The sequence below is a fragment of the Taudactylus pleione genome, unplaced genomic scaffold (assembly GCF_031769625.1).
Source record: "Taudactylus pleione unplaced genomic scaffold, aTauple2 ptg000738l, whole genome shotgun sequence".
Taxonomy (NCBI): Eukaryota; Metazoa; Chordata; class Amphibia; order Anura; family Myobatrachidae; genus Taudactylus; species Taudactylus pleione.
This window is the reverse complement of record NW_028285140.1, coordinates 81,552-340,000: the sequence shown is the minus strand read 5'-3', so window position 1 is coordinate 340,000 and position 258,449 is coordinate 81,552. Positions and strand designations below refer to the sequence as shown.

The 258,449-nt window shown below is 47.9% G+C and overlaps 5 protein-coding genes across 8 annotated transcripts in view; 3 read left to right on the top strand and 2 right to left on the bottom strand.

Moving 5' to 3' along the window:
* The window catches only part of LOC148477173 (uncharacterized), a 58,677-nt gene extending 53,163 nt beyond the window's left edge, over positions 1–5,514 (top strand). Inside the window, exon 9 of the mRNA XM_088457084.1 lies at positions 3,679–5,514. Within this exon, the coding sequence (XP_088313210.1) occupies positions 3,679–5,421 (1,743 nt within the window). The 3' untranslated portion in view covers positions 5,422–5,514. The remainder of the gene's footprint in view (positions 1–3,678) is intronic.
* Positions 5,515–31,308: 25,794 nt separating this feature from the next.
* KRAS (KRas proto-oncogene, GTPase) lies at positions 31,309–49,710 on the top strand. 3 transcript variants are annotated; one of them, XM_088457103.1, is made up of 7 exons: positions 31,309–31,479; positions 39,856–39,977; positions 40,065–40,243; positions 40,743–40,902; positions 42,803–42,918; position 44,061; positions 46,051–49,710. In XM_088457103.1, exons 2-7 carry the CDS (start codon positions 39,867–39,869, stop codon positions 46,165–46,167), a joined length of 684 nt encoding a protein of 227 aa, XP_088313229.1. In that variant the 5' UTR covers positions 31,309–31,479; positions 39,856–39,866; the 3' UTR covers positions 46,168–49,710. The 3 variants fall into 3 exon arrangements, with proteins under 3 accessions (XP_088313229.1, XP_088313227.1, XP_088313228.1); XM_088457101.1 differs by lacking the exon at position 44,061 and having other exon boundaries at positions 31,310–31,479; positions 42,803–42,926; positions 46,051–46,221; XM_088457102.1 differs by lacking the exons at positions 42,803–42,918; position 44,061 and having other exon boundaries at positions 31,313–31,479.
* Positions 49,711–59,142: 9,432 nt separating this feature from the next.
* On the bottom strand, positions 59,143–63,781 carry ETFRF1 (electron transfer flavoprotein regulatory factor 1). The gene is made up of 3 exons (XM_088457099.1): positions 63,675–63,781; positions 59,614–59,708; positions 59,143–59,541 (listed from the first exon to the last, which is right to left on the bottom strand). Exons 2-3 carry the CDS (start codon positions 59,656–59,658, stop codon positions 59,311–59,313), a joined length of 276 nt encoding a protein of 91 aa, XP_088313225.1. The 5' UTR covers positions 59,659–59,708; positions 63,675–63,781; the 3' UTR covers positions 59,143–59,310.
* An 11-nt stretch (positions 63,782–63,792) lies between these two features.
* On the top strand, positions 63,793–107,948 carry DNAI7 (dynein axonemal intermediate chain 7). The gene is made up of 15 exons (XM_088457098.1): positions 63,793–63,865; positions 66,719–66,824; positions 67,312–67,403; positions 67,916–68,020; positions 72,789–72,926; positions 84,491–84,637; positions 86,450–86,553; positions 88,049–88,337; positions 90,194–90,311; positions 92,412–92,575; positions 92,925–93,111; positions 99,794–100,008; positions 102,212–102,376; positions 105,210–105,323; positions 106,930–107,948. Exons 1-15 carry the CDS (start codon positions 63,863–63,865, stop codon positions 107,197–107,199), a joined length of 2,217 nt encoding a protein of 738 aa, XP_088313224.1. The 5' UTR covers positions 63,793–63,862; the 3' UTR covers positions 107,200–107,948.
* Positions 107,191–216,127, bottom strand: IRAG2 (inositol 1,4,5-triphosphate receptor associated 2). Of its 2 annotated transcripts, none has more exons than XM_088457096.1 (40): positions 216,047–216,127; positions 212,241–212,828; positions 187,869–187,979; positions 185,079–185,259; positions 184,599–184,675; positions 184,308–184,386; positions 181,431–181,589; positions 171,411–171,528; positions 171,283–171,333; positions 169,898–169,975; positions 169,706–169,762; positions 168,034–168,093; positions 167,793–167,857; positions 167,596–167,698; positions 167,384–167,524; positions 165,986–166,087; positions 165,617–165,780; positions 158,790–158,904; positions 158,189–158,351; positions 156,953–156,993; positions 156,713–156,790; positions 156,262–156,370; positions 153,433–153,580; positions 153,141–153,182; positions 132,638–132,716; positions 126,257–126,300; positions 126,083–126,150; positions 125,265–125,317; positions 122,603–122,654; positions 122,005–122,062; positions 121,888–121,915; positions 121,381–121,521; positions 120,110–120,244; positions 119,466–119,613; positions 118,387–118,424; positions 118,211–118,276; positions 112,652–112,707; positions 112,430–112,531; positions 110,882–110,986; positions 107,191–107,773 (listed from the first exon to the last, which is right to left on the bottom strand). In XM_088457096.1, exons 2-40 carry the CDS (start codon positions 212,803–212,805, stop codon positions 107,530–107,532), a joined length of 4,224 nt encoding a protein of 1,407 aa, XP_088313222.1. In that variant the 5' UTR covers positions 212,806–212,828; positions 216,047–216,127; the 3' UTR covers positions 107,191–107,529. The 2 variants fall into 2 exon arrangements, with proteins under 2 accessions (XP_088313222.1, XP_088313223.1); XM_088457097.1 differs by having other exon boundaries at positions 169,706–169,756.
* Between the last annotated feature and the right edge of the window lie 42,322 nt (positions 216,128–258,449).

Here is a 258,449-nt window from a genome sequence, read left to right as displayed (position 1 = left end):
CACAAGTGCAAAAGGGCAGGCATGCTGACACCTGTAGTTCCACTGTAAAATACAATAGTTTAGAACTATATCCCACATTAATACCCCCGTAACCACAGCCCAGGGGTGAGGGGAAGAGCCCCGGGCTTCAGCCTAAGCCTGGTGTTTCGGGAGAGGGGGGACCCTTAACATGAACAATAACAAACAAGCAGCTTGCACATATTTCTCTGATATGTGCAGGCTGCTTGTTCGGGAGAGAAAGTCGAGCAAGGTACTCGGGGCTTCAACACAGACAGGATCGATCAAATGCACCATAAAACAACACGATCCTGTCAAAACCAGGAGCATAGTAAATTCCCAATTTTTTAAGTAAAAAAAAAACGTCCGTTTGGTCGATCCGGGACAAATCGGGACCAACACGAATCTTAGTAAATTTACCCCTTAGGGTCCCATTAAAATTCAATGTAGCTGTAACTCAGTATAAATACTATGTTTAAAAAAATAATGTATTCAATGACAGCTGTTTTAAAAAAGGAAATCTTGATAATCTGTATCAACAAAGTTAAAAAACAATGGTCCTCCTTGTAAGATGTATTCATTATGTAAAAAAAGCACAGAGGAAAAAAACAGGATTTCCTGAAAACATGTATTTGTACCATCCAGGAACCAAGATATATATATATATATATATATATATATATCTAATGTCCCAATGCAATTACCTGGTCCGTTAAATAGATAATGAGTTCATGTCCCAAATAGCAATTGCCGATAGTCAGGTCAGTACTGTATAAATATGTTGCATTAAACAACAAATTACCACGGCTGATGCCGGGATCACACTCACGCTACTTTGTATGAAGAACACTGCCCTATGGCAGCGAGCCATCCATCCGAGCATCCCAGTATAGTATCTGCACATGCACGGCACCATCTTGCCACTCTGTATAAGCGACATGGTGAAGGACAGACATCTTCCTCATGGCTTTGGAGACCCACGACCTTACTCACTACATCCATCGTTCCAGACCCTGCATTGCTACCCTCAGAGAGGAGAGTCACCGGCTAGTGAGGTCTCTGCACTCCTGTACCAACACAGGCTCCACTCCATCTATGAATATATACTACAGTGAGTGTGGCTGTACACTCCATTTCAATCAATAAACCACAGAGCCTGGACAGGTTACCTGACTGGTCATTGCCTACACAATAAACCCCTGGTGTGTACAGTATTCAGCTTGTCATTCAGGCTGCGCGCACATCCCCAACAGGGGTTGTGAATTATATTCTGGTTGTTGGGATGTTGCTGGTCAGAATACCGACAGCTGACAGCCAGAATCCCCTCACCCATAGGACGTAACAGTGAGTACTTCTTTAACCCCTACCCTAACCCACCCTCCCCGGTGCCTAACCCTAACCTCCCGCCTAGAGCCTCAACCTAACCTCCCCCTCATCACACCCTAAACCTAACACCCTCCCCCCTAGTGCCTAAACCTAACCTCCCCCTCCCCGCACCCTAATCCTCCCTCCCCCTAGTGCCTAACCCTAACCCCGCTACACAACACAATGGCACAACAATTCCCAGGCAGTGCATAATAGCTCCAAGAGCGCACAGCTCCGACAGGCACCCAGAATACTTCAATACAGAGGAGACACCTCAATATATAAATAAGAGAAGAGGGATCAGAGCCTCCAGAGTGTATACAAAAATATGCAATACTTCGCGGGCACTGCAGCACTCTCTCTTTATTACATGGTGGGTACTGCGACACTGAATTATTTGACAGGCACTGCAACACCCTGCATTATTTGGTGGACACTACTAACTCCCTCATTATATAGCGGGCACTGTGACACTCTCTACATTATACGGTGGGCACTGCAATGTTCTCTGCATTATATTGTAGTCATTGTGATGCTCTCCGTTTTGTCTGACGGTCACTAAAATGCTCTCTGTATTATCTGGCAGTCACTAAAAAATGCTATCCTTATTGGGTTACTAAAATATGTATACACACCCGGTGTATTCACTCATAGAGCCTGATTCACCAAGGGCCGCTACTGCAATTACGCTCGCAGGCAACCGATTGTTGCGTTCTGTGCATTGCAAAGTCTCCACTGTGATCGCAGTGAGTACACAGACCCATTGCAGAGTGATTGACAGGAAGTGACTGTTTGTGGGAGGTGACGGGGGGGGGGGGGGTTGTTCGGAGAAAGGCAGGCGTGTCAGTGTATGTGAACACCGTTGGTTGGGTGTGCATAAATTAGTCACTGTGATGGCATACGCAGCCTGAGCTTTCACTGCGTGCTGGAAGGTTAGCAATTCCTGAGTAATGTCTGACCTTGTGCAAGTGTGCGTGAGGCACCGATTTGTACTCCATGTTACCGATATTTTTGCAGACTTGCAAAATAATATAGATATGTGTAAGATATGGTGGGCGTCCTTATGTTGTGCTGCGACGGCATAGCGATCACATAGATTGCATATCATTGCAATGAGACTGCGTTCATAATCGCGATCCGTGCTGAATCAGCCCCATAATCCCAAAGGATGGGGTGATTAAAGGAACCAAAACCATGTAAAGCAGGAGATCAAAAACTGGAAGGTTCCCACCAATAAAGACAATATATAGAAAGGACACGTAGTACGTAGACTATACTATGACTCTTGTTGAATGTTGCATGTAGCAGTTTCTTTTTTTCCACGTTCCCAATTTTCATATATATAAAATTGCATGAAAAAAGAAGAAACAAACAACCCATTTGGCGTAATATTTTTGATAAAAAGTAACGGTAACTTATTTAAGTAAAAAATACAGCTTAAAATAATCTTGTCACCACACATAGAAAAAGATAAAAAGAAGTTGCAATTGTCCGGCGGTCACTAAAATGCTCTCCATATTGTCCGGCGGTCACTAAAATGCTCTCCGTATTGTCTGGCAGTCACTAAAATGCTCTCCGTATTGTCCGGCGGTCACTAAAATGCTCTCCGTATTGTCTGGCAGTCACTAAAATGCTCTCCGTATTGTCTTGCAGTCACTAAAATTGCAGATGGAATGAGTGGTCCTTACACTACTGAGCACGCACCATTTTCTGAGTTATCACTCACTCCAAAGTCGCATGGATCTGCATAAGTAGGTGAATGCGAGCAGGATAACAGGAAATGGGCTGTAACTGGATGGGTAGCACTGAGTTGCATGATACAACCCATTCTCATAAGTATGTCATGGACGTGTCATTTGTTTTACGAAGTTGAAGAATCAGCATGGAGGGTGGCATTAACATCTATCTTGCCACCGGGCAAGTGGGATGAAGTTACGTCACTGAGTTGATGGGTCACTTTTCTGGGGTTTTATGGGGGGGGGGGGGTTTAATTGTTTTTTTTCCCCCCCTCAAAAGATACGATTTAAATTCATGTATGTCATAGAGAGGTAAACAAGGGATTTAAACAGTATTTTATTTAATTAAATTTTGTTTTAAATCTGGGCCTATGTTTAATTGTACTCTTTTTGTCTATTGGGCAGGGGTCTTAGGGCCAAACTATACGTCACCTGTACGATGTGTGCATTTTCCTATATTGGAAGATGTTTATTTTCTTCAACAATAAACAGTGTTTATAGTCTGATGTTTCAATATGTTTAATGGATGTTTTCTTAGTGCAAATTGCATCACTAATACAACTCTACTTTATTCTTATAGAAAGAAAAGACTCAGTCTGAGAGCACAGAGGAGAATATTCTAACTTCAGAACCAGACACTCTGAGCTTTAAGTGGGTTGGTAAAACTAGTAGCTATATTGAAACCAAGGCAGACCCACATGAAAGAATTATTGATGCTCTTAAGAAATCGGATCACTTTATAGAACATTATAAAAAATCATCGTATCTGAATATTTTTAGCAACAATCTTAATGCAAGAATTAATCCATCAGTACTATGTTGTTTTCTTGGAAAAGATGAAACTCTTGATCTACTACAACTACCTATAGGTAAAAATAAAAAGATGCCACCAGAGACCCCAGCTTACCCAAAAAGAAGTGATGGGTTATTTTTTAAAGTGAACAAAAATGGAAAGACTGAGGGGGAAGCTCCAAGGATAATATTGCATTTCAACAAGCAGAAACCTTATAATAATACAGCACTGGCCGTCTTTGGATACAGTGGTGAAACCATTGAAGATGCTCTGAAAAATGATAAGAGATTTAAGGACATGAACGTGCTATATCTTAAAGGGACGAAGAAGAAACAATATGAGTGCACAGTAACATTGCCTAGCCTAGAAGATGATACATACACCATATATGTACCAAACAAAAGTAAGGGTTTACGCAAACCTAAAGATACCGGATCACATGAAGAGGGTACGGAGTCCAATCCTATTGTCCCCACTACTCCACCCAGTGCTGACCCAGGGGACTTCACGTCTACTGAGGCTTATAAGAAAATGGCAGAGAGAAATATCAATATTTTTAATGTGTATGTCGACAAGAACAAGGACCTTAATAAGACATGGGGCATCATCAAAGAGGATTACAGTAACAATGTAAAAAATGCCCTCCTAAATGCGAGAACCATGAGAATGCTTACGAGGCCCCTCAACAGTGTGGCAATGATTTGGTTTACAGAAGGTGGTAAAACACATCAAGGAACCTGTATGGTCCTGACTGGTAACCTGTTCCTCACCTGTTGTCATGTAGTAAAGAGCCTTCTGAATAAACCAGGTGATTGCAAAGCTCATATAATATTTGACTATGAAAGTGAAGATAAAAATGAAGATCTAGGTAATTCAGATTATGAATTTTCTATTAAAATTCTGGCAAGTTCTGAGGAAAACGATTATGCGATCTTTAGCGTAGCTACATTTTCTCCTAATGAAGGCTTGTTACAGTACGTAGCTCTGCCACCAGAATGTGGCACAGTGGGCATCATCGGCCATCCAGGAGGTCAGTGCAAACAGATTGATTTGTGTTCAGTAATCAACTTCTACGACCGCAGTGAAGTTATTGAGAGAACAATGAACGGTGTCCATGTACTGAGTTTCCCTAAATTTTCTGAAATTAATGACCGAAGGAAGGTGACTTATAATACACATCTTTATAATGGTGCTTCCGGGGCTCCAGTGTTCAATGGACATGGAGAGCTTGTGGCAATGCACCAAGCAGGGTCTTCAGTTCCTGCTCCATTAAGAAAATTTCATGTGATAGAGTATGGAAGGTCAATGGTTGACATAGTCATTGATGGAGCTGTTAAAATTCCAGAGTTGCGTCGAGCATTTAAGGAAATTGTTAAAAAGAATAGATCATTACACGACTATATAATGGGCTCACATCCAGTACCAATGCAGCCCATTATTAGAGAACTGAAACGTTCCTGGGAAGTTGAAACAAACCCTGAGTTCAACGATAATGGTTCAGGGAATTCCCCTATGGATACGTCAGTCTAGATTCAGTTGTTGGTAATGACCACCAAACAATACTGAAGAAAAAAATATATAAACATGATATTCCTTTATATGGGACCTTCTAGAAAAATAAATTATCTGCAAAATTATTTTCTGAACTAACGAAATGACATTAGTTTCATTCTGCTGGGAAATTAATTTAAGCTCTCATGTCACTATATAAATATATTCTGAAATGATCTGCTCACCTTGCTGACAGGATGAATAAGCCCCAACCACCCAGAGCGCTGCCCTGATCATCTAGGACATATACGCACAATCTGACTTGCACACCCATCGTTAGAAAAGTCCCCTCTGCCTGTCAGAATAGGTACTGGGGGGGTGCTGCAAACTCCGCTGTATCCATACTGGTGATGACAAATTCTTCCATTTGGGCCACTTATATTTTCTATGCTGCCAGGCAGAAGTAAGTGTAATTCAAGGACAAAGGTGGAAATTCACCTTCTGCCACCTCTCGTGCCTATTAAACCTTTCCAGGCGATCAGGTCTGCAGCCATAAAGACGTCACCAGGGGATTTTCCCCAAGTTTAGGGAGCTCAGATGGGCCAGAAGAGACCAGGATTGAGTTCACCCCTGTGCACAGAACCACGTGATCAATATTGATGCAGCGGTAATTTAAATCTACAATCAGCCCCTGGGCAGTAATGAAGCCACGTATCATAACTTTCAGTGTCTGCGCCACACCTGCTCTCCCTCCACTACACTTAATTTATAATAGGCGCCCATCGTCACTTATTACTATGTACGGCAAGTTGTACGCTCCGAGTAACTGCAGGAAACAGAGCATCACTGGTACATAAAGAAAAGCTCCTCGTCACCAACTATATCTAGTGAAAGTCATTACTACACCACTGATGAGTTAGACAGAGCAGGGAATTTTTGGAACTTTTTACTTTCTTGACAACCGCCTACTACACCCCTGGTCTAAGAACACAGCAGAGAGGCATACAAATAATTTTATGTGTATGTCAAGAAAAGCATATTAAAATGCCTATCATCAAAGTGGATATCAGTAACAATGTACAAAAAGCTGACGTTATGTTCTGTAAGATCAGGGAACACATAAAGGGCAGCATGCTATTTACTGGGGGTGCCTATAATTGTCTTATTGTAGCACTATTGTGCATTAGCTGTTAGTAGGTGTTTAATCATAATTTACTAGTACATACAGGATAATGCACCTTAGGCAATACCTATCCAATGTTTGATATGTTTTTGAAAGATAGAGTAGTTAATTAGAAGATGAGGAACTGACTCTTACATGTACAAGAACTAGGCCCGTGCACAAACAAATGTTCATGGAAAAGACATCAGAATGGAACGCGGAACTGTCACATGATAATGATATTAGGATGTACTGTATTAGACCTGAGATTAAATGATCAGTTAAATGATGTAATTACGTTGATTTGTACTGGATAAAACTGAAGCTATATTCTCACTTCTTGATCTGTTTTGTGTCTTCAATAAATTTTTAAAGAAAAAAGAAGCCTTATAGCAGAGCACTTATTCTCTTATAATGGTCATTCTATATATCTTGAATAGTGGCCTCCCTACCTTTTGATGCACCTGGTGCAGGTAGCTCCGCAGCATGCTGGGAAATAGGGGCTGTGGCCTCGTGACAAGGGGTGTGGCCTTGCAGGTGGGGCCACGCACCCGAACCCCAGTTTTAGTCTCTCCGAGGGTCCTGGAGGTGCGGGAGTCAGCATTTTGGTGTCACCCCTTGGCGGGTGACACCCGGGTGCGTCCCGCACCCCCCCTTGTGACGCCGCTGATCTTGGATAAAGCTGGCAAAAGATTTAAGCCGCCTATGGGTTGATAGCTCGAAACAGTCCGAGCTAAACCATGATATGCCATTCCCCGCATACCCCCACCATAATGGTAACTGATTACTGTTAAAGGTAACTGATTCATTGAATTGAGTAATAAATAAGACTAACGGGTGGCTGAGAAGACATCGCAGACAACCAGCACGGCCCAATGTAATGTATGTTTACAGAGATGGGACACCCACCTCACACTGGGCTCGGAGGAAACCACCCCCCTTAATGGGCCAGGCTGAACGTTCCTCAAGGACACCTAACTTCAATGGAGAGGTGCCCCACAATCCTGCAATTACCACTGCAGCCGCTGAAGAGCAATAATTTCCTACCTAACAGTGATGAGGACACTTGTGCATTTTACCTTTGTCGCATATTTTGTGGCAAAAAGACTCTGGCAGGACACTTGGCACGGCTAAGTCGCAGAGTCCTTGGGGTGCAACACAGGGCTATTTGGTGCGATTTGAAAATACCTGTGGACACATCTGTATGATGTATCTAGTTATTTTACATTTGACACTAATAAGTACAACCAGGGGCTGACTGGCAACTTTTAGCCAGGGGGGGGGCAAATGCAATCAAGTGGCCCCGGCTATTCTACCAGCACACGGCAATTGCAAAATAGTCGTGGTTTATCTAATGGGGTTGCGATTTAAATGTGTAATGAAATACGAGGGTTGTTCAAAAAGTAATGCCTAAATGCTCACAACTCAAATTTTATTATAGATACAGATTGGAAAATTTGCAGTAAAATACTTTGAAGTCTTAGTAACAGAATGACTCTACTCAACAAATTCACCATCTGCCCTCAAACATTTTCTCCACCTCTCAACCCAAGCTGTGAATCCACTTTGGAAAAATTCCAGTGGTTGGTGTTTGACCCAGGAACATATGGCGTTTTTAACAACCTCTATGTCTTCAAAATGTTGACCCCGGAGACAGTATTTGAGAGGGCCAAACAGATGAAAGTCAAAAGGGGCCAAATCAGGACTGTATGGTGGATATGGCATTATTGCCGACCCCATTTTGGCAATGGCCGCAGATGTTGCCATCGAAGTGTGAGATCTGGCATTGTCGTGGTGTAAGAAGACATTTGACAGTGGAATTGTTGACCCTTTTTTGCGGATGGCTTCTTTCAGCTTCTTAAGTGTAATAATGTATCGATCACTGTTGATTGATTGGGTTTGTTCCAAGTAATCGATGAGAATAACACCTCGGCAATCCCAGAAGAATGTGGCCATGACTTTGTTTATGGAACGCTGTGATTTAAACTTTTTTGGCCTAGGGGAACTTGGGTGTTTCCATTGCTTTGAATGGGCCTTTGTTTCTGGGTCATAAAGGAATACTCAGGTCTCATCTCCTGTAATGACATTTTCCAAAAATATCTCACGGTTGGCTTCAAAGTTGGTCAAAAGGTCATTGCACACTTCCACCCTCTGGGCCTTATGATCCCTGGTTAATTGCTTTGGAACCCATTTAGCACACACTTTATGATATCCCAAATCATTGATTAGTATTTCTACAGTGCCATGGCTACATTCAAGATCATCACTGATATCTCTGATGGTCACACGACGGTCTTTCTGAATCATGGCATCGACTTTGTGTCGGTTCTCCGCTGTCACTGCAGATGATGGTCTGCCACCACGAGGTTTGTCGCACACGGACGATTCTCCCGATTGAAAACGCTTCATCCACCTTCTGACATCGCTATAGTCACTTGTCCGCTCACCATACACTTTGTTCAGTCTTCTGTGGATTTCTGTAGCACTGCAGCCTCCTTTTTCCAGAAATTCAATGACGGCTCTTTGTTTCATCTTGGATTCCATGGTATTTCTTGGACTACCTAAACAAAAATACATATATAGCTAGCAGACATATTAAACTACAAACTGACAAAGTTTCAAATAAATGTTGCATATTATTTCAGAGTTATGAGCATTTAGGCATTACTATTTGAACAACCCTAGTATATAAAAAAATTATTATGTCTAACAGCTATAGTCAAATACATCATCTCCCAGGGCTGCCTGACAGAGACTATTCTAGTGACTGATATAAAATATAGGAAGCAATATACGTACAATAACCACCTGACAGCCCCTCCAATGTCCACCTCACAGCTCCACATCCTGCCCCGTCACATATTCATTGTCTCATAGATCACGGCTGTCCGCACCCAACTTGTACACAATTATCGTCCAGTCCACATTTTCTGCTGCTAGTTATTAGAATGAACATTACTGTCAGTGCACAAAGGCAGAACCACAGTAATGCTGGGTACGCACTATACAATATATTGATAGTACAACAGACAAACTGTATTTGGTTAAGTGTGTTTGCTCGAGTGTACACACAAGATATATCGTGTCTGCTGTACAGCATGACAGATGCTCTATATCTTGCAGATCAGATATATTGTGCTCATCTGCCGTTATGTACGGACGACCCACCGACCGACCCATACACTGGCCGGCAGGAAACATCGACACTGATCTCACAACTGGGTGTGCAAATTTAAATACCCACCCAGTTGTGATGACCGGCCAGACATATTGAGCATCCCATTGGTAAGTGTGGATGCTTACCAAAATGGCCGCTCGGTCTGTGGGTCTGTCGCTTGATTGGGCTGTCGGCGTAGTGTTACTGTGATTGTGGTAGTTGGGCAAGTAGCCTAGATACTGGTCTATATTGCATGCCTCAGAGGCGGATATGTCTGTAACTTAGTACACTGCTGCTAGGAGTCACGGCCCACCAGTCATTGGTCACCAAAGAGGGGCATGGTGGTGTGCCCAGTGCTGCACAGTACTTTGGTATGCACAGGGCTGCACAGTACTAGCATTCGCGCTAGGCAGTTTTAACGGAGCACCCCACCCTGCACGGCGCCCCACTAGAACAACATGCCAGTGTCCCGCGGGTGGCAAAAAATGCGGTGCATAATCACCACCGGTACTTTGTGTGCCCTGTGCTGTACAGTACTTTGGTGTGCCCAGTGCTGCATAGTACCATAGTGCAAACCTCCCAACTGTCCCGCTTCCAGCGGGACAGTCCCGTTTTTCTGGGGCTGTCCCGCTGTCCCGCCCGCGGGCCGCAGTGTCCCGCGGTGAGGGGGAAGTTGGGGAGAGCACACCCGCTGCTCTGCCTAGCAGAGCAGCGGGTGTGCAGAAGGTGAACAGATGCCGTGCGCATCGCACGGCATCTGTTCACTAGCATAGGGAGAGCCTGGGGGGCTGCCCAGCATCTCCGAGAGTGCTGGGCACGCCCCCTATAGTGACAAAAACGGGGGAAAGCCGGGAGGCTCTGCCCCATTTTCATTTGGCCCCGCCCCCTTTCCAGAAGCACTGCCCCTTTTCCGGTCGCCCTGTCCCTTCTTCCAATCTCCAAAAGTTGGGAGGTATGCCATAGTGTGCCCAGTGCTGCACAGTACTATAGTGTACCCAGTGCTGAATCTTACCTGCTGTCAGTGTGGACCCAGCAAGATGAAGCTTCCCTCTCTCTTTACATGCGGCAGCAGCAGTTAATCTGGGGAAGGCACATGGGCAGCAGGAGTCCTGACAAACTCCTTCGACAAGCCCTGCACCCTTTTTTGACTCTCCAGCCCCTTGGGTTCCTGGGAAAGGAAACCTGTCTCTCTACTGGCCGGCGGCGCCATGTTTTTGAAGCCTGTTGTAGGAGCAGCCATTTTCTGTTAGTTACTGCTGGTTTACCTTACATATATTACAGCACACAGCAGCCCTGAGTCACTCAGCATTGTTGTCCTCACATATAGTAATATATATATATATATATATATTAGGGATGAGCGGGTTCGGTTCCCTGAGAGCCGAACCCACCCGAACTTCGGGGATCCGGGGCGATCCGAGCCCAAGCTCGGATTTCCCTGTCTGCCCCGGATACCTCTCCCGAGGCAAAACCTCGAGATCTGCTGTCGGATCTCAAAGGTTTTGCCTCGAGCGGCCATTTAAAAAAAATGCCTTTGCCTTTAATGGGCAAAGTGCTGATTGGCTGACAGAGCCGTCTGTCATGGCTCTCAGCCAATCAGCATTATGGTGCTCATTTGCATGTAGCACGGACTTGTGAGATCCGTGCTACATGCATCTGTGTGATTGACAGTGACACAGAGCACAGATGGGTCCGTGAGACCCGTCTGTGCTGCTGTGGTAAAAAAAAAAAAAAAAACCTGTGTAAAAAAAGAAAAAATGGCGTGCCCCCCCCAAAAGAGAGCAACCAGCCCCGGGCATTAGTGACCCAGTGCTGGGTGTGCTTAAATACAGGGGACAAACGACGTAGGGGTCCCCTGTACTTAAGCACAACCAGCACCGGGCTAGTCAGAACCAGCGCTGGTTGCCAAAATACGGGGGACAAACGACGTAGGGGTCCCCCGTATTCTGCGCAACCAGCTCTGGGCTCTGATCCGGTCCTGGTTCTGGAAATACAGGGGAAAAAAATTAGTAGGGTTCCCCTGTATGTTCCAGAACCAGCACTGGACTTTTTCTAGCGGGGGGCTGATGCCACAGCCAGGGGAGCCCTTTCACAGGGCCCCCCAGCCGCAGCATCAGCCCTGACCGCTAGTCAGCCCAGGCCGGGGATCCCTGGAGAGCTGGGGACCCCCCCAATAAAGGGGTCACCCTCTCCAGGGCACCCCAGGCCCGGGCTGATAGCCCGGGGCTATCCCCGCCACCCCTGGTGGCGGTGGGTGGCGGGATGATTGTGTGGTGTGGTGTAAATAAAGATTATCAAACATTGTCTTTACAAGTAGAACTGCAAGTCCCAGCAAGCCTGCCCCGCATGCTGGTACTTGGAGAACCACAAGTACCAGCATGCAGGGCATTAAGGGCCCACTAGTATCTGTAGTTCACCTGTAAAAAAATGTAAAAAAAAAACACAGGACACACACACCGTGACAGTATAAGTTTATTAAACATACATACACACACACACACATGTACACATACTCACCTATGTAACCCTGTAGCATCGGCCCACTTGTCCGGTAAAGTATCCATAGGGGACCTGTGAAAAAAAACATACTCACCATCTCCTATGCGAGGTTCTGTCCTCTTCGTTCCAAAGTAGGCATCCCTGGACTTGGCAAAAAAAAAAAACGAAAACCCGATCCACGAACTTAGTACCGTTCTATAGAACGGTACTTCCCGAATGAGAGCTTAGCGGCGGGGTATCACCATGGAAACCCCGCTGCTAAGCGTTCATTGGCTGAGAGAGGCCATCTCCCGTCTCTCAGCCAATGAACGGCTCCCTCCATTGTAGTCAATGGTGGGAGCCGCAAGGTTATTAAAGTTTACTTGTGGTTCTCCAAGTACCAGCATGCGGGGCAGGCTAGCTGGGACTTGCAGTTCTACTTGTAAAGACAATGTTTGATATTCTTTATTTACACCACACCACACAATCAACCCGCCACCCACCGCCACCAGGGGTGGCGGGGATAGCCCCGGGCTATCAGCCTGGGCCTGGGGTGCCCTGGAGAGGGTGACCCCTTTATTGGGGGGGTCCCCAGCTCTCCAGGGATCCCCGGCCTGGGCTGACTAGCGGTCAGGGCTGATGCTGCGGCTGGGGGGCCGGGTGAAAGGGCTTCCCTGGCTGTGGCATCAGCCCCCCGCTAGAAAAAGTCCAGTGCTGGTTCTGGAACATACAGGGGAACCCTACTAATTTTTTTCCCCTGTATTTCCAGAACCAGGACCGGATCAGAGCCCAGAGCTGGTTGCGCAGAATACGGGGGACCCCTACGTCGTTTGTCCCCCGTATTTTGGCAACCAGCGCTGGTTCTGACTAGCCCGGTGCTGGCTGTGCTTAAGTACAGGGGACCCCTACGTCGTTTGTCCCCTGTATTTAAGCACACCCAGCACTGGGTTACTAATGCCCGGGGCTGGTTGCTCTTTTTTGGGGGGGTGCACGCCATTTTTTTTCTTTTTTTACACAGGTTTTTTTTTTTTTACCACAGCAGCACAGACGGGTCTCACGGACCTGTCATTGCTCTGTGCCAATCACACAGATGCATGTAGCACGGATCTCCCAGGTTCGTGCTACATGCAAATTGGCACCATAACGCTGATTGGCTTCCTGTCTGCCACTGCAGTGCCACTCCTAGATGGGCCACGTGTTTGTGCCGCCCACTTGTGTCGCTTAGCATAGTCATCCAGCTACCTCGGTGCAACCTTTTGGCCTAAAAACAATATTGTGAGGTGTGAGGTGTTCAGAATAGAGTGGAAATGAGTGGAAATTAATGTTATTGGGGTTATTAATAGCGTAGGAACAAAAAAAGGCCCATTTTATGTGATTTTAGCGTTTTTTTTTATTTTTTAAGAAAAAATCCAGATCCAAAACACAAAACCCAGAACCCAAAACACGGAAGGGTGGTTTTGGCAAAACCAATCCAGATCCAAAACACGAAGAAAGATCCAGAACCAAAACACAAAACACGAAAAGTGGCCGGTGCACACCCCTAATATATATATATATATATATATATATATATATATGCTCTTATACAGATATTAGCATACACTGGTGCAAATTTTTTAACCATAGTTGTTCCCTGTTTTTGAACGAAGAACTCTCCTACAAATTATGTTATGTTCCACAGTACTGTGCAAAAGTTTTAGGCAGGTGTGGAAAAAATGCTGCAAAGTAAAGGTGCCCATCCACTAGACGATTAAGTTGGGAGATTCACCGATAACGATCGTTCAACCGTTCATAAATCGTTTGCAAAAATGTCTAAAATGACCAGCGATGCGCGTGCCCGCTGGTTGTTTAGATATCTATCATCGTGCAAACATGCTGGACAATCGTCAGGTTCAGCATGTTTGCAGATGATGGATGAGGCCGCACTGACTGACTGCTCGCTCAGTGCAGGCTCATCACAGACTGACAAACTACTGCACCATCACAATGTCGTCATGGTGCAGTCGTTTTCATGTCTGCTAGTGGATGAGCACCTTAAGAATGCTTTCAAATATAGAAGTGTTAATAGTTTTTTTTTCTCAACTAACAAAAACCAAAGTGAATGAACAGAAGAGAAATCTAAATCAAATCAATATTTGGTTTGACCTTCAGAAAAAAGCATCAGTTCTTCTAGGTACACTTGCACACAGTTTTTGAAGGAACTGGGCAGGGAGGTTTCTCTAAACATCTTGGAGAACTAAGCACAGAACTCCTGTGGATGTAGCCTGCTCCAGTCCTTCTGTCTCTTCATGTAATCCCAGACTGACTGGATGACGCTGAGATCAGGGCTCTGTGGAGGCCATATCATCACTTCCAGGACTCCTTGTTCTCCTTTACGCTGAAGATAGTTCTTAATGACATTGGTAGTATGTTTGTAGTCGTTGTCCTGCTGCAGAATTAGTTGGAGCCAATCAGAGGCCTCCCTGATGGTATTGCATGATGGATAAGTACCTGCCTGTATTTCTCAGCATTGAGGACACCATTAATCCTGACCAAATCCCCAACTTCATTTGCTGAAATGCAGCCACAAACTTGCAAGGAACCTCCAGCATGCGTCACTGTTGCCTGCAGACACACATTTATTGTACATGTCTCCAGCCCTCCGGCGAACAAACTGCCTTCTGTTACAGACAAATATTTAAAGTTTTGACTCATCAGTCCAGAGCACCTGCTGCATCGAATGTATGGCATTCTGGCCGCAATTCTTCCATAAAGACCAGACTTTACTGAACAATAGATGGGTGTACCTGGGTCCTGCCAGTTCTGAGCTGATGGCACTGCTGGACATCTTCCGATTTCGAAAGGAAGTAAGCATAATGTGTCTTTCATCTGATGCACCAAGTTTCCTAGGCCGACCACTGCGCTTACGGTTCTCAACGTTGCCCGTTTATTTGTGCTTCTTCAAGAGAGCTTGAACAGCACATCTGGAAACCCAGTCTGCTTTGAAATCTTTACCTGGGAGAGACCTTGCTGATGCAGTATAACTACCTTGTGCCTTGTTGCTGGGCTTAGTCTTGCCATGGTGCATGACCTGTGACATGAAACTGTCTTCCACACTCTCACCTTTGTAGCAGAGTTTAGGCTCCCATACATCAGCAATTGATTGCAGCAATCGTGCAATTTGCAATCGATTGTGTATAAAAATCTTTCCCTTTTTCAATTGATTGTGGCAATTCTGCAATCTGCAATCGATTGAAAAAGGGAAAGATTTTTAAACACAACCGATTGCAAATTGCACGATTGCTGCAATCAATTGCTGATGTATGGGGGCCTTTAGGCTGTTCCTCACCCAGGTTTAAGCCTCCTACACAGCTGTTTCAGTTTCAGTTAATGACTGTGTTTCAACCTACATATGAAAATGATGATCATTATCACCTGTTTGGTATGATTGGTTAATCATACACCTGACTATAATCCTACAAAATCCCTTACTTTATGTTAAGGCCCCCATACATCAGCAATTGATTGCAGCAATTGTGCAATTTCTAATCGATTGTGTATAAAATCTTTCCCTTTTTCAATCGATTGCAGAATTGCCACAATCGATTGAAAAAGGGAACGATTTGTATACAAAATCGATTGCAAATTGCACGATTGCTGCAATCAATTGCTGATGTATGGGGGCCTCAAGTGTACTTCAAAAAGGGCCTGATTAATTACCGCGATTGCAGCTGCGATTACGCACGCATTTCTGCTGCAAAAATACGCTAATGCCAGCATAGAGACGCTCACTACCGCTATCTCACATCCGTAAGACCTCGCAGTCCTGCGTATACATCAGTACCATCGAGTAACATCGACCCCTCACGCACAATTACAAAAGGTCTGACCATACTCAGAAATTGCTAACCACACAGTGAGTACACAAGCTGCTTACGCCATCGCAGTGCCTAATTTATGTACGCCCATGCAACGGCATTCAAATGGACAGGCATGCCTGCGTTTCTCCGACCATTCCCGTCACCACCCCCCAAACGTTGTGGCCCGTCCCTCCATCATGGCTTTCTTTCTGCGAGATCACAGAGCGATCGCAATGCTAGCTCACGCATGCGCAGTACACGACAATCGCCCGATTGCATACGAAATCACAATCCGTAATGGATCAGGCTCAGGAATTGATGCTGTTTTGAAGGCAAAGTGTTGTCATACCAAATATTGATTTGATTTACATTTCTCTTCTGTTCATTCACTGTGTATTTTTTTAATTGATAAAAATAAACTATTGACACTTCTATTTTTGGAAGCATTCTTACTTTGCAGCATTTTCTCCACATCTGCCTTTAGCACAGTACTGTATTACACCATGACTGAGCTGCAACCTGTATAATTCAATTATTTCCTGATGTAATTCAATATATTGCCCCATGACTAAGCTCAGGGCCTGTTTCAGCACGAATCGATGATGCGATCACGCACGCAGTTCAGCTGCGAAAATATGCTAATGAATGCAATCGCAATGCTCTCGCAGCACAACATCAGGACGCCCACTTCCCCTCTCTCACATCCGGAATACTTTGCAAGTCAGCTAAAACATCGGTAACATCGAAGCCTCTGGACAATTGCACAAAGGTCAGACTTTTCTCAGGAATTGCTCATGCTGTGTATGCCATCGCAGTGCCTTATTTATGCACGCCCGTGTGGGATGTAGTTATGACCGCCGAAGCTCAATCTCGACACTACAATCCTGGCAGGGGTATTTTGACGAATATGTTAATCCCGACGCCGGGACCCCGACAGGATGCCAGACTGATCGTCCAACGCCAGAGGTAAGTAGCGATGTAGCCAGGTATGGAGGGGTTAGGTTTAGGGACCCCCCGGGGGGACTTAGGGTTAGGCACCCCCCGGGTGGGTTAGGCTAGGGGAAAGGGGGGTTAGGTTTAAACACAAGGGAGGGAGGTTAAAGTTAGGGACCCCCCGGGAGGGTTAGGTTTAGGGTCCGGGGAGGGGGGTTAGGTTTAGGCACTAAGGGGGGAGGTTAGGTACTAGGAGGGGAGGTTAGAGTTAGGCACCCCTAAAGGAGGGTTAGGGGGAGGAGAGGGGAGGGTTAGATTACTTACCTCCGCTGTCGGGATTTCCTCCACGTCAGGCTAGCGCTGTCGGAATTTGAACCGGCGGCTACACAGCCGCCAGCATTTCAATCCCATTCCTGCCCCTGCAACGGCATTCATGCACTGGCATGCCTGCGCTTCGCTGACCACCCCCAGTCACCACTCCTAAAAGCTCACTTCCTGTCAATTAATGTGCAATGTTTTACCCTGCTCTGCGTGTACCCTATGACATACCTCCCAACATTTGAAGCTGGAAAGTAGGGACAGGTCGCGCGCCTTCGGCGGGTCCGAAAAGGGGGCATGGCTTGAGGGGAAAGGGGCGGAGCTTATAGAAGCCAGGGCGGAGCCTCACGGCTTCCCCCGTTTTCATCAGCACTCTCCGAGATGCTGGGCAGCCCCCAGGCTCTCCCTACACGAGAGAACAGATGCCGTGCGAATGCGCACGGCATCTGTTCTCCTCCAGCACACCCGCTGCTCTGCTATGCAGGGCAGCGGTTTGTGCTTTCCCCAACTTCCCCCCCACCGCGGGACACTGCGGCCCGCGGGCGGGACGGCGGGACAGTCCCAGAGAAACGGGACTGTCCCGCTGGAAGCGGGACAGTTGGGAGGTATGCTATGACTGAGCTCTCTTCTATACTTTATATGTATATTCTGAGGTAACTTTGTATATTACCCTATGACTGAGCTCACCTCTATACTTTATATGTATATTCTGAGGTAACTTTGTATATTACCCTATGACTGAGCTCATCTCTATACTTTATATGTATATTCTGAGGTACCTTTGTATATTACCCCAAATCTGAGCTCACCTCTATATAATACAGTTACAGTCTGAGGTCATTGAGTAAAGGTACCTGATGAGTGCTTTTTTTTCCCCAAGTCAAATCCTTCTCCTGCTTTAAATTTCTCTAAAAACGGCAGAAAAACCTGTGCTTTTACCAAATTGTGACCATTATCTTTAGTCCTGTGTCTCTATGTGTGCTGAGGGCCTAATTCAGAGGCGCTTGCAAAAAGCGAGCGCTCGCTCTGAATCAGGGCGCCCGCTTTTTTCTTTTTAACCGGCCTCCTGGCCGCTCGCTAAGCTGGGCCGCTCACTCGGAGAATGCTGGGCACACCCCTTAGTGGTGTAAACAGGGGGGGTCACCAGGCCACCCGCCTTTCCAGGCGCTTGTGCCTCCATCACGCAGAAATCCCAAATCAGCAGGGACAAATGTTGAGAGGTATGGATGCACACTCTATGCATGCAGGTCTGACTGGTGATATCGTCAGCTGGGGCCATGCTAATTCCAGCATGACAAGCGTCTATGCACTTGCCGATGCCGATACCCCTGCCGTCTATGATATCGTGCTGGGTACACATCGGCTAATGTGTTCCCAGCATAACAGGAGTGCCCAGGGCCAGTCTACTTAGGTTGGGATATAAGGCTAGCACCCTGTGGCGTCTGCAAACACCAGGTGGGTGTGCAAAATGCTGGGGATGAGAGCCATCTAGGCCAGGGGTGGCCAATGCGTGGCTCTCGAACCACATGCGGCTCTTTTGGTTTTGAGATGCAACTCGGCAGACCCCCACTGGAACTGTGTGAACGCTGGCCTCTGAAGCGATCAGAGGCTAAATAAGCCTGATCACTTCAGCGGCCAGCGTTCCCAGTGATGCAGTGCGCGGGTGACGTCACCTGCGATATGTGGAGCCTGCCCTGCGCTCCTGCTGGATCTAGTTAGATCTAGTCAGAGGCAGCCAGCTTGGTCAGGTAAGTACTGGGCTGGGGGCACTGTATAAGGGGCACTACTTTAGGTGGGAACTTCATATGGGGCAAAACTACAGGGGGCAATTCATAAGGGGCACAACTACAGCGGGCACTGCATATGGGGCACAACTACAGGGGGGCACTGCAAAACGGGGGGTAAAGCTCCTGCAAATGTCATACCAAAGGCGTGCATGCAAAAATGGGGCGTGGCTTTGTGACATGCTATTATTATTATCATCTTTTTTTTGTATGGCGACACAAGTGTTGCGCAGCGCCTTACAAAATATCAGCACTTTAACTTGACTACAGATATTGTCTCTTTGCCTCTGACTAGTTGGCCACCCCTGATCTAACCACTCACACTGTCTGTGCACGGTAATGCTGGCCATACAGCTGCACAATTTCGGGCCAATTGCGATGCACCGTACGTTCAATCGTGCAAAAATTGTGCATTTTTAAAGTAGGATACGATCCGATGCACGCTAAAACGGATCGTATGATCAGATGTGCAGCCCATATTATCAGTCGTATTCATATGCTGATCGTGCCGTGTTTTTCACCATGCGATGCATCGTGCATCCGAGCCCCATCACTTGAGTAACAAGTACCTGTTTACGCCCACTGCAGACAGCGTCTGAGCAGAGAGGAGCAGCATCATGAGCAGTAGACATGATTGTGCAGGTATGTATAGTATTTGCTGCCCTGCAATGCCCACTGGTCACCAATGTTCTGCATATACACAGTGGACGTTGGTTTAAGCCCTGCACACACTGACCATTGCCCAGCAATGCCCACTGGTCACCAATGTTACCCCAACAACGCCCACTGGCCAACAATGTTTTGCATATGCATAGTGGGTGTTGCTTTGAGCCCTACACACACTGACCATTGCCCATCAATGCCCACCCGTTTGACCAGCAATGCCCATTGCCATCTATTCCCCAGCAATGGCCACCGTCTACCTATTGTTTCCCCAACAATGCCCACTGGCCACCAATATTTTGTAGGGGTGAGCGGATTCGGTTCTACTCGGTTCCGTTCGGATTTAAAAACCGAATCTTATTGGGTATCAGCTGTCACGAGTTTTGGATAGCCAATAAGATTCGGTTTTTAAATCCGAACGGAACAGAGTAGAACCGAATCCGCTCACCCCTAATATTTTGCATATGCATAGTGGGCGCTGCTTTGAGCCCTGCACACACTGGCCACCTCTATTTGCCCAGCAATGCCTATTGCCCTCTGTCCACCTGTTTTGGAACCAATGCCCATCATTCACCTATGTGCCCACCTTCCACCTATGTTTTGACACCAATGCCCATCGCCCATGTTTTATTAATGAAATCATGGAAAGCACATTGCGATAATGAATTGGATTTATCCCCCACCCCATAGCCAATTATATGCATCTCAAATAAATTACACTGCAACTTTATTAATAACACATCAACAATTCAACCAAAACTTTTCAATACACCATTTTGGGGGCGTTATTTCGAGTTCAATGGCCACCCCCACTGTTGGGAGGTGTAAAGAATATAAATCCACTGGGGGCCCCACTTACACAGATCAATGGCCACCCTCACTTTTGGGGGTGGCCATATTAAAAACCACCAAATGAATATGTTCATTTTACTCCATTAATTAAATTTTTTTTTTCACCATAGGAATGTCTCTGGATCGTGGACCAGAATTCATAACTGGCTTTATCGAGCTATACAACCACCATGACTGTCTTTGGTGTACCAAGTCAAAAATGTAAAGCAACAAACAGAAGTGTAACCAGGCCTTAGTAGAGTTGTTAGAGTATAGTAAGGCATATCACGATGATGCATCGTCCCTAGTTTGTGTGCGGAATAAGATACAGAATTTGCGTACAACCTTTATCAAGCAGTACAAGAAGGTGGAGGATTCTAAGTGTTCGGAAGCCGGGACTGACAGCGTTTTTTAAACTCATCTTTGGTAAGGTCCAACATTTTCAGATAAACTCCTCTTGCCACGGCACTGCACTGTCCCCATTAAAATAGCCCATATATTCTTCTCTGACCTTTTTGGCCAGAGAAGTCCCGGTTTCCATAACTGCGGGTACTGCCACTGAGGGGAACGGAGCAACCTCTTCCAGATTTTCTGGGTCTTCCACTGCAGGTGTTCCCGATAACCTTTGCTGGGTGGCTTTCTTGCGCAGGAAGTTGTGCAGGATACAGCAAGCCGTGACCACCCAGTCAATCTTCCCCACCTTTAAATTTATCGGGGTATGCAAAATCCAGAATCGGTTACTCAAGATCCCACAAGCGTTCTCGACAATACGCCTTGCACGAGACAGGCGGAAATCGAACACCCGCTTCTCATGAGTCAAGGCCCTCTGTGGGAATGGCTTAATTACATTTTCATGCAGGGTGAAAGCCTCATCAGCGACAAAAACGTAATTCAGGCCATGTTTGGTAGCCTCTCTGGACGGCAAATGAAGGGTGTTGGTGGTGAGCCTCTCGTAGAATGCCGTCTTCTAAAATGAGACACCGTCGGAAGAACGGCCGTTCTTCCCCACATCTACAAACAGAAACTCGTAGTTTACATTCACCACAGCCATAGGAACCACACTAAAGTACCAATTATAGTTGCAGTAGTAGGACCCCAGTGTTGGCAGGAGGGTTAATCCTAATATGCTTGCCGTCGATAGCTCCTCCGCAGTTAGGGAACTGCCAACGGCTCTCAAACTCATCCCCAATGGCTATCCACTCTTCCGTGCTTGTAGAGAACTGTAAAAGAAATTGAAATCAAATTTAAAATATGACATTTTAATTAATGTTCTCTATTTACAGACTTCTGATATCCCCAGCAACCTGGACCTACACAGTGGAGAAGATAGTGTTGCCACTCCAAACCCCACCCCACCAATATATAAAAACAGGCGGAAAGCTAAAAATAAAGAAACTGAAGAAGACTCACTACTTCGCCAGGCCAGACAGGCCTTATTGAAACCGCCAGACGAATATGACCACTTTGCAGCCTATGTAAGTAGCGTTGCGAGGAATGGTCCAGGACCAAAGAATACAATTCGAAAGACTGACGCCCGAACTCATATTTAAAGGCACTCTCTACTGACATCGGACACTACCATTACCTCACCAGTAGTTCCAACCCCCCTACACTCACCACGCCAACACCCACCCACTATTCATCCCAAACATACCATACCACGAACGGCAAACTACCCACCCTACCCTTCTAATACCCCACCCACCTCCAACTTCCAAACTCATCCCCCACCCACGCCTGCTACCATCCTGCTCCCCCAACCTCCTCCTCCTTCAAAACAACTCAACCAACCACCTCCTCCTACCAACCTCCTCCCCATCCACCTTCTCCTACCATCCAGCTCCCCCATCCACCTTCTCCTACCATCCAGCTCCCCCAACCACCTCCTCCTTCCAAACAACTCCTCCAGCCACCTCCTCCTTCCAAAATATTACTCCATCCGCCACCTCCTACCAAACTACTTCTACACTCTCACCACCCAATTTGTTCACACTATTACGCGAAGCTAGTGAGGACAGTGATGATTTATCATCATTGTTATGTGGTTCCCCAGCCAATTTAGACACTTGTTTGGTACCCAAAAAGCACCATGTTGACATACTTGGGAACAGTCTAATGAAGTTTCACACTCCCTGATAAGTATGGTGCTGTTTGCAGCATGGTGTTTATGACCCAGACTCTCAGGCGGCTAATGAACACATGCTGGAAGTGCATCTCAATGGGGCCAGGCCCACTGACTTTGCACTTTCTGCATGTGTTTGCACCCCTGAAATCTGGGCCGCCAACACCAGAGCTCATACCGCACCATACTTATCATGGATTGGGTAACATGGTGATACTTTTAGCATTTTAGACACACATATATATATATATATATATATATATGTATGTTTCACAGAAGTATTTATGTTTTATAGGCCATGTTGGCTGCAAAAACAGCACAAAAACAAAATAAAAAACGTTTTATTGAGTATTTAATATTTCACATAACTAACAAACTATATCAAGTTTAAATAAAACTTAATATTCCAATTTTATTATTAAAAAAAAGTGTTGTGTGTTTTATCTTGCCTTACAATAACGGAACTGCAGCACCTCCACAATAGCCTTGCACGTCTCCGGGATAATGTGTCCCAAAGCTTGAGCCGAGATGCGGGTCCCAAACTTTAGGTCCTCAAAGGAGCGTCCCGTAGCCAGGTACCTCAGCGTAGTCATGAACCTCTCCTCGGCAGTGATGGCCAATCTGAAACTTGGTGTCCTGCTTCCGGATATAGGGGGTCACCAAACGCAGCAATTCCTGGGAAGTGGCGTCATCCATCCGCAGGAAGTTGCGGTAGTCGTCCGGATTGTTCTCCCTCATCTCCGTCAGCAGGGGCATGTACAGTAGGATCGACTCTCCCTCTCCAGCAGCCAATCCTTGGTCCAGCAGGACCTCATCCTCCTCCTATGCTGGGCCTCTCTCTCTCCTCACTCAGCTTGACCACAGCATAGGACAGCAGTGCTCTATAACGGCAGGGATCCAATACCAAAAAAAAGCAGGATAGACCACAGGAAATAGAGCAGGAAAAAGCACTTTGTAAACCAGGCAACACAAAGCTGTGATGTTCTGGGTTGTTTGTGGACCCGGGGTGGTAGCAGGAGCAAACACAGAAGCAGATTTGAAAATAAAACTAGGATTTTTAATAAGTGCTTGAGTAGACATATAATGGCAGTAAATAAAAGTCCAGGAATATATAAATGTGCACAAGAGTTCTGTGGTGGGAGTAGAAGGGTTAATGTCCAAGTAGAAATAATTAGAGCTGTCCAGGTGTGCAGGTAGTGAAACTGAAAATAATCAAGCCAGGTTTGCAGGTAGTGAACTGAAAAATAATCAAGCCAGGTTTGCAGGTAGTGAACAGAAGCGCAGGATGTCAGCAGGCTCAGGCACTCAGGTATGGGCAAGGGTGATGGAGGAAGTGGGGTAGTCCAGTGGGAGCTAGGAGCTGACAGGCAGACTGGCCGACAGCGAATTCACAGGAACAGGTAAGCACAGAGAACTCCCTCTCAGCTAGGCTGAGATACACGTGGCACTGGCAAAGAAGGAAGGCACTGACCCTTCCTAAATACCCCATGCCGTGCTGTTACTGGCCGGAGGGAACATGTGACTCACCAGGATTGGCCAGCCGCATCACATGGCCAGAAGGCAAGATGGCGGCGCCCATGCCAAACGGAATGGAGACGCCGCCAGGCATTACCAGCGCAGAGTGACAACAGGCCCGCACAACAACGCGCGCAGCCAAAGCCCCCCGCCAGACACCAGCTCCGCCACCAGACAGCCCGCGCCACAATGACCTCACAGGTAACACTCGCCTAGCGCCATGCTGAAATACCCTGGCCGTGACAGTACCCCCCCCCTTTTGGGGTGGCCTCAGGACACTCACCAGGCTTCTCCGGATGGGCAGAATGGAATCTCCTGATGAGCGTGGACATCACGAGCATCGGTCCAGCAACGTTCCTCTGGACCGTAACCTTTCCAGTCCAGCAAATACTGTAGATGACCTCTGCGTAGACGAGAGTCCAAGATCTGGGCGACCTCAAACTCAACTCCTCTCTCCGTCTGGACTCGAGGAGAAGCAGGTAGAGCACTATGGAATTTATTCAGGACCAGGGGCTTCAATAAGGAAATATGGAAGGAATTAGGGATTTTTAGGTATGGGGGTAACTGTAGACGATAGGCCACTGGATTAATGACTTCTGTTATGGAGAAGGGACCGATGAAGCGTGGTGCAAATTTCATAGAAGGAACCCTCAGACGAAGATTCCGGGTGGATAACCAGACCTGGCTTCCAACTTGCATGCGTGGAACTATTCTACGCTTCTTATCGGCCTGGGTCTTATAGCGAGAGGATGCCTTCAACAAATCAGACCGTACTTGAGTCCAGATGGCAGCAAAATTCCGCACCGTGTCATCCACGGCCAGAACATCGAAAACAGGCAGGATTCGGAATTCGGGAACACGAGGATGAAGGCCATATACAACCTGAAATGGCGTTTGGTTAGTTGACGAGTGGTAGGAAGCATTATGTGCAAACTCAGCCCACGGCAGCAAGGCAGCCCAATTGTCCTGGGAAGATGACATAAAAATTCTTAAGAAAGTCTCTAGATCTTGATTAACTCTCTCGGTGGAGCCGTTGCTTTGCGGATGGTAGGCCGTGGAAAAGTTTAACTTCACTTGAAGAACAGAACACAAAGCCCTCCAGAATTTTGCAGTAAACTGCACACCACAGTCAGAGACAAATTCAGCAGGAAGGCCGTGTAGACGAAATATGTGTTGGACAAACAACTGTGCCAGGTCAGGGGCAGAAGGTAACTTCTTCAACGGTATATAGTGGACCATCTTACAAAATCGGTCTATTACAACCCAGATAGTGTTGAAACCTTGAGAGACTGGCAGGTCTGTGACGAAATCCATGGAGAGATGCGTCCATGGACGTGATGGAGTAGGTAATGGAAGCAATTCCCCAGCTGGAGCTTGTCGTGATGATTTATGCTGGGCACAGGAGGAGCAGGAAGAGATAAACTCCATTATGTCTGCCTTCATAGAAGGCCACCAATAGTGTCTTTTCAGGAACTCCATGGTCTTCCGAGTGCCTGAGTGCCCTGCGAAGCGAGAGGAATGTGCCCAAGTGAGAAGCTGCTTCCTTAATTCCGGGGCCACAAATGATTTTCCCGTAGGAGGCTGAAGTTGTAATGCGGCGAAAACTCTTGATTCCAAGACAGGGGTATTGCTTTGATTTTCAGATTGATCATCACAGAGGAGAGATCTCGATAGGACATCAGCCTTCTGATTAAGTGCTCCAGACCGAAAGGTCAGGGTGAACTGAAACCTGGCAAAGAATATTGCCCAGCGGGCCAAACGAGGACTCACACATTGGAGGTTTTTGAGAAATAGGAGATTTCTATGGTCCGTAAATACAGTAAATGGAAACTTGGCGCCTTCTAGCAAATATCTCCATTCTTTCAACGCCAACTTTACAGCTAGTAGTTCTTGCTCACCTATGGCGTAGTTCCTTTCGGCAGGTGAGAATTTTTTAGAAAAGAACCCACATGGATGGACTCGGTTGTCCTCATAACGTTGAGACAAGACTGCTCCCACAGCTTCAGATGATGCATCTACTTCCAACAAAAAAGGCCTGTCAGATCTGGTTGTCGAAGAACTGGTGCTGAGATGAAGGCCTGTTTTAGAAGATGAAAGGCAGACTCTGCCTCAGGTGACCATTGGGCAGGATTAGCACCTTTGCGGGTCAAGGCTGTAATGGGATCCAGCAGTGTAGAAAATCCCTTAATGAAGCGTCTATAATAATTGGCGAAGCCCAACAATCTCTGGATGGCCTTCAGTGTCTGAGGTCGGGTCCAATCCAGAATTGCTTGTACCTTCTTGGGGTCCATTTCTAAACTGGAGCCAGATATTACATAGCCGAGAAAAGGTACACTGGGCACTCCAAAGACGCACTTCTCCAGTTTGCAGTAATGGTGGTTTTCTCTCAAACGGGTCAGGACTTCCTTAACATGTTCTTGATGTTTAGCCACAGAGGGTGAAAAAAATCAGTATGTCATCCAGATAGACAACAACCGAAACATATAACAGATCCCGAAAAATCTCATTAACGAAACTTTGAAAGACAGCAGGGGCGTTACACAATCCAAAAGGCATTACTAAATACTCGAAATGTCCATCTCTGGTATTAAAAGCGGTCTTCCATTCATCGCCAGCTCGGATACGAATGAGGTTGTAAGCCCCTCTTAGATCTAATTTAGAAAAAATGACAGAGCCCTTGACCCTATCAAACAACTCAGTAATCAGGGGAAGAGGGTATCGATTTTTACAGTAATGTCATTAAGGCCTCGATAATCGATACATGGTCTTAGACCACCGTCCTTCTTGCCAACGAAGGAAAACCCAGCTCCAGGAGGGGAAGTAGAGGGGCGGATGAACCCCTTTGCCAGGTTGTCCCGGATGTACTCGGTCATGGCTTGAGTCTCAGGCAAGGACAGCGGATAGGTACGACCACGATGTGGCATCTTATCAGGTATCAATTCAATTGGACAGTCCCATTCCCTATGAGGGGGTAAGATATTTGCTTGTTGTTCAGAGAAAACGTTGGCAAACATCTGATATTCCTTGGGAATGGCAGAAGAAACTAATGAAACTGTCTTTCTCACAGGTCGAATTTTTGGAAGACAGGATTTCTGACAGTCCATACCCCATGACAGAATCTGCATAGAACTCCAATCAATCCTGGGATTATGTTTACGTAACCAGGGTAGACCAAGAACAATTTCTTGAGAGGCCTCTGATATCACCAGGAATTTTAAGGACTCAGAATGAAGTGCCCCAATTCGGACCAATACAGGTTGAGTCTCTTTGGTGACTATCCCGTTAGTCAGAGGGCGTCCGTCTATCGAGGTCAGAGAAATAGCATGGTTGAGAGACAAACAAGGTATCTGAAATTTATCAATGAAACTAGACGTTATGAAATTTCCGGCTGCTCCTGAGTCGATTAGAGCAGTAGCAAAGACAGGTTTGGGTTTAAGATCCAAGGCTAGGGTAATCGTGAAATCTTTAATTTTTGGAGACGGGTTCATAACTCCTAACTTGATGTCTCCAGGGTCAGTTAGGATTTGGCATTTCCCGGTTTACGGGGGCAGGAGATCAGCAGGTGACCAGACTCTCCGCAGTACAGACAGAGGTTCTTTTGCATTCTTCTCTGACGTTCTTCTTTGGAGAGGTGTGTATGATTCACCTGCATAGGCTCCTCTTCAGTGGGAGAAGGAATGGGATGGGTAGAAATGGAGGGGGTAAATGACCTTTGCTGGTCAGTTCTGTTTTTTTCAGCCTGACGTTCCCTGAAGCGTAGGTCAACTTTGATACACAATGAAATCATGTCGTTCAGATTAGTAGGAAGCTCTCGAGTGACTAGATCATCCTTTAGTCGGTCTGACAACCCATGCCAGAAGGCCGAGGTGAGGGCTTCCTCATTCCATTTGAGCTCCGATGCTAAAATTTGAAATTGCACGGCATATTGACTGACAGGACGGACCCCTTGTCTCAGTGTCATGATGTTTGATGATGCTGATACAGTACGCCCAGGTTCATCGAAAATCCTCCTGAAGGATGACACAAAGCCTGCGTAATTATCCAGCAGTGGATCTGAGCGCTCCCAGAATGGGGAAGCCCATTCCAAGGCCTGGCCGGATAACAGAGAGACTATATAAGCCACTTTAGTTCTTGCAGTTGGAAAGTTGTCAGGCTGCAGGGTAAAATGTATGTCACACTGATTTAGGAATCCTCGGCAGAGTTTAGGATTGCCGTCAAATTTATTTGGTAAAGGAAGATGTAAGCGGGGAGATGATCTGCCTCCTGTATTCCCAGGCGCTGATGCGGATGTAGATGCTGGTACTTCAGGGGTAGAAAAGGAAGTTTGCAAACTATCCTGTCGCTTGGACATCTCTTGCAGAAATTGAGCCATCTGATGCTGCATGTTTTCCAGATTTTCTAAACTACCAGAAATGCACCAAAATAAATCCACTCCTGACTCCTGATCCATGGCCGGCTCCATGGGGCCAGTGCAAACTGTGATGTTCTGGGTTGTTTGTGGACCCGGGTGGTAGCAGGAGCAAACACAGAAGCAGATTTGAAAATAAAACTAGGATTTTTAATAAGTGCTTGAGTAGACATATAATGGCAGTAAATAAAAGTCCAGGAATATATAAATGTGCACAAGAGTTCTGTGGTGGAGTAGAAGGGTTAATGTCCAAGTAGAAATAATTAGAGCTGTCCAGGTGTGCAGGTAGTGAAACTGAAAATAATCAAGCCAGGTTTGCAGGTAGTGAACTGAAAAATAATCAAGCCAGGTTTGCAGATAGTGAACAGAAGCGCAGGATGTCAGCAGGCTCAGGCACTCAGGTATGGGCAAGGGTGATGGAGGAAGCGGGTTAGTCCAGTGGGAGCTAGGAGCTGACAGGCAGACTGGCCGACAGCGAATTCACAGGAACAGGTAAGCACAGAGAACTCCCTCTCAGCTAGGCTGAGATACACGTTGCACTGGCAAAGAAGGAAGGCACTGACCCTTCCTAAATACCCCATGCCGTGCTGTTACTGGCCGGAGGGAACATGTGACTCACCAGGATTGGCCAGCCGCATCACATGGCCAGAAGGCAAGATGGCGGCGCCCATGCCAAACGGAATGGAGACGCAGCCAGGCCTTACCAGCGCACAGTGACAACAGGCCCGCACAACAATGCGCGCAGCCAAAGCCCCCCGCCAGACACCAGCTCCGCCACCAGACAGCCCGCGCCACAATGACCTCACAGGTAACACTCGCCTAGCGCCATGCTGAAATACCCTGGCCGTGACAAAAGCAATGCACAGTAGCTAGCAATCTGGAGCGTTCAGCAGGGTAAAATCCAAGCCTGCACAGAGCTAAATTTTTTATACCCCCCCCCCAGTGAAGCCCAGCCCTCTATTTAAATTTAAGGCCAATCTATTGCATGATTGCATGTTTTTATGTGAGGCACACGATCAAACGTCTCACGATCCATCGTAAAGGGAAGAGTGATTGTACGACAGATCGTATGTGAAATAAGCACAAAATCGTGTGGCCGGGACTGCCAGGGAGCTCCGGGGAATTCAAGGGAAATCGTAAGATGAATCTTATCTAAAGGGGCCTATCCACAGTGTTCTACCCAGGCTGTTTTCTGCAGGCGCATCACCCGGCAGATACAGCGTACCACCTGGCACTTTCCCCCGCCGACCCCTGCTGTGGAACGCTGGCCTCTGAAGTGACCGGAGGCTAAAGAAGCCTCCGATCGCTTCAGAGGCCAGCGTTCCCAGTGATGCACTGCGCAGGTGACGTCATGACGTCACCCGCGACGTGAGGAGCCTGCCCCGCGCGCCTGCTGGATCAAGTTAGATCCAGTCAGCGCGAGGCAACGGGAGTGGGAGCGCGAGCGGCCAGCAATTAAAGGTTCTGGGCTGGGGCCAGGACCAGTCTGGGGGCACTGCCTAAGGGGCACTATTTAAACCTGGGGGCACTGCATAAGGGGCCAGTCTGGGGGCACTGCCTAAGGGGCACTATTTAAACCTGGGGGCACTACATAAGGGACCAGTCTGGGGCACTACAAAGGGGCACTACTTCAGCCAGGGGGCACTGCACAAGGGCAAAGCTAAACTACAGGGGGCAATGCATATAGGGGAAAACTACAGGGGGCACTGTATAAAGGGCACAAATACAGGGGGCATTGCATAATGGGCACTTTTGACTGAGAGCCAGTGGGGCAGCAGCCTGAGACCTGTCGGGCTGGATTAGTAAGGGAGATACCCCTTTTCCCAGCGCGCGCATAATTGCGAAGGCCCCCACCCGGCTACTTTTGGATGCCACCCGGCTGGAAAAAATTTCTGGAGAGAACACTGCATCCATTACACGACTTTGTGAACAATCCGACCAAAACCAGGAGGTTTTGGTCCCATTGTTCACAAAGTCGGGTAATGGATAGCCGGCAAGGACCAGCGCTGCGCGTGCGCGCTGGGTCTTTGCCGACCCCGACTATCTACTGAACATGTCCGTCAACGCTCGTCAGGTTCGGCATGCTCAGAGAGAGGAGGTCGGGCTCCTGCACTGAATGACGTTCAGTGAACGCCGTCCAGTGCGGGCAACGCACCTCGGCGACCTGAAGGTCTGAACGCTAGACTTTCAGATCGCCTAGTGGATAAGCCCCATTATGTTGGTCGTACTAGTGCACAAGTTCTCAAACTCGGTTCTCAGGACCCCAAACAGTGCATGTTTTCCAGGTCTCCTCGCAGATTCGCAAGTGAAATAATTATCTCCACCTATGGATCTTTCAAAATGTGTCAGTGAGTAATGAATACACCTGTGCACCTGCTGGGTGACCTGGAAAACGTGAACTGTGTGGGGTCCTGAGGACCGAATTTGAGAACCACTGTATTAGTGTATGGCCAGCATACTAGAAGCTGCCAGTCAGCTGTTCCCGCCATATTTACCTAGTCACTACTAGTGGCTACTAGTGACTGTGCTCGCTCCCGCCAATGCGCGCCCCCGTGTGTGTGCGGCTATGCGCATCCCCGCCGGTCGCTCAGAACAGGGCGTGTCGGAGGAGCGGCTTGCGGCGCTGGGCGTGGTCACCTAAGCTGAGACCCCTCCCGCTGGCCAATGGCATGGGCCGCTTTGCGGTGACGTCAGACGGAGCGGCTGTAATATTTATAGATCGTATTTAAAGAGCCCCTGGGAGTCTCCGGCTGCTGCTCGCCCGGCCTGGTGCTCAGGACTCCGCACTCTCCCTGCGCCTGGGACTCTCTCTGCCCCTGATCGTCCCTCCCGGGCCCGGCTCCCCGCTCCGGTACAGAGATGCAGCCGTGATCCGCCTGCTGAGCTGGTGAGTGGCCGGGGATCCTCCCTGCCGGTGCTGCAGTGTGTGCGGGGTACGGCGGCTCCTGCCTCCCACTGCGGCACCAGAGCCCCCATTAGCCCTGTGCTGCTACTGCTGCACCATCCCCGCCCTCCGCTTATTATCCGGGGCTCTCATCATGGGGGGCTGCTGCTGGTAGCCGGGGGCGCTGGGGATAATGTCGGGGTGACCTCCCCTGTAGGCACCCTGGGGTGTCCTCTATGAGATCTGGTGGTATAAGGATGAGCCTCAGGCCTGGAGTCATCAGGGGAACTTCCTGTACCCCCAAAAGCTTCCCAGGAGAATGTTTGATATATCTCTCTATCTCCTATATATCTATCTTATTATTATTATTATTATTATTATTATTATTATTATTATACACACACTTGCCCCTTACCTGTGGGATACTTGGCTGCGGTGGTACCTGGCCTTGTAGTTTGTGCTGCGTTCCCTCTGTTGCGCTGTCTTGTCTTTCCCAGCTGTGCTTAGGCCAGTGATGGGCATAAGGTGGCCCTGGGGCCACACGCAGCCCTCCGAGCCCTCACTTGCACCCAATGGCTGATTCCTGCTTTATTGTTAATATTAGGTTATTTTGCTCGTGTGATGCTTATGTAAAAGGCCTGCGGACATCTTATTACAGATTGGTGCCTCAATTGGTCAAATTTATTCCTTACTGCCGTCCGTAAGAGCGTCGCGTGGCCCTTTTGAAGGTTAGAAGGGCTCCCTATGCGGCACCTGAGGCTGCATAGCTTTGGCTTAGGCCATGAACCCTGCGATCTGTTGTATTACATGTGAGGCGCATTGGCTGGGCAGAAGCGGCGTTGCTATCTGTGCGCCATAGCCTGTTGCTGAGCGGACTGGGCTGTGTGGGACTCTGGGCCTGATTTCAGAGGTGCTCGCTCTGAATCGGGGTGGATTTAAAAAAAAAAAAAAAATCTGCCTCCAGGCCGCTCGCATAGGTGACCACCCACAGCTTTTGCGAGCAGCCTGGTGATGGTCGCGACCATCGGGCTTGCAATGATACCCTTGTGGTAGGGTCTCTATTCCCACAAGCCCGGGTGAACTTCCTGCTCTAATAGAGCAGGAAGTTCACTACTGACATCACGAATTATGTTGCTAGGGCCGCCCACAAACAGCAGGCGTTCCTTCGGGAACGCCTCCGTTTGTCCAGCCACCCCCCGCCTACAAAACTGGACGAGCTGTCAATCAACATCGACAGCCGCCCCGTTTTGTAGCGAGTGAAGTTCTCACTCGCTCTGGGGCTCGTGCACTGGCCGACCATCAACCCGCTTGCGAGTGCGTTTGAATCAGGCCCTCTGTACGCTGTTTATTATGCTCGATACACACATAGGAGCATACGCACTGGACGATATGCTCCCTGAGCGATATCGTCTAGTGTGTCCCTGGCAGGGTGTGCTCAATGTCGTTCATGACATTGAGCACACCTGCTGAACAATATCATTAACGATATCGTTCAGCGCCGGGCTCTCTCCCCCATTCCCCAACATGCAGCAACCTGACTATATCATCAGGTTGGCCTGTATGTTTACCCGATGAATGACGAACGATCCGCGGGAACGCGCATTATCGTTCATTGTTTTGGTGTAAAAAATGGACGATAAAGTGATCGATAACTATATCGTTCAGTCGTCCACTTTAATCGCCCAGTGTGTACACGCCTTTAAGCGACTGACCAACTGCCCTCACAGACTGAGTGACCAATTTGGTGAGAATACACGATTACCAATCGGCCACTCGCTATATCTGGCCATACATCACAAGTAGGCGAGCGTTTAATTTAAATGCTGCCCAGTTGTGATGTCAGTGTTGGCGGTGCTTGCGGTTAGTGTACGGGTTGGTGGGTCACCTGTACGCACTGGCAGATACACATGATATATCGCATCTGCTGTTTTGTGTGGCTGAAACAATATATCTGTGAATTACGTCATTCCAGGCTATAGTGTGTGTATACACAAGCCGACAATCTTTGCGATATGTTGCTCGTCAGCTGCACTAACAATATAGTGCATGATTCGGCACAGATCGCGATTGCACATGCAGTTCTGCGAAAATAAGCTAATGAATGCAATCGCAGGCCAATATCAAGACACCCACTTCCCCGATCTCCCATCCGTAATACCTTGCAATCCAGCGAAAACATCGGTAACATCGGAGCCTTAGGCACAATTACACCAGGTCAGACCTTACTCAGAAATTGCTAACCTTCCTGTACGCAGTGAGCGCTTGAACTGCGTATGCCATCACAGTGGCTAATCCATGCATGCAACGGCAGTCCCGATCGCAGTGAGGCATTTGCGCACTGCGATGCATGCGCAGTATGCAACAATCGGCCGTTGGTGTACACTTTAGCAGTCGCTATCCTTGCTGAATCCGGCCCAAATGTGTTACCAGAATTAAACTTAAAATTGTGAGGGAACAGCCGTACGATTTGCAAGACTGTAACGATTTGGCTTATTCCGACACATCTGAACAACAAATCGTTAAAATGTGTGTTGTGTATGCATTACATCGTGTAGCGCTATTCTAACTGCGCTGTTAAGTCCAAATAGGAGATTTCTGCTCTGACACTTCTGAGGTGCGAGCGAAAATCCAACTTAAGTGCCGGCCTCAATGTAATTTGCCTGCTTAGTGCAGCGCTAATAGCTTTGCGTTGGAACTTTAGTTGGAGAACGCCGGTTACCAGTACTTAACACCCAACTTGAGGCATTCTCTGACTTGAGCGGTTGTAGTCGGACTAAACAGCGCGGCCAGTTGAATAGCTCCGGAAACTCCTTCCTTGGTCTATTCAACATCGCGCTGAATTGAATCACCCCCCAAAATGGAGATGGAGGGGAACACGCACATTCCCACTGCGCAAAAATATCAACCTTTAATTCTAAAAGTAATTGGTTGGATTTTGAACATCTGATGTGATGAGACGTTTCCTGCACAGTACGCCCCCTTCATGTTTCCCTGAGCAGAGTCTGGTGCGCACATGGAAATGTGCTGGTAGGACCCTCTAGGAGGGGAACCTCTGACAGGAGCTTGTGTACACTTTGTAAAAGAAAAAATTAAGGACTTGACAATTTTTTTTTTTTTTTATTTTTTTTTAATATTAAACATCTCCTCTATGCACCCCACACTTCCTGTGTGTAATGCTTCTGCTGGAAATTGTGCGTTGCCATTTGGATCTTATGGACTGTAACCCTAAACCTTGCGTTCCTGTCTGTGAGCATGAATAGTTACTTTTTCGGGTAGTAATTTCTCTCCTTTCTTGTTCCTTCCCATTAACGAGCAGAATAAACTGTTATACACAGAAAATATATTAGGGAATTCATACCAAACGTGGCTCTCTGGCTGTATCCCCTAATAATCCTCTTTTCTCTATGACCTTGAATAGTGTGGCATTGGGTGACCACTGGGATGGGATCTGTTATACAGAGTTCGGAGCTGCTGGTTTCCGAGGATCGTGTCTTTTTGTGAAGTCATTTGTGGCACAATGTTCCCCGTTAAAACTAAAGAATGTAAATGGGGTCCCTGCTAGGAAAAAGTTAGCTTAAAGGAAAAAAAACATTGACATTAAATATCCTGATGTGGACATATTACAATGATGAGATCAGAGTGTGAAAAGGGCCATTGTCCTGTGCCGGCGTGGTCAGCTGGAGGCCTCCTACGTCAGCGGTGATTTCCAGCCGGAGCCCTTGGTGTAGGCTGCTAGTGTACATTGGCCTTTCTCATACTTCTCTGCAGAACGCGTGAGAGCTTGCGGAACAGGTTACCACACCTCGTACACCTGTCTGACACACGTCCTTGTCTGAGCAGGAGCTGCAGGTGTCTCCTCTAGTAGTCTCTGCCTTCTACGTAAGACTCTTTATTTACCTCATGGAGGCTTCCCAACAAACGGACGCCATCAATGTATCTGGTTCGTCGTCACCTTATTTTGGTTATTACGGACGCTCTCTCTTAAACATGAGTCTGACTTGATGTTTTGTTCATGCAGAGGTGGAGAAATCTCCGAGGCCACCCCAAAAAAAATCCTTGCGCTCTTTAGATCCTTGCGTATGTTACAGATATAATTCTAATTGTATATCAGCCGTATGTTCTGGTTCATCTGAGACTGAATACCCTGCGTGGCCTTCAGTGGTCCTGTATCTGAACTTCTGTTTTTGTGTTCTTGCCTTTACCAGTTGATATACTGCGTGCGTGCGTCTCAGTCAGTAGCGCAAGAAGCGCGCTAAAGGCCTAGTTTAACAGAAAAGGAATAGATCAATGACCTGTATGTAAGCGTTCTTCAGCGCCATGCATCCACAATATAGTCATTGTACAGAAATCCCCTTGTTTAGTGTGAAGGTTGTGGGTGTTCGTCGTCTGCTCTCTCTCATGTTTAATAATCTGGTATATCAGCCTACGTACGTCTCTGCATACATTGTGGTCATGTGATCCTATTAGAGTATCGCAGCCTTCCCCTTGCTGCAGACAGCGGTCTGGCCGGTGCTCTGTCCATTGTTATTGAGACCAGTGTAGGGAGGAGGGGATGCAGTCAGGAATCCGACGGCTGGCTTCCCGACTGTCTAATCCCGGCAGGGGTCTAATGACAGGTGTAGAAATCCCGACGCCTGTCACTTTACCTACGTCGGGAGCCCGGCATACCATTCGAAAGTAAGCCGGGCGCGGACAGCCATGCAGTGGGGGTGTTAGGTTAGGGGTTCCCGGGGAGGGGGGGGAGGATTTGGGATTAGACCCCCCCCCCCCCGGGAGGGTTAGGGTAGGGGGGGGGGTTTAAGGTTAGGCACCCCCGAGGTGAGGTCAGGGTTAGACACACCCCCGGGAGACTTAGGTTTAGGCTGCGGGCAAGGGGCGGGTTAGGTTTAGGCACTTACAAGGGAGGTTAGGATTAGGCACCCCTAAGGGAGGGTTGGAGGGGGGGGGGGGGAGTTTAGGTTAGTAATAGTTGAAATACTTACCCGACGGGATCTTCATTGCCAGTCTGCCGACGTCTGGTTTTGAACCACCGGAAATACCGATCCCGGGGGGGCCTTTGGTGAGTGTGTAGGGAGGTGGGGGGGCTTTGGTGAGTGTGTGAGGGGGGGCGAGCCTTTGGTGAGTGTGTAGGGAGGTGGGGGGGCTTTGGTGAGTGTGTAGGGAGGGGGGGGGCTTTGGTGAGTGTGTGAGGGGGGGGAGCCTTTGGTGAGTGTGTAGGGAGGTGGGGGCGCTTTGGGGAGTGTGTATGGAGGGGGGGGGGGAGCCTTTGATGAGTGTTAAGTGGCTCAATCCCTAAAAGTTTCTTATCTTAATGGGAATTGTGAACCTCCCACATTCAGTCTTGTTGTTTACGTTGGAGAAAAACATTTAAAATGTTCCAGTTTACTAACTTGTGTGCACACCTGAATGCTTAGTTCATATATTGTTCTGCGCTTCTGTGATTCCGGTGTATTCCTGCGCAGCAGATATTTGGCGTTCGGTGCAACCGATGAATGTCCTAACGCCGGGCTTAGAAGACGTCTCCTGACACTGCTGTAGGAAATCCCTGTGTTTGTCACCTGCTCCTATTTTTTGCGTTTTGCAGTGTGTGATGGTTTATTAGTGTTTTATATTTGCTCCCTGGCGATTTGAATTGGTTAGATCTGTTTTCCAAAATCCTTCCTCAGGGCGCACTAACACTGCATGTTTTCCAGATCTCCTAGTTGGTGCACTCATTACTGGCTGTCGCATGTGATTTCTGTGAGGTTACCAGGAAAACATGCACAGTTAGCGGTCCCTGAGGAAACACTGGGTTAGATTACAGTATATGCCTTCATGTCCCCCTGCTGTTCAGGAGCCTAAAGCCCACGCTGGGACTCTGCGGGAAGCCGATCCTGAGCGTACGGCAGAACGAGCCCTGATCCGCCATCCTGCTGGTGCCCTGTTTAATCGCTGGGATATTTGCTGGCAGCCAGTGAGCCTGCCTGGAATCATAGGACAGATAGTGTGATAGGGAGCATGCGATGTCCCTCCTTGTAGTATTAGTATGTTTGCAGTCCTCTCCTGTAACCTCATATGGTGACAGCAGAACCCAGAGACAGGTGAGTTATAGCTCCTAGCACGTTGTCATGGGTCTATGTATTGTACACACCAGGCTGTTCCCTTACACCACAAACCCTGTTTACAATCCTCTCCTGTAGTAACTGGATCCTCTGTCGGAAAAACCTGACTGTGTTTAAAATACTCTCTGCCTCAGTCTTGCATGAAACGTCGCTGCAGCAATGAGCGAATGCCGGTGTCTCTGTATAATGGCTGAGTCCTAGGGACAGAGGGGCAGAGTTGTACTTGTCACGAGATTGCAGACAGAATGGACAGGGGCGGCATTTCCCAAAACTGGAATTTGTCGCCTGTTAGTTATATAGAGCTACACAGGACTTTCCAGCAAATATATAGTTTCTGCCTTAGTGGAGCTTACACTCTATGGGGGGAGTTCAATTAACCCCGATAGTCTTTCGGGGACAAAAAGCGTGACCCTCTCACACATATTGTAAATTTGGGCAATTCAATCGGAGCCCCTGCCCCCCCTCCCAAAAAAAATCAATTACTGGGCAAATATATAGAATATGTGATAAGTTCACAGACCTATCTATGTGTTTTCACTGTCAGATTCCCCAAAACAGGCTCGTTACTGGGTATTTTTGAGAAGACTGCTGAGGTCCTGGGGGAAAAAAAAAAATCCCTCATTCGTGTGGCATATGGCTGCGCTTTGGGGCGAATTGGATAGTCCTGGGGTAGGAGGGTCAATTAGCGAATTCCCTCCTATATCACCTAATACTCAGACACGAAGTTTGGGTTCATCAAGAGCCTGTTAACCCCCCAGTATGTCTGAGGAGCCTGGGAAATAAACCAAAGTACCCAGATTTAAAAATACTGTTGGGAGAACATACAAACTCCACACAGATGTTCCCCAGGTCCGTATCGAACCCATTACTTTAGCCCTGGGAGGCACCAAGGTTAATCACTTTGTCACGTTTTAGGGACGGGTGCACTAGTAATCTCCAGCAGGAGACATTGATGCCTGGCCTAAGTTATTGGCTTAGGGGTGAGATTCCTCCATGTGTAAATGAAGCCTTCTCACCTTCCCCGCAATCTGTGTGTGGCGCTCTCTGGCTCGCACTGCGCACCACTTGGAGCTAATGAGAGGCTATAAGGCGAGTTACATAGAGCAGCCATTGTGCATCATTTCATCCACTCTTTGTATCTATCTGTAGAGAAGCTTTCAGTGATATTTCTGACCATCCAAAAGAAACTGGGCTACGGCTATTTTTACTCCGTATTTCTGCAATGAATGACTGCATGTACTACAATTATACAGTGCTACGCCCAGCCTCTGGTCAGACGAAAATAGGAATATGCCTCCAGTCCGATGATGAGCTCCAGGCCCAGGTTTTCCTGGTCTCCGCACAGCAGCCCGAGGTCCTGAGATCACGCGCTGCGACCTGACTGCCAGCAAGGAGACTGCTCGGAGACTTTGGAGTCTCGTGCACAGGGCTGGAGTCAGGTGCAATGAGGAGTCCAAGGTGACAGCTCTCCGCTGTTTAAGTTAATCTTTACTTCATGCTAAAACCAGAGTTGCTGTCCCAGAGCCCCCCCCCCCCCCCCCCTCCATGAAGTGCTGGGAATTTGACCTTTTTTGCGTTCTTGATCCACCATGCAGATAATGGCTAAGAACTAATCCAGGATCATTCTAGAAGCTGCGTGTCAGTGAGTCTGTCCCCACCGCAGAGCGAGAGCAATGCCTGAGTATGGGGGATATTAGATATACTTTGTAAGGTGACCACTGCTATCCAGCTCCTGTACATGGCCATGATCTGACCACAGTGAGAAGGTTGATACAAAAAAAAATGGTCGACATATAATTTTTTTTGTTTTTAGGGTTAGGCACCTACCCTGACGGTTAGAGTTAGGCACCAGGAGAGAGGGTTAGGGTGAAGATTAGGGCTAGGAAAAAAAAAAATATCATGTCGGCCATTTTTGTGTCGACCTATTGTCTGTCTAATGGTGCATACACACGGTCAGATTTATCAGATGAATGATTTTACTAACTATTTGAGCGATTTCAGACTGTATTAACATTAGGCATAATGGGCTCTGTACTGTGTTTCGCCTGTAGTATACATTTATACCTGGGAGCAGCTAGTCCTTGCTTGGAACTCTTGCACAGTTCCAGCTGCAGGGGCGGGGGGAGACTGTTTGCCACGTGGGGGGGAGAGTGCATGTTTGGGCTGATATTGGAGCCCTGTGGCACCACAGTGTGGTTTGGGTATTAATAGAACAGGTCTTCCTGATTGACTGTCCTGAAATTGAATTTAATTAACGTTTCTACCTTACTGCTTCTAGATCGATTGAAAATGACGGAATACAAACTGGTGGTGGTCGGCGCTGGAGGCGTAGGGAAGAGCGCTTTGACGATACAGTTGATACAGAACCATTTTGTCGATGAGTATGATCCCACTATAGAGGTAAGAGCCGCGGCACTGCTGATGGCGCCTCGTGTATGCGGTTGGGTGGTCTGTCTTCCTGTTCTGTAACCTCCGCGTTCCCTGCAGGACTCGTACCGGAAGCAGGTGGTCATCGATGGAGAGACCTGCCTGCTGGACATTCTGGACACTGCAGGGCAAGAGGAATACAGTGCGATGAGAGACCAGTACATGAGGACAGGAGAGGGCTTCCTATGTGTGTTTGCCATTAATAACACTAAATCCTTTGAGGACATTCACCATTATAGGTAATGTATAGATTCTGTAATGGGCACTAAGAATGGCTCCTGTACTACTGTCTGTTACTGTGGCTCTGACACGTATGTTGGTGGTATAAGAGGAGGTAATAACCCAACACTGGAGGATTAATACATTGCTCTGCCCTCTTACTGACCTCACACCCCTCCTAGTATCAGCCTCCTCTTGCTCCTGTATCCCCCTGGAATGGGTATATAATGCCGGCTGTCAGAGTACCGACATCCCGATGGTTGGCAGCCCTGCACCCTAACCTCCCCGTTAGTGCCTAAAGCTACCCCCCCCATCAGGGGTACCTAACCTAACCCCCTGCGGCTATCTCTAAGGGACCTCAGACTTTCCTGTACAGATACAATATGGTAAAGGGGATTTAAAGCTTTCTGAGCTGTTGATTGCGGTGTAGCGGCTGGAATATGTGCATTATGTCTGACGCATTGTTGGCGCTCCTTCCTGCCTGATGACTGAGTTACTGTATCGTCTCTTCCCCCGCAGAGAACAAATAAAGAGGGTGAAGGATTCGGAGGACGTCCCTATGGTGTTAGTCGGCAATAAATGTGACTTACCTTCTAGAACGGTAGATACCAAGCAAGCTCAGGACCTAGCACGGAGTTACGGCATTCCTTTCATCGAGACCTCAGCGAAAACCAGACAGGTAACATACAGCGCGGCGCTGACTCCTGGTTCTGAGCGTCGGCGGCTCTAACAAAAGCCCGTAACTGTCAGTCATTCCGTCTTATTGTTATAGCTGCACGTTACATTGGCTTGTGTGTTAGATCCTGCCTAACCAGACTCTCTTCCTTGTCATAATGTAACCCAGAAGGTTGGGAGACCGTGTACACTGTATAAGTCACAGCCCTGTGTGCGTTTCCGGTCCGTCCATTAATGTGGAATTAAGCAAAAATTTGGGATGACTAATTAGAAGACTTACACGAGGCTAGTCTGGAGACGTACCTGGCCTAATTACTTTCTCCCTTGTTGGGGCTCATTAGTGTAGGGCTTCTATATTTTACTACACATCCCCATCACTAAGTGGGTGCCAAGTGCTGAAGCTGGGAGAGGGGGGGATACTTGCTGAGCCTACCTGTCCTGTCCCCCAGACTTACTCTCATACGTAGAGGGGGGGGTCACTCCTTACCGGCATGTGGTTTGGACGTACTGGGTCTTCCTTCACAAATCTTCTGTCGCATGTTTGATTTTCCAGTGATTATGAAATGTGATTATCTTTTTTATTTTCACTCCATAAACTTTGCTTGTTTGATAAATGAGACCATTTGGAGACCCCTCCCCATTAGGTGCCTCCTGTGTAGTAAATCTGAAGGGTAACGTTCCGCTGTGACCGCTGTTGCTTATTAGTGTAAGTAGCACTTCTGTCCATGAGCAGATAGAGAGGGAAACCTCCGGGGGCTGACCCTATAAATAAAACGCTCCGGCCATCTACGCTGGTGCCGCTATTACAGGACTGCGGGGCGGCTGTGGTTTCCCAGTATCGGAATCTCTGCTAAGTTCACAAACCGTTGAGCCTGGCGCTCGTTCCAAAGCAACAGTGACGCTCACACGGGAGAGAGCCCATGCAGATAACCACATAGCATGTACAGTATGTAGTCATTTATTCAACAGTGAGTATGTCGCCATGAAAACGCCGGGACCATTATCCCGACACTGCGGTTTACCAGCATGTGTGATGTTATAATGGCTGCACAGTTAAAATGCTTTACGTAGCCTTACACCCATGTCAGGGGTAATGGTGCATTCTCATTTTGACAGGCTCACTGTTGACATAGTGACTTGTATGTATCCCGAGGCTCCATGTAAGTGCATGTTACAAGTTCCACGGCAGGGGTCTCCTCGCTGCTCCTTGGTGTCGGTCTTCTGTCTACTGCTCTCCTCTCTGCATTGATAAAACAATCTGGCTTTCGCTATGAAATTAATCTATATAAATCTGAGAACTCCTTCAAATCTTATCTGATCATAAACTTTTAAGGTCTAGCAAAGACTATCCGTCCGAACTAAAATCCCACCTGGGGTAATGCCCCGCCAAAGCCCACCTGGGGTAATGCCCCACCAAATCCGTGGGAGGAGAATCTGGTTTATCTTATTCCCTCGTGTATGCGCTAAATAAAATGCAGCCACTCCTGTTAAGTCCGTTACTTGGTGCTGACCGTGTGGCGGGTCTGGATCTGGCTGTATGGCTGCCTTTTAGCTCGTGTGACGGTTGTACGTGCAACTGACCACTTTGGTGCATCATTTATTGCATCTGATTTTACTTTTCAATTTGCAAAATGAAAATTCCCTCAGTAATAGAAGCCCTATGCTTTCTGATTGTACAGTTTCAAATGGTTAATCCTCAACCTTTGCTTAAAAAAAAAACTAAGGAACGGAAAACTGGCCGATGAGTTAATGTTACACGATGTGGAATGAAGATTCTAATTGATGAGTAATTTGAGGGAGATGCTGATTTGGTGTCGTAGATGTTGGGCTGAGCCCCGCGGGTCCCCCTCAGCCTCACCTGTGTCAGTAAATAAGTGTTAAAGGAGTTATGTTTTACAATGCAGAGAGTGGAGGATGCTTTTTATACATTGGTGAGAGAAATCCGACAGTACAGATTGAAAAAGATGAGCAAAGAAGAGAAGACACCTGGCTGTGTGAAAATAAAAAAATGTCTTGTAATGTGAGCGGGTAAGTTCTCCTCATCTGATGGACACTTTACCTTCTGTCTCCTATTCTTTGTGTGGTCACGATGCAGCCCCCCCCCCTTAGTAAGCACCTGTCCTAGAAGAGGACCAGCCAGATGGTGGGGGGCTGTGAGGATTCCTGGCAGTGGTCTAATTAATCATCATGCTGACCCTTCAGCCGCTGTTGTGTAGTGTAGAGGTTCCCAAACTCCACGATTACAGTCCAGGTTTTAAGGATATCCCTGCTTGAGTCCAGACTGTTAAATCAAATTGACTGGGGTACTACTTAAGTCACCTGTGCTCAAGCATGTATATCCTTTAAAATGTGGACTGTAATGGTGGAATTTAAGAACCTCTAGTGTGGGGGTCTCATGACCTAAAACTAGTGCTGGGCAACAGGTGGCCCTCCAGGCCTGCATGAGCAGCCTCCAGCTTTCTTTGCTGTAAAGGCCCCCATACATCAGCAATGGATTGTGGCAATTCTGTAATTTGCAATGTATGGGCTTCACTGATCGCAACCAAAAAGTGATTGGAATTGTTAAATCAGATTGTCCAACATGTTGGATGTCACAGATGGATTGGGGCTGTAGATTGCTAGTGTATGGAGATGATTTGCAGACCGTTACTAGTAAAAGAATGGAGCCTTTCAAGATTGTCAGATCTGTTTGCTGCAATCTATCTGCAGATCGCTGAAAAAGATCTGTAATATAATGTATGGGGCGCAGATTGCTAGATTGGGAAATCCTAAAATCGGGCAACAAATCTTCAAATTGTTCAATTGTGGTTTTCAGATTGCTGGTGTATGGGGGCCTTTACTTTTAATGCTTGTTTTAAAATGCCCACTCTAAAGTGATTACAGATGGGGGGTCTTTCATTGGTTACATTATTAATTTAACTACTACTTAAACTACTGAGATTAAATGTAATGTGGTCTAAAATGTGACGTCGGATCAGAAGGACAGATTTCTGAGTGCCCCTAAATGCCAATTGTCTGTACGCCGTGTACCTACAGTCAGGTGCATAAATATTGGGACATTGACAGAATTTTCAGATTTTGGCCTCTAGTCACCACCACAATGGCTTTGAAATGAAACAAACAAGATGTGCTTTACCTGCAGACTTTCAGATTTCATTTGAGGGTAATTACATCCAAATCAGGTGAACGGTGTAGGAATTACAACGGTTTCTATATGTGCCTCCCACTTTTTAAGGGGCCAAAAGTAATGGGACTATCAACTCAAATGCTATTCCATGGACAGGTGTGGGCTATTCCCTCGTTATTTCATTATCGATTAAGCAGGTAAAAGGTCTGGAGTTGATTCTAGGTGTGACATTTGCATTTGGAATCAGTTGCTGTCGACTCTCAATATGAGATCCAAAGAGCTGTCACTATCAGTGAAGCCATCATTAGGGTGAAAAATCAAAACAAACCCATCAGAGAGATAGCAAAAACATTAGGTGTGGCCAAATCAACTGTTTGGAACATTCTTAAAAAGAAAGAAGGCACAGGAGAGCTCAGCAACAGCAAAAGACCCAGAAGACCATGGAAAACAACTGTGGTGGATGACAAAATAATTATTTCCCTGGTGAAGAAAAACCCCTTCACAACAGTTGGCAAAATCAAGAACACTCTCCATGAGGTAGATGTATATGTGTCAAAGTCAACAATCAAGAGAAGACTTCACAAGAGTGAATATAGAGGGTTAACCACAAGATGCAAACCATTGGTGAGCCACAAAAACAGGAAGACCAGATTAGAGTTTGCCAAACAACATCTAAAAAAGCCATTACAGTTCTGGAACAACATCCTATGGACAGATGAGACAAAGATCAACTTGTACCACAGTGATGGGAAGAGAAGAGTATGGAGAAGGAAAGGAACTGCTCATGATCCAAAACATACCACCTCATCAGTGAAGCATGGTGGTGGTAGTGTCATGGCGTGGGCAAGTATGGCTGCCAATGGAATTGGTTCCCTTGTATTTATTGATGATGTGACTGCTGACAAAAGCAGCAGAATGAATTCTGAAGTGTTTCGGGCAATATTATATGCTCATATTCAGTCAAATGCTTCAGAACTCATTGGACGGCGCTTCACAGTGCAGATGGACAATGACCCGAAGCATACTGCAAAAGCAACCAAAGAGTTTTTTAAGGCTAAAAAGTGGAATGTTATGCAATGGCCAAGTCAATCCCCTGACCTGAATCCGATTGAGCATGCATTTCACTTGATGAAGACAAAACTGAAGGAAAAATGCCCCAAGAACAAGCAGGAACTGAAGACATTTGCAGTAGAGGCCTGGCAGAGCATCACCAGGGATGAAACCCAGCGTCTGGTGATGTCTATGCGTTCCAGACTTCAGGCTGTAATTGCCTGCAAAGGATTTGCAACAAAGTATTAAAAAGTGAAAGTTAGATTTAGGATTGTTTAGTTTGTCCCATTACTTTTGGCCCCTTAAAAAGTGGGAGTCACATATAGAAACCGTTGTAATTCCTACACCGTTCAACTGATTTGGATGGAATTACCCTCAAATTAAATCTGAAAGTCTGCAGGTAAAGCACATCTTGTTTGTGTCATTTCAAAGACATTGTGGTGGTGACTAGAGGCCAAAATATGAAAATTCTGTTAATGTCCCAATATTTATGCACTTGACTGTACAGTCGCATCCAGGCGTCTTGCTGCTCTGTAACTATACGGGAGTCAAAGTAACTGCTAAAGTTATTGAAAGGCGTGTGGCGTGCCTCTGACTTGTAATATCATTTTGCAGTCTGTGGCTGTTCCTTAGCGAGGTGACCGGCTTACCCAGGCTGTCACCTTTTTGGACTGTAATTTCCTGCTGGTTGCGTAGGTCAGGAGATACTTTATACCTAGCGTTAAACCTTTTGTATGGTCCACCTCCGTGCTGAGATCTGCTTCCTGTGGTGGTCTTTTTGGGCGCTTAATACCTGGTCTGACTGAGTGCTGCAACCCAGTATCTGCAGAACATTGCTCATGGCGCTACTTCCAGCTTGCATGAAATGCCCGTTACATAACTATAGTATGGTATGTAAGATTGTAACCTGGTTTTACCTACTATATGTAAGGATTTATTTTATTTATTTTTTTCCCCCCACCTACCTCTTTCTAGGGTGTTGATGATGCTTTTTACACCTTAGTACGAGAAATCCGAAAGCACAAAGAGAAGATGAGTAAGGAAGGGAAAAAGAAGAAGAGAAAATCCAAGCCCAAGTGTCTGATTCTGTGACCGGAAATCCTCCCGGAACGTGATCCTCTTGTATATTACACTAAATTATTAGCATTTGTTTCCTCTTTTTATTTTAATGGAACCGTGGCTTCTGCTTTAAGCTCTGCATCTCTGCCTCTCGTGCCAGTGTGTCGTGTCCTAATGGCAGCGCCCGTGAGACTTCCCGAGCCGGTGTCTGTAGCAAATGGTGTTTCATGATGTGCGTCCTTAGAACTGCGCTGCTGGCCATCTTTGCACCTGACTTTAATACTCCGTTGCATGATTAGGAGATTCACTAGCGTTCCTCATTGTAGGGGCGCTAAAGAACATGGACTCCCATTTCGTGGTCGGTCTGTCTCTACTCTATGTACTCTTAACAGCTGCTAGACGGAACGCTCCCGATCTCTGTGGAGGCCTTCAAAGGCCTCATCGGGTTCCCTAGCTGTTGAATGTTGCAACTGCAGCCGAGCGGTGATCTGGTCAGAGCTTCTCTGTAACTGTCCCGGCAATGTGACACCATGGTGCTATAACAGTGATTGGAGCCGCTGTGTGCTTCGTGCATGACTTGTCATTGTATAATTCCTCTTCTTAATGGAGATAAAAATGGGAGTAGAACAAATCCTCCTCTATATTTTTCTTTATTTAACCTCGGACTTTGCTTTCACAATCTGGACAGAGGTCTGTCGACGTCTCGGTTGCAGGAGCACGACTAAAAGAAACTCCAGCATATAGATGTATAGTCTCATCCAGCATCTTCATGGCTGAAACAAAGAGCAATTCTGTGCATCTCTATATGATGGCTCACCCAGTGCTGAGGCAGAGACTGAATATTACCCTGAGAGAGAGAGAGAGAGGGTGGGTGGGGGTCTCGCCTGTTACTAATGCTACAGAGTGTTGTCCGCACCAGCTTCCTCACCCCTCCATTCTGCCGCATGGTTAGTGTTGCCCCGGCTATTGCATGCCACTTAATTCTCCCACTGTGGTGCTGTAGTAATTCAGTTTAGGCCTAGCTGTGGCCCAGTAAGTATACGCTGTACTTTCCAGTATTGTTTGGAAGATTTAGTTTCACAATGTTCCAAATCTTACTGGGAGAAGAGCTGAGTCTGTTTCCATTGAATTGGTTTATACTGGGGATAGAAGCCGCTCGTTTAAGTCTTCCATGATCTGCGCTGGGCCTGCAACAAGCAATAGTGATCACCTAGAACAACTGTGTGTTGGGCCTATACGATGCTGGGGTGGGATCAGAGCCCCCATTGCCCTCTCACAGTCCCAGCTATGGACGAGCAGCAAGATGGGTGTAGTGTTGGGGAATGACACATTGTTACGGTCCACACCTATTCCTACACATGACTTTATATGCTATAGATAAGAAGTTGGCCTATGGCGGCCCAGCGATGGTGGAACTACCTGCAGTGACGGAAGCGACCTTTCTCATTATAGGCTAATGCCACCATTTTCAGATGTAGAGTTGTAGTCGCCCTCTTAGCCTCACTGTGGGTTCTCCCTTCTCCTCTGTTATCACTATTGGGGCTGATCTGCAGAGTCTCTGGGGCCGATTGTAACGCAATGCCGATATTCCCGTAACTGAGCGATTATTTCCCACTGCGCACAAAAATCCCGACATCCCCCTATGACGCATGCGTTGCACAGTGTGATTGTGACCGGGATAGACGGTGTCTGAAATGGGCCAGCAAGGTGATGGGCATTGCCGTGTGGCTTGTGTCTGTGAAAGCGGCTGTGTTCCCGGGCGCAGAGGCCATGTTCAGGAGATGCTGCCCCTGTCATAGGCATGGTGCACCCAATGCGTGATGAATGGTGTTAGTGTGCCGAGACACTAAAAGTGGGTGTTTCAGGGCTTGCCCCCCCCCCTCATACACAGGTTACTGTGCTGGGGCCAGGCTGATGCTCGCTGTGACTGAGACACAGCAGCCTCCACCTCCTGAATCAGGCCCCCCGTCCTGTGTTAGCAGCCCAAAGCTGTATCCTGATAGGAGCAGGATGCTGGGCCAGCCGTGATCTTCTGTAACCTATTCCCAAATCTGACCCATCCTGGGTAGAGCCCCATTTTCAGTGGGCACCCCTAAAGAGAGGAGGGGGTTGTCTCACAGAGTGTGTGTGTGTGTGTGTGTGTGTGTATATATATATATATATATATATATACATATATATATACATAATGTGTGTGTATACACACACACACACACACTTACTTTTCTATTTACTCACCATGATTTTTAAAAATGTCTAGTTGCTTCCTATTGGGCTGGCAGTAACATTGGATCCCATATCTGGAGGTTGGAGGGGGATATGGGTGTGAGAAAGTACAAAGGGCAGACATGACTGTAACCTAGCAACAGTGAGAACCCTTAAACTGTGACACATTGGTACATGACAGGGGGTATATATACGCCGACACCCTGACAACGCCTCGGTCTATCCCTATTTCAGCATCTTTAATAAAATAAATACATTCATGCTGTATCTGCCCCAGATTTCATTTCTGCTTGGCAATAATTTTTGGTCCAGATAGAAACGCTCGAGATTTAGCTGCGAATCCCGATCTACCTCACTGAGATTATGATTCGTTTGTAAAACATATAATTAACTTCCTCCCCACCCAGTGGGAGGACCTGTCTGACTGACAAATGTCCTTTCTCAGAAGCTTTGATAACGATTTATGATTAATCTGTTCCTGTGACCTCGGGCTCCGTTCTCGCCCACAAGTCTGCTGAGAACTATCCGGAGCGCCCTGCGATCTTCCCATGATAAATAACCGCTGGGACCTCCTGCCCTATACTTGGGTCGGTCAGTCGGTCATCAGGCTGTTTATGGGGCAGTCTGCTGGCTTCTTGGTAGCATTAGGCTGCAGAGTATCTCCACCTATTTGATGAGACTGGTTATGGTGGAGCACTTTTGGCCTGTAAACCTATTCAAGAACCGAACAGCTTGCTCTCTACAATTAATGAAGTTAAACAATGGGAAAAATTTGCAGGATAGAATAATTTTTACAAACGTCTCATCAGTCTGACCTTTATCTTGTAAAACATGGAATATCGACTCTCCTATAGAAGGTATAAAATAAATAAGTTTAGTGGTGGTGGGTCATAGTATTGAGCGTAACCTAGGAGTGCAATATAATTTGGAAGAAGATACATTTGTGATGCCCTGAGCATTACTGCCAAAGCCCTGTGCGTTATAATTCTCCCATTAGCCCGTACCCTGGTCTTGCTGTGCGCTCTGCTGCGGCTCGCCACCCCCCCGCGCTCCCTCCGGCGTGAAGGGAGATAAAGGACTATGTTTACCTGGAATGTATTTTAACTATTTTTGTATAGAAATGTGCGCATTTTGTACATTGTGCTTTTTATTATAATTTTTTTCTTTGTTTCATAAATGGCGATTGTGCTGATACAATTATTTACAACTTAAAATGACCACTGTTTGAATTACATTTTTAATATTTTATAGGAGTATGTTCTGTGTAATATTGTCCTTTTATTTTATTTCGTCATTAACTGTAATGCTCCTATTTATTGTAACATAATAAATAAGTTCTGGTGACTGTAACGGTGAATGTTATTATAATGGAGATGACAAATGTCCGTTAATCATCCGATAAGATGAGTCTCGGAGTCATGTTTTAGGTTTGTGTTGTGTCATTTTATTTACCTGCCAAACAAAACTTCCCCGACAACAATCTCTGTATCGCAGTCGCCTCGCGGCATTGAGGAATTAGGGGGCAGTGGCAACTTCTATATCCACCTACACGGTAACTAGGGGGGACTTACCTGTAAGTCTGGGATATCTGCAGTAGGGTGTAAGGGAGCTTTTGCCATTCACTGAGACCTTATGATGGGTTTTAGCTGTAATCTGCCCCAAAAAGATACCATCTTTGGGCTGCATTTAAATGATTTTAGTGTAACGTGCTTTTAAAAATCAGATAGTCCCTTATTCACAATAATTGTGCTGGAGAACTTGAGTGGAGCAAGCGGCTAACATTAGACACATTTTCTGATGTACTTCAGATTCTGCAAACAGTATGGCTAAACTTTCCCATTCGCAGGAGACAGCGAGCACCCTCTAGCAATGAAATACATCCTGCACTGCACGCAGAGCGGAGCCAGGTATTACTCAGGAACGCATCAATACACTTACCAAGAGTGCAATAAAATTACATAGTCAAGCTGATGAATCAATGCTGGCATAGGCAGGAGGCCGCGTGATGTACACATTCGTCCTGTTTAATCGTACCGTGTGTACGCACCATTAGGGTTACTTTAGAAACTGTCTAAATCTTATCACAACTGTGGAATATAATGAGAGCTGTGACTATGCCGCAGCCCGTTTTAAAACATTGCATTGGGCAGTGCAGACTGAGCCACAGACTACTGTGAATTACTGGGTTCCTCAAGGTTTTGCGCTAACTCATGTAACCGGAGTGTTGTAGTAAAATAAGGTGGGATAGATAGAACCCCTTTAATTTTATTGTAGCCGATCGGATGATGGCTGGTAACCCGGCGTACCCACCAAGAGGATTTACTAAGGATTTTCTTTGCAAACAGAGGCCTGTTAACTTCTTCTACTTCTAAATGACAATTAAACTTCTAATGAAAATTGCTTTATATGAAAGAGCGTCTTGCAGTGACCGTACATAACGATGATCATTGCTTGTGGTGGAATGCAGTATAGGCGCATTTTTTTTTCTTCTAATTTTTAATTCTTATAACTAGTTCCAGAAACGGGAAGAAATCTGTGAACTCATTTAAGGAATGAATAAAATAAGTAACTTCTGCAGAGTGTGGAAGCTGCTATATATCTCGTATCCATGTGTAACGTTAGGTGAGCAGCGGCACCATTCCTCAGGAAAACCCAACCGATGAAGAACAGAAAGGCGGATATGTAAGATTACGCTGTGCGCGTGGCATAAACATTTTCCTTATTAATATAAGATGTCCCATTTCCAAGGCTATCTGGCATGTAAAGGGGTCTACAATGAGTCTTGTACTAAATGTTGTATATTAGTGTAGTTGTGCCTTGTTACGGAGAACAAAGGAGACCAGGATAGGCATCTGCGGTGCAGGAAATCCATGGAGTTAAAGTAGGTTTCAGCACAGTCGGCACCAACATTTTGTATCGCATCTCCATCTCGGCAATATAATCACCATTACGTGCGCTATAATAAAGCAATCCAGAAGCCGGGAACACACGGACTGGATCAGACAATTTTTAGATATAAAGAATCTGCAGCAGAACGTCTAAGCGGAATACCCCATTACCCACAGGAGCAGGAAGCCATGTACGACAGGTGCTGTCCTGGCTAAGATCTTCCTAATGGTGCGTACACACTGGGCGATTAAAGTGGACGACTGAACGATAACTATATCGTTATCGTTCAGTCGTCCACTTTATCGTCCATTTTTAACACAAAAAAGATGAACGATGACGACGCGCGTTCCCGCGGGTCGTTCGGCATCATCGTTCATCGCGCTGACATGCAGGCCAACCTGACGACCTCGTCAGGTTGCTGCATGTCAGGGAATGGGTGAGAGAGCCCGGCGCTGAACGATATCGCTAATGATATCATTCAGCGGCTGTGCTCAATGTCATGAACGACATTGAGCACAGCCTGCCGGGGACACACTAGACGATATCGCTCAGGGAGCATATCGTCTAGTGTGTATGCACCTTAAAGCGCGAGTCCCGCCACACACAAGCATTATAGAACCATGGGATCCATTATTCCGAAATCCGTTATCTAGGACGCAGTGTAAACCAGAAAGATAAAAACTCAGTGTAGAGAACAAAGCTAAATGAGGGGATTGCAGGGATCATTTTTAAATGTAATTTAGTATAGTCAGGGCATGGAAAACCCTACAGGAGGATCCCATATTTGTGTAGATTTAAAAACCCAAGCAAACTATTGTGCATGTACAATACAGGAATATGCTGAATGGTTGTTCTATGATCATTAAGCCAAATATTGGTGCTTTCTACTTCAGGGTCCATAGGGGGTCCACAGGGTTGACCTTGGGGTATAGCTGGATCTGGATCCACGGGCACCACGCAGTTAAAGCTTTCACTGCTCCCAGGATGTACTTGGGTCCGTCCTCCTCTATACCCCGCCCCCGAGCCACAGGCACCTCAGTTTTAGTTGGTGCCCGGCCGGAGTCGGGTCACCCTGTCGCAATGGGGCTGCAGGAGCAGCCCCTAAGCTTTATTTTAAAGACAACATTTTTTATTTTTTTCTTCTTTTTACACCATCAGAGCGGCAGCATCAGACTGTCCTTTAGGATGTCCACGCTGCCGCTCCTCCCCGCTGGCGCCGCAACGCCAGCACAGATCTGGGGATCGCGGTGGGACCCCAGAGTCTGTACTAGCCCGGGCTCTGGGGACTCCCTGTGACTGCTGCCGGATCGCCGGGGATCAGGTAAGCCGCGGGTCGCCACGTGCGGCGGCCTGCGGATACTTTCTATGCAGTCAGAAGCCTCCGGTCTCTGGGGACAGACCGGAGGCGCTAGCAGCGGTGGCAGGCTCCCCCTCTATAGAGGAATACCCCGCGTGTCCGCTAGACCACCAGGGTGATAGGCTGGAAGCGGGACTGGCAACCTAGGGGTTAAATGCTAGCCAGGGGAGGCAGCCTTCCCTGTCTAGCGGCTCCTCAGCTCAGCGCGCCTTTCAACACGCAGTCTGGCGTCGCTGAGCTGCTCTTATCTCTCGGCCACTCCTACTCTGAGGTCTCCGGCGGCCATCTTTACTGGCAGGCATCGCAGACTCCCAGGCGGTATCAAGTGGACCGGTCCCCCTGTGTACCTCTCCCCTGCTAAAGGACAGTGTACACAGCGCTATAGCCCTCCCAGACACTGAATCTGGGCGGTTGATTGTAGCGGAAGGTGCAGTGAGTACTAACTTTTCTGCATTGTATGTGACTATTGCTAGTGCTGCTGCCTGTGACTTATTTCTACTTACTGTCAGCTTATACCTATCCCTTTCCTTCTCCTATGGCCCGCAGGTGTGTGGGGGAAGGGCGTTTTTCTGATACGCTCACTTATATAAATCACGTATTTGTGGGGTCAGTCACATACTGTTGTGTGCTACACAGTACCATATCTGGGCTGTTTGTGTTGCATACTGGTGAGTGCGCGGGTGTTAACACCGTAATTCCTCTGGTGATACGTATTTCTTGTGTATTTACGGTATCATGTCTGATGAGGAGACTGAGCACTCCGTGGCTCCTGTGTTATTTTCCTGCAGACGCTGTGCTGCTGGAGTTGATGGGGAGGATTTATCTCAGGATGGTCTGTGCGGGCGGTGCCAGCTGGTACCGGGCCCCTCCAACCCCCCTGTATCACAGGACCCTCCTTGGGCGATGTTTTCACAGGTGCTGGCGTCCATTGCGGACCGGTTATCGGTCCCATCAACGGTCCCTTCTAGGGCGTTGCCCCAGCCCACCATCCCCCGTTCCCCGGGTATTCCGCAAATATTGCAGTCCCCCCCCCGGGGCCCAGACTGTGGGTCCTTATTCGGGACTGCTTGTGTATGTGCAGTCTCCTCCAGTGACGCGACAGTCTGTAGTGCCTTTTCAGAGTTTTCCTCAGACGGCTCCTCCACCTTGGGTGGACGTTCTCTCCAGCTCTGTACAGAGTCTGGCAGCCTCATCCTCGGCGTTTCAGTTGATGTTGCAAAGTGATGTGCCACCAAGGGCGTCCAAGCTTCCTGTTGCGAGTTCCCTGGCTGCGCAGTTGTCGGACTCGGAAGTGTCCTCGGATGACGTGAGATCCACGAGGAGTCTGACTCTGATGCCGTGGGGCAGGAGGTGGAGGCTAAGTCCTCCATTAATGTTCCAGCATTAGTTAGGGCGGTGCGGGCTATCCTCCATATAGAGGATGATGCGCCGGCTCCTAGGTCGCAGTTCCCTAATTTTAAAAAAGCCAAGGTAACTGCGAATGTGTTTCCCCTGTCTGATCAATTAACGGATCATATGGCGGCGACCTGGCAATTACCCAGTAAGAGGTTCCTGCCTCAGAAGAGGTTGGCGTCCAATTATCCTTTTCCTGAAGCTCATTGCAGGAAATGGGAGACTCCGCCGGCGGTGGATTCCCACGTCACCCGCTTGATCAAAAGCGTAAAGCTGCCATTGCCGTCGTATCTCCTCTTTAAAGGATCCCACGGACAGGAAGGTGGAGACTTGGTTGAAGTCCATTTACTCTCTTTCCGGGGCGGTGGCTCGCCTGTCCTTGGCTATCTCCTGGGTGGCTATAGCCATTGAGAACTGGGCCAAGGCCTTGGAGGATACCTTTACTGACGATGCTCCAGATATCCAGAGAGCGTTAGTGGGGCAGATGAGGGATGCGGCTTCCTATATTGGGGAAGCGTCTTTGGATGCCAGCCTGCTAACTTCTAGGGTTTCGGCTGCAGCTGTGTCTGCTCGGCGGTCCCTGCGGCTGAGGTCCTGGAGGGCTGATGCAGACTCTAAAAAGGGTCTAGAGGCCTTGCCTTTTAATGGAGAATTGCTATTTGGTCCAGATTTGGACAAAATAGTTGATACCTTGGCTAAGTCCAAGTCGGCTTTCCTCCCTTCGGCCTCTGCACTGGCTAAAGTGAGGAGCTCTGCTTTTTGGTCCTTCCCGAGACATTCGGCGACCAAGGCCGCTCCCAAGCCCAAGAAGCAGGCATGGAGTGCTCGGCGCCCTTCTTCCAAGCAGGAGGATAAACCTGCTGCCTGATGGGACGGGGCCTCTCTCTGGGGGACCCCAGACGGGGAGGGCGACTTCTCCAATTCGCCCAGTGTTGGCGCAATACCACCATGGATGCCTGGGTTCGAGAAGTAGTCTCTCAGGGGTACGCCCTGTCTTTTCGGTTCAGGCCACCCCACCGGTTTTTCTGCACGAGTCCTTCTCTGGACAAGACCAAAGCTGTCCAGATTCAGGTAGCTATAGAATCCTTGCTACAAGCAGGGATCATTGTTCCCGTTCTGCAGTCTCAGCGCGGGACGGGGTACTATTCTACTCTGTTTCTGGTGCAGAAACCCAATGGTCTCATCACCCTATCCTGAATTTGAAGTCTCTGAACACATACCTCAGAGTTCCCAAGTTCAGGATGGAAACGTTACGTTCCATCACTCTAGCGATGGAACCCGGGGATTACATGGTCTTCCTCGATATCCAGGACGCCTATCTTCATGTGCCCCTAGCACCGGCACATCAGCGGTATCTGAGGTTTGCTGTCCTGAACCATCACTACCAGTTTTGGGCGTTGCCTTTCGGCCTTTCCACGGCTCCGAGGGTGTTCACCAAGGTGATGGCAGTTATGGCTGCCCATCTTTGGGGTCAGGGTATATGGCTGCTGCCGTACCTGGACGATCTTCTGCTGCTGGCAAGCTCCCCGGAGGTGCTTCTTCGACATCTCCACCTGACCATTGCTTGTCTTCAAGCACACGGGTGGTTGATAAATTGGAAGAAGTCATCTCTGATCCCATCACAACGGATGGTCCATCTGGGAGCACTTCTGGATTCTTGTCAACAAAGGATTTTCTTGACTCCGGAAAAGGTGTCTTCCCTACAACTGAGGATACACAGTTGCCTGAGCAGTGGCAGGGTGTCGGTCCATTCGGCAATGAGAGTCCTGGGGTCCATGGTGTCGGCATTCAACATGGTGGAGTTTGCCCAGTTCCATTCCAGGCCCCTGCAGGGGCAGATTCTTTCGGAGTGGAACGGGTTATCTCACCGGATCCGTTCTCAGATGCTGGTGTTGTCCCCGGATGTGTGCCGGTCTCTGGCGTGGTGGCTTCAGTCAGCTCATCTCATCCAGGGTCGCCCCTTTTAGATCCCGGACTGGGTTCTGCTTACGACAGATGCCAGTCTCCGGGGTTGGGGGGCAGTGACCGGCTCGTTGTCCCTTCAGGGCCGTTGGTCGGCGGAGGAAGCCATCCTTCCCATAAACGTTCTGGAGCTGCGGGCAGTGTACCGTGCTCTACTGTCGTCAGGCACCATTCTTCACGGAAGAGCAGTTCAGGTGCAATCGGACAACGCTACCACAGTGGCGTACATAAATCACCAGGGAGGGAGCTGCGATGTCGGAGGTGTCTCAGATCCTGGCTTGGGCGGAGTGCCACCTTCTGGCAATCTCGGCGGTCTTCATCCCGGGAGTCCTCAATTGGGAGCCGGACTTCCTCAGCCGTCATGACGTGCATCCCGGGGAATGATCGCTTCACCCAGAGGTGTTTCAACTTCTCGTGGACAAATGGGGACTGCCGGAGTTGGACCTGATGGCCTCCCATCACAACTGCAAGTTGGCCGTGTACGGCTCAAGGACAAGAGATGCAGGCGCAAGCATAGTGGACGCGCTGTCTGTGAAATGGACGTTTTACCTAGCGTACCTGTTCCCGCCGATCTCCCTGCTTCCTCGGGTACTCAGAAAAATCAAACAGGACGGGAGCACGTTTCTGCTGGTGGCCCAGACGTCCTTGGTACTCCGATCTCAGGTGCTTGTCCGTAGACGCTCTGTTCCTTCTGCCTCAGCGTCGGAACCTGCTGTCTCAGGGGCCCTGCCTTTACCCGGATCTGGGTCGGCTGTCTTTGACGGCGTGACTCTTGAGACAGCCGTCTTAAGGTCCCGGGGTTTTTCTAACTCTGTCATCAGTACCATGCTGAGGGCGCGTAAGCCTGCCTCTGCACGGATTTACCACAGAGTGTGGCACACTTACTTTCAGTGGTGCGAGTCCAGAAACTTTGATCCTCAGGTGTTCAGGGTTTCTAGGATTTTGGCATTTCTGCAGTCAGGTCTTGACCTGGGCTAATGTCTTGCTTCCCTGAAGGTTCATGTATCGGCTCTGTCTGTATGGTTCCAACGTCGGATCGCTACACTGCCTGATGTTCACACCTTTTTCCAAGGTGTTCTTAGAATTCAACCTCCCTTTGTGCCTCCAGTGGCTCCATGGGACTTGGCGGTGGGTCTTTGGGTCCTGCAGGGAACTCCCTTTGAGCCTCGAGTCCGTTGACCTCAAGTGGTTAACCCTGAAAACTGTGTTTCTCCTGGCAATTGCTTCGGCCAGGAGGGTATCCATAGAGTCCACAGGGCGCCCGCCCTGACACACCTGGCTTCAAATGGGCTGTGTGGCTGGTCACCGGTTTTCCGTCTCCCATTTCTATGAGTATGGTTTCTTGTGTGTTCCAGTCTTCCTTCTCTCTGTTTAGTCTCCTCCTCCGGCCTTGGCTGCTTACCAACTGAGGTGCCTGTGGCTCGGGGTGGGATATAGAGGAGGACGGACCCAAGTGCATCCTGGGAGCAGTGAAAGCTGTAACTGCGTGGTGCCCGTGGATCCAGATCCAGCTATACCCCAAGGTCAACCCTGTGGACTTCGTAGAAACAGAGATAACAAAGGTAAGTTCTTACAATCTCTCTTGTTTTTCCATTACCGGAAATAAATGACCCTGGCCCAGGATGCCGTGTGGACCTTGTATCGTCTCCCCATGTTAGCCTGGGTTTTAATCCACGGTTCAAAGACATAGTGGTAAGGGTAATTGGCTTCATCTATCTCACTGCCCCAGGGGTAAAACTGGATGGGGTGAATGTGAGCGGGAGATGCGATTGGTCCTCCCTATCACCCCCAACCACCATCCCCCCACTCAAACTTGATTGGTTGTACCACCGCCTGGTGTTGTGGCACGGATCAGGTCCATTATATGAATATATTTTCCTAGATGGTAATGCAGCCTTAATATAAGTTATAGGCTGTTTATTACTGGGCTAAATAAAGATCATGAAATAAAGGTGTTATACTATACTGAAGGACTCTGCCATTCCCTGCAGCAGGCCGCCCTGTAACACAGTACAGTGACTGGTGGGTTTGCAGAAATCCTTTAGGTGGATTCATATTTAAATAACTACAGATTCATCCTTTTGACCTGCACGAGTACCCATCTGTCCTAAATATGTGGAAGGAGCTTCAGGGTAACACTGAGCAGTATCATTTACTGTCATAGTCTATATCTGAATATATAGAGGCGATACCAGAAACATTAGATGAAAACCATACATGCACTGCGCAGTATAAGCCCCAAGGGATTTGTTGTATGTGTGTGTGGGGGGGGATGAGATCTGTATGTTTTGTGTGTGTGTGTGGGGGGGGGGATGAGATCTGTATGTTTTGTGTGTGTGTGTGTGTGTGTGTGTGTGTGTGTGTGGGGGGGGATGAGATCTGTATGTTTTATGTGTGTGGGGGGATGAGATCTGGATGTTTTGTGTGTGGGGGGGATGAGATCTGAATGTTTTGTGTGTGGGGGGATGAGATCTGTATGTTTTGTGTGTGGGGGGGATGAGATCTGAATGTTTTGTGTGTGGGGGGGGATGAGAGCTGTATGTTTTGTGTGGGGGGGATGAGATCTGAATGTTTTGTGTGTGGGGGGGGATGAGATCTGTATGTTTTGTGTGTGGGGGGGATGAGATCTGTATGTTTTGTGTGTGGGGGGGATGAGATCTGTATGTTTTGTGTGTGGGGGGATGAGATCTGTATGTTTTGTATGCAGGGGGGATGAGATCTGTATGTTTTGTATGCAGGGGGGATGAGATCTGTATGTTTTGTATGCAGGGGGGATGAGATCTGTATGTTTTGTGTGTGTGTGGGGGTGAGATCTGAATGTTGTGTGTGTGGTGGGATGAGATGTGTATGTTTTGTTTGTGGGGGGAAGAGATCTGTATATTTTATGTGTGTGGGGGGGATGATATTCTGTATGTTTTGTGTGTGGGGGGGTGAGATCTGTATGTTTTGTGTGTGTGTGTGTGTGGGGATGATATTCTGTATGTTTTGTGTGTGTGGGGGGTGAGATCTGTATGTTTTGTGTGTGTGTGTGGGGGGGGGGATGAGATCTGAATGTTTTGTGTGTGGGGGGATGAGATCTGAATGTTTTATGTGTGTGTGTGTGTGTGTTGAGATCCTGTATGTTTTATGGCTGTTGAGTTACTCTCAGGTTTATCACACATGAAGAAAAATATATCCGGGGATTTTAATTAACAAATAAATCAAAACATTTATTTTTAGTTACAAATATAAATGATTCTTTGATCACGTTCCCAGATTATCAATTCACCATTTCCCATTCGGATTTTGGATTTCTATCCGCCTGCTGATGGCTGTGTGAGGCTGTATTATGTGATAACGAGGGCCCCTGATTACAGGCCGTGCTGGGAACCTGGACTCTCCTCATAGTAACGCTGTTTCATAGCCCGGTACTTTTTCAGGTAGTACAACGCTTCCAGCTCCTTAATGACAAACTCGCCACGGGCGATGAGTTCTCTGATCTTTTCCGGGTCGGTCACATCGCGGTTTTTCAGAAAGGCTCTTTTTAGACGCTCTTTGAAGTAAATCTCGCCTTTTGGGTATTCGCGTCCCAGGAACAGCAGCTTCAGAGGAAAGGTGAGTGTGTCAGACAGGACTGAAAGCCATTATTTGTGCTGTAGGTCTGAGAAACTTACATTCTTATACAGCGTCACCACTTCCCTGCGCAGGGGACTCGCCATTTCCAATACAGAGGACAGGAGCTCCCGTCAGCTCGTCATCTGGCTGGCGGCTGTCATTACACAGAGAAGCATGTACAACTTACTGTCCCATACGGTACATAGACATGACTCCTATTTATATATTCTATATCAATACAAAAGGTGAAATATACATGTACAGGGTAGTGGTAGTATGCTGGTGATATATATAGATATACAGGATGGGGCAGTGTCAGTATGTGGGTGATATATATAATATATAGTGTACTGGAGGGGGCAGTATGGGGGTGATGTATATTATATATAGTGTACAGGATGGGGCAGTGTCAGTATGTGGGTGATATATATTTTATATCTACAGGAGGGGACAGGGCAGTATCAGTATGGGGGTGATGTATATTATATATAGTGTACAGGAGGGGGCAGTATGGGGGTGATGTATATTATATATAGTGTACAGGAGGGGGCAGTATGGGGGTGATGTATATTATATATAGTGTACAGGAGGGGGCAGTATGGGGGTGATGTATATAATATATAATGTACAGGAGGGGGCAGTGTGGGGGTGATGTATATAATATATAGTGTACAGGAGGGGGCAGTATGGCGGTGATGTATATAATATATAGGGTACAGGAGGAGGCAGTGTGGGGGATGATGTATATAATATATAGTGTACAGGAGGGGGTGACGTATATTATATTGTATAGGAGGGGGCAGTATGGGGGTGATGTATATTATATATAGTGTACAGGAGGAGGCAGTGTGGAGGTGATGTATATAATATATAGTGTACATTAGGGTCAGAATGGGGGTGATGTATATAATATATAGTGTACAGGAGGGTCAGTATAGGGGTGATGTATATTATATATAGTGTACAGGAGTGTCAGTATGGGGGTGATGTATATTATATACAGTGTACAGGAGGGGGCAGTATGGGGGTAATATATAAAATATATAGTGTACAGGAGGGGGCAGTATGGGGGTGATGTATATAATATATAGTGTACAGGAGGGGGCAGTATGGTGGTGATGTATATAATATATAGTGTACAGGAGGGGGCAGTATGGTGGTGATGTATATAATATATAGTGTACAGGAGGGGGCAGTGTGGGGGTGATGTATATAACATATAGTGTACAGGAGGGGGCAGTATGGGGGTGATGTATATTATATATAGTGTACAGGAGGGGGCAGTGTGGGGGTGATGTATATAACATATAGTGTACAGGAGGGGGCAGTATGGGGGTGATGTATATAATATATAGTGTACAGAGGGGGCAGTGTGGGGGGTGATGTATATAATATATAGTGTACAGGAGGGGGCAGTATGGGGGTGATGTATATAATATATAGTGTACAGAGGGGGCAGTGTGGGGGGTGATGTATATAATATATAGTGTACAGGAGGGGGCAGTATGGGGGTGATGTATATAATATATAGTGTACAGGAGGGGGCAGTGTGGGGGTGAAGTATATAATATATAGTGTATAGGAGGGGGCAGTATGGTGGTGATGTATATAATATATAGTGTACAAGAGGGGGCAGTATGGGGGTGAAGTATATAATATATAGTGTATAGGAGGGGGCAGTATGGGGGTGATGTATATAATATATAGTGTACAGGAGGGGGCAGTATGGGGGTGATGTATATTATATATAGTGTACAGGAGGAGGCAGTGTGGAGGTGATGTATATAATATATAGTGTACATTAGGGTCAGAATGGGGGTGATGTATATAATATATAGTGTACAGGAGGGTCAGTATAGGGGTGATGTATATTATATATAGTGTACAGGAGTGTCAGTATGGGGGTGATGTATATTATATACAGTGTACAGGAGGGGGCAGTATGGGGGTAATATATAAAATATATAGTGTACAGGAGGGGGCAGTATGGGGGTGATGTATATAATATATAGTGTACAGGAGGGGGCAGTATGGTGGTGATGTATATAATATATAGTGTACAGGAGGGGGCAGTATGGTGGTGATGTATATAATATATAGTGTACAGGAGGGGGCAGTGTGGGGGTGATGTATATAACATATAGTGTACAGGAGGGGGCAGTATGGGGGTGATGTATATTATATATAGTGTACAGGAGGGGGCAGTGTGGGGGTGATGTATATAACATATAGTGTACAGGAGGGGGCAGTATGGGGGTGATGTATATAATATATAGTGTACAGAGGGGGCAGTGTGGGGGGTGATGTATATAATATATAGTGTACAGGAGGGGGCAGTATGGGGGTGATGTATATAATATATAGTGTACAGAGGGGGCAGTGTGGGGGGTGTATATAATATATAGTGTACAGGAGGGGGCAGTATGGGGGTGATGTATATAATATATAGTGTACAGGAGGGGGCAGTGTGGGGGTGAAGTATATAATATATAGTGTATAGGAGGGGGCAGTATGGGGGTGATGTATATAATATATAGTGTACAAGAGGGGGCAGTATGGGGGTGAAGTATATAATATATAGTGTATAGGAGGGGGCAGTATCAGTATGGGGGTGATGTATATAATATATAGTGTACAGGAGGGGGCAGTATGGGGGTGATGTATATAATATATAGTGTACAGGAGGGGGCAGTATGGGGGTGATGTATATAATATATAGTGTACAGGAGGGGGCAGTATGCGGGTGATGTATATAATATATAGTGTACAGGAGGGGGCAGTATGCGGGTGATGTATATAATATATAGTGTACAGGAGGGGGCAGTATGCGGGTGATGTATATAATATATAGTGTACAGGAGGGGGCAGTATGGGGGTGATGTATATAATATATAGTGTACAGGAGGGGGCAGTGTGGGGGTGAAGTATATAATATATAGTGTATAGGAGGGGGCAGTATGGGGGTGATGTATATAATATATAGTGTACAAGAGGGGGCAGTATGGGGGTGAAGTATATAATATATAGTGTATAGGAGGGGGCAGTATCAGTATGGGGGTGATGTATATAATATATAGTGTACAGGAGGGGGCAGTATGGGGGTGATGTATATAATATATAGTGTACAGGAGGGGGCAGTATGGGGGTGATGTATATAATATATAGTGTATAGGAGGGGGCAGTATGGGGGTGATGTATATAATATATAGTGTATAGGAGGGGGCAGTATGGGGGTGATGTATATAATATATAGTGTACAGGAGGGGGCAGTGTGGGGGTGATGTATATAATATATAGTGTACAGGAGGGGGCAGTATGGGGGTGATGTATATAATATATAGTGTACAGGAGGGGGCAGTATGGGGGTGATGTATATAATATATAGTGTACAGGAGGGGGCAGTATGCGGGTGATGTATATAATATATAGTGTATAGGAGGGGGCAGTATGGGGGTGATGTATATAATATATAGTGTATAGGAGGGGGCAGTATGGGGGTGATGTATATAATATATAGTGTACAGGAGGGGGCAGTGTGGGGGTGATGTATATAATATATAGTGTACAGGAGGGGGCAGTATGGGGGTGATGTATATAATATATAGTGTACAGGAGGGGGCAGTATGCGGGTGATGTATATAATATATAGTGTACAGGAGGGGGCAGTATGCGGGTGATGTATATAATATATAGTGTATAGGAGGGGGCAGTATGGGGGTGATGTATATAATATATAGTGTATAGGAGGGGGCAGTATGGGGGTGATGTATATAATATATAGTGTACAGGAGGGGGCAGTGTGGGGGTGATGTATATAATATATAGTGTACAGGAGGGGGCAGTATGGGGGTGATGTATATAATATATAGTGTATAGGAGGGGGCAGTGTGGGGGTGATGTATATAATATATAGTGTACAGGAGGGGGCAGTGTGGGGGTGATGTATATAATATATAGTGTACAGGAGGGGGCAGTATGCGGGTGATGTATATAATATATAGTGTACAGGAGGGGGCAGTATGGGGGTGATGTATATAATATATAGTGTACAGGAGGGGGCAGTATGGGGGTGATGTATATAATATATAGTGTACAGGAGGGGGCAGTATAGGTGACTTACCCCCGGCCCCGCTATATATATATTCAGTAAGTGTCCTCTGAGTCCTCCTGACGTCGAATCAGCTCTTCCCCGTCTGTCATCAGCGAACTTCCGGGAACATTGCGGCGCTCTCTGGTGACGTCACCCATGCGCCGCGGTTTCTATGGTAACGGGGACGCAGAGCTGCAGTGACAACAGTAACTTGGAGAATGGTGAGAGGGGCTGAATGTTGAGATGTAATATTATGTCTGGGGGTATGAGGTGTAGTATTATGTCTGGGGGTATGAGGTGTAGTATTATGTCTGGGGGTATGAGGTGTAATATTATGTCTGGGGGTATGAGGTGTAGTATTATGTCTGGGGGTATGAGGTGTAGTATTATGTATGGAGGTATGAGGTGTAGTATTATGTCTGGGGGTATGAGGTGTAATATTATGTCTGGGGGTATGAGGTGTAGTATTATGTCTGGGGGTATGAGGTGTAGTATTATGTCTGGGGGTATGAGGTGTAGTATTATGTCTGGGGGTATGAGGTGTAATATTATGTCTGGGGGTATGAGGTGTAGTATTATGTCTGGGGGTATGAGGTGTAATATTATGTCTGGGGGTATGAGGTGTAATATTATGTCTGGGGGTATGAGGTGTAATATTATGTCTGGGGGTATGAGGTGTAATATTATGTCTGGGGGTATGAGGTGTAGTATTATGTCTGGGGGTATGAGGTGTAATATTATGTCTGGGGGTATGAGGTGTAGTATTATGTCTGGGGGTATGAGGTGTAGTATTATGTCTGTACGTGTGAGATATGGGCTGTAATATTATGTCTGGGGGTATGAGGTGTAGTATTATGTCTGGGGGTATGAGGTGTAATATTATGTCTGGGGGTATGAGGTGTAATATTATGTCTGGGGGTATGAGGTGTAGTATTATGTCTGGGGGTATGAGGTGTAATATTATGTCTGGGGGTATGAGGTGTAATATTATGTCTGGGGGTATGAGGTGTAATATTATGTCTGGGGGTATGAGGTGTAATATTATGTCTGGGGGTATGAGGTGTAGTATTATGTCTGGGGGTATGAGGTGTAGTATTATGTCTGGGGGTATGAGGTGTAATATTATGTCTGGGGGTATGAGGTGTAGTATTATGTCTGGGGGTATGAGGTGTAGTATTATGTCTGGGGGTATGAGGTGTAATATTATGTCAGGGGGTATGAGGTGTAATATTATGTCTGGGGGTATGAGGTGTAATATTATGTCTGTACGTGTGAGATATGGGCTGTAATATTATGTCTGGGGGTATGAGGTGTAATATTATGTCTGGGGGTATGAGGTGTAATATTATGTCTGTACGTGTGAGATATGGGCTGTAATATTATGTCTGGGGGTATGAGGTGTAATATTATGTCTGTACGTGTGAGATATGGGCTGTAATATTATGTCTGGGGGTATGAGGTGTAATATTATGTCTGGGGGTATGAGGTGTAATATTATGTCTGTAGGTGTGAGATATGGGCTGTAATATTATGTCTGGGGGTATGAGGTGTAGTATTATGTCTGTATGTGTGAGATATGGGCTGTAATATTATGTCTGTAGGTGTGAGATATGGGCTGTAATATTATGTCTGGGGGTATGAGGTGTAATATTATGTATGGAGGTATGAGGTGTAGTATTATGTCTGGGTGTATGAGGTGTAGTATTATGTCTGGGGGTATGAGGTGTAGTATTATGTCTGGGGAGTATGAGATGTAGTATTATGTCTGGGGGTATGAGGTGTAATATTATGTCTGTACGTGTGAGATATGGGCTGTAATATTATGTCTGGGGGTATGAGGTGTAATATGTCTGGAGGTATGAGGTGTAATATTATGTCTGTACGTGTGAGATATGGGCTGTAATATTATTATGTCTGGGGGTATGAGGTGTAGTATTATGTCTGCATGTCTGTACGTGTGAGATATGGGCTGTAATATTATGTCTGGGGGTATGAGGTGTAGTATTATGTCTGTATGTCTGTACGTGTGAGATATGGGCTGTAATATTATGTCTGGGGGTATGAGGTGTAATATTATGTCTGTACGTGTGAGATATGGGCTGTAACATTATGTCTGGGGGTATGAGGTGTAGTATTATGTCTGCATGTCTGTACGTGTGAGATATGGGCTGTAATATTATGTCTGGGGGTATGAGGTGTAGTATTATGTCTGGGGGTATGAGGTGTAGTATTATGTCTGGGGGTATGAGGTGTAGTATTATGTCTGTATGTCTGTACGTGTGAGATATGGGCTGTAATATTATGTCTGGGGGTATGAGGTGTAATATTATGTCTGGAGGTATGAGGTGTAATATTATGTCTGTACGTGTGAGATATGGGCTGTAATATTATGTCTGGGGGTATGAGGTGTAGTATTATGTCTGGGGGTATGAGGTGTAGTATTATGTCTGGGGGTATGAGGTGTAGTATTATGTCTGTATGTCTGTACGTGTGAGATATGGGCTGTAATATTATGTCTGGGGGTATGAGGTGTAATATTATGTCTGTACGTGTGAGATATGGGCTGTAATATTATGTCTGGGGGTATGAGGTGTAGTATTATGTCTGGGGGTATGAGGTGTAGTATTATGTCTGTACGTGTGAGATATGGGCTGTAATATTATGTCTGGGGGTATGAGATGTAATATTATGTCTGAGGTATAATATTATTATGTCTGAGGGATATTAGGTCAGTAAGGTGTAATATTATGTCTGGGGCTATTAGGTATGAGAAGTAATATTTCTGAGGTGTAAAATTATGTCTGTAGGTGCGAGATATGGGCTGTAATATTATATCTGATGCTGTTTTTGGCCCACTTTTGCCTCGTTGACCTGTATAAAAAGCTTAAAATCCATTGGATTTGTTTACGTTATAAAAACAGCTCTTAGTTACAGCTGGGGGTCAGTACTGACCGTGTAACACGGCCCAGGGAATTGTATATCTGTTCCTGAAATGTAGCCTATGTACTAACAGCGGACTTTACAAGTACAGTTATTATTGGGGAATGTGCAATAATGCTGGGTTCTTTATTCAGTCATCCAAAGGAACATCTGCTACGTCTCGGAAGAAGGGGAAGCTCAGCAAGGCCGACAAACTGAGGCTACAGAAGGAGGAGGAAGAACGAAGGCAGAGGGAAGAAGGTTGTATATTGCTGCAAATATGCACTGAGGGGGTCTCCGTCCACTCTTTCTATGACATCCGTACACTTCACCATGTACTCACTATCCTGTCCTTCCATAGCTGGTAACTGTTTTATGTCTGTGGTATTTGTGTATCATGATATATCATGTATTATTATATAATATATGTATCATGATATATCATGTATCATTATATAATATATGTATCATGATATATCATGTATCATTATATAATATATGTATCATGATATATTCTATATTTTATAATACAGTAACCTGTTTATGTCTGTAAATACATAACACTGTACCTTCTGTGTTATTTATGTATCATAATGTATCCTATATTTCCTAATACTGTAACCTCCTGTGATATCAGGTGACACTTTCCCCTGAATCTTGCGGAGATTCCCCTCTGGCACATGTAGTTGTAGGTTGAGGCTTATGATCCCCTAATCTGACCTCTTGTTACATGAGCTCTGTATTCTAGAGGAAGCCCAGCTCCTTGCCCAGCAAATTGAGGCCGTGCGTTTGGAAAATGAGCGCCTGGAAAGAGAGGAGACAGAACGTCTGAAGGCGAAGGTCAGACCCGTACTGAGCGCTATACATTCTGGCTGTGGTAATAGTCTGTATCAGTCTATGGTGTTTTATTAACAAGGGCCTGATTCAGAGATGGGCCAACGACCATGTTTCCGCAAATGGCCAATGTTCTTTTCTACTGAGTCGCACTGCACGTGTGCCGCAATGGTCTTGCAATGGCGGTCGCAGAGAGGGTTTATTCACAAACTGATTGACAGTCAGGGACCATTTGTGGGCGGTATCGGGGGTGTAGCGACTCAAACGCAGCCATAGCACAACCATTTTTGGGGGGTGTTCCTCAGCCTGCAACTGCGATCCCTTACACATTATTAATGATGAAATGGTTAGCGCTGCTCTGAGATCACGGGACACGCTAGCGATATCTTTATTCCGCGGAGCAGAAATGGAGGCATTCCATGCGGCATCTTCCGATTCCGAGGAATAGAGAGTTACAGAACGTGACATCTGACCTGAGCGGAAGAAGCAGCCACATAACCAAATCCCTCTTCTAACAGCAACTAGAGCACAGAGAGGAGGAACTTGGAGAACACCGACTGCTGATCGATGAGAAGCTGGAGGCCGCAGCTCGCTGGAAGAGAGACCTGCGAGTACAAGCCAAGGTCTGTAGTTACCTCACAGAGGCTTCTTATGGGTGACCACTAATGATAATGATCTGTATCTGCACATACGCTATAGAAATCATTAGAATATATTTCGTATGTATCTGCCAATCGCATCTTACTGTGCTAAATGACGGACTACTGAAGAGAGAAGGCCTGCATATAGTTTATCTTAGTCGCCAGCAGGGGGAGACATAGCATCGTGTAGGTTTGCAACTAGCTATATTTATTTATTTATTTATTACCAGTTATTTATATAGAGCACACATATTCCGCAGCGCTTTACAGAGAATATTTGGCCATTCACATCAGTCCCTGCCCAGTGGAGCTTACACTCTATGTTCCCTATCACATATACACACACATACACACACTAGGGTTCATTTTTGTTAGGAGCCAATTAACCTACCAGTATATTTTTGGAGTGTGGGAGGAAAGAAACCCACGCAAGTACAGGGAGAATATACAAACTCCACACAGGTAGGGCCATAATGGGAATTGAACCCACGACCTCAGTGCTGTGAGGCAGTAATACTAACCATTACACCATCCGTGCCGTCCACTATAATAAAATCACCTCATTTAGTTATTGAGTGTTACCCTACTGCTCATTCTCATGACTAGTATGTAGAAACCAGTGACAAGTTCTGCTTGTGAGAGATCCTGTACCTCGGGGGTGACTGATATACTGTACACATGTGAGAGATACTGTACCTCGGGGGTGACTGATATACTGTACACATGTGAGAGATCCTGTACCTCGGGGGTGACTGATATACTGTACACATGTGAGAGATACTGTACCTCGGGGGTGACTGATATACTGTACACATGTGAGAGAGATACTGTACCTCGGGGGTGACTGATATACTGTACACATGTGAGAGAGATCCTGTACCTCGGGGGTGACTGATATACTGTACACATGTGAGAGATCCTGTACCTCGGGGGTGACTGATATACTGTACACATGTGAGAGATCCTGTACCTCGGGGGTGACTGATATACTGTACACATGTGAGAGAGATCCTGTACCTCGGGGGTGACTGATATACTGTACACATGTGAGAGATCCTGTACCTCGGGGGTGACTGATATACTGTACACATGTGAGAGATCCTGTACCTCGGGGGTGACTGATATACTGTACACATGTGAGAGATCCTGTACCTCGGGGGTGACTGATATACTGTACACATGTGAGAGATACTGTACCTCGGGGGTGACTGATATACTGTACACATGTGAGAGAGATCCTGTACCTCGGGGGTGACTGATGTACTGTACACATGTGAGAGATACTGTACCTCGGGGGTGACTGATATACTGTACACATGTGAGAGAGATACTGTACCTCGGGGGTGACTGATGTACTGTACACATGTGAGAGATACTGTACCTCGGGGATGACTGATGTACTGTACACATGTGAGAGATACTGTACCTCGGGGCTGACTGATATACTGTACACATGTGAGAGATCCTGTACCTCGGGGGTGACTGATATACTGTACACATGTGAGAGATCCTGTACCTCGGGGGTGACTGATATACTGTACACATGTGAGAGATACTGTACCTCGGGGGTGACTGATATACTGTACACATGTGAGAGATCCTGTACCTCGGGGGTGACTGATGTACTGTACACATGTGAGAGATCCTGTACCTCGGGGCTGACTGATATACTGTACACATGTGAGAGATCCTGTACCTCGGGGCTGACTGATATACTGTACACATGTGAGAGATACTGTACCTCGGGGCTGACTGATATACTGTACACATGTGAGAGATCCTGTACCTCGGGGGTGACTGATATACCGTACACATGTGTGAGAGATACTGTACCTCGGGGGTGACTGATATACTGTACACATGTGAGAGATCCTGTACCTCGGGGGTGACTGATATACTGTACACATGTGAGAGATACTGTACCTCGGGGGTGACTGATATACTGTACACATGTGAGAGATCCTGTACCTCGGGGGTGACTGATGTACTGTACACATGTGAGAGATACTGTACCTCGGGGCTGACTGATATACTGTACACATGTGAGAGATCCTGTACCTCGGGGCTGACTGATATACTGTACACATGTGAGAGATACTGTACCTCGGGGGTGACTGATATACTGTACACATGTGAGAGATTCTGTACCTCGGGGGTGACTGATATACTGTACACATGTGAGAGAGATCCTGTACCTCGGGGGTGACTGATGTACTGTACACATGTGAGAGATACTGTACCTCGGGGGTGACTGATATACTGTACACATGTGAGAGAGATACTGTACCTCGGGGGTGACTGATATACTGTACACATGTGAGAGAGATACTGTACCTCGGGGATGACTGATATACTGTACACATGTGAGAGAGATACTGTACCTCGGGGGTGACTGATGTACTGTACACATGTGAGAGATACTGTACCTCGGGGGTGACTGATGTACTGTACACATGTGAGAGATACTGTACCTCGGGGGTGACTGATGTACTGTACACATGTGAGAGATACTGTACCTCGGGGCTGACTGATATACTGTACACATGTGAGAGATCCTGTACCTCGGGGCTGACTGATATACTGTACACATGTGAGAGATCCTGTACCTCGGGGGCTGACTGATATACTGTACACATGTGAGAGATCCTGTACCTCGGGGGTGACTGATATACTGTACACATGTGAGAGATCCTGTACCTCGGGGGTGACTGATATACTGTACACATGTGAGAGATCCTGTACCTCGGGGGTGACTGATGTACTGTACACATGTGAGAGATCCTGTACCTCGGGGGTGACTGATGTACTGTACACATGTGAGAGATCCTGTACCTCGGGGGTGACTGATATTCTGTACACATGTGAGAGATCCTGTACCTCGGGGGTGACTGATATACTGTACACGTGTGAGAGATCCTGTACCTCGGGGGTGACGGATATACTGTACACGTGTGAGAGATACTGTACCTCGGGGGTGACTGATGTACTGTACACGTGTGAGAGATCCTGTACCTCGGGGGTGACTGATGTACTGTACACGTGTGAGAGATCCTGTACCTCGGGGGTGACTGATATACCGTACACATGTGAGAGATCCTGTACCTCGGGGGTGACTGATATACTGTACACATGTGAGAGATCCTGTACCTCGGGGGTGACTGATATTCTGTACACATGTGAGAGATCCTGTACCTCGGGGGTGACTGATATACTCTACACATGTGAGAGATCCTGTACCTCGGGGGTGACTGATATATTGTACACATGTGAGAGATCCTGTACCTCGGGGGTGACTGATATACTGTACACATGTGAGAGATCCTGTACCTCGGGGGTGACTGATATACTGTACACATGTGAGAAATCCTGTACCTCGGGGGTGACTGATATACTGTACACATGTGAGAGATACTGTACCTCGGGGGTGACTGATATACTGTACACATGTGAGAGAGATCCTGTACCTCGGGGGTGACTGATATACTGTACACATGTGAGAGAGATACTGTACCTCGGGGTGACTGATATACTGTACACATGTGAGAGATCCTGTACCTCGGGGGTGACTGATATACTGTACACATGAGAGAGAGATACTGTACCTCGGGGTGACTGATATACTGTACACATGAGAGAGAGATACTGTACCTCGGGGGTGACTGATATACTGTACACATGTGAGAGAGATACTGTACCTCGGGGGTGACTGATATACTGTACACATGTGAGAGAGATACTGTACCTCGGGGGTGACTGATATACTGTACACATGTGAGAGATACTGTACCTCGGGGGTGACTGATATACTGTACACATGTGAGAGAGATACTGTACCTCGGGGGTGACTGATATACTGTACACATGTGAGAGAGATACTGTACCTCGGGGGTGACTGATATACTGTACAAATGTGAGAGATCCTGTACCTCGAGGGTGACTGATATACTGTACACATGTGAGAGATACTGTACCTCGGGGGTGACTGATATACTGTACACATGTGAGAGAGATACTGTACCTCGGGGGTGACTGATATACTGTACACATGTGAGAGAGATACTGTACCTCGGGGGTGACTGATATACTGTACACATGTGAGAGAGATACTGTACCTCGGGGGTGACTGATATACCGTACACATGTGAGAGAGATACTGTACCTCGGGGGTGACTGATATACCGTACACATGTGTGAGAGATACTGTACCTCGGGGGTGACTGATATACCGTACACATGTGAGAGATCCTGTACCTCGGGGGTGACTGATATACTGTACACATGTGAGAGAGATACTGTACCTCGGGGGTGACTGATATACCGTACACATGTGAGAGATCCTGTACCTCGGGGGTGACTGATATACTGTACACATGTGAGAGAGATACTGTACCTCGGGGGTGACTGATATACTGTACACATGTGAGAGAGATACTGTACCTCGGGGGTGACTGATATACTGTACACATGTGAGAGAGATACTGTACCTCGGGGGTGACTGATATACTGTACACATGTGAGAGAGATACTGTACCTCGGGGGTGACTGATATACTGTACACATGTGAGAGAGATCCTGTACCTCGGGGGTGACTGATATACTGTACACATGTGAGAGAGATACTGTACCTCGGGGGTGACTGATATACCGTACACATGTGAGAGATACTGCACCTCGGAGGTGATTGATATACTGTGTAATTATATTATTATTATTATTATTATTATTAATCTCGGCTTTTATTTTTTCATAGTGGGATCGTTACATGCTGTGTAACGGAAGCCCAGATCCCACAATACCTCAGGAGATCAACACGTTCATGAGTCTATGGAGTGAGGAGGACAATGAGGACTTTCAGTCCATACTCAACAAGAGCAGCCTGGTCCTAAGTGTGAGTGTTCACCCTCCCACTTTCACCCCACCCCACTCCACGCTCACCCTTACACTTCACCCCCCACTCTCACCGTTCCACTTTTACCCTCTCTTTCTCCCACTCCCTCCTTCAACCACCACTCTCACCATCCCTCTCTCACACTTTCAATCTCATTCCCCCACTTTCACCTTCCCACTGTCACATCCTTCCACTCTCTCCCTCCCACTTTCTCCCTCTCACCCTCCCACTCACACTCTTCCACTCTCATCCTCCCATCTCACCCACCGGCCCACTCTCACCCTTGCACGCTCACCCTTACACTTCACTCCCCACTCTCACCGTTCCATTTTCACCCTGCCTATCTCACACTCCCACTGTCACCCTCCCACTCTCTTCCTCCTACTTTCACCCCTCCCCACTGTCATCCTCTTAGTCTCACCCTCCCACTCTCACCCTTCGGCCCACTCTCACCCTGTTACCCTCATCCTTACACTTCACCACCCCCACTCTCACCGTCCCTCTCTCGCACTTTCAATCTCATTCCCCAACTCTCTCTCTCCCACTTTTTCCCTCTCACACTCCCACTCTCACCCTTACACATCACCCCCACTCTCACCCTTCCACTTCGCCCCCTATGCTCAACGTTCCACTTTCACCCTCCCGCTTTTCAAACGCATGCACGCTCACCCTTACCCTTCACTCCCCACTCTCACACTTTCAATCTTCTTCCTCCACTTTCACATCCTCTCACCTTCCCACTCTCATTCCCCCACTCTCACATCCTCTCACCATCCCACTCTCACACTCTCGTTCCCCCACTCTCACATCCTCTCACCATCCCACTCTCACATCCTCTCACCTTCCCACTCTCACATCCTCTCACCATCCCACTCTCATTCCCCCACTCTCACACCCTCTCACCTTCCCACTATCACATCCTCTCACCTTCCCACTCTCACACTCTCATTCCCCCACTCTCACATCCTCTCACCTTCCCACTCTCACACTCTCATTCCCCCACTCTCACATCCTCTCACCTTCCCACTTTCACATCCTCTCACCTTCCCACTCTCACACTCTCATTCCCCCACTCTCACATCCTCTCACCTTCCCACTCTCACATCCTCTCACCTTCCCACTCTCACATCCTCTCACCTTCCCACTCTCACACTCTCATTCCCCCACTCTCACATCCTCTCACCTTCCCACTCTCACATCCTCTCACCTTCCCACTCTCACATCCTCTCACCTTCCCACTCTCACACTCTCATTCCCCCACTCTCACATCCTCTCACCTTCCCACTCTCACATCCTCTCACCATTCCACTCTCATTCCCCCACTCTTACATCCTCTCACCATCACACTCTCACACTCTCATTCCCCCACTCTTACATCCTCTCACCTTCCCACTCTTACATCCTCTCACCTTCCCACTCTCACACTCTCATTCCCCCACTCTCACATCCTCTCACCTTCCCACTATCACATCCTCTCACCTTCCCACTCTCACACTCTCATTCCCCCACTCTCACATCCTCTCATCTTCCCACTCTCACACTCTCATTCCCCCACTCTCACATCCTCTCACCTTCCCACTATCACATCCTCTCACCTTCCCACTCTCACACTCTCATTCCCCCACTCTCACATCCTCTCACCTTCCCACTCTCACACTCTCATTCCCCCACTCTCACATCCTCTCACCTTCCCACTCTCACATCCTCTCACCTTCCCACTCTCACACTCTCATTCCCCCACTCTCACATCCTCTCACCTTCCCACTATCACATCCTCTCACCTTCCCACTCTCACACTCTCATTCCCCCACTCTCACATCCTCTCACCTTCCCACTCTCACATCCTCTCACCTTCCCACTCTCACACTCTCATTCCCCCACTCTCACATCCTCTCACCTTCCCACTCTCACATCCTCTCACCTTCCCACTCTCACACTCTCATTCCCCCACTCTCACATCCTCTCACCTTCCCACTCTCACATCCTCTCACCATCCCACTCTCACACTCTCATTCCCCCACTCTTACATCCTCTCACCATCCCACTCTCACATCCTCTCACCTTCCCACTCTCACACTCTCATTCCCCCACTATCACATCCTCTCACCTTCCCACTCTCGCATCCTCTCACCTTCCCACTCTCACACTCTCATTCCCCCACTCTCACATCCTCTCACCTTCCCACTCTCACACTCTCATTCCCCCACTCTCACATCCTCTCACCTTCCCACTCTTACACCCTCTCACCTTCCCACTCTCACACTCTCATTCCCCCACTCTTACATCCTCTCACCTTCCCACTCTCACATCCTCTCACCTTCCCACTCTCACACTCTCATTCCCCCACTCTTACATCCTCTCACCTTCCCACTCTTACATCCTCTCACCTTCCCACTCTCATTCCCCCACTCTACATCCTCTCACCTTCCCACTCTCACAACCTCTCACCTTCCCACTCTCACACTCTCATTCCCCCACTCTTACATCCTCTCACCTTCCCACTATCACATCCTCTCACCTTCCCACTCTCACACTCTCATTCCCCCACTCTCACATCCTCTCACCTTCCCACTCTCACATCCTCTCACCATCCCACTCTCACACTCTCACACTCTCATTCCCCCACTCTTACATCCTCTCACCATCCCACTCTCACATCCTCTCACCATCCCACTCTCACACTCTCATTCCCCCACTCTTACATCCTCTCACCATCCCACTCTCACATCCTCTCACCTTCCCACTCTCACATCCTCTCACCTTCCCACTCTCACCCTCTCATTCCCCCACTCTCACATCCTCTCACCTTCCCACTCTCACACTCTCATTCCCCCACTCTCACATCCTCTCACCTTCCCACTCTCACATCCTCTCACCTTCCCACTCTCACACTCTCATTCCCCCACTCTCACATCCTCTCACCTTCCCACTCTCACATCCTCTCACCATCCCACTCTCACACTCTCATTCCCCCACTCTTACATCCTCTCACCATCCCACTCTCACATCCTCTCACCTTCCCACTCTCACACTCTCATTCCCCCACTCTCACATCCTCTCACCTTCCCACTCTCACATCCTCTCACCTTCCCACTCTCACACTCTCATTCCCCCACTCTCACATCCTCTCACCTTCCCACTCTCACACTCTCATTCCCCCACTCTCACATCCTCTCACCTTCCCACTCTTACACCCTCTCACCTTCCCACTCTCACACTCTCATTCCCCCACTCTTACATCCTCTCACCTTCCCACTCTCACATCCTCTCACCTTCCCACTCTCACACTCTCATTCCCCCACTCTTACATCCTGTCACCTTCCCACTCTTACATCCTCTCACCTTCCCACTCTCATTCCCCCACTCTTACATCCTCTCACCTTCCCACTCTCACATCCTCTCAGCTTCCCACTCTCACACTCTCATTCCCCCACTCTCACATCCTATCACCTTCCCACTCTCACATCCTCTCACCATCCCACTCTCACACTCTCACACTCTCATTCCCCCACTCTTACATCCTCTCACCATCCCACTCTCACATCCTCTCACCATCCCACTCTCACACTCTCATTCCCCCCACTCTTACATCCTCTCACCATCCCACTCTCACATCCTCTCACCTTCCCACTCTCACATCCTCTCACCTTCCCACTCTCACATCCTCTCACCTTCCCACTCTCACATCCTCTCACCTTCCCACTCTCACACTCTCATTCCCCCACTCTCACATCCTCTCACCTTCCCACTCTCACACTCTCATTCCCCCACTCTCACATCCTCTCACCATCCCACTCTCACATCCTCTCACCTTCCCACTCTCACACTCTCATTCCCCCACTCTCACATCTTCTCACCTTCCCACTATCACATCCTCTCACCTTCCCACTCTCACACTCTCATTCCCCCACTCTCACATCCTCACACCTTCCCACTCTCACACTCTCATTCCCCCACTCTCACATCCTCTCACCTTCCCACTCTCACATCCTCTCACCTTCCCACTCTCACCACCCACCCTCATTCCCCCACTCTCACATCCTCTCACCATCCCACTATCACATCCTCTCACCTTCCCACTCTCACACTCTCATTCCCCCACTCTCACATCCTCTCACCTTCCCACTATCACATCCTCTCACCTTCCCACTCTCACACTCTCATTCCCCCCACTCTCACATCCTCTCACCTTCCCACTCTCACATCCTCTCACCTTTCCACTCTCACACTCTCATTCCCCCTCTCTCACATCCTCTCACCTTCCCACTCTCACATCCTCTCACCTTCCCACTCTCACACTCTCATTCCCCCACTCTCACATCCTCTCACCTTCCCACTCTCACATCCTCTCACCATCCCACGTCTCACACTCTCATTCCCCCCGCTCTTACATCCTCTCACCATCCCACTCTCACATCCTCTCACCTTCCCACTCTCACACTCTCATTCCCCCACTCTCACATCCTCTCACCTTCCCACTCTCACATCCTCTCACCTTCCCACACTCACACACTCCATTCCCCCAACTCTCACATCCTCTCACCTTCCCCACTCTCACACTCTCATTCCCCCACCTCACATCCTCACACCTTCCCACTCTTACACCCTCTCACCTTCCCACTCTCACACTCTCATTCCCCCACTCTTACATCCTCTCACCTTCCCACCCTCACATCCACTCACCTTCCCACTCTCACACTCTCATCCCCCACTCTTACATCCTCTCACCTTCCCACTATCACATCATCTCACCTTCCCACTCTCACACTCACATCCCCCACTCTCACATCCTCTCACCTTCCCACTCTCACATCCTCTCACCATCCCACACTCACACTCTCATTCCCCCTCTTACATCCTCTCACCTTCCCACTCTTACATCCTCTCACCTTCCCACTCACAATCCTCCACTCTTACATCCTCTCACCTTCCCACTCTCACATCCTCTCACCTTCCCACTCTCACACTCTCATTCCCCCACTCTTACATCCTCTCACCCTTCCCACTATCACATCCTCTCACCTTCCACTCCACACTCTCATTCCCCCACTGTCACATCCTCTCACCTTCCCACTCTCACATCCTCTCACCATCCACTCTCACACTCTCATTTCCCCACTCTTACTTCCTCTCACCATCCCACTCTCACATCCTCTCACCATCCCACTCTCACACTCTCATTCCCCCACTCTTACATCCTCTCACCATCCCACTCTCACATCCTCTCACCTTCCCACTCTCACACTCTCATTCCCCCACTCTTACATCCTGTCACCTTCCCACTCTTACATCCTCTCACCTTCCCACTCTCATTCCCCCACTCTTACATCCTCTCACCTTCCCACTCTCACATCCTCTCAGCTTCCCACTCTCACACTCTCATTCCCCCACTCTCACATCCTATCACCTTCCCACTCTCACATCCTCTCACCTTCCCACTCTCACATCCTCTCAGCTTCCCACTCTCACACTCTCATTCCCCCACTCTCACATCCTATCACCTTCCCACTCTCACATCCTCTCACCATCCCACTCTCACACTCTCATTCCCCCACTCTTACATCCTCTCACCATCCCACTCTCACATCCTCTCACCATCCCACTCTCACACTCTCATTCCCCCACTCTTACATCCTCTCACCATCCCACTCTCACATCCTCTCACCTTCCCACTCTCACATCCTCTCACCTTCCCACTCTCACATCCTCTCACCTTCCCACTCTCACATCCTCTCACCTTCCCACTCTCACACTCTCATTCCCCCACTCTCACATCCTCTCACCTTCCCACTCTCACACTCTCATTCCCCCACTCTCACATCCTCTCACCATCCCACTCTCACATCCTCTCACCTTCCCACTCTCACACTCTCATTCCCCCACTCTCACATCTTCTCACCTTCCCACTATCACATCCTCTCACCTTCCCACTCTCACACTCTCATTCCCCCACTCTCACATCCTCTCACCTTCCCACTCTCACACTCTCATTCCCCCACTCTCACATCCTCTCACCTTCCCACTCTCACATCCTCTCACCTTCCCACTCTCACACTCTCATTCCCCCACTCTCACATCCTCTCACCTTCCCACTATCACATCCTCTCACCTTCCCACTCTCACACTCTCATTCCCCCACTCTCACATCCTCTCACCTTCCCACTATCACATCCTCTCACCTTCCCACTCTCACACTCTCATTCCCCCACTCTCACATCCTCTCACCTTTCCACTCTCACACTCTCATTCCCCCTCTCTCACATCCTCTCACCTTCCCACTCTCACATCCTCTCACCTTCCCACTCTCACACTCTCATTCCCCCACTCTCACATCCTCTCACCTTCCCACTCTCACATCCTCTCACCATCCCACTCTCACACTCTCATTCCCCCGCTCTTACATCCTCTCACCATCCCACTCTCACATCCTCTCACCTTCCCACTCTCACACTCTCATTCCCCCACTCTCACATCCTCTCACCTTCCCACTCTCACATCCTCTCACCTTCCCACTCTCACACTCTCATTCCCCCACTCTCACATCCTCTCACCTTCCCACTCTCACACTCTCATTCCCCCACTCTCACATCCTCTCACCTTCCCACTCTTACACCCTCTCAGCTTCCCACTCTCACACTCTCATTCCCCCACTCTTACATCCTCTCACCTTCCCACTCTCACATCCTCTCACCTTCCCACTCTCACACTCTCATTCCCCCACTCTTACATCCTCTCACCTTCCCACTATCACATCATCTCACCTTCCCACTCTCACACTCTCATTCCCCCACTCTCACATCCTCTCACCTTCCCACTCTCACATCCTCTCACCATCCCACTCTCACACTCTCATTCCCCCACTCTTACATCCTCTCACCTTCCCACTCTTACATCCTCTCACCTTCCCACTCTCATTCCTCCACTCTTACATCCTCTCACCTTCCCACTCTCACATCCTCTCACCTTCCCACTCTCACACTCTCATTCCCCCACTCTTACATCCTCTCACCTTCCCACTATCACATCCTCTCACCTTCCCACTCTCACACTCTCATTCCCCCACTGTCACATCCTCTCACCTTCCCACTCTCACATCCTCTCACCATCCCACTCTCACACTCTCATTTCCCCACTCTTACTTCCTCTCACCATCCCACTCTCACATCCTCTCACCATCCCACTCTCACACTCTCATTCCCCCACTCTTACATCCTCTCACCATCCCACTCTCACATCCTCTCACCTTCCCACTCTCACATCCTCTCACCTTCCCACTCTCACATCCTCTCACCTTCCCACTCTCACATCCTCTCACCTTCCCACTCTCACACTCTCATTCCCCCACTCTCACTTCCTCTCACCTTCCCACTCTCACACTCTCATTCCCCCACTCTCACATCCTCTCACCATCCCACTCTCACATCCTCTCACCTTCCCACTCTCACACTCTCATTCCCCCACTCTCACATCCTCTCACCATCCCACTCTCACACTCTCATTCCCCCACTCTTACATCCTCTCACCATCCCACTCTCACATCCTCTCACCATCCCACTCTCACATCCTCTCACCTTCCCACTCTCACATCCTCTCACCTTCCCACTCTCACACTCTCATTCCCCCACTCTCACCTCCTCTCACCTTCCCACTCTCACACTCTCATTCCCCCACTCTCACATCCTCTCACCTTCCCACTCTTACATCCTCTCACCTTCCCACTCTCACACTCTCATTCCCCCTCTCTTACATCCTCTCACCTTCCCACTCTCACACTCTCATTCCCCCACTCTTACATCCTCTCACCTTCCCACTATCACATCCCCTCACCTTCCCACTCTCACACTCTCATTCCCCCACTCTCACATCCTCTCACCTTCCCACTCTCACACTCTCATTCCCCCACTCTCACATCCTCTCACCTTCCCACTCTCACATCCTCTCACCATCCCACTCTCACACTCTCATTCCCCCACTCTTACATCCTCTCACCATCCCACTCTCACATCCTCTCACCTTCCCACTCTCACACTCTCATTCCCCCACTCTCACATCCTCTCACCTTCCCACTCTCACATCCTCTCACCTTCCCACTCTCACACTCTCATTCCCCCACTCTCACATCCTCTCACCTTCCCACTCTCACACTCTCATTCCCCCACTCTCACATCCTCTCACCTTCCCACTCTTACACCCTCTCAGCTTCCCACTCTCACACTCTCATTCCCCCACTCTTACATCCTCTCACCTTCCCACTCTCACATCCTCTCACCTTCCCACTCTCACACTCTCATTCCCCCACTCTTACATCCTCTCACCTTCCCACTATCACATCATCTCACCTTCCCACTCTCACACTCTCACATCCTCTCACCTTCCCACTCTCACATCCTCTCACCATCCCACTCTCACACTCTCATTCCCCCACTCTTACATCCTCTCACCTTCCCACTTTTACATCCTCTCACCTTCCCACTCTCATTCCCCCACTCTTACATCCTCTCACCTTCCCACTCTCAGATCCTCTCACCTTCCCACTCTCACACTCTCATTCCCCCACTCTTACATCCTCTCACCTTCCCACTATCACATCCTCTCACCTTCCCACTCTCACACTCTCATTCCCCCACTCTCACATCCTCTCACCTTCCCACTCTCACATCCTCTCACCATCCCACTCTCACACTCTCACACTCTCATTCCCCCACTCTTACTTCCTCTCACCATCCCACTCTCACATCCTCTCACCATCCCACTCTCACTCTCTCATTCCCCCACTCTTACATCCTCTCACCTTCCCACTCTCACATCCTCTCACCTTCCCACTCTCACACTCTCATTCCCCCACTCTCACATCCTCTCACCTTCCCACTCTCACACTCTCATTCCCCCACTCTCACATCCTCTCACCTTCCCACTCTCACATCCTCTCACCATCCCACTCTCACACTCTCATTCCCCCACTCTTACATCCTCTCACCATCCCACTCTCACATCCTCTCACCTTCCCACTCTCACACTCTCATTCCCCCACTCTCACATCCTCTCACCTTCCCACTCTCACATCCTCTCACCTTCCCACTCTCACACTCTCATTCCCCCACTCTCACATCCTCTCACCTTCCCACTCTCACACTCTCATTCCCCCACTCTCACATCCTCTCACCTTCCCACTCTTACACCCTCTCAGCTTCCCACTCTCACACTCTCATTCCCCCACTCTTACATCCTCTCACCTTCCCACTCTCACATCCTCTCACCTTCCCACTCTCACACTCTCATTCCCCCACTCTTACATCCTCTCACCTTCCCACTATCACATCATCTCACCTTCCCACTCTCACACTCTCACATCCTCTCACCTTCCCACTCTCACATCCTCTCACCATCCCACTCTCACACTCTCATTCCCCCACTCTTACATCCTCTCACCTTCCCACTTTTACATCCTCTCACCTTCCCACTCTCATTCCCCCACTCTTACATCCTCTCACCTTCCCACTCTCAGATCCTCTCACCTTCCCACTCTCACACTCTCATTCCCCCACTCTTACATCCTCTCACCTTCCCACTATCACATCCTCTCACCTTCCCACTCTCACACTCTCATTCCCCCACTCTCACATCCTCTCACCTTCCCACTCTCACATCCTCTCACCATCCCACTCTCACACTCTCACACTCTCATTCCCCCACTCTTACTTCCTCTCACCATCCCACTCTCACATCCTCTCACCATCCCACTCTCACTCTCTCATTCCCCCACTCTTACATCCTCTCACCTTCCCACTCTCACATCCTCTCACCTTCCCACTCTCACACTCTCATTCCCCCACTCTCACATCCTCTCACCTTCCCACTCTCACACTCTCATTCCCCCACTCTCACATCCTCTCACCATCCCACTCTCACATCCTCTCACCTTCCCACTCTCACACTCTCATTCCCCCACTCTCACATCCTCTCACCATCCCACTCTCACACTCTCATTCCCCCACTCTTACATCCTCTCACCATCCCACTCTTACATCCTCTCACCATCCCACTCTCACATCCTCTCACCATCCCACTCTCACACTCTCATTCCCCCACTCTTACATCCTCTCACCATCCCACTCTCACATCCTCTCACCTTCCCACTCTCACATCCTCTCACCTTCCCACTCTCACATCCTCTCACCTTCCCACTCTCACACTCTCATTCCCCCACTCTCACCTCCTCTCACCTTCCCACTCTCACACTCTCATTCCCGGACTCTCACATCCTCTCACCTTCCCACTCTTACATCCTCTCACCTTCCCACTCTCACACTCTCATTCCCCCACTCTTACATCCTCTCACCTTCCCACTCTCACATCCTCTCACCTTCCCACTCTCACACTCTCATTCCCCCACTCTTACATCCTCTCACCTTCCCACTATCACATCCTCTCACCTTCCCACTCTCACACTCTCATTCCCCCACTCTCACATCCTCTCACCTTCCCACTCTCACACTCTCATTCCCCCACTCACATCTTCTCACCTTCCCACTCTCACATCCTCTCATCTTCCCACTCTCACACTCTCATTCCCCCACTCTCACATCCTCTCACCATCCCACTCTCACACTCCCACTCTTTCCTTCTTTCCCTTCCACTCTCTCCCTCCCATTCTCATGACAATGAAGCCCCCACCCGATGCCTAGGTGTTTTGTTTGACATTCAGTATTCCTAAATCTTTTCACATACATCTGAGATACTTATCCAGTATACGCCCATATCTCACACAGGGCACTGCATACGCTCCTATTCAGGCCCTCATTATCTCCTGCATAGCTATAGCAATTGGTTCCTTTCCAGATTTCCACCCCTACAATCTGCTTCTCCTGAGGATCCGCTGTGCCAGTCCCTGCACTGGTTGCCTGTATTTTACTGCATCCAATATATACAGTATTACTTCTACTAACATACAAGCCCATCAGCCCCATTACACCAACATACATCTCCTCTATATCTCCCAACTCGCCCCCTCCGCTCTGCGCAATATCTGCGTCTTTCATCCATACTCACTACCTGCGCCCAGTCACGGTTACAAGACATATATTGGGCTGCACTCACTCTGTGGAATGTCATCCCACTCACAGTAAGACTTTCCTCTAGTCTCCAAACCTTACAGCGTTCCCTAAATACTCACCTCTTCTGGCAGCTTATCACATCCTGGAGCCACCCACATAACCTCCATAAGCTATCATACTCCATTACATTCCCTCTATATAGCCCACATAAAGAGTTACTTATGTTCTCCTTCTACACTCGCTCACACATCACACTGACTCGAGGCCAACATTGCTATGTAACTGGATTATACAACCAACCAAGAGCCTCTGCAATCTGGCTGGAGCAAAATAAAGAGATAACGATGCTTTTAATAGACCCATCAACCGCAATAGCTGTCACCATAAGCAGCTCAGGAGTCGTTCTGTATTTAGAAGAATTCAGCGTAACTCACATATGGGCAGAGTAATCAGCTCACCCTCTACAAGTGGTAAACGATGGTTAATGCATATTTATTGTGTTTTTTTCAGCTGATTGAAGAACTGGAGTCTCTCCTCATTTCCACCCCGCCCGAGGAGCTGCCGGAGAACGAGGGGGAACATTATACGCAGACTGTCCGCCAGCTGCAGACGCTTCTCCAACACAAGTTCGACGAGGCCACCGAGCATCTCCTGAAGGTATGAATGATCCTGTGCTCCTCCAATAGAGGGAATGACCACTGGCCACAGATTACAGGGCCTTTTGTTTTCTGTGTGGCATTGGTGGTGGTGGCAGAGACACTGGGGTTGTAGGTAGAGGTACAGCCAAACGGTCCATACCAATTCTATGGCAACACAAGCGCCCTGTCCCAGAGGAAAAGTGACCCTTAAAGTACAAACCGAATATGGCTTCATACCAAATGTATCATGACCGTTCTATGATTTATAAGTTAATATGGAAGAAATTACTGTATATAGAGTTTAGACTAATGTGAAAGATTGTTTCTAATTCAATCAGGGCGCAGAGAGTGGGATAGATACAAAGTACCCATGCCTGGTCTTCTCTGGGGGCCTAGGCTTGGCGGGGAGACGTAACAACCCCCTTTGCCCCGTGGCACTGCCTTTTAACAGAACATAGTTTATTTAAATACCACATGATAGGGCGTAGCTACATTCCCCTGTAGCTACATTCCCCTGTAGTTACCTTCCCCTGTAGTTACCTTCCCCTGTAGTTACCTTCCCCTGTAGCTACATTCCCTGTAGTTACATTTCCCTGAAGTTACATTTCCCTGTAGTTACATTCCCCTGTAGCTACATTCCCCTGTAGCTACATTTCCCTGTAGTTACATTCCCCTGTAGTTACATTCCCCTGTAGTTGCATTCCCCTGTAGTTACATTCCCTTGTAGCTACATTCCCCTGTAGTTACATTTCCCTGTAGTTACTTTCCTCGTAGTTACATTCCCCTGTAGTTACATTCCCCTGTAGTTACATTCCCCTGTAGTTACATTTCCCTGTAGCTACATTCCCCTGTAGCTACATTTCCCTGTAGTTACATTTCCCTGTAGCTACATTCCCCTGTAGCTACATTTCCCTGTAGCTACATTTCCCTGTAGCTACATTTCCCTGTAGTTACATTCCCCTGTAGTTACATTCCCCTGTAGTTACATTCCCCTGTAGTTACATTCCCCTGTAGTTACATTTCCCTGTAGTTACATTTCCCTGTAGTTACATTTCCCTGTAGTTACTTTCCCCTGTAGTTACTTTCCCCTGTAGTTACATTCCCCTGTAGTTGCATTCCCCTGTAGTTGCATTCCCCTGTAGTTGCATTCCCCTGTAGTTGCATTCCCCTGTAGTTGCATTCCCCTGTAGTTGCATTCCCCTGTAGTTGCATTCCCCTGTAGTTGCATTCCCCTGTAGTTACATTCCCCTGTAGCTACACTTCCCGACGGATTTCTCAGCGCTCCTGAAAGCAATTAATATTTTGTCCTATTGGATGCTAGTTCGGGATAATAGGACTTAATGATGGTGCTTCATCTCTGTAATGTAGATTCACGCCTCTGGTCTGCGGTCAGTGTGAGATTCCCATCGGAGGGGGAACGCGTTTTACCACCATCTGCACTCATAAGATTCCGACTCTCTTTTTATATTGTATGTATTGGAAGCACTCTTAGTATTCATTCTAACAGCTCACTATGTGTCTGTGTCTGTCCCCGGGGGGAGCTTCTTCAGGATAGACAACAAACATTACATTCCTGTATATACATCCCTACAAAGTGCGGTGACACGCCGTGGAGGGAGGTCTGTGTGATGGACGCTTTTCCGAAGCATTACTGAACCCTAAGAAGATATATGAGTCGGCCCTTATTGTACTGTCCATGTTTTGAATCTATATTGTGAAGATTGTGCATCTGTTCTTTGGCATAACACCTATGCTATTGCCCTTCCCACTTGAATATGTTTATTCATCTATATATATATAATATATATATATATATATATATGCATTTCAGAACGCAGCGGCGCTGTCTGACATTGACACTGGGAATATGCAGAAAATCATCAAAGATAAGAATGTCACACTTTGCATCTGGGCCAATCTCAACAAGAACCCCAGGTATGGAGGTCAGACTCGCACACGGGGTGTGTGCCGCACACAAGAACCCCAGGTATGGAGATCAGACTCGCACACGGGGCCTGAGCCGCACACAAGAACCCCAGGTATGGAGGTCAGACTCGCACATGGGGCTTGAGCCGCACACAAGAACCCCAGGTATGGAGGTCAGACTCGCACATGGGGCCTGAGCCGCACACAAGAACCCCAGGTATGGAGGTCAGACTCACACATGGGGCCTGAGCCGCACACTAGAACCCCAGTTATGGCAGTCAGACACGCACATAGGGCCTGAGCCGTACACAAGAACCCCAGGTATGGAGGTCAGACTCGCACATGGGGCCTGAGCCGCACACAAGAACCCCAGGTATGGAGGTCAGACTCGCACATGGGGCCTGAGCCGCACACAAGAACCCCAGGTATGGAGGTCAGACTCACACATGGGGCCTGAGCCGCACACTAGAACCCCAGTTATGGCAGTCAGACACGCACATAGGGCCTGAGCCGTACACAAGAACCCCAGGTATGGAGGTCAGACTCGCACATGGGGCCTGAGCCGCACACAAGAACCCCAGGTATGGAGGTCAGACTCGCACATGGGGCCTGAGCCGCACACAAGAACCCCAGGTATGGAGGTCAGACTCGCACATGGGGCCTGAGCCGCACACAAGAACCACAGGTATGGAGGTCAGACTCGCACACGGGGCCTGAGCCGCACACAACAACCCCAGATATGGAGGTCAGACTTGCACACAAGAACCCCAGGTATGGAGGTCAGACTCGCACACGGGGCCTGAGCAGCACACAAGAACCCCAGGTATGGAGGTCAGACTTGCACACAAGAACCCCAGGTATGGAGGTCAGACTCGCACACAGGATCTGAGCCGCACACAAGAACCCCAGGTATGGAGGTCAGACTCGCAATTGGAGCCTGAGCCGCACACAAGAACCCCAGGTATGGAGGTCAGACTCACACATGGAGCCTGAACCGCACACAAGAACCCCAGGTATGGAGGTCAGACTCGCACATGGAGCCTGAACCGCACACAAGAACCCCAGGTATGGAGGTCAGACTTGCATACGGGGCCAGAGCCACACACAAGAACCACAGATACACAGTCATATTGTAGACTCACACATACAGTTATACTGCAGCCTCCATAGGAACCCTCCCCCGGCAGTGGTTGTGGCACATGAGTGGTCTGTAGGCTGCACATGCACAGGTCGCTTTCCTTTCAGAACCCTTGTCCCTGCGGCTGCTCGCTAATACATTTGGCCGATACGATTGCATCCTGCAATGCCATCATGGGCACTAATATCGTGCCCAGATCACATTGCAAAAATAAGTGGGCTCCAAACACTTAGAATCCAATTTGTCAGCAGCCATTTATTTTTTCAGAATGTCTTAAGAACTGTGGGAGGAACCAACAAGAATTTGAGGAGAACATACAAACCCCACACAGATTGTAACGCAGTGATTGTTCCCGCTTTTCCTCAGATTTAAAGGCTTTGCCTTTGAGGAGGAAGCCATTTCTTTCGATTTGCCGAAACCGCTGGCCCTGAGCAGCATCGCTGTCCGCATCCTTCACACAGTCTACGACCACCTGTCCTGCCAAAGCCCCACGTTCCTGCTACATGACAGGCAGGCCCAGGAAACCAAAACTGCCGACACCATCGTCCTAGAGAGCAGCGCTGAGGACTGGAACACAGCAGAGGAAGAGGAGAAGCCAGCGGAGGAAGAGGAGAAGCCAGCGGAGAGTGCCATGGTGACGATAGAGGAGAGAAAAGTAGGTGGGATATCAGGATATAGAGTTATATTTATATAAGCCTTCAGTTGTCATACAGGACAATAACGAGGACCGGCGCACAGTTCACGATAAACCCTGGATAAAGCCAGCTATTTATGTAGAACTTTGCGGTGATGCTGTGGTTCCCGGTGCTGCGGGGGCTTGGCGGTCTAGGACCAAATCAAATTATTTATGGGTGTAATAGGCTAAACCGGTGCTGGCAATCATAAATGATATGGGCCAAGGGCATGATTCAGCACTGGACAGAATTGCACAGCGGCACACTAGCAGCTTTCCAAGTCCGTCCTTGCTAATACGGAGCAGGAGGCATCACGCTTCCTGCATGCATTAATGATATGAGCTGTGTCCACGGACGCAGCATTAGATCATCTGCGTGATCCTCGGCCGACCGAGTAACCATGGGGTCACGCAGGCCGGCAGTCACAGATGTCCAAAAGAGACCAGGAAATCTCTGTCTGCCAACAAGATCCTGGACTCTTCCCTTCCCCCCCACAACAGCGGCGAGACACCTCCATTTTGGAAAACGGAGGCCGTCACTGTCCCCAAACCGCAGCAGTCTGCTGCCGCTCTGCTTCCGATCACAAAGACCTGTTCTACAAGGAATCGGTATGTAGCCGCCGGATCAAATGCCAACAGCGGCAGGTCGGCGGGTCGAAATCCTGTCAGCTAAAGGTAAGTAACCTAACCCCCCCTCTCCCCCCCCCCTTCTCCCCCCCCTTCCTAACCCTCCTTTAGGGGTGCCTAACCCTAACCTCCCCCCAGGGGTGCCTAAACCTAACCCCGCACCCTGAACCTAACCTTCCCAGGGGGGGTGCCTAACCCTAAGCTCCCCTTTTAGTGCCTAACCCTAACCCCCCCTTCCCGTAGCCTAACGCTAACCTTCCCCGGGGGGGGAGGAAGGTCTGACCCTAAGTTCCCCCAGGGGTCCCTAAACCTAACCCCCCCCATCCCCGGGCTAAGTGTTATACTTACCCGTCCGAGGACGATCGGGATGGCGGGGGTCGGTGTTCCGGCATTGGGACTAAGATAGGCGTCGGCATTTCAACGCCTATCTTAAATCCCTTGTCGGACAGGAGGAGTCGGGATGTAGACCGGCGGCATCGCGTCCGCCGTTCTATTAACTACATCCCGTTCTACATATGCGCAGAACGGGTCCTGCGTACTCGAAGAATCCCGACTATCGAGAATCTACGTTCAGCCAATTCTGAACGTTCAGCCGCTGCTGAATAAGGCACAAGGACAACATGGCCACTCCCACTACATGCAAATGTGCAAAATGACTGATGTCCTAAACATTAACTGAGAATGATAGAAACAACAACCCAGCTATATGTCCGCATTGTATCTTCCAGAAAACATGCTATGGTGCAGCATCGTACAGTTAAGCGGAAGCAGCAGTGCTTCTCTGGCAGTAACGTCACTGGTCGGACCCTTCATCAAATTGGTTTTAAACGTGTTCCATGCACTGAAGTTGCTGGTCTGGGAATCAGCTGCACCATGTTCTAGATTCTATGAATTTCTTTTATGTATGTTGGGTTTTCTCAGATCACAGAAGTCATTGAAATGAATTTATGAAGGAACTATTTTGAGAACCAAAGAAAGATGAGAACTGTATTTGTTCCCTAGTATATAATATCCCCCACCCCTCCTTGTACATGAAGCTGTGCTGAGGCCACGGGTGACAACATGTGATTATCTATGTGTACCTGCTTGGTTCTAGGGTCCACACATACTGGGAGCCACTGAGCAGCAGCTTTGCTGATCTGGTTCTTAGTCTATAAGAACATAAACATTCAGTGACTTGTGCCCCTCTGAGATTGCCTTGTCTGTTCCAGAGCGTCTTCAGCTCCCTGTCATCCAGGGACGATGCGCGCAGCGTTAATGAGCCCCAGGAGAGGTCCACTAATACAGCCAATAAGGAGACAGAGAGTCACCCTGGGGACACAACAGAAGGTTCGTTTATTGTAATAAACTATTAAGTGAATCAGCATTTGTGGCCAATTATATCTAAAACTGACCCAGCTGGCAGCAATACTTAGTAATAACGTTAGCAGCAGAAATGTGCTGTACAACATATTCATTAATAAGCTGTAATTACTACAGGACCTGGCAAAGCTGAGATCTGATTGTTAAGCCGTGTATCCACTTGCCGATTAAAATGAACGATTGAACAATAACGATATCGTTATCATTCAATCGCTCATTAATCGTGCATGAATCGGGCATGAAACTGTCGAAAACGACCAGTGATGCGCGCTCCCCAGGGGCGTATCTATAATGGGTGCAGGGTGTGAGGGACCCCCGGGCCCACACCGCACACCCTGCACCCATATTATCCAAAACTCAATGCGTCGGGTGTCAGCGATGCACAGAACACCTAAAAATGGCCGCAGCGCCCATTTTTCCGATGTTCTCCGCATGCGCAGTAGACTCTGGGCACACTAGTGCCCAGCGTCTACTGTTTCTGCGTTGGCCAGCCAGCCGTGTCACTTGGCTACCGGCCGCCGGGGAGAGATGAGGGGGCCGGGCGCGGGGAAAGCACACGGGCCCCCTCCTCTCTTAAGATGCCCCTGGCGCTCCCGCTAGTCATTTTCAACATCAAACATCGCCTGAACATGCTGGTTAATCTGCCGATAACGACAGATTGACCATGTTCGGGGATGAGGGAGGGCGCCTGCACTCACTGACATATCGCTCAGTGTAGGCACTGCAGGGGAAGAGGAATGACTGTACGATTACAATGTTGTAATCATACTATTGTTCCACTATCGGCTAGTGGATACGCAGCATTAGACCTGGGTTACAGAACAACTGTGCACTCTCAACCATACTATTGACGGGATCTGGGTTGTATTCTTGCAGGTGATACATGTTTGGTAATTCAGTGATACTATTTTGCTGCATTATGGTGGCAGAAGAGCATTTATACCTCAGTTTATTATTAAGGGATAACAGTATCAGCAATGAACCTGCCAAGGGTCTGCTTTGCTGTAAGACGCATTTGGTAAAGACCAGCGTGATTTTGACTAGTAAGTATGTTATAAACAGAAGCAGTATGTGCTTTATTTCCACCATAAAGAAGCACACCATATTAAATCATCAATTATAGGTATGAATTAAAGTCTGACAAATCCCTTTTGTTTTATTACTAAACGAGATAACATTTACAATTAATGCATTTAAAAATATATAGTAAAATAAGAGGATTATCCTTGTAAGGTCTGAGAATATAGGGCCTGATTCAGAGCCACTTTTAAGCGGCCGCTCGTTTGCTCCGAGCGATGTTTGCCCAACTGCGCATGCGTACGGATCGTTATACGCATGCGCGAACCAGTCAGTGCGGCCGAAAATCGTTTGTTCGCTAAATAGCGAATGCCTGATAATTTGAGTGACAGAATGAGGCGTATGTGGGTGGTAACAGGGAAGGTGCTTGAAAACGGGGAGTGGAAATCAGAACGCAGGCGTGCTTAAAGGTCAAAACGGGCGTTTTAAGGGTGTGCATAATTAATCCATCAGCGTCATTGACCACATCATTTGTTTTTTTTTAACTCAGAACTGCTCGCAAATTTGTGGTAGCAAACACCAGCCACAAGAATAGCGAGCAGTTCATACGCTGGTCGATGTACTCGATTAATCTAATAAATAGCGGACATGACGTAGGATGCGAGCGGCCAGGGGGCGTGTTTTTCAAAATTACAAATGCAAGTTTTGTTTGCTCGTTCAGACATAGAGGCGTCAACAGACCGCAAAGAGCGAACGGTTCATTTGAATAGCCACACCTTTTTTTGAACGAACGACCGCAAATAGCGACCGGCTCTGAATCAGGCCCATAATCTTTGCAGATAAATATCTCAGCCATATTTGAAGTTTGAGTCCTGTTGTCCAGCTAATTTGGGGGATTGGTCACTGGTCTTAAAAAAAAAAATCAAAATCCCCTTTTTAAATTAGCTGGTGTGAATGTTACATAGCGGCGTGTACATTATCACTCATGAGTTCCCTGTTTTGCACATTTGGGCATATTGTTTGGTAACATAAATACAAATGATTCCGTAGGTGACTCACCGCCCCCTTTGCCAATCGAGGACCACCCAGGGGACATCCTAGAGGATGACATTGTGGATCTGCGTCAGTTCTCCAGTTTGGGCGGAGTCTATTACTTTGATGTTCTGGTGTTGCCGCCGCAGTGTAAGCAGGTGATCGGCTGGACCATGGTGCAGGTGAGACGGGGCTGCCCTGCTAATTAATCTAATAATTCCCATAACGCTTTCATGTGTGCATCTGTAGATCAGTGTGGCAGCTTATAACAATGGTGATCCAAATTTAAAATAAAGGGTCTGGAAAAAATATATTTTATTTAATTATATTTAAAATCACACGGAGGGCGCTGGGCTACAAAAGGACATTTCTAGTAGATGTAATAAATGTGTTACCATGTCAGTAAATCCTATCCCCACTTAAGACACAATTTGATAGAGGATTTGCAATCAGCGGCTGAGGGTAGATCTTAGCTGTGGAACCTCATTGTGTGCAGGTAATACATGTTTGCTGAATGTAATCTCTCTGCAGCTAGTGGCAGGTGGTCTGCAGAAATACCCCTACACCCCAGAGCCGTCACTCAGCACCAGTCTGGGGGTATCGCACCAAGAGAAGGACATGGAAGGTCTGAGCCCTCCCCCGGTTGCGGTCTCTCTTAAAATTCCTAATGACGTGATCTTTTTTGAAGAACCTCAAGTGGCCAGATGGGACCCAGAAAGTAACGTATACCCCATGTGTGATAATACTGATATTACATTGTATTCACCCAGCCATCACAATAGAATGGATAATAATTGGGAGGTGTGCAGGGAAAACGCGCCACTTGTGTCTCATTCTCCACTTTCTCCCGTCTGTTCTTCATGTTTCTTATCATACTTTTCTTTCTATAAAGATTTCTTACTTATGACTAATAAGATGATCTCCTCCTCCTGCTATCACTGTTACACACATACTGAGGAACACTATAAACTCGGAGAAACGCGTCAGCCTCAGATACGTTATAGACCCCTATACTGTAAGTACGAGTCTCTGCGTCCGTCAGTAAACACCATAGGGCAGGAGGAAGGACTGGTTTGTGGCAAAGAATCTCTCATCTATCTGCTCCCATATTACCTTTACCGGTCCCAGTGCCCAGAGCTTCTTTCCCCTTATTCTTATTATGGGAGTTGTATTTTGTATGTAATTATAAAGCGCGTAATTGAACTTTATTACACATTTCCTAAGCCATATGGCCTTTGCTTGTTTTGGTAAATGGTTTTCACGGCTGTAAGAAAATAGACTTAGAAACATCACAAAAAAAGTGCAGTTAAAACTGTGGATATTTTGTTATTACATAACCAGCATATTACACCCGGTCTTCACCCCTCCCCCCTCCACTTACCGCGGTTGTGACATCTTTCAGCCAATTCCCAGCTCCTGTCCCTTCACTCTGTACGCCGTTGGCGGGGGGCGAGGGGGCAGCACACTCGCTGCGCATCACAGAGATGGGAGAGGCCTTTTCAGATTATATAAATCTTCAATCTTTAAATTATCTTTATGAACGTGTCACCTATATACATCAGTCTCAATTCACAGGGAACTCATAACATTGCGAGTCACGAGCTACTTGGTGCCACATGAATATTGGTTCAATCCACAGAATCGCTGTCTTCACTGTACTGTAAGCGACAAATGTTTCTTAACAGACAGCTGAACAGAAGACTAATAATTGAGTCACATAAATGTGTATTATGTTTGAGAGGTTGCCCTATTCTCAGACCCTGAACTTTATTTTTCTGACCCTTTTTTTCTTCACTAAAACACAGCTGCATGTGTCTCCGCCCTCTCATTTGCATAGACGGCCACCGGCACATAGGAGCTGCCAGGCCAACAGGTTCTGAGATGCATTATACAAAGGAGAGCTATGGTAAAACTTACCTTTGTTAACTCATAAGGTCTACAGGGATACCTTGGGGATTAGGTGGACCAGACACCAGACAGTTAAAGCTGTTAACTCCCAGGATGCACTGGTCCTTCCCCCTATACCCCGCCAACACCAAACAATGGCCCTTCAGTCAGTTAGCAAGCCAATGGCAGGAGGAGGACAGGAGAGAAGAAGGACTGGTACACAGAAGAAACACACTCTCACACAAGGGAGACGGAGACCGGTGACCAGGAAAGCCAACCCAGAGAAGCCAGGGGCGTTAGGGCGGGCGCCCTGTGGACCTATGGACTTCAAAGAAAGAGAGTTAACAAAGGTAAGTTTTACCATAACTCTCATTTTCTTCTTCAGGGTCCATCGGGATCCACAGGGATGTCCCAAAGCAGTATTCAAGGGCGGGGGCGCTCATGAGCTGACAGGGGTATCCGATGCCCAAATGAAGCATCCTGAGAGGCAAACGCGTAGAAGCGCAGAATAGTTTGGACAGAAGACCACGTGGCCCCCTTACAAAGCTGTTCAGCCGAGGCGCCACGGCGAGCCGCCCTCCAAGGTCCCACAGACCGAGTGGAATGAGCAGTAACGGTAGCTGGCACAGGGAGACCTGTCTGCAAGTAAGCCTGTGAGATAGCCATGCGAATCCATCTGGCCAGGGTCTGTTTGTTAGTCGGCCAGCCCTTCTTGTGGAATCCATAGAGGACAAATAGAGAATCTGTTTTCGTAAAAGAACAGGTACGGTCCACGTAGATCCTGAGGGCACGGACCACATCCAAGGAAGCCTCGCCAGCCGAAAGGCCGGGTGAACAGAAGGTAGGAACTACAATTTCCTCATTGATATGGAATTGAGAGACCACCGTGGGAAGAAAACCAGGGCGAGTATGAAGAACCGCCCTATCTGGACGAAAAATCAGAAATGGGGAGTGACACGACAGTGCCCCCAAGGCTGACACCCTACGGGCAGAGGCAATAGCCAGAAGAAAGATAGTCTTCGCTGTTAACCATTTGAGATCCACTGATTCCAGAGGATCAAACGGAGGGCCCTGCAGGGCCTGAAGAACCACAGACAAATCCCAAGTAGCCACAGGAGGGACAAAGGGAGGTTGAATGCGGAGAACACCCTGTACAAAGGTGTGAACATCCGGTAGCATAGCAATTTTGCACTGGAACCAGATAGACAGAGCAGAGACATGAACTTTAAGTGAGGCCAGGCGAAGCCCAAGGTCCAATCCAGCCTGAAGGAAGGCAAGGACTCTAGAGACCCTAAAAATATGCGGATCATAACTTCTGGCGGTACACCACTGGAAGTATGTATGCCTGTGATAGATCCGGGAATAAGCCGGTTTACGCACCCTGAGCATGGTCTGTACTATTGCTTCGAGAAAATCCCTTAGATCTTAAGAGGGATGTCTCAAGAGCCACGCCGTCAAAGACAGATGACCCAAGTCCGCGTGTAGGCAAGGACCCTGAGATAACAGATCCGGCCGCTGAGGCGGCAGAAGAGGAGCATCAATGGAGAGGCTCTGAAGTTCTGAGTACCAATGTCGTCTGGGCCACGCTGGAGCCACCAGAAGGACAGTGCCTTTGTCTTGGTTGAACTTCTGAAAGACTAGAGGAAGGAGGGAGACTGGAGGAAGCAGGTATGCCAACCGAAAGGTCCACTTTATGGACAATGCGTCTATGAAGGCTGCCTAGGCCACCCTTGTTCTTGATCCGTACACCATCAGCTTGTGATGATTGTGTCGAGAGGCCATGAGGTCCACCTCTGGTAGGCCCCATTTTGTCCACAAGGAGTTGAAACACTTCTGGGTGGAGAGACCATTCCCCGGCCTGTACATCGTGACGGCTGAGGAAGTCTGCTTCCCAGTTCAGAACTCCGGGCATGAGCACTGCTGAGATTGCCGGAAGGTGTTTTTCTGCCTATGTGAGAATGTGAGCCACTTCTGACATGGCTGGCCGACTTCGAGTGCGTTGTCGGACTGTACCTGTACAGGTCGTCCCTGAAGAATATGTTGCGCTAGAGTAAGGGCTTTGTACACTGCTTGAAGTTCCAACACGTTGATTGGTAGAGCTATCTCGACCGGTGTCCAGCGGCCCTGGTCACCGCACCCCAACCACGGAGACTGGCATCCGTCGTCAGGATCACCCAGTCCGGGACCCAGAATGGGCGTCCTCTGGTTAGCTGAGACGTCTGTAACCACCATGAGAGGGACAGATGAACCTTTGGAGAGAGAACCATTATTTGGGACTTTAATCGATGAAGCAATCCGTTCCACCTGGAGAGGATCAGGAGTTGCAGAGGTCTTGGGAGGAATTGGGCATACTCCGCCATGTCGAAGGTGGAGACCATGGATCCCAGGACCTGCATTGCTGAGTGAATGGACACTTGGCGAGTGTGGAGTAGTCTGCGCACACGTTGTTGCAGTGTGGAGATCTTGTCCGCTGTTAGGAAGATTCTTTAAGCATGAGAATCTAGGAGAGCCCCCAGATGGACCATTCTTTGTGAAGGAACCAGGGAGGATTTCTTCCAATTGATCAACCAGCTGTGATTCTGCAGAAAGGCAATGGTAACCTGAAGATGTTGTTGAAGAATCTCTGGGGAGCATGCTAATAGCAAGTGGTCGTCCAGGTATGGTAGCAGTCTGACTCCCTGACAACGGAGGTGAGCTGTCATAACTGCCGTAATCCTGGTAAAAACCCGTGTGGCTGTAGAAAGTCCAAAGGGCAGAGCCTGGAACTGGAAATGTTGCTGTAGAACAGCAAACCTGAGAAATATCTGGTGAGAAGGCGCTATAGGTAAGCTTCCTGAATATCCAGTGATACCATAAAGTCCCCAGGCTCCATAGCTAGGACTATAGAGCGCAGGGTTTCCATCCGAAACCTGGGCACCCTTATAAATTTGTTCAGGGATTTGGGGTTGAGAATTGGCCGGTAAAACCAGAAACAAGGTGGAATAATAACCTGTCCCTCTCCGAGATAGTTCCAGTTCCTCGATCACCCCCGCCTGCAGTAATGACTGAATATCCTTTTGTATAAGCAGGGCCTTGATTGGGTCCGAGTAAGGGCCTATGCAGAAAAACTGGTGGGGTGGTCATCTTAGGAAAGAGAGGTCTTACCCATTAGACCTCTTCCTGTACCCAAGCGTCTGAGGTAATTTGACGCCAGCCCTGGGCAAAGAGAAGAAGTCGGCCTCCTACCCTGGGATCCCCCAGAGTGAGGCCCGTCCCGCCAGGCGGACGGTTTATCCTCTGATTTTGCAGCAGGATGGCGGGTGGCCCAGGCCTGCTTGGACCGAGGTTTGGCGGACTTAGAGGAAGTGTGATGTCAAGGAAATGACTGACCTCTAGGTTTTCCTTGGGGACAAAAGACTTTAGCAGCCGCTGCAGATGGCAGAAAAGCAGTCTTAGAGTTGACAATCTTGTCCAAGTCAGGGCCAAAAAGAATGTCCCCCGTGTAAGGGAGCGATTCTAAGTCCTTCTTTGAGTCTGCATCCACCATCTGGGACCGCAGCAACAAAGAGCGACGGACAGACACTGACATGGACGATATTCTGGAGGTTAGAAGACTCACATCCAGCATAGCATCCCCTATATATGAAGCTGCATCTCTAATGTGAGCAACCAGGGAAAGCATGTCCTGAGAGGCATCCTCTGGGAGGAGCTCCTCAAGGGCGTCTGTCCAGCCTTCAATTGCTTTAGCCACCCCAGCAATAGCCATGGATGGGCGAGCAGAGGCTCCTGAAAGAGAATACATACATTTCAGACCAGCGTCTACCTTTTTATCCGTGGAATTCTTCAGCGAGAAAGCGGATGGAATAAGTACAGTAGAACTCTTGATCATCCTCGTGATATGAGAGTCCACTGCCGGGAAAGTCTCCCACTTCTTACAGTGATCAGCTGGAAAGGGATAACAATGGGTCAGTCTTTTATATGGCTGAAACCTTATACCGGGCGTCTGCCAGGCAGCCATCACATGGTCAACTAGCTGGTCAGATATAGGGAACTCTGCAGAATTAACCCTTTGGTGCTTTGACTTTGGAGCGGGTTCATCATCTTCTATGTGAAGTATATTTCTAACCACTTGTACTAGGGCAGGGATATTAATCTTTGCCTGCAGTTCCTCCTCCGCTGAGGGAGACTCAGTAGTAGATACATCAGACTCTCCTGCCGCGTCAGAGGACACCTCAGAATCTGAGAGGAGCGTGGACTGAGAGGAAAACGGAGGACGCTTATTTTTACTGGGTAGTGATTTCTCACCCTGTAATTTATTTATAACAGCTGTAGATACCATCATCTCTAAGGCAGCGGGCAGAGGAGGCACTGGTATAGTTTGTGCCTGTTGTTGAACTTCACAACTCCAGTGAGAAATGAAGTGTATATGGACCCTTAATACATCGGTATTGTTACGGACACAGAGAGAGAAAAGTGATGGGCAAAGTTTGACAGTATATGAAAATATCACACAGACACACACACAGCGCTAGCAGATCGCATACAATGCAGAAACGTAACTGCACAATTGGCACTAATATCAACTACTCAGACTCTAATGTCTGGCAGACTATAGCGCTTCATAACCTAGCTCCAGGGAGAGGTATGTAAGGGGACCCGGACCCAGCGTTTCCCTGAGAGCTGTGGCTGAGCCTTGGAGAAGATGGCCGCCAGAGACGTCTAAGGGGGCGTGGCCAGAGACGAAATGCAGCTCAGAGCGGTTTAGACCCTGCAGAATGGCGCTCTGAGCTGGGGGAGGTGGCGCTTGAACAGGGAATGCTGGCCTCCCCTGGCTGATTATTGACCTCAGGGACGCTGGTTTCCTGCACCATATGTACCCTGGTGGTCTTAGTGGAGCACACGGACTTCCCCGACGTACACACTCGGGGTCCCCTGGTCCGTCCCCTGAGACCGGAGGAAAGACTGCCCAAGTGCGGGTTACCGCTTCACCTTACCTGTCCCCTGTGTCTGAGTTGCAGTCTATGGTCATCCCGCGGGGCCAGCTAGCAAGGTCCCCGGGAGCCCGTCCAGAGTATCAGACGGAACTGGAGTCGCGATGCCCGGAGGGGTGATGGAGTGGCAGCACAGACGTGTCTTGGACACTCAGTGGTAAAATAAATAAAAACTATTAAATCAAATAAATAAAAGCTTATAGGCTGCCTAACGCAGCCCACTGTCTAATGGTGATCTGACTCCTGCAGACCCCAGCACTAACTGAAGGGCCTCTGGTTTGGGGGTGGGGTATAGGGGGAAGGACCAGTGCATCTTGGGATTCAACAGCTTTAACTGTCTGTTCCTAATCTCCACCTAAACCCCAAGGGCTCCCTGTGGATCCCTCTGGACCCTGAAGAAGAAACATATAATAGTTTGATGAGCGGAGTTAGATGTTAGTGGGAGAATAGAGGAGCAGATGATTACCTCTGTAGGGGAATCGCCATGTCCAGTCTACACTACTCTCATTCTTTTGTCACACAACATTTTTGTACACACTTTAGGCCAAAACTGGAAAACAGACCGGATTACAGAGAAAAAATACAATACGGCACTGCGAGAGTTGTCGTTCAGGATGGACGCCTTCCACACCTTCACGTTGCTTCAGGACTCCCACCTTAACATGCCGTACGAGTCATGGGAACTGACCCCCAATGGCCCGAACGAGGTGTCCCTCATGATCGCCTGCGCCTTCACTGACCTCCAGATCCAGATCAAGGTAATGAGAACGTGGTGCTAGGTCTCCCCATACAGGGTCTTTAGATTGAAAGCTCTTGTGCCCACTTTATGTATATCATCTGTCTTGTAAAAACGTGCTTTTCTTTGTTTTGTTTTCTACTGCTGGTTAATATAGGAAGAATAGAATAATATTTTATATTAGACATATAGGATGTCCAGTGATAGAAACCAGAAAATCCGCCAACAAATGTTTCATCCCAGAAATGCTGCTCATTTTCTCTCTCTCTATATTTTATATATATATAATGTAACTATTTGCTGTAGAGGAGGGTGAGCTGCCGCATGCAGGTGTGACAAGTGGAGAGCAGAGTCGTCCGTACATGCGCATGTAATAATGGGAAGTACAAACGCCATTTCTCTTGCAGCGAGGCTGGGGAACACTGGAGCATGGGATTGTAGGTTGGGGCTGGAGCTGGCACTTAATGTAAACTGTAGCTTTAATTCCTAAGCTCCCCCCCTGCAATCCCACAATTCCAGTCTTTGTTAAGTGCCTGAGGAGTAGGGTACGGTATAGAGGATCAGACAACCTTATAGGCTCCCAGTTCTCTCTACACCTACTAAACTCTAAACATTCAGTAAAAAATAATTTTTATAAAAATATCTAACTTATTCCTTATTGGGAATGTAAGAAAGATTAGGAAGGGACGGAGATGGATTCTGCAGGTAATGAGAAGCCACTAAAACAGTGGTTCCCAAACTTGACCCTCAGGGCGTCCTCACAGTCCAGGTTTTCAGGATATCTATACTTAAGCAGAGGTGACTTAATTAGTACCTCAGGGCCTGATTCAGAACCGGACGCTCTGACCAGAGCGCTCACTCTTAATCAGGGCCCTCCTACCTAAACTTGGAGCGGCCTCTTGGACGCTCGCATAGCTGTGGGTTACCACCCACAGCTTATGCGAGCGCCCATGATGATGGTCGCGATGGTCAAGACCATCGCGACCATCAGGCTTGCGACGAGACCCTGTGTTAGGGTCTCGCTGCCGCAAGCCCTGGAGTGATTTTGGCTCTATCAGAGCCAAAAGCACTCCCACTGACATCACTAGTGATGTCAGTGGGGCCGGACCCAGACGGAAGGCGTTCCCATGGGAACGCCTCCGTCTGGCAGCCACGCCCCCGGCACGCCCCCAAAAGGGGGCGTGCTGTCACTCACCATCGACAGCACGACCCCTTTGGTGCAAGACCCCGAGCGACGGCTACCCCGTCGCTCGCCGGGTCTTGCGCATGCGCACGTAGGAGCTCCCTCTGTCGTGCGCATGCGCATTTGGGTACCATCGACCCGCTTGCGAGCGTCCTGCGCTCGCGAGCGGGTCTGAATGAGACCCTCAGTCCGTATGACTATTCCATCTATGCACAAGCTGGGATAGCCTTAAAACCTGGACTGTTAGGGTGCCGTGAGGACCGAGTTTGGGAACCCCTACACTAAAGTCTCTGAAAATATGGTTATGAGGGAGATGTATCAAAGCTCGGAGAGAGAAAGTAACAACCAATCAGCTCCTGTCATGTTTGAAAAAGGAATTAGGAGCTAAATTGGTACTTTATCTCTCTCCAAGCTTTGATACATCTCCCCCTCAATCACTCAGAAGATTCTGTCATGTCACCTCATGGAACGTGGAACTATTACACCAGATGTGAGCGGAGGGGTCTAGGACACCACAGATCCCTGTTACTTTGTATATTAATTGCTTACATCTCATCTCACCATTAGGAGTATACTGTAACATTCCTATTAATACCAGCATCTGGTTATACTGTTCCTCTGTGTGCGGATAATAAATAGAGGCCTCTGCTCTGGACGCTTTCCCTTTACGGACACTTTTAGAAGGTTGGGGCTCATTAGTCTCACTCTTGTTTCCACTATCCGGCCTTCGGTCACGCGTCTCCCAGCCGTGAGGCTCCAAGTGGTGACATTGTGTCATTAGAATATACTCTGCACATGTAACCCCCGGGAGGGATACTCTGCACATGTAACCCCCGGGAGGGATACTCTGCACATGTAACCCCCGGGAGAGATACTCTGGCTTTACATGCTGAAAATGTGCAGAGTATCCCTCCCGGGGGTTAAATGTGCAGAGTATCCCTACCTAGTTCGCTATTGGTCGGAGAATGAAGGTCTGTATCTCCCATTGTAAGGAACCGTTGATTATAAGATCAGGGATAACGGAGATGTTTGTACAATGCAGGACGACCAGTGCAGACTGACCTCAGTATCTAACGTAGACAGCGACCTGTCCCCCGTCACGGGGAAGTGGATGACCCCTCTGTGCCTCAGGGCGGCCATGACAAGGGCCGGACTGAACGTCTTTCCTGCTGAAGACTCCGGGAAATATGTCAGTGTGAATAAGAAGGTAGGGACTATGTCTATCCTTTCAACTAAGTGCACAATGCAGACACAACAAAAACAGGGACTCTCACCCTCAGGCATTACACCACAGCTGCCCATATTTATCAGGTGCAGAATATCTACCATGAGGCTGGGGGAGTAACCTTATTCCTTATGGCAGAAAACCATTCTAACTAGATCCTAAATATTGGGATATTTTGTATTTATTAATTCTGGGAAATCTGAATATTAAATAAGCCACAATCTGGCACTTCCCTCACCTAATGTGCCCCGCTCATAGATCAGAGGCAAGTACGCCATCCTGCACCAGATTAAGAGAAGTAGAAGTGCACTGGTTAGAAGTATACCACCCCTCACTAACACTCAGTGATGTCACTGCTTACGAGTGATTGGATAGGCTGCATTCTCAGTGATGTCATTAGCTCCTAGAGACTGGATAGGCTGCATTCTCAGCGATGTCACTGGTTCCTAGTGACTGGATAGGCTGCCTTCTCAGTGATGTCACTGGCTCCTAGTGAACTGGATAGGCTGCCTTCTCAGTGATGTCACTGGTTCCTAGTGAACTGGATAGGCGGCCTTCTCAGTGATGTCACTGATTCCTAGTGACTGGATAGGCTGCCTTCTCAGTGATGTCACTGGCTCCTAGTGACTGGATAGGCTGCCTTCTCAGTGATGTCACTGACTCCTAGTGACTGGATAGGCTGCCTTCTCAGTGATGTCACTGGTTCCTAGTGACTGGATAGGCTGCATTCTCCGTGATGTCACTGGCTCCTAGTGAATTGGATCTCACAATAAATGAAAAGCAATTCCTCCTGCCCTTTTATCTCCTGATATAGTGGATGATCTAGAGTGACTCAATTGTACCCCAAATCACAGGCAGCATGTATTGAGAGAACATTTGTTTCTATAAGCAAAGCAGCAACCAAATTATAATGCCTGTTGGTTGGCAACAGCGGCCGGACCATGCCAGGTACACACAGACACCAGGTACAGACACCTGCGGCCGGACCATGCCAGGTACACACAGACACTTACATCCCACCTGCACAATTTAACCATTTTATTTGCAGACACATTTTGAGGGGAATTCAATATGAAACGTAAACTTTGCTGTCGAAGTTGATGTTTCATATCGGAGCTTTTACCTGGGATAAAGTATCGGGCGTGCAACCGCTTATCCCCGTATTCAATATGAAACTAACGAAAACGGGAGCCTGCGAAGTGGGATTTGCGTAAAGTTACGAAATTTTCCTGGAAAAAATTGTAGGACCCCTCTAAAGTTGTAAAAACATGGGGAATCACTATGGGTACCCCCGTTTTAGCCTTTAAATGAAAGTCGGGGATTTAAATAGCCGCAGCAGGTGTTTTTTCCCGACATTGAAGAAGTGATGCAGAAGAGCACTTAGGTTATTTTTTTTTCGTTTTTTTAAGTGGTCAAATCAAATTTGGGGTACATGAAAATGGGTACTAGCATATTTTGATGTCCCTAAAGTAAGTTTTTAAAAATTCTGCATTTGTGCCCCTGCCGCTAATAATCTATTCTACAATACACCTGCCGCTAATAATCTATTCTACAATACACCTGCCGCTAATAATCTATTCTACAATACACCTGCCGCTAATAATCTATTCTACAATACACCTGCCGCTAATAATCTATTCTACAATACACCTGCCGCTAATAATCTATTCTACAATACACCTGCCGCTAATAGCCTATTCTACAATACACCTGCCGCTAATAGCCTATTCTACAATACACCTGCCGCTAATAGCCTATTCTACAATACACCTGCCGCTAATAGCCTATTCTAGAATACACCTGCCGCTAATAATCTATTCTAGAATACACCTGCCGCTAATAGCCTATTCTAGAATACACCTGCCGCTAATAGCCTATTCTAGAATACACCTGCCGCTAATAGCCTATTCTAGAATACACCTGCCGCATACTTGCAGAATAACCCTGAACCTATTTCCCGATTGTTAAACAATTTTTTCCCATTTTTTTGTTTTCACCGCAATTTTTAAATAAATTTTTTGGGGTGTCCCTATTTTTTTTTAAAAACTTTTTTTTTTGACAGTTCTTTTTTAAATGTCATTCCCAGGGGTGCAGGCTATTTTTTTTAAGCCTGCACCCCTAAACCCCAATTCTGCACTTTTTTTTCGACACCTATTCAATGGTGAAAAGTTATCCCCGTTTTTTATCAAAGACTTTTCAAACCTGCAGAAAGTCTTTGGAATTGAATAGGGTGTAAAACTAAAACCTGCGATAATGACGTCATAGGTGCGATATTAACGCAAAAACTGAGTTTTCGCTCCCATATTGAATACCCCTGTTTGTATCAATAAAACCCCTGGATGCAGCAGAAACATGTCCATAGCTCAATAAAATAGTTTTGTTTAAACTTACTAATGTACAGTATACACAGAAGAGATCGCTAGTGTTGGCAGGGCATGTACTAATAGCCAATCAGACAGCCCACTAGTGCTAGGGACCCCCATCCTCCACTACTTGCACCTGCCCTTCAGCGTGCACTGGCACAAATACAGCCTGTAATATAACTCGTGTCTCGTCCATCTAGGCACAAGCTGGTGTTACGTTCCAGAACCACCTGCGTTTGCCCTCTGTACTGAGCCTGCACAGACTAAAGTCACCAGTTCTGTTCCTGTAATGACATGCCATCGAGCAGATGCAGAATAAGCCCCATGCCAATATGGGTAAGGGCTCACCCTGTATCAGCTTCATGGGGTGCAATCACAGGAACAGAATTCTATATTCTAGTACAAAGGCCACAAGATATTCTGTTCCATAATCTCCATCTATTTGCCGGCAGAATGAAGAGGCTGAGAAAATGGCGTACAAGGAAATGGCGCTACTGTCCCCGTCCTTTACTTTCAGCTGGAGCAAATGGAACCAGTCCTGCGGCTGCGATCAAATCATTGTTAAGGTCTGTATTATCCGTATACAAAAGCACAGCCTGCAAATCCTCTCTACTATACAGAAAGGTTATAGAAATAGGTGACCGTATTATCACTAACTAGCAAAGGGCGAGATCGCCAGCTACATATCGCTCTGTAGACAGCGAGACCGGACCGCTCTGTAGCGCTTGTGGTGACCTAATGCATCTGTACATACAGGGATTCCAATTCAATAATGGAGAAAGGCATTTACCATTCTAATGGGATCACCTTTATGCTGGGTGGGGAAGAGGGTCTGTTAGTATAGTTATTTAGCATACATGTATCAGATAAAATGTTGGAGGAAGGCTAAACAATGTTTATCTTTGCATCACGTAGGTATGACCTGTTTTAGGACTAAGTTATTTTAAGTGTATGTTCCCAAACTTCCATTGTAGTTGTGATAAAATTAAATACATCATCCCAGGTTCCATAATAGGGGTATGTATTAACAGATACAGTAAAAAGGTGAACAATGTCTAGATAGACACCAGATGTTAGACAGTCAATAGGTCGACTGGGACAAAAGGTCGACACTTGTTTTCTAGCCCTAATCTTCACCCTAACCGTCCTCTTGGTGCTTAACCCTAACAGTAGAGGTAGGTGCCTGACCCTAAATGTCCCTTCTAGTGCCTAACCCTCCATTAAGTGCCTAATCCTAACCGTCAGGATTTATTTTTTTTAGGGTTAGGCAATTACCCTGTGTCGAGCTTTGGACCTTGTCGACCTTACAGGTCATCCTTTTGTCAGTGTAACACCTGGCGTCTATCTAGACATAGACAGTAAAGAGGTTGACAAACTATAGTCCAGATCCCCATAATAGGACATTAACTTCCATTACAAAAAGCTTACATTTCAGCTAAACTCTGACATCACTGCCCCCTAGTGGTTATAGGAAAGCCTTTCCTGTTGCTTACACTGATTTAGATAGAGGAGCACCGCCCTCCTACCATGAGAGCCAGTGACAGAACACCCCTCAGTTATTCCATATAACAGGGGTTCTCAATTCCAGGCCCCAAGTATCACCAACAGGTCATGTTTTGTGGGGGGGTTTTAATCATGCATAGGGGTATATACAATTAGCCGCAGGGTTTGCCCCGCTGGTGGTGAGTCAATTAGTGGGGATTCCACGCGCGGGTGTCCGCGAGTCCAGCGCTGTCGTGCTTTACCTCGCACCTCATGTAGGTGTGAGGTAACAGCTGCACGAAGCCGCCCTGGTCGGCCTCGCGCGCGAGACAGTAACACTGTTTCCGCACTTCTCGCGGAAACAGTGTGTTCCCGTGCGCGAGAGCACATTTACCGGGGCGGGGAAAAAGCTATTTTATTGAATAGCTTAACCCCGCGCCGCGGGACTTTCGAGCCCCAATTACTCGCGGGAGAAGTCCCGCGGGTAATTGTCGGGTAATTGTATATGCCCCATAGGTGAATTAATCCATTTTGCTGGGTCAGTTATCCCACAGACCAAAATTCTCAATAATCATTACCCATTATTGAAACCCGAGGGTTGAGGACTACTGCCATATACTGTAGATTACCCAGCTCGTCTTTCCGCTGTGCCTTTGCCTGTGTGTCTGTAAAGTTACTGTTGATCTCTAGGTGAAAGAAAAATCTGACCCTCCTGCCGAAAACAACTGGTCCCTCTATATGCTGAGCACACAGAGGACCCAGCGTCTGAAGCTCTCAGAATCCAGCGAGACCTTTTCAGAGGAGCTTTACGATGGCAGCGAGTTCCACTCTACGCTGTATCACATGGTCAGAGATTACTGTAGTCCCGAAGCCACGGCGAGGCTGAAACACTCCCATCATCTGTTTATGTACTGCGCTTACCAGCTGCTAGACATGACCAGGGTGCTGACATACTCGTAAAACACAACTTTATTTAGGAATAAATATCACATCCATCCACATTCAGGCAGAAAACCAGCGCAGTGCATAATCCGTTACCAAATCTCAGCCCAAGACATTGCCCTATCCTAACATTCTCACATCATATATAACACATTGATAGTTTATTCATCCCGGTATCAGTTCATCATCACGTTACATCTCATCCTCTCTATAACCGGTGACCATTTATATTTTTATTAAATGCAAATACATTTTAAAACCTGATTAGTCCATAAGTAATCTGGACAACTGTACATAGACCACAGCTGCAAACTGTATCAAACTAATAAAATGTCCCAAGTCATTCTCTCAAACTGGAGGGGGCGCATTATGGCGGAGCCCAATATAGGGCCACAGCAGCTGTTGGACCGAAGTCCATGAAACTCCACTCCCAACGGGCGCTCCTTCTACCGGTTTCTGGAAGGTCAGGCCGGTCAGGAAGCTGAACAGCGAGATGAGCAGGACCGCGGTGAGGAGAGAGATCAGAAGGGGCTTGTTGGTGTTTGAGAAGGACGTTTTCAAGTGGGACGTCCAAGACGAAACTCTGCTGGAACTGTAAGGAAAAAACAAACAAAAAACTGAATTTAAAATTACAGTTATTAGTACGTTAAATAATGGAAACGGTCATTCTAATCGTGTTACAAAATTGAGTTAAGTCAAAATGCAGCACTCGTCTAGATATAGAATGCACATAGAACATTTGTACTTCTATTCAATGTACTTTAGGATGTCAAGAAATAAATGTAACGCATCCAAAAAACCTTCAAAACATCTCCTTGATACCCCTCCATCTCAGTCCTGTATATGCTCTCCTTGTGGTTGTAGAAAACACAGTGTCACAGAATCCTTAAATAAAGTCTCAGGGCCATATTCAATTAAACGCGAAAAGTCAGAATCCGCTGAAAAGTATCGCGGAAGAAGTCATTTCACAAGGCCGCCGTATTCGATTCCAAAGACTTTACGCGTACGTGAAAAGTCAATGCAATGTAATCGGCGGAAAAGTTTCACTTATGAATAGCAGGCGGAAAAAAGTGCAGAATTGGGGTTTTGGGTTGCAAACTTCAGCAAACTCCCCTGTACCCTTGGGATAGTCCCCAAGGGTGCAGGGGATGAAAAGATGAACTGATGAACTGTCCTAAAGTATTTTTAATTTTTTTTTTTTTTTTTTTAACACCCCCAAAAAGTTGGGGGACAAAGTTATAAACTAGCAAGAGAGACTTCTGGGGGATCCAAGTATGGGACAGGTGTTTTTTTGATGGCAGGTGGATTTTTTACGCGTTTTAAAACTTCACTTTAGCAACTTAAAAATATGCTAGCCCCCATTTTCAAGTACCCCAAATTTACTGGGAGTAGTTCTTTTCTCAAAAAAATACCGCCTAATGCTATTCTTCACCACTTGTGTTAAGTTGTGTCAATTGGTGCCAATTAGCGCATTAAGTACCCCAAATACCTTCATTAGGGCTAATCTGGGGCATCTATAGTGATTCCCATTGTTGGTGCATCTTTTGTGTGGTGTCAGGCTGAGTTCCCCATTTGTGACAGGACTTACCTTGTTTCAGTTTCACCGGTTGCCGTTTTCACGTCTTTTCTAATTGAATACGGCGAATAGTGGGAGCGCGTTCGATACTTTTCCGCATGCAAAACACGCTATGTAGGGGAAAAGTCCGGCATGCGGAAAAGTATAGCGGGTGCAAAACTAATTGAATACGGCCCCCAGTCCCAGATATTCCATTTTAAACGTGATGTCAATCCAACAGTGCGGCGTATCATAAACCAAATCCTTCACATACTTTACACACCGGGTCAATCTTTTTAACCTCCCCCAGAAATCCACTCCAGAAACCGGCACCTTTAGTGTCTGATTGGATAGTGATAACGTCCTTATCCTTAGACACTATGTAGTGCAGAGAGGTGGAAGTTACTCACCCACTAACTCCATCTCTGCTGGTCTCTCCTTCTGTCCAATTCGGCTGTAGTGTGGCCCTTTGTATGTGTGTATGTTACCTTATACTCAGATATAATAGTATTACTACTGTGTACTCTTATAGGTTGTCTTACTGAACCTCTCGATCATTGACATTAGAGTCTCTACTATGCAGTGGTTCTCAAACTCGGTCCTCAGGACCCCAACACAGGTCACATTTTCCAGGTCTCCTGGCAGGTGCACAGGTGTAGTCATTACTCACTGACACATTTTAAAAGATCCACAGGTGGAGCTGATTATTTCACTGGTGATTCTGTGAGGAGACCTGGAAAACATGCACTGTTTGGGGTCCCGAGGACCGACTTTGAGAACCTGTGCTCTAGTGTATCCTGCGGTCCTCACCATTATCTATACTGCATTTCTCATAACCAAGTCTCCTGAAGGCAGCCATCTTGTCAGACAATCCTCAATATAAGGTAACACACACACATACAAAGGGCCACCTACCCCCACTCTCTACAGCCGAACTGGACAGAAGGAGAGACCAGCAGAGATGGAGTTAGTGGGTGAGTAACTTACACCTCTCTGCACTACATAGTGTCTAAGGATAAGGACGTTATCACTAACCAATCAGATACTAAAGGTCCCCCACCTTACAGGGGGGGAATAAGGGGTATTCTGTCCAGGAGGGGCCACCACCTTACAGGGGGAGGGAATAAGGGGTATCCTGTCCAGGAGGGGCCACCACCTTACAGGGGGAGGGAATAAGGGGTATCCTGTCCAGGAGGGACCACCACCTTACAGGGGGAGGGAATAAGGGGTATCCTGTCCAGGAGGGACCACCACCTTACAGGGGGAGGGAATAAGGGGTATTCTGTCCAGGAGGGACCACCACCTTACAGGGGGGGAATAAGGGGTATTCTGTACAGGAGGGGCCATCACCTTACAGGGGGGGGGGGGGGGGGGGGGGAGAATGAGGAGTATTCTGCACAGGAGGGGCCACCACCTTACAGGGAAAGGGGAATCAGGGGTATTCTGTCCAGGAGGGGCCACCACCTTACAGGGGGGGAATAAGGGGTATTCTGTCCAGGAGGGACCACCACCTTACAGGGGGGGGGGGATAAGGGGTATTCTGTCCAGGAGGGGCCACCACCTTACAGGGGGGGAATAAGGGGTATTCTGTCCAGGAGGGGCCACCACCTTACAGGGGGAGGGAATAAGGGGTATTCTGTCCAGGAGGGGCCACCACCTTACAGTGGGAGGGAATAAGGGGTATTCTGTCCAGGAGGGACCACCACCTTACAGGGGGGGAATAAGGGGTATTCTGTCCAGGAGGGACCACCACCTTACAGGGGGGGAATAAGGGGTATTCTGTCCAGGAAAACAATATGTAACGCCCAGGTATAGTAACAGACATCATGCAAATCAGCAAATGTGGGCGGATTTAAAAGGGCTCCAAATATTTATGATATATAAACATTTACATTGAAACAGGCACCAAAAATTACAGCAATAGGGAAGGGAGCAATTTAATGTATGGTAACCAATTTAAACAGACTAAACATTCTCGGGAGACTATTGTGCCCTTAATGTATGTAATCAGCATTTACACAAAAAACAAACAAACACCTTTTGAAACCGAGGACTAATATTTGTGGACACTTCAGTGTAAAAATATATACAAAGATAATTCTAAATACATTTCATATAAACGTTAACGTGTGACTATTTACGTACAAGGACACCGGCTTTGCTGGAGAAAGTGTCTTCTGGAGAAAGCTTCCTCTCCTTATTATCTCCACCTCCTCCATAACCTCCGGTAACTCTGCGTTGGGGTCATCCCTTGTAGAACACAAATATTATACTTCAAACAAAAAACGCTCAAATCAATGAGATACTGATCAGGTTCCCCTTCCCCCCCCCCAAATCAGAGGGGGGAACATAACATTCCATTGGTTCATGCTATAGCCCAGTCTGATCTGCTATGAGCCTTAATCAACGTCTCTATCACCTGGTAAGGTCCTTCTTTGCTCCCCGACCATCTGATGGGATCGGTACGAATGACTACCGGACCTATGGTCCCGCGGTTCAAAGACCGGCAGCGGTGAAGATCCCGACAGGTAAGAAAACTAACTATACCTAACCCTCTCCCCCCCTTCCCCCAACCTTCCCTTAGGGGTGCCTAACCCTAACCTCCCCCCTTCCCCCAACCTTCCCTTAGGGGTGCCTAACCCTAACCTCCCCCCTTGGTGCCTAATCCTAATCTCCCCCCATAATGACTAAACCTAACCCCCCCCCTCCCCATAGCCTAAACGTAACCCTCCCAAGAAGGGGGGGGGGGGGAAATGGGTGCCTAACCCTAACCCCCCCCCCCCTTCCTTTAGCCTAATGCTGCCCATCCACTAGGCGATTAAACCTAGCGATAACGACGGTCGTTATTGCTCCATCGCTTGGTAATCGGCCGCAAATCGGGCAGTAAAAGGTTAAAAAGGACCGCCGTCAGGTTGCCATGTTCGGGGATAATTGATCTGCATACACTGAACGTCTGAACGTTCATTGTATGCAATTCACCCCGCGGGAGACGACAGCGTCGTAATCGTGCCGTCGTCTCCCGCATCGTGTAATGGATGGGCAACTTAACCCTAACCCTCCCGGGGGGGTGCCTTACCCAAAGTCATCCCCGGGAGCCCCTAACCTAACCCTCCCCTCGGCTATCCACCGCCCGGCTTACCTTCGTTCGGTGTGCTGGGCGTCGGGCTCCCGGCGTAGGGATAATGATAGGCATCGGGATTTCGCCGCCTATCATTAGTCCCCTGTCGGGATTGCACATTCGGGAAGCCGGCGGTCGGCTTCCTGACTGCATACCCATCTGATATAGGCAGAAAACAGGTCACAGGACATTCTGCGGTGCCCTCAGAATACATAAATTGCCTCCTCCTTTACAAGATGCCGCACAACTAAACTGCATTTGTGTGTACTGAAGAAAGAGCAGTTTATCCCATTGTCACATAACCATAAAGGCAAGACAGTACTGAGATCATCTAGAAGAGGCTGAACGCATGTATGGGCTGATTCTACACCTCTGTTCAGTTTCAGGAAAACCAACTTTGGTCTACATGAAATAAATGAAAGACACCAGCATCGTACAGTGGCTTCTATGTCCCATTGGTGCGATAAGTGACTCCACAGCCCAAAACATAAATGACCATTATTCTCCATTGTTGGGTTTCCCATGTCATGGCGGATATAAATATCACATTAAAAATAGAAACACTTCAAACTCACTCTCTTATAAAGTTCTCTTCACATGTGTCCGTTCGGGTGTAATTATCGACAAAACGCTGCAGCGTGGGACGGTTTTCGTTCTGTCTGGAGCCTACCAACTTCCTGTGAAATGGAAAACACAGGAAGTGAAATGAACGCAGACACTGCGAGCTGCGATTATAGAATGGCCATTATAAAAATTATAGTATTAATTGGTTTAGAAAAGGGAACAAAATCGCTCACCAACTATTAGACCGCTTGTGTAATTTTCCATCAAGTTTGTCTCCTGCAAACATGTCCTGCACGTGGGATATAAATACAGACATAGCCCTTCTGCATCAGGTCTTAGCGACATAATCTGTGACATGCACTTGGATATGACACACTGATAAATCCACCACTTGAAACCAAAAAGTAAGATATAGAGATCTAATGATAATCAGTGTGGTTACATAACAGCCCCCCACCCACCAGTTAGGGCTCCATACATAGTGCCTAGTATTACTGTCAATTAGTAATGCAGCACAGTGCTCCTCAGCACCAGACTGTAGGGAAACAGGGTATTACATTTATAGGGCACCACAAGTGGTCCACAGCGCCGTACATACAGTACAGGGTGCACAGAACATTACAGTAACCAGAACATAAACCGAGCACAAGTAACAATTCGCACCACAATTCTCCATACACAGTACAGATGGGAAGGTGAAGGCTGTCATTGAAGTGCTTGAGACAGTGGGGAGGAGGACCCTGCTCCTAGGAGCTTACAATCTAGGGAAGAGGGGAGACAGACAGATGACATGAGGCATGAGTGTATAGAAGGGGACCGGAGTGCAGGAAGTAGGCAAGTAAAAAAGATGGCGGAGGCAGGAGGGAGAGCGACCTGGTGACACTTATGTAGGGGAAGGGTATGCTTTGATGAACAGGTGGGTTTTCAGTGCACGTTTGAAGCTCTGCAAGGTCGGGGAGAGCCTGAGTGAGGGAGCTCATTCCAGTGGAGGGGGGCTGCACGGGCAAAATCTTGGACACGAGCATGAGATGAAGTAACCAGGGTGGAGGAGAGGTAACAGTCATTGGCAGACCGGAGAGAGCGGGAGGGAGTGTGTAAGGAGCTGTAGGGAGCAGTAGAGTTAGAGAGGGCCATGTATGTGAGGGTGAGGAGTTTGATGAGTATTTTGTAGGGGAATGGGAGCCAGTGCAGGTCTTGACAGAGGGGAATGGCGGGAGAGGAAGATAAGTCTACCTGCAGCATTGAGAACAGATTGGAGGGGAGCAAGATGGCAATACGGGAGGCCAGTAAGGAGAAGGTTGCAGTGGTGGAGCAGAGAAATGATTAGTGAATGAATAATCAGTTTGGTAGCATTCTGGGAGAGGAAAGGCCTAATGCGAGCGATGTTGTGTAGCTGGAACCGACAGGATTGAGCCAGAGATTGAATGTGGGGGGCGAAGGAGAGGGTGGTGTCAAGGGCGACACCCAAGCAGCGAAGTTGGGGAACAGGGGAGATGGAGTTGTCAACAGTGAGAGAGATTGGTGGGGGTGGAGATTGTTAGGGGTGGTGGGTGGAGAGATGTTGAGCTTCAGAAATCGCTCAGACATCCAGGAAGAGATTGTTAGGCAGCTGGATACCTGAGAGGACAGAAAGGGAAGAGTTCAGAAGAGGAGAGGTAAAATTGTGTGTCATCGGCATAGGTGGTATTGGAGACAGAAGGATCTGAGGAGTTCTCCTAGTGAAGAGCAGGGGGCCCAGGACAGAACCCTGCAGGACACCAACGGGAGGGATGGAAGGGGGTGAGGTGAAACTGAAGGCAGATACAGAAAAGGAGCAGCTGGTGAGGTAAGAGGTGAACCAGTCATGGACAGAGTTAGAGAGGCTATAGGTCTGAAGTGTGCGGAGGAGAGGTCCAGGAGGATGAGTAGAGAGCAGTGGACCCTGGATTTGGCTGCAAGCAGGTCATTGGTGACTTTGACCAGGGCTGTTTTAGTGGAGTGAAGTGGGTGAAAGCCAGATTGAGTTGTCAGAGAGATAGCTGGTGAGGCGGCTGTAGACAAGCCGTTCAAATAGTTTGGAGGCGAAGGGGAGGAGAAATGGGGTGGTGGTTAGCTGGTGAGGACGGGTCAAGGTTGGTTTTTTCTTTAGAATAGGTGTGAGAAGAGCTTGTTTGAATGGTGAGGGAAAGATGCCGGAGAGAGAGATAAGTTGAAGGGGTGTGCAAGATGGGAGCAGGCAGTGGCACAGAGGGAGCAGAGAAGGCGGGAAGGGAGGGGTCAAGGGGGCAGGTGGAGGGGGGAGAGGACAAGATGAGGACCTAGTCGTCCGTGGTGGGGCAGAAGGAGCGCAAGGTGGGGTGGCCAGGAGGATCGGATGGTGGGGCTGCAGCAAGAAGATTGGAGATTTTGTGTCGGATTGCCTCCTCCTCTTCCAAAATTGAAGCAAAGTCAGTTGCAGTGAGGGAGAATGGGAGGAGAGGAGGGGCGAAGGAGAGTGTTGAAGGTACCAAAGAGGCTGCGGGGATTGGAGGGCTGAGAGGAGATGAGCAACTGGAAAAAGGATTGCTTGGCGAGGGAGAGGGCTGAGCTGAAGGAAGAGAGGACAAACTTGAAGTGGAGGAAGTCCGCCAGAGAGCGAGATTTCCTCCAGAGGTGCTCGGTGGTGCATTTTTGGAGAAACCGGATCAGCTTGGAGTGCCAGGGTTGGGGTCTGGAACGACAGAGGGGGACAGAGGAGATGGGGCAACAGAATCAAGTTCAGGAGGTGAGGGTGATGTTGTAGAAGGAGGCCACCTGGGAGAGGAGAGTATCAAGTGAGGACAAAGCGGCAGGGTTGAGAGTCAAGATTGCACCTGGTGACTGTGGCTTGGGTGAGGGGAGGAGTTGAGAGAGTGAAGGGGAGTCAATGGTGGTCAGAGAGGGGAAGGGAGAGTGACAAGTCAGAGAGCACACAGAGGGGTGAAGACAAGGTCAAGGGAGTGGGCAAGATAGTGGGTGGTGGTCCATTGAGAAAGTCCAAAGGAGGAGGGGAGGGCAAGAAGATTGGTGGATGCGGGATAGTGATGTCAATAGGATTAGAAGGTCTCAGTCTACCAGGAATACGAAAAAACAGTGGGAGTAGGGATGATATTAGTAGTATAGGGTGTACCAGTGTGAGTAGTATAGGTGGGAGTAGGGGAGGTGTGAGGGTGTACCAGTGTGAGTAGTATAGGTGGGAGTAGGGGAGGTGTGAGGATGTACCAGTGTGAGTAGTATATGTGGGAGTAGGGTAGGTGTGAGGGTGTACCAGTGTGAGTAGTATAGGTGGGAGTAGGGTAGGTGTACCAGTGTGAGTAGTATAGGTGGGAGTAGGGTAGGTGTGAGGGTGTACCAGTGTGAGTAGTATAGGTGGGAGTAGGGTAGGTGTGAGGATGTACCAGTGTGAGTAGTATAGGTGGGAGTAGGGTAGGTGTGAGGGTGTACCAGTGTGAGTAGTATAGGTGGGAGTAGGGTAGGTGTACCAGTGTGAGTAGTATAGGTGGGAGTAGGGGAGGTGTGAGGGTGTACCAGTGTGAGTAGTATAGGTAGGAGTAGGGGAGGTGTGAGGGTGTACCAGTGTGAGTAGTATAGGTAGGAGTAGGGTAGGTGTGAGGATGTACCAGTGTGAGTAGTATAGGTGGGAGTAGGGTAGGTGTGAGGGTGTACCAGTGTGAGTAGTATAGGTGGGAGTAGGGTAGGTGTACCAGTGTGAGTAGTATAGGTGGGAGTAGGGGAGGTGTGAGGGTGTACCAGTGTGAGTAGTATAGGTAGGAGTAGGGGAGGTGTGAGGGTGTACCAGTGTGAGTAGTATAGGTAGGAGTAGGGGAGGTGTGAGGATGTACCAGTGTGAGTAGTATATGTGGGAGTAGGGTAGGTGTGAGGGTGTACCAGTGTGAGTAGTATAGGTGGGAGTAGGGTAGGTGTACCAGTGTGAGTAGTATAGGTGGGAGTAGGGTAGGTGTACCAGTGTGAGTAGTATAGGTGGGAGTAGGGTAGGTGTACCAGTGTGAGTAGTATAGGTGGGAGTAGGGTAGGTGTACCAGTTTGAGTAGTATAGGTGGGAGTAGGGGAGGTGTGAGGGTGTACCAGTGTGAGTAGTATAGGTGGGAGTAGGGGAGGTGTGAGGGTGTACCAGTGTGAGTAGTATAGGTAGGAGTAGGGGAGGTGTGAGGGTGTACCAGTGTGAGTAGTATAGGTAGGAGTAGGGGAGGTGTGAGGGTGTACCAGTGTGAGTGGTATAGGTGGGAATAGGGGAGGTGTGAGGGTGTACCAGTGTGAGTAGTATAGGTGGGAGTAGGGTAGGTGTGAGGGTGTACCAGTGTGAGTAGTATAGGTGGGAGTAGGGTAGGTGTGAGTAGTATAGGTGGGAGTAGGGGAGGTGTGAGGGTGTACCAGTGTGAGTAGTATAGGTAGGAGTAGGGGAGGTGTGAGGGTGTACCAGTGTGAGTAGTATAGGTGGGAGTAGGGGAGGTGTGAGGGTGTACCAGTGTGAGTAGTATAGGTGGGAGTAGGGTAGGTGTGAGGGTGTACCAGTGTGAGTAGTATAGGTGGGAGTAGGGTAGGTGTGAGGGTGTATCAGTGTGAGTAGTATAGGTAGGAGTAGGGGAGGTGTGAGGGTGTACCAGTGTGAGTAGTATAGGTGGGAGTAGGGGAGGTGTGAGGGTGTACCAGTGTGAGTAGTATAGGTGGGAGTAGGGTAGGTGTGAGGGTGTATCAGTGTGAGTAGTATAGGTAGGAGTAGGGGAGGTGTGAGGGTGTACCAGTGTGAGTAGTATAGGTGGGAGTAGGGGAGGTGTGAGGGTGTACCAGTGTGAGTGGTATAGGTGGGAATAGGGGAGGTGTGAGGGTGTACCAGTGTGAGTAGTATAGGTGGGAGTAGGGTAGGTGTGAGGGTGTACCAGTGTGAGTGGTATAGGTGGGAATAGGGGAGGTGTGAGGGTGTACCAGTGTGAGTAGTATAGGTGGGAGTAGGGTAGGTGTGAGGGTGTACCAGTGTGAGTAGTATAGGTGGGAGTAGGGGAGGTGTGAGGGTGTACCAGTGTGAGTAGTATAGGTGGGAGTAGGGTAGGTGTGAGGGTGTACCAGTGTGAGTGGTATAGGTGGGAATAGGGGAGGTGTGAGGGTGTACCAGTGTGAGTAGTATAGGTGGGAGTAGGGTAGGTGTACCAGTGTGAGTAGTATAGGTGGGAGTAGGGTAGGTGTACCAGTGTGAGTAGTATAGGTGGGAGTAGGGTAGGTGTGAGGGTGTACCAGTGTGAGTGGTATAGGTGGGAATAGGGGAGGTGTGAGGGTGTACCAGTGTGAGTGGTATAGGTGGGAGTAGGGGAGGTGTGAGGGCGTACCAGTGTGAGTAGTATAGGTGGGAGTAGGGGTGGTGTGAGGGTGCACTGGTGGGAGTAGGGTAGGTGTGAGTGTACCAGTGTGAGTGTATGATAAAGAGTTGGGTTATCACAGTATGTGTACGGATGTGAAGGCTTGGGGGCATGGAACAGCCATTTATGTGAAGCCCACCATTTAACCATGGCAATTATATTACACTACTATAATGCCACTAACTCAGTCTCCTCCTAATTTCCATAATATGTTACGTGCCATGGAGAAGTATGGCTACAATGGGGGGAGAGACTAAATATAATATGCCTACATATTATAATGTGGGTATTCTGATAACACTACATCTGCGCCTCACCCTCCCTCCCCCCAGTATAGCGGCCTCATATGTTTGGCCATAACTTTCATGGGTAAAGTATCCTCTTCATATCTGCACAGACTGAAGAAGTTAAAATACAACTCACCATAGGAGAACCAGTACCAATGCCTCTCGGATAAGCCGGCATACTGACCCTCCTGGCAGGAGATACCTGACACAGAAACCAAAATTAATTGCCGAGCAATGAGCACATATATCAAGAAACACAACCCAACCCATGAAAGCCGACATCGGCACTCGGCACCCCACACCAGAATTTACCTTACTCGCTATAGCAGACACCAGCTTATGCGGATCTTCTGCAAGGGAACACAAAGCAGGAAAGTGTATTTAATCATTTGTGCAATACCTCCTTCTGGCCTGTAGATGTCACCATTACTATAGCCATCTACGTAGATTAAGCTCTAACAACTGGTGGCTCTCAGCAACAGATTGACGACCAGAGAGGTTAGAGCAATGCAATTAGTGGTACGTGAATTATCCAAACAGCGCTATCTAAGCGTCTTTCCAATAAGACAATGTAACTATAAGAACTAGATAAGCATTTTCTCTGGGCCCATTACATGGATTGGGTTGCCAATGGCGACATGACTAAGTCATCTTATGGCAGAACAACCAGTACAGAACAGTAGAAAGGATCCTATTCGCACAATCAGGGCCCTGAAGCTAACTATGGGCCTGATTCAGAGCCGCTTGCTATTTGCGGTCGTTCGTTTTATAAAAAGGGGTGGCTATTCAAATGAACAGTTCTCACTTTGCGATCTGTTCACGCCTCTAAGTCTGAACGAGCGAGCAAAACTTGCGGTTGTAATTTTGAAAAATACGCCCCCTTGCCGCTCGCACCATACATCATGTCCGCTATTAGATTAATCGAGTACATCGTACAGCGTATGAACTGCTCGCTATTCTTGTGGTTGGTTTTTTCAACCGCTATTTTGCGAGCAGTTCTGAGTTAAAAAAAACCCCAAGTGACGTGGTCAATGACGCTGCTGGATTAATTATGCACTCCCTTAAAACGCCCGTTTTGACCTTTAAGCACGCCTGCGTTCTGAATTCCACTCCCCGTTTTCAAGCACCTTCCCCTGTTACCACCCACATACGCCTCCTCCTGTCACTCAAAGTAGCAGGCACTCGCTATATAGCGAACAAACGATTTTCGGCCGCACTGACTGGTTCGCGCATGCGTGTTGCAATCCGTACGCATGCGCAGATGAGCAATCATCAGTCAGAACGAACGAGCGGCCGCTTACGAGCGGCTCTGAATGAAGCCCAATGGTCTATGTGTGAAGCTCCCTGTTACACTGTTAGGGCCTCAATATACAGTAATCACTAACAGAGACCTCTGTCGGCGGAGGTGCTGCTGCTGCGCTCGTTCTGTTGCATGGTCTCCCGCAGCTCCTCCAGTTCGGCGTGCTCTTTGGCGTACATGCGCTTCAGATTCTCAACGTGCTGGATCATCACCTCCACCGCTTTGCTGACACGGCTTTCCTAAAATCACAAAGAGCGTTACTCCAGGGGCACTAAATGCCGACACGTCTATCGAAGCAAACGGGGGGTCAACGTTGCGCGGTTCACTAAACTGGAGCAGCGTCTTTCAGAAGGTGCCACAAAATTCACACATCGGAAGTCTAATATACACATTTACCAGCATTTTCTATACATGTCCCTGCCTGCATCTGATGAGGGGAGAAATGTACCCGCAGTCCACTAGAACGCTGCTGAAATATGTGATATTTTGGCATTTTCAACCACAGATTTCAGGAATAGGGAGTAGAACGTATAAGTATTCTGTAATTATACTGACACCTGCATTTTATTTTATATAACGAAGCCTCAAGGGTGAGGGATGGCTGCAATATTAGTAATATTTCCCATAAAAGGTGCTGATCGGTGACATACAGGTTAATGAACATTTTTCTAGAGCAGACTGAAATCTTCTGTCGCGTTTGTTCCCTATGTTTTAGTTACAGACGTCTCCGGTCACCTGATGAATGGCTCCCAGCATCTCCGCCCGGCTGGCCACCCGCGTCGTGTGTTGGCTGAGGAACTGCAAGCGGTTCTCCAACTTTTTCACAAGCTCATGTGTTTGATTATCTTCCTCACAGAACGGGGTCAGGGTCTGCAGCAAGAAACTAAATCGGGTCACCTCCATAGTGGTTCTATTAGGAGTTTAAAACCGAATTAATGGGCACAAGTTAAAGCGTTCGCTGAGGCGGCCATTTTGTGGACTGATATAATACGCCTAACAGGGCAGCCTCCTACTAGCGACATCACCAAGGCATAGTGGACCTCATTCAGAGGCAGTCGTTAGATGCAAGCGGTCGCACTGAATCAGGGCGGCCGCTTGCATCCTGAACGGCAGCCTCCTTGTCGATCGTTAAGCTGTGGGTTACCACCCACAGCTTAACGACCGACCAGGTTGATGGTCGCGATGGTGATCACCATCGCGACCATCGGGGCTTAAGACCAGACCCTAAGGATGGGTCTGGGCACTCGTAAGCCCCAGGGAGCTTCCTGCTCTTATGGAGCAGGAAACTCCCCACTGACATCACTGATGATGTCAGTGCGGCCGCCCACAAAACGGTAGGCGTTCGTAAAGGAACGCCTCCGTTTTGGAAACCACCCCCCCGGCCCGCCTACCAAACGGGGGCAGCTGTCGATCAATATCGACATCCGCCCCTTTGGTAACGAGCTCCGGAGCAACAGTTTCTCTGTCGCTCCAGAGCTTGCGCACGCACAGTACGGCCGCTGCGGGTGCGCAGGCCAAACAATCGAGTTGGTTACGAGCGCATCGGTGCTCGCGACCGAATCTGAATGAGGTCCAGAGAACCTGACGAAATGATGGTCCGAGTATCAGTATAGCCCACAAAATGGCCGCCTTGTGTACAGAGGGCAGCTGCTCTGTAAAAGCAGCACTACTGCCAGAAGTCATTTGCCATTCAAAAATGGCTGTATGAGGACGGTGTAAGGGTTGCGACCAAAGACTAATGTCAGTGATTGTGGCTGGTCAATGGTCCCGCCACATTCGCCCCCTGCCATAGTGGCGCACAACGTGTGACAAGCCTCAGAGGATTGGGTGGAGCTAGTCTTTAAGATCAGGCCTGGCCAACCTGTGGCTTTCCAGCTGTTGTGAAACTACAAGTCCCAGCTGATCAGTGGGAGGGTATGCTGGGACTTGTAGTGTCACAACAGCTGGAGTGCCACAGGTCGGCCAGGCCCGCTTTAGATGGTGGCGCAGGTTTAGGACAAGCTTACTTCTAGGAGTTTTTTACAGCCCGCCAGCTCCTTCTTCAGGTTCTCTTCTGCTAAATCACGGGATCTTTCCTCAAGACGCAGCCTTTTATCCAGAGTAAATATGTCGCACTTGAATCCAAGTGACAAACGCAGGAACTCGGTCTAACAGAAAAAGGTCGTTAAAGAGATGAATATTTTCTCAATACATATAAATATTTTTTAATTAAAACCTTTGTTCAACATTACACCAAAGCAGAACTCGGTGCAATACCCTCTCTAAGCCTGAAGGTGGCGCCCATGCAGCTGCCGAGCGTTATATTACACAGCCCATGTGACCAGAGGAGAAACCACACAAACACAGGGAGAACATACAAACTCCACAGATAGGTCGCTGGATGGAATGGATCCCATCATCCCAGTGTAGTTTTTTTAGTCCTGCTTCTAGCTAGGAAACTGCAAGGCGGCCGCACAGGACTATGAAGCCTCAGGCGGCTGTGCCCGGTGCCTCCGTGGTCGTACAGGACTTACCTCCATCCCGCGCTCATTGTTGGAGCAGCTGCAATTATAAAAACATTAATGAGCCATTACCGAGAAAAAAATATATATAGGTATTAAAATCCCAAAGCAGTTTAGCTGAATACTTACTCTTCTTCCTCCTCAGACTGCGAGTTCTTCACAGCGGGGGCAGCAGAAGCTCCTACAGCTACAGAGAGAATAATAAAGTATAAAAACAGAAAGGCCCGTAATAGTGTAAGTGTTCGAGTCCTCCCCGGGGCTGACCATTGTGTCCACTGACCGGCGAGCGACAAGTCTGCAAATACTGCACCGTGTCCACCATTTATGTGTGTGTAGGTATTGCTGGAAGTCTGGGCGACTAAGTCTAAACGCCCAACTGTCCCAATTCTAAGGGATTTGTCCCAGAACCCCCCCCCCCCGCCCCCTCCACCCTTCCCCCTAGACAGTCCTCACAGCTGGATGCAAGTCCCACTCACGGATGGGTGTGACTAGAAGTTGAGTGTGGCCTTCAGATGCTCCAGTCATGTCAATGGGACACTGCCTTGTACCCGGCTGTGGGCTACTACACACCATGCCCTTTTCCGATCTACAAAGTAGGCCTTAAGCTGCCAGTCTTGGGCAAATACTATTTATGACCAAATGTCAAACACGGTCACTAGTATTTGTCTAGTGCAACCCATCCCCCCCCCCCCCCTCTTTTAATCCCCTAACAAAAGCAAAATGTCACCTTCGTCAGGAGAGGCCTCATCCACGTTGCTGGATTTCCCGCCTGCAGCTTCCTACATGGTGGAGAAGGAAGAATATAAACTACAGCAAAAAGTAACTTTCCCCTACTAGAAACCAGGATCAGTCATCCCGCCCTGTAGATGTAGTGCCCCCCACTCATACCGCCCTGTAGATGTAGTGCCCCGCAGTCACCCCGCCCTGTAGATGTAGTGCCCCGCAGTCATCCCGCCCTGTAGATGTAGCGCCCCCAGTCATGCCGCCCTGTAGATGCAGCGCCCCCAGTCATCACGCCCTGTAGATGCAGCGCCCCCAGTCATCCCGCCCTGTAGATGCAGCGCCCCCAGTCATCCCGCCCTGTAGATGCAGGGACCCCAGTCATCCCGCCCTGTAGATGCAGGGACCCCAGTCATCCCGCCCTGTAGATGCAGGGACCCCAGTCATCCCGCCCTGTAGATGCAGGGACCCCAGTCATCCCGCCCTGTAGATGCAGGGACCCCAGTCATCCCGCCCTGTAGATGCAGCGCCCCCAGTCATCCCGCCCTGTAGATGCAGCGCCCCCAGTCATCCCGCCCTGTAGATGCAGGGACCCCAGTCATCCCGCCCTGTAGATGCAGGGACCCCAGTCATCCCGCCCTGTAGATGCAGGGACCCCAGTCATCCCGCCCTGTAGATGCAGCGCCCCCAGTCATCCCGCCCTGTAGATGCAGGGCCCCCAGTCATCCCACCCTGTAGATGTAGCGCCCACAGTCATCCCACCCTGTAGATGCAGCGCCCCCAGTCATTCCGCCCTGTAGATGCAGCGCCCCCCAGTCATCCCGCCCTGTAGATGCAGCGCCCCCCAGTCATCCCGCCCTGTAGATGCAGCGCCCCCCAGTCATCCCGCCCTGTAGATGCAGCGCCCCCCAGTCATCCCGCCCTGTAGATGCAGCGCCCCCCAGTCATCCCGCCCTGTAGATGCAGCGCCCCCCAGTCATCCCGGTACAGGGCGAAAGAGGCGCACGGCCGCTGTACAGTCCCTATCATCTCTGGCCGCTGTACAGATTTATTCCGCTTCTACAGCACTATGTGGGAACGTAGACGCAGGAATTAGGACAGGACAGACAGGACAGCAGTTGTTCTGGGTGGTGCACAAAGTATTAAAAAAACACAACATTTTCAACTTTAAAAACAGCAAAAGGGACATAAAATAGTCAGAAATTGTGTATTACAGGAAAATGTTCTCACCTGGTGCAAATTATAAGGAAAAGGGCTGTGGCTTTATTACACAGAGAAGACACAATCGTCAGCCATTACACGAGTATCTAGTGAGGTATAATGTGTGTTGGTAGATGAATGGATTTTGGTGTTGTAGATCAGTAGATACATGCGGTGGACAGATGTGCCCCCAGGTAGTCTTCACTCTCCACAAGTTAGGTGCCACAATACTGTCCTATCACACTTTGTAGTACATCTCAGGGCCAGATCTAAAGGTGTTCGACCAGTGCGTAGATGTGTATTATGGTCATTTACAGTGGTCAGGACATGTTGGGGGTGTAGGGGTCCATTTATTAATGATCGCATTTTGCAATGCGATCAGGGCATGCAGTACCGCCCCTGATCGCATTGCAAAATGCGATCCTATCTGCCGGATGTATTATCCGGGACATGCAGGGAGACGGGCTCCGAAAAGAGCCCGTCCCTGCGATGTCTCCGGAGGGCAGTCGGGGCTTCTGTGCATGCGCAGTCCCGCAGACTGCACATGAGCGGCGCCCATTACCGGCGGAGGGATCTAGCAGATCCCTCCGCCGGCTGATATGCGGTAAGTGCCCATAGGAAACAGCGGCTAACGCTATCTTTAGATAGCGTTAGCTGCTGGGGCCAATATCGGGAATGCTTCGCATTCCCGATATTGATACATTTGGCAGCATCGCATCCCCCATAGAAACCTATGGGGGAGGCAGCTGCCGGCGGCAATGGAGGGATCGCAGCAGGTATCGGAAATACCTGCTGCGGTCCCTCCTTCATACATTTGGGGGATACTAAGTATTTGAGGTAAACCCCCGAAAACAGGTGTTTTCGGGGAATTTACCTCAAATGCACTTTGATAAATGGGCCCCGTAGTGTCCTATGTCTGTATACAGTGTAATAGATGTGTAATATGATCATGTACAGCGGTCAGGTCATGTTAGGGTGTAGTGTCCTATGTCTGTATACAGTGTAATAGATGTGTATTATGGCCATGTACAGTGGTCAGGTCATGTTGGGGTGTAGTGTCCTATGTCTGTATACAGTGTAATAGATGTGTATTATGATCATGTACAGCGGTCAGGACATGTTGGGGGTGTAGTGTCCTATGTCTGTATACAGTGTAATAGATGTGTAGTATGATCATGTACAGCGGTCAGGACATGTTGGGGGTGTAGTGTCCTATGTCTGTATACAGTGTAATAGATGTGTATTATGGTCATGTACAGTGGTCAGGTCATGTTGGGGGTGTAGTGTCCTATGTCTGTATACAGTGTAATAGATGTGTATTATGGTCATGTACAGTGGTCAGGACATGTTGGGGATGTAGCATCCTATGTCTGTATAGAGTTATAGAACTGTATTATGATCATGACCAACAGCAAAGCAGAGACTGACAAATATTGCCCAGTGTATCATTATATTAGAAGCCTACTCACCGTGACAGCATCTTTCAAGATTACACAATCCTCTCCAGATTTGTGCTCTGAAGCTGGGAGACAGACAGACACTATTACATGGAGACTAACCTGGACTGAACATTAATAAAACTGAATCATGCAGTATTAAGTTCTAGCACTGAAACCAATAGTGAACCGCTGGATGTAGGTATATGACATTTGCCTCAGGCAATTACATAAGCCTGAATTCTGGAACAAAATGTTCTTATTTGGATGGCACTATATCTAGAGAGTTACCCATACTCCCGTTTTACTACAACTATTATCTATAGAAAGTGCAGGCTGGAGGATATACATACACACACTGACAATACATCCAACATTATTCATTTAACAGCTTGTTGTTGTTGCATTTAGATTGGTTCGTAATAAAATATATACCGTAAGCCAATCTCAGGTTATGGATCTGTAGACAGATAACTGACCCCTAGGGGGCACCATGCTCAAAGTACCCAGCAGTTTCTTGTTTTGTTTCTTGTAGATTAATGTTTGAGGCCTCACATTTATTTAGGGCTAAACTGTTTTTTTCTTAGTTTCAGTTATACATACGGGATTTGTGTTGCGTTACGGAGTGGATGGTGGTGGGGCAAAAACAAAACTGGCTAGTGGCAGACACTAAAACTAAATGTTAATAGGGCTTATAAAATGATATCACATAATTCCCCAGTATCTCCCCCCCCTCCCTCCCTCTCCCTGACAGCAAAGTGTCCGTCTCTAGTGGCAACTGGCAGTAATCTGGTCCGAGGCACCATCCATTGCTGGCTGTACCTCTGATCTCAGAGTAGATAATATCTTACCAGGCGAGACGAGGGTGGTATTCAGTGGGGAAGTGCCGTCAGCAGAGGTGTCGCAATTTACAGAAGTGCTGTGCGGGTAAAGCCGCAATGGAGAGGCAAAAAGAGAATTATAAAAAATAAAAACAAACAAACAGATGAATGGTCATGAAACCAGAAAGGAATGAGAAACCAGACCTGGATGTGCCGGCAGCCTCTGACCGATGATCAGTGTCATTGTCCTGAAATACAGAGGGGTCTGTTTTATTCACCCTGTCTGAGAACTCGCTCTGTTTCTGGATCCTTATAGCTACATCAGGTTGGGTGGTAAATTCTTTTTGTGGATTCCAAACTTTGCATTACCGGGTGACGGATGACTGAAATATTTTTATTTCCTTCAAGCCTCTATTGGTTGCTTGAACACTATGCGCCTTTTACTTATATTGTTCGGTTAGTGGAGGACTCTTGTACTTCTAGTAACTTCAGAACGTATATATTGTCACGCCCACTTTAGGCAGGGGCGTTTCTAGAAAGGAGGGGGCCAGTGTGCAGTTTCCGACATGGGCCCCCTCCTCTGTCCGGCAGCGCACGGAGCTGTGCGCGGCCAGCGCTGGAGTTATAAACTCTGGGCACTAGAGTGCACCCAGAGTCTATAGAGTATGCGCAGGTCACCGGGAAAATGGCCACGTCGGCCATTTTCCCTGCACTGCGCATACAACGGGAAAATGGCCGCGGCGGCCATTTTTTAGTTGTTTTTACAGCGCTGGACCCTCGCTCCGACGTGGGACTCCAGAGAGGTAAGTAATACTATGGGTGCAGGGTGTGTGGTGCCGGGCCACCCTGGACCCAGGGGCTCATGTGCCCCGCACACCCTGCACCAATTATAGATACACTCCTGACTTTAGGTACACCCATCTAGTGCTGGGTACTAAACCTATGTCAGGCCCGGGATCCGGTCTAAAGATCTACAGTAGAAAGGTAGATAATGTCTAGATAGACACCAGATGTTGGACAGATAAGAAGGTCGAAACGATTTTTTTTTTTTTTTTTTTTTTTAGGGTTAGACACTTACCGGAGGGTCAGGCACCAGGAGGGAGGGTTAGGGTGAAGATTAGGGTTAGAGAAAAAAAAATCATCATGTGTCAACCATTTTCATGTCGACCATATGCATATCAACCTTTTCACCCTGTCGACCTTCTTACACGTCGACATTTAGTCTGTTAACTTTTTGTCACTGTTGACCTAGTGACTGTCTATTATCTGGTGACCTATTACCTATTATTACCTAGTGACTGTCTATTATCTGGTGACCTATTACCTATTATTACCTAGTGACTATTATCTGGTGACCTATTACCTATTATTACCTAGTGACTGTCTATTATCTGGTGACCTATTACCTATTATTACCTAGTGACTGTCTATTATCTGGTGACCTATTACCTATTATTACCTAGTGACTATTATCTGGTGACCTATTACCTATTATTACCTAGTGACTGTCTATTATCTGGTGACCTATTACCTATTATTACCTAGTGACTGTATTATCTGGTGACCTATTACTTATTATTACCTAGTGACTGTATTATCTGGTGACCTATTACCTATTATTACCTAGTGACTGTATTATCTGGTGACCTATTACCTATTATTACCTAGTGACTGTATTATCTGGTGACCTATTACCTATTATTACCTAGTGACTATTATCTGGTGACCTATTACCTATTATTACCTAGTGACTGTATTATCTGGTGACCTATTACCTATTATTACCTAGTGACTGTATTATCTGGTGACCTATTACCTATTATTACCTAGTGACTATTATCTGGTGACCTATTACCTATTATTACCTAGTGACTGTATTATCTGGTGACCTATTACCTATTATTACCTAGTGACTGTATTATCTGGTGACCTATTACCTAGTGACTGTTTATTATCTGGTGTCCATCTACCTTTTTACTGTAGATCTATCAATCCACACCCGCCAGGCCCAATGCTCACATTTAGGATTATTTAAATTGGTGATCTCACTTTCGTTGTGGAATAAAGACGTGCGAGGAAGCCGACACTTAGTCGACTCTTCCCTTAGTTTGGACCAAGCTCCTGTGGACAGAGAAACTGACACAAATGAGCTCACAAAAAACCGTACACTCACCGCCACCGTGACACTCGCAGTCTGATGACCTAATAGCGCTTTTCTCCTAATAGGACTCCGTGCTTTACTTCGGCAGATTACAAATACACAACACAAAATAAACCCATTAACAGACTAGAGAGAATGCATAGTCTGCGCCACCTAACGGACTCGCTGGAGTGTTGGCACCTTTGTAGCATCCACGCTGGGCGTAAAGAATCAGATCCCAGAACCACTGCGGGACAGAACTGGCCAAACACTTTACAGCTGAAAAAAACCCAATGAGGGCTCTGCTGTTACTGATCAGTCAACATGAGACTTCTTGGGTGGTGTCCCTCTACCAACAGCACCCAGGGCAGGTTTCTCTTGGGAGATAGAAAGAACAATAAAAAGGAGGAGCTCCCAGAACCAAATAATTCTATGAATTAGATCTCTATTGTACGCTTACTATACAGAGCTCCTTCTCTTTCTCTATGAGTCAGTGTTTTGAAAAGAGGAAGTGGCGATCAGCAGAGGACGACGCACGACGCATTTCTCCAGTCACCTCATGCAAATCTATGTTAGTTATTGCCAGATGATTTGAATCTTTCTGTGGGACGGCCACAGGAGAACCGAAAGGACGAGAGAGAGAGACTTGGAGGTGCTCACTGTGTAACCAGTTACCAGGCCGGCACCTGAGATAGGACAGCAGATGGTATAGAGAAGAAATGTACCCTCTATATTGCTTTTCAAGTATTGGTGCTGGCAAACCCAAAAGATTGGACCCCTCCGGCTTCATGTCTGGCCAGATCCCACAGAAACTGAATGCGCAGAAGGTTAATTGTTCCTCGGCCTATAATAATCCCCAGTTCTGACTGGATGACTTCACGCGATTCATACCTGTCAATTGGTCAATGTGCTCACATCAACCCTAGGAGTAGCGTAGGAGTGGTCAGTCACCAAAGGACCCTTTATACACGGCTGATGGGCACCTCTATGGGGGCACTATAAAGAGTGCAGGACGCAGTTTCCTTTTCTAGTTTCAGAAGAGCCCTCACAGAGCCTAAGCCGCATTGGGCATAATGGCCTGAGGAAGTGCATGTAAATGGACTAGTGAGCAGCAGGTAGGAAACCCGGCCTGATGGGAAAGATACCGCTACATCTAGTGAGCAGCAGGTAGAAAACATGGCCTGATGGGAAAGATACCGCTACATCTAGTGAGCAGCAGGTAGAAAACATGGCCTGATGGGAAAGATACCGCTACATCTAGTGAGCAGCAGGTAGGAAACCCGGCCTGATGGGAAAGATACCGCTACATCTAGTGAGCAGCAGGTAGAAAACATGGCCTGATGGGAAAGATACCGCTACATCTAGTGAGCAGCAGGTAGAAAACATGGCCTGATGGGAAAGGTACCGCTACATCTAGTGAGCAGCAGGTAGGAAACCCGGCCTGATGGGAAAGGTACCGCTACATCTAGTGAGCAGCAGGTAGAAAACATGGCCTGATGGGAAAGGTACCGCTACATCTAGTGAGCAGCAGGTAGGAAACCCGGCCTGGTGGGAAAGATACCGCTACATCTAGTGAGCAGCAGGTAGAAAACATGGCCTGATGGGAAAGATACTGCTACATCTAGTGAGCAGCAGGTAGGAAACCCGGCCTGGTGGGAAAGGTACCGCTACATCTAGTGAGCAGCAGGTAGGAAACCCGGCCTGGTGGGAAAGGTACCGCTACATCTAGTGAGCAGCAGGTAGAAAACATGGCCTGATGGGAAAGGTACCGCTACATCTAGTGAGCAGCAGGTAGGAAACCCGGCCTGGTGGGAAAGATACCGCTACATCTAGTGAGCAGCAGGTAGAAAACATGGCCTGGTGGGAAAGATACCGCTACATCTAGTGAGCAGCAGGTAGAAAACATGGCCTGATGGGAAAGATACCGCTACATCTAGTGAGCAGCAGGTAGGAAACCCGGCCTGGTGGGAAAGATACCGCTACATCTAGTGAGCAGCAGGTAGAAAACATGGCCTGATGGGAAAGGTACCGCTACATCTAGTGAGCAGCAGGTAGGAAACCCGGCCTGGTGGGAAAGGTACCGCTACATCTAGTGAGCAGCAGGTAGAAAACATGGCCTGGTGGGAAAGATACCGCTACATCTAGTGAGCTGAAAGCTCTGTAAACCCTGGAATATTGAACAACGTTCTCCATTTGCAAAGTACTGATCAGTGCCAGCCTTGCCCACATCCTCATCAGCTGCCCTGTGATAGTAACACCACCGGCTGGTAATTGTAACAGACTAAAGTGACAGCAACAGGGGGTTACACAGTTTTGCAGTTCTCAGTAACGATTTCTCGTATACATGAAAACGCAGCAAACCGTATACAGTTCCCCCCTCTTCTATAACGTAGGCGCTCACAGCTTTATAGCCACCTATTATGGACACTACGCCTCTGAGCTTCGCCAGTTATAGTTGTAATAGAGCTTTCCCTGAGCACAGAGCTTTAATGCAGAGCAGGCCCCGGTCCCATGCCAGCCCTGGAAGAATTTGTGTATTTAATGTTCAGCTCTTTATGGCTCCGTTACAGAGCTCCAGCCGACAGGAAGATTTACGCTACTTTACATAAAAAGCCATGTGTCATAAAAAGACTTATTATAGTTTGTTTTAGCCCTCATCTTTCAGAAGACACTTCATATTACATTATACAGCGATCATCTGCAGGTACAAATATAGAATTGTGGAGACGTCAATTAACCCCTTTATCGCCCAAAAAACCCCCAATGACACAAATCAAGAGTTTATACAAACGCCCGCTCGTGCGCTCCGGTGTTAGGACAGTTCAGGTGCGATGGGGGACGTGCAGATGACACAGATCTTAGCGTTAGTGTGTAACAATGTATCAGACAGCTGTATCCAGCACTTGCAGAGATGACGGATCATCATCAACATTTTATCCAGTTTTTGAACCCCAGAGCAAGATGTAAGTAATCCATAAAGAAAAGGCACAGGGAAGATGGATATCTGTCCCGGGATGCAGTGTCGACGATTAGTGTGTCAATTGTACGGAGTTCCCTTTAAACACCAGCTTGGACCCTAAGCAGAAGGAAGGGGGGCAATCCAGCAGCTTTTACCGGAAAATATTGGTGCAGTATTTGGGGAAAAGTGGCCCCATCTGTGGTACAGAGCAGGAAATCCTGCCCAGCCGGATCTAATCCAGATTCCCCTTCCTTCTCCTATGGGGGAGCCGAATGGGTCACTTGGGTCATCCAAGACTTTTCTTATTTTTCCGAATGATCTGGAAAAATTCATGAAGACCCGATGTGATGACGGATTGCCCTAAATGCGCCAGCCTCATGGTCACTGTCTATTCCATGATCAATCCACGTGCAGACTCTAGGCAAACCCTCCGACATTCTCCGCTGCTTGTATTGTGCTTTAAAGAAGAAGTCGCCATTAAAAAGCCAAAAACTGGGTAAGAAGTTTCTGGAGGAATTGTCTTAAACATCAAATTCTTCTCTAGGCGGCAACTGGCACAGATCAGGCAGAAACTGGTACAGACCAGGCATACAGATACTAGACCTGGAATACATCAGTGTGTGTATAATATTCGTGGAGCTCTGTGACCAGATGTGGAAACTCTGACATCTCCACCCTGCTCCATGCCAGCCTCTGCTCTGTGGAATGAGGACAATGCAGGCAGTAGCATTTGTTCCATGTACGAGGTTTAGAAACTGTTCTATACAAACAGACAGCACAAACTGAACCCCACAGTAATTGGGGGACGGGGGGCAAAGAGGATGAGTCCTAGGACCCACGACTGCCACATCCACTGGGTCTCAATGTATCACAACTAATTCAGTCAGTCATAAAACCACAGAAAACTGCTTCTTACCAACTTCCCTCCATCACCATATTCTCCCTCTGGTGACACCAACCCCAAAGGAAGATGTAACCAGCCCTTCACACTGCCCAGAAAACGGGCATGAAGTCCAAGTGGTCCAGATCAGCTACATTGTGGACAGACCAACAAATCCAGGTCCTGAGTAACCACAAACAGCCTAAAGGTGTCTGCTCTAGATAACATGAACATATACAAAATCTCAGGCCTACTACAGGCTCAACTAACCCAAAACATCTCGAAACAGTCTGCACCTGCTCGTAATCCTGACAGGAGAGGTCAAGATAACGACTGTTACCAGCAGAGAAGAGAGCCGGGGTCCACTTCACCCGACAAATCTTCCTATCTCGTGTATCCGCTCCCTTCTCTCTGGAATATGTCCCTTAATCTACTTGTGACGGTCTCCTATACTATCAGCTAATTCCTGTACAGCAGCCACTCTATGGACATTCAGGCTTCCTCCAGACTTCCCAACTCAAGGTAAATGTTGCATTACTGCAAGCTTGTCCCTATAAATTGCGGAAAAGCACCAATCCCACAGTCTATTCCCAATGCTGGTCGTACCTTGCAGACAGGAGTTTCCATCTGAGTGGTAGTAAGAATGTCCTCATCAGTCTGAACCCCAGAGCGCACACGTGCGGGCCTAGAGGAAAAACAAAAACGCATTAAGTCATTCGTATAGTCTGAACGTAAATACACCAAAGCGCCCATTAATGCTTTCATTTCTTTAAAGATTTCTCGCTAAATCAGCAAGTCTTGCAACAGCTTTAATTTAGATCTTTCTGTATATAATCCAGTGTAAACACCCTTCATGATTTTAGAATTGGATATATAAAAACACCCTCTAAGAATAATATTGATAAACTTTTTGGCCTACAAAAATGGTAAATTACAGAGATACAAAGTGTACCTGGAAACTGTACCCCTCCAGTCTCAATTTATTGCATTATATCCTATTTATCTGCTACAACGGTCGGGGGGTCGTTACAAAAAATTTAGGTCAATAGACTGAAGAGACGGCATAGGCAATGCGCTATGATCACATCTGACTGCAATGGAATATCTAGATAGACAATATAACACACATTGATTGAATAAATAAGAGAATATTTTACTTCTTAAAAATGAAATAGATACATCACACACAGTACATTAAACACAATACATAGAACATATAAAATTGTATCAGAATGGTTGCTTGTGTCAGAAAGAGAATCTTCTAGAGAACAAAGAATAGATGATACAATTGAATGTAGCACATCAGATCAATTGTGTCATTTCCATGGAATGAATTAGTGTTGTCTTAGTTCTGTATTCACTGTTTGGAATTATTGTGTTCTCACACCTGAAATGAATATAGATTGTCTATATAAATTGATTTGGGTTTGAGGATATCGTGCTGGCGTCCCAGCATATACTAGTGATATAGAAGATAATCAATTTGGAGTTATATAGCTTCTATTCTGGAATCAATACTCCTGTATATGATGTATCCATCAACCCAATGGAAAAAATAGCGGCAGATGGATAAGTGTCTTTCTCTCCGTATGTTGAAAGAGAGAAAGTGTATCTTACCGCTAACCGGGGAAGGCTGCAGCGGTGCTCTATCAGGTGAAAGCGATCACTGCGGGGAGCTGGAAGGCGATGATCCGTATGCGGCTGCACAATCAATTCTAAGATCCCGCTGGCGTATTGCGTGTGGCGGTGCTCTCCCAATTGGAATTCCCGAGCTGACCACACAGCTCCAGGCAGCGGAGATACCAGCCATACGGAGCAACACCCTCCAGCTCCCCACAGTGACTACATCCAATTGGGAGAGCACCGCCACACGCAATACGCCAGCGGGATCTTAGAGTTGATTGTGCAGCCGCATACGGATCATCGCCTTCCAGCTCCCCGCAGTGATCGCCTCCAATTGAGAGAGCGCTGCCGCACTCACTGTGCCAGCGGGATTCCGGAGCTGACCTCACGGCCGCACACAGCGAAGCCGCCGATCCCACGGCACGCTGACGGCAAGCTCTCCAGAGTGATCGCATTCACCTGATAGAGCACCGCTGCAGCCTTCCCCGGTTAGCGGTAAGATACACTTTCTCTCTTTCAACATACGGAGAGAAAGACACTTATCCATCTGCCGCTATTTTTTCCATTGGGTTGATGGATACATCATATACAGGAGTATTGATTCCAGAATAGAAGCTATATAACTCCAAATTGATTATCTTCTATATCACTAGTATATGCTGGGACGCCAGCACGATATCCTCAAACCCAAATCAATTTATATAGACAATCTATATTCATTTCAGGTGTGAGAACACAATAATTCCAAACAGTGAATACAGAACTAAGACAACACTAATTCATTCCATGGAAATGACACAATTGATCTGATGTGCTACATTCAATTGTATCATCTATTCTTTGTTCTCTAGAAGATTCTCTTTCTGACACAAGCAACCACTCTGATACAATTTTATATGTTCTATGTATTGTGTTTAATGTACTGTGTGTGATGTATCTATTTCATTTTAAGAAGTAAAATATTCTCTTTTTTTATTCAAATCAATGTGTGTTATATTGTCTATCTAGATATTCCATTGCAGTCAGATGTGATCATAATGCATTGCCTATGCCGTTTTTCCAATATTTGTTATAGGGGTTCACACTAAACTCCAAGCAGTTGCAGCTGATCCTAACTGACAGGGTTATATTATCATCATCAGCGCCGAGAGCTGGGTAGGAGTTCACCCTCCTCCCCACCCTTTTTTCATCAATAGACTGAAGAGAGCCCATTACACACTATTGTTGGACGATAGGTAACAAGATCACTCCGGCAATAAACCCATTTTAAAGATTTAACTTCTGTTCTAGAATTACCTTCTCTACGTATACACATCACACAGCCACTCACTGCAAGAGACCACCCAGCCAGTAACAGACCACAGACCAGGTATAAGCTTGGGCTTACTAGGAGGAGAAATGCTCACACAACTGAGGGAGAATGCATCAAACATTCTTAAAGAATGGAGAAGTTGTCCATAGCAACCAATAAGCCTCTAAGCTAGTATTTATCAAGCAGAGTCCATAAAGGTTAGATCCATTTCCTCCCTTAGACAGTGGGGCCAGTGTAGCCATCAGCTGTGCTGCGCAGAGCCCCGCAGTCTGTAGCTAGCATAATGTGCTTCTTGCTACTCATTCGCCAAGTTCATTCTAAGCCCCACAAAGCTATGCACGAGGGCCGGCATGCCATGGAAATAAGAACAGCGGTGTTCTCCATCTCTACTACTTAGAGCAGGAAAGGTAGAGTGATGCTCAGGGGAGCAATAAATAGCTAGAGGCAGCAGGTGGCTAGCTGGGCCAGTAAGGCAAATGCAGGGAGGGCTCCTATCCCTAGACACTTGAAAACCCTTCTGGTACCAGCACATCTCTCGAATAGAGACCAAGAAACTTTGTTTAAAACACTTATTCCTCCATTGCAATAATCTTAATGATCTGAAACACAACTTTACCAACGTACCCCTGCACAGTGCTTTCAATACATAGCTAATCAGACTCCTTACTCCACCTGCACGATACTCATGATTGCAAGAGAATTTTTTACAATTCCCATTTTACAGCAACGCCTCCAGCGCAGGGGTGAAGGAATTACACACACCAGGTGTTGCTGGATGTAGTAGTCCCAACAGCATGAACATATACTGCATGCAATGACAAACATACAGCAGACTCCGGATAGGAAATTCTTGTGCCTAGTCACTCTCAATGCATATTCACACCACTGCACACACTTCCAGGCAGGAACAGCCACCATTCCAATATACATTGATATGCCACATACACTAAATCCCAATACTCAGGGATCTTCCCTTCTGTACATGCTGGGAACTGTCCCTGAAGCGTATGGTCCAGGTCACCCCCCTTCACACCGTGGGAGCACTCGTCAGGTGGGGCTATGAACCAGGGTTCCTCTTTACATCAATTATGGGGCTCGCATCCCTTGTTGGAAGCACTCCTATTGGCTGTCTCTTCCCTCTGCGCTCTTTGTATGGGTCTCTCCACAGCAGCCTCTCACTTCTATTACATGTGCTGCAGCCTTTGCTGTAATAGACAATGTTACCCCCTCATACAACTTCCCCAGGGGGGCCTAACTCTCTCTCCTCTCCATTCTATGGGGACACCTTACATTTAATAATGTAAAATATAGATCTAATGAATGTTGTAAAGCTGTATTTATGATTTCTCTGCAAAAAAACAAAAACCACGACACTTTAAGACAAGGAAACGTTCTGCCTGTCTCTAGAATGGTTCATAAATCTGTTAATTAGTGCAGAAGATGAGGACCCGCGCAGCAGCAGGAACCCAGGGGGTGTATGGTACATACAGTCAGGTGCATACATATTGGGACATTGACAGAATTTTCATATTTTGGCCTCTATTCACCACCACAATGGCTTTGAAATGAAACAAACAAGATGTGATTTAACTGCAGACTTTCAGATTTAATTTGAGGGTAATTATATCCAAATCAGGTGAACGGTGTAGGAATTACAACGTTTCTATATGTGCCTCCCACTTTTTAAGGGGCCAAAAGTAATGGGACTATCAACTGAAAAGCTATTTCATGGACAGGTGTGGGCTATTCCCTCGTTATTTCATTATCAATTAAGCAGGTAAAAGGTCTGGAGTTAATTCTAGGTCAGTGATCGCGGTGAGCGACAAAATTTGTGGGTCCCAGGGACCCACCACTTTAAAAAAATGGGCTCCTACCTGACCATTTCTGGGTCCCATCATAATTTATGCTTTAGAGCTCCCCATATACCTCAGACCTCCCCACATGCCCCTAAAATGCAGATCTGATACCCCCAACAGCATCAGATATCCCCACAAGCCCCTTAAATGCATGTTTTAATGCCTCCATGATCTTTCAGGTAATATGACTTTCCCCCTGCGCAGTGCCCCCAGGAGCGGTCCCCCTGCGCAGTGCCCCCAGGAGCGGTCCCCCTGCGCAGTGCCCCCAGGAGCGGTCCCCCTGCGCAGTGCCCCCAGGAGCGGTCCCCCTGCGCAGTGCCCCCAGGAGCGGTCCCCCTGCGCAGTGCCCCCAGGAGAGGTCCCCCTGCGCAGTGCCCCCAGGAGAGGTCCCCCTGCGCAGTGCCCCCAGGAGAGGTCCCCCTGCGCAGTGCCCCCAGGAGAGGTCCCCCTGCGCAGTGCCCCCAGGAGAGGTCCCCCTGCGCAGTGCCCCCAGGAGAGGTCCCCCTGCGCAGTGCCCCCAGGAGAGGTCCCCCTGCGCAGTGCCCCCAGGAGAGGTCCCCCTGCGCAGTGCCCCCAGGAGAGGTCCCCCTGCGCAGTGCCCCCAGGAGAGGTCCCCCTGCGCAGTGCCCCCAGGAGAGGTCCCCCTGCGCAGTGCCCCCAGGAGAGGTCCCCCTGCGCAGTGCCCCCAGGAGAGGTCCCCCTGCGCATTGCCCCCAGGAGAGGTCCCCCTGTGCAGTGCCCCCAGGAGAGGTCCCCCTGTGCAGTGCGCAGTTCAATGAAGATATCTGCCCCCCTAATAGGTGTGCGTGACCTAGGCATTAGGCCCAAGCCACTAAAGGGCAAATAGGTGGGCCCTCTAGTGACCTGGGCCTAATGCCCAAGTCACACAACTATTTGGGGGGCATATACCTTCAATTGGGCCTAATGCCCCTATGTTGCCCGGGCCTTGTGCCCACCTAGAGACCCACAGGCCTATTGCCTGAATTTATCCCACGGGCCTAGTGCCCGACAACCCTGGTGGTCTAGGAAGGAGTGAAAAAAGACCGGTGGCCCAAAGCCGCCTACCGGTACGGTGGAAGAGGCTGCGGGGGGGAGCTTCGTTCGCTCTTTTGCTTTCCTAGCCCGCAGTCCTCTTCAGTCCTCAGCTTCAGTCTTCTGCCGCTGGTCTGTCCTGGCCAGCGGCCCCGCCTCCTCCTTCTTGATCGCGCCGTCTACTGGCCTCTTGCGCGGCCGCCGAGACTGTTGCCGCACCGCTCTTCTCTTCGGGAGGTCTTCACTACTCCCCTTCCCCGACGGACTGAACGTGTTCCCGCTCAGCAGCGTCTATTCAAGACGCCGCGAGTGGGCAGGGCTATGACGCGACGAGCCGCGATTGGCTCGTCGCGTCTGCCTCCTATTGGCTGCTGGACCGCGAGCCAAAGCTCGAAGCCAGTGCCAAACCACTGCCACCGCTACTTGGCTTCCGGGCAGCGAGCTCCGCTCAGCTCGTGCCCGGAGCCAAGCTTCTCGAACCACCACTGGTGGAAGGGACCAGACGGTCCCTTCACCAGCGCTGGGAACAAACTGTCCCAGCGCCGGGCACGGACGCTGTGCCGATGCTGGGATCAGACACTTGATCCCAGCACGGCTTTCCACAGCAGCAGCCAATGAGAGTCTCTGACTCTCATTGACTGCTCTAACAGACAGCGTTGTGTCTGTTACTGCAGGGGGACGCGCTGTGCTGCAGCCAGCTGTCAGGGATTGGCCACAGCGCAGCGCGTCCCCGGGGACTTTAAAAGAGTGAGTCCCCAGTCCCCGATATGGGGTAAAATACGCGCTATAGCGCATATTTGCGAACACTGTAGGTGTGACATTTGCATTTGGAATCAGTTGCTGTCGACTCTCAATATGAGATCCAAAGAGCTGTCACTATCAGTGAAGCAAGCCATCATTAGGCTGAAAAATCAAACCAAACCCATCAGAGAGATAGCAAAAACATTAGGTGTGGCCAAATCAACTGTTTGGAACATTCTTAGAAAGAAAGAACGCACAGGAGAGCTCAGCAACACCAAAAGACCCGGAAGACCACGGAAAGCAACTGTGGTGGATGACAGAAGAATTATTTCCCTGGTGAAGAAAAACCCCTTCACAACAGTTGGCCAAATCAAGAACACTCTCCAGGCGGTAGATGTATAGGTGTCAAAGTCAACCATCAAGAGAAGACTTCACAAGAGTGAATATAGAGGGTTCACCACAAGATGTAAACCATTGGTGAGCCACAAAAACAGGAAGACCGGATTAGAGTTTGCCAAACAACATCTAAAAAAGCCATTACAGTCCTGGAACAACATCCTATGGACAGATGAGACAAAGATCAACTTGTACCAGAGTGATGGGAAGAGAAGAGTATGGAGAAGGAAAGGAACTGCTCATGATCCAAAACATACCACCTCATCAGTGAAGCATGGTGGTGGTAGTGTCATGGCGTGGGCATGTATGGCTGCCAATGGAACTGGTTCCCTTGTATTTATTGATGATGTGACTGCTGACAAAAGCAGCAGAATGAATTCTGAAGTGTTTCGGGCAATATTATATGCTCATATTCAGTCAAATGCTTCAGAACTCATTGGACGGCGCTTCACAGTGCAGATGGACATTGACCCGAAGCATACTGCAAAAGCAACCAAAGAGTTTTTTAAGGCTAAAAAGTGGAATGTTATGCAATGGCAAAGTCAATCCCCTGACCTGAATCCGATTGAGCATGCATTTCACTTGATGAAGACAAAACTGAAGGAAAAATGCCCCAAGAACAAGCAGGAACTGAAGACATTTGCAGTAGAGGCCTGGCAGAGCATCACCAGGGATGAAACCCAGCGTTTGGTGATGTCTATACGTTCCAGACTTCAGGCTGTAATTGCCTGCAAAGGATTTGCAACAAAGTATTAAAAAGTGAAAGTTAGATTTAGGATTGTTTAGTTTGTCCCATTACTTTTGGCCCCTTAAAAAGTGGGAGGCATATATAGAAACCGTTGTAATTCCTACACCGTTCACCTGATTTGGATGTAATTACCCTCAAATTAAATCTGAAAGTCTGCAGGTAAAGCACATCTTGTTTCATTTCAAAACCATTGTGGTGGTGAGTAGAGGCCAAAATATGAAAATTCTGTTAATGTCCCAATATTTATGCACCCGATTGTAGTACAGGTGCTAATCTAAAGGTAATCTAAAATCAATCATTGCTGCAGAATATCGCACTCTGAACTATTTGCACAGTGTATAGATAACTAGACCTAGCTCTTATTAGCTTTGTGGTATTACTTGTTTGTTGGTGTTAGGACATTTATTGCTAGCCATATTAGTGGGAGGGTATTGGGGGTTGATTGTAAGCATTGCATACACATGTCAGCAATTACTATTTAAGTTACACTTTAGGCTGCAGGCTTTTGCTGGTGCATAACATTTACAAGTGCATCATTTTAAAGTGAACTTTACATTTCTAAACAAAATTGGCGTTATACCGGCGTTAAACAGAAGGAGAACACTAACTTCAATCCATTCTAAAACCAGAATATTTGGACAAAGTATAATCAAGAAATGTAAGTTCACAGTTTCACTACAAGCACCTGCTGTCTGCAGGGCCGTAACTAGGGTAGTGCAACCAGTGCCATGGCACAGGGCACCGCAGGGCAGGGGGGAGCTGTTCGGGCCTGTAAATTTTTCAGTCTATCATTCTCACTTGTAGCTTCCTCTTCTTTTATCCCCAGCATCTCCTGGCCTCCCCTATCTCTACCCTGGCCCTTCCCCATGAAGCCATGGCCCTTTTTCAGGTGCACTATCTTATGTCCCTAGTTAAAAAATGGAGGGGGGGGGGGGGGGGGGGGAGAGACAATCTCCCCCCAACAAATGACATTAACACTGACACCTCAACCGCGGACTATTTGGCCTCTTGTAATCTCCCCCGAATCGATCCCGCCACCTCTTCCACACTAAACGACCCTATCTCTGCAGAAGAAATTGTTTCAGCTCTCAAAACACAAAAGCCTTCGAAGGCGCCCGGTCCCGATGGACTTCCAATGTCCTATTATAAAACTTTTCAAAGTTCCTTGATACCTCATCTTACTGTGGCTTTCAACTGTATTTTAGAAGCTTCCTCATTCCAGCCACACACGACTAGAGCCACCATAACAGTCATCCCGAAGCCTAATAAGGACCCCCTTTTAGTGACTAATTACCGTCCCATCTCACTACTTAATACTGATGTAAAGCTCTTTGCTAAGGTAATTGCAAATAGACTCAACCCCCTCCTTCCCTCATTAATCCATCCCGACCAGGTGGGCTTTGTCCCGTCCAGACAAGCATTGGACAATACTAGACGCACAATCGATCTAGTTCACTATATTAATACTCAAACTCCCCTCTCTGGTGCTTGCTCTGGACACGGAGAAAGCCTTCGACAGGGTCTCCTGGCCTTTTCTCTTCCAGACATTGCGCCAATTCGGATTCCGAGGACAGTTTTTACAAGCTATCCAAGCCCTCTACTCCAATCCCTCCGCTACGGTCTCAGCAGTAGGCCTGCTCTCCGACTCCTTCTCAATAACAAATGGGACCAGACAGGGATGCCCTATATCTATGCCCTCAGGGATGCCCCCTTGCTCTGTAAATTCATCTGGAACTACCGAAAACCCAGAATCCGTCGAGATATACTCACTAAGCGTTCCTGGGATGGAGGCTTGGGGTTACCCTCACTGCAGCGCTACTATAATGCAACCCGACTGAGTCAGTTGGCCGCCTGGCACTCAACCCGCCATGTTAAAAGATGGGTTTATCTGGAGAGCGACTTAGTGGATATACACTCAGTCTCTTATCTACCCTGGATGCCCCGTAAACATAGACCTAGATCCGCTCTTCTATTCCCCACTATAGCACTGACACTTAATAACTGGGACTCCCTTAATAAAAAACTGGATCTTTTGCCACACCCTTCCCCTCTAATCCCCATTTGGAACAACCCTGCATTCCCCCCTGGTCTATCTAAAACAGTGGCTTCCCCCTGGATCTCAGCAGGCATTACTAGGCTTCACCATGTAGTTGAAGTATTCTCACCTAGATCTTTCTCGGACATTCAAGACAATCATAAAATTCCCAATAAACTTCACTATCAATATTTACAAATTCGCCACTTTGCTAGCTCAACTCCCTCCACTCGCTCCCCTCCTAACCCCACACATATAGAGAGACTATGCATGTATAGACCTAATGACAAAGGAGCTATCTCGCACCTTTATCACTTCATACTGGCGTTGAAGCCTCCTCCGCTCGAAACACACGAACAGGCTTGGGAATCGGATCTTGGCCTTTCTCTCGGGGAAGAAGCATGGGACACTATACGCTTGACTATTTCTAAATGCTCCATCAGTGTGGCCATCCGCGAGACGTAATACAAGGTATACACCAGATGGTACTTAGTGCCAGAATGTCTACATCAGATCTACCCCAGCACCTCTAATCTCTGCTGGAGAGGATGCGGTCAACTCTGAACTTATTTTCATACGTGGTGGTCATGCCCCCTGATTGTCCCATTCTGGAACATGGTCCGTACCCTACTTTCCCAAATTACCATTCCAATCTCTCTTACCCCAGCTACTCTTCTACTTTGCGCTCCGATCGATTCCATCCCCAACATTACAAATAAACTTATCCTTCATGTTTCCTGTGCAGCCAAATTTCAAATCGCTCGTAATTGGAAAGTTCAACTGCCAGGAGTTACTGAACAGAATTTGGTTTATAGCAAATATGGAATATATCACCAGTCTACAAAACAATGCTGTTCGGAAATTTCATACCGTGTGGAATCCCTGGTATACCTCTCAAAATTCACCTCTCCCAGGCCTTGGTTAGTTTCGACCCAACGCTCCTCAAATAACTATATAAAACATATATATATTATTTACTTGTGGCTTATTCTCTTACACTTCTCCCCCCATTTTATGTTATCTGTTCCCTCCCTCCCCCTCATATAAATCCATCCTCATCCTACTCTACTAATCCCTTTTCTAATCCACCATACTCACATTATAAACGTTTTTTGATTGTTAATTACCCATATATTCTGTGGCAAGTGTCGTTACCTGTCTGTTGATATACTATTGAATAATATTGTCCAACACGTCATTTGTACAAATTACTGTGCCACCATTTAGATTCAATAAACGAATACAAAAAAAAAAAAAAATATGGAAGGGGGGGGGGGGGGGGGGGGGGGGGGTGGATTGAGCAATGCTCTCTCTGGCACAGGGCACCAAAAAGTCTAGTTACAGCTCTGGCTGTCTACATAACCTGGACATTCATCACTGGACTGTTTGCTCACTATAAGAACTTAACACTTTACTTGCTAATATTTGTGCTGGCTCTCTGGTTTCACAAACACCTCAAAACATACTGTATTCTGGGGACATGGCCTGGAGTAGCATGGCGTAGGACTTGTTTGCCAGCTCTCCTGCTTTCATCCTGTTAATATATCCTGTTTGCATGGACATATCTCCAACTTCTGTATAGCAGTCAGGTACTATTTCCTGCATCTCCTGAGGTTCACCGGTGGGCTCTTTTTCTTGTGCCTGCTTACCTATTGCCCAGTGATCTCCGTGGCCGGGCCCTGCGGTGTGGTATTTCTGACACCGGCGGCTGCGCTCCTGTGCTGTGACCAGTTGGCTGCTCTCTCCTGCTTCCTTGCAGTGACCTCCAGTGGTCCGGCTGCGCTGCTTGCTGCCCGTTGCTCCTCCAATTTCTTCTACCCTTTCCTGGCAGCGTGGGAATCGCTGGGGGAACAGCAGCTGCCATCTTGGGACTGATCCGGTCTGTGGCTGTTTCCTGAGGCCCCATGATTTCCCAGCACCACTGATACCGCAACTGCACAGCTCCGCTGCCTCCTGTTTTTACAATCCTCTGCCGGTCTTTACTTCTCCAGGACATTTTCTATTGTTGGATGCCATTTTCATTGTTGCGTGGAGCAGATCTTTACCTGCTGACTCTCCTGTACCATTGTATTCTGGACACAGGTTTGCTTCGCTCTTGTTGATCATATATCTGGCTATATCTTCAAGCATGACTAGCTCCCTGCAACGCCTCTACCCAGAAGCTTCTCAACTTGTTTGGCAACCTGCAGGTGGATAACCTTTCTCCCTGCTCTGCTCCTGTTTTTGTGTCCTCTACTACAGATCCTGTCCTGGACTTTCCAATAGAAGATTGTATTTGAGTTTGATACCTACTCCAATTCTGAGTATTTGGATTCTGCTGGGGTTTCTCTATAGATTCATTCTCCAGTCCTATTGGATATGAAGTTTGGGATGGCTGTGTCACAGATTTCAAACTGAAGAAGCTTTCATATTCACTACGCAAGATCCTGTCCTGGATTTATCCTTCTTGGTGGATGTGATTATATCTAGGTCTGATATCTACTCTTTCTGGGTGTTTCAATTCTGATGTTTTTCTTCCAAAGATCCATTCTCCAGACCTATTGGATATAACGGGGATTCAGGATTCGTTGTTGCAGTGTTCCATGGTTTTTTAGTTTGGTCTTTGGCAGGGCCGCAACTAGGGGGGCTAGAGGTGCACGTGCACTGGGTGCCGGATTGCAGGGGTGATAAAAGCTGACTCGAAGTGGCTTGGGGGCTGCAGACTCAGAAAACGGCCATCCAAAAATGTCAGCCGCCAAAGAGGAGACAAATGCTAGAGGTCCTTACTGGCCCTCTAGTGCAGTGATTCCCAACCTCGGTCCTCAAGGCACACTAACAGTCCTGGGTTTAGTGATATCCATGATTGTGCACAGATGGTTAAATCAAAATATCTGAGGTACTAATTAAGTCACTTGCGCTCTAAGTATGGATTTACCTAAAACCTGGACTGTTAGTGTGCCTTGAGGTCCGTGGTTGGGAACCCCTGCTCTAGTGTCTGTCTCCCTCCTTGGCGGCAGCCATTTTTGGATGGCCGTTTTCAGCAGAGTCCATGCGGACGGCTAGTCCGCATGGACTCTGCTGAAAACAACCATCCAAAAATGGCCGCCGCCAAGGAGGAGACAGACACTAAAGGGCCTACTGGCAACAAACATGACCCCCCCCCCTGACAACAAGCATGACCCCCCTGGCAACAAGCAGGTAATTTTAAAGTAATTAGAAGCCTTATTGTGGGGTATAAAATGATGTCTGGCAAATATGTAAGTGGCACTTTGGTAATAGGCATTACAGTGTGTGGCATAATGTGTAATGGGCATTATAGTGTGCGGAATAATGTAAGTCACTATACCAGGGACGTTTGACTAGTGCAATGCCTTATGGAGGAGCAAGGACAAACTTCAGGTACAGGAAGGGAGGGGGGCGCAAAATTGCTGCCTTGCACCAGGTGACAGATATCCTAGTTTCGGCCCTGTCTTTGGGTGGGTTGGAACGGGACGGTTCCTTTATTTACAACCTTGCAAAATGTGGAGGCCTGGCCGAATGAATGCTTTGTAGACCATCATTTTGCCTCTCTATTAAGATGCCTTTTCTACCCTATTTTTATTTTTCTTATTGGTGAATAGGTCAGTAAACTGCTTAGTATTTTGTGCGGGTGATGTTCAACTTGCTTAATAAGTGGGAGAGCTGGGCCTAGTATAGCTAAGGGTCATTTAGTTTATTGCCCTAGTCAGTTATTTTGTTTTACTATCCTAAATTTTAGTTGGGGGGGAGGGGGTTATTAGGAAGTGTAGTTGGGGGATTTATGGATCCAAGTATGACAGTTGGAGTTAGGTTATACAGGGTGAGGGTTATGGGGAAGTTTGTTTTGGGTATATATATATATATATATATATATATATATATATATATATATATATATATATATATATATATATATATTAGGGGTGAGCGGGTTCGGATTTCTGAAATCCGAACCCCCCCCCGATCCGAGTCCGATCCGAATCAGGCTCGACTTTTCCCGCCTGACTCGGATCTGAAATCGAGGCAAAACGTCATCATCCCGCCTTCCGAGTCTCGCGGGTTTTGGATCCTATATAAGGTACCCACGTCGGCGCCATTTTCTCACTCGGCTGTGGACAGTGAAGAGGGAGGGTGGGAGTTAGGGCTGTGTAGTGTAGTGTAGTGCTGCTGTTGTCCACTACTTCAAAGTCCATAGGGGCTGGCTGTGTTGTGCTGTGCTGCTGTTGTTAATAGGGGCTGTGTCCACTACTTCAAAGTCCATAGGGGCTGGCTGGACTGTGTTGTGCAGTCAGTTCTCCATAGGGGCTGTGTCCACTCCAAAGTCCTGTGCAGTGTCCCAGTCCTAAAGGAGTGCTGCAGTGTTGTCCAGGGGGTGCTCTGTCCATCAGGGGTGCTCCCCCCAAGTGCTAAAAAAATAATATATTTTCTGTGTTTGTGAATTGTGTGCGCAGTAGCCGCACGTGCATCAACAAAGTAGTGCCAAGCGTGCGCCTGTGTCATAAGTAAAGGGCCGGCTGGCTTGACCGTTAAGGGTGCTGTAACCCCCGAAAGTACACTCCAGTCCAAACCCAAAAAAAAATTATTTTCTGTGTTTGTGAATTGTGTGCGATGTAGCCACACTTGCATCCTCAAAGCAGCAGCGACAAGCGTGCGTCTGTCTGTTAAAGGGTGGTGACACCTCAAAGTGTTCTACACAAACAATTAAAATATTGTTCTTTTTTTTTTGGTCTTTGTGAATTGTGTGGGCTGTAGCCGCACCTGCATCCTTAAAGCAGCAGCGACAAGCGTGCGTCTGTCTGTTAAAGGGTGGTGACACCTCAAAGTGTTCTACACAAACAATTAAAATATTGTTCTTTTTTTTTTGGTCTTTGTGAAATGTGTGGGCTGTAGCCGCACCTGCATCCTTAAAGCAGCAGCGACAAGCGTGCGTCTGTCTGTTAAAGGGTGGTGACACCTCAAAGTGTTCTACACAAACAATTAAAATATTCTTCTTCTTTTTTCTGTCTTTGTGAATTGTGTGGGCTGTAGCCGCACTTGCATCCTCAAAGCAGCAGCGACAAGCGTGCGTCTGTCTGTTAAAGGGTGGTGTAACCCTCAAAGTGTGCTCCACAAACAATAAAAATATTCTTTTTTTTTTCTGTCTTTGTGAATTGTGTGGGCTGTAGCCGCACTTGAATCCTCAAAGCAGCAGCGACAAGCGTGCGTCTGTCTGTTAAAGGATTACATCGGTGACAGCATCCAAGTAGGCATGTCAGACAGTCCGTACCTGTACTGGCAGGAAAAAGAAGCAATTTGGAGGTCCCTGTACAAACTGGCTCTATTTTACCTGAGTTGCCCCCCCTCCAGTGTGTACTCCGAAAGAGTGTTTAGTGCAGCCGGGAACCTTGTCAGCGAAAGGCGTAGGAGGTTGCTTCCACAAAATGTGGAGAAGATGATGTTCATAAAATGAATTATCAACTCTTCCAGGGAGACCAGCCTCCAGAACGTACAGAGGGACCTGTGGTTCCAGCAGGGACGAATTAATACTCTGTGAGGATGAGGATGTACACACTGAAGAGGGTGAGGAATCGGTGGATGAGGAGGATGAGGATGACATCTTGCCTCCGTAGAGCCAGTTTGTGCAGGGACAGATAAATTGCCAGCTTGTTTTGTGGGGGCCCCAAACGAACCAATCATTTCAGCCACAGTTGTGTGGCAGACCCTGGCGCTGAAATGATTGGTTTGTTAAAGTGTGCATGTCCTGTTTATACAACATAAGGGTGGGTGGGAGGGCCCAAGGACAATTCCATCTTGCACCTCTTTTTTTTCTTTGCATTATGTACAGTTTGGGGCCTAGTTTTTCAATGCCATCCTGTCTGCCACTGCAGTTTCACGCCTAGATGGGTCACGTGTTTGTGCCGCCCACTTGTGTCGCTTAGCATAGTCATCCAGCTACCTCGGTGCAACCTTTTGGACATAAAAACACTATTGTGAGGTGTGAGGTATTCAGAATAGACTGGAAATGAGTGGAAATTAAGGTTATTGAGGTTAATAATAGCATAGGAGCAGAAAAACCTACAAATTCTGTGATTTTAGCTGTTTTTATGCTTTTTTTCAAAAAAATACAGATCCAAAACACAAAACCCAGAACCCAAAACACGCAAGGGTGGTTTTGGCAAAACCAATCCAGATCCAAAACACGAAGAAAGATCCAGATCCAAAACCAAAACACAAAACACGAAAAGTGGCCGGTGCACACCTTTAATATATATATATATTTTCTGCTATCCTGGCAAACATGGTTTGATTTATTTTATTTCTCCCGTCCTGGCATGCTGTTATTTATTTTGGTTCTTAATTGGCGGTTATGTATTTCTGTAAAAAAACTGTTTATGTGTTGTATTTATACCTCATATACCCATCCTTGGTCTCGGGCTGTGTGTCCAAATGGCGCCTTCGAGTACTTGGTATATGCTATTTCTGTGATGTTATTTTGCATATATCCTGTTTTGATCATCATTACTCTGTTACACGGTCTAATGTGATTTTCTGTACCGATTTATTTTCCATGTCTGCTTTATTTTGTTTCTCTATAGTAACTTTTTTTTTTAAATTGTTTTAAGAAATAAAAAAAACAAAAAACAAAAACACTATTCCGTGCCAAATTCAGTTTATCTCTTAGAAATAATGTCTTCCTACCTTAGTTCTTTGCCTATCAGTCTTGTTTGAATACAGTTTACTTTAATATTCCATTTCTTCTCCATTAAATCTCCACTTTTCCTCTGCTCAATAATAAACTTTGGTTACTGTACAGACACCTTTTCCCCCACTGTACTATTACCCGCTTCCCTGCAAATCTCCTGTATTCTCTCTAACACTCATACCTTATTCCTACATCTAGTTTTCCTCCCCCTATTCAACTCATCCACACCATAACCATGTGTACTTTCCCCTGCACTCAGTGTCTACCTAATCCTCTGCCCCCTTCATCCACCTTTATCATTTCCCCCTGGTCTCCTCCACCTTCCTTCATCTCCCCTCCTCTGTCTGCCTTCCTCCCTCTCCTCTCCCATTACTCCACTTTCATTCTCTTCCACCCCTCCTAAAGCACGACAGGGGGGGGGGGGGGATGTACTGCTGAATGCCAACAAAGGATTCATGACAGGCGTCGAAATACCGACACCTATCGTTATCCCGACGCCGGAATCCAGGAGGACGCGTTCCCGAATGAGGTAAGTACAGACTGCATGTCCTCTCCGCCAGGGGGATGGAGAATTGGTATTAGGCACCTCTAGGGAGGAGGGTTAGGATTAGGAACACCCAGGGAGTGGTTAGGCACCCCCAGGGGGAGGTTATGGTCAGGCACCACTAAGGGAGGGTTAAGCGGTGGGGGGGGCAGGGAAGGTTAGGGTACTTACCTGCCTCTGTCAGGATCTTCATCCTGTACGGCAGCCAGTGTCGGGATTTCAATCCCATTCCCTACTGGGTCCTACTACCCCACCGCTAATCCCTCCTACAAACCTCCTCTCCATGTCATCCCACCCCACCTCCAGCCACATCTCCCTCCCTGCCCACCACCTACAGGTTCCCGTCCCAGCACTGGTGCCCACACAATCTCTCCACTACATTCATCTCGGTCACCCAAATTAATCTCACCTTCTCGTTACAGCAAGGCTGATAATCTCATTCACATCTCTCACAAACACTGTCCCCTCTATCCTGTGCCCTCTGGAATGCCAGATCAGTCTGTAATAAACTCGTTCCCACCCATGACATTTTCAACTCCAAAAACCTGCATCTCCTAGCCATTACTGACACCTGGATTTCACCCTCTGACACCTTTTCCCCTACAGCTTTCTCCTCTGGAGGCCTCACCTTCTCACACCCCTCAGCCCGGGGGTCGCCATGGTGGTGGTGTGGGGTCCTTCTATCCCCAGGTTACTCCTACCAGCTAGTACCCTCTGAACCATCCCTTACTTTCTCTACACTTGAGGTTCATGCTATAAGTCTCTTCCAACCAGTACACTTCCGAGTAGCTATCATTTACCGTCCCCCTGGCCCTCCCTCCAAATTCCTTGACAACTTTATCTCCTGGCTTACTCACTTTCTCTCCTCTGACCATTATCCTTGGTGACTTCAATATTCCAATTGATATCCCCATTGAATCCTCTGCCTCCAAACTCCTCACCCTCACATCTTCACTTGGTCTCTCCCAATGGACCTCCTCACCCTCCCATGCGAGTGGGCACTCACTTTATCTGGTCTTCACTCACTGTTGTGATATTTCCGATTACTCCAATTCCCCGTTCCCCTCTCTGACTATCACCTTCTCTCTTTTAACCTATCCCTCTCTCCTTCCCCTCCTCTAACTCCCAAGACCACCATCACTAAGCGTAACATTGAGGCTATTGACACTTGCCTCTTCCCTGCTTGACTCACTTCTCTCCTATCCTCTATTCTCTCTCTCCTGCCCTGAACAAGCTTCTTCCCTATACAATGCCTCACTCACACTTCTGCTCTGGACTGTTGCTCCAGCGATCACTACTCACTCGCAAATCTACTTCTCAACCCTGGCATTCCAAATGCACCAGATACCTGCAAAAGTGTTCACGAACCGCCGAGCAACAGTGGAGAAGATCACGCTCTAGGGCAGATTTTCTCCATTTGAAATGTATGCTCTCACCCTACAGTGCTGCCCTTTCGCTCTCTAAACCGACTGGCATCCTTCTCCCCTGTGTCTGGAGAGGAAGTCATGGCACTCATCCGGTCCTCCCCCTTGACCATATCCCTTCAAGTCTCCTCCGCTCCCTCTCTCCTTCTGCCTGTTCCCATCTTGCCCACCTCAATCTCTCCCTCTCATCTGGCACTGTCCCTTCTACATTCAAACATGCCATTCTTAAAAAACCTTCCCTTGATCCTAACATGCTCTCCAACTACCGACCCATCTCTCTCCTCCCTTTTGCCTCCAAACTCCTTGAGCATATTGCCTCTTTTCTTTCCTCCCACTCCCTCCTTGCCCCTTTTCAATCTAGCTTCCGTTCTCTCCACTCCACTGAAACTGCCCTCACAAAGTTCAGCAATGACCTCCTTGCTGCTAAATCCAAGGGCCACTACTCTCTGCTCATTCTCCTTGACCTCTCTGCTGCTTTTGAAACTGGACCACCCTTCTCCTGCTGCAAATCCTTCACTGGCTGTCCTCCTACCTCTCTGACTGATCTTTGTCGCCTCTTCCCCTCTGCAGCCTTTTACAGTCCCCAAGGTTCTGTCCTTGGACCTCTCCTATTCTCCCTATATACGTCCTCTCTAGGTGAACTCATCAGTTCTTTTGACCTTCAATATCATCTCTATGCTGATGACACTCAGATCTACGTTTCCTCCCCTGACCTCTCTCCCTCTCTCCTCACTTGTATCTCCAACTCTCTCTTCCTGGATGTCCCAGCGATTTCTTAAACATATTATCTCCAAGATTGAGCTGATCATCTTCCCACCCTCCCGCATAACCTCACATCCCACCATTTCTTTATCAATTGATGGCACAACCATCTCCTCTAGCCCCAAAGTGCGCTGTCTTGGAGTTATCCTGGACTCCTCCCTCTCCTTCAAACTACATATCCATCACCTAACAGTCCTGTCGTTTTCATCTTAAAAATATTTCCAAGATTAGACCCCATCTCACCCAGGATGCCACTAAAACCCTCATACGCTCACTGGTCATCTCCAGATTGGACTACTGTAACCTCCTCATATCTGGCCTCCCCAACTCCCATCTCTCCCCTCTCCAGTCTGTCCTCAATGTTGCTGCTCAGCTCATCTTCCTCTCCAAATGCTCTGCATCTGCCTCCCCTCTCCTACACTGGCTCCCATTCCCTTTCAGAACCCAATTCAAGGTTCTCACACTTGCTTACAAAGCCCTCACCCTTTCACATCTCTGACCTAATCTCCCTTCACTCCTGTCCGCCCCCTTCGTTCAACAAATGCACGCCGCCATTCATGCCATCTTACTACTTCCTCCCACTCCCGCCTCCAAGATTTTGCCCGCGCTGCTCCCCACCTCTGGGACTCTCTCCCTCTTCCCATCATACTCTCCACCTCTCTACAATCCTTCAAACGGGCTCTCAAGACCCACTATTTCATCATAGCCTTCCAGCTCTCATCCTAACCCACTGCTCCATGCTTCTTCCTCCCCGTCTACCCCATCTGTGTCACACCTGTTTGTCTGCCCCGCCCCTTTACAATGTAAGCGCTTACGAGCAGGGCCTTCTGCCCTCATGTGCTTCTCCTTACTTTAATCTACTTCTTACTCCCCCAACTAGGGCACCTAACACTTGGTTACTTTGCTCTGTTGCTTATGTGGGTGTTATGGTTGCTAATGTAGCAATGTATATTATCCTTGTCCTGTATTGTAAGTTACTGGTCAACCTATTTATGTACTTTGTAAGGCGCTGCAGAATAGTTGTGGCGCCAAATACATAAATGATAATAAATAATAATATACCACCATGTCCTACTGTAAGTGGTCAGGGCTTCAGCATAACTATTATCAGACCAGAGGGCACAGGAGTCTCAATGACCGTCACCAATCAGGAGAAATATGTACAGACACTGCGGTTATTTCCCGCACACTGCCACATAATGATAACACTGCAGTCGGTGGTTTGTGTAACCAGAAAGGAAAGTTTACTCCCTGATTTGTTTAGCTCTTCATTCTTTCCACACAGATGCATTGTCTGCCCCGGTTTGCATGTTCGGTTTAATGCACCCAGGGAAGATATTCAAATATTTTCTATCCTTCCGGAGAGACTCATTCTGCTGCTCTGTGACCAAAGGAACAAATATCTACCAAGAGCCGGGCTTAAAGGAACATGACTGCTGCAATCTAACCTGTACACGTGTGACTACCACACTCTGCGCTGGATGTACCCTGGTCTCTAATACATCTGGGTAATCCATCAGGACACCTGACACAGGAGCTCTCTATTTACACTATTAGTACGCCAGCTCAATCTGCCTCCTTTACTCAGTCACTGGCAATACAGAGACAGATACAGGAGCACCCGTCACCCAGTGACTAATATTCCACTTGGAGATTATTCATGATAACAGAGCCCATCAAAATGCCAAGGTTTAACCGGGCGCCAAACTTCACTGCGACACCCACCGATGAGCCGCTTAATGTTACGCTGATTTTAATACCACCAAGTAGGTAAAACTCAAAATTCCATAAATTATCCATTATACAACAAAATGAGGAGACTTTCCCAGTTACAGCTTCTGGCACCATCTTATACGAACGCTTAGTAAGGACCAGGAAATTAAGAAAAAAACAAAAAACAAAAACGAATTACTACATTAGAAACCTAGTTATAAAGTTTGTAAGATTTTAGACTTACCGTTTTAGTTTGGCCCGGTCCAGGACAGACAACAACATACTCCTAAAACAGAATTTTTATTTTATATGGTCTTATATTCACCGTTAGGTTGACACAGTTTTAGGAAAACAACAACTTTACAGCCTTCTTATTCTAACATCCCCAGACCACCCCCAGGTACCACCGCAGAGGAGGGTACAGGGTTGTAGCCAGCCCAGCATACATCTGTCTAACAGCAGCAGGCTGTATCCTCCACCCAATATAGTCCCCCCCCCCCCCCCCCTTCCCTATAACAAGGTAGCAGCTTGCTCACCGCTCAGGGTTCAGTAAATCCTCAGATGCTGATGTTTCCCTCAGCTTCCCATCTAGGGGAGAGTCAGGTTTCCACCGTCTCGCGGTTGCCGGGTAATTCCTCGCTCTCTGATTAGGATGACGCCGTGTGACCTCCAGGGAGAGCGCATCTGAAATATACATTGAACACAACAGCCGGTTATAAAGTCATTTAAGAGATGCAACAAACAGAGTTCCTGGAAGGATGGGGAGAGGGGGGACAATCCTCTTACATATGGCCACGGATAACGTCACAGCATAATGTCAGTGATTGGATGATGCTGACATTATCCAGGCGAAGTGAACACCCTATGGTAAATACATATTTTGCAGGCAGGGGATAGTGAAGGGCAAGCGGGACAGTTCTATTTAATGCTCCTTCACTTTGGATCTTTCTGAAGCTACATAAACTGGCAGCTACAGTGTAGCCAAGGGGTTAATTTATAGCTTTACACCAAGAGTTTCACCCTTTAGAATTCCCGGAGTTGTGATTGTCATCACGTCACAAAGTAATACTGGTTACTGCAAGTCAGATTATCCAGGAGACATTTACAATGACAGAATCGCCGTGTGTGTTGCCATTTACGTGTACTCGAACGCTAGGCCCCACCCACTTGTGTTGCAGGCGTAAGGGCGCGTGTTCACGGAGCAGTGTATAAACGGTCAGAGATGGAGAATTGCCTCCTAAACACCATCCTCAGAACATATAACACTTACACCATGAAACATGTCCGTTCCGCTGCCAGCCATAGCCGCGTCCCAGGGGAGCGTAATCAGGGGCGCGCAGGGTAAGTGAATCACCCTGCAAATCAATGCCCCTTTGCGCCATGGTTTAACCTTGATAAATACAGAGGGAGCAAGAAGAGGGGAGTCGCAAAGAATCGCAGGGCAACCTAGAGAATCTGCGCCATGATGCTCCGCCCACTCAGGGGTGTAGGACGACAGGATCAAAAGTAAAACGAAAAGGAAACTGGATTTTAGAAATAGAATTCCTAAATAAAATACTGGAACAAATAAATTTGTCCTCACTTCCCCCAAATGGATGTATGACAAAAATAGAATATAATTCCAGATAAGGTCGGGGATACGGTTTGGGTGATGCTGAGAAAATTAATGTATCTTCTGGTTAATCCCCTGAGGCCATAATCACCCAAATATGTATATAGTGCACACGCACTGCACAGAGAATATACAGTCATTCACACAGTATGCCCCAGGGGAGCTTAGACTCTATGCCTATCACACTGTATGCCCCAGGGGAGCTTACACTCTATGCCCATCACACGGTATGCCCCAGTGGAGCTTACACTCTATGCCTATCACACTGTATGCCCCAGGGGAGCTTACACTCTATGCCCATCACACTGTATGCCCCAGGGGAGCTTACACTCTATGCCCATCACACTGTATGCCCCAGGGGAGCTTACACTCTATGCCTATCACACGGTATGCCCCAGTGGAGCTTACACTCTATGCCTATCACACGGTATGCCCCAGTGGAGCTTACACTCTATGCCTATCACACGGTATGCCCCAGTGGAGTTTACACTCTATGCCCATCACACGGTATGCCCCAGTGGAGCTTACACCCTATGCCTATCACACGGTATGCCCCAGGGGAGCTTACACTCTATGCCCATCACACGGTATGCCCCAGTGGAGCTTACACTCTATGCCTATCACACGGTATGCCCCAGTGGAGCTTACACTCTATGCCCATCACACGGTATGCCCCAGTGGAGCTTACACTCTATGCCTATCACACGGTATGCCCCAGTGGAGCTTACACTCTATGCCTATCACACGGTATGCCCCAGTGGAGCTTACACTCTATGCCCATCACACGGTATGCCCCAGTGGAGCTTACACTCTATGCCTATCACACGGTATGCCCCAGGGGAGCTTACACTCTATGCCCATCACACGGTATGCCCCAGTGGAGCTTACACTCTATGCCTATCACACTGTATGCCCCAGGGGAGCTTACACTCTATGCCCATCACACGGTATGCCCCAGTGGAGCTTACACTCTATGCCTATCACACGGTATGCCCCAGTGGAGCTTACACTCTATGCCTATCACACGGTATGCCCCAGGGGAGCTTACACTCTATGCCCATCACACGGTATGCCCCAGTGGAGCTTACACTCTATCCCTATCACACAGTATGCCCCAGGGGAGCTTACACTCTATGCCCATCACATGGACACACAAACACTGGTTAATTTGTCAAAAGCCAATTAACCATAATCAGCATGTTTTTTGGAGTGTGGCAGAAAACACTCAAACACAGGAAGAATATACAGTATACACTAACCAAGTGGCGTAAAGTCATCCCAGATGCCCGGAGGCAAGTTATAATTTGGTGCCGTCGCCGTCCCCCCCCCCCGTGTCAGCCACTGAAACTGTAATGTAGCAATTTGCAGGCTATAGACAGACTAAGGCAGCAGCTGATGGTCTGACATGGAGCTCTCCACTAGTGTATGGTGGCTTCTCAGGTGCCAGGAAGGGGTGCCATGTATTGGGCGGCCATGAGGGTACACTACGGGTACACAGTTACATCCATGATTGGGGTGAATGTTGTGGACGATGGAGGAGGTGCCCCTTCAGAGCTGGAGCCCGGTGGCAGACGCCTCCATCGTCTCCCATAGTTCTGCCCCAGCGCTAACCACATCCATTTGCAGTCTGTCCTCATTCACACACTGACATGAGCGTTCTTTAGCACAATCAGCATAGAAAAGGCCTGAAAGCTAGAACTGTCCTGTCCAACCTACATACCGCACGCAGCTGCAGGACAGCCGCCGCCATTACCTAATAACTGTACGTATTCAGGCAGAGGGTCTGCGCTGGGCGATGCCTCATGCAGTCCAGACAAGCGGGCAGTTTCCTGGAGGCCAAATCTCTCCCAAATGCAACTTCCCTACAAAAAAGGGAACAGAAAATATTTATACATTTGCAAATATTTATGCTGTGCCCCCCCCCCCCTCGCCCCCTCCCCCCCAAATCTCCTTTACAAGTCCTGTGAGGTAGCCTTGCATCACTCCCCCTGTTTACTGAAGGGAAGCCAGCTATCTGATCCCATCCCAGCTGTTCCAGGCTGTACAAGTCACCAATTTGTTTAGTGTATTTGCGAAAGAACCTTCTTGGGATAATCCTGCACAGACTCGTTTACTGGAAGTTTTGACAAGAGTGAGGTCTGTTTATGTTTCGGCCAAAACGGATCGCGCACAGCACTTAGCGCATCTGTCATCTGTGCACCCACCTCCTCCCCATGTTCTGCAGCCCGCCGCGTTGCGCTCAGGACGGGTCCATCGTCCACGGAACCCCCCTCCGGGCACTTCTAATCAGGAACAGATTCATAGAAATGGTCAGAATATTTAAACACAACCCAGAGTAAAGTGTAGTTACAGAATGTAGGACGACAGAACAGAAGACTTAAAAATAAATTCTAACAAAGTTGCACAAACACCCCCCAAAACCATTAGAAAAAGATTATTTTTACCTGATAATTCAGCAGCTTTTCTTGCAACAAATATTTCGCTTCTGCAGAGAGAATAAGAGAAAGTGAAATGTAAAAGGGTCTCCGCCTTCTGGCAACTTTGATGTGTTGCTTTGCAAACCCTCTCTTGCCTCAGTTTAATTTATGCAGTTTATTCTGGATATTCTTGAAAACTAGAAGGTAATAATGTGTCTCTTACTAGCAAAAACGTTTTATACACAAAGAGCCTGGACTACCCTCCGGAAGGTGGAAAACACACTTCCATAACCTAGGAAATAAAGACGGTCGCATGGAGAAGGTGCCGCAAATGATCTTCAGCAATAATTCGTATAGAGCTTATTAAAGAGACAAGACAGCGTGCAATGGAGGCTAGGCTGCGGTGATGTCAGATCAGCTTCTTCTCCGCAAGGTGATTCCAGCATGGGGGGCAGCGAGGGTTAAAGGGGAAATAAATTCAGATCGAAAACCACATTCCTAAGATTCCGTAACTTAGGTGCATGAGTAAGTGTGTAGCCTTATCTATATTCCTTACATGTATAACCTACTACTGCACCCTAGGATAGAGACACCGCTGTCTCACTGCTAGAGGGTCTGATCTCCCACCTGAAAACAATCTTTATTTCTGAAACAGGAGCCACATTCAGTGGAAACTTCTGCATAAAGAGTCTCAGAAGAGAACCGAAACCTTCGTTCCTATAACCGAGAAACCTAGAAAACTAACAGCGCACATTTCTAATGGAAACCTGGTTTTTAAAAAACGTACATTGAGCACTAAGGCAGCGTTCGGTGGAAACCACCCTGAAACCCAGCTGTAACGCCTGCGATGTGCCTGGATCATTTCTGTTTTTGATTTTAGGTTAGACATTCTGTAACTCTCCATGTAAATCCCGCAACAGAAAACCGCCGCATTACGCCGCCCTCATACGTTGTCCAACCGCAAACGCAGAGGATCACGTATAGGTTCTTGCGACACGGCCATGGGCTGACCACCACCAATAATAAACTGGGTCAAAGATAATCTATATAGAAGGTGATCAGTCCACAGGACCACCCTGGAGGACCACCAGACGGACCGCCGTGATGCAAAGATTCCATAAACTCTCTCACAAGTCTGCCAGTGAACGGAGCACAGCGAGCGTGACAGAAATCATCTGTTAATGCACAGTACACATTAACCAGAAGCCGGAGCAGGTTACACATTCACAATGCAGCATTAAATGGGTATTGTGTGCGCCTCACCTTGCAGTGCCTGCACCTCCTGCTCTCTGCTCAGACCATCGCTGGTTAACACGTCGATGGCAGCCTGGAGCTGATGCTGCTGGATCTCCGCTTCCTCTAATTTGCCTCGTAGGGACTCAGCCTCCGTCTGCCCAGCCTGCAGGGTGTCCTCTAGCTCAGCAACCTAGATCCACAGACCAGCATCAAAAACCATCCACAGCCTGTTGTACAAGGTAACAGCACTGGTGCGGAACCTCAGATCATAACTTCTGCATTACAGGCGCTGCCTTCCCCCAGCAAGCCAAGGGTTACACGCACACCACCTACCAACCAATCCTGCCTGGGGGCTGTGCAGGGTTTTTTTTTTTAATGTTGCCGGAACAAATGGTCTATATTTTCTTTACATGGCAGGTACAGGGGGGTACATAGATATGGGTATAGAAGTGTCTGCAGTTTGGTACAGAGACAGGAAAAACCTTTTTATGAAGTAGCTGCTGAACTTCTCTAAAGCAGCAACAGGAAGGGGAGACTTCGTGGTTGGGCAATGCCAGCTTCCCTATATAGCCATGGCCTGGCAGAGTACCCTCCCGGGACAGAGTGGTGGGTGAGGGCAGGAGGTTACCAGCTTAGATAAGTCCTCTTGCTTCTTGGCAGACTGGTGGAGTTGGTCTACGGCGCAGTTCGCTCTCTCCTCCACTTCCTCTTGCTGTTGTCTGGCCGCCTCCAGCTCATGAAGTCTATTGAATGAGTGAAAACCACAGTCAATGACATTTTGCAGAGAGAAAAGGAGGAGGAGGGGGGAGGGAGAGCCATGCACCTGCCTAGATCATCTTTCCCTGTCTCAGGGACACTGAATGGATGTCATATGCAAAAGCTTTAGTAAAAACAAATAATGCACCTCTCAGCGGTCACATACACAAAGCTGGTACTAATGGGGCAACTTCTGCTGGGAGAACATGACATTTGCAACTGGCCACCATCAATGATCAACCATCGTTTGTTTCTAAGGAGCTAGAAAAAGTTTGCGGTGTTTGGCCTTGGGTAGAATAGGTCATAAAAACAAAAAAATATAAAAAATTTACACACCAAATACATACTAAATGCACAAAACAAAATGATACATGAATGTAATTATAAATAAGTGCCACAGGTAAGCCAGGACAACGACAAGGGGAGGTTTGGAGGGGGTGGGAGGTACAAACGTCTGGGCCAAGGCCCTACAACCAAGTCTGCATGGCCACGCCCCCCTTAGTGGCAGCGTAAAATTGTTCCAGTATTCACAATGGCGCATGGCCACACTCCTAGTACAGGGGCTCAGAAATAGTGAAGGGACATTGACCGCTTAATAGATGTTACCATTGACACAGGAGTATATGGGAAAGATTTCTGGACTGCACACCCTGAAATATTATATATATATATATATATATATAATTAATGGGAGGTGCTACCTGATGAGACTAATTGCAGGCACAAAAACAGACAAATCTCAGGTGCACAACTCCAAATTATTAATATATAAATGTAATAACATTTTGCAATCAATAGAGGTTTTTAGCATAATCTTGGCCAAGGTTATGGGCCTACCCACCATATCCAGGTAATCTCTTTAGGGTAGGTCCCTAACATACTACGATTCAAATTAGCTTAGCACCTCCTATCATTATATATATTTTCAAGGTGTGCAGTCCAGAAATCTTTCCCAAATGGCGGGGCCCTGGGGTGGCTTAGCTGGGCTAGTTTGGGTGGGGTTCTGCGCTCTGGATTTGAATCGTAGTATGCTAGGGACCTACCCTACAGAGGTTACCTGGATATGGTGGGTAGGCCCATAACCTTGGCCAAGATTATGCTAAAAACCTCTATTGATTGCAAAATTTTACTGCATTTATATATTAATAATTTGGAGTTGTGCATCTGAGATTTGTTTGTTTTTGTACCATTGGCACAGGACCATTCAATGGCATGACAACATTGGTCACTGAGCATAAATGTTTCAGGCCTTTAACATTGATGTTTTAGGATGAAAACATTGGTTCTTAGACTTGTGACACTTACAGGAGGCCTTTCAGTGCTCATACATCTATTTTACCTTCAGTTTAAAACCAACATCGATGGCAGGAGACACTAATCTCTCACCATCATTTGAAAAGAAAAAAAAAACCTTGAACATGAATTTCAAACCAATAGATGTTCATTGTCCCATCCCTAGCGGAAAGATCTCCCGGCAGTGACAGCACAGACGTGAGACCGGAGTATAGAGGGCCCTGCTCGTCAGAGCTGGCAATTAGATATTACTGTAGACCCATCACCTACACTATTAGGAGGCCTCAGTTTTGTGGGCAGATTCAATATTCATGAGAACGCAACTTATCGAATAGCAACTAAGGACATTGTGAGACCTGTAACTTCCTCCAAAAGAAGAACATGAAAAATCAATTTGTGTATCACCAAACACGCATGGGGGTCTCTGATACCTGGCGGCTGAGCAGCATCGGCCGGTGACACTTTATAGAAGATACTACGGTACAGGGCCTAGTTCAAGTTTATAGGGGCAACCAACTTCTGCCAATAAAATATGCTGGCGAGGCTATTAAAAAGTGTAATGCGGAAATATTCAGCACCAAAAGTGTGCTAAACACACTGTAGTGCCCCCAGGTCACATTCTGCCACAGAGAAACCCCATGCTGATGATGTACTGTAGCTATGTGAAGGTGGGGGGTGAGAGGCCCATGCGAGGCCAGTATCCGAATGATGGGTCTACAATAAAAAAAAGAAAAGGTCGGCATTCAAATGATCAACACAAAAGTTGAGAAATGGTTCTTCATGATTGTTAGGCTCAGGCTAAAATAATAAAGAAAGTTGCATCAACATTTTAACCATGTCAACCTAATGTCCCCATTGTAGACCTATCAATCCACGCCCCACGCGGCCTACACTTGCCGTCGTTAGTCTTGCTCTGCTTCGGCATCAATTTAAACTGCACCTTGTTCCCTGACACAGTAATGGCACAGCCAGGGGAAAACGCATGGAGGCAATGAGGCTCCTGTAGATCAACTCCCAGAACACACCCAAATCACTCACCATGTACAGCACGTCTGATGCTCCAGATATGGAAAGTGTATCCATCTATGCATCATACAGGACAAGAAGAAACCCATCTCACATGCAGTTTACACCACCATAGTCCTAACACCTGTCTGATATACAGAACGTTACTCGAAGTCTACGCTCCTCCTACACCTCGCACCTCCTCCGACACCTCGCACCCACACACTTACACTTTACACCAACATTCTGATTACAAAAAAAGAAAAACGTTTCACTCGGTCTGGATGCGGCCATATGTGGAGGGTCCACATAGTCCTTTTACATAAAATCCAATCTCCAGCCTCTCTGTTAGTGCAACTGCTAGTTTATTTCCCTCATATTCCCACTTTTTTAATCCCTATCGTTATCACCATTACACAAGAAAACACAATTCTAAAATAGGTAAAATACATGGGAACAGAATGCCCTCTATACCAGTGTTTCTCCGGTGCCCAGGACCCCTAATTCTTTACGTTTTCCAGACCACCTACTGTAGCTGGGCACAGGTGTATTACCAACTGTCACCTGTTAAAGATCCAAAGGTGACCTGGTAAACATGAACTGTTTTGGGTCATGAGTACCAAGTTTGAGAACCACAGCTCAGGCACCCCCAGCTACTGAAACTACACAGCCCACAGCCCACCCCTGAGAGCATCTAAAAGGACAGTGGAGCTTGGGCTCTGGTAAGAACAAAGGTTATGGGTAACTAAAGGTCGGGAGCATCTATAGGGACCGGTTTGTGTTGCAGATAATTTGGATGTCGGATACCTGAAGACATGGTCTAACTGTACCAGCTGCTATTGCACCCAGTGGAAGATGACGCATTTATCCTCCCGAATGCTGGAAAAGTCAGACCATGACCTTACTCTTCAGGAACTTCTGCGTTTGTTCTTTTAACGTCTCCAGAACCTGCTATGTTTCAAAAGCAAACCTCACAGACCTATAAAAGATGACAGACTGCCCCAGAGATCCTCTGTTTTCCATGACAAACTTGCAATGGATTGGGGATATAAAGCATCGTCAGCTTCTCCAGACTTATCCAAATAAAAACTTTCAGAAGATATTTTACGATATTTCAAGTCCTTTGAGGGGGAACATGTAGCCTCTCGTAGAGACAAATCTTAGGAGGCTTTATATACTACATATTGAGAGTGAAACACGTTGCACACATGCTGTAACCCGTAGCAACCACTAAATACTCAAGGCTGAATACAGCGCTTTAGATCTTACAACCCTTTTCAAAAATCTTTGATTTTTAAGTACCATCACCCATATACGTCTTACAGATTTCAACGGCTCTGCAGAAATGTTTATATGCACACTGCAAGAGGGCGAAAACAGGCAAACCAACCGCTGTGGAGCTACAAGTACCAGCAGACCCTGCCAGCTGAACGCAGTTCAACAGTAGGCACCATTGCCCTGGTGTGGCCTGACCACTGGGCGTTCAAGATCTTTTCACTCCTACAAGTGGCCAAACTTAACACCTACCCAGCCACTCAGTGTCAATGTCAAACAGCCAGATGAGAATTGTGGCTTCTCCACGGTCAGACAACATTGGCTTCTGTTTGATTAAGGAAAAGAGTTTCCCTTACTGGCTGCTGTGCAGATCAGACAGAGCCTTCACTCCCCAGCACCCAATGCAGAGCACAGAAGATTTAGGTTGTGTCTCAGGGCATACATTGTAATACACACAGAAGGGAGCTACTAAGACCTGTATAATAATAATAAGGCAATATATGGGAGACTCCACAGGACGACAGTGATCCTGAGCGGCTGCCCCTTTGTTAAGCTCCACTGAACGATGAAATGATCTGTTTACATAGACAAAGAACACAGCAAACAGCCTCTGACAGGTCCTCAAGGACAATCTCCAGGCTGCCTGTAATAGGTCTCATTTAAACGTCTGGCAAATTAACTCTTCATAGATACCTGACCCCCATGGGAGATCAGTGTCAAAACCACAAAAGCAGTTTGCCGTGGACAAATACACACCACAACCAAGGTCATTAGATCACAAAATTACACAAGATTTTTTTTCCCCCCTCCCTCCCGTCGCTTTTAAATTGTGTCATTTATATACAACTATAGTTTCAGAAAACTTCCCTGACATAAGGGAAATATTAAATGGTCACTGGCCTAAAAGCTCCCACGTATATAGTGCACCTGAGAGAGGGCCATGGCCTCATGGGGAAGGGCCAGGGAAGAGATAGGGGAGGCCAGGAGATGCTGGGGATAAATAGGGACGTAATATAGTGCACCTGAGAGAGGGCCATGGCCTCATGGGGAAGGGCCAGGGAAGAGATAGGGGAGGCCAGGAGATGCTGGGGATAAATAGGGACGTAATATAGTGCACCTGAGAGAGGGCCATGGCCTCATGGGGAAGGACCAGGGAAGAGATGGGGAGACCAGGAGATGCTGGGGATAAATAGGGACATAATATAGTGCACCTGAGAGAGGGCCATGGCTTCATGGGGAAGGGCCAGGGAAGAGATAGGGGAGACCAGGAGATGCTGGGGATAAATAGGGACATAATATAGTGCACCTGAGAGAGAGCCATGGCCTCATGGGGAAGGGCCAGGGAAGAGATAGGGGAGGCCAGGAGATGCTGGGGATAAATAGGGACATAATATAGTGCACCTGAGAGAGGGCCATGGCCTCATGGGGAAGGGCCAGGGAAGAGATAATAGAGGCCAGGAGATGCTGGGGATAAAAGAACAGCTAGATGCACTGGATATCTGCTATTTAACTTGTCTACAGATATTTTTGGGCTCTTTGCCTTGGACTGGTTGGCCACTCCTGGTGTAGAGGGAGAAGGCAATGCTGAGACAATAGAAGCTGTGAGGTAGGGAGCTTAGCACACTGAAGGTTGGGAGGGCCATGGCCATATGGGGCACGACGTTCCATAAGTAGGAAGCAGCACTATTGGAGGTTGTAGAGTCGGTGAGGCACGGGTCAAAGGGCAGGTGGCTGTTTCCTCGGCCACATCAAGACTATATCCTTGTACCTGCATTCGTATACCCTAACCCAGAGGTTCCTGAGGTGGCAGAGACCGAGCTACCAACAGGGTGGCTGACTTAAGGGGGATTATCATGGGGGGCACAATACTAGGACTCCCCGATTTCTACAGGGCTTATCCTACATGAGGAGAACAGTCACAGATAACGGCCCTTTAAAGGTGCAGCAGGTACACAACACCTGGCAAGTGTCAGGGCAGGCGAGGCAGATTCCCACACCCCACACAAACACTCCACACGCCCTGTACACAGAGCACTAAGTTCTGGTCAAGGTCAGTTCTGTATATACAGAGTCCCTGAGGAACCATCTGACCCTCAGGAGCCAAGTAGGCACTTTTAAAAAAATGGATTTCCACATCAGCAATATATTTGCTTGGGTTTCAAACAGAGCCGCCGCCTAGACGCAGTGGAGGCAGCCATTTTGCGTAACAGCAGGCAGTCTACATAACTGAGGCATGACCTGGCTAATATCACGAGGCCCAAGTAATATGGTTCTCAGTGAATTGGAAGTTTACATTAGCTCAGCCCACAAAATGGCGGTCTCCAGTGTTTAGGTGACCGTTTAATGGTTATTACAGGGGTGATCAACATGTGACCCTCCTGCTATTGTGGAATTGCATATCCCAGCATGCTATGCCACAGTTTTACCATTCCCTAAGAGCAAAACTGTGGCAGGGAATGCTGGCACATGTAGTTCCACAACAGCCAGGGGGCCGCATGTTGGGTACCGATGGTTCATTCTTACGTTAACTTGCATACAAGCCACAAATTCTTTTTAAAAAAAAATTTCCGTTAAAACCGTAGAGCGCAGGATACAGGTGACGACACGTGAGGTATTTAGATTTCAGAGTAGTGTATTCTGCGCTGGAATCTGCCATAATCTCTTCACGATTTGTAACTAACTTCAGCTCAGCTGCGCCTCCCCCTCAGGGCCGAACTAAGGTGTGTGGTGGCCTCACCGCAGCTAACTTGTGGGGTCCCATGGTAATAAAATTGATAATTTAAATATGCTGGTGATGTTATTAAAATGTAAAATGTGTAAGTACTAAAACCACAGATGTGTGAAATACACTGTAGTGCCCCCAGGTCACATTACGCCACAGTGCCCCCCACCCTGGTGATGTAACCATGTGTGGGGGCCCCCCCCAGTGTGTAGGCACCAGGTGAGAGCCCTGTTCATCTGAAGCTTCTCATACACCAGTGATATTTTACAATGTACAGTAACGTTTTAGAGTTTATTTATTATGCCTAGATGAACTTTTCCCTCCACCTAAACCCAAACACACAAAACAGAGGTCAGACAATATCATCCATCCGACAGCCCCAAGCCCGTCCCTCAGCCACGCACCTGGCGGAGATGTCCTTCTTCAGGTGCAGCTGCTCAGTCTTCATCCTCCGCAAGTTCCCCGACATAGTCACAAACTCCCTATCCAAGGAGTCCTTCTGGTTGTCCAACTGCTTCAGCTTCTCCTCCCAATTTCTCCTCTTCTCCTTCAAATCGGTTTTTATTATCTGATTGATCAGACATAAGGGGGGGGGGGGGGGTGCACAGAGCAGACAGGGATTCAGAGACAACCGTCATACTGCTCAGTTATTACTAAGGCATACAGCACATGAGCTCCCCCCAAGGTTAGAACCATCAGGTTATGCTGCTTGGGGGGGGGGGGGATTGCAATCCCCCCCCCCCCCAGATACACAGATCCTGTAAAGCACTTACCTCCAGCATCTTCCCAGCTAAATCTTTCACATCAACGTCCGATTCCATAAGACATTGTAAAGACAACAAGACATGATCCGCCATTGCACAGGTGTCTTCATGCTGTATAACCCAAGAGAACAAAATCAGTAACCGGAGATAGAGATCAGGGACTATCGGCGTAACTGAGGTATGAGGCAAATTATGCCTCTGTAAAATGCACTAGTTCCAGGTGACCAGAGAATCACAACTTTGAGAGATAAAGTGTAGCAGTCGCCCAACCAATCAGCTACTAGCTATCATTGAACTAGCACGGTCTATAAAGTGACTGTTACAAGCTGATTGGTTGATCGGGGTAACTGCTCTACTTTACCCAAGATATAATAAATCTGCCTCTCAAGCCCGTATTCAATTAGTTTTGCACCCGCGATACTTTTCCGCCTGCCACACTTTGTCTACGTTGCGTGTTTTGGCCACGGAAACTTATGAAGCGCGCCCCCGCTATTAACCGTATTCAATTCCGAAGGACGCGAAATAACGACCCTGCGAAACTCAAACAGGCGAAAAGTGCTGTCAAAAATGGGGGAAATCAGCCTGACACCCCCCAAAAGATGCACTAACATTGGGGATCAGTATAGATGTCCCCGATTAGCCCTACTGAAGCTATTTGGGGCACTAAGTGCTGTAAATTGCCTCTAATTAGCGCCTTTACACAAGTGGTGAAGAAATTAAAATGGCATTTAGCAGTATTTTTTCGTGAAAATAAGTAGTCCTGTCAAATTTGGGGTATTTTAAAATGGTACAAGCACGGTTTATAAATCGCTAAAGTGAAGTTTTAAGTGACGCACTTTCAGCAAACATCTGCAATCAAAGAAACACTTCCCCCATACTTTCAGACCTCCCCAAAAGTCTATTTCGCTATTTTTTATGTGTACCCCCACTTTTTCGCCCCCAGTAATTTTTTGGGGTGTTCCTCTTTTTAGGGATTTTTTGAAACAGTTATCCTTTGGGGGGCTGTCGCAAGGGTGCAGACTGGTTTCCGCACCTTTGCACCCCAGAACCGCAATTCTGCACTTTTTTCCACGTTATTCATAGGCGAAACTTTTTCGCCTGTCACATTGCATTAACTTTCCGTGTACGCGAAAAGTCTCTCCAATTGAATAGGGCGAAAAGTTTCCGCCTGGCGAAATGACATCATCCGCGATATTTTCGCGGATTCTGACTTTTCGCTTCTAATTGAATACAGGCCTAAGTGTGAATATCCGCCTATGTATGCGATCTAGCCAGTACCTATACCATGTTCCTGGGGAACATTGGCGCCAAATACTCCCTGGCAGATAGGAGGATACACAGAATAACAATGGCAACAAAACTGGAATTGGAATTTGTGGCCTGAAATTCGATGAATCTCGTTCTCACCAGGGTTTGCAGAATTGCTTTAAATTCTGCGCCCACTTGCTCGTGTCCAGGTCCCTGGAGCATCAGTAAAACCTCGCGGTCCAAGGTGATGTCCAGAGAGGAGGTTCGTCCCGAAGGAAGGATCCATTCAGCGGTGGAAACCTGGCCACAAGGAAACGGCTCAGTCACCATCCAGACCCGATTACGGTTCAAACAGGCAGAATATAAAATACCTCTGGCAAATCCTGCGCAAATTCCAGCTCAGTGTGCAAAGAGTTCAGACATCCATTAACCCCGCGGTTCAGCTTAAGGGTAATGGGAGAACTGATACCATTCCTGGAAAAGAAACAATGACATCAGAAAACCTGTCCGGCACATAACAGGAACACCCTACGGCCCCCGCCACTCATTAGACAAGACCGGTACTTACGATAGAAGCTCGTGCTCCATTTGCTGCAGATTATTTTCTAGCTTATTCTTCTCAATTCGCAAGTTCTGGAGGAGCAATGGGAAACGGAAAGACCGGTCTAATGAATTCAGCAAGTGCCAGGTTATGCCAACTATACGTTCTCTATGCCAGAGCACCCAGGAAAGTGCCGCAGACTTACACACGACGCCACGCTATAATATAAAGTACATTTTATATACATGCTACAGTGGTTTCCAGTTACCTCTATGACAGAACAATATTCCATTACTGTGGACTTCAACTCGTCAACATAGAGGTCTTTCTGCAAAACACAAAAAGGCAAATAAAGAAGATCAGGTCGGTTAATGTAACTATGGGGGATGAAATAAGTGTCCAGGACAAAGGAGAAGGTGACTGGGGGGGTCTGGGCTGTACACTGACACCGCAAATACTGGGGGCTGTAGGGAACGTGCATACAGCTCAGGCAGGGACGTCAGGTAGAAAGGAAGGTAGAGCAGGGTGGCCCGTCCTCAGAGAACAAAAATAAATAGAACATTGATCGGGTGATTATTATGAATATTGGCTGATGGGTCAGTGAGGCCGCTGTGGCAGTTATGGAAGTGCTACAATAATAGTCCAGTGAAGGCCAGGGCCAGATTAACAAAGGGACTGCAGTTCCAGGCCTCTACATAAAAATAGGCCCATCACCATGACAGCACGGTGACCAGCCACCACATGGTCATCCATAAATCAGTATTAAAATTGTATTTGTGAAGGGGGTGTCCTCCCAAAGAGCAGCAGCCACCCCCCCCCCCACAGCACCCCCACACACAGCACCAGCCACACATCCCCCCGCCCCCGCCCCCTCCCACCGCACCGGCCACCCCCCCACCCCCCCCCACCGGCCACCACCCCCCCACCGCACCGGCCACCCCCCTCCTCCCACACACAGCACCGGCCACACCCCCCTCCTCCCACACACAGCACCGGCCACACCCCCCCCCACCGCACCAGCCACACCCCCCCCGCACCAGCCACACCGCCCCCACCGCACCAGCCACACCCCCCCCACCGCACCAGCCACACCCCCCCCACCGCACCAGCCACACCCCCCCCACCGCACCAGCCACACCCCCCCCACCGCACCAGCCACACCCCCCCCACCGCACCAGCCACACCCCCCCCCACCGCACCAGCCACACCCCCCCCCACCGCACCAGCCACACCCCCCCCACCGCACCAGCCACACCCCCCCCACCGCACCAGCCACACCCCCCCACCGCACCAGCCACACCCCCCCACCGCACCAGCCACACCCCCCCACCGCACCAGCCACACCCCCCCACCGCACCAGCCACACCCCCCCACCGCACCAGCCACACCCCCCCACCGCACCAGCCACACCCCCCCACCGCACCAGCCACACCCCTCCTCCCACACACGCCACACCCCTCCTCCCACACACAGCACCGGCCACACCCCCCCCCCCCACACAGCACAGGCCAACACACCACCCCCCACCAAACACAGCACCAGCCACTCCTCCCCCCCACAGCAACGGCCACCCCCCCCACACACACAGCAACGGCCACACACCACCTCCCACACAGCACCGGCCACCCCTCCCCCACACACACAGCGCCGGCCACACACACCCCTCTCCCACACACAGCGCCGGCCACCCCACCCCCCCACAGAGCACCGGCTGGCCACCACCCCCCCCCCCACAGCACCGGCCAACACACCACCCCCCCCCCACCAAACACAGCATCGGCCACTCCTCCTCCGATTCTCACAATAGCCACTGGATCATATTCAGTCCCTGGGCCTTGTGGCCCATAATCCAGCCCTGGCGAAGGCTAAACCCTATTATCTCCTATTTTCCTTCATGGCTGTAACTACCAGTCTCAGGATCAGCAATGACAGGGACTGACCAGCAGAAGTCCGGCGTCCTTCTTCTGTATCGCACTTTCAAACTCCTTCAACTGTATCTGGAGGAAAACAACATGACAGACAAATGTGCCAGGACAGGTGCAGAAACATACTCAGTAATGAGAGTGACCTCTAAAACCTGGCTCGGGCTGACGCAAGGGGCTCCTCAGATGGTCAGTAAGGCTGGACGTTACCTGGAACTTTGCGGCCTGATCAGTGACCTCTGACAACGCTTTTCTGACCTCTTCGACTTCCAGAGTGTTCCTGATGTTCTGTGAGTGACACAAGAGCGCTAAGTCAGGTGCAGAAAGACCAGAGGTGGTGAGAAGGTCCTGACCGGCTCCTGTTACCTCTCCCCACAGATTCATACAGGACAGGTGGACGCTCCTACATTACGAGGACATTTTAGGCTATTAATCTTTCCACAGATGACGGTGTAGCACTACCACTTACCGTAGTGACCGCGTGTTACACATCACCACTCTGTAGGCCTATTAACTAGCCGAAAGCAAAAGCTGTGACTACGTCCTGGGGTAGCCGGGAGGCCGCAGCCGGATCTTAGAAAGGACACCATACAGCCAATGGGAAACAAGGAATACACAACGCAAACCTCATTACTAATCAATCTCATCACCCCCCGAGAATCTCTCACATTGCTCCAATTACAGCGAGCGCAGGCCAGAGACTCTCTCACATTGTTCCAATCAAAGCGAGCGCAGGCCAGAGACTCTCTCACATTGCTCCAATCAAAGCGAGCGCAGGCCAGAGACTCTCTCACATTGCTCCAATTACAGCGAGCGCAGGCCAGAGACTCTCTCACATTGCTCCAATCAAAGCGAGCGCAGTCCAAAGACTCTCTCACATTGCTCCAATCACAGCGAGCGCAGGCCAGAGACTCTCTCACATTGCTCCAATTACAGCGAGCGCAGGCCAGAGACTCTCTCACATTGCTCCAATCAAAGCGAGCGCAGGCCCGAGACTCTCTCACATTGCTCCAATCAAAGCGAGCGCAGGCAAGAGACTCTCTCACAGTGCTCCAATCACAGCGAGCGCAGGCAAGAGACTCACAGCGCTCCAATCACAGCGAGCGCAGGCCAGAGTCGCTCCAATCACAGCGAGCGCAGGCCAGACACGCTCACATCGCTCCAATCATAGCGAGCGCAGGCCAGAGACACTCACATTGCTCCAATCACAGCGAGCGCAGGCCAGAGACACTCACATTTCTCCAATCACAGCGAGCGCAGGCCAGAGACACTCACATTGCTCCAATCACAGCAAGCGCAGGCCACAGACACTCACATTGCTCCAATCACAGCGAACACAGGCCAGAGACACTCACATTGCTCCAATCACAGCGAGCGCAGGCCAGAGACACTCACATTGCTCCAATCACAGCAAGCGCAGGCCACAGACACTCACATTGCTCCAATCACAGCGAACACAGGCCAGAGACACTCACATTGCTCCAATCACAGCGAACGCAGGCCAGAGACACTCACATTGCTCCAATCACAGCGAGCGCAGGCCAGAGACGCTCACATTGCTCCAATCACAGCGAGCCCAGGCCAGAGACACTTACCTCTTCCTGCAGGGAGCTGATCTTGTGGATAAGAGATATATTCTCCTTTTCCTAGAAATTATACACAACATTAAGTCCCAGTAAGCGTCTGCACTACAGGTATCAGCAGTCAGCGGGAGGTCAGTTACCATCTGCTTGTTCTGTGCCAGCAGTGCGGCCTTCGCCTCCTCTATACTGCTCACTTTCAGCTTCATTTCCTCCAGTTCCCCCTTCAGCGCCCGCGCTCTGGTGAAGGACTGCTGGGCACTAGAACAGAGACGTATCAGGAGGTGATTAAGTGACGGGATATTTTCTAGTGCAGCGGCCAATAGCGCAGTCTGTAAACCGATCTGAAACAAGTCAGTGACTTGAATTCAATAGTTAACTCAGTGGTTCTCAAACACTGTCCTCAGGACCCCAAACTGTTCACGTTTTCATGTCACCCAGCAGGAGCACAGGTGTATTAATTACTCACCGACACATTTCCCAGGTCACCCAGCAGATGCACAGGTGTACTCATTACTCACCGACATTTCCCAGGTCACCCAGCAGGAGCACAGGTGTAGTCATTACTCACTGACCCCATTTCCCAGGTCACCCAGCAGGAGCACAGGTGTAGTCATTACTCACTGACCCCATTTCCCAGGACACCCAGCAGGAGCACAGGTGTAGTCATTACTCACTGACCCCATTTCCCAGGACACCCAGCAGGTGCACAGGTGTAATTATTGCTCACTGACATTTCCCAGGTCACCCAGCAGGAGCACAGGTGTACTCATTACTCACTGACACATTTCCCAGGTCACCCAGCAGGAGCACAGGTGTACTCATTACTCACTGACACATTTCCCAGGTCACCCAGCAGGAGTACAGGTGTAATTATTGCTCACTGACACATTTTAAAGAGATCCACAGGTGGAGCTAATTATTTAACTTATGATTCTATGGGGAGACCTGGAAAACATGCACTGTTTGGGGACTGAGTTGTACAAAGTTCTGAATCAATTCCCCACATTTGTACCCCAAAAATAGAGATTTCGGAGGGTATTCAATATGAAATATTAACTTCACTGCCGAAGTTAACGTTTCATATCGGAGTTTTTTTTCTGCGTTAAGTCTGGTGCGCGCGCCAGCTTATCCCCGTATTCAAAATAAAATTAACGAAAACGGGAAACTCCGAAGTTGGATTTGCGTAAAGTTACAAATTTTTCCTGAAAATAATTGTAAGACCCCCCTAAAGTTGTAAAAACATGGGGGATCACTATGGGTACCCCCGTTTTAGCCTTTAATTGAAAGTCGGGGATTTAAATAGCCGCAGCAGGTGTTTTTTCCCGACATTGAAGTGATGCAGAAGAACACTTAGGTTATTTTTTTCATTTTTTTAAGTGGTCCCATCAAATTTGGGGTACATGAAAATGGCATATTTTGGTGTCCCTAAAGTAAGTTTTTAAAAATTTTAAATTCTGCATTTGTGCACCTGCCGCTATAAATCTATTCTAGAATACACCTGCCGCTATAAATCTATTCTAGAATACACCTGCCGCTATAAATCTATTCTAGAATACACCTGCCGCTAATAATCTATTCTAGAATACACCTGCCGCTATAAATCTATTCTAGAATACACCTGCCGCTAATAATCTATTCTAGAATACACCTGCCGCTAATAATCTATTCTAGAAAACACCTGCCGCTAATAATCTATTCTAGAAAACACCTGCCGCTAATAATCTATTCTAGAAAACACCTGCCGCTAATAATCTATTCTAGAAAACCTGTGCCGCATACTTGCAGAATAGCCCTGAACCTATTTCCCTATTGTTTAACAATTTTTTCCCATTTTTTTGTTTTCACCCCAATTTTAAAATGAATTTTTTGGGGTGTCCCTATTTTTTTTTTAAAACTTTTTTTGACACAGTTCTTTTTTAAATGTCAATCTCAGGGGTGCAGGCTATTTTTTTTTAAGCCTGCACCCCTAAACCCCAATTCTGCACTTTTTTTCGACGCCTATTCAATGGTGAAAAGTTATCACCGTTTTTTATCAAAGACATTTCAAAACTGCGATAAGTCTTTGATATTGAATACAGTGTAAAACTAAAACAAGTGATATTAACGCAAAAACGATAAAAAGTGCGGTATTAACGCAAAAAACACCCATATTGAATACCCCTATTTGTACCTACAATTCGCCTGCCTCTGGGTGGAGAAACTTATTCGCCTGTTTTTGTCTATGGAGTTTACACGCAGGCGAAAACTTCCTGGAATGAAATATGGCGAAAAGCGGAAAACAGGCGAAAAGCATAATTCGGCGAACACTTTGCCGATCGCGGCCCTAAATATGAGACACGCTCCTCATATAGGAGCTTATTTGTGGGCGGTAATGTCACAGCACACTGGCACCAAGGCTCCCTTTACATCGCTGCCAAGACTGGTGCAAGATTAACGTCTCCAAAGCAGATCTTTAAAGCAGTTTCCAGCAAACAGAGGAGACAGCATGACGGGTAGATTTAGTGAGCACTTCAATGAGAGCGCCTGAGAGAGCACGACACACGATTGAGGCAGTCCGGGAACACTGAACTCCTTCATTGTCCCAGGTTCTGCTATATATACAACCGAGAGCAGGAATTAGCAGGTCGCACGTGCCACAGTCCTCTCTACCCGGGGCCCCCATCCGGAGTCCCAGCCAAAGGAAGGATCTCCAGCAAGGAAATGGCACCAATGCACATATAGGGGCGGGAAGAGATTTCAGTGCGTCTAAGGTGTATTAGTCATAGGCGACTTTATAATGGGTGCAAGGTGTGCAGTGCACATGGGCCCCCTGGGTCCAGGGGGGCCCACACCACACACCCTGCACCCACAGTTAATATACTTACCTCCCCGCAAATTCCGATGTGCTGCTCCGCAGCAGAGAAAAATCACTGGGAAAATGGTGGCGGCCATTTTCCCAGTGATCTGCGCAGGCACAGAAAGGATGTCAAAGATGTCCCCATGATGTCTGGCATGAAGCCAGAATCTACTCCGCTGACAGAGGAGGGGCCCCAAACGGAGGCTACACACGGGCCCCCTCCTCTCTTAAAACGCCCCTGGTATTAGCGAATGTAGGGGGAGAAGTGTCTGAGTGCTGCTGCTGTGTCAGGTGCTGCTGGAAGGGTGGAAACAAATGCAGGGAGAGAGTCTGGGGGCTGCTGGAGTGTTGGAAGTGAATGCAGGGGGGAATGTGTGTCTGGGTGCTGCTGAGATTGGAGTTAGTAGTAAATGCAGGGGAATTAACTATAGCGCCTCCGGGAACCTAGTATGCCCCCGGAGAGAGAGACCATCAGTTGTATTTCAACATGAGGCCCTCCAGCTGCTGTGGTACTACACATACCAGGATGTCCTGCCACAGTCTAACCCTCACAAGGTCCTAAAAATTTTAGAAACTTTGTTTCATTCTACAAAAAAAATAATCGTACAATTAAATGGGTCTCTTGCAGGATATCGAAGGAACTTGGACTCCTGACAGTAATGCTTTATTTTATTGACGTTTGAACAGCTCAATGGGGTTCAAGAACCTGGTCTGTCATATTCAGCCATCACCTAAGGCAACGTGACCATAGCCCGAGTATCAGACAGGTGGCCTCACCGGTTCCTCCAGAACAGTGAGATAAAGAGGAGCTCCATTTGGTGATATCTGGAGTTTGGTGTAAAGCGGCATAGCATGGCAAAAGCCAACCTGCGCCACTTCAGTCCCATCTGTCTAGGAGATCTTATTCCTAAAGTCTTACGCTTCATTTACAAGCAACTTCATGGAGCATCCTTCACTCAGGTCTTTGGTGGTATATACAGAGATGTCCACTTGGGGGAAGATTGGAAACGATCCTCAATGTTCTCCATTTGTGTTTAATATTTCTCACTGGAAAGTTATGTACAAAATACAGTTTGGATAGACTTAAACCCTTTTCCAGTTAGCAGAGCAACGATTGGCACCATAACCACAGACGTCTCTTCCATAGCATGGAGCCAACACAAAGCCAGAAACCCCGGACTGAGCCGCAGAAGGGTCTTCCTTCATATTGTAGTTTTATCACATCCCAATCGTCAAATAAGACTTATTAGCAGCAAACAGCTGAAATGAGACGCATATAGAATCCATGGGGGGGGGGGGGGGGGAAGAGAACTTACCTTCCACGCCTTATATTAGCCAATTATAAGTTTAGTAAAGATGGATGAAATAATATGAGATGTGGTAAGAACTTACCCTTGTTATCTCTATTTCTACGAAGTCCATAGGGTTCCACAGGATACCTTGGGGTATAGGTGATTACGTCAGGCATCGGGCACCATAGAGTTAAGTTTTCAGCCTCCCAGGATGCACTAGGGTCCCCCTTCTATACCCCGCCCCCGAGCCAAGGCATCTCAGTTAGTTACCAAGCCATAGGCCGGAGGAGGAGAAGGAAGAGAAAAAAGATCTGGACACACACAAGAATCACATTCTCACCAGAGGGAGACGGAAAACCGGTGACCAGAGCAAAGCCCATCTGCAGCACAGGTGCGACAGGGTGGGAGTCCTGTGGAACCCTATGGACTTCGTAGAAATAGAGAAAACAAGGGTAAGTTCTTACCATAGCTCATATTTTCTACTTCAGGGTCCATAGGGTATCCACAGCATACCTTGGGGATGTCCCAAAGCAGTATCCTTCAAGGGTGGGGACGCTCCTGTGCTGAAAGGAGAATCCGCCGCCCGAAGGAAGCATCCTGAGAGGCAAAGGTGTCAAACGCGTAATACCTCACAAAGGTATGGACAGAGGACCACGTGGCAGCCTTGCAGATCTGAACTGCAGAGGCACCACGTCAAGCTGCCCACAAAGGACCCACTGACCTAGTGGAATGAGCCCTGACAGAGGATGGAACCGGCAGGCCTTCATGAAGATAAGCTTCTGAAATGGCCAAACGGATCCAAGCTGCCAAAGTTTGTTTTGAAGCAGGCCAACCCTTTTTACGGAAGCCATAGAGGACAAACAAGGCGTCCGACTTCCTAAATGAAGAAGTGCGGTCAACATAAGTCCTTAAGGCCCGCACAACATCCAAAGTGGCCTCACCCACTGAAAGACCAGGTGAGTTAAAAGCCAGCACAACGATTTCTTCGTTAATATGAAACCGGGAAACAACTTTGGGAAGAAATTCAGGACGAGTGCGCAGCACTGCCCTGTTCCCATGAAAAATCAAGAAAGGGGGTCTACAAGAGAGCCCCTAAATCAGAGACACGTCTGGCCGAAGCGATGGCCAGAAGGAAAACAGTCTTAGCTGTTAGCCATTTAAGATCCACTGAGCCCAGTGGTTCAAACGGCGGTCCCTGGAGAACCCTCAGGACCACAACCAAATCCCAAGGTGCCACAGGTGGAACAAAGGGTGGCTGAATGCGCAAAACGCCCTGCATAGAGGTGCGCACATCAGGGATTGTAGCAATCCTACGATGGAACCAGACAGACAGGGCAGAAACCTGCACCTTCAAAGAAGCAAGGCGAAGCCCATGGTCCAGTCCCGCTTGTAGAAAGACTAGCACTCTAGACAGACGGAACTCCCGAGGTGCATAACCTCTCGGCCGACACCACTGGAAAAACGTATGCCACACACAATGGTATATTCTCGCGGAAGACTGTTTCCGAGCTCTGAGCATGGTTCGCACTACAAAGCTGGAGAAACCCCTGGACCTTAACATGGCCATCTCAACAGCCACGCCGCCAAAGACAGCCGAGTCAGGTCCGGGTGATGACAGGACAGAAGACAGAAGGTCCGGTCGCAGCGGCAACCGCAGAGGACTGTCCACGGACAGACCCTGAAGGTCTGGGAACCAGTGCCGTCTGGGCCATGCGGGAGCTATCAACAGGAGCGTCCCTCCTTCCTGTTTGAATTTCCGGATTACTCGCGAAAGAAGGGAAACCGGAGGAAACAGATAAGCGATCCGGAACATCCACCGGACGGACAGAGCATCCACCATAGACGCCTTTTCGTCTCTTCTGCGAGACCCGTACACCGGCAACTTGTTGTTGTGCCGGGACGCCATGAGGTCGATCTCTGGAAGACCCCACCTGTCCACCAGCAGTTGAAAAACGTCCGGGTGCAGAGACCATTCCCCCGGATGAACGTCCTGGCGACTGAGAAAGTCCGCCTCCCAATTCAGCACTCCCGGGATGAATACCGCTGATATGGCCGGGAGTTTGCGCTCCGCCCATACCAGGATTCGGGACACCTCTACGAGAGCCGCCCGACTTCGGGTTCCTCCCTGCCGATTTATGTAGGCCACGGTGGTAGCGTTGTCCGACCGGACCTGCACTGGGTGACATCGGAGAACCAGATGTGCCTGCTGGAGAGCACTGAATACCGTGCGGAGCTCCAAAATGTTTATTGGAAGCTCTGCTTCTGCCTGAGTCCACCTGCCCTGGAACAAGTGTGGACCCGAAACTGCTCCCCAGCCCCGAAGACTGGCGTCCGTTGTTAACAGGACCCAATTCGCCACCCAGAACAGACGACCCCTGTTGAGATGGGTCGTCTGCAACCACCAGGCTAGGGACAGGCGAACCTCCGGAGTGAGCACTATTGTCTGGGACTTTAGAGACTGAGACAGTCCATCCCATCTGGACAGGATCAGGTGCTGCAGAGGTCTGGAGTGAAACTGGGCATATTCCACCATGTCGAATACCGACACCATGGAGCCCAGTAACCTCATCGCCGAGTGCAGAGACACCCGGCGGCTCTGCAGACAACTGCGCACCCTCGACTGCAAGGCAGAAAATGGCCACCGAGAAGCATAGAGGAGGCTGGCCTGGGGGAGGAGCGCTGCCTCAAGGCCAGTCAGCACATGCAGAGAGGGCTGTGTGCAGCGGGGGAGGCGCTGGCTGTGAGACAGGGAAGGCGCGCTCCCCTGGCATGCATTTAACCCCTGGGACGCCGCAGCGCTACCGATCTGCCGCGGTCCGCTGTCCCAGGGGGGTAGTGGAAGCGCAGGTTAGTACCTGGCTCCACGCTGCAGCCAGTCCCCATGGAGCCCCCTGCCTGGGGACTCTGGACCATGTTTCAGCGGGGACCCACCGCGGGAGCCCGCTGCTTACCTGCTGTCCCCCTTAGATCCGGCCATGGTCCTGAACATCTGGAGTCACCGCTAGCTGTGACCCCAGATGCCTACCAGCATCCCCGGATTGGTACCAGCGTTCTGGTACCGGCAGGGGTGTAGGGAAGACAGCATGGACGTCAAGACTGTCCATGCTGTACATCCAGATGTGCAGCCACAGCTGCATAGAAGAAAACTTCAGGGGCTCTTCTTGGCCCCCCTCTAACAGGTGCATCCGACTCCGGCTGGGCACCAAACTAAACTGGGATGTCTTGGCTCGGGGGCGGGGTATAGGAGGGGGACCCTAGTGCATCCTGGGAGGCTGAAAATTTAACTCTATGGTGCCCGATGCCTGACGTCATCACCTATACCCCAAGGTATCCTGTGGATAACCTATGGACTCTGAAGAAGAAAAAATAGGTTGTGTTTTAATTATCACAGGACTAGATCTATCATATACTTGGGGAAGACTGACAATGATTGTTGATTATGTCCTGAAATCATGTGAAAAGTATTTGTGTTCCTTATTAGCACATTAAGCTCAGACGAGAATCGGAAATACGCAGAATTACGCACATTGGACACGGTCGCAGAGTTTACTTATCCTGATAATGCTGCTGAACAAACAGCAAGTCTATATACATAATAAAATCCGGATGAGTCTGAGCTTCAGTCATTCCGCATTACTGCTTAGGACAACAGCACCTCAGAGACGTCCATCATCCCCAGACAGGTACTTTGACTAACAAAATGCAGAGAGGAGCGAGGAGGTCACCTGACCGGCGACCAAGCGTCCCTGGGAATGAGCCTCTGCTGCTTCATTCAGTCCATGCAGAGTTACCCTAAGCCATCGGCAAGGTCATCATCGAGGAGTAAAGGTCATTAGACCCAGCTGTAATACTCACACACCAGAGCATATATAGGGCGTAAGCCATTTATTCTATACTGCGCATAATTTACCACATCAATGTCGGTGCAGGTTTGGACGCATTTTTGAGTTAAATGTCTCCTTACACTTAGGGGGATGGAGCAGAGGATGGTGGGCGCGTGCAGGCATTGGCTGCTTACAGGAGGGGCGTGTTCATGTCAATGCAGCTGACGCAGAACTCAGACGCAGGAGGCGGACCACTTGCGGGGGCTCAATCCCTGTGCACAGTACACTGAGTAGGAGGGCATTCAGCGGCCGATTAGTGCGGCTCCTGTAACCCAACCACACGTTCGGTATGAGGCAGGGAATCGCCATTTTATTTTCAATGAGGGGACAAAACAAAATAAAATAAAAAAAGTACATTTAGGCGTCATTACTTTGTCCCAGTTCAAACCTTGTATAACGGCGACTACAGCGTCACCAGTGTTTTCACAGCGCCCCGAGGCCGAAGGTTTCTCATTGAGAAGTGTATAAAAAATGATTACATGAAGTTGTGCTCATGTCTCCCTCAGGGTCAGTTATGTGACGTGGTCAGGGCTCTGGTTCTGTGTCCCCACATATTAGGATTGGGGCCACCAGCACTTGTGTTGCCAATCGCATGGGCCATCATTTGATCCTGTATGAAACCCATGGGACCCCTCTAAGTGCCCAGCAGCACCCAGCGTAGGAACCACGGATTTTACCCCTTCACTGCCGAGTGTTTCCACCCGCGCTGAGGACACTGATCAGTTTGCGCCCGGTCACATTTCAGCCATTGTATGCAGCACCCACACAAATTATTTTATTCCAGAAGACATCGCACCTTCAGAACATACCAATAGGTCTTATTTCTCTATCTAGCAGAGTGTAACCAGTTCATGGATCCAGGTGTCCAGCAGGATTAGTTACGACCTGCACTTAATCATCATGACGCTGTATATATTATATATATTTTTTTGCCAAGTTTCGCCGGCCCCATGTAATCGCTCACAACGTGCAGGAATAAATATGGTCGCCCGGCAAGGCCTACTGTAACTTTTGTTTAATAGAAGGGAATCCTTTTACTGACAAGATCTGGTCTGAAGATCCATCACCCCATGGGAACGCTCCAATCCAGAGGCTGCCCCCTTGTTGTCTGACCCTAGTAACGCTGGGCTGCAGCTTGTTGCCTCCTATATGCCTGGAGCAGAGCAGCTCACAGACTGTACATGGGCGCTCCACCACTACGATAGCTCAGTGGAGGCGGCAGCTGGCTCGGGGATCAGTGATCCCTCTGACTTTCCAAGGCAGAGGAGAGGAGCCTACGGTATTTCTAACTCATCTCCAGGGGGAGTGATCTCCTTGCGCAGTTCTCTCTTTTTAGGTGAAGAATGAGCACCCGGGGGCACAGGTCTTTACCCACCTGACCACAGACCCGAAATCCTACGAAAAGATTGTACGCACCCTCATGCGTTTATCGCGTGTCTAAAACTCTAATACTAGGGTTAAAACAAATAAATTCTATACTTTTTTGGGGGGGGGGGGGAGGTGGCGTAGCCTAATATATGGAGATGTGGCCACACCTACAAAAAATTAGAAAAAAAATTTTTTTTTGCTGCGTCACAAAGCACCGCGCTCCACAGGGGGAAGTCATGGGCGCTCAGCCAGGGGCACATTCAGTGGGGTGGGGGTGATCAGTGTGATTGCTTCCCCTCCACACACACAGCCAGAGGAGACCACCTGCTGCCTCCCTGGTCCCAAAGCAGCCCAGCATACAGCAGCATGGCCGGGGAAACACAGGCTGCTGCCGCTGACTGGTAAGAGTGGGTGGGTTTTCAGTGGACCCTCCATCAAGCCCGGGCAATTTATACCCTCTGCACCCCTGTCACTAGATGTGGAGCTGTGCACCCAGGGGGAGATGTATCAAACCTTTGAGAGAAAGTGGCGAGAGATAAAGTGCATATAAAGTACCATCCAACCAGCTCCTGTCATGTGTTTGAAAAATTACAGTTAGGAGCTGATTGGTTGGTACTTTACCTCCCTCCAAGCCTTGATACATCTCTCCCCAGGCTGCAATCCCTGTATGTTTGGCCAGAGACCCCCAATCTTGCTCCCTAATAATCAGCGTTCTATACTCTGGTATCTCAGCCAGCAGCAAAGCGGGGAACACCGAGGACTCTGCGGGGGCTCAGTCACCTCTTCAGCTGGTTCCGCTGCTCCTCGATTTCTTCCATGAGACGGTTATTGGTTTCCTCCTGAGCTTCCATCGCAGTCTTCAGTTTATTCTTCTGCTCCTGCAGCTTCTGGTTGTTGTACTGGAGATCAGCGATGCAGGTAATGAGGTCCGAGGTGTCCCTGCGGGGTCAGAGCAACATCATGGTATAATGCAATAGTCATATTTCCTGTGATACTCACAGGACCCTAAACTACACCCCCCCCAGGGCTATAATGTTCTCACCATCATCTATCTTTAGCTTTCTTACTGCATCCCAAATGCAGTCCTCAAGGCTCCCCAACAGTGCAGATTTTAAGAATATCCATACTTTAGCACAGGTGAATTAATATCACTGTCTTTATTTAACCCATCTATGCTCAAGCATGGATATCCTTAAAACGTGGACTGTTAGGGTGCTTTCCCATGTTTAGGGTACCCCTAAGCTAGGTAAGACTGGTGAATAATAAATCCTCTTATTCACTGTAAATTACTTTCATCTTTTTATGGTTTCTGTACCCAAGAGCTGTATTTTGTGTGTTACTGTATCACATTATGCAGCAAATAAAACAGAAATAAAATGACATTAGGAAAAGCCATATTCTAGGTGCACTTGTCCTATACACTAGACCCTGGGATTCCCAGCACAGAGCAGGAGCTTCCAGTAAACGCAGAGTTGCTACATTGCGGATACAGAGCGTGGTCTCCCGGCACGAGGAGGAAGCCATCACTACCGGGGCACTTTGCATAATGTTACATATCGTCATACTGAGAACCTCAAATAGGGAAGTGAGAGGGGTCAGGAAAACGAGCGCACAGAGGCGGCAGATTAGGTACTTTAGGTCAAAATGAAGCTTCAGCAACTAGAGGAGACAGTGACATCTCTTCAGGGTCCTTACAGAGTCCAGATCGGCTGTCAGTAACCCTAATATAAAGGCCACTGCAGTAAATGATCCATAGCACAATATGGGTGGTGCTGCAACATTAATTCTCATCAGCATAAGAACTTTAACATAAAATATCGCTGATGTCTATTCACACTGACCCCGCTTATAAGTGAAGTTTGATGACTGTATACAGATCACAGATTACATAATATTGCATTAGTTACATTAGCAGAACAAATGTAAGACTGGGGCTCCCTCTGCTGGTCAGAATGTGTATAGCGCAGACCTACAGGCATAATATCTATGACACTTAGCCCTGCAGGGCACAACTATATGGGTTATGTAAATGTGATCATAATGAGGAGAAGCAAAATATACACCATCGGCTGATTCTGCAAGGGCCCCCACACGCGCCATCCCTGCGCACAGCCTGTATAGATTGCATATAGGCAGAGGGGAAAAGAATAACCAGCCCCACCCCACCTGCCTGGTACCAACCACTGCAACCTACATCACAACTAACCAGCCCCACCCCACCTGCCTGGTACCAACCACTGCAACCTACATCACACCTAACCAGCCCCACCCCACCTGCATGGCACCAACCACTGCAGCCTACATCCCACCTAACCAGCCCCACCCCACCTGCCTGGCACTACCACTGCAACCTACATCCCACCTAACCAGCCCCGCCCCACCTGCCTGGTACCAACCACTGCAACCTACAACCCACCTAACCAGCCCCACCCCACCTTCCTGGCACCAACCACTGCAACCTACATCCCACCTAACCAGCCCCACCCACCTGCCTGGTACCAACCAATGCAACCTACATCCCACCTAACCAGCCCCACCCCACCTGCCTGGCACCAACCAATGCAACCTACATCCCACCTAACCAGCCCCACCCCACCTGCCTGGCACCAACCCCTGCAACCTACAACCCACCTAACCAGCCCCACCCCACCTGCCTGGCACCAACCACTGCAACCTACATCCCACCTAACCAGCCCCACCCCACCTGCCTGGCACCAACCACTGCAACCTACATCCCACCTAACCAGCCCCACCCCACCTGCCTGGCACCAACCACTGCCACCTACATCACACCTAACCATCACCACCCACCTGCCTGGTACCAACCACTGCAACCTACATCACACAAGAGCTTATGGCCAGGTTGGGTGCTAGGACGTGTGACATAAATGTGGCACTTACACTACAGGTGTATGAGTAGATACTGTACCTTCTTTTTAATGTTTTTATTTTTAATAATTACATTTTTCTTTTATAATTATAAAGTAAGAACACGCGCCCAACTCTGCACCAGCCCTAATACATTTACTTTGTGACCTATACATTGAGGTGGGCAGGTCCGTTATGCATGGCGATAAATTGTACGCAGAGAACCCATACGCCACTACATTCCCAATGTGGCCGCTATATATTCATCAAAATTATTTTTTGGAGTTAGATTGCGGGAAGTGACACCATTTTTAGACGGCGTTAGAGCACAGATTCCCGCTCCTTCCTATTGGAGGGATTCTGTAGTGCAAAAAGGGATTCGTTTGGATTCCACCGCCCCTGTGTGCACGCCGAGCTCACGCCTGCGCTGCCTGGCTGCCGGTGTAAACGTTTGCTGCTATTCTTTATCAGACTGTAATTGAGGGATTGTGCGACAGTTACTCTTTAAAGCATCTGTCCCAGTCCCTGAGCAATACTGAATTGCGATGGTGTATAGGTGCCTGGTCGGCGCAAATGGCGGAGAGTTACAAACGCAAATTCCATGGGGCCACGCTGTAGATATCAACTGAGTCCAACTGTATAGTGAGAACAGTTACCGTGGTTCTCAGTTCAGACACACAGGATGGAGGCTGCTAGATCTATGTATGCACGCATGTACTGTATGTACGCATGTACTGTATGTAATACAACGCAGACTACTTATAACTATATACAGACGGCATCACTTACAAATCTTTGGAAATGTCGCCGCCAAAAGCTTCCAGACTCCCAGATGTGACGTTCATGGTCGTGCCGGAAATTCTGCGCACTGCGAAGCAATTTACAAAAATAATTTATGCGAAATAATTTTCCTTCACAAGAACCCGCTGTATTTTCCACCACAAGCCCCTTTCCGACACGTTCCCGCCGTCCGCTGCTCATTATACAACACCTCCAACTTACCCAAGTTGCGCAGATTTAATGGCCACAGGGAGCAGTTGGCCGCAGATGGGATGAAAGTGTGTAACGGGAATCTCTCACCTGAGTGAAGACTCTCCCGCAGTTTAATCAGAGACTCCTCAGCGGCCAGGACCGATTCTTTTGTAGTATTCTCTGTACTAGAAAAGATGGAGGACAATCAGCCGTATCCTGGGAGGAATCGCCAGTTCTCCGTTATGTGCAGAATCACACACAGTACACAGCACTGACTAAACGCAATCATGTTTATAATAGGAGCCTTACAGGACAGTAACGAGGATTCTGAGAAATACCAAAAAAAAAAACAATTAAGGGGCATATTCAATTGGCTGCAAAGTTTAACGTGGCCATCACGACCATTTTTTTTTTTTTTTTTTTTTTTAATACCGCGGCTATGTGCGCTCCTGAGCCCCACACGATGCAATTGAAAAAAAATTTGAAGCAAATTTTTTTGCCCTCGAAAAAACACACGAAATAAAAAAAAAAAAAAAAAGTACAGAAATTTTTACTGACTCACGTAAGACGATCAGTAAAGAGATTTACCCATTATTCCTGCAGTCATCGACCCACTCCTTCATAATGGCATGATAGGTGTCTAGGTCCATGGAAATGTCCCTCTTCTCGGGGTCCAGCATGTTACACAGCTCGCTGAGCCCACTGTCCTCGGAGCCACGGCTGGTCGTGTACCTCAGGTAATCCACGATTTTGGACACTGCCACTTTACCTGTTTCCAGAAATAAAATAAAATTAATCACCCAGTTACGTGCCTCCCACCCTGTCCTATGTAAGCAGGACAAACCCAACTTAAGGGCTCCATCCTATTGCCCAGATTGGCCTTGGAAGGGCCACAAGTTTGGGAGGTTATACCCGTTATCCGCTTCTCCACGTCCACCACTGACTGTTTGGGGTATTAGTAATGTGTTTTAATGGGGATGGGAAAGGGACCGGGGGCAGAACAGCGGGTCACCAATATGCTAGGCCAGAGCCGGCCCAAGCCTAATATTTTTGGTAAGCGAAGATACATTTTGGCGCCACCTGGCTGAATTTGTACACGCCTAAAGTGCGTGCCCAAGACAAAGGAAAGGGGTGTGGTCTCGTGGGAAAAGCCATAGTCACGAGCACCAATCATGCTGGGTACATGCCCAGTGCTCTTGGTACTGCCGGGCATTCTCCCAGGCCCTTTCTCCAGTCAATAGATGCCGCATGCAGGTCATCTATTCACCATTCCCCCCCCCCATCTGGGACACTCACTAAAATAGGGATGTTTGGGGGGGCGTTCTAATGGAAAGGTGTGTGGTCACAGAATAGAATTCCCAATTCACACTACACCACACAATAGCACAATCTGATTCACATTATAGTGCCCCTGAATCACACTACACCACACATTTCTGTTCTGACACACAATGCCCACAGTAGTAGTGACCCTGGTACAATGCCCACAGTAGTAGTGACCCTGGTACAATGCCCACAGAAGTAGTGACCCTGGTACAATGCCCACAGTAGTAGTGACCCTAGTACAATGCCCACAGTAGTAGTGACCCTAGTACAATGCCCACAGTAGTAGTGACCCTAGTACAATGCCCACAGTAGTAGTGACCCTGGTACAATGCCCACAGTAGTAGTGACCCTGGTACAATGCCCACAGTAGTAGTGACCCTGGTACAATGCCCACAGTAGTAGTGACCCTGGTACAATGCCCACAGTAGTAGTGACCCTGGTACAATGCCCACAGTAGTAGTGACCCTGGTACAATGCCCACAGTAGTAGTGACCCTGGTACAATGCCCACAGTAGTAGTGACCCTAGTACAATGCCCACAGCAGTAGTGACCCTAGTACAATGCCCACAGCAGTAGTGACCCTAGTACAATGCCCACAGCAGTAGTGACCCTAGTACAATGCCCACAGCAGTAGTGACCCTAGTACAATGCCCACAGCAGTAGTGGCCCTAGTACAATGCCCACAGCAGTAGTGGCACTTACACAATGCCCACAGCAGTGTACCCCTTCTGCAATGCCCCCATTAGTAGTGGCTTCAGTATTAATGCCCCCAGTAGTAATGCCCTCTGCAGTAGTGCCCCCAGAAATAGTGCCACCAAAAGTAATGCCCCCAGTATTAACGCCCAGTAGTAGTGCCCCTGTAAAATTGCTCCCAATAGTAATGCCCCCCAGTAGTAGTGCTCCCAATGATAATGCCCCCAGTAGCCGTACCCCTGTAATAGTGCCCCCAGCAGCTCCTGTAATAATAGCCCCTGTAATAGTGCACCCAGTAGCCCCTGTAATAGTGCCCCCAGTAGCCCCTGTAATAGTGCCCCCAGTAACCCCTGTAATAGTGCCCCCAGTAACCCCTGTAATAGTGCCCCCAGTAACCCCTGTAATAGTAGCCCCTGTAATAGTGCCCCAAGTAGCCCCTGTAATAGTGCCCCAAGTAGCCCCTGTAATAGTGCCCCAAGTAGCCCCTGTAATAGTAGCCCCTGTCATAGTGCCCCCAGTAGCCCCTGTAATAGTAGCCCCTGTAGTAGTACCCCAGTAGCCCCTGTAGTAGTGCCCCCAGTAGCCCCTGTAGTAGTGCCCCCAGTAGCCCCTGTAGTAGTGCCCCCAGTAGCCCCTGTAGTAGTGCCCCCAGTAGCCCCTGTAATAGCCCCTGTAGTAGTACCCCAGTAGCCCCTGTAATAGCCCCTGTAGTAGTACCCCCAGTAGCCCCTGTAGTAGTGCCCCCAGTAAGAGTGCCGTGCACACACAAAAAACCCAGAATACTTACCTTAAGCCCCGGTCCTGCGTCCGCTGCCGTCCGCCGATCCTCGTCACTATGTCATGACGTCTCTCCCATAGTGCCCGTGGGGAAGCCTAGCTGGAGCTCAGGAGTGAGCTCCGTCTGCCGCTGCAGGGAGCCAGGCGCCCGCTGGTAAAGTGGCAGCTAAATCAGTCCAGACTGCAGCCTAACAACCTTTTACCCAGGGGTCCCGGGCGCCATGGTTATAACAGGGGTTCCAGTCTGCAATGTTACATAGGGGCTTTAATCCTTAGGAACTAATGCAGATTAATAACCAGTGGCGGCTGCAGCGAAGTCCAAAATTCAAATAGGGGAGAAACACCAACTGCCAGTGAGTCCCGGCCAGCGATGTTTGGCGCCATTCGGGGTGGCAGTTGGTGTGGCTCCTCCCCTCTTTGAATTTTGGACTGTGCTGCAGCCCCACCCTGGAGCCGCCACGGCTAATAACCTGTTTGTGGTGCTATAGGCACTATAGTCCGTAACAGATATGTACAAAGCCAACACGCTAAGCATAAGCGCTGAGAAGAGGACAATCACGTCATACAGAAATCCTTCCCCACCTCTGCGTTCCGTGTCACACGCGTGGAAAATGCTGTCCAACAGGTCTTCCTCGCAGATCAGACTGACTTCAGACGCCGACTCAGTTTTGTGGTCAATCATTCGCCTCAAACCTGAAACGTTACAAAGCGGAATAAATGGGGAGATGATATCGTGTAACGCCAGTGATCTAGGAACACCCTCAGGTAATATAATGTGTAATTACTACTGATATAGCCTATTGGGGGGGTGGTCACATAATATAACGTGTAATCACTACTGATATAGCCTATTGGGGTGGTGGTCACATGATATAACGTGTAATCACTACTGATATAGCCTATTGGGGGGGGGGGGGGTCACATAATATAACGTGTAATCACTACTGATATAGCCTATTGGGGTGGTGGTCACATAATATAACGTGTAATCACTACAGATATAGCCTATTGGGGTGGTCACATAATATAACATGTAATCACTACTGATATAGCCTATTAGGGGGGTGGTCACATAATATAACGTGTAATCACTACTGATATAGCCTATTGGGGTAGTGGTCACATACTATTACGTGTAATCACTACTGATATAGCCTATTGGGGGGGGGTCACATAATATAACGTGTAATCACTACTGATATAGCCTATTGGGGGGGGGGTCACAATATAACGTGTAATCACTACTGATATAGCCTATTGGGGTGGTGGTCACATAATATAACGTGTAATCACTACTGATATAGCCTATTGGGGGGGGGTCACATAATATAAAGTGTAATCACAACTGATATAGCCTATTGGGGGGGGGGGGGTCACATAATATAACGTGTAATCACTACTGATATAGCCTATTGGGGGGGTTACATAATATAACGTGTAATCACTACTGATATAGCCTATTGGGGGGGGGGTCACATAATATAACGTGTAATCACTACTGATATAGCCTATTGGGGGGGGGGGATCACATAATATAACGTGTAATCACTACTGATATAGCCTATTGGGGAGGTCACATAATATAACGTGTAATCACTACTGATATAGCCTATTGGGGGGGGTCACATAATATAACGTGTAATCACTACTGATATAGCCTATTGGGGGGGGTCACATAATATAACGTGTAATCACTACTGATATAGCCTATTGGGGAGGTCACATAATATAACGTGTAATCACTACTGATATAGCCTATTGGGGTAGTGGTCACATAATATAACGTGTAATCACTACTGATATAGCCTATTGGGGGGGGGGGGGGTCACATAATATAACGTGTAATCACTACTGATATAGCCTATTGGGGTAGTGGTCACATAATATAACGTGTAATCACTACTGATATAGCCTATTGGGGTAGTGGTCACATAATATAACGTGTAATCACTACTGATATAGCCTATTGGGGGGGGGGGGGGGGGTCACATAATATAACGTGTAATCACTACTGATATAGCCTATTGGGGGGGGTCACATAATATAACGTGTAATCACTACTGATATAGCCTATTGGGGGGGGGGGGGGTCACATAATATAACGTGTAATCACTACTGATATAGCCTATTGGGGTGGTGATCACGTAATATAACGTGTAATCACTACTGATACAGCCTATTAGGGGGGTGGTCACATAATATAACGTGTAATCACTACTGATATGGCCTATTGGGGGGGGGGGGTCAAATAATATAACGTGTAATCACTACTGATATAGCCTATTGGGGGGGGTCACATAATATAACGTGTAATCACTACTGATATAGCCTATTGGGGTGGTGATCACATAATATAACGTGTAATCACTACTGATATAGCCTATTGGGGGGGGGGGGTCACATAATATAACGTGTAATCACTACTGATATAGCCTATTGGGGGGGTCACATAATATAACGTGTAATCACTACTGATATAGCCTATTGGGGGGGGGAGGTCACATAATATAACGTGTAATCACTACTGATATAGCCTATTGGGGGGGTCACATAATATAACGTGTAATCACTACTGATATAGCCTATGGGGGGGGGGGGTCACATAATATAAGGTGTAATCACTACTGATATAGCCTATTGGGGTGGTGGTCACATAATATAACGTGTAATCACTACTGATATAGCCTATTGGGGGGGGGGGTCACATAATATAACGTGTAATCACTACTGATATAGCCTATTGGGGTGGTCACATAATATAACGTGTAATCACTACTGATATAGCCTATTGGGGTGGTGGTCACATAATATAACGTGTAATCACTACTGATATAGCCTATTGGGGGGGGGGGGTCACATAATATAAGGTGTAATCACTACTGATATAGCCTATTGGGGTGGTGGTCACATAATATAACGTGTAATCACTACTGATATAGCCAATTGGGGTGGTGGTCACATAATATAACGTGTAATCACTACTGATATAGCCTATTGGGGAGGTGGTCACATAATATAACGTGTAATCACTACTGATATAGCCTATTGGGGGGGTCACATAATATAAGGTGTAATCACTACTGATATAGCCTATTGGGGGGGGGGGGTCACATAATATAACGTGTAATCACTACTGATATAGCCTATTGGGGTGGTGGTCACATAATATAACGTGTAATCACTACTGATATAGCCTATTGGGGGGGTCATATAATATAACGTGTAATCACTACTGATATAGCCTATTGGGGTGGTGGTCACATAATATAACGTGTAATCACTACCGATATAGCCTATTGGGGGGGGGGTCACATAATATAAAGTGTAATCACTACTGATATAGCCTATTGGGGGGGTCACATAATATAACGTGTAATTACTACTGATATAGCCTATTGGGGGGGGGGGTCACATAATATAACGTTTAATCACTACTGATATAGCCTATTGGGGGGGGGGGGTCACATAATATAATGTGTAATCACTACTGATATAGCCTATTGGGGTGGTGGTCACATAATATAACATGTAATCACTACTGATAAAGCTTATTGGGGTGGTGGTCACATAATATAACGTGTAATCACTACTGATATAGCCTATTGGGGGGGGGGTCACATAATATAACATGTAATCACTACTGATATAGCCTATTGGGGTGGTGGTCACATAATATAACGTGTAATCACTACTGATATAGCCTATTGGGGGGGGGTCACATAATATAACGTGTAATCACTACTGATATAGCCTATTGGGGTGGTGGTCACATAATATAACGTGTAATCACTACTGATATAGCCTATTGGGGTGGTCACATAATATAAAGTGTAATCACTCCTGATATAGCCTATTGGGGGGGGTCACATAATATAAAGTGTAATCACTACTGATATAGCCTATTGGGGGGGGGGTCACATAATATAACGTGTAATCACTACTGATATAGCCTATTGGGGGGGGGGGGGGTCACATAATATAACGTGTAATCACTACTGATATAGCCTATTGGGGTGGTGGTCACATGATATAACGTGTAATCACTACTGATATAGCCTATTGGGGTGATGGTCACATAATATAATGTGTAATCACTACTGATATAGCCTATTGGGGAGGTGGTCACATAATATAATGTGTAATCACTACTGATATAGCCTATTGGGGTGGTGGTGGTCACATAATATAACGTGTAATCACTACTGATATAGTCTATTGGGGTGGTGGTCACATAATATAAAGTGTAATCACTACTGATAAAGCCTATTGGGCGGGGGGGTCACATAATATAACGTGTAATCACTACTGATATAGCTTATTGGGGTGGTGGTCACATAATATAACGTGTAATCACTACTGATATAGCCTATTGGGGGGGGTTACATAATAGAACGTGTAATCACTACTGATATAGCCTATTGGGGGGGTCACATAATATAATGTGTAATCACTACTGATATAGCCTATTGGGGGTGGTCACATAATATAATGTGTAATCACTACTGATATAGCCTATTGGGGTGATGGTCACATAATATAATGTGTAATCACTACTGATATAGCTTATTGTGGTGGTGGTCACATAATATAACGTGTAATCACTACTGACATAGCCTATTGGGGGGGGAGTCACATAATATAACGTGTAATCACTACTGATATAGCCTATTGGGGGGGAGTCACATAATATAATGTGTAATCACTACTGATATAGCCTATTGGGGGTGGTCACATAATATAATGTGTAATCACTACTGATATAGCCTATTGTGGTGGTGGTCACATAATATAACGTGTAATCACTACTGATATAGCCTATTGGGGTAGTGGTCACATAATATAACGTGTAATCACTACTGATATAGCCTATTGGGGGGGGTCACATGATATAACGTGTAATCACTACTGATATAGCCTATTGGGGTGATGGTCACATAATATAATGTGTAATCACTACTGATATAGCCTATTGGGGAGGTGGTCACATAATATAATGTGTAATCACTACCGATATAGCCTATTGGGGTGGTGGTGGTCACATAATATAATGTGTAATCACTACTGATATAGCCTATTGGGGTGGTGGTCACATAATATAACATGTAATCACTACTGATATAGCCTATTGGGGGGGGTCACATAATATAATGTGTAATCACTACTGATATAGCCTATTGGGGTGGTGGTCACATAATATGACGTGTAATCACTACTGATATAGCCTATTGGGGAGGTGGTCACATAATATAACGTGTAATCACTACTGATATAACCTATTGGGGGGTGGTCACATAATATAACGTGTAATCACTACTGATATAGCCTATTGGGGGGGGTCACATAATATAACGTGTAATCACTACTGATATAGCCTATTGGGGTGGTGGTCACATAATATAATGTGTAATCACTACTGATATAGCCTATTGGGGGGGGGGGTCACATAATATAACGTGTAATCACTACTGATATAGCCTATTGGGGTGGTGGTCACATAATATAACGTGTAATCACTACTGATATAGCCTATTGGGGGGGCGTCACATAATATAACGTGTAATCACTACTGATATAGCCTATTGGGGTGGTCACATAATATAACGTGTAATCACTACTGATATAGCCTATTGGGGGGGGGGGTCACATAATATAACGTGTAATCACTACTGATATAGCCTATTGGGGGGGGTCACATACTATTACGTGTAATCACTACTGATATAGCCTATTGGGGGGGGGTCACATACTATTACGTGTAATCACTACTGATATAGCCTATTGGGCGGGGGGGGGTCACATAATATAATGTGTAATCACTACTGATATAGCCTATTGGGGTGGTGGTCACATAATATAACGTGTAATCACTACTGATATAGCCTATTGGGGAGGTGGTCACATAATATAATGTGTAATCACTACTGATATAGCCTATTGGGGGGGGGTTACATAATATAACATGTAATCACTACTGATATAACCTATTGGGGGGGTGGTCACATAATATAACGTGTAATCACTACTGATATAGCCTATTGGGGGGGGGTCACATAATATAATGTGTAATCACTACTGATATAGCCTATTGGGGTGGTGGTCACATAATATAACGTGTAATCACTACTGATATAGCCTATTGGGGGGGGGGTCACATAATATAATGTGTAATCACTACTGATATAGCCTATTGGGGTGGTGGTCACATAATATAACGTGTAATCACTACTGATATAGCCTATTGGGGGGGGTCACATAATAGAACGTGTAATCACTACTGATATAGCCTATTGGGGTGGTGGTCACATAATATAACGTGTAATCACTACTGATATAGCCTATTGGGGGGGTGGTCACATAACATAACGTGTAATCACTACTGATATAGCTTATTGGGGTGGTGGTCACATAATATAACGTGTAATCACTACTGATATAGCCTATTGGGGGGGGGGGGGGGTCACATAATATAACATGTAATCACTACTGATATAGCCTATTGGGGTGGTGGTCACATAATATAACGTGTAATCACTACTGATATAGCCTATTGGGGGGGGGGTCACAATATAACGTGTAATCACTACTGATATAGCCTATTGGGGTGGTGGTCACATAATATAACGTGTAATCACTACTGATATAGCCTATTGGGGTGGTCACATAATATAAAGTGTAATCACTACTGATATAGCCTATTGGGGGGGGTCACATAATATAACGTGTAATCACTACTGATCTAGCCTATTGGGGGGGGTCACATAATATAAAGTGTAATCACTACTGATATAGCCTATTGGTGGGGGGGGGGGGGGTCACATAATATAACGTGTAATCACTACTGATATAGCCTATTGTGGTGGTGGTCACATAATATAACGTGTAATCACTACTGATATAGCTTATTGGGGGGGTCACATAATATAAGGTGTAATCACTACTGATATAGCCTATTGGGGGGGGGGGTCACATAATATAAGGTGTAATCACTACTGATATAGCCTATTGGGGTGATGGTCACATAATATAACGTGTAATCACTACTGATATAGCCTATTGGGGGGGGGGTCACATAATATAACGTGTAATCACTACTGATATAGCCTATTGGGGTGGTGGTCACATAATATAACGTGTAATCACTACTGATATAGCCTATTGGGGGGGGGTCACATAATATAACGTGTAATCACTACTGATATAGCCTATTGGGGTGGTGGTCACATAATATAATGTGTAATCACTACTGATATAGCCTATTGAGGGGTGGTCACATAATATAACGTGTAATCACTACTGATATAGCCTATTGGGGGGGGGTCACATAATATAACGTGTAATCACTACTGATATAGCCTATTGGGGTGGTGGTCACATAATATAATGTGTAATCACTACTGATATAGCCTATTGGGGGGTGGTCACATAATATAATATGTAATCACTACTGATATAGCCTATTGGGGGGGGGTCACATAATATAACGTGTAATCACTACTGATATAGCCTATTGGGGGGGGTCACATACTATTACGTGTAATCACTACTGATATAGCCTATTGGGGGGGGGTCACTTACTATTACGTGTAATCACTACTGATATAGCCTATTGGGCGGGGGGGGTCACATAATATAATGTGTAATCACTACTGATATAGCCTATTGGGGTGGTGGTCACATAATATAACGTGTAATCACTACTGATATAGCCTATTGGGGTGGTGGTCACATAATATAATGTGTAATCACTACTGATATAGCCTATTGGAGGGGGGGGGGTTACATAATATAACATGTAATCACTACTGATATAACCTATTGGGGGGGTGGTCACATAATATAACGTGTAATCACTACTGATATAGCCTATTGGAGGGGGGTCACATAATATAATTTGTAATCACTACTGATATAGCCTATTGGGGTGGTGGTCACATAATATAACGTGTAATCACTACTGATATAGCTTATTGGGGTGGTGGTCACATAATATAACGTGTAATCACTACTGATATAGCCTATTGGGGTAGTGGTCACATAATATAACATGTAATCACTACTGATATAGCTTATTGGGGTGGTGGTCACATAATATAACGTGTAATCACTACTGATATAGCCTATTGGGGTGGTGGTCACATAGTATAACGTGTAATCACTACTGATATAGCGTATTGGGGAGGTCACATAATATGATGTGTAATCACTACTGATATAGCCTATTGGGGGGGGGTCACATAATATAACGTGTGAACACTACTGATATAGCCTATTGGGGGGGGTCACATAATATAACGTGTAATCACTACTGATATAGCCTATTGGGGGGGGGGGTCACATAATATAACGTGTAATCACTACTGATATAGCCTATTGGGGGGGTGTTCACAACATAACGTGTAATCACTACTGATATAGCCTATTGGGGTGGTGGTCACATAATATAACGTGTAATCACTACTGATATAGCCTATTGGGGGGGTGGTCACATAATAGAACGTGTAATCACTACTGATATAGCCTATTGGGGGGGTGGTCACATAATATAAAGTGTAATCACTACTGATATAGCCTATTGGGGTGGTGGTCACATAATATAACGTGTAATCACTACTGATATAGCCTATTGGGGTAGTGGTCACATAATATAACGTGTAATCACTACTGATATAGCCTATTGGGGGGGGGGGTCACATAATATAACGTGTAATCACTACTGATATAGCCTATTGGGGGGGTCACAATATAACGTGTAATCACTACTGATATAGCCTATTGGGGTAGTGGTCACATAATATAACGTGTAATCACTACTGATATAGCCTATTGGGGGGGGGGGCACATAATATAACGTGTAATCACTACTGATATAGCCTATTGGGGGGGGGGGGGTCACATAATATAACGTGTAATCACTACTGATATAGCGTATTGGGGAGGTGGTCACATAATATAACGTGTAATCACTACTGATATAGCCTATTGGGGGGGTCACATAATATAACGTGTAATCACTACTGATATAGCCTATTGGGGGGGTGGTCACATAATATAACGTGTAATCACTACTGATATAACCTATTGGGGTGGTGGTCACATAATATAACGTGTAATCACTACTGATATAGCCTATTGGGGGGGGGGGTCACATAATATAACGTGTAATCACTACTGATATAGCCTATTGGGGTAGTGGTCAAATAATATAACGTGTAATCACTACTGATATAGCCTATTGGGGGGGGGGGCACATAATATAACGTGTAATCACTACTGATATAGCCTATTGGGGGGGGGGGGGTCACATAATATAACGTGTAATCACTACTGATATAGCTTATTGGGGTGGTGGTCACATAATATAACGTGTAATCACTACTGATATAACCTATTAGGGGGGTGGTCACATAATATAATATGTAATCACTACTGATATAGCCTATTGGGGGGGTGGTCACATAATATAACGTGTAATCACTACTGATATAGCCTATTGGGGTGGTGGTCACATAATATAACGTGTAATCACTACTGATATAGCCTATTGGGGGGGGGGGAGGTCACATAGTATAACGTGTAATCACTACTGATATACCGTATTGGGGAGGTGGTCACATAGTATAACGTGTAATCACTACTGATATAGCGTATTGGGGAGGTGGTCACATAATATAACGTGTAATCACTACTGATATATCCTATTGGGGGGGTCACATAATATAACGTGTAATCACTACTGATATAGCCTATTGGGGGGGTGGTCACATAATATAACGTGTAATCACTACTGATAACCTATTGGGGTGGTGGTCACAACATAACGTGTAATCACTACTGATATAGCCTATTGGGGGGGTGGTCACATGATATAACGTGTAATCACTAATGATATAGCCTATTGGGGGGGGGGGTCACATAATATAACGTGTAATCACTACTGATATAGCCTATTGGGGTGGTGGTCACATAATATAACGTGTAATCACTACTGATATAGCCTATTGGGGGGGGGGGGGGGTCACATAATATAACGTGTAATCACTACTGATATAGCCTATTGGGGTGGTGGTCACATAATATCAAGTGTAATCACTACTGATATAGCCTATTGGGCGGGGGGGGGTCACATAATATAACGTGTAATCACTACTGATATAGCTTATTGGGGTGGTGGTCACATAATATAACGTGTAATCACTACTGATATAGCCTATTGGGGGGGTCACATAATAGAACGTGTAATCACTACTGATATAGCCTATTGGGGGGGTCACATAATATAATGTGTAATCACTACTGATATAGCCTATTGTGGTGGTGGTCACATAATATAACGTGTAATCACTACTGATATAGCCTATTGGGGGGGTCACATAATATAACGTGTAATCACTACTGATATAGCCTATTGGGGGGGGGGGTCACATAATATAACGTGTAATCACTACTGATATAGCCTATTGGGGTAGTGGTCACATAATATAACGTGTAATCACTACTGATATAGCCTATTGGGGTAGTGGTCACATAATATAACGTGTAATCACTACTGATATAGCCTATTGGGGAGGTGGTCACATAAAATAATGTGTAATCACTACTGATATAGCCTATTGGGGTGGTGGTCACATAATATAACATGTAATCACTACTGATATAGCCTATTGGGGGGGGGGGTCACATAATATAATGTGTAATCACTACTGATATAGCGTATCGGGGTGGTCACATAATATAACGTGTAATCACTACTGATATAGCCTATTGGGGGGTGGTCACATAATATAAGGTGTAATCACTACTGATATAGCCTATTGGGGGGGGGTCACATAGTATAACGTGTAATCACTACTGATATAGCCTATTGGGGGGGGAGTCACATAATATAACGTGTAATCACTACTGATATAGCCTATTGGGGGGGGGTCACATACTATTACGTGTAATCACTACTGATATAGCCTATTGGGGGGGGTTACATACTATTACGTGTAATCACTACTGATATAGCCTATTGGGCGGGGGGGTCACATAATATAACGTGTAATCACTACTGATATAGCCTATTGGGGTGGTGGTCACATAATATAACGTGTAATCACTACTGATATAGCCTATTGGGGTGGTGGTCACATAATATAATGTGTAATCACTACTGATATAGCCTATTGGGGGGGGGTTACATAATATAACATGTAATCACTACTGATATAGCCTATTGGGGGGGGTCACATAATATAATGTGTAATCACTACTTATATAGCCTATTGGGGTGGTGGTCACATAGTATAACGTGTAATCACTACTGATATAGCGTATTGGGGAGGTCACATAATATAATGTGTAATCACTACTGATATAGCCTATTGGGGGGGGGGTCACATAATATAACGTGTGAACACTACTGATATAGCCTATTGGGGGGGTCACATAATATAACGTGTAATCACTACTGATATAGCCTATTGGGGGGGGGGGGTCACATAATATAACGTGTAATCACTACTGATATAGCCTATTGGGGGGGTGGTCACATAATATAACGTGTAATCACTACTGATATAGCCTATTGGGGAGGTCACATAATATAATGTGTAATCACTACTGATATAGCCTATTGGGGGGGGGGGGGTCACATAATATAATGTGTAATCACTACTGATATAGCCTATTGGGGGGGAGGTCACATAGTATAACGTGTAATCACTACTGATATAGCGTATTGGGGAGGTGGTCACATAGTATAACGTGTAATCACTACTGATATAGCGTATTGGGGAGGTGGTCACATAATATAACGTGTAATCACTACTGATATAGCCTATTGGGGGGGTCACATAATATAACGTGTAATCACTACTGATATAGCCTATTGGGGTAGTGGTCACATAATATAACGTGTAATCACTACTGATATAGCCTATTGGGGGGGGGGGCACATAATATAACATGTAATCACTACTGATATAGCTTATTGGGGTGGTGGTCACATAATATAACGTGTAATCACTACTGATATAGCTTATTGGGGTGGTGGTCACATAATATAACGTGTAATCACTACTGATATAACCTATTAGGGGGGTGGTCACATAATATAATATGTAATCACTACTGATATAGCCTATTGGGGTGGTGGTCACATAATATAACGTGTAATCACTACTGATATAGCCTATTGGGGTGGTGGTCACATAATATAACGTGTAATCACTACTGATATAGCCTATTGGGGGGGGGAGGTCACATAGTATAACGTGTAATCACTACTGATATAGCCTATTGGGGAGGTGGTCACATAGTATAACGTGTAATCACTACTGATATAGCGTATTGGGGAGGTGGTCACATAATATAACGTGTAATCACTACTGATATAGCCTATTGGGGGGGTGGTCACATAATAGAACGTGTAATCACTACTGATATAGCCTATTGGGGGGGTGGTCACATAACATAACGTGTAATCACTACTGATATAACCTATTGGGGTGGTGGTCACATAACGTGTAATCACTACTGATACAGCCTATTGGGGTGGTGGTCACATAATATAACGTGTAATCACTACTGATATAGCCTATTGGGGGGGTGGTCACATAATATAACGTGTAATCACTACTGATATAGCCTATTGGGGGGGTGGTCACATAATATAACGTGTAATCACTACTGATATAGCCTATTGGGGGGGGGGGGGTCACATAATATAACGTGTAATCACTACTGATATAGCCTATTGGGGTGGTGGTCACATAATATAACGTGTAATCACTACTGACATAGCCTATTGGGGGGGGGGTCACATAATATAAGGATTAATCACTACTGATATAGCCTATTGGGGGGGGCGGTCACATAATATAAAGTGTAATCACTACTGATATAGCCTATTGGGGGGGGGTCACAATATAATGTGTAATCACTACTGATATAGCCTATTGGGGGGGTGGTCACATAATATAACGTGTAATCACTACTGATATAGCCTATTGGGGTGGTGGTCACATAATATAACGTGTAATCACTACTGATATAGCCTATTGGGGTGGTCACAGAATATAACGTGTAATCACTACTGATATAGCCTATTGGGGGTGGTCACATAATATAACGTGTAATCACTACTGATATAGCCTATTGGGGGGGTGGTCACATAATATAACGTGTAATCACTACTGATATAGCCTATTGGGGGGGAGTCACATAATATAACGTGTAATCACTACTGATATAGCCTATTGGGGGGGGGGGTTACATAATATAACGTGTAATCACTACTGATATAGCCTATTGGGGGGGTCACATAATATAACGTGTAATCACTACTGATATAGCCTATTGGGGGGGGGGGGTTACATAATATAAGGTGTAATCACTACTGATATAGCCTATTGGGGGGTGGTCACATAATATAACGTGTAATCACTACTGATATAGCCTATTGGGGTGGTCACATAATATAACGTGTAATCACTACTGATAAAGCCTATTGGGGGGGGGGGGTTACATAATATAACGTGTAATCACTACTGATATAGCCTATTGGGGGGGGGGGTGGTCACATAATATAACGTGTAATCACTACTGATATAGCCTATTGGGGGGGGGGGGGGGTTACATAATATAACGTGTAATCACTACTGATATAGCCTATTGGGGTAGTGGTCACATAATATAACGTGTAATCACTACTGATATAGCCTATTGGGGTAGTGGTCACATAATATAACGTGTAATCACTACTGATATAGCCTATTGGGGGGGTGGTCACAAAATATAACGTGTAATCACTACTGATATAGCCTATTGGGGGGGTGGTCACATAATATAACGTGTAATCACTACTGATATAGCTTATTGGGGTGGTCACATAATATAACGTGTAATCACTACTGGTATAGCCTATTGGGGGGGTGGTCACATAATATAACGTGTAATCACTACTGATATAGCTTATTGGGGTGGTCACATAATATAACGTGTAATCACTACTGATATAGCCTATTGGGGGGGTGGTCACATAATATAACGTGTAATCACAACTGATATAGCCTATTGGGGGGGTGGTCACATAATATAACGTGTAATCACTACTGATATAGCCTATTGGGGGGGTGGTCACATAATATAACGTGTAATCACTACTGATATAGCTTATTGGGGTGGTCACATAATATAAGGTGTAATCACTACTGATATAGCCTATTGGGGGGGGGGTCACATAATAGAACGTGTAATCACTACTGATATAGCCTATTGGGGGGGGGGTCACATAATATAACGTGTAATCACTACTGATATAGCCTATTGGGGAGGTGGTCACATAATATAACGTGTAATCACTACTGATATAGCCTATTGGGGAGGTGGTCACATAATATAACGTGTAATCACTACTGATATAGCCTATTGGGGTGGTGGTCACATAATATAACGTGTAATCACTACTGATATAGCCTATTGGGGGGTGGTCACATAATATAACGTGTAATCACTACTGATATAACCTATTGGGGGAGGTCACATAATATAACGTGTAATCACTACTGATATAGCCTATTGGGGGGGGGGGTCACATAATATAACGTGTAATCACTACTGATATAGCCTATTGGGGGGGGGGTCACATAATATAACGTGTAATCACTACTGATATAGCCTATTGGGGTGGTCACATAATATAACGTGTAATCACTACTGATATAACCTATTGGGGGAGGTCACATAATATAACATGTAGTCACTACTGATATAGCCTATTGGGGTGGTGGTCACATAATATAACATGTAATCACTACTGATATAGCCTATTGGGGGGGTGGTCACATAATATAACGTGTAATCACTACTGATATAGCCTATTGGGGGGGGGTCACATAATATAACGTGTAATCACTACTGATATAGCCTATTGGGGGGGGGGGGTGGTCACAATATAACGTGTAATCACTACTGATATAGCCTATTGGGGTGGTGGTCACATAATATAACGTGTAGTCACTACTGATATAGCCTATTGGGGGGGGGGGTCACATAATATAAAGTGTAATCACTACTGATATAACCTATTGGGGTGGTGGTCACATAATATAACATGTAGTCACTACTGATATAGCCTATTGGGGGGGGGTCACATAATATAACATGTAATCACTACTGATATAGCCTATTGGGGTGGTGGTCACATAATATAACATGTAGTCACGACTGATATAGCCTATTGGGGGGGGGGGGGTCACATAATATAACATGTAATCACTACTGATATAGCCTATTGGGGGGGGGGGTCACATAATATAACGTGTAATCACTACTGATATAGCCTATTGGGGGGGGGGGTCACATAATATAAGGTGTAATCACTACTGATATAGCGTATTGGGGAGGTGGTCACATAATATAACGTGTAATCACTACTGATATAGCGTATTGGGGAGGTGGTCACATAATATAACGTGTAATCACTACTGATATAGCCTATTGGGGGGGGGTCACATAATATAACATGTAATCACTACTGATATAGCCTATTGGGGGGGGGGGTCACATAATATAACATGTAATCACTACTGATATAGCCTATTGGGGGGGGGGTCACATAATATAACGTGTAATCACTACTGATATAGCGTATTGGGGAGGTGGTCACATAATATAACGTGTAATCACTACTGATATAGCGTATTGGGGTGGTGGTCACATAGTATAACGTGTAATCACTACTGATATAACCTATTGGGGAGGTGGTCACATAGTATAACGTGTAATCACTACTGATATAACCTATTGGGGAGGTGGTCACATAATATAACGTGTAATCACTACTGATATAGCCTATTGGGGGGGTGGTCACATAATATAACGTGTAATCACTACTGATATAGCCTATTGGGGGGGTGGTCACATAATATAACGTGTAATCACTACTGATATAGCCTATTGGGGGGGGGGTCACATAATATAACGTGTAATCACTACTGATATAGCCTATTGGGGTGGTGGTCACATAATATAACGTGTAATCACTACTGACATAGCCTATTGGGGGGGGGGTCACATAATATAAGGATTAATCACTACTGATATAGCCTATTGGGGGGGGCGGTCACATAATATAAAGTGTAATCACTACTGATATAGCCTATTGGGGGGGGGTCACAATATAATGTGTAATCACTACTGATATAGCCTATTGGGGGGGTGGTCACATAATATAACATGTAATCACTACTGATATAGCCTATTGGGGTGGTGGTCACATAATATAACGTGTAATCACTACTGATATAGCCTATTGGGGTGGTCACAGAATATAACGTGTAATCACTACTGATATAGCCTATTGGGGGTGGTCACATAATATAACGTGTAATCACTACTGATATAGCCTATTGGGGGGGGGTCACATAATATAACGTGTAATCACTACTGATATAGCCTATTGGGGGGGGGGGTTACATAATATAACGTGTAATCACTACTGATATAGCCTATTGGGGGGGTCACATAATATAACGTGTAATCACTACTGATATAGCCTATTGGGGGGGGGGGGGTTACATAATATAAGGTGTAATCACTACTGATATAGCCTATTGGGGGGTGGTCACATAATATAACGTGTAATCACTACTGATATAGCCTATTGGGGTGGTCACATAATATAACGTGTAATCACTCCTGATAAAGCCTATTGGGGGGGGGGGGGTTACATAATATAACGTGTAATCACTACTGATATAGCCTATTGGGGGGGGGGGTGGTCACATAATATAACGTGTAATCACTACTGATATAGCCTATTGGGGGGGGGGGGGTTACATAATATAACGTGTAATCACTACTGATATAGCCTATTGGGGTAGTGGTCACATAATATAACGTGTAATCACTACTGATATAGCCTATTGGGGTAGTGGTCACATAATATAACGTGTAATCACTACTGATATAGCCTATTGGGGGGGGTGGTCACAAAATATAACGTGTAATCACTACTGATATAGCCTATTGGGGGGGTGGTCACATAATATAACGTGTAATCACTACTGATATAGCTTATTGGGGTGGTCACATAATATAACGTGTAATCACTACTGATATAGCCTATTGGGGGGGTGTGGTCACATAATATAACGTGTAATCACTACTGATATAGCTTATTGGGGTGGTCACATAATATAACGTGTAATCACTACTGATATAGCCTATTGGGGGGGTGGTCACATAATATAACGTGTAATCACAACTGATATAGCCTATTGGGGGGGTGGTCACAAAATATAACGTGTAATCACTACTGATATAGCCTATTGGGGGGGTGGTCACATAATATAACGTGTAATCACTACTGATATAGCTTATTGGGGTGGTCACATAATATAAGGTGTAATCACTACTGATATAGCCTATTGGGGGGGGGGTCACATAATAGAACGTGTAATCACTACTGATATAGCCTATTGGGGGGGGGGTCACATAATATAACGTGTAATCACTACTGATATAGCCTATTGGGGGGTGGTCACATAATATAACGTGTAATCACTACTGATATAACCTATTGGGGGAGGTCACATAATATAACGTGTAATCACTACTGATATAGCCTATTGGGGGGGGGGGGTCACATAATATAACGTGTAATCACTACTGATATAGCCTATTGGGGGGGGGGGTCACATAATATAACGTGTAATCACTACTGATATAGCCTATTGGGGTGGTCACATAATATAACGTGTAATCACTACTGATATAACCTATTGGGGGAGGTCACATAATATAACATATAGTCACTACTGATATAGCCTATTGGGGTGGTGGTCACATAATATAACATGTAATCACTACTGATATAGCCTATTGGGGGGGTGGTCACATAATATAACGTGTAATCACTACTGATATAGCCTATTGGGGGGGGGGTCACATAATATAACGTGTAATCACTACTGATATAGCCTATTGGGGGGGGGGGGGGGTGGTCACATAATATAACGTGTAATCACTACTGATATAGCCTATTGGGGTGGTGGTCACATAATATAACGTGTAGTCACTACTGATATAGCCTATTGGGGGGGGGGGGTCACATAATATAAAGTGTAATCACTACTGATATAACCTATTGGGGTGGTGGTCACATAATATAACATGTAGTCACTACTGATATAGCCTATTGGGGGGGGGGGTCACATAATATAACATGTAATCACTACTGATATAGCCTATTGGGGTGGTGGTCACATAATATAACATGTAGTCACTACTGATATAGCCTATTGGGGGGGGGGGGTCACATAATATAACATGTAATCACTACTGATATAGCCTATTGGGGGGGGGGGGTCACATAATATAATGTGTAATTACTACTGATATAGCCTATTGGGGGGGGGGGGGTCACATAATATAAGGTGTAATCACTACTGATATAGCGTATTGGGGAGGTGGTCACATAATATAACGTGTAATCACTACTGATATAGCGTATTGGGGAGGTGGTCACATAATATAACGTGTAATCACTACTGATATAGCCTATTGGGGGGGGGTCACATAATATAACATGTAATCACTACTGATATAGCCTATTGGGGGGGGGGGGGGTCACATAATATAACATGTAATCACTACTGATATAGCCTATTGGGGGGGGGGGGTCACATAATATAACGTGTAATCACTACTGATATAGCGTATTGGGGAGGTGGTCACATAATATAACGTGTAATCACTACTGATATAACCTATTGGGGAGGTGGTCACATAGTATAACGTGTAATCACTACTGATATAACCTATTGGGGAGGTGGTCACATAATATAACGTGTAATCACTACTGATATAGCCTATTGGGGGGGTGGTCACATAATATAACGTGTAATCACTACTGATATAGCCTATTGGGGGGGTGGTCACATAATATAACGTGTAATCACTACTGATATAGCCTATTGGGGGGGGGGGTCACATAATATAACGTGTAATCACTACTGATATAGCCTATTGGGGTGGTGGTCACATAATATAACGTGTAATCACTACTGACATAGCCTATTGGGGGGGGGTCACATAATATAAGGATTAATCACTACTGATATAGCCTATTGGGGGGGGCGGTCACATAATATAAAGTGTAATCACTACTGATATAGCCTATTGGGGGGGGGGTCACAATATAATGTGTAATCACTACTGATATAGCCTATTGGGGGGGTGGTCACATAATATAACGTGTAATCACTACTGATATAGCCTATTGGGGTGGTGGTCACATAATATAACGTGTAATCACTACTGATATAGCCTATTGGGGTGGTCACAGAATATAACGTGTAATCACTACTGATATAGCCTATTGGGGGTGGTCACATAATATAACGTGTAATCACTACTGATATAGCCTATTGGGGGGGTGGTCACATAATATAACGTGTAATCACTACTGATATAGCCTATTGGGGGGGGGTCACATAATATAACGTGTAATCACTACTGATATAGCCTATTGGGGGGGGGTTACATAATATAACGTGTAATCACTACTGATATAGCCTATTGGGGGGGTCACATAATATAACGTGTAATCACTACTGATATAGCCTATTGGGGGGGGGGGTTACATAATATAAGGTGTAATCACTACTGATATAGCCTATTGGGGGGGTGGTCACATAATATAACGTGTAATCACTACTGATATAGCCTATTGGGGTGGTCACATAATATAACGTGTAATCACTCCTGATAAAGCCTATTGGGGGGGGGGGGGTTACATAATATAACGTGTAATCACTACTGATATAGCCTATTGGGGGGGGTGGTCACATAATATAACGTGTAATCACTACTGATATAGCCTATTGGGGGGGGGGGGGGTTACATAATATAACGTGTAATCACTACTGATATAGCCTATTGGGGTAGTGGTCACATAATATAACGTGTAATCACTACTGATATAGCCTATTGGGGTAGTGGTCACATAATATAACGTGTAATCACTACTGATATAGCCTATTGGGGGGGTGGTCACAAAATATAACGTGTAATCACTACTGATATAGCCTATTGGGGGGGTGGTCACATAATATAACGTGTAATCACTACTGATATAGCTTATTGGGGTGGTCACATAATATAACGTGTAATCACTACTGATATAGCCTATTGGGGGGGTGGTCACATAATATAACGTGTAATCACTACTGATATAGCTTATTGGGGTGGTCACATAATATAACGTGTAATCACTACTGATATAGCCTATTGGGGGGGTGGTCACATAATATAACGTGTAATCACAACTGATATAGCCTATTGGGGGGGTGGTCACATAATATAACGTGTAATCACTACTGATATAGCCTATTGGGGGGGTGGTCACATAATATAACGTGTAATCACTACTGATATAGCTTATTGGGGTGGTCACATAATATAAGGTGTAATCACTACTGATATAGCCTATTGGGGGGGGGGGGTCACATAATAGAACGTGTAATCACTACTGATATAGCCTATTGGGGAGGTGGTCACATAATATAACGTGTAATCACTACTGATATAGCCTATTGGGGTGGTGGTCACATAATATAACGTGTAATCACTACTGATATAGCCTATTGGGGGGTGGTCACATAATATAACGTGTAATCACTACTGATATAACCTATTGGGGGAGGTCACATAATATAACGTGTAATCACTACTGATATAGCCTATTGGGGGGGGGGTCACATAATATAACGTGTAATCACTACTGATATAGCCTATTGGGGGGGGGGGGTCACATAATATAACGTGTAATCACTACTGATATAGCCTATTGGGGTGGTCACATAATATAACGTGTAATCACTACTGATATAACCTATTGGGGGAGGTCACATAATATAACATGTAGTCACTACTGATATAGCCTATTGGGGTGGTGGTCACATAATATAACATGTAATCACTACTGATATAGCCTATTGGGGGGGTGGTCACATAATATAACGTGTAATCACTACTGATATAGCCTATTGGGGGGGGGGGTCACATAATATAACGTGTAATCACTGATATAGCCTATTGGGGGGGGGGGGGTGGTCACATAATATAACGTGTAATCACTACTGATATAGCCTATTGGGGTGGTGGTCACATAATATAACGTGTAGTCACTACTGATATAGCCTATTGGGGGGGGGGGGTCACATAATATAAAGTGTAATCACTACTGATATAACCTATTGGGGTGGTGGTCACATAATATAACATGTAGTCACTACTGATATAGCCTATTGGGGGGGGGGTCACATAATATAACATGTAATCACTACTGATATAGCCTATTGGGGTGGTGGTCACATAATATAACATGTAGTCACTACTGATATAGCCTATTGGGGGGGGGGGGGTCACATAATATAACATGTAATCACTACTGATATAGCCTATTGGGGGGGGGTCACATAATATAACGTGTAATCACTACTGATATAGCCTATTGGGGGGGGGGGGGTCACATAATATAAGGTGTAATCACTACTGATATAGCGTATTGGGGAGGTGGTCACATAATATAACGTTTAATCACTACTGATATAGCGTATTGGGGAGGTGGTCACATAATATAACGTGTAATCACTACTGATATAGCCTATTGGGGGGGGGGTCACATAATATAACATGTAATCACTACTGATATAGCCTATTGGGGGGGGGGGGTCACATAATATAACATGTAATCACTACTGATATAGCCTATTGGGGGGGGGGGGGGGTCACATAATATAACGTGTAATCACTACTGATATAGCGTATTGGGGAGGTGGTCACATAATATAACGTGTAATCACTACTGATATAGCGTATTGGGGTGGTGGTCACATAGTATAACGTGTAATCACTACTGATATAACCTATTGGGGAGGTGGTCACATAGTATAACGTGTAATCACTACTGATATAACCTATTGGGGAGGTGGTCACATAATATAACGTATAATCACTACTGATATAACCTATTGGGGAGGTGGTCACATAATATAACGTGTAATCACTACTGATATAACCTATTGGGGAGGTGGTCACATAATATAACGTGTAATCACTACTGATATAACCTATTGGGGGGGGGGGGTCACATAATATAACGTGTGAACACTACTGATATAGACTATTGGGGTGATGGTCACATAATATAACATGTAATCACTACTGATATAGTCTATTGGGGGGGGTCACATAATATAACGTGTAATCACTACTGATATAGTCTATTGGGGGGTGGTCACATAATATAATGTGTAATCACTACTGATATAGCCTATTGGGGGGGGGGGTGGTCACATAATATAACGTGTAATCACTACTGATATAGCCTATTGGGGGTGGGGGTGGGTCACATAATATAACGTGTGATCACTACTGATATAGCCTATTGGGGGTGGGGTGGGGGTCACATAATATAACGTGTAATCACTACTGATATAGCCTATTGGGGGGGTCACATAATATAACGTGTAATCACTACTGATATAGCCTATTGGGGGGGGGGGTTACATAATATAACGTGTAATCACTACTGATATAGCCTATTGGGGGGGTCACATAATATAACGTGTAATCACTACTGATATAGCCTATTGGGGGGGGGGGTCACATAATATAACGTGTAATCACTACTGATATAGCCTATTGGGGGGGTCACATAATATAACGTGTAATCACTACTGATATAGCCTATTGGGGGGGGGGGGTCACATAATATAACGTGTAATCACTACTGATATAGCCTATTGGGGGGGGGGGGTTAAATAATATAACGTGTAATCACTACTGATATAGCCTATTGGGGGGGGTTACATAATATAACGTGTAATCACTACTGATATAGCCTATTGGGGGGGGGGGTGATGGTCACATAATATAACATGTAATCACTACTGATATAGTCTATTGGGGTGGGGGTCACATAATATAACGTGTAATCACTACTGATATAGCCTATTGGGGGGGTCACATAATATAACGTGTAATCACTACTGATATAGCCTATTGGGGGGGGGGGGTCACATAATATAACGTGTAATCACTACTGATATAGCCTATTGGGGGGGGGGTTACATAATATAACGTGTAATCACTACTGATATAGCCTATTGGGGGGGGTTACATAATATAACGTGTAATCACTACTGATATAGCCTATTGGGGGGGGGTCACATAATATAACGTGTAATCACTACTGATATAGCCTATTGGGGAGGTCACATAATATAACGTGTAATCACTACTGATATAGCCTACTGGGGTGGTGGTCACATAATATAACGTGTAATCACTACTGATATAGCCTATTGGGGTGGTGGTCACATAATATAACATGTAATCACTACTGATATAGTCTATTGGGGGGGGGTCACATAATATAACGTGTAATCACTACTGATATAGTCTATTGGGGGGTGGTCACATAATATAATGTGTAATCACTACTGATATAGCCTATTGGGGGGGGGGGGTGGTCACATAATATAACATGTAATCACTACTGATATAGCCTATTGGGGGTGGGGGGGGGTCACATAATATAACGTGTGATCACTACTGATATAGCCTATTGGGGGTGGGGTGGGGGTCACATAATATAACGTGTAATCACTACTGATATAGCCTATTGGGGGGGTCACATAATATAACGTGTAATCACTACTGATATAGCCTATTGGGGGGGGGGGGTTACATAATATAACGTGTAATCACTACTGATATAGCCTATTGGGGGGGTCACATAATATAACGTGTAATCACTACTGATATAGCCTATTGGGGGGGGGGGGGTCACATAATATAACATGTAATCACTACTGATATAGCCTATTGGGGGGGGTCACATAATATAACGTGTAATCACTACTGATATAGCCTATTGGGGGGGGGGGGGGTCACATAATATAACGTGTAATCACTACTGATATAGCCTATTGGGGGGGTGGTTACATAATATAACGTGTAATCACTACTGATATAGCCTATTGGGGGGGGTTACATAATATAATGTGTAATCACTACTGATATAGCCTATTGGGGGGGGGTCACATAATATAACGTGTAATCACTACTGATATAGCCTATTGGGGAGGTCACATAATATAACGTGTAATCACTACTGATATAGCCTATTGGGGTGGTGGTCACATAATATAACGTGTAATCACTACTGATATAGCCTATGGGGGTGGTGGTCACATAATATAACGTGTAATCACTACTGATATAGCCTATTGGGGGGGGGGGGGGTCACATAATATAACGTGTAATCACTACTGATATAGCCTATTGGGGGGTGATCCCCAAGGGATGGACATTTTTAATCTACAATGGGTTACCAGGTGCCAGCAGATCCCCCTCCCCCAGCACAATGGACAGATTCTGCCATAATCCAGATCGTGGGCAGGGAAAGGCGACTTCGCATACAGGTCCTATTGGCCACACCTACTTACAGGCAGCAAAGCGGTGTGGTGGTCAGCATTACTGCCTCACAGCACTGAGGCAAAATAGTACTGTGTATATGTTGGACATGGACCTCGGTCTCCGAGAGCTACCAACAGGTCACGTTTTCCAGGTCAGCCAGCAGGTGCACAGGTGTAGTCATTACTCACTGACACACATGAAAAGATTCACAGGTGGAGCTTATTATTACACTTGCGATTCTGTGAGGAGACCTGGAAAACATGCCCTGTTGGTAGCTCTCGAGGACCAGGGTTGGCTACCCCATGGACTACACAATCCGTTCTTATTGGTGCTTAGAAAACGCCTTCGTAGTAATAGAGGACGGCGCACACTAAAGATAAAGGACCCTCTCTGGCTCTGCCGGGACCCTTCCCATTTTATGCACAATCATTTCATTGGCTGTTTTACCCGTGAGGAGCGAGTGACGAGCGCACCAGACGTTACCTGCGCTCTCGCTCATCGACAGCCTCTTCACCACCGGGGATTTCAAAGTATAGTGATCAGATTTACGGTCAAGATAAAAACTGGAAACGGAGGGAAGGATCCGATCTTCCAGGATGATGCTCTTAAATTCCGAGCAGGGGAGGACGGACTGATGGAACTTAAAGTGCGAATCCTGGGAGCGCACGACAGGCGTGGAGCAGATCTGCGACCCGCAGGACGGCCACACTTTCTTCTTCTGAACTTTGGACGCCAGGACGCTGCCAAGCGGAGAATCGCAGTCCGGTACCGGCTGCAGGCCTGAAGGTGGAACCGGTAACCCCTGAGCGAAGGCAGCCAGATGTGCCGCGCCGGGGTCTCTGCCCGCGCTCTTCACCGTCCGGTTTTTCAGCACTTCCTCCAGGTCTTTCTTGGTGCTCGACTGCGGACTGTCAAAGTTCCTGGGCTGGAATTTGGGGATCTGCAAGTAGGGACTGGAGTCCTGATCGCTCATCTTGATGGTCTCTATTTTGCGGCGGATGCTGTCCACGGGGTTGTGGCGTTTGGATGCTGAGCCCCGTTCATTCATTTTATTTTTGTTCTCTGTATTTCCTGTAAGAGAATATTTTAAATGATAAAATTTAACTCTGCAAAAGCTCAATATTGACAGAAATCTCCTTCAGAAAACTAATTAGTGCTGCCGACCCCCATTATTTTCAATAGGGACTACGGTCTGACACCTATGTACCAAACTCCAAAAAGCAAAGCTCTATGTATTTTGGGCCGGTTGGTTTACGCCATCCTCAGATGGCGCAAACCGCTTTACGCCTATTTTCACAGCAGAGTGATCTCACGATTCCTCTCCCATCGGCTCCCGAATCTGACACTGGGTGAGATGCACTAAACGGAAAATGCGGTAAAAACCCCATTTCCGGGGTTTTACCGCATTTTCCGTATGCACCATTGTCCTGGCCTGCGGGCTCCGATGCGGTGGGTAACGCCAGCTTTTGCGTTACCTTATAGAAACCGATGGGCTTCTACCGCATCGCGCTATGAGGGACCCCTCCCAGCGTGCCCCGCGGCGTCTCTCTGCGCATGCGTAGATGGACTCCCAGGTTATAAACCCAGAAGTCCAGGACTCAGCGCTGATCGCCAAGGACGGCTCTTATCGGAAGAGCGGTCCTTTGCGTTATTGATCGCATATGTTAGTGCATATGTGATCAGTACAAATGCGGTGACGGGCGGCAAGTACTGCGCTGTGTTTGTGCATCTCGCCCACTGTGCGTATCCGCTGTCCCTGAGAGTTACAGTTAGTACATAGCGGGAACATTTTAATTCAAATTGATCTGAACATATCCGTTGCAATACAGACCTAATAATCGCGGCAGGGCAGGGATTTTTAACACACATGTATTAACAATCGCGGCAGTAACATATAGCGACAGAGTCAATTTAAACTAATTTTCCTCTGTGTAATAAAGAGAATTTGCAGCTGTAGCGATTACCATTATCCCGGCAAATTATGCTGGGTAACCATTGGGAGATGAGAGTACCCAGCGCAGCACGATATATCGGGCAGTCCATACACACTGCATGAGCTGGTCTATGTACTAAGCCTTGGCGAGAGATAAAGTGGGCGGAAATAAAGTACCAACCAGTCAGCTCCTAACTCATTTTTCAAACAATGCCTGTAAAATGACAGGAGCTTATCGGTTGGTACTTTATCTCTCTGAAGCTTAGTACATAGACCCCTATGAAAGGCACTGCGCGCAGAGAATAAAATATATGGCAGAATAGATCAAGACACCAAAATAGAATGAAATAAAAAAATATATATATATTTAATTAATACCATCATCCTAGAACCAAAGTAAAAATAAACTGCTGCATGTGATACTAAATAAAATAAATATTCTAGTTATTTTCCAATAGCAATGAGGCGCGCATATAATAAATTGAATGTTCTTGCAATAAAAAAAAAAAAAAAGGTTGTAGATCCAACGCCAATGGCTATTTTATACAAGTTGGCCGACAATAGCAAATCAAAGAGGTGATCCAATTATATAGGAGGCTAATTACCAGTCTGATCCGGCGCTGTAACGATGCTCCTAGAACAGAGGGAATATTAATATTAAGGATGATGATATCAATCCTCGCTCCTCTATTAAACACAGACTATCTCGCTGGCCTGTAGTATGTGTAGGTGCATTGTCGCGGGTTCCGCTGGGAGACCCGATGTCACTACTACAGTCCCGAACGCCTGGCGATCAGATGATCTGGGAGCGAGAGCAGACAGAGATACAGACATCGCAGCAATCCCCAGTCTGACTGGTTTTGCTCCAGTAACCGAAACTTTATCAATTCCGAGGATGGCACAAACAAACCCCAAAAAAGCTTTGCTTTTTGGAGTTTAGTACATAGGTGTCAGACCGTAGTCCCCATATTAATGATGCAACCTGCAGCGCTAATTAGCCTTCTGCAGGAGATTTCTGTGACATCGCCATTAGGTTGATAGTACATAACTCATAAAATTATTGCAAAACTGCAGTTTCTACATAGCGTAAATAATTTTTTTTTAAAAACCTCACTAAATAGGAGCCTGTACGGAGAACATCGCCATCAGGGGCCACTAGGACGCCTCCATCCAAACCCAGCTCCAGCAAAGTAACTAGGTGAATGCAGCAAGTTATAGAAGTATTAGTAAATAAGGGTTTTCCTGGGTAACGCTGGTTAAAAAAGTGGTTCAAAAATTTCATAGATTCATACATTTTCTTTGTCATTAAAAAAAAAAAAAAATCAATAAAAGTGGGGCTTTAATAAAAGACTTAACGGGGGCATCCACTAGACGATTTTAGCAGGCGACTGAACGATAACGATATAGTTATCGTTGAATCGTTTAAAAATCATTTAAAAATCATGCAGTAATTGTTTCGAACGATGAACGATGCGCGCTCCCGCTGCTCGTTTGATAGTCTCCTCCATCCACTGAACATGCAGGTCAATTTCACGACATCACTTGGACATCACTTGGACATCACTTGGACATCACTTGGACATCACTTGGACATCACTTGGACATCACTTGGACATCACTTGGACATCGTTCACGCTGAGCAATCAAACGATGAACCCCTCCCTGACACTCCCAAACCCACTATAGCTGAAAGCTGTCAATAACTGATTGAAACATCGTTTATCGTTAGTTTGCAAATCGTTCAGAGTGGAAGATCAAATTTCAAGGGAAAATCGTTTAGAGGTTGGACAGGGATAAAATCGTTTAGTGGATGCCCCCCCTTAAAATACTGACATTAGCTTCCACCTAACGTGTGAGCATTAAATAGGAGTTTATAACGGTAAGGTGTGGGAATTAGTTCTGCAAGTTTTATCTTAGTTTTATACAGTTATATCCCATAGAGATGTGCTCTAAAGATAAAATACTCTCATATACTTGTATTACACAGGTCTCTTGGAGACAGCTCCTGAGAGTGGGGTCTCTGCGGCCGGCTATAATTATGTACTGGCAGCACTGCATCCTAAATACAACATATAGCACATTATAATAACGGTATGTACAGTATAGCACAAGACTTAGCACATAATAACATATAGCACATTATAATAACATAGCACATTATAACATAGCTAAAGCACATTATAATAACATAACACAAGACTTAGCACATTATAACAGCTATAGCACAAGACTTAACACATTATAACACAGCTATAGCACATTATAATAACATATAGCACAAGACTTAGCACATTATAATAACATATAGCACAAGACTTAGCACATTATAGTAACATCTCATAAATAAAAGCATCACCTGAAAGGAAATGAGCCACTAAGACACCTGTTTCCTCTAAGACACCTGTTTCCTCTGGGAGCTGGAGGTGCAGGGACTGACCAGCAGGGGGGGACCTGAGCCAGGACAAGCTCCATAATATAAATCCTCTGGCCCACTCAGAGAGTTAGGAACAGGTGATAAGGTCTCGCCTCCCTCCACTGGGTGGTCAGATGCTGCCCCCTCATGGAGAAGACTGGTTACTGCTCTATGCAGGGTGGTCAGCTCATATTTACAGGGAGAAAACGCACTTTTGAACGTTTATGGGGCTTTTTGTTTGTTTGTTTGTTTGTTTGCTTGTTTTGTTTTTCACACTAGGCCAGAGGTTCCCAAACTCGGTCCTCAAGGATCCCTAACAGTTCAGGTTTTAAGGATAGCCATGCTTGACCACATGTGACTTAATTAGTACTTCAGTCAATTTGCTTTAGCCACCTGTGCACAACCACGGATATCTCTAAAACCTGAACTGTTGTGGAGCCTTTGGGACCGCGTTTGGGAACCTCTGCGCTATGCTGCATTTAATTGTGTTCTGCACCAGGTTTTATCTCCCTGTCTGGTCACTGAAACAAGGGTGAACCTGCACATAGCTGTAATCGTCTCACTGACGTGGTATAAGTAATATAGTTTATATGGAGGGAAAAAAGTTTATAAAAGACAAAGGGGCCCATTTATTGATGATCAGGGTTTAGATCCAATAATTAGAATTTGTTATCACCGCTATTCACTGCAATTAGCATTTCATTACTGCCCGGGTCTATGCAGGGACAGGGGTCTCCGGTATTCACTGCAATTAGCATTTCATTACTGTCCGGGTCTATGCAGGGACAGGGGTCTCCGGGAATTCACTGCAATTAGCATTTCATTACTGCCCGGGTCTATGCAGGGACAGGGGTCTCCGGAATTCACTGCAATTAGCATTTCATTACTGCCCAGATCTATGCAGGGACAGGGGTCTCCGGGAATTCACTGCAATTAGCATTTCATTACTGCCTGGGTCTATGCAGGGACAGGGGTCTTCGGTATTCACTGCAATTAGCATTTCATTACTGCCAAGATCTATGCAGGGACAGTGGTCTTCAGGAATTCAGTGCAATTAGCATTTCATTACTGCCCGGATCTATGCAAGTACAGGGGTCTCCGGTATTCACTGCAATTAGCATTTCATTACTGCCCGGGTCTATGCAGGGACAGGGGTCTCCGGTATTCACTGCAATTAGCATTTCATTACTGCCCGGGTCTATGCAGGGACAGGGGTCTCCGGGAATTCACTGCAATTAGCATTTCATTACTGCCCGGGTCTATGCAGGGACAGGGGTCTCCGGAATTCACTGCAATTAGCATTTCATTACTGCCCAGATCTATGCAGGGACAGGGGTCTTCGGTATTCACTGCAATTAGCATTTCATTACTGTCCAGATCTATGCAGGGACAGGGGTCTCCGGGAATTCACTGCAATTAGCATTTCATTACTGCCCAGATCTATGCAGGGACAGGGGTCTTCGGTATTCACTGCAATTAGCATTTCTTTACTGCCCAGATCTATGCAGGGACAGGGGTCTCCGGGAATTCACTGCAATTAGCATTTCATTACTGCACAGATCTATGCAGGGACAGGGGTCTCCGGTATTCACTGCAATAAGCATTTCATTATTGCCCGGATCTATGCAGGGACAGGGGTCTCCGGGAATTCACTGCAATTAGCATTTCATTACTGCCCGGGTCTCTGCAGGGACAGGGGTCTCCGGTATTCACTGCAATTAGCATTTCATCACTGCCCGGATCTATGCAGGGACAGGGGTCTGCAGGAATTCAGTGCAATTAGCATTTCATTACTGCCCGAATCTATGCAAGGACAGGGGTCTCCAGTATTCACTGCAATTAGCATTTCATTACTGCCCGGATCTATGCAGGGACAGGGGTCTCCGGTATTCACTACAATAAGCATTTCATTACAGCCCGGGTCTATGCAGAGACAGGGGTCTCCGGTATTCACTGCAATTAGCATTTCATTACTGCCCGGATCTATGCAGGGACAGTGGTCTTTGGGAATTCAGTGCAATTAGCATTTCATTACTGCCCGGATCTATGCAAGGACAGGGGTCTCCGGTATTCACTGCAATTAGCATTTCATTACTGCCCAGATCTATGCAGGGACAGAGGTCTCCGGTATTCACTGCAATTAGCATTTCATTACTGCCCGGGTCTATGCAGGGACAGGGGTCTCCGGGAATTCACTGCAATTAGCATTTCATTACTGCCCGGGTCTATGCAGGGACAGGGGTCTCCGGTATTCACTGCAATTAGCATTACATTACTGCCCAGATCTATGCAGGGACAGGGGTCTTCGGTATTCACTGCAATTAGCATTTCATTATTGCTCGGATCTATGCAGGGACAGGGGTCTCCGGGAATTCACTGCAATTAGCATTTCATTACTGCCCAGGTCTCTGCAGGGACAGGGGTCTCCGGTATTCACTGCAATAAGCATTTCATTACTGCCCGGATCTATGCAGGGACAGGGGTCTCCGGGAATTCACTGCAATGAGCATTTCATTACTGCCCGGGTCTATGCAGGGACAGGGGTCTCCGGTATTCACTGCAATTAGCATTTCATTACTGCCCGGGTGTATGCAGGGCAGGGGTCTCCGGTATTCACTGCAATTAGCATTTCATTACTGCCCGGATCTATGCAGGGACAGGGGTCTCCAGTATTCACTGCAATTAGCATTTCATTACAGCCCGGATCTATGCAGGGACAGGGGTCTCCGGTATTCACTGCAATTAGCATTTCATTACTGCCCAGATCTATGCAGGGACAGGGGTCTCCGGTATTCACTGCAATTAGCATTTCATTACTGCCCGGATCTATGCAGGGACAGGGGTCTCCGGTATTCACTGCAATTAGCATTTCATTACTGCCCAAATCTATGCAGGGACAGGGGTCTCCGGTATTCACTGCAATTAGCATTTCATTACTGCCCGGGTCTATGCAGGGACAGGGGTCTCCAGTATTCACTGCAATTAGCATTTCATTACTGCCCAGGTCTATACAGGGACAGGGGTCTCCGGTATTCACTGCAATTAGCATTTCATTACTGCCCGGATTTATGCAGGGACAGTGGTCTTCGGGAATTCAGTGCAATTAGCATTTCATTACTGCCCGGATCTATGCAAGGACAGTGGTCTCCGGTATTCACTGCAATTAGCGTTTCATTACTGCCCAGATCTATGCAGGGACAGGGGTCTCCGGTATTCACTGCAATTAGCATTTCATTACTGCCCGGGTATTTGCAGGGACAGGGGTCTCCGGGAATTCACTGCAATTAGCATTTCATTACTGCCCGGGTCTATGCAGGGACAGGGGTCTCTGGCATTCATTGCAATTAGCATTTCATTACTGCCCAGATCTATGCAGGGACAGGGGTCTTCGGTATTCACTGCAATTAGCATTTCATTACTGCCCAGATCTATGCAGGGACAGGGGTCTCCAGGAATTCACTGCAATTAGCATTTCATTACTGCCCGGATCTATGCAGGGACAGGGGTCTCCGGTATTCACTGCAATAAGCATTTCATTATTGCCCGGATCTATGCAGGGACAGGGGTCTCCGGGAATTCACTGCAATTAGCATTTCATTACTGCCCGGGTCTCTGCAGGGACAGGGGTCTCCGGTATTCACTGCAATTAGCATTTCATTACTGCCTGGATCTATGCAGGGACAGGGGTCTGCAGGAATTCGGTGCAATTAGCATTTCATTACTGCCCGGATCTATGCAAGGACAGGGGTCTCCAGTATTCACTGCAATTAGCATTTCATTACTGCCCGGGTCTCTGCAGGGACAGGGGTCTCCGGTATTCACTACAATAAGCATTTCATTATTTCCCGGATCTATGCAGGGACAGGGGTCTACGGGAATTTACTGCAATTAGCATTTCATTACTGCCCGGGTCTATGCAGGGACAGGGGTCTCCGGTATTCACTGCAATTAGCATTTCATTACTGTCTGGATCCATGCAGGGACAGTGGTCTTTGGGAATTCAGTGCAATTAGCATTTCATTACTGCCCAGATCTATGCAAGGACAGGGGTCTCTGGTATTCACTGCAATTAGCATTTAATTACTGCCCAGATCTATGCAGGGACAGGGGTCTCCGGTATTCACTGCAATTAGCATTTTATTACTGCCCGGGTCTATGCAGGGACAGCGGTCTCCGGTATTCACTGCAATTAGCATTTTTTTACTGCCCAGATCTATGCAGGGACAGGGGTCTCCGGGAATTCACTGCAATTAGCATTTCATTACTGCCCGGATCTATGCAGGGACAGGGGTCTCCGGTATTCACTGCAATAAGCATTTAATTATTGCCCGGATCTATGCAGGGACAGGGGTCTCCGGGAATTCACTGTAATTAGCATTTCATTACTGCCCGGGTCTCTGCAGGGACAGGGGTCTCCGGTATTCACTGCAATTAGCATTTCATTACTGCCCGGATCTATGCAAGGACAGGGGTCTGCAGGAATTCAGTGCAATTAGCATTTCATTACTGCCCGGATCTATGCAAGGACAGGGGTCTCCAGTATTCACTGCAATTAGCATTTCTTTACTGCCCGGATCTATGCAGGGACAGGGGTCTCCGGTATTCACTACAATAAGCATTTCATTATTGCCCGGATCTATGCAGGGACAGGGGTCCCCAGGAATTCACTGCAATTAGCATTTCATTACTGCCCGGGTCTCTGCAGGGACAGGGGTCTCCGGTATTCACTGCAATAAGCATTTCATTGCTGCCCGGATCTACGCAGGGACAGGGATCTCCGGGAATTCACTGCAATTAGCATTTCATTACTGCCCGGGTCTATGCAGGGACAGGGGTCTCCGGTATTCACTGCAATTAGCATTTCATTACTGCCCTGGTGTATGCAGGGACAGGGGTCTCCAGTATTCACTGCAATTAGCATTTCATTACTGCCCGGATCTATGCAGGGACAGGGGTCTCCAGTATTCACTGCAATTAGCATTTCATTACTGCCCGGATCTATGTAGGGACAGGGGTCTCCAGTATTCACTGCAATTAGCATTTCATTACTGCCCGGATCTATGCAGGGACAGGGGTCTCCGGTATTCACTGCAATTAGCATTTCATTACTGCCCGGAACTATGCAGGGACAGGGGTCTCCGGTATTCACTGCAATTAGCATTTCATTACTGCCTGGATCTATGCAGGGACAGGGGTCTCCGGTATTCACTGCAATTAGCATTTCATTACTGCCCGGATCTATGCAGGGACAGGGGTCTCCGGTATTCACTGCAATTAGCATTTCATTACTGCCCGGGTCTATGCAGGGACAGGGGTTTCCAGTATTCACTGCAATTAGCATTTCATTACTGCCCGGGTCTATGCTGGGACAGGGGTCTCCGGTATTCAGTGCAATTAGCATTACATTACTGCCCGGGTCTATGCAGAGACAGGGGTCTCCGGTATTCTCTGCAATAAGCATTTCATTACTGCCCAAATCTATGCAGGGACAGGGGTCTCCGGTATTCACTGCAATAAGCATTTCATTATTGCCCGGATCTATGCAGGGACAGGGGTCTCCGGGAATTCACTGCAATTAGCATTTCATTACTGCCCGGGTCTCTGCAGGGACAGGGGTCTCCGGTATTCACTTCAATAAACATTTCATTACTGCCCGGATCTATGCAGGGACAGGGGTCTCCGGTATTCACTGCAATTAGCATTTCATTACTGCCCGGGTCTCTGCAGGGACAGGGGTCTCCGGTATTCACTGCAATTAGCATTTCATTACTGCCCGGATCTATGCAAGGACAGGGGTCTGCAGGAATTCAGTGCAATTAGCATTTCATTACTGCCCGGATCTATGCAAGGACAGGGGTCTCCAGTATTCACTGCAATTAGCATTTCTTTACTGCCCGGATCTAAGCAGGGACAGGGGTCTCCGGTATTAACTACAATAAGCATTTCATTATTGCCCGGATCTATGCAGGGACAGGGGTCCCCGGGAATTCACTGCAATTAGCATTTCATTACTGCCCGGGTCTCTGCATGGACATGGGTCTCCGGTACTCACTGCAATAAGCATTTCATTGCTGCCCGGATCTACGCAGGGACAGGGATCTCCGGGAATTCACTGCAATTAGCATTTCATTACTGCACGAGGTCTATGCAGGGACAGGGGTCTCCGGTATTCACTGCAATTAGCATTTCATTACTGCCCTGGTGTATGCAGGGACAGGGGTCTCCAGTATTCACTGCAATTAGCATTTCATTACTGCCCGGATCTATGCAGGGACAGGGGTCTCCAGTATTCACTGCAATTAGCATTTCATTACTGCCCGGATCTATGCAGGGACAGGGGTCTCCGGTATTCACTGCAATTAGCATTTCATTACTGCCCGGATCTATGCAGGGACAGGGGTCTCCGGTATTCACTGCAATTAGCATTTCATTACTGCCCGGATCTATGCAGGGACAGGGGTCTCCGGTATTCACTGCAATTAGCATTTCATTACTGCCCGGATCTATGCAGGGACAGGGGTCTCCGGTATTCACTGCAATTATCATTTCATTACTGCCCGGATCTATGCAGGGACAGGGGTCTCCGGTATTCACTGCAATTAGCATTTCATTACTGCCCGTGTCTATGCAGGGACAGGGGTTTCCAGTATTCACTGCAATTAGCATTTCATTACTGCCCGGGTCTATGCTGGGACAGGGGTCTCCGGTATTCAGTGCAATTAGCATTACATTACTGCCCGGGTCTATGCAGAGACAGGGGTCTCCGATATTCACTGCAATAATCATTTCATTACTGCCCAAATCTATGCAGGGACAGGGGTCTCCGGTATTCACTGCAATAAGCATTTCATTATTGCCCGGATCTATGCAGGGACAGGGGTCTCCGGGAATTCACTGCAATTAGCATTTCATTACTGCCCGGGTCTCTGCAGGGACAGGGGTCTCCGGTATTCACTGCAATAAACATTTCATTACTGCCCGGATCTATGCAGGGACAGGGGTCTCCGGTATTCACTTCAATTAGCATTTCATTACTGCCCGGGTGTATACAGGGACAGGGGTCTCCAGCATTCATTGCAATTAGCATTTCATTACTGCCCGGATCTATGCAGGGACAGGGGTCTCCAGTATTCACTGCAATTAGCATTTCATTACTTCCCGGATCTATGCAGGGACAGGGGTCTCCGGTATTCACTGCAATTTGCATTTCAGTACTGCCCGGATCTATGCAGGGACAGGGGTCTCCGGTATTCACTGCAATTAGCATTTCACTACTGCCCGGATCTATGCAGGGACAGGGGTCTCCGGTATTCACTGCAATTAGCATTTCATTACTGCCCGGGTCTATGCAGAGACAGGGGTCTCCGGTATTCTCTGCAATAAGCATTTCATTACTGCCCAAATCTATGCAGGGACAGGGGTCTCCGGTATTCACTGCAATAAGCATTTCATTATTGCCCGGATCTATGCAGGGACAGGGGTCTCCGGGAATTCACTGCAATTAGCATTTCATTACTGCCCGGGTCTCTGCAGGGACAGGGGTCTCCGGTATTCACTGCAATAAACATTTCATTACTGCCCGGATCTATGCTGGGACAGGGGTCTCCGGTATTCACTGCAATTAGCATTTCATTACTGCCCGGGTCTCTGCAGGGACAGGGGTCTCCGGTATTCACTGCAATTAGCATTTCATTACTGCCCGGATCTATGCAAGGACAGGGGTCTGCAGGAATTCAGTGCAATTAGCATTTCATTACTGCCCGGATCTATGCAAGGACAGGGGTCTCCAGTATTCACTACAATTAGCATTTCTTTACTGCCCGGATCTAAGCAGGGACAGGGGTCTCCGGTATTCACTACAATAAGCATTTCATTATTGCCCGGATCTATGCAGGGACAGGGGTCCCCGGGAATTCACTGCAATTAGCATTTCATTACTGCCCGGGTCTCTGCAGGGACAGGGGTCTCCGGTACTCACTGCAATAAGCATTTCATTGCTGCCCGGATCTACGCAGGGACAGGGATCTCCGGGAATTCACTGCAATTAGCATTTCATTACTGCACGAGGTCTATGCAGGGACAGGGGTCTCCGGTATTCACTGCAATTAGCATTTCATTACTGCCCTGGTGTATGCAGGGACAGGGGTCTCCAGTATTCACTGCAATTAGCATTTCATTACTGCCCGGATCTATGCAGGGACAGGGGTCTCCAGTATCACTGCAATTAGCATTTCATTACTGCCCGGATCTATGCAGGGACAGGGGTCTCCGGAATTCACTGCAATTAGCATTTCATTACTGCCCGGATCTATGCAGGGACAGGGGTCTCCGGTATTCACTGCAATTAGCATTTCATTACTGCCCGGATCTATGCAGGGACAGGGGTCTCCGGTATTCACTGCAATTAGCATTTCATTACTGCCCGGATCTATGCAGGGACAGGGGTCTCCGGTATTCACTGCAATTAGCATTTCATTACTGCCCGGATCTATGCAGGGACAGGGGTCTCCGGTATTCACTGCAATTAGCATTTCATTACTGCCCGTGTCTATGCAGGGACAGGGGTTTCCAGTATTCACTGCAATTAGCATTTCATTACTGCCCGGGTCTATGCTGGGACAGGGGTCTCCGGTATTCAGTGCAATTAGCATTACATTACTGCCCGGGTCTATGCAGAGACAGGGGTCTCCGGTATTCACTGCAATAAGCATTTCATTACTGCCCAAATCTATGCAGGGACAGGGGTCTCCGGTATTCACTGCAATAGGCATTTCATTATTGCCCGGATCTATGCAGGGACAGGGGTCTCCGGGAATTCACTGAAATTAGCATTTCATTACTGCCCGGGTCTCTGCAGGGACAGGGGTCTCCGGTATTCACTGCAATAAACATTTCATTACTGCCCGGATCTATGCAGGGACAGGGGTCTCCGGTATTCACTGCAATTAGGATTTCATTACTGCCCGGGTGTATACAGGGACAGGGGTCTCCAGTATTCATTGCAATTAGCATTTCATTACTGCCCGGATCTATGCAGGGACAGGGGTCTCCAGTATTCACTGCAATTAGCATTTCATTACTGCCCGGATCTATGCAGGGACAGGGGTCTCCGGTATTCACTGCAATTTGCATTTCAGTACTGCCCGGATCTATGCAGGGACAGGGGTCTCCGGTATTCACTGCAATTAGCATTTCACTACTGCCCGGATCTATGCAGGGACAGGGGTCTCCGGTATTCACTGCAATTAGCATTTCATTACTGCCCGGGTCTCTGCAGGGACAGGGGTCTCCGGTATTCACTGCAATTAGCATTTCATTACTGCCTGGATCTATGCAGGGACAGGGGTCTGCAGGAATTCGGTGCAATTAGCATTTCATTACTGCCCGGATCTATGCAAGGACAGGGGTCTCCAGTATTCACTGCAATTAGCATTTCATTACTGCCCGGGTCTCTGCAGGGACAGGGGTCTCCGGTATTCACTACAATAAGCATTTCATTATTTCCCGGATCTATGCAGGGACAGGGGTCTACGGGAATTTACTGCAATTAGCATTTCATTACTGCCCGGGTCTATGCAGGGACAGGGGTCTCCGGTATTCACTGCAATTAGCATTTCATTACTGTCTGGATCCATGCAGGGACAGTGGTCTTTGGGAATTCAGTGCAATTAGCATTTCATTACTGCCCAGATCTATGCAAGGACAGGGGTCTCTGGTATTCACTGCAATTAGCATTTAATTACTGCCCAGATCTATGCAGGGACAGGGGTCTCCGGTATTCACTGCAATTAGCATTTTATTACTGCCCGGGTCTATGCAGGGACAGCGGTCTCCGGTATTCACTGCAATTAGCATTTTTTTACTGCCCAGATCTATGCAGGGACAGGGGTCTCCGGGAATTCACTGCAATTAGCATTTCATTACTGCCCGGATCTATGCAGGGACAGGGGTCTCCGGTATTCACTGCAATAAGCATTTAATTATTGCCCGGATCTATGCAGGGACAGGGGTCTCCGGGAATTCACTGTAATTAGCATTTCATTACTGCCCGGGTCTCTGCAGGGACAGGGGTCTCCGGTATTCACTGCAATTAGCATTTCATTACTGCCCGGATCTATGCAAGGACAGGGGTCTGCAGGAATTCAGTGCAATTAGCATTTCATTACTGCCCGGATCTATGCAAGGACAGGGGTCTCCAGTATTCACTGCAATTAGCATTTCTTTACTGCCCGGATCTATGCAGGGACAGGGGTCTCCGGTATTCACTACAATAAGCATTTCATTATTGCCCGGATCTATGCAGGGACAGGGGTCCCCAGGAATTCACTGCAATTAGCATTTCATTACTGCCCGGGTCTCTGCAGGGACAGGGGTCTCCGGTATTCACTGCAATAAGCATTTCATTGCTGCCCGGATCTACGCAGGGACAGGGATCTCCGGGAATTCACTGCAATTAGCATTTCATTACTGCCCGGGTCTATGCAGGGACAGGGGTCTCCGGTATTCACTGCAATTAGCATTTCATTACTGCCCTGGTGTATGCAGGGACAGGGGTCTCCAGTATTCACTGCAATTAGCATTTCATTACTGCCCGGATCTATGCAGGGACAGGGGTCTCCAGTATTCACTGCAATTAGCATTTCATTACTGCCCGGATCTATGTAGGGACAGGGGTCTCCAGTATTCACTGCAATTAGCATTTCATTACTGCCCGGATCTATGCAGGGACAGGGGTCTCCGGTATTCACTGCAATTAGCATTTCATTACTGCCCGGAACTATGCAGGGACAGGGGTCTCCGGTATTCACTGCAATTAGCATTTCATTACTGCCTGGATCTATGCAGGGACAGGGGTCTCCGGTATTCACTGCAATTAGCATTTCATTACTGCCCGGATCTATGCAGGGACAGGGGTCTCCGGTATTCACTGCAATTAGCATTTCATTACTGCCCGGGTCTATGCAGGGACAGGGGTTTCCAGTATTCACTGCAATTAGCATTTCATTACTGCCCGGGTCTATGCTGGGACAGGGGTCTCCGGTATTCAGTGCAATTAGCATTACATTACTGCCCGGGTCTATGCAGAGACAGGGGTCTCCGGTATTCTCTGCAATAAGCATTTCATTACTGCCCAAATCTATGCAGGGACAGGGGTCTCCGGTATTCACTGCAATAAGCATTTCATTATTGCCCGGATCTATGCAGGGACAGGGGTCTCCGGGAATTCACTGCAATTAGCATTTCATTACTGCCCGGGTCTCTGCAGGGACAGGGGTCTCCGGTATTCACTTCAATAAACATTTCATTACTGCCCGGATCTATGCAGGGACAGGGGTCTCCGGTATTCACTGCAATTAGCATTTCATTACTGCCCGGGTCTCTGCAGGGACAGGGGTCTCCGGTATTCACTGCAATTAGCATTTCATTACTGCCCGGATCTATGCAAGGACAGGGGTCTGCAGGAATTCAGTGCAATTAGCATTTCATTACTGCCCGGATCTATGCAAGGACAGGGGTCTCCAGTATTCACTGCAATTAGCATTTCTTTACTGCCCGGATCTAAGCAGGGACAGGGGTCTCCGGTATTAACTACAATAAGCATTTCATTATTGCCCGGATCTATGCAGGGACAGGGGTCCCCGGGAATTCACTGCAATTAGCATTTCATTACTGCCCGGGTCTCTGCATGGACATGGGTCTCCGGTACTCACTGCAATAAGCATTTCATTGCTGCCCGGATCTACGCAGGGACAGGGATCTCCGGGAATTCACTGCAATTAGCATTTCATTACTGCACGAGGTCTATGCAGGGACAGGGGTCTCCGGTATTCACTGCAATTAGCATTTCATTACTGCCCTGGTGTATGCAGGGACAGGGGTCTCCAGTATTCACTGCAATTAGCATTTCATTACTGCCCGGATCTATGCAGGGACAGGGGTCTCCAGTATTCACTGCAATTAGCATTTCATTACTGCCCGGATCTATGCAGGGACAGGGGTCTCCGGTATTCACTGCAATTAGCATTTCATTACTGCCCGGATCTATGCAGGGACAGGGGTCTCCGGTATTCACTGCAATTAGCATTTCATTACTGCCCGGATCTATGCAGGGACAGGGGTCTCCGGTATTCACTGCAATTAGCATTTCATTACTGCCCGGATCTATGCAGGGACAGGGGTCTCCGGTATTCACTGCAATTATCATTTCATTACTGCCCGGATCTATGCAGGGACAGGGGTCTCCGGTATTCACTGCAATTAGCATTTCATTACTGCCCGTGTCTATGCAGGGACAGGGGTTTCCAGTATTCACTGCAATTAGCATTTCATTACTGCCCGGGTCTATGCTGGGACAGGGGTCTCCGGTATTCAGTGCAATTAGCATTACATTACTGCCCGGGTCTATGCAGAGACAGGGGTCTCCGATATTCACTGCAATAATCATTTCATTACTGCCCAAATCTATGCAGGGACAGGGGTCTCCGGTATTCACTGCAATAAGCATTTCATTATTGCCCGGATCTATGCAGGGACAGGGGTCTCCGGGAATTCACTGCAATTAGCATTTCATTACTGCCCGGGTCTCTGCAGGGACAGGGGTCTCCGGTATTCACTGCAATAAACATTTCATTACTGCCCGGATCTATGCAGGGACAGGGGTCTCCGGTATTCACTTCAATTAGCATTTCATTACTGCCCGGGTGTATACAGGGACAGGGGTCTCCAGCATTCATTGCAATTAGCATTTCATTACTGCCCGGATCTATGCAGGGACAGGGGTCTCCAGTATTCACTGCAATTAGCATTTCATTACTTCCCGGATCTATGCAGGGACAGGGGTCTCCGGTATTCACTGCAATTTGCATTTCAGTACTGCCCGGATCTATGCAGGGACAGGGGTCTCCGGTATTCACTGCAATTAGCATTTCACTACTGCCCGGATCTATGCAGGGACAGGGGTCTCCGGTATTCACTGCAATTAGCATTTCATTACTGCCCGGGTCTATGCAGAGACAGGGGTCTCCGGTATCCTCTGCAATAAGCATTTCATTACTGCCCAAATCTATGCAGGGACAGGGGTCTCCGGTATTCACTGCAATAAGCATTTCATTATTGCCCGGATCTATGCAGGGACAGGGGTCTCCGGGAATTCACTGCAATTAGCATTTCATTACTGCCCGGGTCTCTGCAGGGACAGGGGTCTCCGGTATTCACTGCAATAAACATTTCATTACTGCCCGGATCTATGCTGGGACAGGGGTCTCCGGTATTCACTGCAATTAGCATTTCATTACTGCCCGGGTCTCTGCAGGGACAGGGGTCTCCGGTATTCACTGCAATTAGCATTTCATTACTGCCCGGATCTATGCAAGGACAGGGGTCTGCAGGAATTCAGTGCAATTAGCATTTCATTACTGCCCGGATCTATGCAAGGACAGGGGTCTCCAGTATTCACTACAATTAGCATTTCTTTACTGCCCGGATCTAAGCAGGGACAGGGGTCTCCGGTATTCACTACAATAAGCATTTCATTATTGCCCGGATCTATGCAGGGACAGGGGTCCCCGGGAATTCACTGCAATTAGCATTTCATTACTGCCCGGGTCTCTGCAGGGACAGGGGTCTCCGGTACTCACTGCAATAAGCATTTCATTGCTGCCCGGATCTACGCAGGGACAGGGATCTCCGGGAATTCACTGCAATTAGCATTTCATTACTGCACGAGGTCTATGCAGGGACAGGGGTCTCCGGTATTCACTGCAATTAGCATTTCATTACTGCCCTGGTGTATGCAGGGACAGGGGTCTCCAGTATTCACTGCAATTAGCATTTCATTACTGCCCGGATCTATGCAGGGACAGGGGTCTCCAGTATCACTGCAATTAGCATTTCATTACTGCCCGGATCTATGCAGGGACAGGGGTCTCCGGAATTCACTGCAATTAGCATTTCATTACTGCCCGGATCTATGCAGGGACAGGGGTCTCCGGTATTCACTGCAATTAGCATTTCATTACTGCCCGGATCTATGCAGGGACAGGGGTCTCCGGTATTCACTGCAATTAGCATTTCATTACTGCCCGGATCTATGCAGGGACAGGGGTCTCCGGTATTCACTGCAATTAGCATTTCATTACTGCCCGGATCTATGCAGGGACAGGGGTCTCCGGTATTCACTGCAATTAGCATTTCATTACTGCCCGTGTCTATGCAGGGACAGGGGTTTCCAGTATTCACTGCAATTAGCATTTCATTACTGCCCGGGTCTATGCTGGGACAGGGGTCTCCGGTATTCAGTGCAATTAGCATTACATTACTGCCCGGGTCTATGCAGAGACAGGGGTCTCCGGTATTCACTGCAATAAGCATTTCATTACTGCCCAAATCTATGCAGGGACAGGGGTCTCCGGTATTCACTGCAATAGGCATTTCATTATTGCCCGGATCTATGCAGGGACAGGGGTCTCCGGGAATTCACTGAAATTAGCATTTCATTACTGCCCGGGTCTCTGCAGGGACAGGGGTCTCCGGTATTCACTGCAATAAACATTTCATTACTGCCCGGATCTATGCAGGGACAGGGGTCTCCGGTATTCACTGCAATTAGGATTTCATTACTGCCCGGGTGTATACAGGGACAGGGGTCTCCAGTATTCATTGCAATTAGCATTTCATTACTGCCCGGATCTATGCAGGGACAGGGGTCTCCAGTATTCACTGCAATTAGCATTTCATTACTGCCCGGATCTATGCAGGGACAGGGGTCTCCGGTATTCACTGCAATTTGCATTTCAGTACTGCCCGGATCTATGCAGGGACAGGGGTCTCCGGTATTCACTGCAATTAGCATTTCACTACTGCCCGGATCTATGCAGGGACAGGGGTCTCCGGTATTCACTGCAATTAGCATTTCATTACTGCCCGGGTCTATGCAGGGACAGGGGTCTCCGTTATTTACTGCAATTAGCATTTCATCACTGCCCGGGTCTATGCAGGGACAGGGGTCTCCGTTATTTACTGCAATTAGCATTTCATCACTGCCCGGGTCTATGCAGGGACAGGGGTCTGAGACTTGCCCACTTTTCCGTCCAGGGAGATTATTCTAGTATGGGAGATTTCCTGCGAAATTGGTTTAAAATAAAATATGCCCCAAAATGAAAACCTAACGCCAACACATGACCCTTTTATTAATGTACGTGGTGCTCCGGTTTCTTCCTATACACTGAGAACGTACTGGTAGGTCGTTTGGGTTCTGGCACAGCCCTTTTGTGTATAGGTACTGTCCAGCGGTGTTTCTAAGCCGCCGATCATCATTAACCAATAGATTTAAAAAGGCAACAGAAATAAATGTTTCACCAGCCTGGTGCAGCTTTTATTTCTGTAGCCGCTTTAAATCCATTGGTCAAAGCTGATGATAATCGGCAGCTTCATCCAGTACCGTAACAGCGCTTTAATGCGCCCATTGCCCCCCCGCGCTGCTTTGCACATGACATCATGATGTGGCGCATAGGGGGCGGAGCCAGACAGCACCCAGAAACACGGCACTGCACGGAGCCTCTAGAAGATGCTCTGTGGCAGCTTAGTACTTGGCAGGGTGTCTGCCGGTAGCATCTAACGGACGGCACTGCCGGGGCGTTACTGACTGCCGTGGGCTGTTCCACACACCCTGCTAGGCAGGAGAGAGAGCCATGGGGCAAATCCTGCGTTCTGTGTGGTGCCACCAGACACAAACCCCTAGTTACACCCCTAGCTAAGTGCTGGATGGTGAGTATGCCCCCTAGTGTGTTTAGTGTTAGGGTCTTTACACTGTAAGCTTCAATGGGGCAGGGACTGAGGCACATTATTATAATTATTCTCCTTTATTTATATGGCGTCACATGGGGTCTGCAGCTCCTTACTTAGTACATAAGCAACAACAGTATTATCAACACAAGAAAACAGTGACACCCAGTACAGGACATGGACGAGGTATATACACATTACTGCACCAGCTGTCATAGTACCCAAATAAACAGCAGGGTGGCAGAACCTAAGGGTTAGGTGTAGGCAGTGGGGAGGAGATGATTGTGTAAGTCAGGGAAGGAGAAGCACAAGAGGGAAGAGGGCCCTGCTCGTGAGAGCTTACATTCTAAAGGAGAGGGGCAGACAGGCAGGGGTGACACAGATGGGGTAGGCAGGGAGGAGGGCGCATGTAGCAGTGGGTTAGGGTGAGAGCTGGAAGGCTGTGATGAAGTAGTGGGGTCTTAAGGGCCCGTTTAAAGATTTGTAGCAAGGTGGAGAGTCTGATGGGGAGAGGGAGAGAGTACCAGAGGTTGGGAGCAGCACGGGTAAAGTCTTGGAGGAGGAAGTGGGTGGAAGTAATCAGTAGGCATGTATTTGTGGAGCAAAGTGGGGGGGCAGGAGAGTGAAGGGAGATGAGGTCAGATGTAAATGGGAGAGAGCTGTGTAGGTGATTGTGCAAAGCTTCAATTGGGCTCTGAAGGGGAAGGAGAGCCAATGTAGGGCTTGTAGGAGAGGGGAGGCAGATGTAGAGCATTTGGAGAGGAGGATGAGCCAAGCAGCAGCATGGAGGACAGGCAGGATCGGAGAGAGATGGGAGTCTGGGAGGCCAGATAGGAGGAGGTTACAGTAGTCCAATCTGGAGATGACCAGTGAGTGTATGAGGGTCTTAGTAGCATCCAGGAGGGTCTGATCCTGGAGATATGTCTGAGATGGAAATAGCAGGACTGTGAGAGGTGCTGAGTGTACACATATCCTTTGTACAGTGCTGGGTACATTGGTGGCGCTATATAGCGCTAATAATAGTGCCCAACCCATTGGTGAGGACAGGGCTGCATGTGACAGGGGCAGTGACATGATGTGAGGAGGGGAATGGAGGCAGCAGGAAGCCACAGACTGAGAGTTATATAGTGGGAGGAGCAGGGTCCCCAGCAGTACAGAGTATATCAGGAGATGAGTGATGTGTTAGTGAGGACAGGGATGCATGTGACAGAGGCAGTGACATGATGTGAGGAGGGGAATGGAGGCAGCAGGAAGCCACAGACTGAGAGTTATACAGTGGGAGGAGCAGGGTCCCCAGCAGCACAGAGTATATCAGGAGATGAGTGATGTGTCAGTGAGGACAGGGCTGCATGTGATAGGAGAAGTGACATGATGTGAGGAGGGGAATGGAGGCAGCAGGAAACCACAGACTGAGAGTTATACAGTGGGAGGAGCAGGGTCCCCAGCAGCACAGAGTATATCAGGAGATGAGTGATGTGTCAATGAGGACAGGGCTGCATGTGATAGGAGAAGAGACATGATGTGAGGTGGGGAATGGAGGCAGCAGGAAGCCACAGACTGAGAGTTATACAGTGGGAGGAGCAGGGTCCCCAGCAGCACAGAGTATATCAGGAGATGAGTGATGTGTCAGTGAGGACAGGGCTGCATGTGATAGGAGAAGTGACATGATGTGAGGAGGGGAATGGAGGCAGCAGGAAGCCACAGACTGAGAGTTATATAGTGGGAGGAGCAGGGTCCCCAGCAGCACAGAGTATATCAGGATATGAGTAATGTGTTAGTGAGGACAGGGATGCATGTGACAGAGGCAGTGACATGATGTGAGGAGGGGAATGGAGGCAGCAAGAAGTCAAAGACTGAGAGTTATATAGTGGGAGGAGCAGGGTCCCCAGCAGCACAGAGTATATCAGGAGATGAGTGATGTGTTAGAGAGGACAGGGCTGCATGTGACAGGGGCAGTGACATGATGTAAGGAGGGGAATGGAGGCAGCAGGAAGCCACAGACTGAGAGTTATATAGTGGGAGGAGCAGGGTCCCCAGCAGCACAGAGTATATCAGGAGATGAGTGATGTGTTAGTGAGGACAGGGCTGCATGTGACAGGAGCAGTGACATGATGTGAGGAGGGGAATGGAAGCAGCAGGAAGCCACAGACTGAGAGTTATATAGTGGGAGGTGAAGGGTCCCCAGCAGCACAGAGTATATCAGGAGATGAGTGATGTGTTAGTGAGGACAGGGATGCATGTGACAGGGGCAGTGACATGATGTGAGGAGGGGAATGGAGGTAGCAGGCTGAGAGTTATATAGTGGGAGGAGCAGGGTCCCCAGCAGCACAGAGTATATCAGGAGATGAGTGATTTATTAGTGAGGACAGGACTGCATGTCACAGAGGCAGTGACATGATGTGAGGAGGGGAATGGAGGCAGCAGGAAGCTACAGACAGAGTTATATAGTGGAAGGAGCAGGGTCCCCAGCAGCACAGAGTATATCAGGAGATGAGTGATGTGTTAGTGAGGACAGGACTGCATGTGACAGGGGCCGTGACATGAGGTGAGGAGGGGAATGGAGGCAGCAGGAAGTCACAGACTGAGAGTTATAAAGTGGGAGGAGCAGGGTCCCAAGCAGCACAGAGTATATCAGGAGATAAGTGATGTATCAGTGAGGACAGGGCTGCATGTGACAGGGGCAGTGACATGATGTGAGGAGGGGAATGGAAGCAGCAGGAAGCCACAAACTGAGAGTTATATAGTGGGAGGAGCAGGGTCCCCAGCAGCACAGAGTATATCAGGAGATGAGTGATGTGTTAGTAAGGACAGGGCTGCATGTGACAGGGGCAGTGACATGATGTGAGGACATAAATGGAGGCAGCAGGAAGCCACAGACTGAGAGTTATATAGTGGGAGGAGCAGGGTCCCCAGCAGCACAGAGTATATCAGGAGATAAGTGATGTGTTAGTGAGGACAGGGCTGCATGTGACAGGGGCAGTGACATGATGTACGGAGGGGAATGGGGGCAGCAGGAAGCCACAGACTGAGAGTTATATAGTGGGAGGAGCAGGGTTCCCCAGCAGCACAGAGTATATCAGGAGATGAGTGATGTGTTAGTGAGGACAGGGCTGCATGTGACAGGGGCAGTGACATGATGTGAGGAGGGGAATGGAGGCAGCAGGAAGCAACAGACTGAGAGTTATATAGTGGGAGGAGCAGGGTCCCTAGCAGCACAGAGTATATCAGGAGATGAGTGATGTGTTAGTGAGGACAGGGCTGCATGTGACAGGGGCAGGGACATGATGTGAGGAGGGGAATGGAGGCAGCAGGACGCCACAGACTGAGAGTTATATAGTGGGAGGAGCAGGGTTCCCCAGCAGCACAGAGTATATCAGGAGATGAGTGATGTGTTAGTGAGGACAGGGCAGCATGTGACAGGAGCAGTGACATGATGTGAGGAGGGGAATGGAGGCAGCAGGTAGACACAGGCAGAGAGTTACATAGTGGGAGGAGCAGGGTCCCCAGCAGCACAGAGTATATCAGGAGATGAGTGATGTGTTAGTGAGGACAGGGCAGCATGTGACAGGGGCAGTGACATGATGTGAGGAGGGGAATTTTGAGGCAGCAGGAAGTCACAGACTGAGAGTTATATAGTGGGAGGAGCAGGGTCCCTAGCAGCACATAGTGTATCAGGAGATGAGTGATGTGTTAGTGAGGACAGGGCTGCATGTGACAGGGGCAGTGACATGATGTGAGGAGGGGAATGGAGGCAGCAAGAAGCCACAGACTGAGAGATATATAGTGGGAGGAGCAGGGCCCCCAGCACACAGAGTATATCAGGAGATGAGTGATGTGTTAGTGAGGACAGGGCTGCATGTGACAGGGACAGTAACATGATGTGAGGAGGGGAATGGAGGCAGCAGGAAGTCACAGACTGAGAGTTATATATTGGTTGGAGCAGGGACCCCAGCAGCACAGAGTATATCAGGAGATGAGTGATGTGTTAGTGAGGACAGGGCAGCATGTGACAGGGGCAGTGACATGATGTGAGGAGGGGATTGGAGGCAGCAGGAAGTCACAGACTGAGAGTTATATAGTGGGAGGAGCAGGGTCCCCAGCAGCACAGAGTATATCAGGAGATAAGTGATGTGTTAGTGAGGACAGGGCTGCATGTGACAGGGGAAGTGACATAATGTAAGGAGGGGAATGGGGGCAGCAGGAAGCCACAGACTGAGAGTTATATAGTGGGATGAGCAGGGTAACCAGCAGCACAGAGTGTATCAGGAGATGAGTGACGTGTTAGTGAGGACAGGGCAGCATGTGACAGGGGCAGTGACATGATGTGAGGAGGGGAATGGAGGCAGCAGGAAGCCACAAACTGAGAGTTATATAGTAGGAGGAGCAGGGTCCCCAGCAGCACAGAGTATATCAGGAGATAAGTGATGTGTTAGTGAGGACAGGGCTGCATGTGACAGGGGCAGTGACATGATGTGAGGAGGGGAATGGAGGCAGCAGGAAGCCACAGACTGAGGGTTATATAGTGGGAGGAGGAGGGTCCCCAGCAGCACAGAGTATATCAGGAGATGTTTGATGTGTTTGTGAGGACAGGGCTGCATGTGACAGGGGCAGTGACACGATGTGAGGAGAGGAATGGAAGCAGCAGGAAGCCACAAACTGAGAGTTATATAGTGGGAGGAGCAGGGTCCCTAGCAGCACAGAGTGTATCAGGAGATGAGTGATGTGTTAGTGAGGACAGGGCTGCATGTGACAGGGGCAGTGACATGATGTGAGGAGGGGAATGGAGGCAGCAGGAAGCCACAGACTGAGGGTTATATAGTGGGAGGAGCAGGGTCCCCAGCAGCACAGAGTATATCAGGAGATGAGTGATGTGTTAGTGAGGACAGGGCTGCATGTGACAGGGGCAGTGACATGATGTGAGGAGAGGAATGGAAGCAGCAGGAAGCCACAAACTGAGAGTTATATAGTGGGAGGAGCAGGGTCCCCAGCAGCACAGAGTATATCAGGAGATGAGTGATGTGTTAGTGAGGACAGAGCTGAATGTGACAGGGGCAGTGACATAATGTGAGCAGGGGAATGGAGGCAGAAGGAAGCCACAAACTGAGAGTTATATAGTGGGAGGAGCAGGGTCCCCAGCAGCACAGAGTATATCAGGAGATGAGTGATGTGTTAGTGAGGACAGGGCTGCATGTGACAGGGGCAGTGACATGATGTGAGGAGGGGAATGGAGGCAGCAGGAAGCCACAAACTGAGAGTTATATAGTGGGAGGAGCAGGGTCCCCAGCAGCACAGAGTATACCAGGAGATGAGTGATGTATTAGTGAGGACAGGGCTGCATGTGACAGGGGCAGTGACATGATGTGAGGAGGGGAATGGAGGCAGCAAGAAGCCACAGACTGAGGGTTATATAGTGGGAGGAGGAGAGTCCCCAGCAGCACAGAGTATATCAGGAGATGTGTGATGTGTTAGTGAGGACAGGGCTGCATGTGACAGGGGCAGTGACATGATGTGAGGAGGGGAATGGGGCAGCAGGAAGCCACAAACTGAGAGTTATATAGTGGGAGGAGCAGGGTCCCCAGCAGCACAGAGTATATCAGGAGATGAGTGATGTGTTAGTGAGGACAGGGCTGCATGTGACAGGGGCAGTGACATGATGTGAGGAGGGGAATGGAGGCAGCAGGACACCACAGACTGAGAGTTATATAGTGGGAGGAGCAGGGTTCCCCAGCAGCACAGAGTATATCAGGAGAAGAGCGATGTGTTAGTGAGGACAGTGCTTCATGTGACAGGGGCAGTGACATGATGTGAGGAGGGGAATGGAGGCAGCAGGAAGCCACAGACTGAGAGTTATATAGTGGGAGGAGCAGGGTACCCAGCAGCACAGAGTATATCAGGAGATGAGTGATGTGTTAGTGAGGACAGGGCTGCATGTGACAGGGGCAGTGACATGATGTGAGGAGAGGAATGGAAGCAGCAGGAAGCCACAAACTGAGAGTTATATAGTGGGAGGAGCAGGGTCCCCAGCAGCACAGAGTATATCAGGAGATGAGTGATGTGTTAGTGAGGACAGAGCTGCATGTGACAAGGGCAGTGACATAATGTGAGGAGGGGAATGGAGGCAGAAGGAGGCCACAAACTGAGAGTTATATAGTGGGAGGAGCAGGGTCCCCAGCAGCACAGAGTATATCAGGAGATGAGTGATGTGTTAGTGAGGACAGGGCTGCATGTGACAGGGGCAGTGACATGATGTGAGGAGGGGAATGGAGGCAGCAGGAAGCCACAAACTGAGAGTTATATAGTGGGAGGAGCAGGGTCCCCAGCAGCACAGAGTATATCAGGAGATGAGTGATGTATTAGTGAGGACAGGGCAGCATGTGACAGGGGCAGTGACATGATGTGAGGAGGGGAATGGAGGAAGCAGGAAGCCACAAACTGAGAGTTAAATAATGGGAGGAGCAGGGTCCCTAGCACCACAGAGTGTATCAGGAGATGAGTGATCTGTTAGTGAGGACAGGGCTGCATGTGACAGGGGCAGTGACATGATGTGAGAAGGGGAATGGAGGCAGCAGGAAGCCACAAACTGAGAGTTATATAGTGGGAGGAGTAGGCTCCCCAGCAGCACAGAGTATATCAGGAGATGAGTGATGTGTTAGTGAGGACAGGGCTGCATGTGACAGGGGCAGTGACATGATGTAAGGAGGGGAATGGGGGCAGCAGGAAGCCACAAACTGAGAGTTATATAGTGGGAGGAGCAGGGTTCACAGCAGCACAGAGTATATCAGGAGATGAGTGATGTGTTAGTAAGGACAGGGCTGCATGTGACAGGGGCAGTGACATGATGTGAGGAGGGGAATGGGGCAGCAGGAAGCCACAAACTGAGAGTTATATAGTGGGAGGAGTAGGTTCCCCAGCAGCACAGAGTATATCAGGAGATGAGTGATGTATTAGTGAGGACAGGGCTGCATGTGACAGGGGCAGTGACATGATGTGAGGAGGGGAATGGAGGCAGCAAGAAGCCACAGACTGAGGGTTCTATAGTGGGAGGAGCAGGGTAACCAGCAGCACAGAGTATATCAGGAGATGAGTGATGTGTTAGTGAGGACAGGGCTGCATGTGACAGGGGCAGTGACATGATGTAAGGAGGGGAATGGGGGCAACAGGAAGCCACAGACTGAGAGTTATATAGTGGGAGGAGCAGGGATCCCCTGCAGAACAGAGAATATCAGGAGATGAGTGATGTGTTAGTGAGGACAGGGCTGCATGTGAAAGGGGCAGTGACATGATGTGAGGAGGGGAATGGAGGCAGCAGGAAGCCACAGACTGAGGGTTATATAGTGGGAGGAGCAGGGTCCCCAGCAGCACAGAGTATATCAGGAGATGAGTGATGTGTTAGTGAGGACAGGGCTGCATGTGACAGGGGCAGTGACATGATGTGAGGAGGGGAATGGAGGCAGCAGGAAGCCACAAACTGAGAGTTATATAGTGGGAGGAGCAGGGTCCCCAGCAGCACAGAGTATATCAGGAGATGAGTGATGTATTAGTGAGGACAGGGCTGCATGTGACAGGGGCAGTGACATGATGTGAGGAGGGGAATGGAGGCAGCAAGAAGCCACAGACTGAGGGTTATATAGTGGGAGGAGGAGAGTCCCCAGCAGCACAGAGTATATCAGGAGATGTGTGATGTGTTAGTGAGGACAGGGCTGCATGTGACAGGGGGAGTGACATGATGTGAGGAGGGGAATGGGGCAGCAGGAAGCCACAAACTGAGAGTTATATAGTGGGAGGAGCAGGGTCCCCAGCAGCACAGAGTATATCAGGAGATGAGTGATGTGTTAGTGAGGACAGGGCTGCATGTGACAGGGGCAGTGACATGATGTGAGGAGGGGAATGGAGGCAGGCAGGACACCACAGACTGAGAGTTATATAGTGGGAGGAGCAGGGTTCCCCAGCAGCACAGAGTATATCAGGAGAAGAGCGATGTGTTAGTGAGGACAGGGCTTCATGTGACAGTGGCAGTGACATGATGTGAGGAGGGGAATGGAGGCAGCAGGTAGCCACAGACTGAGAGTTATATAGTGGGAGGAGCAGGGTCCCCAGCAGCACAGAGTATATCAGGATATGAGTAATGTGTTAGTGAGGACAGGGCTGCAAGTGACAGGGGCAGTGACATGATGTGAGGAGGGGAATGGGCAGCAGGAAGCCACAGACTGAGAGTTATATAGTGGGAGGAGCAGGGTCCCCAGCAGTACAGAGTATATCAGGAGATGAGTGATGTGTTAGTGAGGACAGGGATGCATGTGACAGAGGCAGTGACATGATGTGAGGAGGGGAATGGAGGCAGCAAGAAGTCAAAGACTGAGAGTTATATAGTGGGAGGAGCAGTGTCCCCAGCAGCACAGAGTATATCAGGAGATGAGTGATGTGTTAGAGAGGACAGGGCTGCATGTGACAGGGGCAGTGACATGATGTAAGGAGGGGAATGGAGGCAGCAGGAAGCCACAGACTGAGAGTTATATAGTGGGAGGAGCAGGGTCCCCAGCAGCACAGAGTATATCAGGAGATGAGTGATGTGTTAGTGAGGACAGGGCTGCATGTGACAGGAGCAGTGACATGATGTGAGGAGGGGAATGGAAGCAGCAGGAAGCCACAGACTGAGAGTTATATAGTGGGAGGTGAAGGGTCCCCAGCAGCACAGAGTATATCAGGAGATGAGTGATGTGTTAGTGAGGACAGGGATGCATGTGACAGGGGCAGTGACATGATGTGAGGAGGGGAATGGAGGTAGCAGGCTGAGAGTTATATAGTGGGAGGAGCAGGGTCCCCAGCAGCACAGAGTATATCAGGAGATGAGTGATTTATTAGTGAGGACAGGACTGCATGTCACAGAGGCAGTGACATGATGTGAGGAGGGGAATGGAGGCAGCAGGAAGCTACAGACAGAGTTATATAGTGGAAGGAGCAGGGTCCCCAGCAGCACAGAGTATATCAGGAGATGAGTGATGTGTTAGTGAGGACAGGACTGCATGTGACAGGGGCCGTGACATGAGGTGAGGAGGGGAATGGAGGCAGCAGGAAGTCACAGACTGAGAGTTATAAAGTGGGAGGAGCAGGGTCCCAAGCAGCACAGAGTATATCAGGAGATAAGTGATGTATCAGTGAGGACAGGGCTGCATGTGACAGGGGCAGTGACATGATGTGAGGAGGGGAATGGAAGCAGCAGGAAGCCACAAACTGAGAGTTATATAGTGGGAGGAGCAGGGTCCCCAGCAGCACAGAGTATATCAGGAGATGAGTGATGTGTTAGTAAGGACAGGGCTGCATGTGACAGGGGCAGTGACATGATGTGAGGACATAAATGGAGGCAGCAGGAAGCCACAGACTGAGAGTTATATAGTGGGAGGAGCAGGGTCCCCAGCAGCACAGAGTATATCAGGAGATAAGTGATGTGTTAGTGAGGACAGGGCTGCATGTGACAGGGGCAGTGACATGATGTACGGAGGGGAATGGGGGCAGCAGGAAGCCACAGACTGAGAGTTATATAGTGGGAGGAGCAGGGTTCCCCAGCAGCACAGAGTATATCAGGAGATGAGTGATGTGTTAGTGAGGACAGGGCTGCATGTGACAGGGGCAGTGACATGATGTGAGGAGGGGAATGGAGGCAGCAGGAAGCAACAGACTGAGAGTTATATAGTGGGAGGAGCAGGGTCCCTAGCAGCACAGAGTATATCAGGAGATGAGTGATGTGTTAGTGAGGACAGGGCTGCATGTGACAGGGGCAGGGACATGATGTGAGGAGGGGAATGGAGGCAGCAGGACGCCACAGACTGAGAGTTATATAGTGGGAGGAGCAGGGTTCCCCAGCAGCACAGAGTATATCAGGAGATGAGTGATGTGTTAGTGAGGACAGGGCAGCATGTGACAGGAGCAGTGACATGATGTGAGGAGGGGAATGGAGGCAGCAGGTAGACACAGGCAGAGAGTTACATAGTGGGAGGAGCAGGGTCCCCAGCAGCACAGAGTATATCAGGAGATGAGTGATGTGTTAGTGAGGACAGGGCAGCATGTGACAGGTGCAGTGACATGATGTGAGGAGGGGAATTTTGAGGCAGCAGGAAGTCACAGACTGAGAGTTATATAGTGGGAGGAGCAGGGTCCCTAGCAGCACATAGTGTATCAGGAGATGAGTGATGTGTTAGTGAGGACAGGGCTGCATGTGACAGGGGCAGTGACATGATGTGAGGAGGGGAATGGAGGCAGCAAGAAGCCACAGACTGAGAGATATATAGTGGGAGGAGCAGGGCCCCCAGCACACAGAGTATATCAGGAGATGAGTGATGTGTTAGTGAGGACAGGGCTGCATGTGACAGGGACAGTAACATGATGTGAGGAGGGGAATGGAGGCAGCAGGAAGTCACAGACTGAGAGTTATATATTGGTTGGAGCAGGGACCCCAGCAGCACAGAGTATATCAGGAGATGAGTGATGTGTTAGTGAGGACAGGGCAGCATGTGACAGGGGCAGTGACATGATGTGAGGAGGGGATTGGAGGCAGCAGGAAGTCACAGACTGAGAGTTATATAGTGGGAGGAGCAGGGTCCCCAGCAGCACAGAGTATATCAGGAGATAAGTGATGTGTTAGTGAGGACAGGGCTGCATGTGACAGGGGAAGTGACATAATGTAAGGAGGGGAATGGGGGCAGCAGGAAGCCACAGACTGAGAGTTATATAGTGGGATGAGCAGGGTAACCAGCAGCACAGAGTGTATCAGGAGATGAGTGACGTGTTAGTGAGGACAGGGCAGCATGTGACAGGGGCAGTGACATGATGTGAGGAGGGGAATGGAGGCAGCAGGAAGCCACAAACTGAGAGTTATATAGTAGGAGGAGCAGGGTCCCCAGCAGCACAGAGTATATCAGGAGATAAGTGATGTGTTAGTGAGGACAGGGCTGCATGTGACAGGGGCAGTGACATGATGTGAGGAGGGGAATGGGGGCAGCAGGAAGCCACAGACTGAGAGTTATATAGTGGGAGGAGCAGGGTTCCCCAGCAGCACAGAGTATATCAGGAGATGAGTGATGTGTTAGTGAGGACAGGGCTGCATGTGACAGGGGCAGTGACATGATGTGAGGAGGGGAATGGAGGCAGCAGGAAGCCACAGACTGAGGGTTATATAGTGGGAGGAGGAGGGTCCCCAGCAGCACAGAGTATATCAGGAGATGTTTGATGTGTTTGTGAGGACAGGGCTGCATGTGACAGGGGCAGTGACACGATGTGAGGAGAGGAATGGAAGCAGCAGGAAGCCACAAACTGAGAGTTATATAGTGGGAGGAGCAGGGTCCCTAGCAGCACAGAGTGTATCAGGAGATGAGTGATGTGTTAGTGAGGACAGGGCTGCATGTGACAGGGGCAGTGACATGATGTGAGGAGGGGAATGGAGGCAGCAGGAAGCCACAGACTGAGGGTTATATAGTGGGAGGAGCAGGGTCCCCAGCAGCACAGAGTATATCAGGAGATGAGTGATGTGTTAGTGAGGACAGGGCTGCATGTGACAGGGGCAGTGACATGATGTGAGGAGAGGAATGGAAGCAGCAGGAAGCCACAAACTGAGAGTTATATAGTGGGAGGAGCAGGGTCCCCAGCAGCACAGAGTATATCAGGAGATGAGTGATGTGTTAGTGAGGACAGAGCTGAATGTGACAGGGGCAGTGACATAATGTGAGCAGGGGAATGGAGGCAGAAGGAAGCCACAAACTGAGAGTTATCTAGTGGGAGGAGCAGGGTCCCCAGCAGCACTGAGTATATCAGGAGATGAGTGATGTGTTAGTGAGGACAGGGCTGCATGTGACAGGGGCAGTGACATGATGTGAGGAGGGGAATGGAGGCAGCAGGAAGCCACAAACTGAGAGTTATATAGTGGGAGGAGCAGGGTCCCCAGCAGCACAGAGTATACCAGGAGATGAGTGATGTATTAGTGAGGATAGGGCTGCATGTGACAGGGGCAGTGACATGATGTGAGGAGGGGAATGGAGGCAGCAAGAAGCCACATACTGAGGGTTATATAGTGGGAGGAGGAGAGTCCCCAGCAGCACAGAGTATATCAGGAGATGTGTGATGTGTTAGTGAGGACAGGGCTGCATGTGACAGGGGCAGTGACATGATGTGAGGAGGGGAATGGGGCAGCAGGAAGCCACAAACTGAGAGTTATATAGTGGGAGGAGCAGGGTCCCCAGCAGCACAGAGTATATCAGGAGATGAGTGATGTGTTAGTGAGGACAGGGCTGCATGTGACAGGGGCAGTGACATGATGTGAGGAGGGGAATGGAGGCAGCAGGACACCACAGACTGAGAGTTATATAGTGGGAGGAGCAGGGTTCCCCAGCAGCACAGAGTATATCAGGAGAAGAGCGATGTGTTAGTGAGGACAGTGCTTCATGTGACAGGGGCAGTGACATGATGTGAGGAGGGGAATGGAGGCAGCAGGAAGCCACAGACTGAGAGTTATATAGTGGGAGGAGCAGGGTACCCAGCAGCACAGAGTATATCAGGAGATGAGTGATGTGTTAGTGAGGACAGGGCTGCATGTGACAGGGGCAGTGACATGATGTGAGGAGAGGAATGGAAGCAGCAGGAAGCCACAAACTGAGAGTTATATAGTGGGAGGAGCAGGGTCCCCAGCAGCACAGAGTATATCAGGAGATGAGTGATGTGTTAGTGAGGACAGAGCTGCATGTGACAAGGGCAGTGACATAATGTGAGGAGGGGAATGGAGGCAGAAGGAAGCCACAAACTGAGAGTTATATAGTGGGAGGAGCAGGGTCCCCAGCAGCACAGAGTATATCAGGAGATGAGTGATGTGTTAGTGAGGACAGGGCTGCATGTGACAGGGGCAGTGACATGATGTGAGGAGGGGAATGGAGGCAGCAGGAAGCCACAAACTGAGAGTTATATAGTGGGAGGAGCAGGGTCCCCAGCAGCACAGAGTATATCAGGAGATGAGTGATGTATTAGTGAGGACAGGGCTGCATGTGACAGGGGCAGTGACATGATGTGAGGAGGGGAATGGAGGCAGCAAGAAGCCACAGACTGAGGGTTATATAGTGGGAGGAGGAGAGTCCCCAGCAGCACAGAGTATATCAGGAGATGTGTGATGTGTTAGTGAGGACAGGGCTGCATGTGACAGGGGGAGTGACATGATGTGAGGAGGGGAATGGGGCAGCAGGAAGCCACAAACTGAGAGTTATATAGTGGGAGGAGCAGGGTCCCCAGCAGCACAGAGTATATCAGGAGATGAGTGATGTGTTAGTGAGGACAGGGCTGCATGTGACAGGGGCAGTGACATGATGTGAGGAGGGGAATGGAGGCAGCAGGACACCACAGACTGAGAGTTATATAGTGGGAGGAGCAGGGTTCCCCAGCAGCACAGAGTATATCAGGAGAAGAGCGATGTGTTAGTGAGGACAGGGCTTCATGTGACAGTGGCAGTGACATGATGTGAGGAGGGGAATGGAGGCAGCAGGTAGCCACAGACTGAGAGTTATATAGTGGGAGGAGCAGGGTCCCCAGCAGCACAGAGTATATCAGGATATGAGTAATGTGTTAGTGAGGACAGGGCTGCAAGTGACAGGGGCAGTGACATGATGTGAGGAGGGGAATGGGCAGCAGGAAGCCACAGACTGAGAGTTATATAGTGGGAGGAGCAGGGTCCCCAGCAGTACAGAGTATATCAGGAGATGAGTGATGTGTTAGTGAGGACAGGGATGCATGTGACAGAGGCAGTGACATGATGTGAGGAGGGGAATGGAGGCAGCAAGAAGTCAAAGACTGAGAGTTATATAGTGGGAGGAGCAGTGTCCCCAGCAGCACAGAGTATATCAGGAGATGAGTGATGTGTTAGAGAGGACAGGGCTGCATGTGACAGGGGCAGTGACATGATGTAAGGAGGGGAATGGAGGCAGCAGGAAGCCACAGACTGAGAGTTATATAGTGGGAGGAGCAGGGTCCCCAGCAGCACAGAGTATATCAGGAGATGAGTGATGTGTTAGTGAGGACAGGGCTGCATGTGACAGGAGCAGTGACATGATGTGAGGAGGGGAATGGAAGCAGCAGGAAGCCACAGACTGAGAGTTATATAGTGGGAGGTGAAGGGTCCCCAGCAGCACAGAGTATATCAGGAGATGAGTGATGTGTTAGTGAGGACAGGGATGCATGTGACAGGGGCAGTGACATGATGTGAGGAGGGGAATGGAGGTAGCAGGCTGAGAGTTATATAGTGGGAGGAGCAGGGTCCCCAGCAGCACAGAGTATATCAGGAGATGAGTGATTTATTAGTGAGGACAGGACTGCATGTCACAGAGGCAGTGACATGATGTGAGGAGGGGAATGGAGGCAGCAGGAAGCTACAGACAGAGTTATATAGTGGAAGGAGCAGGGTCCCCAGCAGCACAGAGTATATCAGGAGATGAGTGATGTGTTAGTGAGGACAGGACTGCATGTGACAGGGGCCGTGACATGAGGTGAGGAGGGGAATGGAGGCAGCAGGAAGTCACAGACTGAGAGTTATAAAGTGGGAGGAGCAGGGTCCCAAGCAGCACAGAGTATATCAGGAGATAAGTGATGTATCAGTGAGGACAGGGCTGCATGTGACAGGGGCAGTGACATGATGTGAGGAGGGGAATGGAAGCAGCAGGAAGCCACAGACTGAGAGTTATATAGTGGGAGGAGCAGGGTCCCCAGCAGCACAGAGTATATCAGGAGATAAGTGATGTGTTAGTGAGGACAGGGCTGCATGTGACAGGGGCAGTGACATGATGTACGGAGGGGAATGGGGGCAGCAGGAAGCCACAGACTGAGAGTTATATAGTGGGAGGAGCAGGGTTCCCCAGCAGCACAGAGTATATCAGGAGATGAGTGATGTGTTAGTGAGGACAGGGCTGCATGTGACAGGGGCAGTGACATGATGTGAGGAGGGGAATGGAGGCAGCAGGAAGCAACAGACTGAGAGTTATATAGTGGGAGGAGCAGGGTCCCTAGCAGCACAGAGTATATCAGGAGATGAGTGATGTGTTAGTGAGGACAGGGCTGCATGTGACAGGGGCAGGGACATGATGTGAGGAGGGGAATGGAGGCAGCAGGACGCCACAGACTGAGAGTTATATAGTGGGAGGAGCAGGGTTCCCCAGCAGCACAGAGTATATCAGGAGATGAGTGATGTGTTAGTGAGGACAGGGCAGCATGTGACAGGAGCAGTGACATGATGTGAGGAGGGGAATGGAGGCAGCAGGTAGACACAGGCAGAGAGTTACATAGTGGGAGGAGCAGGGTCCCCAGCAGCACAGAGTATATCAGGAGATGAGTGATGTGTTAGTGAGGACAGGGCAGCATGTGACAGGGGCAGTGACATGATGTGAGGAGGGGAATTTTGAGGCAGCAGGAAGTCACAGACTGAGAGTTATATAGTGGGAGGAGCAGGGTCCCTAGCAGCACATAGTGTATCAGGAGATGAGTGATGTGTTAGTGAGGACAGGGCTGCATGTGACAGGGGCAGTGACATGATGTGAGGAGGGGAATGGAGGCAGCAAGAAGCCACAGACTGAGAGATATATAGTGGGAGGAGCAGGGCCCCCAGCACACAGAGTATATCAGGAGATGAGTGATGTGTTAGTGAGGACAGGGCTGCATGTGACAGGGACAGTAACATGATGTGAGGAGGGGAATGGAGGCAGCAGGAAGTCACAGACTGAGAGTTATATATTGGTTGGAGCAGGGACCCCAGCAGCACAGAGTATATCAGGAGATGAGTGATGTGTTAGTGAGGACAGGGCAGCATGTGACAGGGGCAGTGACATGATGTGAGGAGGGGATTGGAGGCAGCAGGAAGTCACAGACTGAGAGTTATATAGTGGGAGGAGCAGGGTCCCCAGCAGCACAGAGTATATCAGGAGATAAGTGATGTGTTAGTGAGGACAGGGCTGCATGTGACAGGGGAAGTGACATAACGTAAGGAGGGGAATGGGGGCAGCAGGAAGCCACAGACTGAGAGTTATATAGTGGGATGAGCAGGGTAACCAGCAGCACAGAGTGTATCAGGAGATGAGTGACGTGTTAGTGAGGACAGGGCAGCATGTGACAGGGGCAGTGACATGATGTGAGGAGGGGAATGGAGGCAGCAGGAAGCCACAAACTGAGAGTTATATAGTAGGAGGAGCAGGGTCCCCAGCAGCACAGAGTATATCAGGAGATAAGTGATGTGTTAGTGAGGACAGGGCTGCATGTGACAGGGGCAGTGACATGATGTGAGGAGGGGAATGGGGGCAGCAGGAAGCCACAGACTGAGAGTTATATAGTGGGAGGAGCAGGGTTCCCCAGCAGCACAGAGTATATCAGGAGATGAGTGATGTGTTAGTGAGGACAGGGCTGCATGTGACAGGGGCAGTGACATGATGTGAGGAGGGGAATGGAGGCAGCAGGAAGCCACAGACTGAGGGTTATATAGTGGGAGGAGGAGGGTCCCCAGCAGCACAGAGTATATCAGGAGATGTTTGATGTGTTTGTGAGGACAGGGCTGCATGTGACAGGGGCAGTGACACGATGTGAGGAGAGGAATGGAAGCAGCAGGAAGCCACAAACTGAGAGTTATATAGTGGGAGGAGCAGGGTCCCTAGCAGCACAGAGTGTATCAGGAGATGAGTGATGTGTTAGTGAGGACAGGGCTGCATGTGACATGGGCAGTGACATGATGTGAGGAGGGGAATGGAGGCAGCAGGAAGCAACAGACTGAGAGTTATATAGTGGGAGGAGCAGGGTCCCTAGCAGCACAGAGTATATCAGGAGATGAGTGATGTGTTAGTGAGGACAGGGCTGCATGTGACAGGGGCAGGGACATGATGTGAGGAGGGGAATGGAGGCAGCAGGACGCCACAGACTGAGAGTTATATAGTGGGAGGAGCAGGGTTCCCCAGCAGCACAGAGTATATCAGGAGATGAGTGATGTGTTAGTGAGGACAGGGCAGCATGTGACAGGAGCAGTGACATGATGTGAGGAGGGGAATGGAGGCAGCAGGTAGACACAGGCAGAGAGTTACATAGTGGGAGGAGCAGGGTCCCCAGCAGCACAGAGTATATCAGGAGATGAGTGATGTGTTAGTGAGGACAGGGCAGCATGTGACAGGGGCAGTGACATGATGTGAGGAGGGGAATTTTGAGGCAGCAGGAAGTCACAGACTGAGAGTTATATAGTGGGAGGAGCAGGGTCCCTAGCAGCACATAGTGTATCAGGAGATGAGTGATGTGTTAGTGAGGACAGGGCTGCATGTGACAGGGGCAGTGACATGATGTGAGGAGGGGAATGGAGGCAGCAAGAAGCCACAGACTGAGAGATATATAGTGGGAGGAGCAGGGCCCCCAGCACACAGAGTATATCAGGAGATGAGTGATGTGTTAGTGAGGACAGGGCTGCATGTGACAGGGACAGTAACATGATGTGAGGAGGGGAATGGAGGCAGCAGGAAGTCACAGACTGAGAGTTATATATTGGTTGGAGCAGGGACCCCAGCAGCACAGAGTATATCAGGAGATGAGTGATGTGTTAGTGAGGACAGGGCAGCATGTGACAGGGGCAGTGACATGATGTGAGGAGGGGATTGGAGGCAGCAGGAAGTCACAGACTGAGAGTTATATAGTGGGAGGAGCAGGGTCCCCAGCAGCACAGAGTATATCAGGAGATAAGTGATGTGTTAGTGAGGACAGGGCTGCATGTGACAGGGGAAGTGACATAATGTAAGGAGGGGAATGGGGGCAGCAGGAAGCCACAGACTGAGAGTTATATAGTGGGATGAGCAGGGTAACCAGCAGCACAGAGTGTATCAGGAGATGAGTGACGTGTTAGTGAGGACAGGGCAGCATGTGACAGGGGCAGTGACATGATGTGAGGAGGGGAATGGAGGCAGCAGGAAGCCACAAACTGAGAGTTATATAGTAGGAGGAGCAGGGTCCCCAGCAGCACAGAGTATATCAGGAGATAAGTGATGTGTTAGTGAGGACAGGGCTGCATGTGACAGGGGCAGTGACATGATGTGAGGAGGGGAATGGGGGCAGCAGGAAGCCACAGACTGAGAGTTATATAGTGGGAGGAGCAGGGTTCCCCAGCAGCACAGAGTATATCAGGAGATGAGTGATGTGTTAGTGAGGACAGGGCTGCATGTGACAGGGGCAGTGACATGATGTGAGGAGGGGAATGGAGGCAGCAGGAAGCCACAGACTGAGGGTTATATAGTGGGAGGAGGAGGGTCCCCAGCAGCACAGAGTATATCAGGAGATGTTTGATGTGTTTGTGAGGACAGGGCTGCATGTGACAGGGGCAGTGACACGATGTGAGGAGAGGAATGGAAGCAGCAGGAAGCCACAAACTGAGAGTTATATAGTGGGAGGAGCAGGGTCCCTAGCAGCACAGAGTGTATCAGGAGATGAGTGATGTGTTAGTGAGGACAGGGCTGCATGTGACAGGGGCAGTGACATGATGTGAGGAGGGGAATGGAGGCAGCAGGAAGCCACAGACTGAGGGTTATATAGTGGGAGGAGCAGGGTCCCCAGCAGCACAGAGTATATCAGGAGATGAGTGATGTGTTAGTGAGGACAGGGCTGCATGTGACAGGGGCAGTGACATGATGTGAGGAGAGGAATGGAAGCAGCAGGAAGCCACAAACTGAGAGTTATATAGTGGGAGGAGCAGGGTCCGCAGCAGCACAGAGTATATCAGGAGATGAGTGATGTGTTAGTGAGGACAGAGCTGAATGTGACAGGGGCAGTGACATAATGTGAGCAGGGGAATGGAGGCAGAAGGAAGCCACAAACTGAGAGTTATATAGTGGGAGGAGCAGGGTCCCCAGCAGCACAGAGTATATCAGGAGATGAGTGATGTGTTAGTGAGGACAGGGCTGCATGTGACAGGGGCAGTGACATGATGTGAGGAGGGGAATGGAGGCAGCAGGAAGCCACAAACTGAGAGTTATATAGTGGGAGGAGCAGGGTCCCCAGCAGCACAGAGTATACCAGGAGATGAGTGATGTATTAGTGAGGACAGGGCTGCATGTGACAGGGGCAGTGACATGATGTGAGGAGGGGAATGGAGGCAGCAGGAAGCCACAGACTGAGGGTTATATAGTGGGAGGAGGAGGGTCCCCAGCAGCACAGAGTATATCAGGAGATGTTTGATGTGTTTGTGAGGACAGGGCTGCATGTGACAGGGGCAGTGACACGATGTGAGGAGAGGAATGGAAGCAGCAGGAAGCCACAAACTGAGAGTTATATAGTGGGAGGAGCAGGGTCCCTAGCAGCACAGAGTGTATCAGGAGATGAGTGATGTGTTAGTGAGGACAGGGCTGCATGTGACAGGGGCAGTGACATGATGTGAGGAGGGGAATGGAGGCAGCAGGAAGCAACAGACTGAGAGTTATATAGTGGGAGGAGCAGGGTCCCTAGCAGCACAGAGTATATCAGGAGATGAGTGATGTGTTAGTGAGGACAGGGCTGCATGTGACAGGGGCAGGGACATGATGTGAGGAGGGGAATGGAGGCAGCAGGACGCCACAGACTGAGAGTTATATAGTGGGAGGAGCAGGGTTCCCCAGCAGCACAGAGTATATCAGGAGATGAGTGATGTGTTAGTGAGGACAGGGCAGCATGTGACAGGAGCAGTGACATGATGTGAGGAGGGGAATGGAGGCAGCAGGTAGACACAGGCAGAGAGTTACATAGTGGGAGGAGCAGGGTCCCCAGCAGCACAGAGTATATCAGGAGATGAGTGATGTGTTAGTGAGGACAGGGCAGCATGTGACAGGGGCAGTGACATGATGTGAGGAGGGGAATTTTGAGGCAGCAGGAAGTCACAGACTGAGAGTTATATAGTGGGAGGAGCAGGGTCCCTAGCAGCACATAGTGTATCAGGAGATGAGTGATGTGTTAGTGAGGACAGGGCTGCATGTGACAGGGGCAGTGACATGATGTGAGGAGGGGAATGGAGGCAGCAAGAAGCCACAGACTGAGAGATATATAGTGGGAGGAGCAGGGCCCCCAGCACACAGAGTATATCAGGAGATGAGTGATGTGTTAGTGAGGACAGGGCTGCATGTGACAGGGACAGTAACATGATGTGAGGAGGGGAATGGAGGCAGCAGGAAGTCACAGACTGAGAGTTATATATTGGTTGGAGCAGGGACCCCAGCAGCACAGAGTATATCAGGAGATGAGTGATGTGTTAGTGAGGACAGGGCAGCATGTGACAGGGGCAGTGACATGATGTGAGGAGGGGATTGGAGGCAGCAGGAAGTCACAGACTGAGAGTTATATAGTGGGAGGAGCAGGGTCCCCAGCAGCACAGAGTATATCAGGAGATAAGTGATGTGTTAGTGAGGACAGGGCTGCATGTGACAGGGGAAGTGACATAATGTAAGGAGGGGAATGGGGGCAGCAGGAAGCCACAGACTGAGAGTTATATAGTGGGATGAGCAGGGTAACCAGCAGCACAGAGTGTATCAGGAGATGAGTGACGTGTTAGTGAGGACAGGGCAGCATGTGACAGGGGCAGTGACATGATGTGAGGAGGGGAATGGAGGCAGCAGGAAGCCACAAACTGAGAGTTATATAGTAGGAGGAGCAGGGTCCCCAGCAGCACAGAGTATATCAGGAGATAAGTGATGTGTTAGTGAGGACAGGGCTGCATGTGACAGGGGCAGTGACATGATGTGAGGAGGGGAATGGGGGCAGCAGGAAGCCACAGACTGAGAGTTATATAGTGGGAGGAGCAGGGTTCCCCAGCAGCACAGAGTATATCAGGAGATGAGTGATGTGTTAGTGAGGACAGGGCTGCATGTGACAGGGGCAGTGACATGATGTGAGGAGGGGAATGGAGGCAGCAGGAAGCCACAGACTGAGGGTTATATAGTGGGAGGAGGAGGGTCCCCAGCAGCACAGAGTATATCAGGAGATGTTTGATGTGTTTGTGAGGACAGGGCTGCATGTGACAGGGGCAGTGACACGATGTGAGGAGAGGAATGGAAGCAGCAGGAAGCCACAAACTGAGAGTTATATAGTGGGAGGAGCAGGGTCCCTAGCAGCACAGAGTGTATCAGGAGATGAGTGATGTGTTAGTGAGGACAGGGCTGCATGTGACAGGGGCAGTGACATGATGTGAGGAGGGGAATGGAGGCAGCAGGAAGCCACAGACTGAGGGTTATATAGTGGGAGGAGCAGGGTCCCCAGCAGCACAGAGTATATCAGGAGATGAGTGATGTGTTAGTGAGGACAGGGCTGCATGTGACAGGGGCAGTGACATGATGTGAGGAGAGGAATGGAAGCAGCAGGAAGCCACAAACTGAGAGTTATATAGTGGGAGGAGCAGGGTCCCCAGCAGCACAGAGTATATCAGGAGATGAGTGATGTGTTAGTGAGGACAGAGCTGAATGTGACAGGGGCAGTGACATAATGTGAGCAGGGGAATGGAGGCAGAAGGAAGCCACAAACTGAGAGTTATATAGTGGGAGGAGCAGGGTCCCCAGCAGCACAGAGTATATCAGGAGATGAGTGATGTGTTAGTGAGGACAGGGCTGCATGTGACAGGGGCAGTGACATGATGTGAGGAGGGGAATGGAGGCAGCAGGAAGCCACAAACTGAGAGTTATATAGTGGGAGGAGCAGGGTCCCCAGCAGCACAGAGTATACCAGGAGATGAGTGATGTATTAGTGAGGACAGGGCTGCATGTGACAGGGGCAGTGACATGATGTGAGGAGGGGAATGGAGGCAGCAAGAAGCCACAGACTGAGGGTTATATAGTGGGAGGAGGAGAGTCCCCAGCAGCACAGAGTATATCAGGAGATGTGTGATGTGTTAGTGAGGACAGGGCTGCATGTGACAGGGGCAGTGACATGATGTGAGGAGGGGAATGGGGCAGCAGGAAGCCACAAACTGAGAGTTATATAGTGGGAGGAGCAGGGTCCCCAGCAGCACAGAGTATATCAGGAGATGAGTGATGTGTTAGTGAGTACAGGGCTGCATGTGACAGGGGCAGTGACATGATGTGAGGAGGGGAATGGAGGCAGCAGGACACCACAGACTGAGAGTTATATAGTGGGAGGAGCAGGGTTCCCCAGCAGCACAGAGTATATCAGGAGAAGAGCGATGTGTTAGTGAGGACAGTGCTTCATGTGACAGGGGCAGTGACATGATGTGAGGAGGGGAATGGAGGCAGCAGGAAGCCACAGACTGAGAGTTATATAGTGGGAGGAGCAGGGTACCCAGCAGCACAGAGTATATCAGGAGATGAGTGATGTGTTAGTGAGGACAGGGCTGCATGTGACAGGGGCAGTGACATGATGTGAGGAGAGGAATGGAAGCAGCAGGAAGCCACAAACTGAGAGTTATATAGTGGGAGGAGCAGGGTCCCCAGCAGCACAGAGTATATCAGGAGATGAGTGATGTGTTAGTGAGGACAGAGCTGCATGTGACAAGGGCAGTGACATAATGTGAGGAGGGGAATGGAGGCAGAAGGAAGCCACAAACTGAGAGTTATATAGTGGGAGGAGCAGGGTCCCCAGCAGCACAGAGTATATCAGGAGATGAGTGATGTGTTAGTGAGGACAGGGCTGCATGTGACAGGGGCAGTGACATGATGTGAGGAGGGGAATGGAGGCAGCAGGAAGCCACAAACTGAGAGTTATATAGTGGGAGGAGCAGGGTCCCCAGCAGCACAGAGTATATCAGGAGATGAGTGATGTATTAGTGAGGACAGGGCAGCATGTGACAGGGGCAGTGACATGATGTGAGGAGGGGAATGGAGGAAGCAGGAAGCCACAAACTGAGAGTTAAATAATGGGAGGAGCAGGGTCCCTAGCACCACAGAGTGTATCAGGAGATGAGTGATCTGTTAGTGAGGACAGGGCTGCATGTGACAGGGGCAGTGACATGATGTGAGAAGGGGAATGGAGGCAGCAGGAAGCCACAAACTGAGAGTTATATAGTGGGAGGAGTAGGCTCCCCAGCAGCACAGAGTATATCAGGAGATGAGTGATGTGTTAGTGAGGACAGGGCTGCATGTGACAGGGGCAGTGACATGATGTAAGGAGGGGAATGGGGGCAGCAGGAAGCCACAAACTGAGAGTTATATAGTGGGAGGAGCAGGGTTCACAGCAGCACAGAGTATATCAGGAGATGAGTGATGTGTTAGTAAGGACAGGGCTGCATGTGACAGGGGCAGTGACATGATGTGAGGAGGGGAATGGGGCAGCAGGAAGCCACAAACTGAGAGTTATATAGTGGGAGGAGTAGGTTCCCCAGCAGCACAGAGTATATCAGAAGATGAGTGATGTATTAGTGAGGACAGGGCTGCATGTGACAGGGGCAGTGACATGATGTGAGGAGGGGAATGGAGGCAGCAAGAAGCCACAGACTGAGGGTTCTATAGTGGGAGGAGCAGGGTAACCAGCAGCACAGAGTATATCAGGAGATGAGTGATGTGTTAGTGAGGACAGGGCTGCATGTGACAGGGGCAGTGACATGATGTAAGGAGGGGAATGGGGGCAACAGGAAGCCACAGACTGAGAGTTATATAGTGGGAGGAGCAGGGATCCCCTGCAGAACAGAGAATATCAGGAGATGAGTGATGTGTTAGTGAGGACAGGGCTGCATGTGAAAGGGGCAGTGACATGATGTGAGGAGGGGAATGGAGGCAGCAGGAAGCCACAGACTGAGGGTTATATAGTGGGAGGAGCAGGGTCCCCAGCAGCACAGAGTATATCAGGAGATGAGTGATGTGTTAGTGAGGACAGGGCTGCATGTGACAGGGGCAGTGACATGATGTGAGGAGGGGAATGGAGGCAGCAGGAAGCCACAAACTGAGAGTTATATAGTGGGAGGAGCAGGGTCCCCAGCAGCACAGAGTATATCAGGAGATGAGTGATGTATTAGTGAGGACAGGGCTGCATGTGACAGGGGCAGTGACATGATGTGAGGAGGGGAATGGAGGCAGCAAGAAGCCACAGACTGAGGGTTATATAGTGGGAGGAGGAGAGTCCCCAGCAGCACAGAGTATATCAGGAGATGTGTGATGTGTTAGTGAGGACAGGGCTGCATGTGACAGGGGGAGTGACATGATGTGAGGAGGGGAATGGGGCAGCAGGAAGCCACAAACTGAGAGTTATATAGTGGGAGGAGCAGGGTCCCCAGCAGCACAGAGTATATCAGGAGATGAGTGATGTGTTAGTGAGGACAGGGCTGCATGTGACAGGGGCAGTGACATGATGTGAGGAGGGGAATGGAGGCAGCAGGACACCACAGACTGAGAGTTATATAGTGGGAGGAGCAGGGTTCCCCAGCAGCACAGAGTATATCAGGAGAAGAGCGATGTGTTAGTGAGGACAGGGCTTCATGTGACAGTGGCAGTGACATGATGTGAGGAGGGGAATGGAGGCAGCAGGTAGCCACAGACTGAGAGTTATATAGTGGGAGGAGCAGGGTCCCCAGCAGCACAGAGTATATCAGGAGATGAGTGATGTGTTAGTGAGGACAGAGCTGCATGTGACAGGGGCAGTGACATGATGTGAGGAGAGGAATGGAAGCAGCAGGAAGCCACAAACTGAGAGTTATATAGTGGGAGGAGCAGGGTCCCCAGCAGCACAGAGTATATCAGGAGATGAGTGATGTGTTAGTGAGGACAGAGCTGCATGTGACAGGGGCAGTGACATAATGTGAGCAGGGGAATGGAGGCAGAAGGAAGCCACAAACTGAGAGTTATATAGTGGGAGGAGCAGGGTCCCCAGCAGCACAGAGTATATCAGGAGATGAGTGATGTGTTAGTGAGTACAGGGCTGCATGTGACAGGGGCAGTGACATGATGTGAGGAGGGGAATGGAGGCAGCAGGAAGCCACAAACTGAGAGTTAAATAGTGGGAGGAGCAGGGTCCCCAGCAGCACAGAGTATATCAGGAGATGAGTGATGTATTAGTGAGGACAGGGCTGCATGTGACAGGGACAGTGACATGATGTGAGGAGGGGAATGGAGGCAGCAAGAAGCCACAGACTGAGGGTTATATAGTGGGAGGAGGAGAGTCCCCAGCAGCACAGAGTATATCAGGAGATGTGTGATGTGTTAGTGAGGACAGGGCTGCATGTGACAGGGGCAGTGACATGATGTGAGGAGGGGAATGGGGCAGCAGGAAGCCACAAACTGAGAGTTATATAGTGGGAGGAGCAGGGTCCCCAGCAGCACAGAGTATATCAGGAGATGAGTGATGTGTTAGTGAGGACAGGGCTGCATGTGACAGGGGCAGTGACATGATGTGAGGAGGGGAATGGAGGCAGCAGGACACCACAGACTGAGAGTTATATAGTGGGAGGAGCAGGGTTCCCCAGCAGCACAGAGTATATCAGGAGAAGAGCGATGTGTTAGTGAGGACAGGGCTTCATGTGACAGAGGCAGTGACATGATGTGAGGAGGGGAATGGAGGCAGCAGGAAGCCACAGACTGAGAGTTATATAGTGGGAGGAGCAGGGTCCCCAGCAGCACAGAGTATATCAGGAGATGAGTGATGTGTTAGTGAGGACAGGGCTGCATGTGACAGGGGCAGTGACATGATGTGAGGAGAGGAATGGAAGCAGCAGGAAGCCACAAACTGAGAGTTATATAGTGGGAGTAGCAGGGTCCCCAGCAGCACAGAGTATATCAGGAGATGAGTGATGTGTTAGTGAGGACAGAGCTGCATGTGACAGGGGCAGTGACATAATGTGAGGAGGGGAATGGAGGCAGAAGGAAGCCACAAACTGAGAGTTATATAGTGGGAGGAGCAGGGTCCCCAGCAGCACAGAGTATATCAGGAGATGAGTGATGTGTTAGTGAGGACAGGGCTGCATGTGACAGGGGCAGTGACATGATGTGAGGAGGGGAATGGAGGCAGCAAGAAGCCACAAACTGAGAGTTATATAGTGGGAGGAGCAGGGTCCCCAGCAGCACAGAGTATATCAGGAGATGAGTGATGTATTAGTGAGGACAGGGCAGCATGTGACAGGGGCAGTGACATGATGTGAGGAGGGGAATGGAGGAAGCAGGAAGCCACAAACTGAGAGTTAAATAATTGGAGGAGCAGGGTCCCTAGCACCACAGAGTGTATCAGGAGATGAGTGATCTGTTAGTGAGGACAGGGCTGCATGTGACAGGGGCAGTGACATGATGTGAGGAGGGGAATGGAGGCAGCAGGAAGCCACAAACTGAGAGTTATATAGTGGAAGGAGTAGGGTCCCCAGCAGCACAGAGTATATCAGGAGATGAGTGATGTGTTAGTGAGGACAGGGCTGCATGTGACAGGGGCAGTGACATGATGTAAGGAGGGGAATGGGGGCAGCAGGAAGCCACAAACTGAGAGTTATATAGTGGGAGGAGCAGGGTTCCCAGCAGCACAGAATATATCAGGAGATGAGTGATGTGTTAGTAAGGACAGGGCTGCATGTGACAGGGGCAGTGACATGATGTGAGGAGGGGAATGGGGCAGCAGGAAGCCACAAACTGAGAGCTATATAGTG

Coding starts and splice junctions, on each gene's coding strand:
- DNAI7 (XM_088457098.1), top strand. Junction 72,927..84,490: donor AGAGCAGCCTGGTCCTAAGT/GTGAGTGTTCAC, acceptor TGTTTTTTTCAG/CTGATTGAAGAACTGGAGTC. Junction 100,009..102,211: donor ACCTCCAGATCCAGATCAAG/GTAATGAGAACG, acceptor TGTACAATGCAG/GACGACCAGTGCAGACTGAC.
- IRAG2 (XM_088457096.1), bottom strand. CDS start 212,805: ATGAATGAACGGGGCTCAGCATCCAAACGCCACAACCCCGTGGACAGC. Junction 168,094..169,705: donor AGGACGCCGGACTTCTGCTG/GTCAGTCCCTGT, acceptor TGTGTTTTGCAG/AAAGACCTCTATGTTGACGA. Junction 121,522..121,887: donor ACAATGAGCGCGGGATGGAG/GTAAGTCCTGTA, acceptor TTTTTCTGTTAG/ACCGAGTTCCTGCGTTTGTC.
- KRAS (XM_088457103.1), top strand. CDS start 39,867: ATGACGGAATACAAACTGGTGGTGGTCGGCGCTGGAGGCGTAGGGAAG. Junction 39,978..40,064: donor AGTATGATCCCACTATAGAG/GTAAGAGCCGCG, acceptor CGTTCCCTGCAG/GACTCGTACCGGAAGCAGGT. Junction 40,244..40,742: donor GAGGACATTCACCATTATAG/GTAATGTATAGA, acceptor CTTCCCCCGCAG/AGAACAAATAAAGAGGGTGA.
- ETFRF1 (XM_088457099.1), bottom strand. CDS start 59,658: ATGGCGAGTCCCCTGCGCAGGGAAGTGGTGACGCTGTATAAGAAT. Junction 59,542..59,613: donor TGGTGACGCTGTATAAGAAT/GTAAGTTTCTCA, acceptor TTTCCTCTGAAG/CTGCTGTTCCTGGGACGCGA.